General features: G+C 41.2%; 3 protein-coding genes, 1 long non-coding RNA gene and 1 pseudogene across 11 annotated transcripts; 2 read left to right on the top strand and 3 right to left on the bottom strand.

Moving 5' to 3' along the window:
* Positions 1-2,914: 2,914 nt before the first annotated feature.
* Positions 2,915-46,517, bottom strand: XPOT (exportin for tRNA). Of its 3 annotated transcripts, none has more exons than XM_080661743.1 (25): positions 46,085-46,517; positions 42,887-43,020; positions 37,917-37,999; positions 34,641-34,697; positions 33,863-33,932; positions 31,363-31,581; positions 29,967-30,151; positions 28,381-28,549; positions 26,623-26,859; positions 25,476-25,514; positions 25,307-25,369; positions 24,219-24,343; positions 23,468-23,612; positions 23,195-23,314; positions 22,713-22,807; positions 22,035-22,104; positions 20,048-20,286; positions 18,609-18,894; positions 16,748-16,937; positions 16,074-16,190; positions 15,786-15,901; positions 15,068-15,115; positions 10,097-10,168; positions 8,095-8,151; positions 2,915-3,534 (listed from the first exon to the last, which is right to left on the bottom strand). In XM_080661743.1, exons 2-25 carry the CDS (start codon positions 42,944-42,946, stop codon positions 3,508-3,510), a joined length of 2,889 nt encoding a protein of 962 aa, XP_080517869.1. In that variant the 5' UTR covers positions 42,947-43,020; positions 46,085-46,517; the 3' UTR covers positions 2,915-3,507. The 3 variants fall into 3 exon arrangements, with proteins under 3 accessions (XP_080517869.1, XP_080517868.1, XP_080517867.1); XM_080661742.1 differs by having other exon boundaries at positions 20,048-20,283; positions 46,411-46,476; XM_080661741.1 differs by having other exon boundaries at positions 46,411-46,476.
* A 12,664-nt stretch (positions 46,518-59,181) lies between these two features.
* LOC308245197 (uncharacterized protein C12orf56) lies at positions 59,182-137,742 on the top strand. Its single transcript, XM_080662075.1, has 13 exons — positions 59,182-59,549; positions 86,911-87,070; positions 96,953-97,025; positions 103,597-104,005; positions 109,901-109,974; positions 116,925-117,069; positions 119,251-119,357; positions 120,191-120,280; positions 128,679-128,802; positions 130,795-130,869; positions 131,197-131,271; positions 135,107-135,285; positions 137,593-137,742. Exons 1-13 carry the CDS (start codon positions 59,298-59,300, stop codon positions 137,717-137,719), a joined length of 1,890 nt encoding a protein of 629 aa, XP_080518201.1. The 5' UTR covers positions 59,182-59,297; the 3' UTR covers positions 137,720-137,742.
* On the bottom strand, positions 59,953-171,394 carry LOC308245198. Of its 5 annotated transcripts, none has more exons than XR_013960230.1 (6): positions 171,163-171,362; positions 167,400-167,500; positions 68,626-68,769; positions 61,677-61,913; positions 61,256-61,383; positions 59,997-60,724 (listed from the first exon to the last, which is right to left on the bottom strand). It is a non-coding gene; the product is annotated as an uncharacterized lncRNA (long non-coding RNA). The 5 variants fall into 5 exon arrangements; XR_013960231.1 differs by having other exon boundaries at positions 59,998-60,724; positions 61,634-61,913; positions 171,163-171,324; XR_013960228.1 differs by lacking the exon at positions 167,400-167,500 and having other exon boundaries at positions 171,163-171,394.
* LOC308243319 (RNA-binding protein FUS-like) lies at positions 105,933-107,101 on the bottom strand (annotated as a pseudogene). Its single transcript has one exon. The product of its transcript is annotated as an RNA-binding protein FUS-like (transcript).
* A 13-nt stretch (positions 171,395-171,407) lies between the features above and the next one.
* KICS2 (KICSTOR subunit 2) lies at positions 171,408-205,564 on the top strand. The gene is made up of 3 exons (XM_080662076.1): positions 171,408-171,700; positions 181,178-181,463; positions 202,071-205,564. Exons 1-3 carry the CDS (start codon positions 171,466-171,468, stop codon positions 202,885-202,887), a joined length of 1,338 nt encoding a protein of 445 aa, XP_080518202.1. The 5' UTR covers positions 171,408-171,465; the 3' UTR covers positions 202,888-205,564.
* The last annotated feature ends 10,507 nt before the right edge of the window (positions 205,565-216,071 follow it).

Genomic DNA, 216,071 nt, shown 5'->3' on the forward strand with positions numbered 1-216,071 from the left:
ACAAGTTTCTGTGTTTTGTTTTATATACACAACTGCAGTAACAAAAGCCCACTGTGATGCATTGTTACAAAGGAAGTTACTTTATTAGACTTTTAAACAATGTTTAAGCGATGGAGTCATTCTAACAACAAACAAATCTATTCACTGCATACAATTCCAACCAGTTCTCCCATATCTAATGCCAAAGACCTGTCAAAGCTCCTTGCAACAGTAAAGTTTATGGGAGAAGTGATGAGCTGAGCTCAAGCCTTTTATTCACATATTTACCACATAGTAATTGATATACATTGAAATACCAGTGTTTTCTTAAAGGTCAAGTCACTTGTGAACCAGTGTAAGCGTTTACTTTACCATTGAAATAAAACTGTTAGGCACAGAATTAAACCAGGCATCATAAAATCCTTGTGGTTTCATAGTCAAGTCACACAAATCACTAAGCTTTTTGCCTCGATGTTATCTCACCTGTAAACAGGTGAGATTCACCCTTGTGACAATTATTTGAGTGCTTGCTTTTGGAAATGAAGTGCAATACAAATAAGGTAATTCATGATTGAACAGTTTCCTAATTACTATGGCACTCTCTAAGTAAAGTGCTCTGGGAAACTTCAAGGCATGAAGAGAGGAATTATATATGGTTATATAACATGAAGTTTCATTTTTATTCACTCTTAATTTCCATGTCTTATTTCTCTTAGTTCTGAACACGTGTGAATCTTTTGAAGGGCTTTAAAAAGCCAGGGAGAAAGGAGCAGGTGTCATTTTTACATATGTGGAATAGTACAGTAACCATAGCTTGTATCAAGCCTTTGTGTGCAGATATTGTAAGCTCTTTTCATGTTTAACTTAATCAGTTCTTAGTTATGAGGTAGCTACCATTATTCCTCCCATTTTGCACATGGGGAACTGTGGAGAGAGAAGTTGCTTAAGGTTCAAAAAGCAGTTATTGGCAGAACTGTCATTTGAACCTACTTATATGAACTGTTATCTGGATCCTAAGCCTGTGCTCTTGACCACTATGCTATGCTACTCATTAGCACACTTTGAATAATTAGTACTATTGCAATAGGTGCAATATTCTTTCCCATAGTACAAGGGGACTTATAAACAAAGCACTCAGCTTTTAATCATCTATTTTTAAAAACATCCTTATTGAAGTATAATATATATTCTAGTTTTACAATTCAGTCAACTTAGTTCAGTATGTTTATTCTATAACATAAGGAAAATGTTTAAAATCACTTCTGGAATTAACCCCAGAAAAAGGTCTATGTGCACAATTTAGAATACAATTTTAGGGAATTTATAGACCACTGGAGCTCATCCATGAAATCCCTAGGGACCATATTGGCCAAAGGTTAAAAAAAAAATCCACAGAAACACCCAACCCTCCCCTAAAATCTTACTTAGACTTTTAGAATTTAAACTTAAATAACTATAGTAATTCTTTTACTCAGGGTTGTCCCTCTTTTCTTAATTTTCCAATACTACTGCTATTGTTTTTCCTCTTGCCTTCTTGCAGTCATGAATAAAAATGGGAGAAGACAGGGGAAGGTACTTCTTCTACTAACTAAATGGGCAGCAACCACCGTAGTTACAAGTACCAAACACATAGGTATATTGTGCCCTATGTAGATCCAATAAAAGAGGTAGAAAAAATTGGATTTTTAATTCTATCAACAGAATCACACAGGATTTTTCTAGGGCATTTAAAAAAGATTCTATTTAACAGAACTAAGTTGCATATAGCCTTTTAGGAACATAATAAAATAAACCATCTGTAAGCTCATATGTGCAATCCTTTAAATGGGAAATCACAGAAAGATAAAATGAGAAAATAAGGCTAAAGTATCCTATATAATAAAGAGGGAATATGCTAATTGACCATCACTCCATCACAAAGATGGATGCACACACAGCTGAGGCCAAGTTCCCATAAGGAGCCTTAATGAGCAATCAGCAGGGACCTGAGGCTACGCCCTCCCCCGCCCCCCTGAGGCTTGACAGGAGAACTCAGGCCGTGTCCCCCACCCAGCAGGGCTTGACAGGGGACCTCAAGGTGCACTTCCCGTCCTGGTGCTGGGGTAGGGGACCTCAGGCTGCTCCCCCGGCCCCAGCACCAGGCCAGGGACCTCAGGCTGTGCCCCCCACCTGGCAGGGCTTGACAGGGGACCTCAGGCCACGCCCCCCACCCAGCAGGGCTTGACGGGGGACCTCAAGGTGCACTTCCCATCTTGGTGCTGGGCTAGGGGACCTCAGGCTGCTCCCCCTGCCTCAGCGCCAGCCCGGGGGACCTCAGGCTGAGGCCCCCCACCCAGCAGGGCTTGACAGGGGACCTCAAGGTGCACCCCCAGTGCTGGGTCGAGGGAACTCAGGCTGCGCCCCCGCCCAGTGGGGCTTGATGGGGGACCTGAGGCTGCGCCCCCCTCCCGGTGCCGGGCCGGGGGACCTGAGACTGCACCCCCCCCCTACCTGGCGGGGCTTGACGGGGGACCTCAGGCCATGCCCCCCACCCAGTGGGGCTTGACAGGGGATCTCAGGCCACGTCCCCCATCCTGGCGCCAGGCCAGGGGACCTGAGGCTATGCCCCCTGCCCGGCAGGGCTTGATAAGGGTGGGGCTGGCCGGGTCTGGATCTAGCCCAATGGGGGGGGGGGGGCGGCAGGATCTGGGTCTCATGCGATTTTGAGGTGCGTGTGGGTGGGCGGGGACTCGACTCTGGGTCCCGTGGTGTGCCCCAGACTCTGACAGGAGGTTTTCATATACATTTTACTAATTTTCTTTCATCTCTGACACTTCTATTATAGAGAAAGGGCAAATAGCATTATTAAATTATTTCTTCTAATTAATCCCCTTTTAATGTGCATGAATTTCATGCACCGGGTCACTAGTTTATAATAATTCCAAAAAAGACTTGGTAGATTCACTATGTAAAATTTATTTTATTTTTTTTATAAAAAAAATGTATAACACCGGTACCTACTCTTAAATCAGTTAATTTATGAAACCATTCTTTTTTGTAGAATACTTATTGGCATCGAAACATTTTAAAGAAATGTAATGGCTATCTACAAAAAATTAGTTTTGATCTGTTGTATCCCACCCCCATACTTTAAGTCTGCACAGATAAAAGAAAATTTAAAATTTCAAACATTTTATATTCCGCAATTTAAAAAAGTGCAGTTTTCCTGCTATGGTCTTTAAAGGACTTAAAGTTTCAAAGTAAAGATAAAATGGTACTAGAATAACTCTGCTGTATCTTTTAACAGCTTTTTTATATAGAACAATTTGAATCGGCATGCAAGCAACTTCTCCTGTTGTTACATACCCGTATTTAGGGAAAATTACACACATTTTACAGAAAAATCCCAATACATATACTGCAATAAGCTCAGGGCCAAGTTAAAAAGACCAGTGTGAATGGCACACAAAACTGCTTCTTTATAAATTATTAACTGGAATTTCTGATCATAAATCCTGATCATGAAGTAGGCACAGGGAGATCCAGTTCTCAGGGCCTTGCTCTCTGGAAGAACACCTGCAAATAAAGTATTGGTACAGTCAGTATTGATGTCCGAAAATACCGCCTTTCACTTGAAGAATGGCTCTAAGTTGCTGAGTGCTACTCTTTTGTAAAATTCAGTAGATCTGCCCTGGCCAGTGTGGCTCAGTTGATTGAGCGTCATCCATACACTAAATTCCCAGTGAAGGCACATACCCAGCATGCAGGCTCGATCCCTGGTAAGGGTGTCTACGGGAGGCAACCAATCGATATTTCTGTCACACATCGATGTTTCCCTTTCTCTCAAGTCAATAAAAACGTATTTAAAAATTCAGTAGATACTTAAAACATTTCACATAAATTCACACATAATACAAGTTAAGAACTTTGTCTTTTGGACAATTTGATAAAGTCTATAGATAACTTATGGTGGCAATATTAAGTTGGGAAACTACTTGAAATAAAGTATTATACTAATGCTATGAGAGTCAAGTGATCAGAGGAAAACATGCTTTTGATACATTTTGCTGACTGGCACTACTATCAAAATTAATGCTGAGAAATTAAATCTTGAGGAAGAAACAAGTCAAAGCTACAGATAGCAGTTGTTACCCCTTAAGGAATTTATTATTTATTTGATTATTATAAAGTACAGGAAGCTCAGATGGTTAGAGTGTTGTCCTGATAGGCCCAGGTTGCAGGTTCAAACCCCAGTTAGGGCACATACAAGAAATCAACCAATGAATGCATAGATAAAATGGAACAACAAATAGATGTTTCTCTCTCCCCTGCCCCTTTAAAATCAATTTAAAAAAAAATAACCTAAAAAAAATACTTTTAGCCCTGACTGGTTTGGCTCAGTGGATAGAGCGTCGGCCTGCGGACTGAAGGGTCCCAGGTTCGATTCCGGTCAAGGGCATGTACCTGGGTTGCGGGCACATCCCCAGTAGGGGGCGTGCAGGAGGCAGCTGATCGATGTCTCTCTCTCATCGATGTTTCTAACTCTCTATTCCTCTCTCTCTTCCTCTCTGTAAAAAATCAATAAAATATATTTAAAAAAAAAAATACTTTTAGCCCAGGTGGAGTGGCTCAGTGTTTGAGCGTCAACCTATGAACCAGGAGGTCATGGTTCGATTCCTGGTCAGGGCACATGCCCGGGGTTGCAGGCTTGATCCACAGTAGGGGTATGCAGGAGGCAGCCGATCAATGATTCTCTCTCATTATTGATGTTTCTCTCTCATCCTCTCTGAAATCAATAAAAGTATATATTTTTTAAAATATGTATGAAAAAACACTGGATGCCAAACTAAGAAACATGAATGTATTTTTAGTCAACAGCAGGCTTGAAAGTTATGAATTAGGGGAATGAATTTCAGGGGTCTGTTCAGTGTTGTCAAGTAGACCTGCTTGGCGAGAACAGGGAAGGGCGATCAGTGAGATAACAAGCCTATCCCAGATAGCAAGGAAGGGACAGCAAGTGAGTGAGGAGGAAGAATCTGCAAAGAATCTGAGGATCCATCAGGCATGAAGGGAGTAGGCATGAAAGAAGGAACTTCATTTTTTCAAACTAGAAGAATAATGCTACCAATGACTTAATGCTATCAATATAGAGAAGTTGGACTTGGGAGAAAGACATTTTATGAATGCTGTTTGGAATAAATTATATGTTTGGAGCAAAAACCTGCTACAATGTACATATATCTGCTATTACAGACCCCTTTAATAGTTATACTTTTTTGAATCCTTTAATGCAGTTTGATTCATCAGTTATTTAATAGGTTATCTTCACAGGCACTTTGCTTTTATGGGGAAATGGGAGTGGGAGGATTTGTGATGATAAACAGTAATTCTCAACATTCTTCTCACAAATCCTTTTGTCAGTTTAAGCTGACAAACTACTACTACTGGGGAAAAACTGACAAGGGAAGAGTTTAGAACCAAAGTCAAAGGATAGGACACTTAAACTCTGCAAAGCCCCTTGACTTAATAAATCCTCTTGAATGCCTTGGGCAAAAGAACCAGGTAGCCATTCATTAAATTACCTGCTACCAAAACATTTAGCACAGTGCTTTGTCCTCAGATTTGAAGGTAATAAATAAAAAATAAAGAACAGTTCCTTCTCCAGCCCAGGAGCTCCTTATGGGCAGGTAAAGTTACTCATATTGGTATTTGCAGCAGTTGGCATAGTACCTGTTACATAAAAAGCAGTTAGGAAGTACTAAAGGACTACTTAGGTGAAAGCAAAATAGTGCTGTCTCAAGAATTTAATTATAAACATAATACCAAATAAACATTTGGCACTTCTTCCCAATTTGGAGGGTTTTTAAAAATTCAGTGATTATACAAATGTATAAAGAGCCTTGCTGGCCAAATCTGAGGACTCTACTTTTTGTCTGTTTTACAATTCCAGTTTCAAGATAGGATACAACCAAGTAACTGATACTTCTGTTTTTATATTTTTAGATACTTCCTTTCAACTCAATATGGGCAACTGTTCTTAAACATTACTTGTTCCTATTTCATTACATCATGAAACTGTAAAAGAAAACTGGCATTTTCATATCAAATGTTCAGGCACATACACATTCAGTGTTCTTACCCAACTCTCTATGATCTTATGTTCAGTTGAAAGGGGTTTCACAGAAGACTCTAAAGTATAACAGCCATAACTATAGATTTTTAGAAGCATGTTTTAGAGCAAAGAGATCCCAAAACAATAGTTGGTCAAACTAGCCTGAGTCCTGGCTGGTGTGGCTCAGTTGGTTGGAGAGTCATCCTGTGCACAAAAGGGTGGTGCGTTCAATTCCCAGTTGGGGAGCAGACAGTACGGGAAGCAACCAATGGATGTTTCTGTCTGTCTCTGTCTCTTCTCTCTCTCTAATCAATGAAAACATATCCTTGGGTGAGGATTAAAAAAACACAACAAAACAAACTACAGTATCCTATCTATACAAAAGGCTAATATGCTAAGTGTCCTACCGTCTGGGTAATGACGCCAAGTAGCAACACCTGGCTTCCTCTCCCTATGGACTAGCCTCCTTGCAGTTTCTTCAGCGCAGGAACACGGACTTGCTTTATAGCCAGGTGGAAACACTTTACATTATAACTAAATGTCTATGAAGTGTGCCTCATCTCATTTGATCCTCACAGAAGTCCTGGAGTAGGTAGATAGGAGACTTGGTGGAATCCTATTTTATTTTCATTAGCCGGAAAAAATGGAGATTTAGAAAGCTTAGAAACTTGACCCGACTGAAAAGAAGAAATGGTGGACCTTGAAAATAATTTCAGGTTTTCTCACTGTGCAGAATATAGTCAAACACTGCTGCAGTTAAATATTTTCCCCTTTGTTCTCCCTGCATGATCTACAATAATAATTTGCTTTGTGTTGATATTTACTGCTGTGTTGCTGACAATTACCTGAAAGAGAAGTTGGGGTGCTTCACTGGGCTGAAAAAAGTTTAGCTACATCAGAAAGCAGGTCTAATTAAGCAAGTTTACTCTATATCTATAAAAGGCTAAGCTGACTCGTGAATGTGTGATACATATAAAGCGCTTGTTGGCGCCAATCACACGTGTGTGTTTCAATCTGTCATCATCAATTGTGAATTTGGTTGTTTTTATTGACATTCTGAAGCTGAAAGAAAGCGGCGGCGTCGCAGGGAAGTAACAATGGCGATTAAATATGATCGTAATAGTGATCCAGGTAGATATAATTAACCCTGTGTAACCAAAGTTGCTATCATATTCAGAAACGAAGATGGAGAACCTCCTTTTGAAAGGGACTTGCTCATTCATTGCAAACCAGATCCCAATAATCCGAATGCCACTAAAATGAAATAAATCGGTATCCTGTTTCCTACATTAGATGCAATGACGTATCCTATTCTTTTCCCACATGGTGAAAAAGGCTGGGGAACAGATATTGCATTAAGACTCTATAGAGACGACAGTGTGAGTCTTAATGCAATAATACTAGATTCAATGGATGATGCTGAAAAGGGAAATTTTCCCATCGAATTTCTTAAAAGTATTACTCCTTTGGGAATGCCGTGTCATAAATTAGAATCGAAAGTAGGTGCAATCATCATGCCACAGAGAAATCTTAATAGTAAATGGGGTCTTTGCAATGGTACTAGATTTATTATCAAAAGATTGTGACCTAACATAATCGAAGCTGAAGTATTAACAGGATCTGCAGAGGAGGTTGGTCTGATTCCAAAAATTGATTTGTCCCCGTCTGACACTGGCCTCAGTGTTAGAATAAGTTTAATGAATTTATCAGTCATTTTTTTTATCAATGTAGTTTTTATATCATGTTTTTGTTCTTTTTATATCATGTCTTTGTTGTTGTTATATCATGTTATTGTTTATTTATTAATCAATTTATATATTATTTTCATATACATTTTACTAATTTTCTTTCATCTCTGACACTTCTATTATAGAATAAGGGTGAATAGCAGTATTAAAATATTTCTTCTACTTAATTTCCTTTCAATGTGTATGAATTCGTGCACTGGGCCGAATATATATTCTCTCTTGGTTCTGAAACATTTCCTAATTATGTGAAGATATGTAAGTTTTTCAAATACCTACCTTTAAGTAGTTTTTAAAAACTTTAGCATCAGGCTGCTGAAGAGCTTGACAAAACTCCTGGGGAGCCAGGAAGGGAGGAAAGAAGAGAATCAATCTATTCGTATTAAATTCATAATAATATAAATCCACAGCACTGTTTTAAAATTGTGATTGAAAACATAAAACTGACCATCTTAAGCATTTTTATGTGTACAGTATAGCAGTGTTAACTATATGCACAATGCAACTCCCCACACACCCCAGCCCCTGGCCACCACCATTCTACTTGCTGTTTTAAGAGTATGACTACTTTAGATACTTCAATATAATTAGAATTTTGTAGTACTTGTCTTTCTGTGACTGGCTTATTTCATTTAGCATAACCTCAAAGGTTTGTCCAAGTTGTAGCATATGACAGCATTTCTCTTTTTTAAGGCTGAATAATAATCCATTGTGTATACATACCACACTCTGTTATCCATTTACCTATGAATGGACATTTGCACTGCTTCAAATCTATAATATTTGTAACTTATCAAAATTAACCTGAACAGTTCCTCACCAAACATGTTTATATAGTATTCTCAAATCTAATACTTGTCAGACAGGCTGCTTTCACTTTTGAGAATAAGGCTCTCCTACCTAAATGATAAAAACTACACTGATATGCCCATTCTTACCTAGTTAGTAACTGAGCAAAGCCAGACCAAATCCTTATCCTTCATAATCAAATTATTAGATAGAAATATAGTTTTGTTTCAGTCAGCAATGTGGAGAATATTAGCTACTCAAAATCAGATGACATATTTCTATTTTCATGAGCATTAAGATCACGAGTAACTAGTAATTTATTGTTTTAATAAAATATTAGCTTACAAGTAATAACTGAGAAAATTCATTAATATCTATAAAGTTAAAGATGATGTGTTATAGAGACCATAAATTCATTAAAAATGAGTTGGATGATTACTCTTATGTGAGATCTAGCTGATTTTTCACTCAATTTTTTCAATGCCTCTTATAAAATAGCATTATAAATCACTGTTGATGAAGAAACAATTCTTGGAATCTACACAAGAGATTCTAACTAGTTTTAATCAAAACTTTGACACCTTATCAGATCTATGTGCAATAGCACAAGCAGTCTGGATAACTATATGCCATTAAAAATTATTCTGTAATAGTGCGAAAGTGAGATAGCTTTCCAGCCCCTTACCTCAAAATATAGTTTCAGATTTACAAAGTAAGCACATATAAAATGAACTACCTGGCATAAACCTTCAGAACAGATTCGTGGGCCATGGTCCCCTTTGGACTCCTTTTAGAATGATTTTTAACACATGGGATTACAAAGGAAACTAATAATGAATTATGGTTATAAAAATTTTTTTTGACATGTGGTAGAATAAAACAGACTCAGTAATAAGGTCTAGTGGCATATCTTAACTCCTAATTTCAAACTACTAATGAGTGTAAATAATATTTTGAGATCTTTGAAACTAGTGATACAGAAAATATCTGTGATTACTTATTGATGACGGAGTCACGGCAATATGAATACTACTGTGATTTGTTACCTACACAATGACAGATCAAATTTCTATTAAAGGTTAGTGAAAATAAAAATACAATTTTTCCTATTCAATTTCAGAGCCCCCTCCCTCTCCCAAGTTTGGACTCTTGCTATCCTATACACAGTAAAACAACAACTTGAATGCAGTTTGGCTTTCTTGGATCAAAATTTAGTTTGAATTATAGTCATATTTCTTTAATTAGATTAAGAGGAAAATCTGCCGAAACCGGTTTGGCTCAGTGGATAGAGCGTCAGCCTGCGGACTGAAAGGTCCCAGGTTCGATTCCGGTCAAGGGCACGTACTTTGGTTGCGGGCACATCCCCAGTAGGAGGTGTGCAGGAGGCAGCTGATCAATGTTTCTCTCTCATCGATGTTTCTACTCTCTGTAGAATATCAATAAAATATATTAAAAAAAAAAAAAGAGGAAAATCTGCTAGGGCAGCTCTTACCTGAATTATCTCTGGAGCTACTTGCAAGGAAGGTAGGTATTCTTGTTGAAGATACTGAACACATTCCGGGCCCTGAAAATGAAAAGATGGTTATAACTAAATTATTTTCTTCCTTGACATCAGTAATGCTTTAAAAGAAATTGGAGCAACATATGTATACTTTAAACACAATACAGTACTGAGATTAAGAACAGACTCTGAAACCAGAATCTGCTTTGTTTGGAAGACTGGCTCTGGCAAATTTCTGGTAACTTGGGCAAGTTACTTAACTTCTCTGAGCCTCAGTTCCCCATCTAAAAAAATGGAGTTATTGGGAGGGTTGGATGACTTTAGAAATGTAAAGCTTTTGAAGAGCACTTAGTATTTACTACAAAAACTGTTATGTAGTGCTAAAAATTAAACAAATATTCTTTTAAATTCAGGAGGTCATAATGTCTTCTATGCACTGAAAGGACAGCAAACAGAAGTGCTCCTGTTCAATCCACCTCTGGGTGGACTATAGGGCAGTACCACAGTAATGACTATCTTTAGAAACTAAAATATAAGCAAGAAAGATCAAAATTACAGCCTTGGGCAAACTACGGCCCATGGGCCGGATCCAGCTGTTCTATCCGGTTCTCTTGCTCTCCCCTCGCTCCTTTACTTTGAATTTATATTAGTTCACACAAACACTCCATCCATGCTTTTGTTCCGGCCCTCCGGTCCAGTTTAAGAACCCCTTGTGGCCCTCGAGTCAAAAAGTTTGCCCACCCCTGGGCTAGGAGGTAATATAAATAAAAACACAACTTCCTTTTTCTGCTCACAAAATAGGGAAAAGGAATTTAGTAGCCAGATGAGGCAAGCAAGACCCAGAAATACAGGATTATTTGCCCAGTCTGCTGATTAAAACTGTACTAAAAAGCAGGTCACCTGACTTCTAAAACCATTGCTCTATACTGCTATCTTTTAGTACTTCTAGGTGCTAAAAACTGTAACAGTAGTTTTCTGGGGCATTTTGGGGTTAAGTTTGGTGAAGGGAAGAGAGAAAATCTCCACAAACTAGCCCCTGACTCCTCCACCGCTTCTTAGACACTATAAAGAAACTTAGGATACAATTTGAAAGTAGTTATCCTATAGCACTGTGTTTCTGAGAGAGAGGCCTCAAGCAAATGTAATAAATCCAATAGTAAAAAAAGCTAATTTCACTTTTAAATGTGAATCTGACTAAAGGCTTTAATATGCAGATGTCTTCAACCTGGTCCAACTTAAAGTAACAGTCATCAAAATTAAATCAATCCATCTCTCCTCAATACACTTCTCCCTGCATTAACACCTCATTTCTTGTTTAGTATTACTGCTCCTGAATCAAAGGATTTCTCTATGTTTCTTCTTCTACCTTGATTCCTGGGCCCTCTAACCCAATGGACCTAGGTCACAATTTAGTCTTCAAAGGAAGGCTGTTCCTAACTGAGAGGAGGTAACGTTTCACTGTGAAAGTTTCTCAGATCCCTTCAACTTTCCTTCTCACCTTTTTCTTTAGTCTATTCTCCCTAAACTTAACTTTTCATGCACTGCTCATCATCTCATACAACACCACTGTTATCACTTAAAAATAGAGCATACTTGTTTTACCTTTTAAATCAGGAAAAGTAAACTTCTACCTTAAGAGGAAGTCAGTCAAGTGAATAAATGAAAAAAATAAAACAAAACAAAACATTTTCAAATATAATATTCCATATGATTCAATTCTGTGTGTCTAAACGAGAGCTTCTAAGGACAAGATAAATACTTCTGAACTGTAAATACCACACTTCCTGTTTTTTTGTCATTCCTCATCCTGATTCTCTAGCACCCAATAACGTTCAACCCATCTGCTCTTTTGTGACTCTCTTCCCTTAGCTTTCACAACTTTGGTTCTTCTAGTTTCCCCTAACTCTTTCTTTAGCCAAGGTTCTTTCTGTCCTGGTCTTAGAAAGTCTCACTTCATCTTGACTATTACACACTTGGAACTCCAAAATCAGTATTTAGTCCTAACTGGTTCAGACCATATTCCAAACTGTTCTCTGAACATTATTTTCTGACTTAGCTATCCTAAATTATAACCCAACCTTTCACAAATAGAGCACACCTAGTCCCATTTCAGCTTTTATCTATTACTTCTGCCTTCATACTTTACTTAAACATGTTAACACTATTTTCTACCAAATCTACCATGCGATGTCTTCTCTGTCTCCATACACTGCTTAACTCTGCCCAGAATGCCAGCTCCTCCTATCAGTCCAATGAATCTATATTTAAGGTCTGTCAGAAAAAAATTTAAAAATTGCCTCTTTCTAATGGCTTTCTTAGATTGCTCTCAGAGGCCAAGTTGCTCCTTCTTCTTTAGTTCCATAATATTACATTTAATACATAATTTTATATATATATATATATATACACACACACACACATACATATATATGTATGTGTATGTATGTGTGTGTGTGTGTGTGTGTGTGTATATATATATATATATATATATATATATATATATATATATTTTTTTTTTTTTTTTTTTTTAAAGAACTTAACCCATTCCATTAAGCTATTATGCATGGGTCTCCACCGATTCTAAGATATACAAATAAGGGAGAATTTTTTTAAAATAAAAATTTTATTACTAGAGGCCTGGTGCACGAAATTCGTGCACTGGGGTGGGGGTGGGGGTGGGGGTCCCCTCTCACAGCCCGGGAGCTCTCAGGGGATGTCCTACTGACGGCTTAGGCCCAATTCCTGCAGGAGGCCTCCCTCTGCAGGAGGAAATCTGGCTGATGAGGGAAGGTGCCACCCCCATCATCCCGCTGCTGCTGCCACTGCTGGCTGCTGCAGCCCCCAAGGTGTTTTCATCAACAGACTCCAGTCCCTTCACCATGAAAAAATGACAACTTTCTTTAGGCATTTTCAAGATGTCTCTTTCATAGGATATGACATTTCTTCCATTATTTTTATCCTCACCTGAGGATATTTTTCCATTGATTTTTAGAGAATGTGGAAGAGAGAGAGAGAGACAGAGAGAAACATCAATGTGAGGGGACACTGTGATTGGTTGCCTCCTGCATGAGCCCTGACCTGGGCCCCAGCCAGGGAGGAGCCTGCAATCCAGGTACATGCCCTTGACCAGAATTGAACCCGGAACCTGTGGTCAGCAGGCCAAGGCTCTATCCACTGAGCCAAACCGGCTAGGGCAGGATATGACATTTCTTAGCCCCTCCAGCAGTGGACCTTCGTTTTTTCCTCCAGGAGTGTGGTAGAAAAACCCTAGATCACCTTCTTGGATTCTTATACCCAAGTTACCAAGAACACTGCAAGTGGCGTACCAGGAGCTTAGCCAATGAGCGGTCAGAAAAGGTGTTTCCTCTGTAGCTCATGTGCAGAGGCGGGACTGCTGGTGAGGGCCTGCTCTCAGCCGTGAGCGGGCCCCTCTCCCTCTCCTTCTTCCTTTCCTTCTCCCTCTCTCTCTCTCTCTCTCTCTCTCTCTCTCTCTCTCTCTCTCTCTCTCTCTCCCCCCCTCTGGTCCACTCTCTCTAAAAAGCAGTGAAAAAATATCATCTGGTGAGTATTAAAAAACAAAACAAAACACAGAATAACAGGCCTCCTCCTTGGAGATGCTGAATATGTAGGCTGAAAGAGAGAATTCTTGGCTCTGTGAAGATCCCTACTTGAATTTTATTAACAATATTTGGAAAATTAGCCTAAGCCACACCAATAATTCAAGTTTGTGCTTTTCTGGGTTCCAGGGAAGAATCAAATGATCTTTTGTTTTATTGTGTCAAAACAAAATTTCGCATGTGTTAAATACATAATTCTTATTCAAATACATAACAGCAGATGCAAAAGTTCTGTTTAACTCAGTGAAGGGACTGGCAGGATGATAATGCAGTTCAAATGAGATTGCCAAAGATGAAAGCCTGAAGTAAAACTGCTAAATTAGATACAATCTGGCTAATGTCCTATAGGACAATAAAACCGTCACTTTTTGAATTTGTGTGTCTTCTAGACAGAAATTAGTTACATCTTTAAAAGCCTAAAAATTCTTTCATCTTCTCACTTTGCTGATCATTCTATGTAACTTTCCAGGGCTATAAAATGTCAAAATATATGGAACTTATTTAATTGTAAATAGTGTGTCAGAGTATGTTTCATAGAAAAGGAAATGATCATTCTGTGGGCCTCTAATGCCCCAATTATACTGAAAGGACTTGCTGTCAATGTTCTACTCCGGGCCTGCGATTGGCCTCCGAGGCTGTGGGCGGGTCCGCCCTTGCCTCTCAGGGCTGGTGATTGGCCACGGAGGCTGCGGGCCAGCCCTCCGGTCCCCCAGAGGCCCTCCACAGCCGGGGCGTTACCACAGCAACGAAGCAAGCATTCGGCCAGGCTATTCATGCTGTCCGCTCTCAGAGGCAGCCCCCGCCAGGACTGGGGGACTCCGGCGAGGCTGAGGGGACTGGGCAGAGTGATGGTTAATTTGCATATTACCCTTTTATTAGATAGTATTTTATTTATCTTATTTTATTGAGAAAGGTAAAGGGAGAAACATCGATTTGAGAGCATAACATCAATTGGCTGCCTCCTGCACAGCCCACATGGGGGGAATCAAGCCTGCAACTCCAGCATGTGCCTTGACCAGAACTGAACCGTGATCTCCTGGTTTATGGATCAACACTCAACCACTGAACCACACTGGCCGGGAGAAAGCTCTTTCTTTTAAAAGTTCATTAATTTCAGTTCTGCCTGAACTGAGGGGGTGTGCAGGAGGCAGCCAATCAATGATTCTCTTTCATCATTGATGTTTCTATCTCTCTTTTCCTCTACCGTCCCCTCTCTGAAAATCAATAAAATCATTAGGGAAAAAAAAAAAGATACAGTTTTAAAAAAAAAAAGTCAAACACAATTAAAACCATAACAAATATACATGTAAGATGAAAATAAACAAGCATGGGGTCCAAAGCTTACCCGCTTGAGATGAATTGTTTTCAGTGTCACTGCACACTCAGATAAAGCCTGTATAAACAAGTTTAAGAATTTACTATAGTTAATTCTTGGTTACTGATCCAACTTCTCTTTTTACTTCCCTGACCACTACTCATTACCCTTTAAAGAAAGAATGAAGGCAGGAAAGGATGGAATAAGTAGGTTGAATAGAAAATATAAAAACACAAAAATGCTGTCTCAATGTAGTGAATTGTAATTATGAAATCTAGCTTTTACTTGGCTGTGGGGAAGTGAGTAAAAGGCAACTTCTTGACACTAAGCATACTGAAGATGAGATTTGGGGAAACCATCATTCAAGAAAGAGAAAGTTACTCTTAATAGTGAGAAAAAACATTAAGCACCAGTTTTAGAATGAAAGCAGTAGTAGGAAACGAATAAAACTTTAAAGACTATTGGTAGTATGTGCCCTCTCATGGTCCTAGAAAGAGTCTTGGTTATTAAAGTTGTAGGAGCTGGGTTTTATATAGTCAATTTTAGCATTGGGATTTAGTAAGAATCCACGAAAGTTTCAGAGGTATCATCAATCTCTTAAAAGTGAATCCTAATTTGAAATTACTAAATTAGAAGAAGAAGAAAAAAGCAATGAAACCTAATAAAATCAACCTGGCATTGAAGAAGCAATTTTGAGTTAAAACACATAAGAGCCACACAAGGTAAACAAAGATTCCTGGATGCTTACCAATACTGTTTGTGCATCTGCCAGGTCAAAGGTTTGTTTTAAAGGTGCTAGGAAACACGCAGGGACAATGTGCTTATAAACAAAATCAGCAAATCCCACTGGTCCATCTTTACCACCTGTCAAGACAATTCAAATTTTCATCTTGTATAAAAAGAAAGTCCATTATAATTTATCATTGGGGAAATCAACACCCCGCTCCTGTCTATTGTGAGGGCTAGGGTTCCATTTCATCTCTGAGAGTCTTAGGAAACAGGCTAGGGAATAAAGCTTAAAAAAAAATCATCTTACCCCAGAGTTCTACCAACTTGGAGAGGATGATAAAGCATGTTTTCTGTGCAATTGGATCTGGATATTCGACTGCTCCTTGAATCACAGTAACTAGAATTCGTTCTACATTTTCTGCACCTGAAAAGGAAAAGAAAACCTTGACTTTAAGAACTGGAAAGGCAACCTGAAGCTCTCATTCCATATATAGTAACCAGGCAAAAGCATTTACAGAGTTAAGATCCCTCAATTTTTATTAACTGTACTCCTTAATTTTAAGTATAAAATGTTGAAAAATCACTATTTCCTTGTCATCTTACTTACTGGATTTCCTGTATTGCAAAAATTATCCACACTGATCTATACAGTCCCATTTATTTTTAATTTGAAAATGGCAAATTGATCAGTAAGACTCAATTGTCAAGTCAATTCTGGCAGTAACCACCATGCTGTTTATAATACCAAAGAACCAATTAAAGAATACTACTTTAGGAAAAAGGGAACTGAATACCAATTAGTTTTAAGGCCCTCAACTTGAAAGTAATTCCCTCCTTGAAATAATGAGCAGTCATCCTAGGGGTCCATATACAACAATACTCCAAAAGTTTAGTGTCTACTTTAACTAGCTCTTGCTCACATAGATGCATAGCTGTGACAAAGACGTCAGCAGACAATTTAGGCATCACACACATCCCCACCTTGATTTGCTATGACTTCGCTCATTCCGCTGCCTGTGACTGTTTGCAGGAAAGCAAAGTAACTCCTCCGCAACATTTGCTTCTCTAAAGCTGCAGACTGGTCATTTTCTTCTGCTGGTCGAAGCAACACTTCAAAAATTGCATGAAGTAGAGGCATGAACATTTGTTGTAAAAATGGAGATACCTGTATCTGAACATAAGAAATATTACTACTACTTCAGAAATGAGTAAGAAAATTATTATGAAGCTTAATAATAATAATCCTGTATTGCATATTTGAAAAGTTTGCTAAGAGTAAATCTTAAAAGTTCTCATCACAAGAAAAAATATTCTGAAACAATGTTTAGTGACGGCTGTTAACTAGGCTTTTGCTATATACAAATACTGGCTCTTTATGTTGTGTACTACCTAAAACTAATATAATGTTGTATGTCAATTATACCTCAATTTAAAAAATAAATGTAACTTAGAAAAAAAACGTGTTTTAAAGTCTTAAGAATTTCTATTTAGAATATTTACACAATTCACTTAGCAAATACCTAAGTTAAAACAAAATCTACATAGCATATACATTATTAAGTTCAACCAATTTCCTATAGTTCAAGATCCACGTTCAAATAGTAGGGAGCCAGATCCAGTTCTCCCTCAGGAAGGACGTCGGTGTTGAGGAGACTATAACTACCATGTCTTCCAGTGCTTTGTCAAAACCTTAGATGCATGGCCAAGATTTCATATTGTTGGAGCCATCATTGTATCCCTGGGGGTTGCAGCTTCCTGTATATTTGGTGTGGCTGAACCAAGAAAGGAGGCATATGCAGATTTCGACAGAAGTTATGATTCCATGCAAGATTTTGAGGAGATGAGGAAGGCTGGTATCTTTCAGAGTGCAAAGTGATCTTGCTATGTAAAGAATTTCTTTGGGTTGAATTCCATGTAAGTTTGTTACTGACGTGTGTTCCTGAACTATGAAACATGAGTATCTGAGCTAAGGAACAGTTTCTCTTGATAAACAATTGAGAAATAACAAGAAAAATAGTAGGGACCCAGAAATATTTCATAATCAAATACTGCCACGGAATATTTTCAATTTAAATTCCACGAAATTAATTCTATTGCTAAATTATAAATGGAGTTACATGCTTGGGCTCTCAGGCTTTATAAGCCACTGTGTAATTCTTAACTTCTCTGTGTCTGTTTCTTCATCTATAAAATACAATACTTACCTCCTAGGATCAAGTGAATTAATGTGCAGGAAAATGCATTGAACACAGAAAGCACTATGTTAGCCATTCTTATTAGCTAGCTTATACTTGACTTAAATCTCCTTGTACATAAAACCAACTTTAGTACACTAAATTACTTTTAAACTCCTGTGTGGACACCCAAATTACAATGCTTTTTATTTACCTCTTTAGACATGTAGTACTCAATGCTGTTTTTATTTGATTTTGTAAAACAGGAGAGTAATTGTTTTCTTCTGCTACACAAAACAGATAATGTATGAATGTTTTTATTAAAACATCTATTAAACATGTCCTATGTGTCAGGGAGTATGCCAGATTATTAGGGGTGACAAAAATACACAATCCATGCCCACAAGTAACTCCTATTTACAAAAACAAACCAAGGGGGCAAATGTCAAAATGCAGGGTTTCCCCCCAAAATATACACATTTTAACAACTGATAGCTCAATTTTGAAAATAAAAAATATTTTAATAAGCACTGCCTTTATAATTATTCAAAGTGTGTGTATACACTTTTGGGGAACACTGTATATAAATATATCTAAACATAAATACATCTAATCTTTAAGCCAGGGGAATATCTTTAAGGCAGGAGATGCTCTGAGGTTTGTAGTACCTTAAATTTGGCTGTAATCTGGTTGATAAGAGGAATGAACTCCTGAAGGTCTTTTGCTTCACAATCTTTCAGCATGTGTTCTGAAGCAGATGGGATGAACGGAAGAACTTCTTCCTCTAGGCAAATTATCATGCGATGAAGGAAAGTGCGAACTCCACTTCTGAGAATATCCTTTTGTAAGGGACAACTCAGAGCTGGCAAGAATGTCTGTAAACAGTCCAGATAAACTTCGGAACAGCCACATTGTTTCACAGTCTGTTTGTTACTGAAAGCTTTGCTGGTACGACTAGATAAGTAAAATAAGGCAACTATTTTTAACTTTAATCTTTAAAAGTTTCATGAAGTAATAAAAAACAATGCACGACAAATTACAAAACTAACAAAACTGGTAGACAATTCTAAATGAATGAGAAGTAGTTACTATAATCCCTCTAATCTGAATCCATCTAAATGTTTTATTAAAATCCTACTGATGAAATATGCAGAAAAGAGGGGGGAAATACACTTGCTATGACCAGGCTGTCCTACTACATAATCTGCAAACTACCCATTTAAATTAAGAAAACAATCTTTAGAATCAAGTTATTTCTACAACTCTCTAATATTAACTTTTGCATTGAAATATTTCATAGAGCAACTTCTTTATTTAGCTTATAATAAACAATCACTAAAACTTATATGCTGTTATTATTTGCCAATAAAAGTTATGGGTAGAGAGAAAGAAACAGCAGCTTGGGTGGTCTTTAGGACACAATGCAACAGGTAAAAAGGTCTCAGGACCTTCTCTTTAAGATATCAAAACTGAACAACAAGATTTCCCAATTAGTAATCTACACTAATAAAAGAGAAACATGCAGATTGACTGTCACTTTGTGACGCCCAGGAGTGAGTATGCAAATTAACCCAACAAAGATGGTGGCTGCCCCGCCCCCCAGCCACTGCAGGCCTCTGGGCAGCACCCATGCAGGTGTAGAGCAGCCAGGCGGGACGCCTGCTATGAGGGGGAGGGCGGGGGGCGGAGGGAGCTACAGGAGTGGCGCTCCGGCCGGAGTGAAGACTGAAGGCTCCGGCCAGAGCAAAGGCTGGGTCCCAGGTGCCGGAGGAAAACTGGTGCCAGCAGCCAGGGGAAGGAAAGCCTATTGCACGAATCTTCATGCAATGGGCCTTTAGTTGATATATAAACACTTTAGCTAATCCCCTTAAATACACAATCAATGTACACCAAAGAAGTCAAAGTTAAGGACTCAGTTGTCAAGACAGAAATGCAGAATGTTACGTAATCTATTCACTTCTTCAGCTAAGTCTTCTAATTCACTAGATTTAGAAAAGAAAGCTTAGATAATTCTCTAGACAATCCAGTTTTGGAATCTTGGATATGTGCCCAATTCTAAAAGATGCAGACAAATAAATGGTCCTGTCACTTAATAATTTTAACTCACCTGGCAAATCCAACAGCATGGTTGAGACAGTCTGCTAGAGATGCCTGCCTTTCTTCATCTTGCGCCAGCATCAATTTTTCTAACAAAATTTTAAACTTTTCCATTAGTGGAGTCAACAGATTCCTCATTAACGCTTGCTTCCGTTCTGCGGGGTATTCACTATTAACAATCAGCACTCCAGCTGTCTCATAAATAAACAGTTGATCATCGCTGCTCAACAAAGACTGGTAACCATTCTCCTAAAATAAAATTTAGTCTCACTGAAGTTTTTCCATATTTAAGTCCACTCATTTAAGCAAAGTAAGTGTAAAAGCGAGAGGAGATTAATCTATGACATTAACTCACTATTAAAAAGTAGGTTGAGTGCTTTTAAAAACAAATTTTCTCCCAAGACGATGTAACAGAAAGAAAACTGAAGTAGAGGTAGAGATTGTGGGTCCAATTCTTCCCTTTTCAAGACTTTGCAAATAGTCATAAGATAATTATTAGCCTTGTACCTTGTTTTCTCTTGTAAAACTCTTATTTGTAAGATTGTTAGGTGGCTAAAAATGAGATGTACAAAGGTACTTAGAACGTTAGTACAAAGGCCACACAAGTTAATATTTTAAAGAGTGTTTAAGAGTTGAATAACAACAAAAACCACACAATAAGTACATATGCACATTCACAACAGTTGTTACTTTAAAACGTTTGAAAATAAGATTGCAAATAAAAACCAGATCTCATTCAGGCATAAGCAGGCATCCCATATATGGGTCACTTTTATTGAATTTTGTTATTTTTTTATGCAGTAGGGGAGGCCAAGAGGAGTGTAGGGAAATATCAGAGGCCCTTCTAGGTCCAATACTCAAGCTCCCTATTAAGAAATATATAAAACCTTGTCTTAAATCAGATAAATTATGTAATAGTTTTATTATAAAAGAATTTCTCATTTCTTAAAAAAAAAAATCCCAATTTAGAAATAACTAAAGCACATTTTAAATACCACTAAGACTAATCAATGCTCTAGGAGTAGAGAATACAAAGATAAAGTGCTACAGAAATATAAGGTACCCAAAAATTGGGTCACTGTGAACTGCCAAGGAAAACTGGCAATAACAGGGTGAAGTACTTTAATATATCAGCTTTTCTAGTATGTAGGCAAAGATAATTTAACCATATAATTCACTACTAACCTTTCATGCAGTGAAATTACATAAGCTGTGTACCCTAAGTGCTGGTATTTACTTAAAAAAACTAAAGTATTATTTTTGTTCAACACTTTTTAAATGGCAGCTCTAGTAATATTTTTTATCAAAGTGGAAAAAAATTGAGTCAATGTCAGTATTTGTTTTAAAACAAAAACATGTACTAGTATCCATCAAGATGTGCTTACAAAGTACCCCAAGTTAAATCTTTCTAGTGAAATGGACACCAAAATATTCAGAAAAACCAGCATCAAATTTTTTTTATCCTAAGCCTGAAAAATTAAACACAGAAAAGCTTCAGTCTATTAGTAGCAGTCACTGAGAAGGCCCAATATGATCATAGTACTAAATAATTTGTAAACTGAATTTTTCCTTCTCCATAAAACACTTCATCAACATTTAACAGTGTAGAGAAAGCAGATTATTTCTCACATTGCCAAATTTGTCAGTCAATTCTTGCTTCTATTACTGTTTTATTTACTACTAGAGCCCCGATGCATGAAATATGTGCAAGAGTAGGCCTTCGCAGCCACGGGCGGCTGCCTGGATCCCTCCCTCGCAGCCATCGCGGATTCCTCGATCCCACAGCTGCAGCCCCAGCTTTGTCCGGAAGGACATCTAGAAGGACGTCTGGTCTAATTAGCACATTAGACTTTTATTATTATAGCTATCTCAACCGTGTTAGTAAACAGAACTAACCCTTGCATACACCACCCTCATTTTAAAAAAGCCCATGAAAGTATTAATGCTAAAGGTATATGTGGCCTCAAAATCTGTAATTTGGAAGAATAGATACTTACAGGTGGAGAAAGCTCTAATAAATCTTGTATTCTATTCAGAATATCCTCAATAAAAGGATTCATTTGTTTACTGAATAAAGGCAAAAAGGAAAATCACAATAATATAAGTAATAGTGCTTGAAAAGTTTCTAAAAATACTAAATCCCCCCCTTAAGGCAGAACTAAAAAAGAAAATAAAAAAAAAATTTTCAGTTCTAAGCTAGTCACATGTGATTAAAACTAATGATGATTTTTAAAAATTACAACCTTATAAGCCTAAGAATGAATAGTTTTCATGCCAAAAACTGGTACTAATTAAGAGTATAAAACAGGTTAGGTTAAATATGTATTTCCAAGGAATCTATTCTTTAGAATCTCAAAGAAGCCATATACTACTGATCCATAGCAATAAAACTGTTGGTTAAGTAATTACATAATGTTATTAGTGATTAGTGTCACATATACAAGTATGCAAACAAAGCACTTTTTTTTTTAACAAATCACTTTTTAATGAATGAAGTAAATTAATGAGAATGAAAAGAAATCCTAAGATCATGATACAAAAAAAGGAATACTTAAAAAATGCCTTAGAACAGAAAGAACCGAATCTACCACAGGCTCTTAGAAGAAAATTTATATATTCTATTTAACAATCCTAAATATAAGAATAAAACATAACAGCTGAAATTTCATACTTACTTGAGAGACTTGACAAATCTAGAAAACAGGTAAGCAGTTCTGCTCCGCACTTTTGCACTGGAATGCCGCAGCCCTCTGTGATCTAAGAAAGCCATCTAAAGAAACAGAGACACTTTTACTCTTGCTGCACTTATTTAAAACTCCTGTTGTGAAACATTTTTATTTATATCAAACATTTTTTCTTAGCTTCCAGAAGGCAGGAACCAGATACTATATATGACAAGAAACATTACTCAACACACGAATAGGTCCTTGAGGACTTGTTTTAGGTGACTGATTAGACAGAAATTTTTTTAATGGAAGAGGGATTAGTGTCAGTGCATTCAAGAGTTTCTGAGAACAAACAAACAAAAAAAAAAAGAGTTTTTGAGAACCTCTGGCTGTGGAAAAAGTTATAAAAGAAAACCAGAATACTATCTGCTCATTAGCTGAATGAAATACACGGGAAAATAACAAAAATTGAAAGTAAAATGTTTACTTACTAGTACACATGGAATGTGTTGAGGTTCAACTGTGAAAAACTTTTCATATCTAACAACAGTTTCGAAGAACTCCAATGTCACAGATGTATGCTGATAGGAACTAACTCCTGATGTTACCAACTGGAGCAAGAAAAAGTTAAGAAATCTATCCTTATTTATTGTAACATCAAAATGCCCCCTATTAACAGATACTAAACTCTAACAAGAAACTCCCATTAGCTTATAGTGAAAACAGAAAATTATGTTCAAATAAATTATTTTCAGTATACTTACAGTTCGCATCATATCCTGCAAAGCACTAGCTTTTGAAACATCACCTGAGAAGTGAGCACCATGAGATACTGGAAGAGCTTCTGCCAACATATACAGCAATCTTATTGCTACTTCAACTTCCATAAATCGTGTAGTCTGCCAATTCCTAACAAGGCATAATATGTTACTGAGATCTGAACATACACTTTCTATACAAAATTAGTGATGCAAAGGATAAAAAGACACCAACAAAAGCCTTTTAAATTGTTAAGAAGTCATAGATATTGTTAATTTTTTTTAAATATATTTTTATTGATTTCAGAGAGGAAGGAGAGGGAGAGAGATAGAAACATCAATGATGAGAGAGTCATTGATTGGCTGTCTCCTGCACGCCCCCCACTGGGGATCCGGCCCATAACCCGGGCATGTGCCCTTGACTAGAATTGAACCTGGGACCCTTCAGTCCACAAGCTGACACCTTATCCACGGAGCCAAACCAGATAGGGCAGATATTGTTAACTTTGCCAGGCAATATAATATATACCAAAAAGTAGAAATAACTGATGCTATCCATTTTATTATTTATGTTCTAAAGAGTAGTGTTTCCCCTCAAGGATCAAGAAAAATCAAGATGATAGTCCATTGTTTCAGAGATACACATAAAATCTTAATAAGTCACACAGATTAATAAAGTAGTGAATCACTTATTGTAAATCATCACCAGGGAGAAAAGGAAAGAGATGACCTGTTACCAAAACAGTAACAAACTTACTGCAGTGTAGAACTAAAAACTCTACGAACAGAAGCCAGCAGTAATTCTGGTGAAACTTGAGCAAGCCTGTCCAACAACAACTTCAGTTGTTTCCTATATTCTACAAACATGGCTTCATCTTCACCCTATGATGAATTTTAAAATTCTCATTTTAAAAACATAAAAGACCATAAAACTCATGTAAATGGTGAACTGTCATTAGTTTTCTGCACTTACAAATGTAATACTTTCATTTATTTCATCAATATTCATGTATACAGGAAAACTTACTAGGCTTAGACCTTCCCCTCCTGCTCACAAATAAGTGTTTCTGAACATAGCCCTAGATCTTGAAAGCCAGAACCAGAAATAGTTCAGAAAGAAAATTATGGTTAAGAATCTAGAGTCAGAAGAGGTTCACATTGGGTTTTGTGAGAACTTCAGCACCTTATTTATACTCCTTGTATCTCTCTGTCCACTGTAAAAACTGTAATACTGTATGATAGAAGCTATTACCTGTAATGAGCCTGGTGCTTTAAGTACACAGTGTGTTGGTTATCATCACCATTATCCTTTTATAGTTCAAAGTTTTTGAATGCCCAAAGAAAGGAATAGGACACTAGCACACAACTAAACAGTATTACATCATGACTGAATTACTAGAAAGCACCTGATGACCTTGTGTTTGATGGGAAGCTGACTCTCTAGCAATCCCAGACAAGACTTCTAACCAGAACAAGTCCAGGCCATTAGATACCTCATTCCCACTCTCCCATACACATTTATAATCTGAGGTCCACCAACTGGCCTCAATTTATCACTCTTGTTAAATATAAAGTAAGATAAGATCACCAAAAACATTGTCAGTATTTTATAAAGATCAATGCTATGAAATGTTTTTTAAAAAGATTGTTTTTAAAAAGTACCAAATGTGAAGGATTATGAGGCTTCCATTAATTCTACCTAAAGTTAAGGTTAATATAATCAGGCTAATTTTTAAAATATAGCTTGTTTTAAAGGACACTAAAATAATCAAAACTTGAAATATTGACATGATGTAAGTAAACAATGAAATTAAAACTGATTTCTCCTCAATGCAAAATTCTTACCTCATTTTCAAAGTTATATTCCTCATCATAAGTCAATTTTTTCATAACGGCCAACATGATTGCCTATAATTAAGAATAAAATACCTTTTGTCAGTCTTTTAATTTTATAAAATTAGAAGTTAAGCTATATTTAAAGGCAGTTTAAAAGAAGCAAAAATAAGTCAATTACCTCTACATTAGCTTTTTGCTGATCCGAGAGCACTGAAAGCTGTTAAAAAGTAAGCAATAATTTATTAGGTTTCCTAAAGTTATACTTACTCATCAGAATATTTTTCTAATAGATTAACATTTTTAAAAACATGCACACAACTTTTCTGGATGGGAGTTTGGCAGCTCCTTTCTGTACAGGGTGGGGCAAAAGTACATTTACAGTTGTTTGTATGGGAAATAATACAATAATTAATAAATAATAACCCAAGAATAAATTCTGTGTTCTGCATACTCACAACTGTAAACCTACTTTTGTCCCATCCTGTATTTAAAATGTACCTAAGATCTAGCAATTCCATTTCTAGTAAATAACTTGACATGCAGGCAAAGACATATAAATGAATTTGATTTCTAAAGATACTTATAATGTTTTCAGCAAAGAAGCAGGTTATAGGACAGTAAAGTATGATCTTGCCTTGTTTTTAACAAGGCAAAAAAAGGCCTAAGAATCCATTATGAGATACACAGATTACCAGTAGTGACCTGAACTTTCTTCATACCTTTCCTCGTTGCCAAAAATGTCTTAAAGTATGCATAGAGACGTGTTATATTTATACAAACAGAAGCTAAACTCAGTGTAGAAAAAAAATTATTTTAAGCTTGACTTGATTAAACTAATCCAATATAAATAAAATAAGAATGGTTCTCTCACCTAATGTTATAATGAGAAGTTACTAGTTCTTAAAAAGGCTACATGCTATAATATAGAGACTAATACCCTCTACATTTTAAGTTCTTATTAAAAGTAATTCTCTGGGGGAAAATTTTAATTGTATAAAAATTATTTATATTTAATTAATATAATAAACTATGTTTAACAACATATTTACTGTATTTAGAAATAAATACGATCCAAAAATAAAAAAAATAACCTAAACCTATCATTAATTCTGAAGCTGTTATTAGTGTTATGAATTTTAGAACTTGGAAATTTGTTTTCTGGCTAAAAGGTTTAAAAAAGAAAAGAAAAAGGAAATACATTAATATTTAACAGTAAATGTCATTAGGTGTTACAATTAGGGCTATTTTCATTTTCCTGTTATTTTCCAATTCTTTGTGACTCTTCTATATTATCTACTGTACAAAAAGTTAAAATAAAGACTCACTTGTTTCAAAATATGAAGATAATCATAACAAAATCCAATAATGTTAGACGAGATATCATCATCCTCATGAATTAGTAGCTGCAACATCAGCGCCACTTTTGTTTCAATAGCTTGTAGTGCCTCTTGAGCATTCTTGATATCCCCATTCTTAATTAATTTAGTCCAGCTAACTATCAATGACTGTCCCATTCCATTTACCAGTTTAGAAAATCTGGCAAGGAAGTCGACATCTTCTTCCTGAAAGGAATCAAGGCAGTCCTCAATTTAAAATCACACACCTAAGAGTAAGAGGAAAAACCCTAAGCTTTAGAATGAATCAAGTGTCAAGTATAGGATTCAATTTTAAACTAACATTAGACATTTAACAATTCTAAATTTTTGACTGGGAAATTTTTAGAATTTGAATTCTTCTACCATTATTATACACTATTACTCTTTAAAGCAACTTAAAAAAAAAAATACCCACAGCCTGGCCTGTGTGGCTCAGTGATTGAGCCTTGACCTATGAACCGGGAGGTCACAGTTTGATTCCCGGTCAGGGCATATGCCCAGGTTGTGGGCTAGATCCCTGACCATGCAGGAGGCAGCCAATCAATGACTCACTCTAATCATTGATGTTTCTATCTCTCTCTCCCTTTCCCTCTCCCTTCCTCTCTAAAATCAATAAAAACATATTTAAAAAATAAAAATAAAAAATACCTACAACCTGGGCATATGCTCTGACCGGGAATCGAATTGGCAACCTTTTAGTGCATGGGACGACACTCAACCAACTGAGCCACACCGGCCAGGGCTAAAGCAACTGTTTTTAACGATTATAGTACTGTAAACATTGCTGGCTTTATAAAAGCTTAAAAATAGGGACATATGGTTTTAGAATCTTCTCTCTAACTACTGAATTCAGTAAATATGCTTTAATAAAGTTAAAATATGTGTAACAACTTACAACAGTCCTTTCTGATACTATTTAATTTGAGCCTCAACTATTGCTGCAAAGAGATACTGCTATTACAATTACCTACCTAAGGTTATATCAGTAAAGAAACAGAACTCAAGTTTTTTTCATTAATTATCCTTATAATGTTCTCCTATAGGAATATATTTTTAACTTCATTATTTTAGGTCTTTTACCAGGGACTAAATAAAACAATTATTAGCAGTATAAGAAAACAATACTGTTCGTCAGCAAGGAAAACACTAGAGCTATGTTAATAACATATCAGCAATACAAAGATTTCTTAGTAATTTTTTATCACTATCATAGGTAAAATTAAAATTTTCCAATTATGTATCTAAATTACTAATTTGCCACACTCAAAGCTGTTGGAATTAAATTCTAACAACTCAAATAAGTAACCATTCAAAAGTATGATGAAAATTAACTATTATAACCAAGTCTAATTTTGGTCAAAATACACTGTCATGTAAATATAGTCTCTTGCTACAAGTATGGTTTGTGGACCAGTAGTATCAGTATCACCCAGGACTTTGTTAGAAATGAACAATCGAAGGTACCATCCCAGATTTTCAAGTTTAAGAACTGGTATAATCCATTGTCTAAAACAAATGCTACAGAAATATTATGGCTTTCGAGATGCCGTGTTTCATTATTATAATCTGAAGGGAAGTTTCCAACATAAAGAAAAAAAAGAAAGAAAAAGAAAGCATATTTAAATTACTACCTATCCTATATTAGTACCTATCCTGTAGAAAGTTTGTTCTAACAATTTAAAAAACTTTATATATAAATTTACTGACCTGGTCAATGATGAAAAACCCAGCAGACTGTAATACTTGACACAAAGATTCCACTAGTTTCATTTTATCAACCGGATCCATTCCTTTATTTACAATTTCAAATAAACAGTCACATGCTTCTTCCCGTAGAACTTCTATTGACATATGACCTAGCAGCATATTTATAAACCTGGCAATGGAATAAAATTGTTATGTTTTCAAACTGATGTATTTTGTAGGCTAATATGTTAAAAACTAGTGGCCCGGTGCACGAAATTTGTGCACATTAAAAGGGGATTAATTAGAGGAAATAATTTAATATTGCTATTTGCCCTTTCTCTATAATAGAAGTGTCAGAGATGAAAGAAAATTAGTAAAATGTATATGAAAACCTTCCTCCTGTCAGAGTCTGGGGCACACCACGGGACCCAGAGTCAAGTCCCCGCCCACCCACATGAGCCTCAAAATCACGTGAGACCCAGACCCGGCCGGCCCCTGCCCCATTGGGCTAGATCCAGACCTGGCCAGTTCCACCCTTGTCAAGCCCCACCGGGCAGGGGACATAGCCTCAGGTCCCCTGGCCCGGTGCCAGGACGGGGGGCATGACCTGAGGTCCCCCAGCTCAGACTGGAGCGGGGGGCATGCCTTGAGGTCCCCCATCAAGTCCTGCCAGGTGGGGGACATGGCCTGAGATCCCTTGTCAAGCCCCACTGGGTGGGGGGCATGGCCTGAGGTCCTCCATCAAGCCCCACCAGGCGGGGGGAGGGAGGGAGTGGCGCAGCCTCAGGTCCCCTGTCAAGCCCCACCGGCAGGGGGGTGCAGCCTCAGGTTCCCCGCCAAGCCCCGCTGGGCAGGGGACATGGCCTGAGTTCCCCCGACCCAGCACTGGGGGTGCACCTTGAGATCCCCCATCAAGCCCCGCTGGGTGGGGAGCATGGCCTGAGGCCCCCTGTCAAGCCCCGCCAGGCAGGGGGCACAGCCTCAGGTCCACTGGCCCAGTGCTGGGGCGGAGGATGTGGCCTGAGGTCCCCCGGCCTGGCGCTGGGTCGGGGGGAGCAGCCTGAAGTCCCCTAGCCCAGCACCAGGACGGGAAGCACACCTTGAGGTCCCCCATCAAGCCCAGCCAGGCGGGGGGCGTGGCCTCAGGTACCCTGGCCTGGCACCGGGGCGGGGGTTGTGGCCTGAGGTCCTCCGGCCTGGCGCTGGGGCAGGGGGCACGAGGCTTGAGATCCCTGTCAAGCCCTGCTGGGTGGGGGACGTGGCCTGAGGTTCCCCGGCCTGGTGCTGGGGTGGGGGGGCACGGCCTGAGTTCCCCTGTCAAGCCCCGCTGGGCAGGGAGTGCGGTCTGAGGTCCCTCGGCCTGGTGCCAGGGTGGGGGGCGCAGCCTGAAGTCCCCTGTCAAGCCCCACCTGGTGGGGGGAGCAGCCTGAGGTCCCCTGTCAAGCCCTATAGGAGCGGGGGAGGGCGTAACCTCAGGTCCCTGCTGATTGCTTGTTAAGGCTCCTTATGGGAACTTAGCTTCAGCTGTGGGTACAGCCAGCTTTGTGACAGAGTGGTGGTCAATTAGCATATTCCCTCTTTATTAGATAGGATAGACTTATACTTACCTATCATTGGCTATAAGGGATAAGTCTATCCAAGATACATAAGCCCCAACTACTTCAAGGCACTGACATGTCACTTCCGAATTAGTATACTGATAATTTTGCAGGATTTGGTACCATGATTCCACCAAGTTTGGAATGCACTGTTCCCTCATGGTATCCTTTATTAGAGTATTTCTACGAGCCTCCTAAAAACAAAACAAAACACCTTATACGCAATCAAAGCAGAGTACCTCGCAAAATAATGTTTGACATCTGAATAGTTGCACACAGTAATTACCTCACCCCTAAACTTCCAGACTTTCAACACATTTCCAATTTATCAGCTCTAAAATCATACCTGGTGATTCTTTCTATTTCCTCTTTCCATTCTATTCCTCAGTGCCAAACTTGATCTATTAAACATAAACTAAATAAGCATTTAGAAATCTTAAGTAATTAAGTATTGCTCAATATAATACAAACATGATGTTTAAGTTAAAGAGAATGGCAATAAATTAAATGCATGAAAATAACCTTTATAACTGTTTGACATACAATGAATTTAAAGTTATTATAAACACTTGAATTAAGCTATTTCTGTTGTGTCCTTTGTAAGGAGACAAAGCCCTGGATGGTAGCTCAGTTGGTTCGAGTGTCGTCTCAATACACCAAGGTTGTGGGTTTGATCCCCGGTGAGGGCACGTATAAAGAATGAACCAATGAATGCACAAATAAGTGGAACAACGAATCAATGTTTCTCCCTCTCTTTCTCTCTCCCTCCCCTCTTTCCCCGCTCTCTAAAATTAATCAATTAAAGAAAAAAAAGATTGTATTAGGTCACGAACTATAAAAGGCAATGGGCTATGTGACCGAGAATACAGAAGAACCCAGCATTGATTGATAAGTAATGCTTCTTCCTCAGTCAGTGACTACATAGCAGTAGTAAATATAGATCACATCCCTACAAATTCACAGGAGAAAGTGCTCACCTAGTTAAAAAAAAAAAAAATCTAAATATTCTAATTTCAATCTACATGGGGGAAACAAATTTAAGTTCTTTTGTAAAACAAAATTCAAAATGCTAAGTAAATCTATAATTATTCTTAAAAAACTGTCTCAAAAATAAGACTTATGCTCCTTTTATTATGTGCCCATTATCTCCTATAAAATATACATATTAAAAACTAAAAATTAGGCCCTGACTAGGAAGCTCAGTTGATTCAAGTGTGTCCAATATGCCAAGGTTGTGGATTTAATCACTAGTCAGGACACATATAAAAAGCAACCAAAGAATGCATAAATAAGTGGAATAATAAATTGATGTTGCTCTCTCTCTCTCTCAAATCAATAAAAAAAAAAAAAAAAAAAAAAAAAAACACAACAAAAAAACCCTAAAAATTAATGGGAAGTTACTTGCCTCTGATGTATGCACTACATCACGATCCACCAACTCAGAATCAATAGCCATGAGGATTCGGAGGTACAGATCTACTCCCCTTGGATTTAGGTCCACTACTGAGAGAATGTCAAAAAAAAACTTGGGCCATTTAGTGAGATATTCTGTAACAAAAAGCAAGGCGAAGACTTGGGCTGCTTTATTTCGTATAAAGGTCTTCTCTGGTTGAGGATTCAGCATCTGACAATCAGAGAAAAAGTCCGTGAAATTAAATGTAAATTGAAAAGTTTCAAACACTTGGTTTTCCTATTTATCATTAATAGGCAAAAAAACATATCAAACTTCAACATGGTCTAGATTAGCTGTGCAACAAATATGCTTAAAAATGACCAAAATATTTAAGCAACTGAGCAGATGGGGAATAATCAAATGAACAAAGGTGCTAATGGCTATTTCTTATTCTCACACTTTATTTTTTTCCATTCTCACACTTTTAGAGAAAAGTTTCAGGTGTAGAGTTTTACCAGTTCCTATTAATTTTCTGAAGGAAAAAATTCAATTGTTTTTCTTCTAGCTGCTTGCTCTTTACAGGAAAATAAAATTTCTAACTATACAACTGCTTTATATGTACATCAACCAAAATTAACAAATAAGAACATACTATAGCCGAAACCGGTTTGGCTCAGTGGATGGAGCGTCAGCCTGCGGACTGAAGGGTCCCAGGTTCGATTCCAGTCAAGGGCACGTACCTTGGTTGTGGGCACATCCCCAGTAGGAGGTGTGCAGGAGGCAGCTGATCGATGTTTCTAACTCTCTATCCCTCTCCCTTCCTCTCTGTAAAATATCAATAAAATATATTTAAAAAAAAAAAAAAAAAGAACATACTATAGCCCTGGCCAGTTTGGCTCAGTGGATAGAGCATCAGCCTGCGGACTGAAGGGTCCCGGGTTCGATTCCGTCAAGGGCATGTACCTTGGTTGTGGGCACATCCCCAGTGGGGAGTGTGTAGGAGGCAGCTGAATTGATGTTTCTCTCTCACTGATGTTTCTAACTCTCTATTCCTCTCCCTCTCCATTCCTCTCTGTAAAAAATCAATAAAATAGCCCTAGCCGGTTTGGCTCAGTGGATAGAGCATCAGCCTGCGGACTGAAGGGTCCCAGGTTCGATTCCTGCCAAGGGCACATGCTTGGGGTTGCGGGCTCAATCCCCAGTAGGGGGCATGCAGGAGGCAGCCAATCAATGATTCTCTTTCATCATTTGATGTTTCTATCTCTCTCTCCCGCTCACTTCCTCTCTAAAATCAATAAAATATATATATTTTTAAAAAATCAATAAAACATATTTTTTAAAAAAGAACATACTATAAATTAAGAACTTGATTGGTCATTTTGAAATGGGGTCTTTGTGAAGAGGTTGTCCAGGAGGACTCATTTTTGTGTTTTTTATTTTCATTTTTTATCATTAAAAAAAAAGCTTCAATTATAGTTGACATTCAGTTTTATTTAATTTCAGGTGTATGGCATAGTAGTTAGACACTTATGTAATTTACAAAGTGATCCCCCTTGATTAGTCTAGTACCCAATTGGCACCATACATAGTTATTACAATACTAGAGGCCCGGTGCACAAAATTCGTGCATGGGGGGGGGCGGGGGTGAGGTCTCCTCAGTCCAGCCTGCACCCTCTCCAACCCAGGACCCCTTGGGGGATGTCTGACTGCCGGTTTAGGCCTTATCCCAGGGATCAGGCCTAAACGGGCAGTCGGATAGCCCTCTCACAATCCTGGACTGCTGGCTCCTAATTACTCACCTGCCTGCCTGGCTGCCCCTAACTGCAACCCCCCCCCCCCCCCGCCCGCTGGCCTAGTCGCACCTCACTGCCCCCCCTGCCAGCCTGGTCGCCCCCAACTGCACCACCCCTGTTTGCCTGGTTGCCCCTAACTGCCCCCCCCACTGCCGGCCTAGTCGCCCCCCAACTGCCCCCCCTGCTGGCTTGGTTGCCCCCAACTGCCTCCCACCACTGGCCTGGTTGGCCTACGCAGCCTGCTTGTTCAGTCGTTTGGTCATCCTTCACTAACCCCCCTGCCGGCCTGGTCATAGGCAGCCATCTTGTGAGGGCGTTAGGATGAATTTGCATATACCTCTTTATTATATAGGAGGATTGACTATATTCCGTATGCTGCACTTTACTTCCCCTTAGGAGGGGGTTCACCTTTAAGAGTGAACAGAAAAGCTGCTTTTGTCAAGTAGTAAAAAAAATAAAATAAAATAAATTACATTTTAAAACCAAAGTTTCCACAATGTGTCATGGAAAGCATGATAGTTTCAGTTATTGATACAATTTAAAATTATTGCTAAGCTTTTATCTACCCATAATCTTCAAAACCAATATTTTCTAAGAAAGCTACAAGATGAAATGGAGGGTAAATGATCCACATTTTTGACATAAAGTTGCAAATGCTTGCAAAAATAAAAATTTAAATATCTGGCAATTTGATATACTAAATGAAATTACGATTTTACCTGAGCTTGAAGCCAAGATATGAGCGTCTCCCTAATTAGTTGCTGCTGAACAGTTGTTAGTTCTGAATATCTGTTCAAAATAGAGAAGAAAAATAATAATGGCTATATTTGGTGTCTGCAGTTTTAAAAAATAAGGACCTCTTACATATTTGAAAAGGAAAAATTTGTATAGCACTCAATTATCTGAAGTTCTCTAAAATAAATTGATAATGCCTCTCTCATCACTTGCTTTAAGGAAAATAATAGATGTGCGAGTGGCAGCTGGAGTATCAATACTGATATCCGTTTAATTTGTGGTTAGGTTCACATAGAAAAAATGGCAGCTACACAATTTTTTCAAATGGAAATAAGTCCATCTTCTGAGATCTTGTGGTTTACACAATAAATCAATAGACAAACGAAGGGTCCTCTGAGCTATGATTCATTGTTTTCACTTAATCAAAGCAGGGTTCTGAATACAAGTGCCCATGCTGCCACTCAACTCTAACAGAGAGCTGCCATGTAGGAAACAGGCTGGGTGTTGCTACGTCTTCTGATATTTTCAGAGAAACTGGAAATCTATTTTGTTTTCCCTATAAAATGTTGGATATTTATATGTAACCAACAAATTCAGTATTATTAAAACTCTTTGGGACAAATCAAAATACAGCTATAAACTGGATGTCACATACACTGTTAAATTACAACCTGTATTATGGTTTCCTAAAAAGGGAAAAACTAATTTTAAAAAATGGCCTCTCCCCATAAACTTCAGTCAAGCAGTGAGAAAAAGACTTACTTATATTTAACTTGATGTTCTAAAACTTGAAAGCAGAAAAACTTGATGTGATCATCACTAGAAAAAAAAAAAAAGAAAATAAGCAGAATATGAATTGGGGAAAACAAATCAATGATAAAATATGAATGAATAAAATAGTTTACAAGTTTCTCAAAATAGACCTTTGGCTTGCTTTCTACTTATTGATCTCATTTATTACATTCTTATCTATATGTTTAAAATGCTAAGAGAATTTTAATATTCGACATTTCCACCAAATCTGGCAAGTAGAAAAACCAAACAAATTAAGATACACCTTAAGTATAGTACTTTGCAAATAGAAGACACACACCCTAAATTCTAGATGTTAGGATTCCTGGAACAACTCCTAAAGGCTAGGTGTTAAAATGACAAATGGTAGAACTGCCAGAGACTGAGTTAAATCAGAGTTGTTTATCAAAGTCATACTTAAAATTCAACCCTAGACAGTTCTATTGCAGCCAAATCCAAAACAACCGGTATCACCTGACTGGCAGTCTAGCCTCAAACGTCATACAGAAAACCAAGGTACAAATATATTGCCCTTACAAAAGGAGAGCAAAAATCAGTATCCACCAATGATTGACTTTCACTTGTCTCTCTAGGGGTGAGCCAGAGTTGCAGTGAGCTAGCTACAAACTTTGACAAAGTCCCTTTAGTGAAGAACAATCTATTCATCCAAGATAGTTAGTTTGAGCCAGGATTAGTCATAGGACAAATTTTTCCTATATAAAGCTAACTGGTCACTACAAGAATGGAGATGTTATCTTCATTTAGACAACATGAATTAATCAAATAAATGAAACAATCTTTTTTTTTTTTTTTTTAAATCCTTACCCGAGAATATGTTTTCATTGACTTTGAGAGAGATGAGGGAGGGAGGAAGAGAAACATCAATGTGAGAAACATCAATTGATTGCCTCCCATTATCGCCCCAACCAGGGATCAAACTGGCACCTTTTGGTTGTACGGGACGATGCTCCAACCAACTTAGCCACCTGGCCAGGGATGAAACAATCTTTTAAGAGTTTTTTAAAGTTAGGTTTATTTAGCACCTCTTCTAACACCTTAGGGTTTTTTTTTTTTTTTTTAAATATTTTCTTTATTGATTTCAGAGAGGAAGGGAGAAGGAGAGAGAGATAGAAAACATCAATGATGAGAGGCAATCATTGACTGGCTGCATCCTGCACACCCCCTATGGGGGATCGAGCCCGCAACCCGGTATGTGCCCCTGGCTGGAATCGAACCTGGGACCCCTCAGTCCGCAGGCTGACGCTCTATCCACTGAGCTAAGCCAGCCAGGGCAACACCTTAGGGTTTTTATCCTTATCATGGATGACATTGAAGCCTTAAACTAAGTATACAAGACTTAAATTTTCCATTCAAAAAGTAAACTATAAGAAGCTTTTAATTAAGAGCTGGTCCTTATTTACTCTAAGACATATATATGTTCTCAAAACCAACTTTTTCAATAAACTGGAACACTTGGTTTTGTCCTTAAAAATGTAGTAACTAGCCCTAACCGGTTTGGCTCAGTGGATAGAGCATTGGCCTGCGGACTGGAAGGTCCCGGGTTCAATTCCGGTCAAGGGCATGTACCTGGGTTGCGGGCACATCCCCAGTGGGAGGTGTGCAGGAGGCAGCTGATTGATGTTTCTCTCTCATCGATGTTTCTAACTCTCTATCCCTCTCCCTTCCTCTCTGTAAAAAATCAATAAAATATATTTTTAAAAAAATAGTATCAATTAAAATATTTTTTAAAAAAAATAAAGAAAAAAAAATGTAGTAACTAATACCCACAGCATGCGGAGAACTCCGCTAGGAGTCATCACCAGCCTCCAGGAACTTCTACTCACAGAATCGAGTTGTTTGCTTAGAGCGGGAAGGTTGTTTCCCCTTTCCCCCCAAGTCTCACTATGCCAGCTGCACCTATTTTGTAATTAAGTAATTTAATGAACTATTATATAAACTAATGAGCATGATGAGAGTTCTTATTTTGGTAAAAAATCAAGTTGAATGTTTTCAAAAGAGTTCATAGGAAGTCATATTGCAGGGGGAAATCCTTGTATACATGTAATGTGGGTTAGATAACCACAAGACTTGGAGAGAAGGGGACAAATAACTAAAAAGTTTAGGAACCTACATTCATTATTCCTCAATGTAAGCAGTGGTCGGCAAACTCATTAGTCAACAGAGCCAAATATCAACAGTACAACGATTGAAATTTCTTTTGAGAGCCAAATTTTTTAAACTTAAACTTCTTCTAACGCCACTTCTTCAAAATAGAGTTGCCCAGGCCATGGTATTTTGTGGAAGAGCCATACTCAAAGGGCCAAAGAGCTGCATGTGGCTCGCAAGCCTCGGTTTGCCGACCACTGATGTAGAGGATGGATTATGGGTATGATCAACGTGCCCAGGTTTCGGGTTTGATCCCCAGTGGGGGCCATATAGGAGGCAGCCAATTGATAACTTCCTCTCTTATTGATGTTTCTATCTCTCTATCCCTCTCCCTTCCTCTCTCTAAACATCAATAAAAATATATTTTAAAAAATAAAAATAATTGGAATAGAGAGATTAGCATGGTCCCTGCATAATGATGACACACAAATTCGTGAAGAGTTCCATATTTTAAATAAAGATTGGTAATTGAATGCTTATATACTTTAAATTAAAATTAAAAAATTAAGATTATAATTTGATTACCTCCTTTACCAACTCTTTAGAAAACCAACTATCACTCACATCATAAGAAAATAAGGAAGTTTTGCCCTAGCCAGTTGGCTTAGTGGATAGAGCATCAGTCTACGAACTGAAGGGTCCCAGGTTCGATTTTGGCCAAGGGAACATGCCCAGGTTACAGGCTCGATCCCCAGTAGGGGGTGTGCAGGAGGCAGCCAATCAATGATTCTCTCTCATCACTGATGTTTCTCTCTCTCTTCCTCTCACTTCCTCTCTAAAATCAATAAAATATATTTAAAAAAAAAAAGATAATAAGGAAGTTTTAATGTACTACATTCTAGTCCAGATATGCTGTCAGGTGCACAGCATGAGGCAAAGGACAGTTCTACTGAAAAGTCAATCCTGGAAGAGCCAAATTATTAGTTTACTATTTTTCTCATTTCTACACTAAATGATTTCCCAAAACACAGGTCATAAAATGTTTTTATGAAAACATTCTCCAAACACAGGTAAATTTGAGTCCTGTCAAGTTCACAGAAATTTAAATTATAAGAGTCATGCAAATTTTGTTTTAATTACCTGTATGTCCTCTGGGCTAGAGCTTCTGCACACACCTGCCAGGCATCTGGGGAGATCTTTAACTGCTCAAAATAGGCCAGGGCCTGTAAGACAAAAAGCAAAAATGCATTTGTAATGTCAATCTCAATGCCCTGTCAACACTATACAAATATTCTGTGAATCACAAACCAGTAATAAATCAGTGAATATAAAGAAAAGTAGCTGAAACTTTGCATTGGGGCTTCTGAATATGTGCCACTTAATGATTTTAGAGAAAAGATTAAATAGAAAACAAATCCATCAGTTAGAATGTTGAACTTGTTTCCTCACAGCAAAGGAAACAACACAAAAAAGTCCTTCAGACCTCAGTGGATTATTAGGAGGCTCAAGAGAGAAAACATACAAGTACTCATCAAAAGCAAGTAAAAATGATATATAAAGGGTGTTTTCCTATCTCATAGCAACTATGCTATTAAAGAGATGATTATAAAAGATAAAACATACTGTATGCCATTTGGTTTAATTAAAGAGACTATTTCAATTCAACTATATCATGTAAGTTCCCTAAAATGTGAGATTAAAATCAGAGTATAACTGCATGATATGAATTTTGAGAAAGTACTCAAATAATTGAAAAGGTCAAAGCTTTAGGAAATAGCTACATCATTTCTCATCCCTCTATTCATGCATTCAGGGCCTTGTTCTAAGAGCAAGTGTACTTTAGAATGAATATAGCACTAAGTCCATGTGCTCTCTACCCCACTGTTGGGAAAATGGGGAGTGACTTCTGCCACTCTTCCATGCTGTAAATGGCATCAATGACAGATGCAGGTTTCACATATGACAATGGACCAATAGTAATCTCAGCAACTTATGAAAAGTATCTCAAACAGCCAAAAATGTACACATACACTAGAAACATTGCTAGATGATTTTTTTAACATGTTAAACACCCAGCCTGTTTTATCTTCTGGACGGAAAGTATAGTGTCAGTCACTGGTGAATGACTGGGCACTTAACGTGTTAAAAAATAGTATAATTTTGGAGAGAAAGGGAGAGGGAGAGAGAGAAATATGGACGTGAGAGTGCAGCATAGATCTGCTGCCTCCTGCATGATCCCCGGTGGTAAAGCTCACAAACCAGTCAAGTGCCCTGCCTGGGAATCTAGCTGGCAACCTTTTGGTGCATAGGACAATGCCCAACTAACTGGGCCACATTGGCCAGGGCCAGTGCTAGATGATTTTAAAGTAATTAGATACTGATACAATCCTTGAAATGAATTAGGAGGAATATTAAGCTTTAGCGAAACCTAATTTTGATTAGTCAATATTTTTATTAAATTTATTGGGGTGACACCGGTTAATAAAATTTTATCAGTTTCAAGTATATAATTATATAATACATCATCTTGACTAGTCAATATTTTAAAAAAAAGTGTTTGTGCCCCATTAGTCTTAAAAATAATTTTATCAGTCAATAGAAATTTAAAAAATGAAACAATAAAAATATCAGAGTGCACTGCGCTTAGCAAGAGTAACTACTATTTTGTGTAACTTGTTTTAGTTATAAATGTTTATATGTATTTATTTACATACATTTTTTGTATCTACATTTATACTGGGTCAAGATGTAAAATTATTTTTTCCTTTGAATTAGAGGTTTTTTAAAAAAAAAAAAAAAGCAAAAAAACCCTGCTTTTTTAGGTGATAGTCTCCTGTATTATGTAACCGCATGAATGAGGGAATGCATTTTCATTTGTGGTCTCAATGGCTGCTCCCTCTGACAGAGAACCAAGGTAATGAAGGTGAGTAGATGAAGATCACCAAATACTATCTAAAGTATAAATAATATCTTTAGGAACTAAGAATATAGGAATCCAAGCAGCTGCAAAAGAATCTAGCTCAGCTGTCGTCTAACAATATTTCATAAAATCTAGGGTTTCCTTTACAAATATCTCAAAGGCCAGGGTAGGTGATAAGGTGGAAGTTAATCATGTAAGTTGCATTACCACTTATGAAAAAAAGGAGGGTGGGGAATTCAGCTGCTAGAATTGTTACTGACATACCACTCTTGAAATAACAGCAAGTTTTAAGCCAAAGAAAGGTATTTTATTCAAACATTAAAAAGTGAGTCAATAACTAGAAAGTTTTCAGTTTTAAACTAGTCTTTGCACTCTAAATCCCTGTTAATAGCATTAAAAATTTTTTTTCTGGCAATGACGAACAAGTCAAAGCTTTTATCATGTTGTTCTTCTATCTTATACCTTCCTTCTGAGGGCCTATTGTTTCTAAGTGCCAACAGAGATAAATCAGCTCCTTTTTTGCCCATGTAGAAAACAGAGAACTAGAACTGAGAATGTGGATTGGCAGTCATTTCCTTACCACCAAGCTGAATTAGGTCCCCACTACTGAACTCTAACATCAGGACTATCAGAACTCATTTTTCCTTAAGACTCCTCCTTTTCCACCCTAACTGTTACTCAGGCTGGCTGAATGTGATAACAAATGAAGCCTAGACCACATATGCCTGTGATTGATTGACAGAACCCATTTTTATTGATGAAAAGCGTAACTTCTGTATATTAAAAACCCTAACCATTTCTTGGTTTTACTTTTTTGAAAAAAAAATCATGGCATTTTTAAAAAAATGTTTTTTAAAAAACATCCGAGCCGAAACCGGTTTGGCTCAGTGGATAGAGCGTCAGCCTGCGGACTGAAGGGTCCCGGGTTCGATTCCGGTCAAGGGCATGTACCTTGGTTGCGGGCACATCCCCAGTGGGAGGTGTGCAGGAGGCAACTGATCGATGTTTCTCTCTCATCGATGTTTCTACCTCTCTATCCCTCTCCCTTCCTCTCTGTAAAAAATCAATAAAATATATTAAAAAAAAAAAAACATCCGAGAGAGGAAGGGAGAAGGATAGAGAGAAATATCAACGATGAATCACTGATTTGCTGCCTCCTGCACACCTCCCACTGGGGATGGAGCCCACAACCCAGGTATGTGCCCTGACGGAATCAAACCGTGACCTCTTGCATCATGGGTGGATGCTCAACCACTGAGCCATACCAACTGGGTAATCATGGCACTTTTTAAAAAATCTGTCAGATGGTGGAATTTAATAAAAAAAAAAAAAACACAAAAAATTTCAAAAAGGAACCTAAACGAACAACACAGAAGGCTAATAACTAAACACTTAAGGCTTTTATTACAATAACCATGCACTATCAAGCCAGAACCAGGTAAAGATCCAGGATACTTCAACTATGTGACTAAGGGTTTAAAGATGGGCAGCTTAAACTCCGATGAAGACAAATATTTGTCTGCATAAACAAGACATAGACTTTAAATGTCTTTTGATGTCCTAACCAGTTGGATATCTTGTAACTAGCTATTTAAATCTCAATTCCTGTTATTTCCCTCTAGCTATAGGGCTGGTCACTTAACAGCAGAGGCATCACAGGCACTACGTTAGAAAGTACTTGAAATTTTTTTTTACTACTTAAGAAAATTTCTGCTTAGCCCTGGCCAGTGTGGCTCAGTTGGTTGAGTGCTGCTTCCTGTACGGAGAGGTTTGTTTGATTGCTGGTCAGGGCACAAGCCCCGGTTGCAGGCTCCATCCCCACTAGGTGGGTGCGCAGGAGGCAGCCCACTGATGTTTGTTTCATTGATGTCTCTCTCTCTTCTTCTCCCTTCCTCTCTCTCTAAGTTCAAAAAAAATTTGTATTTTAAATTAAAAAATTTATGCTTAAAAGCACAACTAAAAGTGCTAACATTTAGTGAGATGATTAACCTCATTTAAAATTATAAAAGACTAGAGGCCCGGTACATGAAAATTTATGCACTGGAGGAGGGGTCCCTCAGCCCGGCCTGCCCCTCTCACAGTACAGGGGCCCTCAGGGACGGGAGGCAAACCAGCGATCAGGGGAAGGTGACTCCCCATCACACCTCTGCTGCTGCCACTGCCAGCAGCGCAAGCCTCGGGCGGCCCTGGTTACCTGAGACTCAGGCGGCCCTGGGCGGCTGGGCGGCTGCCATCCGAGGTGTGCCTTGGGTGTCGGCTGGGCAGCCACCATACGGCTGGGCAGCCACCATACGAGGCTTGCCTGCGCCTTGGGCCCGCCCTAGTCGGCGGGGCAGCCACCATCCGAGGCTTGCCTGTGCCTCGGGCTGGCCCTGGGCGGCTGGGGGGCTGAGGGGCTGAGGGGACTGGGCGCCGCCATGCCATCTTGTAGCTGTGGGTGCCGCCATCTTTGAGGGCGTGACAGTCAATTAGCATATTCCCTCTTTATTAGATAGGATATCCTTTCCTATGAGAAGTAGAATGAAGAAAGAAAATGCCTCTCCTTCCACTTATCCTAGACTTCAAACTGCCCACATCTTTAAATATTTAATTATAGGCTTGTTCTTTAGATGTTTCTTTTATCATCTAATTATAGTCATAATTATAGGTGTAGACTACATTATGTTTCATTGTTAATGTTAACCCAAATATCTGAGCATTATTTAATATTGGATTCCTTGTCATATGATCACTTTAAGCTAGGACATGGCATATCATAACTGCTCATTTACATGTCTGCCTGGACTAAATAACAAGGATGTTAAATATTACTAATGCAAGTGTTAAACAACTTGTGTAGACCGAGCCATGCACTGGGAAAATAAAATATGCATGTCTGCTACTATGGAAAGTCCCTTAACCAATCCTTTGTATTACAATTGTAAAATAATTATCAATGATTAGCAATGTGACGTAAACACCTACCTTGAATCCCATGCGATTTTAACACTTGTTGAGCCAGCTTAACAGAAAATAAATCACAACCCTCAGTGTTTCTGTATTCAGAATATATTCAGATACCTCAAATTATATTATCTCTCTTCATTTCTACCCAAATTAAACCTGTATCATCAGATGTATTTTATATTCAAGTCCTCTAATGCAAACCTGTGGTAACATGGTTTAAAAAAATTAAGCAAACTTAACTTACCCTTTGTCTGAAGTCTGAATCAGCATTTGGATTTAGCCCTAAAAGAGCCTGTTCATCCATCCCTGCTGCTATACTTGGAGTTTTCTGATTACAACAGACGTGCCCTCTAATCCCACAGAAGAATCCACAAACATCTGGACACACACACAAAAAAGTGGAAAGAAAACAATACTTGATAAAAATAGATGCTTATCCAGAATATTATAACAAGTGAGTAACATTATGCAGACACTTAAGTGTTTTAAAAAAGCTTCTTTTGAAATTATCCAAATTACAACTAAAAGAGCCTAGAGTCTCAGAAAAATGAGCCTGCTAAATATTCCACAAATGTATAATTTCTAAAAATCCGAAGTACGCCATTAAGGTTCTCAAGTTTTCTCTCTTTCAAGATCATCAATAAAGTATAGAAAAGAATTCTTTTCTACTTGAAATAGTAGAAGCATCTAATTTATGAAATGTTATGTACTATCTTCAGTACATACTTAAAAATGCAATTGTGCAACTATATGAAAAAAGTGACAAATCCAGATTATGCTAATTTTAATAATTTGCCTACTTCCCTTTATCAATATCACAAGCTTAAAAAAAAATTAGAATGCCTGGCTAAGTAGTGACCTCAGAGTTCAATACCCTTATTGGAGTGTCTACAAGTACTTCAAGAGAAGTCAAATGTAAAGAGAAGAGACAGGAGTGAAAACCTGGCAATTTAGCTTTTGAACAATGGCCGACCTGCCTTTTACAGATCACTGCTCTTCCCAGTCAATTTTAGAAATGTATTTCAAAAAGTGTTTTTTAATAGCTATAAAAATTGACAAATAATACTATCCTAAAAATATTTTAAGTCTCCAGAAAGTAATGACTTTTTCATAAAATAGTGTCTTAACATTCTCAAATAAGGAAATGATAAACCCCAAAAGACTTGGTTTTTGATAGAATATTTGAGGAAATAAGAAACAAACTTGAAATAATGTGAAAATCACATTTATTCTCTCAAGACCTATGAGATAGGTAGACCAGGCCTTGCTACTCCCAATAAAAGGCTTTTTTTGGGGTTTGGTTTAATTATCATAACAAAAGAAGATCAGAGCCTAAAGGGGCAAGAGAATAAGCAGCCTCTAAGGAATGGTGAGGCCAGGATCAGATCCAGGTCAGAGGACCCCCTACTATTCTGTTTTCCCCTGGGCCTGCCGGTATCCAATGACAAATATGTGCTGAGAGTCTTGAAGAAGAAAGCCTGGGCCCCTCTCTTAAGGTTACTATCATACTGACAGCAAGGCAGTGCAGCTTCCCACTGCCCTCAGGATCAAGATCCAAACACTTGTGAATGACTCCTCACCAACTGGCACCCTAACCCCAAAGGCCAGTGATATTCTGCCTTTCATCTTTGCACACGCTGCTCTTTTCTTGTTACTTGGTTAATCCCTACCTGTCCTTCAGAATTCAGCTTAGAAGTCACGTCTTCAAGGGGTGTTTGATCCCTATTGTCTAACTCTCCCAAACTGGATTAACTGCCCCTCCTAAGTGCTGATTGTCAATGCTTGCTTACCGGCTTTCTCATTAGCCTTAAAGGGCTGTCTTTTGTATTTGGAAAAACCTGGATTTGTATTCCAATCTTGTCATTTTCAAAATGGGGCCAAGTGAACAGCTAGCAAACCCGAGAGAGCCCTTTCTACAAAATAGGAAAAAGTGCATCTCCTCATAGAATTGTGAAGACTTCAATGAGGTAAAGCATGCAGGGGCCTTCAATAGGTTATTTACAATTCAGAGCTAGGCACATGGGGTATGGGAACTGCTTGGAAAATTCTAGATTTATCATATCATACTAGTAAGCTGGCATTTTGAACAGATGGGAAAACACGAAGGCAGTGGTTCCCCTCCATCCACCTTTCACTACCACCCCTCCCGCCAAAAAGGACAAGATTTGATAATTCCCCTGAAAAATGCATACACAGATATCAAAGATAAGCCGAGTTTCTAGAAATCACAACTTCAGAAGTCTATAAAAGATTCCTTGAAAAAAAAAAAAGATTCCTTGAATTTGGCATAGCTTTAGGGAAAACTGCTCAAGCTAATCAAGTCACTTTGAATTTACCAAGGGAAGAAGCAAGTGGTCCTAAGATAAAACATGGCCAATAAAACTACCTAAGGAAACTTAAAACTTGTTACAGTTGTCAGTACAGAAAGAATACTTCATAGAGATGGCACTTGGATAATAATCAATGTGCAAGGAAACATGGTAAACTATCTATTGTGTGCAAACACCCGAAAAGTTACCACCTGTGCGAAAAGGTGACAATTTCCCCCATAAGACGTTGTGCACGAACACATGTTCTAACATGGCACAGTCTTGCGCGTTTAAACATTTGTTACAATCCGCTAAGCACTTCAATTACGCATCTACCAAATGTTCTGGAGAAAGGTAAGCAACATAGTTAAAATAATAAGCCCTAACTTTTCCTGGGTAGCCATTAAATCAAGAATCAAACCATTATGAAAAAATTTCTCCACGCCTACTGAAGACTGCTCAAATACCAACACCCTGAATCTTTCTAGCTCTGACACCACTCTGACATGTCGCTTTAATAAAACGTAACTTCCACCCCCAGTAAAAACTAATTAGCACTTCAAAAAGTGCTCCTTTTTTTTTTTTTTTTTTCCCCTTCTGGTTACAGGAAATATCTCTCCTGCAGAATTGTGAGGAAGGGACGGGAAGAAATGGCGTGTTCCTGCTGGCAAATTATTACACAAAAATAACACTTCTCTCTTTTTTTGTCCTGGGGGGGGGGCAATCAAGTTTTAAGTCCTCTTCAGGTGAGACACGCTGCAACTATTACAAATGGGCTTGGTCACTTTTATTAAATTGGGGGCCTCTGGAGATTCCGACCCTCCTTGGCTGGCCTTGTCCCCATCTTTCCCCCGGATTTTCCCCTAAGGAAGCCTCGTGGCAATTCGGGTGATGAAACACCCGGCAACCCGCAGCCACGCACTCGGGACACGCTCCGCGGCGGCCACAGCTAGTACCACCCCCACCCAGTCCGCCAGCCTCCGGGCGCACCGCCATGGAGGGGCCCGGCCCGCACCCCTCCCCAGCTGAGGGTCCCCGGGCCAGTCCTCCCAGCCAACTTCCACGCAGCCTCGCGCGGACCGAGCGGGGTCCCAGCCCCTCCTGCCAGTCCCTCCGCCCCGAGCCCAAGTCACCTTCCCTATCACTCCATCCCGCTTCCCCGCCGGTACTCCCGAGGGCCGGTGAGCGAAACGGAGCGGTGCCGCACGCAGGGAGCGGAGGGAGCGGCCCGCGTCTCCGCCGTCGTTCTCCGCCACGGCCGCAGCGCTAACGCCGGAGACGGGGATGGCCGGGGCCAAGCGCCTCTCGCCGCTCCGCGTCCGCTGTTGCCTTCTCTAGCGTGGCCCCGGGCCGGCTAGGTAGCAAAAGCAGGCGGGCGGGGCCGGTGGCCCAGGAAGGGAAAGAATGCGAGGGCCTGGCTAACGCCGCCGCCCCCGCTGAGTCAGCGCGAAGCGCGTACCCCGCGTTCGTGCCGCGCGGGCCAGAGACAGCAGCCTCATGGAAGGCGGACCGCAGCCCGCGGGCCGGGGCCGGGAACCTACAACTCCCAGCATGCACCGTGCACGCGGCGCTTCCGGGCGGCGAGGCGCACACGCGCTCCTGGGCGCTGGCCTGGAGGCGTGGTCGCGTGAGCCTGTGGTGCACGCCGGGATGAGGCATATGGCCTGAAACCTACCCGGGGTGCGGACTCCCGTTCTTTCTGCTCCAGTTCAAACCCCGAGTGGAGTTCGCTCAGCGCGTGATATAGGCGACTTCGTCAGATAGTTGGTAGATAGATGATCAGATTATCGAGATTCGGATGACGTGGTGCAAACCACGTGTGAGTCAGTTTTTAATTGCTCTTTTGTCGTCCCACATGTTACTCCGATGAGCAGTGAAAATTTTAAATTTCACTTGAAACATATTTGTCATTCATGAAAAAGAGCATTCTTAGGAAGTCCTACTCTTAGGTTCCTTCTATGGTACTGTTTCTTAGCTTATTCATTCACCGATTTATTAATGATGCATCGAGGCAGTAGAGGCTCAAGCTGCACAGATGTGAATCCTAGGGCCCTCTTCACTAGTTGTTGACCTTAGTTTCAGGCACATTACATAACCTGTACCTCAGTTTAGTAATCTGTAAAATGAGGGTGATTCAAGTACTGACCTCGGGGTTTTTGTGAGGACTGAGGTAATACAACCTCACACAATAAATGTGTTTGCCACGCAATAAATGCTTGATATTTAGGTTTCATTGTTGACTATTCAATAAGTGCTGAATATAGACTAGGTTGCAGTCATTGAGACTACAGTAAAGAACAAACAAAACTTGGGAAGGGGGAATGGGAAAAGAAGTAGAATAAAGTTACTGTAGCAATTGAACAGCTACATTTTAGTGACACTGCCCCAGACATTTGATATATAAAGTATCTTGAATAGCTTTTGCATCAGTTTATAATTTTCTTTCTCAGAATGTCAGGCTAGGATTCCTGTCCCTATTTCAGTGTATCCTCAGAGTCTAGTACAGTGCCAGCCTGTAATTATAATTCAATAAGTGAATACTTGCATAGATTCTTATGTTAGCTATGTAGGTCAACTATGGACTATGGAGGCCCAATACTGAGTGGCTCTGAAGTCTTGAATGCGGTCAATATATTGCACCGCCTTATCCTGTCAAATAAGTATTTTATTTGCACTTTTCACTTGTAAATTCATATTTAACATACTTCACATATTACATGTCCTGACACACCAACAGCTTATCTGCAATTTATCTAGTAACATTGAACCTAAGGTTGGTTATAAAAATGTCTTTCAATTTCATAAACTCACATGATTACAGAAAAATAAGGAAGCACTTGAAATCCAACTGAAGAGGACCTGAAAGGGATATTAAATTTGACCATTCCATATTCTGGTTACCTGGTCCATGAAGGGCAGTTTCTAATCTCAGACTAATATAAAATGCCAGGTATTAAAATGTTGACAACACTGTCATTATTTTAACTTAAAGCATATTTTTATGTATGAATTGTCAAAATTTTTGAGCATTAAGTGCCAGAAGCAGTTCTAAGTGTTCAGACATTAATCCTCATAACAACTCTATAAGGTCGGTACTATCATTATCTCCATTTTATAGATGAAGAAATTGAAGTGCATAAAAGTTAGGTAGCAGAGCTGGGATTTGATAAAGACTAACTGCAACTTTAAGCAAACATAATCAGTGGGAAGGATCTATGGAAGGAACTGGGGCTTGTGGAAGTTCTCACACTCTATGGAATGGTTAGAACCCTACAGGAAGAACTCTGTGTTTATAATAAAGTTCTATGGTTCTAACTTCCCCTTGGCAAACAGGTCAGAGTATGCATGTGGCTTGCTATGACTGCATGCACTCGGGTGCAACCCTTTCTTCCCTCCCACCCTAATAAATCCTTTTTGGTGACAAAACACCTAGTCAATATTATTTTTCAGTCGACAGATTCAAACCCATAGTCTCACTCTAGAATCTGTGCTCCTAACCTCTGTCTCTCATATGAAGGTCCATTGACAATAATGACATCGTAGAATTATAGTACTAAATCAGTTCTTCTTCCTATAACAATAAAACTGTGTTCACCCAGCAGGTGTGGCTCGGCTCAATGGTTGAATATCAACCCACAAACCAGGAGGTCACAGTTTGATTCCCGGTCGGAACACACGCCTGGGTTGCAGGCTCAATCCTCAGTAGGGGTATACAGGAGGCAGCCTATTGATGTTTCTATCTCTCCCTCTCCCCTACCCTCTCTGAAATCAATAAAAACGTATTTTTTTTAAAAAAAGAAAACAACAACAATAAAACTTTGTTCTTGTTCTGTGTCTTCCTTTCTTTGAGTTGCCAGAGTACTTGAAATTATTTTGATAGACTAGAGGCCGGGTGCATGAGATTCATGCATGGGTAGGGACCCTAGGCCTGGCGGATGATCAAGGCTGATTGGGGCCTTCCTTCCCTATCTATCTATTGGCTGCTGGCTGCAGGCTGGTCGGGGCCTTCCTTCGTTCTGGGCCACCCCCCGGTGGTCAGCGGATGTCATAGCAAGCGATCTTACTCCCGTCTCCCAGATGAACTCCTAGGGGACACTTTGCATATTAGCCATATGTGTATGTATGTGTGTTATATATATATAACATTTATATATTTCATTATGGTTTACAATATGCCTTCAGATATCTTTTTTTCTGATTTGTTCCTCTTAATCTTGTAGGGATGGAACTGGTATCATCATCAACATCATCATTTTAATTTATAGATAAGGAAACCAAGGTGGATCTATGTTAAGTAGCTTATCCTAAGTCACACTGCTACTACATGGTAGGCTAGAACTCTAGACTCTTGATTCTAGATGTAAACTAAAATTATTTTTAGACTGTAATAAAGAATAAAAAGCATTTGAGCAAAAGGACCTGCAGCCCTGGTGACACTGATTCAAGGAGTAACCTAAATTGTGTTCTGCTGAGAGGGGATTTTGTCTTAAAAAAAAAAAAAAGAGAGAGAGTATTGATTTTTAGAGAGAGGAAGTGAGAGGAAGAGAGACATATTGATGTGAGAATGCAACATCCATAGGCCCCTTACTGGGAATCAAGTCACAACCCCACATATGCCCTTGACCAGAAATGCATTAACAAGGGGGAGGTTACCTTTCATAGAGAAAGTTCCCAGCCAGGTTGCCAATTAGTTCCATATTATGTAAATGAGATACCCAAATTTGTACACTTCTGATTGGTCCAAGTTTCGAAGTCCTGATTAGTCAGTAACGTGTTTCCTGCCCAGTCATTATAGAGCAGTTCTCATTGAGGGATCAGGTCTTAGCCCATTGGTCGAAAGGCCAGGAACTTCCTCATAACTGTAGATTCAATTTGTGTAAATGAGCAAGAAGCCTAGAGTTCAACCTGACACTTTCCCAGAATACAGAGTATGTGAGAAGACCCTGTCAGCAAATGTCCACTAGGTTCTTATCCTATCTAATAAAAGAGTAATATGCAAATTAACCATCACTCTGCTACACCTCCAAGCCACACCCCCCAGCCAATCAGGGGCAAGTATGCAAATTAACCCAACCAAGATGGCAGCCGGCCACGGAGCGAGCAGGAGACTTGGGTTTCCCTGGCGATGGAGGAAGCCAAGCTTTCACCCTGCTCTGGTCGGCCCTGGCTTTCGCTCAAGGCTACAAAGTTTCAATTATAGAAGATAAATAAATCCCAACAAAAATGGCTGCAGCCACAGAGCGAGCAGGAGGCTTGGATTTCCCTGTGATGGAGGAAGCCAAACTTCCTGGCCAGCCCTAGCCTCCGCTCAAGGCTATAAAGTTTCAATTGTAGAAGATAAATAAATCCTAGATCCCAGGGCCTCCACTTGGGTCGCCGGGGGGGGAGGGGGGCGCGTGGCCGGCCTGCAAACCACCACAGGCCCCTCGCCCAGGCCACCCCACACCCCAAGGGAACCCCCACCCTGATCCGGGACACCCTTCAGGGCAAACCAGCTGGCCCCCACCCATGCACCAGGCCTCTATCCTATCTAATAAAAGAGTAATATGCAAATTGACTATCACTCCAACACACAAGATGGCTGCCCCTATGTGGTCAAAGATCCTGCCCCCATGTGGACACAAGATGGCCACCACAAGATGGCCAGCAGGGGAGGGCAGTTGGGAGGGACCAGGCCTGCAAGGGAGGGCAGTTGGGGGCGATCAAGCCTGCAGGTGAGGGCAGTTAGGGGTGACCAGGCCGGCAGAGGAGGGAAGTTAGGGGCAACTGGGCCTTCAGGGAAGGGCAGTTGGGGGGAACCCAGGCCTGCAGGGGAGGGCAGTTAGGGGTGACCAGGCTGGCAGGGGAGGGCAGTTAGGGGCAATAAGGCTGGCAGGGGAGCAGTTAGGCATCAATCAGGCTGTCAGGGGAGTGGTTAGGGGGTAATCAGGCTGGCAAGCAGAAGTGGTTAGGGGCAATCAGGAAGGCAGGCAAGCCAGCAGTTGGGAGCCAGCAGTCCTGGATTGTGAGAGGGATGTCCGACTGCCCGTTTAGGCCCGATCCCAGTAGGATCGGGCCTAAACGGGCAGTCGGACATCCCTCGAGGGGTCCCAGATTGGAGAGGGTGCAGGCTGGGCTGAGGGACACCCCCCCCCCCAATGCACGAATTTCGTGCACAGGGCCTCTAGTCATTTATAACATTTGGGCCCTCGTTTGGCCATGGGGAGTCCATCTCAGCAGATAAATTCTTTCTCAGGGTTCACATCAAATAAATATTTCTTCTTGGGGGTCCACGTTCTCTCCTCTCTTGACTTTGGATCCTATGTTATCCTCAAACTCCTTTTGCTTTTTTGACTACTATTTGTTTTCTTTACTGCACTCCTCCTTTTGCTCTCTTAACATGTCTTCCTCATAACTGCGTAGGGGAGCAGAATTTGTTACCCCAATGTGTGTCTCTTTGTCATAAGGATTATTTTAAGCTAGTTCTTTTTTAAGAAACAGCAGACCCTGTGGAAGCTCTGAAAACCAAGCAGAAGTTACCCTTTGTAAAGGATGCATACATATACACTAAGAGAAATCTCCATTTCTAAGGGTATACCAGGAAGGGGGATGACTCAATCTCTAGTGACTCTTATTAATGGAAAAGGCAATATTTAAATCTGTATAACCCTACACTTTTTATTGTGCTTTTCCTGGGAACCTCCCATAGCTGATTCTCCTGACCTCCAACATCAGTTGTCTTTAGCTAAGAATATTTAAGGTGATAACTTCCAACATTTTGGTGAGTTACTCAGTTTTCCTGGGTCTCTCCTGTGTATATAGGAGGTATTCATGTTATTAAACGTATTTGTTTCTTCTGTTCATGCCTCATGTCAATGGAATTCTTAGCCCACCTAGAAAAACGAAGAGGGAAGAGGGGAAATTTCCCCCTCTCCTGCAGCTGCCCTCTGGTTTTCTGTTTTCTGCACTTACTCAGTAATTATCTAGTTTTACAGCTTCAACATTTAGTTCTATGAAGATGACCTCCCATTTTTCTACCACTGGTTCTAATATTCTTTATTACCAACTTGTATTACCAGACTATTGTTAAACTGGCATTAGGGTTCTTGGGCTCCCCAAGATAAAAATTGAGGGGAAATCCCAGAGAAATGTCCAGACAGATTTTATTAAGCTTATGCTCAAGCACAAGGGAGGCAGCACAGATGAAAGAAAGGTCCTCTGCACTGGCCTGGGGGCTGGCTCTGCCTGGATGCTTTAAAAAATGTATTTTTTATTGATTTCAGAGAGAAAGGGAGAGGGAGAGATAGAAACATCAATGATGAGAGAGAATCATTGATCAGTTGCCTTCTGCATGCCCCCCACTGGAAATGGAGCCCACAACCTGGGCCTGTGCCCTGACCGGGAATTGAACCGTGACCTCCTGGTTCATGGTTGATGCTCAACCACTAAGCCATGCCAGCCAGGCTGTTTTTTGTTTAGAAAAGCAAGCAAGAATTTATTGACCATAGCAAAAATATCATGGAATCCCTTAGAGGTCAGGGGATATGCGTGTGGGCGCAGGGGAAGGGAATGGCTCAGGCATGATCCCTGGAGGGAGAGCTCCTGCTTGTTTTTTAAAACACTCTTATGTTATTAATATACTAGTATTTTACTATGTTTTTGTTTTGTATTAAATTTGTGTGGTTATCTTACTCACCTATTAGTCAATTCTTGAAGACTGAAAATAAGTCTTTTCCTGATTCTGTTTATGGATAATAAGGTCTGGGTAAATATTTGTGAAATGTATTAAATTGAACCAAAAATAATATAATTTTCAGCTGATAACTACTAAGTCCTGTGTGAAAATTTCCTCTTAGGCTTCACTTCAATGTTTGTTAAGCCTAGTGCCATTGCCACCAAAAGCTCACTCATTATGGGTTTCTTGGCAGAGAAAGAAGTTGGAAAAGTAGGTCAGGTAAGCTACTTTTATTGGTTCTAGTCCATTCATTAGTTTCTCTTAGAGGAAGTAGGTGTGAAGCAGGAAGCCTGAGGCAGGACAGAGCATTATAGCATCTATATCCTATCTAATAAAAGAGAAACATGCAAATTGACCATACCTCTGCTATGCCCACAAGCCACACCCACCAGCCAATCACGAGTGAGTATGCAAATTAACCCAACCAAGATGGCAGTGGTCACGAGCTGGAGCAAGCAGGAGGCTTGGGTTGCCCCCGGCGATGGAGGAAGCCAAGTTTCCTGCCCGCCCTGGCTGGCTGTGGCCTCCGCTCAAGGCTACAAAGTTTCAATTATAGAAGATAAATAAATCCCAGATACCTGCTTCCAGCCAGCCCTGGCCTCCACTCAAGGAGGCACTGAAAAAAAAAAAGCAAAAAAGGAGGAGCTGGGAGCTTGAGTCGCTGGGGGCCATGGCCAGCCTGCAAACAGCCATCAGCCCCTTACCCAGGCTGGCCAGGCACCCCAACGGGACACCCCACCCTGAAGGGGCTCTGGCCAGCATGAAAACAGCCCTCAGCCCCTTACCCAGGCTGGTCACACCCCCATGGGGTGAGGGTCCCTGCTGGGGGGCTTGGCCAGCCTGCAAACAGCCATCAGCCCCTCACCCAGGCTGGCCAGGAACCCCAGCGGGACCCCCACCCTGATCCGGGACACCCTTCAGGGCAAACCAGCCGGCCCCCACCCCGTGCACCAGGCCTCTATACTAATAAAAGGGTAATATGCTAATTAGACTGGGAGACCTTCCAGGAGACCTTCCGGGCGTTCCTCTGGACAAAGCCATGGTGGCGGGGCTGAGATAGAGGTGGTTAGAGGCCAAGAGGGGAGGGCAGTTGTGGGTGATCAGGCCAGGATGGGATGGCAGTTGTGGGTGATCAGGCTGGTGGGGGGCGGGGCCATTGGGGGTAAGCAGACCAGCAGGGAGGCCAGTTGGGGGCGAGAAGGCCATCAGTGGGCATCAGTTGGAGGTGATCAGGACAGTGGGGGGGGCAGTTTGGAGTGAGCAGGCCAGCAGGGGGGCAGTTGGGGGTGAGCAGGCCAGCAGGGGGGGCAGTTGGGGATGATCAGGCCGGCAGGGGAGGCAGTTGGGGGCGAGCACACTGGCACGGGGGGCAGTTGGGGGCGAGCAGGCCGGCAGGCAGAGTGGTTAGGGGCAATCAGGCAGGCAGGCAGGCAGGTGAGCGATTGGGAGCCAGCAGTCCCGGATTGCGAGAGGGATGTCTGACTGCGGGTTTAGGCCCGATCCCTGAAAACTGGCAGTAGGACATCCTTTGAGGGGTCCCAGATTGGAGAGGGTGCAGGCTGGGCTGAGGAACACCCCCCTGCCCCTGTGCATGAATTTCATGCACTGGGCCACTAGTATATATATAAAAGGCTAAGTGACTGACTGTCCATCCATCCGACTATCTGACCAACCAACCGGCTGGTACATCTGACGCGCACTGGCAATTTAAAAATAAACGTTGACTTGTGCATGTGCGCTACAGATAAAGCTCTCGCTGGTGCCAATCACACATGTGTGTTTTGGTCTGTCATTGTCAATTGTTTGGAGGGCAATTTGGCTGTTTTTGTTGACATTCTGAAGCTGAAATAAAGTGACATCGTCAACAGAATATGTCTGAATCTTCTTCCATCTTTGACACTTCTATTATAGAGAAAGAGCGAATAGCGATATTAAAATATTTCTTCTAATTAATTTCTTTTCAATGTGCACAAATCCATGCACTGGGCCACTAGTCCTATATAATGAAGAGCTAATATGCTAATTAGATTGAACAGCAGAATGACCGTACGGACAACCTTCCAGATGAAGCTGGGGCTGCAAGGGCCGAGCCCCTTGCACGAATTTTATGTATTGGGCCTCCAGTTATTTAATAAAAGAAACAGCTTTTTAAAATCCAAAGCATTTGCATGGTTCCTTCAAGTTCATTATGATGACATCTCTCCTTCATGTATTAGTTGATTGCTAATTAGTAGATACTTAAATGGCCAGTATACATTAATACTAAGTAGAAACACCAAGAGATTCAGACACCTTTAAAAATTCAGGTTCTATTTACCTACTACAGATTTCAAGTATGGTTCTATGCATACTGTCTGTCTTTAGTTTCAAGTTGAGAGATGGGACACTTGGAATCCATAGATCCATTGAAAGGTATTTCTAGCCGAAACCGGTTTGGCTCAGTGGATAGAGCGTCAGCCTGCGGACTGAAAGGTCTCAGGTTCGATTCCAGTCAAGGGCATGTACCTTGGTTGCGGGCACGTCCCCAGTAGGGGGTGTGCAGGAGGCAGCTGATCAATGTTTCTCTCTCATCGATGTTTCTAACTCTATCCCTCTCCCTTCCTCTCTGTAAAAAATCAATAAAATATATTTAAAAAAAAAAAAAAGAAAGGTATTTCTAGTTTGAACTCTTTATGCAGAGTTCTTATGACCCATGGCCCACTGGTCACTTATCTACCAAAAACGCAAATTTTAAAAAAGTACAAATACCATTCTTTTGTTTGTATGTGTGTGCATGTAGATTAGATTTTTGTCCTGAGCCTTAATTTAAAGTTTAAAAAGTTAGGCTAGCATGCAACAAAAAATTTGATATTACGTTGTATATGGGGAACCAAATGACTATATATATACTAGGAAATCATATACCAGGTACTTGTTCAATTTATTTTTAAAACACTCACATAGTTTCTATACTCATTTATACTCTGTACTCAGGTACTTTTTCTAAGTACTTTAGGAACATTGTTAATCCTCATAATAACCCTATGGGATTGGTACTATGACTTCATTTTACAGATGGGGAAACTGAGGCACTGAACAATTAAAATTATTTGTTCAAGGTCATTTAGCTATTGAATGTGAGAACTGGAATGTGAACCCAGGTCACCTGACTCTACTTATAAACACTGTCCTTTCAAAGGAATTGCATTGTCCTAAGGCTACTCTGTTTTTCTGGTTAAGGTTCTCCTGGTTAGGGAGAGTGCCTTTGGGGATTAGTTCTCGGTAAGTAATGATCCATTTCTTTTGATAGTTTTATCAAGAACATCTATTAGGTGCTTGATTATATAGGACTAGAGGCCCGGTGCATGAAATTCGTGCACAGGGGAGTCCCTCAGCCCATCCTGCACTCACTACAATCTGGGACCCCTCGGGGGATGTCCGACTGCCGGTTTAGGCCTGATCCCTCAGGGACATCCCTCTCACAATCCAGGACCACTGGCTCCTAACCACTCACCTGCCTGCCTGCCTAATGCCCCTAATTGCTCCCCTGCCTGCCTGATCACCCCTAACCGCCTCTGCCTGCCTGCCTGGTTGCCCCTAACGGCCCTCCCCTGTTGGCCTGGTCGCCCCCAATGTGCATATGGCTGGGGTCCCTCAGCCTGGCCTGTGCCCTCTTGCAGTCCGGGAGCCCTCAGGGGATGTCCTCAGGGGAGCGGGCCTAAGCCAGCAGTCAGACATCCTTAGTTCTGCTACAGAGGCAGGAGAGGCTCCCGCCACCACTGCTGCACTTGCCAGGTGTAAACCCAGCTTAGGGCTTCTGGCTGAGTGGCACTCCCCCTGTGGGAGCGCATTGACCACCAGGGGGTAGCTCCTGCATTGAGTGTCTGCCCTCCTGGTGGTCAGTGTGCATCATAGTGACTGGTTGTTCCACTGTTTGGTCGATTTGCATATTAGCCTTTTATTCTATAGGATATGTACCAAATGCTTCTTGAGTTTGGACAGACTTAGAAGATAAGAAGTAAGTGTCCATCTCAGGTGTATTTATTTATTTTTTTAAATGTATTTTATTGATTTTTTACAGAGAGGAAGGGAGAAGGATAGAGTTAGAAACATTGATGAGAGAGAAACACCAATCAGCTGCCTCCTGCACACCTCCTACTGGGGATGTGCCCGCAACCAAGGTACATGCCCTTGACCGGACTCGAACCTGGGACCTTTCAGTCCGTAGGCCGACACTCTATCCACTGAGCCAAACCGGTTAGGGCCTCAGGTGTATTTATGTTAACTATTCACATAAAGTTTACTGAAAGATAAGGGACTATGTAAACTTCACATGTCTATAGTGCTTTTAGAATTCACATTTGTTGCCTTTGCTCCTCACACCAACTCTTTGGTTGGCAGGGCAAGTATTAGTAGTTTCATTTTAAGGATGATAAAACTGAGGCTCAACGTTTTATTTTTTTTAATTTTTTTTATTTTTTTAAATATATTTTATTGATTTTTTTTTTACAGAGAGGAAGGGAGAGGGATAGAGAGTTAGTAACATCGATGAGAGAGAAACATTGATCAGCTGCCTCCTGCACACCCCCTACTGGGGATGTGCCTGCAACCAAGGTACATGCCCTTGACCAGAATCGAACCTGGGACCTTTCAGTCTGCAGGCTGACGCTCTATCCACTGAGCCAAACCAGTTAGGGCTTGAGGCTCAACGTTTTAAATGACTTTCCCAAAATCTCAGATGGTGAGCAACTGGGTTAGCACTCTAATCCAGTTCTCCTGACTCCAAATCCAGTGATCTTTCTCCTATATTAAATCCCCTTCCTAGGATCTGAACTTTGCTGTTACTTTGGCAACAGTGCAGAACATTGAGTGCCTAGAAACCATGACACTGCCTTCTCTGTGCCACAAAGTTAAAAGTTTAACTTAGGTCATTAGCCATCAACCCCTTTGTTAGATTCCCTTCTTCTGGTGCTTCCTCTTAACTTTCGTTAAACCTGCTACCCTTGTCACCAAAAGCTCATTTTTGATGGGCTTGGTGGCAGATAGATCAAGTATGCTGTCTTTTCTGGAATGTCCAGACATTCTGTTTCTCTTGGTCCTGGGTTTGGAGTAGGAAGCCCGAGAGACACCCAATAACAGCTTGGAGTGAGGCCGTTTCCCAAACTTGGGCCTCACATTCCACCTCTGACAGCCATTTCCCTGTCAACAGCTCTTGTGAGGTGTGGCTGTTTGGCAAAGGTGAAGGGCCTTTGCCTTCTGTTGGTCTGAGGTTACAAACTCTGTCTAGAGTGGTTCAGATAGGGAATAGTCCTGATTTTAGAGGGAGGAGCCATGCCCTGGGAGCTCACTTTTCATCCAGCTATTAAGTTCTGAAGAGTCAGATGTATGAGCAGATTCTGAGAAAACTTTAACTGCTAGGTCATTCACAATTTTGTCAGCAGGTGGCACTGCTCTCTTTACTCACCAAATACAGTCTCTCCAAGAAAAGAAATACTGTTCCTATTTCTTTGCTGCAATTGAGTTCCTCAGACTTGCTCAGCCAGCCCCAACTATTTCTCCTCAGTTCCCTGTAGTAGGGATTTAGTGCACAATATCTGAGAATACGTTGTAATGTATATATGCTTTCTTTCCATAAAGAATTTGAAATTGCTTATAGCATACAGTATAGGAGGGAAAGGAGAAGATAGTTTGCAATAAAGAAGATATAATTTGATTCTGGGTAGCTGGAGGAATTGTAGGGTTATTGGGAGCAAGTTTCTGCTGTACTTTTCTCATCTCTCTAACCTAATTTATAACGTATTCCTGTTCTGTTAAATCTAAGCAGCACTTTTACTACCCTGCAGCCTCAAGGCTGCGCCATCAGCATTCCTAAACCTATAAGCTTCAATTTTTTCAAGATGCAGGCCTCACCCATTCATTCATCCCATATAGATTGAGCTCTGATTGTCCCCAAGGCCTTGTCCTGGGCATTGAGACCACAAGTATATCCATTAGGTAGCCTTGGCTGTGCCCAATCAATTTATGATAGGATTCTCTTCTCTCCGAGAGCTTTTAGCCACCTGGAGAGAGAAGATCTACGTTTATACTCATTAAGATTAGAGAGCTATTGCTAGCAATGTTATAATCAAATGCTAAATCTTTGTGATGGGTCTTAATAGGGATCTAGGATTGTTTTTGCTTATATAAAAAAATAAATTGGTAAGTTCCATCTCGTTCAAGTTTCTAACAGAAAGCCAGATTAAAACTGCTGCTTCAATACAATTTGTAAGGACTGGCAAGGTCCAAAATGCTGGGTGGCCCGGGGTGTGGGGAGGCTTGGGCGGAGGGCCCACGCAGCCTCCAAGTCCTTGGCCAAGTGGAAGGACCTGCGTCTCACCCCGCCCACTGTTGTCCGAGTCCGAGGTTCGGACGAGGATTGGAGGGGAGCGCGGGGCTGGGCGGAGGGCTCCAGGGAACCAGCCTCAGGAATCCAGCTCCAAAGTTGCCCCACCCCCAAACCCCCACTCCCTGCGCCCGAGGGGCGAGGGGCACGTGGCAACCGTGAGGCCGGCCGCTTTGTGGCGCGCGCGGGTTCCACCGAGGGCGGCGCCGAGGCGGGGCTGGGCAGAGGCGTCCGCTGTCCCCGGCACTCGGCCCGGCCGCGGGCGCCCCGCATGGCCAGCCCCGCGGGGTCCGGCTTCCCTGCGCGGACCAACAGCCGCCTGGACGCGTTCCTGCGTAGGCATCTGGCGCCCGAGGTCTACGATGCCATCCGCGCCTATGAGCCGTGCATTGTGGTGTCCGATTCGGAGAAGCACACCTTAAAGTACTTGGTCCTCAGCGACCGGCTCATCTACCTGACCGAGAACCCGCCCAAATCCATCCGACAAGTTGTGGCGCTGCGGGACGTCGTGGCCATTGACCTGGTGAGGAGCTCGGGCGGGCAGTCGGGTTCCTGAGAGTCCCTTTCTTGCCCCCCTCCCCCCACTTCAAGCCCCCCTCCACGCGGGAAGGAAGAGGAGAAGGAAGACCTTACCCTTCCCTCCCTGGACTCCCGAACTCTTTAACTTACTTCAGTACTAGCAGCCACGTAGGGAAACTGATTGCCACATGCATTCGGTATAAAGATGGGTTGCCGTCAAACCCCACTCCCACCCCCAATAGGGTACAGATTTGAGAATCTAGCCTGGTATCAAAAGTACAGTTGAAGGGATTCCTTCGTTCATTATGCACCCAGCTTGTGCCAGGCACTGTGCTACACAATGAGGATGCAAAAATGAAGGAGGGTTCCTTCCTGGAGACAGAAAGCCAACACCAATGCCGATAAATGCCATGTGATAAGTGCTATTATGCCTTGTTTACTTTTTTTTTTTAAATATTTTATTGATATTTTACAGAGAGGAAGGGAGAGGGATAGAGAGCTAGAAACATCGATGAGAGAGAAACATCGATCAGCTGCCTCCTGCACACCTCCCACTGGGGATGTGCCCGCAACCAAGGTACATGCCCCCGACCGGAATCGAACCCGGGACCCTTAAGTCCGCAGGCCGACGCTCTATCCACTGAGCCAAACCGGTTTCGGCATGCCTTGTTTACTTTTTAAAAAAATCTCCAGCGTTTAGAGCATGTTAGGTGTTCAGCTTTAATGAATGAAGGCATTAATGAGATAGATGTGCACAGGATGCTTGGCACTCTCAGGCGGAACACTTGATCCACACTGGGCTCAGGTCATAATGGAAACACGTCCTTGGTGGGACTGTCATCAGAGTGAAGCCTTGCAGGAGAAACAATCTAGCAGAGCCACGCCCTGTCCCAGTTTTTATTGTGCTGCTACTGTATCCCTTTTACTGCAGGAGTAGATTTACCTTATAAACCAGCAACAGGTTGGAAGCAGTCTCTCTTCTCCAATTACTGTTCTCCCCACCTTGGCTCCCTTTGTCAGAGCTGCTTTCTAGATGTGTTCTTCCTTTTTCCACAGGGCACAGGTGTCTAGCCTTGTCTTTTTCCCCCTTGTCTGAGTCTTTATGTTCCCAAGGGAGAGGCTGGTGAGACTCTTGATGGGGCTGTTTTGCCAAGAGAATCATAGCTTGTTTGGAATAGTCTGTAAGAAGAGAATAAAATTAATGAAAACATTCTTTTTATTTTTTTCTACTTAAAAGACCTCTGTGGGATAGTATCACAGTGCAAATTAATTCGTTTGTTTTTTAAAGTAAAAGTTGGGAAGAATCCTACAAAAAGGCTTACCAATTTATTTGGTTATATTTTAGGTACAAAATTTCAAGCATAGAGAAGAATGTGTAATGTCTGTAAAGATGCTGAACAAATACAAGATTTGAGCACGTCAGTCTGGCACAATAGAGTTTAACTTTGGTTAAAGTTGGGATAGGCAGGTTAATGGCTCCCAAGAGATATCCCTGAAACCTGTGGATATGTTACATTACATCATTACATGGCAAAAGGAACTAAGGGTGCAGATGGAGTTGAGGTTGTTTACTAATTAGCTAACTTTAAAATAGGGAGATTATTTTGGATTATCTGGGTGGGTCCAAGGTAATCACAAAGTCCTTAAAAGTAGAAAAGTGAGGCAGAAAAGGAGTCAGTGGCAGAGTGATATAGCATGAGAAAGACTTACTAGTTTTGAATGTGGAAAGGGGCCACAGGCCAAGGAAAAGGCTAGGAATTGGGTTTGCACCTCCAGAAGAAATGCGGGCCTGCTGACACCTTGATTTGAGACCCATTTCAGACTTCTGTACTCCAGAACTGTAAGAGAATAAATTTGTGTGGTTTAATACCACCAAGATTGTGGTAACGTATTACAGTAGCAACAGGAAATTAATACAGTAGTTTTCCCTATTACAGTGTTTTTAAATGGGCAATTATTTAAAAAAAATATTGCACCTGTGAGAAATAAATGTAATCATGCTAAACACAAATTCCTTAAAAATCTCTTTTTCTGAGTTTTAATAAAATAGTTCTAGGGTTATTATTATAGTTCAGTGGCTGTACTAACCTCCATAGGATGTGTACAAAGAGGTGTTGCACAATTGTTTTACCTGGTATCAATAACCACAGATGTAGTTGACTGTCATTCTCCCATGAACACTAGGTCCTTAATACCACAGTGTATAGAATTTTCCTGATTTCTGTGTTATATCTCATGTAGTTGTCCTCCTATCCACGCTAACAAAAGACCCGAACTTGGATTGGGTACAAGTGATATTTCCTTTGCATCAAAGACCAGCTTAAATTGCACTTGGAGATCTCAGTAGGCCTATGCTATGGTTCATCTCCTAAAAAAAAAAAAAAAAAAATGAGTTTCTAAGGTTGCAGAGCTTTTATAAAAGGCTGACATTTTCCTTAAAAGTTACTTTTAAAATTATTCCCTAGAATTCTGCTCTTGTTGTATGCATCAAAACACTATTCTTTAAGTACTTCTAAGATTAGACACATATCGTCAAAGTGTGAGAACCAAATATCTAGAACAGTCTGTGAATTTCCTAAGGGTTCCCTCCTAACAGCTACAGAGAGAGAAAAGAATCAACTCCAGCAGCCCTTGCCTCCACGTGTTGCCTCTTTCTTTCTGTCCTTTCACCACTGCCCCCTCCCGGAGTATCTGCTCTCAGCCACCCCGGGCTCGGCGTGGCCTCTCGAAGAGGCAACAAATGCACCTTTTACAGTCTGTCTTGTTTGCCTGCAGTGTTTATTTTATGTCCTCCTCTTTCAAGGTAGTTCAGATCACCATATTCACAACCCTCCTCCTGCACTTCCTTTTTCTTCTCTTCCTCCTCCTCCTCCTTTTAAAAATGTAAAACACATTCTTAGCTTGGACAGGTTATAGGCTATGCTGAAGGGACTGCTGTAATTTGCCAATTGATCCCTGCTTTCCCCCTTTCGGTATTCAGATCCTACACATTTTGTCTTTTTGGTTAATTCTCACCAGAAGATATTTTCCCATAGAGTGGAAGGGAGGGGGAGAGACACACTGGGAGAAACATTGATGTGAGAGAGGCACATCGATTGGTTGCCTCCCACACATCCCCTGACTGGGCTGGGATTGAGCCTGCAACGGAGGTACTCGCCCTTGAATGGAATCGAACCCGGGACCCTTCACACTCCGGGGCCCTTCACACTCCGGGGCCCTTCACACTCCGGGGCCCTTCACACTCCTGGGCCAATGCTCTATCCACGGAGCAAACTGGCTAGGGCAAGAACCTACACATTTTCTAGGCTAATCCCGTTTCCTTGGCTGAGCCCAGGATGGCAGGTTTTTGGTCTTTTTTGTTCATTGCTGTGTCTGTGGTTCCTAGACCACCGTCTGGCACAGAGAAGATGTTCAGTAAGTATTTGTTCAATATTCAAAGTAACCTGTCTCTTCTCTTTCTGAATTTATTGTCCGCAGTATACGTTTGGGCATTTTATAATACGTTTTATTCAGCTTTTGCGTTCTATCAGTGCAGACTTACTTGGTCAAGTTTTTTAACCTCTACTCCGTGCCTCACTTCCTCATCGGTGAAATGGAGATAACAGCACCTTACTTACAGAACTGTTGGAAGGCGTAAATTAACAAATGTAGCACTTACAAAAGTACTTGGCACATGATAAGAACTACATACAGGTTAGCTATAATAATCTTTATTCACATATATTAAGTCAGTCAAGGCTCCCCATGAACCTGTAAGATCCATATTACTAGTATTATCCCCTTTCCAAATTAGGACACTTAGCTTTAGGAGATTTAGGAAATTTGGAAAGAAATTAACTGTTTTTGAGCATTTATTATATATTAGGTGTTTTAAAATACATGATCTCATTTACTATTCTTGAAAATCTACCCAGTAGGTTTGACAAATTTAATACATTTAAAAATAGAATTCCCCATCTTTACCCCAAACCATGTTCATCCCTCAGCTTTCCCTATTTTAGGAAATAACATCTTCCATCATCTTTAATTCTGTCTTTCTCTTACTCCCACATCTAACATATTAGTATATCCTTCTTTTAAAAAAAATGTATTGAGGTAACATTGGTTAATAACATTATTTAAATTTTAGGCATACAGTATTATAATTTGCTATCTGTATATGCCATTGTGTGCTCACAACCCTAAGTCTCGTTTCCTTTTTTACCATATATTTGACTTCCTTTACCCAATTCACCCTCCTCCCACCTTCCTTTCCTTTTAGTAACCACCATTCTGATGTCTGTATTGGAGTTTGTTTTTATTTATTTTGTTCATTTGTTATGTTTTTATTTCATATTCTACATATGAGTGAAATCATTGGTTTTTGTCCTTGACTGTCTAGCATTTCATTTAGCATATTACCCTCAAGATCCATCCCTATCAAAAAAAAAAAAACCAAGATGGCGGCATAGGTAAACACCTAAACTGCTGCCTCGCACAACAATTTCAAAACTACAACTAAAAGACAGAACGGACACCATCCAGAACCACAGGAAAGCAGGCTGAGTGAAAATTCTACAACTAGAAGGAAGGAGAAAAGCTCACAGAGAATTGGAGGTACGGCAAAGGGGCTTTGTGCGCGCAGAGAGGAAGGGCGGCTGAGAGCTTGGCTGACTTCCTCTGGCGGAAGGGGGAAGGAAGCCTCGGACCGCGAGCTGGGAAAGGCAGAAGTCTGAAGGCGCACACGGGCCAGTGCGCACAAAGGCTGCGGAGGTAGCCATAGGCTTTCCCTAGTGAAAGGGAGTCAGAGGATCCTGACTGAGCCCCAGTTCTGACTGCAGTGAACCCCGGTTCCAGGCGAGCCCCTGGGGACCCACGCTCTTGTAGGGGGAGTCTGGACTCTCGGGCGGAGACTCAGGAGCCCGGGAAAGGCGGAGGACTGAAAGTGCGCACACGCGCCGCGCCGGTGCGCACAAAGGCTGCGGGGGTTGCCACAGGCTTTCCCTAGTGGAGGGGAGTCAGAGGATTCTGACTGCACCGAGCCCCAGTTCTGACTGCAGTGAACCCCAGTTCCAGGCGAGCCCCTGGGGACCCACGCTCTTGTGGGGGGAGTCTGGACTCTCAGGCGGAGACTCGAGCTGGGGAAGGCGGAGGACTGAAAGCGCACATGCGCGCAGGGGCGGGGCTGACAGGAAGCCAAGACTGAGACTCCACCCCATCCAAGCTGAGCACAGAGGCTATTGCAATTTGGCAAGTCTAATCCTATAAGGCTGTCTCCAGCACCGGGCTTCTCCCAGCATAGACACAGCTGATCCTTACAGCCAACTGGCCCGGAGGTCAATTCTTCCCAGTGATACCAACAACAATAAAGACTTAATTACAACAAGGCTGTACACACAGTCCACAAAGGGGTGCACCAAGAGTGTCCACCTCAGGTTAACTGGGGAAGCAGACCCACTGGGCCATATTGGAAACCTAGCACAAATATCTACCTTACCAACTCAGGGATTCAGTGAAAATGCGGGGTCAAAGAATCAGATCACAAACGAAAGAAATGGAGGAAAACAAACGACTGGATATAGAATTCAAAACCACCGTTATAAGACTTTTTAAGAATATCCTAGAAAAGGCCGATAAATATAACGAGACCCTCGAAGAAATGAAAAAGGACCAACTAGAAATTAAACATACACTGACTGAAATAAAAAATATTATACAGAGACCCAGAAACAGAATAGAGGAACACAAGAATCAAGTCAAAGAATTGAAATACAAAGAAGCAAAAAACACTCAACCGAAAAAGCAAAAAGCAAAAAAAAAAATCCAAAAAGTTGAAGATAATGTAAGAAGACTCTGGGACAACTTCAAGCGTACCAACATCAGAATTATGGGGGTGCCAGAAGAAGAGAGAGAGCAAGATACGGAAAACCTATTTGAAGAAATAATGACCGAAAACTTCCCCCACCTGGTGAAAGAAATAGACTTACAAGTCCAGGAAGCCCACAGAACCCCAAACAAAAGGAATACAAAGAGGACCACACCAAGACACATCATAATTAAAATGCCAAGAGCAAAAGACAAAGAGAGAATATTAAAAGCAGCAAGAGAAAAACAGTTAATTACCTACAAGGGAGCACCCATACGACTGTCAGCTGACTTCTCAACAGAAACTATGCAGGCCAGACGGGAGTGGCAAGAAATTTTCAATGTGATGAATAGCAAGAACCTACAACCAAGATTACTCTACCCAGCAAAGCTATCATTCAGAATTGAAGGGCAGATAAAGAGCTTCACAGATAAGAAAAAGCTGAAGGAGTTCATCACCACCAAACCAGTACTATATGAAATGCTGAAAGGTATTCTTAAAGAAGAGGAAGAAGAAAAAAGTAAAGAGAAAAAATTATGAACAACAAATACATATCTATCAACAAGCCAACCTAAAAATCAAGTGAATTAAAAACCTGAAGAGCAGAATAATCTGGTGAATATAATAGAATCAGGGGCATAGAAAGGGAGTGGGCTGATAATTCTCAGGGGGAAAGGGGTATGGGGGGGTTCATGAAGAGAATGGACAAAAATCATACACCTATGGATGAGGACAGTGGGGGGGAGGTAAGGGCAGAAGGTGGGGTGGGAAAGGGGTGGAGGGGAGCTATGGGGGGAAAAAGGAGAAATAATTGTAATAATCTGAATAAAGATTTATTTAAAAAAAAAAAAAAAGATCCATCCCTATTGTTACAAATGGCAGTATTTAATCTTTTATTTTTATGGCTGAGTAGTATTGCATTGTATATATAACACATTTTCTTTATCCATTCATCCAGTGATGGACTCAGGTTGTTTCCATGTCTTAGCTATTGTAAATAAAGCTGGAACGAACATGGAGGTACACATATCTTTACAAATAACTGTTTTCATATGTTTTGGGTAAATACCCAGAAGAGGAATTGCTGGGTCATATGTTAGTTCTAGTCTTAATTGTGAAAGGAACTTCCACACTAGTATATCCTTTTGTCTTGTGTAAAGGAGGAAAAAGTTTTCCTCAACCCTCTTAGGGTTCCTGGCTGGGTCCCTAAACTGGCAAAGACAGAGTAACAGGAGAAAAGCGTACAAATGTATTTAATATAAGTATCATATGACACGGAAGCCTTTATAAGGAAATGAAGACCTGAAGAAACAGTTAAATCTGTACATTTAAAAATATGTATATTTTTATTGATTTCAGAGAGGAAGGGAGAGGGAGGGAGAGATAGAAGCATCAATGATGAAGAGAATCCTTGATCAGCTGCCTCCTGCACATCCCACACTGGGGACCAAGCTGCCACCCAGGCATGTGCCCTGACCGGGAATCAAATCATGACTTCCTGGTTCATAGGTCGATGCTCAACCACTGAGCCACACCGGCCGGGTGTAAGCCTATACATTTTTAATACTAGGTTTGATGAGGAATGGAGAGTCATGGAAAAATGTGATAGGACAAAAAGGGGTATGAGCTCAGGGTGATAAACTGGGGGAAGCTTAGCAAGGCTGTTGTTTGGATTCCTCCAGGCATCCCTGCCTCATAGAGAGGCTGTTTCTTTCCTTGGGGTATAGGGAGGGCACCTCTCCCATGCTAGTGGGAAGGTCAGAGAGACTTTCCTGCATCTGCCTTTTTCTCAGATTCCTTCAGCTTAAAATATTCAGTGTGCCAAGGTGCCATATTTTGGGGTCACATGTTCTGAACCTTGTCACTTGTCTTCCAAAATATATCCAACTATGACCTTTCTTAAACCTTTTTCTGGTGCCAGTTGTCCAATCCCTTATCTAGACTATTGAAATTGCCTCCAGATTGATTCCTCTCCAAACAGCATTCTTAAGCATACATTATGAATTGAATTATGTCACTTTTCTGCTTCAGAGACTCCAGGAGCTTGCAAACTCCTTATTGCCTACAGAAGCCTGAGAAGTGACCCCTCCATCTCTTTCTGACCTCTTACCACTTCTATAGGCTCTTTATGCTCTTCTACCATGTCTTGGTGCCTTTGTACTTGCCATCCTACTTGGCACACTCTTCCCAGGTCCTCAGAGGATTGATTCCTTCTTGTCTATCGTGTTTCCAAAGTCAGCATCACCTCCACAGGGGTGCCTGCCAGGACCACCCAATCCAAAGTACCATCCTCCCGTCACACTGACCATATCTGTTAGTCTGAAAGCACTTATCACTGTCAGCATTATGAGATGAACCTTTGCGATGATCTATTATCTATCTCCCATAGTACCTGTAGGCTGCATGAGAGCAGGACCTTGTCTGTCATGTTGGTCCCTGTGTCACTGTGAACTGTATTCTCTGACACACAGTAGATGGTCAATAATTACTTGTCACTTGCAAGAATTAATACATGAATGAGTGGATGCTCATGTCTACCATACAGTTTGCCTCCTGGAAAGGGAGATGATATTTCATTATTTCCAATTATTGAGGGACCCCACAAAGAAGGACAACTCATCACACTGGGCAGAGTGACACAGTTAGAGGCAGAGCCACTAAACCCTCACAGGTCTCCTGATGCTCAGGTTCAGCTCCATCACACTCCTGTTGTGTTTGTATGATGTGATCCCTGTGTTGTTTATCTGTGTCATGCATTTTGAGAGGTAATAAGAGTTACATAAGATGAGACCATTTTATGGATGCTTCTTTAGCTTTCTGTCTCAATTTTGACTCATTTGTAACATGTCTAAGCTCTCACTGTAGGAGGCAGAAAGAAGTAGTAAACTCTTATCAGTCATTTTGGCTTTTTCTTAATAGTGTGCTTGCATAGAGTAGTTTGGATATTGTATTGAGAAACCCCAAGAGGGCAGGTCTTTTGTCAGTTTGATTCACTTTTATATCCCCAGTGGATGGAATGATAGTGTATTGGTCAATAGTCTAGGTTAAGATACACAACAAACAACCCCAAAGTCTCATAACATAGTCTTTTACATAACATAGTCTTTCTTATTCAAGCTACTTGTCTATGGTGGATTAGCAAGGGGCTGTATTCATCGCAGTCACAAGATATGTGATACTTAGTCACACGTCTTAGTATCAGAGGGTGTATCTCAGCACAAGCTTGCTTACTCACCAGGGGAGGATTAACTCAGCAAATTATATCCTGGGTTTAAGCTTCAACCCCGAGGTAACACATGTCACTTCTCACATTTCATTAGCCAGAGTCACTTAAAAGGGGGCAGGCCAATATGATCCTATTACGTGTGCATTCCACTGTCTGAAAGAGAGAACAGGAATATTGGTGAACAGCTCTAATGCCTACTTCAAATTGTTGCCATTTTATTGAGTACTTACTATCTACCACCCAGCTGCTATTCTAAGTGCTTAATTTGGAACTTCTTTATCCTTTTAACAATCCTAGATAATGTTGTTAGCTGTTTAACAGACAAGGAACCCAAAGTACAGAGAATTTAAGCAGTTGGCTCAAGGTCATAAAAAAAATGGCAGAATCAGAATTTGAACCCAAGCAGTCTGGCTCCAGAGTCAGTGTTCTTTTTTTTAAATATGTATTTTATTGATTTTTTACAGAGAGGAAGGGAGAGGGATAGAGAGTCAGAAACATTGATGAGAGAGAAACTTCGATCAGCTGCCTCCTGCACACCTTCTACTGGGGATGTGCCCCCAACCAAGGTACATGCCCTTGACCGGAATCAAACCTGGTACCTTTCAGTCCATAGGTCAACGCTCTATCCACTGAGCAAAACCGGCCAGGTCAGAGTCAGTGTTCTTAATCTCAAGGCTACAGCTGCCTCCGTACATAGTTTTCATTATTATTCAGAAAACTCTAAGCTCTTTGAAAACAGAAACTCCATTTTATATTTTTTATGTTCAATTTTGCACTTTGCAGTAGGAACTAAAAATTATCTATGATGAATTGAACTGAATAAATTAGAACCTAGATAATCAACTGCTGAAAGCTAGGGCTCTTTTATTCTCTGAAATTAAAGCTGATAGGGGAAATCTGAATCAAAACTCTGAAACCAAGACTACTAAAGCCCTAGCTGGTTTGGCTCAGTGGATAAAACATTGGCCTGCGGGCTGAAGGGTCCCGGGTTCCATTCCCAGTCAGAGCACATGCCCAGGTTTCGGGCTCGATCCCCAATAGGGGACGTGCAGGAGACATTCTCATCATTGATGTCTCTCTCTCTTTCTCTCTCTGCCCTTTTCCTCTTTGAAATCAATTAAAAAAAAAAGACTAAAGGATAAGGTAAATACGGACTTGTTAACAAAATATTAAAAAACAAGATATAAGGGTTATCCTCTTGCTTTTTGAATGTAGTATTTTAATATAAGAAAGTCAGTTCCAGTTGCAAATATAAATATAGATAAAAATGATATAGAGCCCTAGCTGGTTTAGCTCAATGGACAGAGCATTGGACCTTGGACTGAAGGGTCCCGAGTTTGATTCTGGTCAGGGGCATATATCTCAGTTGCAGGCTCTGGCCCTGGTCAGGGAAGTAACCAATCAATGTGTCTCTGTCACATCGATGTTTCTTTCTCTGTCTCTCCCCCTCCCTTCCACTCTCTCTAAATATCAATGGCAAAATATTCTTGGGTAAGGATTAGCAACAACAAAATGATATAGATACATGCATGATGACATATTATTTTTAGTTAGTCAAAGACGTTAGGAATATTTTCAGATAAACCTTTAATCATTTGAGGTAATAACAAAAAAGAGCATTCTCTTCTCTCCCCAAATGTCCCTTGCTGCCACCATCAGAGACAAATACTGGACTGAGTGGACCATGATGTGGCTCAGTATTGCATTACTGAGGTTCTTATGAACAACCAAAGATCATTAATTATAACAGATATCTCTTGGGTATGTACCATGTTCCAGCCTTGTGCCAAACACTTCATTTTTTTTAGTTATTAGAGAATTCTTTTTTTGAAAATCTTTATTGTTGAAAGTGTTACATAAATCCTCCTTTCCCCCCACCCCATAAACTCTTCCAACCTGCTCCTGTCCTCCCCACTCCCCGGTGCTAAACACTTTAAATGAATTATTTTATTTAATCTTATTCTAAAAGGAAGGTGATATTATCTTTTTTTTTTTTTAGATAAGAAAACAGTGGCAGAGAAAGGGTAAATCCTTGCACAAGGCCCTGTATTCAGCAAATACCTGAGCCGGAATGTAAACTTAGGTATTTTGACCTCAGGGCCAGCGTTCTAAAACCACTACGCACATAGCAACCGCTGGCCTTCCAGCTGTAGGAAGGAGGGGATGAAGCTATAAACACATTTTATTTTAAATTTTTATTTTTTTAACTTAAAAACATTTAAGAAGTTTTAACAACTGAACTTTATTTTTTAAAAAAATATATTTTATTGATTTTTTACGGAGAGGAAGGGAGTTAGAAACATTGATGAAAGAGAAACATCAGTCAGCTGCCTCCTGCACACCCCCTACTGGGGATGTGCCTACAACCAAGGTACATGCCCTTGACCAGAATCGAAGTTGGGACCCTTGAGTCTGCAGGCCGATGCTCTATCTACTGAGCCAAACCGGTTAGGGCTTAACTTTCTTTAAATTGATTTTTTAGAGAGAGAAGAGAGAGAAACATCGATGTAAGAGAGAAACAACAATCAGTTGCCTCCCGTATACATCTGACCAGGAAGCGAACCCGGGACCTTTCAGTGCATGGGAAGAAGCTCCAACCAACTAAGCCACACCAGCCAGGGCTATTAACACCGTTTTCTCTCTGTATTCAAGGTCATTGTCCATTGCTCTGTATTCAAGGTCATTGTCCTTCAAAGCTGAGACTGTTAACATTGCTGATGAGGTTCAAGGGACGGGTTTGGCTGAAAAGACCCAAGTAGGAGTAGCCTCCTTTTCACAGGACCAAGCCTTGAAAACTTTTTTCTTGTAGTCTTTCTTAGCTGTGGCTCTTGGCCCTGACATTGAAATTGTCTACTGAGTCTCAAGTATTATGATGAAACAGTGCCCAGTTTTTAAACTGCTAGTTCCTTTTGGAATATGTGGGTGGATCATTCATGCCAGCAATAGTCATAGATTATAAAAATAGCTCATCTACTCAGACTTCCTTAGGGATTGGCATGTAATAGCTCAGGGAGAGCATAATGGGAAAAAACACACACACCTGGTTAAGACTGCAATGAGTTTTTTTTTTAATTATGACAATGGAAGGATTTGCCAAATGCTAAATGTAAAAATAGCTTCTACTTCAGTATAAACTTATGGTTTCATTTGAGGGAAATCCATTCAAAATATCTGAATATATTCATTGACCACTTTATCAGATCGAATCCTCTGGATTTGCCATTGGTCCTTGTTCAGATTCTCTCTGGAATACTCTTGGAAGAGGTAATTTATTAAATTACAATTTGAGTTAATTATTCCTTGCTTTCCTCTCTTTGTTGGAGACTGTAGAATTAGAGCTTGATGGCAAGAGAGGAAGTTAGGACTTGAAAGAACCATGGAAGTTGAAAGATATCCCACAGTTTAGCTCTTTTTGGGCCTTACATCTGCTACCTAATGTCCCATTAAGTAAAATTATCTCCAAACTGAAGCCAGTACATGAGGTATGCCTTCAGTTTTTCCCTTTTTACTTTTCCTCTGATTTATGTTTTTCTTCTTTCTATACTGTACAGTTCTATTGAACAGATATTAGATATTACCAATGTTTCGAATTACCAGGGACTATAAATACACACATGAATTTTAAAAATGGTACCTGCTTTTGGTATCTCATAATTTATGTTTTTTATTGATTTTAATTTTTAATTTTTTTAAAAATATATATTTTATTGATTTTTTAGAGAGAGGGACAGAGAGTCAGAAACATCGATAAGAAAAAAACATCCAAAAAAAAAAAGAAAAAAACTTCCAGCCAAAACCGGTTTGGCTCAGTGGATAGAGCGTCGGCCTGCGGACTGAAAGGTCCCGGGTTCGATTCCGGTCAAGGGCATGTACCTTGGTTGCGGGCACATCCCCAGTGGGGGGTGTGCAGGAGGCAGCTGATCGATGTTTCTCTCTCATCGATGTTTCTAACTCTATCCCTCTCCCTTCCTCTCTGTAAAAAATCAATAAAATATATTTAAAAAAAAAAAAAGAAAAGAAAGAAAAAAACATCCATCAGCTGCCTCCTGCACACCTCTACTGGGGTTGTGTCCACAACCAAGGTACATGCCCTTGACTGGAATTGAACCTGGGACCTTTCAGTCCACAGGCCGATGTGCTATCCACTGAGCCAAACCAGTTAGGGATTTTTATTGATTTTTAGATAGAGAGGAAGGGAGAGGAAGATAGAAACATCAATGAGAGAAGAACATCATTGATCAGCTGCCTCCTGCATGGCCCCTACTGGGGATCGAGCCCATAATCTGGGTATGTGCCCTAACTGGGAATTGAACCAGCAACCTCTTGGTTCCTAGGTTGATGCTCAATGGCTGAGCCATACCAGCCAGGTGATTATCTCATAATTTAGAGAGGAAGGCAAGCAAATGGGAAAGAAGAAAAAACAGTTATAAGCAGATAATTATATTGTATATCTCTAAGAAACAGGAACATTTTTAAAAAAGTAATCATAATGCCATATGGCACCTAAAAAATTAACAGTAACAGTAAATATTCAGTAAATGTTCAGATTTCCTCACTTGCTCAAAAATGTCTTTTTATAGAGTTTGTGTTTGAATTAGGATCCAAATAATGTCCACAAATTGTGTTTATTTGTCTCATAAATCCATTTTAATCCATGACAATTCTTCCTTCCTCTTCATTTTTTCTTTCACTTATTTGCTGGAGAAGTCGTTGTCACTTGGTCTGGAGAATTTCCCACATTCTGGATCTACCCAATTGTATCTCTGTAAATATTTCTCTCTTTTTCGCGTCCAGCACAGCTAGAGAGCTGTCCGGTTCCTGAGTAGGGGCTGCTGGGGATTGAGAAAATGAAAGAAAGAGACAGACACAGAGATAGGAGGGAAAAGCTGGGGCCAGGTGGGACAGCTGTCCTCTGATGGAGAGACAGTGACCCAGAGCCAATACAGCATGTTTATTTTATATAGCAAAAAAACAGGAAGTTTTACTAAAGCCCAAGACAAAGGAGATTATGTGCATTCTTGTGGGTTCTTTATAATCATTACTTCTGGGTGGGCCTGGATAATCATGTTTGTTCCTGGTGCTTGGCTAGATTTAGATAATGAAACCCATCCCCTGGCGCCTGAGCTGAAGGTCTGGCTGACAACACACCTGCCTCTGGCAAGGTGTGTTTCCAGGACGTGGCTCTGCCAATGCCACTGGATTCAGCTGACAATAATTAAAGAAATGCCCATGTGCCTTCCCAGGCACTCTCTACACGTCTCTGTGGAGTCCTTTAACATGTTCCTCTGTTTCCTATATTTCCTGTAAACTGGGATGGTACGTTCATTTTTTTTTAGCAAGAATACTCATAGTTGATGCTGTGTCCTTCCTATTATATCCCATCAATGGTCATATACCATACTTTGCCTCTCTTTTTATGATGGTCAGACAAATCTGTGGATTGTTGTGTCTCTGAGATCCCTCTTTACACTGAAACTCTCCCCCCTCTCCCCTGCCTTCTTTTTATATGATTTATTAAAGAGATGGCCCAACATTTTTATAAACTGTATTTCTTCTGCATTTGCTGATTGCTTCTTCCTGTGCTGTTTCACTTGAGAATACATTTTTTAAAATTAAAGTATCATTGACATACAACACTATATTAGTTTCAGGTATATAACACAATTATTCAACATATGTGTATATTGCAAAATGATCACCACAATACATCTAGTTATCATTTGTCCCAATACAAAGTTATAAATGTTTTTTGTTGAGAACTTTCAAGATTTACTTTCTTAGTAACTTTCAAATTTGCAATATGTTATTATTGACAAGAGGCCTGGTGCACAGATTTGTGCACCGGTGGGATCCCTCGGCCTGGCCTGCACCCTCTTGAAATCTGGGACCTCTCGGGAGATGTCAGACTGACGGTTTTGGCCTGATCCCTGCAGGCCAGTCTGAGAGACCCCACCGGTGCATGGGGCCAGTTTCAGCCAGCCTGATCCCCGCAGGCCAGGTGGAGGGACCCACCAGTGCACGAATCCATGCACCAGGCCGGTTTCAGCTCAATCCCCACAGGCCGGGCCAAAGGACCCCACCAGTGCACGAATCCATGCACCAGACCTCTAGTATGCATATAAGATCTTTGGTTAGCCGAAACCGGTTTGGCTCAGTGGATAGAGCGTCAGCCTGTGGACTGAAAGGTCCCAGGTTCGATTCCGGTCAAGGGCATGTACCTTAGTTGCGGGCACATCCCCAGTAGGAGGTGTGCAGGAGGCAGCTGATCGATGTTTCTCTCTCATCAATGTTTCTGACTCTCTATCTCTCTCCCTTCCTCTCTGTAAAAAATCAATAATAATAATAATAATAAAAGATCTTTGGTTAATCTCTTCCCGCCCTCTTCCCTCCCCACTTCCCTCTGAGATTCATCAGTCTGACCATGTTTCCATGCCTGTGTGTTGAGCGTCTGCCCCCTGGTGGTCAGTGCGCATCATAGTGAATGGTTTAACGGTCACTTAGGCTTTTATATATATAGATTATAGTCACTATGCTGATATTACATTCCCATGACTGACTTAGGTTATAGCAGAAGGCTGAGAATACATATTTTAATCAGGTCTTATCATAATCCAGTTTTCCCTTGTTTGGCATCACTTCTTAATGGAGAAAATACTAACTTTGTAAATTAAGAAAACAAACACAAAATCCAACTTATCTACTGACTATGGAAAGGGTATGTGGTAAATGATGGTATCAGAGCAATTCTAATAATAATCTCTCAAACCTTTACTTTCTAAATAGGAAAAAACTGACATCATGAAAGTGAGGTTTCATCAATGTCCTCATTCATACTTCATTTAGAATGCTCTTGAGCAAGGCAGGTAACTGAATGAATAAATGCTTGTGCTGAGGTTGTTCATTATATCTATAACTCTCAAACTCCAGTGCCTTTTCATCTTTTTAAAAATATGTTTCTGGATTTGGTTTGTAAGCATTTTGTTGAGGAATATCACATCTGTGTTCACAAGAAACACTGGTCTGTAGTTTCTTCCTTGTGATGTCTTTGTATGGTTTTGGTATCAGGATAATATGGGAAGTGTTTTCTCCTCCTCTACTTTCTGGAAGAGTTTTAAAGAATTGGTATTACTTCTTTAAATATTTCATAGAATTCACTAGTGAAGCCATCCTGTACCTTTCTTTGTGGGAAGTTTTTTTTTGGGGGGGGTACTAATTCAGTTTCTTATAGCTCTTCATATTGTTGTTATAGGTCTATTTATACAGTGGTGGGCAAAAGTATGTTTATGGTTATAATACAAATAAATAATACAATCCTATATAATAAAAGCCTAATATGCAAATTGACCAAACGGCGGAACGACCAGTCACTATGACATGCACTGACCACCAGGGGGCAGACACTCAATGAAGGAGTTGCCTCCAGCCCACAGGCCCCAGGCCAGCCAAGGCAGGTGCCAGCGGAAGCCCCCCAATCGCCCTTCCAGTCGCCCTGCAGATCGTCCCTTATTGCTGGCCAGGCCTAGGGACCCTACCTGTACAAGAATTTCGTGCACTGAGCCTCTAGTAGATAATAACACAAGAATAAATGGTGTTTCTCATACAACTGTAAACCTTCTTTTGCCTACCCCTGTATATTCTATTTCTCTTGAGTTAGTTTTGATAGTTTATGTCTTTTTAAGAATTTGTCCATTTTTATCTAGGCAATCAAATTTGTCGATAATCAACTGTTCACTCCTTTTTATATCTGTAGGGTCGGTAGTAATGTCCCTTCTTTCAGTCCTGATTTTAGTGATTTGAGTCTTGTCTCCTTTTTTGGTCAGTCTTATTAAAGGACTGTTAATCATGCTGATCTTTTCAAAGAACCAACTTTAGGTTTTGTTGATTTTCTTTACTATTTTTTCTATTCATTATTTCATGAATGTCTGCTTTAATCTTTATGTGGGGTAAAGAAGCTCCAACTATTTTTTTTAAACCCTCACTCAAGGAGATTTTTTTCCATTGATTTGTAGAGAGAGTAGAAGGGAGGAGGAGGTGGACAGATAGAGAGAAACATCAATGTGAGAGAGACACATCAATTGGTTGCCTCCTGTATCCACCCCTACTGGGGCTGGGGAGCCTGCAACTGAGGTACATGTCCTTGACTGGGAATTAAACCTGAGACCCCTAGGGCCAACACTCTAATCACTGAGCCAAACCAGCCAAGGCAAAGCTCCAACTATTATTGTTGAGTTTATTTCTACCTTCAGTTTTTTCATGCAATTTTGGATTCTGTTCTTAGGTACATATGTTTAAAATTGTTATAACTTCTTGATGGATTGACCCTTTATCATTAATCTATCATACAAATTACAGTTAATACATTATGTGCCCATTGCCACAGATCTATAATTATTACTTTATGCAGTTGTCATTTATTTATTTATTTAAATATTTAAAATTAATTTTTAGATAGAGAGGAAGGGAGAGGGACAGACAGAGAGAAACTTTTTTTTTCTTTTAATAAATCTTTATTCAGATTATTACAATTGTTTCTCCTTTTTCCCCCCATAGCTCCCCTCCACCCAGTTCCCACCCCACCTTCTGCCCTTACCTCCCCCCCACTGTCCTCATCCATAGGTGTATGATTTTTGTCCAGTCTCTTCATGAACCCCCCATACCCCTTTCCCCCTGAGAATTATCAGTCCACTCCCTTTCTATGCCCCTGATTCTATTATATTCACCAGATTATTCTAATCCTCAGGTTTTTAATTTACTTGATTTTTAGGTTCACTTGTTGATAGATATGTATTTGTTGTTCATAATTTTTCTCTTTACTTTTTTCTTCTTCCTCTTCTTTAAGAATACCTTTCAGCATTTCATATAATACTGGTTTGGTGGTGATGAACTCCTTCAGCTTTTTCTTATCTGTGAAGCTCTTTATCTGCCCTTCAATTCTGAATGATAGCTTTGCTGGGTAGAGTAATCTTGGTTGTAGGTTCTTGCTATTCATCACTTTGAAAATTTCTTGCCACTCCCGTCTGGCCTGCATAGTTTCTGTTGAAAAGTCAGCTGACAGTCGTATGGGTGCTCCCTTGTAGGTAACTAACTGTTTTTCTCTTGCTGCTTTTAATATTCTCTCTTTGTCTTTTGCTCTTGGCATTTTAATTATGATGTGTCTTGGTGTGGTCCTCTTTGGATTCCTTTTGTTTGGGGTTCTGTGCGCTTCCTGGACTTGTAAGTCTGTTTCTTTCACCAGGTGGGGGAAGTTTTCGGTCATTATTTCTTCAAATAGGTTTTCAGTATCTTGCTCTCTCTCTTCTTCTGGCACCCCCATAATTCTGATGTTGGTACGCTTGAAGTTGTCCCAGAGTCTTCTTACACTATCTTCAACTTTTTGGATTTTTTTTTTGCTTTTTGCTTTTTCGGTTGAGTGTTTTTTGCTTCTTTGTATTTCAATTCTTTGACTTGATTTTTGTGTTCTTCTAGTCTGTTTTTGGGTCTCTGTATAATATTTTTTATTTCAGTCAGTGTATGTTTAATTTCTAGTTGGTCCTTTTTCATATCTTCAAGGGTCTCGTTATATTTATCGGCCTTTTCTAGGATATTCTTGAAAAGCCTTTTAACCGTGGTTTTGAATTCTATATCCAGTCGTTTGTTTTCCTCCATTTCTTTCGTTTGTGATCTGTTTCTTTGACGCCGCATTTTGACTGCTTCCCTGAGTTGGTAAGGTAGATTAGTGTGCTAGGTTTCCAATATGGCCCAGTGGGTCTGCCTCCCCAGTTAACCTGAGGTGGACACTCTTGGTGCACCCCTTTGTGGACTGTGTGTACAGCCTTGTTGTAATTAAGTCTTGATTGTTGTTGGTATCACTGGGAAGAATTGACCTCCAGGCCAGTTGGCTGTAAGGATCAGCTGTGTCTATGCTGGGAGAAGTTCAGTGCTGGAGACAGCCTAATAGGATTAGACTTGCCAAATTGCAATAGCCTCTGTGCTCAGCTTGGATGGGGTGGAGTCTCAGTCTTGGCTTCATGTCAGCCTTGCCCTTGCGCGCACGTGCGCGCCTTCAGACCTCTGCCTTCCCTGGCTCCTGAGTCTCCGCCTGAGAGTCCAGACTCCCCCCACAAGAGCGTGGGTCCCCAGGGGCTCGCCTGGAACTGGGGTCCAGTGGAGTCAGAACTGGGGCTCAGTGCAGTCAGGAGCCTCTGACTCCCTTCCACTAGGGAAAGCCTGTGGCAACCTCCGCAGCCTTTGTGTGCACTGGCACACGCGCACCTTCAGTCCTCCGCCTTCCCTGGCTCCCGAGTCTCTGCCCGAGAGTCCAGACTCCCCCCACAAGAGCGTGGGTCCCCAGGGGCTCGCCTGGAACTGGGGTCCAGTGGAGTCAGAACTGGGGCTCAGTGTAGTCAGGAGCCTCTGACTCCCTTCCACTAGGGAAAGCCTGTGGCAACCTCCGCAGCCTTTGTGTGCACTGGCACGCGCACGCCTTCAGACTTCTGCCTTCCCCAGCTCCTGAGTCTCCGCCCCAGAGTCCAGAGTCCCCCCACAAGAGCGTGGGTCCCCAGGGGGCTCGCCCGGAACTGGGGTTCAGTGCAGTCAGAACTGGGGTTCAGTGCAGTCGGAGGCTTCCTTCCCCCTTCCGCCAGAGAAAGTCAGCCAGGCTCTCAGCCGCCCTTCCTCTCTGCGCGCACAAAGACCCTTTTCCGTACCTCCAATTCTCTGTGAGCTTTTCTCTTTCCTTCTAGTTGTAGAATTTTCACTCAGCCAGCTTTCCTGTGGTTCTGGATGGTGTCCGTTCTGTCTTTTAGTTGTAGTTTTGAAATTGTTGTGCAAGGCAGCAGTTTAGGTGCTTACCTATGCCGCCATCTTGGTTTCTCTCAAGAGAGAAACTTTCGATGTGAGAGCAAAACGTCGATCAGCTGCCTCCTGCACGTCCCCTACCAGGGATCTAGCCCACCAACTGGGCACACACCCTGAGTGGGAATTGAACCAGCAACTTTCCGGTGCATGGGATGATGCCCAACCAACTGAGCGACATTGGCCAGGGCATGCATTTGTCTTTAAATTAGGAGAAAAGAGTTACAAACAAAAAATACATTTAACTGTCTTTTATTTTTACCTGTAGTTATCTTTATCAGTACTCTTTTTTCTTCATGTGGATGCAAATCCCTATAGTGTCTTTTCATTTCAGATGAATTCCATTTAGTATTTCTTACAGGTCTGCTAGTACCGTACTTTTTAGAAAGTATAGATTCTCTGGGATATAGATATTGAATTCTTTATAAGGAATATTCTTAATAAAATGCATATGTAAATTACATATTTACATAAATATATCACCTTCCCCCCAAAACAGGACTCTGCAGATGCTCTTTGCCTGTATCTTTGAAAAAAAGCCCATCTGGTTCTCCCCGATCATGTAAATACATTTCCTGAAACTCAGTCATTAGCAGAGTTGAGTTTTAATATTTTTAAATTATAATATAGTTTTGTATTTAAATATATATATATTTCAAGCTGAAAGAGACTATAACACAGGGGTGGGCAAACTTTTTGACTTGAGGGCCACAATGGGTTCTTAAACTGGACCGGAGGGCCGGAACAAAAGCATGGATGGAGTGTTTGTGTGAACTAATATAAATTCAAAGTGAAGGAGCGGAGGGGAGAGCAAGAGAACCCTCTGCTCTTTCGGCTCTGCAGGCCGGATAGAACAGCCGAACGGGCCGGATTCGGCCCGTGGGCCGTAGTTTGCCCACGGCTGCTATAACAGATTACACATTAGGAAACCAAAGCCAAAAGAGATGAAGTAACTTGACCAGTCACGTTGCTAGTTAATAGTGGAGGCCAGACTACAAATCAGATTCCCTGACTGCTGGTTCACAGTGTTTCCCCAACATTCCAAATTCTGTCAAGATGTTGACTGTGATGACCTAGTTTGGTCATAATGTACCTAATAATTAGGAAAGAAAAAAATGAACTGGCCTGTAAGAATTTAATTAGAATAATTTAATTAGTTAATTAGATTGCTGTCTGTCTGATGGCTGTCCTTTAGGACACTTTAGTACCTTGCAACTCAGAAATCTGATTTCCAAGTGATTTTAATCCTGATCTTTGTACATTAATTTATGTTAAATTCATTTTTTAGGCTTTCTTAGTCTGAGGTTCTCTTTCATGGTTCCTTTTTGATGTCAAGCCTTTGATAGAGACTCTGTAGGTGTCCAATTCATGTGAATGTATAAAAAATGAGAGCCCCTGTTTTTCAGAAGCAGGTAAGTCCCCTTGGCTGTGTGACAGTCATCAGTGTAACCATCTACCACCTCCCTTGCAGTGATGGAGGCTTGATAATGTGCACAGAACTACCTTTTTAAAACACCGTGTAAACATACTGTCTTCAAAATCATATTAGATGTTGTTCTTAATGCCCTCCTCTTTCCGTTTAACTCTTTGGTGATAAACTTTCAGAGAAGAATGTATATATATTTGTGTTTATGACTATGAGATTCCAGGACCACCAGTTGAAATATCTTTTATTTTTTGTTATTATTTCTATTAATTTTATTCTATTAATTTTTAGAGAGGAAGGGAGAGGGAGGGACAGAGAGAGAAACATTGATGTGAGAGCAAAATATCGATCAGCTACCTCCCACACACTCACTACTGGGGATCGAGCCTGCAACGCAGACATGTACCTGACTGGGAATTGAACCAGCAAACCTTTGGTGCCTGGGACGATGCCCAACTGAGCCATACCAGCCAGGAATGAAATATTTTTAAAAATATCATCCAAACAACCTCACTAGACACCAAATGTGCCAGCATTCCGATCTTGGACTGCCTCCAGAACTGTGAGAAATACCATTTTGTTGTTTACACGCAATAAATAAATAAACAAACAAACATATAAATAAATAAAACAAGAGCCATATATATGCTGTCTACAAGTGACCCACTTCAGATGAAAAGACACACACAGATTGAAAGTAAAGGGATGGGAAAAAATATTTCATGAAAATGGAAACAAACAAAAAGCTGGGGTAGCAATACTTACACCAGACAAAATAGACTTTAAAACAGTGGTTCTCGACCTTTCTGATGCTGTGACTTTTTAATACAGTTCCTCATGTTGTGGTGACCCCCAACCATAAAATTATTTTCGTTGCTACTTCATAACTGTAATTTTGCTACTGTTATGAATCGTAATGTAAATATCTGTGTTTTCCGATGGTCTTAGGCGATCCTGCTAGCGGTTCTCAAACTGTGGTTCTCTAATGTCACGACCCACAGGTTGAGAACCGCTGCTGTAGAGCCTAAGACCATCGGAAAACACAGATATTTACATAATGATTCATTAACAGTAGCAAAATTACAGTTATGAAGTAGCAACGAAAATAATTTTATGGTTGGGGGTCACCACAACATGAGGAACTGTATTAAAGGGTCGCAGCATTAGAAAGGTTGAGAACCACTGCTTTAAGACAAAGGCTATATAACAAGAGACAAAGAAGGACCCAGTAATTCCACTTCTGGGTATTTACCTGAAGAAACCCCAAGCTCTAATTCGAAAAGACATATGCACCCATATATTCACTGCAGCATTACTTACAATAGCCAAGATATGGAAGCAACCTAAGTGCTCATCAATAGTCAAATAAATAAAAGAAGATGTGGTAGATACATGTAATGAAATATTACTTGGCCATAAAAAAGAACAAAATCTTACATTTGCAATAACACGGATGGCCCGAGAGTGTATTGTGCTGAGTGAAATAAGTCAGAGAAAGACAAATGCCATATGATTTCACTTATATGTAGAATATAAGGACAATGTAAATGAGAAAACAGAAACAGAAACAGACTCATAGAGACAGAGAACAGACTGAGGGTTGCCAGAGGGAAAGGGTTTGGGGGACTGGGTGAAAAAGGTGAAGGTATTAAGAAGAGCAAATTGGTGGTTACAAAATAGTCATGGGGATGTAAAGTATAGCATAGTGAATCCTATATAATAAAAGGCTAATATGCAAATCGAACAGTAGAATGACCAGTCGCTATGGCATGCACTGACCACCAAGGGGCAGACTGTCAATGCAGGAGCTGCCCCCTGGTGGTCAGTGCACTCCCATAGGGGGAGTGCCGCTCAGCCAGAAGCCGGGCTCACGGCTGGTTGAGTGTAGCGAGTGTAGCAGCTGTGGCGGGAGCCTCTCCCACTCCTCGGCGGCGCTAAGGATGGACTGCTGGCCAGTTGGACATCCCCCAAGGGCTCCCAGACTGCAAGAGGGTGCAGGCCAGGCTGAGGGCCCCCGCTCCCCCTGAGTGCACGGATCTCGTGCACTGGGCCTCTAGTATAGTCATAATATTGTAAAAACTATGTATGGTGCCAGATGGGTACTAAATTTATTGGGGATCACTTAGTAAGTGATCTAAACATCTAATCACTGGGTTGTGCTCCTACAACTAGTATAATATTGTATGTCAACTGTAATTGAAAAGTAACAAATTATTTTTAAAAATCAGGAAATGCTCTGGCCAGTGTGGCTCAATTGGTTGGAGAGTTGTCCTATAAACCAAAAGGTCTCAGATTTGCCGAAACCAGTGTGGCTCAGTGGATAGAGCATCGGCCTGCGAACTGAAGGGTCCCAGGTTCGATTCCGGTCAAGGGCATGTATCTTGGTTGCAGGCACATCCCCAGTGGGAGGTGAGCAGGAGGCAGCTGATCGATGTTTCTAACTCTCTATCCCTCTCCCTTCCTCTCTGTAAAAAATCAATAAAATATATGAAAAAACAAAAACAAAAACAAAAAACAAAAGGTCTCAGATTTTATTCCTGGTCAGGGCACATACCTAGGTTGCAGGTTTAATTCCCAGATGGGAGGCAACCAGTCAGTTTCTCAATTATATCCATATATCTCTTTCTCTCTCTCTCTTCCTTCCTTTCTCTCTAAAAATCAATAAACATATCCTCTGATGAAGATTAGGGGAAAAATCAGGAAATTAACACTGATATATCTCTACTGTGTAATCCTGATCATATTAGACAATAGCAGATTGTTGTCAGTCATAATTTCAGATATTATGCAAAATATTGACTTGGTGACAGCCTTGTTTTCAATTTGAATTTACCATCTTCTAGGCCAGTAAATTTTTAGTGGGGGATTATGTCAGTCTTACCTATGTAGTTTGTAAAAAATACAAATATCTAGGTCTATTTCAGATTACTGAACCTCTTGTTATTCTTGGCTTATAGTTGGCATATTCTTGGCACATCCTATATAATAAAAGGCTAATATGCAAATCGACCGAACGGTGGAACGACTGGTTGCTATGACACTCACTGACCACCAGGGGGCAGACATTCAACGCAGGAGCTGCCCCCTGGTGGTCAGTGCACTCTCACAGGGGGAGTGCCACTCAGCCAGAAGCCCTGAACCGGGCTCACGGCTGGCGAGTGCAGCAGCAGTGGTGGGAGGCTCTCCCGCCTCTGGGGCAGCGCTAAGGATGTCTGACTGCTGGCTTAGGCCTACATCCCCCGAGGGTTCCTGGGTTGTGAGAGGTTGCAAACTGGGAAACTTCCCCTCCCCCAAGTGCATGAATTTCATGCACTGGGCCTCTAGTTATATATATTTATACATCAGGGTGGGGCAAAAGTTGGTTTATAGTTGTGAGTATGCAAACACAGTTTATTCTTGTATTATTATTATACAAGTTTATATCTTGTATTCGTGCACTTGGGGATTCCCTCAGTCCGGCCTGCACCCTCTGGCAGTCCAGGAGCCCTCGGGTATCCAACAGTTGGACATCCTTAGCACTGCCGCAGAGGTGGGAGAGGCTCCCACTGCTGCTGCTGCGCTTGCCACCTGTGAGCCCAGCTTCTGGCTGAGGGGCGCTCCCCCCTGTGGAAATGCACTGACCACCAGGGGGCAGCTCCTGCGTTGACCGTCTGCCTCCTGGTGGTCAGTGCGCATCATAGAAACTGGTCGTTCCACCGTTGGGCTGAAACTGGCTCTCCGACATCCCCCAAGGGGTCCCAGATTGCGAGAGGGTGCAGGCCAGGCTGAGGGACTCCACTGGTGCACGATCGGGGCCGGGGAGGGACACGGGAGGTTGGCCAGCTGGGATGGACCATGGGAGAGCTTCAGGGCACGTCTGGCCTGTCTCGCTCAGTCCCAATTGGCCAGACCCAGCAGCAAGCTAACGTACGGTCAGAACATCCGCCCCCTGGTGGTCAGTGAAAATCATAGCACTGTGGGATCAGGTCTAAACCAGCAGTCGGACATCCCCCGAGGTGTCCCTGATTGGAGAGGGTACAGGCCAGGCTGAGGGGACCCCCCCCCATGCACAAATTCCATGCACCAGGTCTCTAGTCTTATATAATAACTAGAGGCCCGGTGCATGAATTTGTGCACCTGGGGGGGAGGTACTGCAGGAGGTTGACCGGCCGAGGGAGGGACCGTGGCAGGAGGTTGGCCAGTGGGGGGGTGGGGGGCGGGACTGATAAATAATACGTTGTTATTTATCAGTCTTTACCACCAAGACTGATAAATAACAACATATCGTAGACAGGAAGGACACTGACAAATCTCCAGAGATTTCCCATAAAACACATAATTTCTAGAATGTTTATACTATTTTATCTATGCAAATCTAACCTAAGGAAAACTGAGCCTCTCTTCTAATTGGACAGTTCTTCCCATGCAATTTATAATAGTAAACTAGAGGCCCGTTGCATGAAATTCGTGCATGGGGGGGGGGTTCCCCTCAGCCCAGCCTGCACCCTCTCCAATCTGGGATCCCTCGGGGGATGTCCGACTGCTCATTTGGGATTGGGCCTAAACCGGCAGTCAGACATCTCTCTCACAATCCTGGACCGCTGGCTCCTAATCGCTCACCTGCCTGTCTGCCTGGTTGCCCCTAACTGCCCCCTCCCTCCCTGCCTGGCCACTCCTAACTACCCCCCCCCCACCAGCCTGGTCACCCCTTACTGCCCCCCCTGCCGGCCTGGTTGCCTCCAACTGCTCCCCTCTACCGGCCTGGTCACCCCACGCAGCCTGCTTGTTTAGTCATTTGGTCGTCCCTCACTAACCCCCCTGCCGACCTAGTCACCCCATGTGGCCTGCTTGTTCAGTTGTTTGGTCATCCCTCCCTAACCCCCCTGCCGGCCATAGGCAGCCATCTTGTGAGGGCGTGAGGATTAATTTGTTTGTTTTTTTAAAATATATTTTATTGATTTTTTTACAGAGAGGAAGGGAGAGGAATAGAGAGTTAGAAACATCGATGAGAGAGAAACATCAATCAGCTGCCTCCTGCACACCCCCTACTGGGGACGTGCCCACAACCAAGGTACATGCCCTTGACCGGAATCGAACCTGGGACCTTTCAGTCCGCAGGCCGACGCTCTATCCACTGAGCCAAACCGGTTTCGGCGTGAGGATTAATTTGCATATCACCTCTTTATTATATAGGATAGACCAAATAAAACTAACTGCTTTAAATACTTCTTTTCCTATAAGTTAAGAAACAAATCTTTGTGATTTTCTTTCAGGGGCTTCCTGGGGAAAGTATTTACTGAGACTTTTTCCCTTTTTAATTAAGAATAGAAAATAGCCCTGACCAGTTTGGCTCAGTGGATAGAGCATTGGCCTGCGGTCTGAAGGGACCCAGGTTCGATTCCGGTCAAGGGCATGTACCTTGGGTGTGGGCACATCCCCAGTGGGGGGTGTGCAGGAGGCAGCTGATCAATGTTTCTCTCTCATTGATGTTTCTAACTCTCTATCCCTCTCCCTTCCTCTCTGTAAAAAATCAATAAAATACTTTAAAAAAAAAGAATAGAAAATAGAGCACTTTGGGAAGAAGAGAAAGCTCTTTATGAGTAGGAAACTTCCAATAATTCAAACCTGGATGCCTGTGTTCACAGAATCTTTATAGTCTATTCCTACAAATGGATATTATCTCCTACCCAGAAAAATTCTAGTTTAAGCCCAATTAATTAAAAAATTTTGAGACCTTTTTAAAAAATATCTTTTTTTTTTTTCAAAATGGAAGTGGGGCAATATATTTTAACAAACAAAAACACTGTTACTATTTACTTAGCAATCCTATAGTGTGTAAAAAGTTTCTGGGTTCTGTTGCTGAGCACACTTTTAGTGAGGACTAAAACAAATAGAGGAGAATTGGGAAACCTAACAACAAAAAGAAGAAAGATTTGCCAGGGAAAAAATAAAAATAAAGAATGGAGTTTAAACTTGTCCTAAGCTTTGGGGATTTCTTATCCCAGAAAACATAAGCAGTTGTATTTGTCTACAGGCAACTCAATTTTTTTTTCCAGATTGATGATTACCCAGAATTTTTGAGTCCACAAGATAGAGAAATCAACCAACACATAAGGATCATCTATTCAACTGTTTTGAAAAAAGAATGTGAAAAGTCAAAAGATGTCAGGAAATTCTTATTACCATTTCTCCATGCCAATGCTAACAACAAAAAAGGTATGTAATATACTTCTTAAAGTAACACAAGAAAAGATACATTTCTTTTTGAGGCAAAAAAGATAATAATGTTCTTTTTTTCTCCCCAACTTTATTGAAGTATGATTGACAAATAAAAGTTTTATATATTTAAGGTATACAGTGTGATGTTTTGATATACATATACATTGTGAAATGATACCACAATCAGGCTAATTAAGATATCCATCACCTCACATAATTGCATGTGTGTGTGTGTGTGTGTGTGTGTGTGTGTGTGTATGTGTGTAGTGAGAACTACTTGAGATCTACTTTCTTTGCAAATTTCAAGTACACAGTACATTATTATTAACTACAGTTACCATGCTGGGCATTTTGGTCTCCAGAACTTATCCTATATAATAAAAGCCTAATATGCTAACTGTCCAGTTGTCTGGTCATCCATTCAACCAAAGCATAATATGCTAATGATATACTAAGGCCACTCAACTGCTCATTATGACGTGCACTGACCACCAGGGGGCAATCGACCGGTCAACCAGTCGCTATGATGTGCACTGACCACCAGGGGGCAGACGCTCTGACTGGTAGGTTAGCTTGCTGCGGGGATCCGGCAGATCGGGACTGAGCGAGATGGGCCGGACATGCCCTGGAGCCCTCCTGCGGTCCCTCCCAACTAGCCAACCTCCTGCATCCCTCCCTGGCACCAGTGGGGGTCCCTCGGCTTGGTCTGTGCCTCTTGCAATCTAGGACCCCTCGGGGGATGTCGCAGAGCCAGTTTCGGCCCAATCCTGCAGGCCAGACTGAGGGACCCCACTGGTGCACAAATTTGTGCACTGGGATTCTAGCTTATAACTGAAAGTTTGTTCCCTTTGACCAACATCTACCGTTTCCCCCCACCCCCAAACCACCATTCTATTCTCTGTTACTATAAATTTGCCTTTTTAAGATTCCATGTAAGTGAATTATACAGTATTTGTCTTTCTGTGGTTTATTTCACTTAGCATAATGGCTTCCAGGTTCATCTATGTTGTCACAAATGACAGTATTCCTTCTTTTTAAAGGCTGAATAATATTGCAGTGTGTGTGTGTGTGTGTGTGTGTGTGTGTGTGTGTATCTTCTTTATCCATTCACCTGTTGCTGAATACTTAGTTTCCAGGTCTTGGCTACTATAAATGCTGCTGCTATGAACTTGGATATGTCTTTGAGATAATGATTTTATTTCTTTTGCATATATACCCAAAAGTGGGATTGTTGAATCATACAGTAGTTTTATTTTAATTTTTTGAGGGACCTCCATACCGGTTTCCAGAATGGCTGTACATTCCCACCACCAGTGCACTTCCTTACCAACACTTATTTTTTCACTTTCTTATAACACGAGGTCATCTTAACAGGGGTGAAGTGACATTTCATTATAATTTTGATTTGCAGTTCCCTGATGATTAGAGGTGTTGAGAAGATAATGTTCTTTACATTGAGGATGAGCTGACTAATCCATTACAACAGCCTAGTGCCAGGGCATAGTGTGCCATGAATAAGATATGTCAAACAGAAGGAAAGAAAGGAAAGAATGGAGAGGAATGAGTGAGGGAGGGAAGCATGGGAAAGAAAAGAAGAAAGAAAATGAGAGAAAGAAGGGTGTTTACTAAATACTGGTGTTTTAAAAAACAGAATAAGTTAGAATCTGGATTCCATGTGGTCAGTTCCTGTTTGATTTTAATAATCTTATTAACACCATTAGTGGCCCGGTGCATGAAATTCGTGCATGGGGGGTGTCCCCTCAGCCCAGCCTGCACCCTCTTCAATCCGGGACTCTTCGGGGGATGTCTGACTGCTGGTCTAGACCGGCAGTTGGACATCCCCCTCACAATCCTGGACTGCTGGCTCCTAATCACTCACTTGCCTGCCTGCCTGGTTGCTCCTAACTGCCCCCCCCTGCCGGCCTGATCATCCCTCACTGCCTCTGTGTGCCGGCCTGATCGCCCCTCACTGCCTCTGTGTGCTGGCCTGGTCGCCCCTAACTGCCCCCTGCTGCTGGCCAGGTTGCCCCCAACTGCCCCCTCCCTGCCAGCCTGGTCGCTTCTAACTGCCCCCCCCCACCAGCCTGGTCGTCTCCAACTGCCCCCTGCCGGCCTAGTCACCTCTCACTGCCCCCCCTGCCAGCCTCATTTCCCCCAATGGCCCCCCCCCCCCGGCTGTCCTGGTTGCCCCCAACTGCCCCCCCTGCCAGCCTGGTCACCCCCAAAAGCCCCCTCAACAGCCCGGTTGCCCCTCACAGCCACCCTCCCCCCGCTGGCCTGGTCACCCATGCAGCCTGCTGTTCAGTTGTTTGGTCGTCCCTCACTAACCCCCCTGCCGGCCTGGTCGCCCCACGCAGCCTGCTGTTCAGTTGTTTGGTCATCCCTCACTAACCCCCCTGCTGACCTGGTCGCCCCATGTGGCCTGCTTGTTCAGTCGTTTGGTTGTCCCTCGGGCCAGCCCTGGGTGGCTGGGCAGCTGACATCCGAGGCTTGCCTGTGCCTTGGGCCGGCCCTGGGAGGCTCGGGGGCTGAGGGGACTGGGGGACTCTGGAGGCAGACGCGTGGAGCGGCTGGACTCGCCTGGGGGCGGGCCTGGCTGTGCCGCACACCTGCCGCCCCGGGGGCTGAGGAGACTGGGTGCTGCCATCTTGTGGCTGTGGGTGCCTCCATCTTTGTGTGTGTGGCGGTCAATTAGCATATTCCCTCCTTATTGGCTGTGGGCGCCGCCATCTTTGTGGGGGTGTGATGGTCAATTAGCATATTCCCTCTTTATTAGATAGGATAGATTTTAACAGAAAACTGAGTGAAGAAGTGCAGGGGTAACTGGAAGACTGTGTCCCTGGCTTAGGGAGAAGTCCTGATAGTTATCTCCGTGCTCCCTCTCACCAGCAAGGGAGGCCAAGGTCCTGCCCTGATAATTATGGCTTATTATGGTTAATACCAGCATTCACTCTTCATTCAAAAACATTTGTTGGGAATCTGTTCACCCAAGAATGGTGATACATACCTTCATAAAAAGATGAAAACTCACCTTTAGATTTTGTGTTTAGGGAGTTCTGCCACTGATGCAGGTGGTTTTCCTGTAGTACCCAAGGAGATCTAGAAACTCCACAGTAGGGTGGGAAGGGGAGGATAAGGAGTTAGGGCGCCCTGTGCTCACCTGGCTCAACCAAAGCTGCCTTGCTTTTATGTTTCACATTTTGGGCTTTACCTAAATGTTTCTTGTGGATTAGTTTTAAAAATTGAAAGATGAATGGATAAAAATAAAATAGAAATATAGTACAGCATTACCCTGCTTACTTTCATGGCATATCCATGAAATATACATGGATATAAAGGAACCCTTTAGGGTACTGATCCCCATAGTTGGTAGCTGGTGAAAAGCAGAGAAAAAGAGCATGGACTTTGGATTCAGCTAAGCCTAGACTTGAATCTTAGCTCTCACCTTTCCTGGCTGTGTGACCTTTTCAAGTCACTTAACCGTTGTGAGCCTCAGTTTTCTTTCTTTGTTATTACATTCACAGGGTTGTTGTATTACATGAAATAATGTGGGCAGGACAGGGCACACAGCAGGAAAGCAGTTAAGATCTCATCTGTAGCATAGAATGAGAGGGAAGAATGAAGTCCAAAGTGGCTCCTGGATAGGCCCTTCCATTTCTGGCATCTACCCAGAGGAGCTAGACCACCCCATGCCAGCCCATTCCCTCTTCATCAGACTTCACTCCAAGTCAGACTCAGAGCCTCTTCGAGTACTGAATAGGTACAAAGTGTGAGAAAACGGTCCAGTGTTTGTACACTCTCATGATGAGCACTTCTCCATGCTGACACTCTATGGCATGGCAACTGTGTGTAGAAGTTGTTGTAATTAGCAGACTTATTAAATCCCTGGGTACTCACCAGGTCTCTTGTCACACTAACTAGGATATCTAACTGGTGTTGGTTGCCTTAAATGAATATTTATCCTTGTCCATAGCATCATGATTCTTGACTTTTTTTCCCCTCCCAACATTTATAAGACAAAAACACACAATAAAGTAGCCAATTGCAGGTAGAAATTCTATGAACTTTAAATTCCTAGAAACTTTGCAAATTATGTTAAAAGAAGTGAAGAATTAAAAAAACCACACTTATCTGATGTCCATGCACATGGTTACTTATAGAATTATACCTCTCCCCAACTGTTTTTTACTTTCATCTCAAAAGGCACCATCTGGCACTTTTACACAATGACTTCTGAAAACACGAAACTGCCACTGTCACAAGAAGTCACACAACACACAGTAGAGGATAGAAACTGTTCCCCCTTTGGAGCTTGCCAACAGTAACATGCTCTGTGTTCCTGCTCTCCACTACGCCTGTTCCCTGGGTAGGTACTGCTGTGCACAGAGGACCTGTGGCTCTCCTAGACATGCTGAAATATGTGGTCCTGAAGCAAGAGAGAGGCTCCAACCTGTCTGCCCATCTGTTTGATAATAGTCAGCACTAAAGTCTTCAGCGTTCGTGGTGATGTCCTGCCTAGAGAAGCAGCACACAAACTACTGGGCATTAGATAAAGACCATGATTAGGACGGACTCCAAACCTCTTGGGTGGAAGCCTGGGGAATATTTGTGCCATGTGGCAAAGGTGCTTACACTCCAGATAACTGGGTTATCTTAACAGAGGAAGCTCAAAATTACAAATAATTTATCCTAAAAATTCTCAGTTTCCTGATCACACTTTTAGTGGGATTCCTAATTAGGCCCAATTTTTCTGGAGATTCTGAGAAAAAGAGGCTTTTCTCAATCATATACACGTGTGCTTATATGGGCCACAGTTAACACTTTGAATTATACTTTTTATGTTTGTGTGTGTGTGTGTGTGTGTGTGTGTGTGTGTGTGTGTAATTTTTATTTTAAATCTAAAACAGCTATTTTCTAAAACCACTGATGTGGGATAAAACTAAAACAACAGAGCACTGATAAGTCTCTCAGGTTTAGTGTGTGATTTTTACATAAGCTTGGCACAGAGATAGAGTTTGAAAAATATAATCGAACCTCCTGCAGTTAAGAAAACAGATGCATTCTTTTTGCAATGTCGCTTCGAAAACTGTCTCTCAGCCGTCCAGCATTTCTGAACATGCCATCAGATATACACTGTGCTAAATGGCTGAAGGACTTCAGACATGAGCTACTAAGAAGAGTGTCAACTTCTGTGTGCACACTAGAGAATACCTTGGCTGATAACTCTATTATCTATCACCTGTAGTCAGGCTCTCTTGTCACTGCTGCCTTATACCTGCCAACTTCTAGTCATTGGCTTCCAGGAGACCGGGCATTCCATCAACCGTAGAGACAGACCTCGGGCCATACTTCATTTTTCAGTGGAGTGCACAGATGAACCTGAGATTTTCCACACCACTGTTACAAATGAAAATTCAAAGCTAGCTTTAGCTGGTCTGGCTCAGTGGATAGAGCGTCCGCCTGCGGACTGAAGGGTCCCGGATTGGATTCCGTTCAAGGGCACATGCCCAGGTTGTGGGCTCGATCCCCAGTAGGGGGCGTGCAGGAGGCAGCCGATAATGATTCTCTTTCATCATCGATGTTTCCATTTCTCTCTCCCTCTCCCTTCCTCTCTGAAATCAATAAAATTATATTTAAAAATTTTTTAAAAAATTAAAGCTATCATAGAGAGAGGCAGGAACAGCAATACCACAGTTGTTTGGTTGCAACCTTTAAATGACCTCATACAAAAAAGAGCAAGTTCAAGTTTGGTTAGTGAACTTGGATGAGATCAGGTTTAAGACAACTTAAAGCTAGGTCCAGGTTGTTGTTTAGGTGGTACTGCTTCCTAATAGAGAAGCCTTAGTGGTCTCTGAGGCTTCCCAGCATACCATCAGGGATGTGCTCTATGTTGCTAGTTCTCCTCTAAGCAGCTTGTTCCCTGGGTAGGTATTGCTGTGTAGCTGGGACCCCTGTGGCTCTCCTCCTAGACACTATAATATGTGGTCCTGAAGCAAGAGATAGGCTCCAACCTGTCTGACCTCTGGGCCACCTGTGCTATGTTCTCCTTAATTCCAGCACCAGTCAGAGGCATAAGGTCTGTCACATTCAGTACCTGTATTTGTGAAATGCCTACTATTAGAAGTGTGTTTGACAATTGGGATCTTAAACAGTTATGTATTGTAAAGGTTCTTAGTTTGCAAGTAGAAAAAAATGGATTCTGCCTATCTTAATGCCAAAGGGAATTCATCAGAAGGATTTTGAAATTGCTGAGGGCAGTGGTTGGCAAACTGCGGCTCGTGAGCCACGGTTGGCCGCTCTGTTGACTAATGAGTTTGCCGACCACTGGCTTAGGGGATCAAAAGGGGAACAGAAGAGCCAAATAATGGAAGACTAGGAACCAGGGACCTTAATAGCCTGTGGGGGAACACCTTCTTTTAGGGTCCAGTCAGCTTAAAAGACTCCTAGCTCTGCCTCTCAGGTCCAAAGGTCATGAATCTAGGGGGAAACATTGATCGGACAGTTTGGATTAGAAGTGCATCCTTAGACCATTCTGCTATGGCTAGGGCAGGGGTGGATCTGGGTTTTGTAGGGATTAAAACTCATACAATTTGCAGATCCCTCTTTAAGAAAAAGAGTTAAAACACCATGCACAATGACTGCAGCACTCCAAAGAAACCTGGGCAGAAGAAATCACAAATATTAAGTGGCTGTGGCCACTCCCCACAAGGGGAAGTGAGACTGAAGAGAAACTGAAGCGGGAAGTGCCTGTGGTCTTAAATGATGGTGATTAAAATGTGTTTCCTTTGCACATTTTGTACAAACATTTGAACATATGGTTAGTGTCTCTCCTAAGACTGGAAGGAACTCATGCAAGTGAGAGTCACTGAAGCTTAATCAATCATTAGTTTTATAGAAGAAGCTGTAGCAGTTGGGACCGGCACCTGTGGTAACTATAGGAAGAGGACAGTTCCTCAAAAAAGGAAGGTCCTGGGAAGACAAAATGACAGATGACCACTATACCCTGATCCTCTCCAAAGTCATCTCCTGCAGCTGCAGGTTCCTGAAGAACACTTTGTATCATTAAACCCACTGCCTCAGATTCCCAGGTGGTTTTCAATTCGGATGAGCTATGCTGGACGTCAAGGGAGCTGTGCTGACCTCTTAGGCCTAGATCAGAGCAAACCTTAGTGTCCTGCACACTCCATCTTCCTACAGATGCCATCCAGCATCATCCTTGGTCCTCCACTGCGAGAGGGTTCTTTCTCTCAGGCATGGAGGTGCCTTGAGCTTCTCTCAGACCCACAGGAGTGAAAGACAAGAGTTACACAGATCAGTTCAAAAGGAAATGGGTCAAACTCAGTGAAAGTGCACTTAAGATTTTGCATTTCATTTGATGTAAGTTTAATCTCAAAAGAAAAATAAACTGGAAAAAAAAGGGAGGGAGGAGGAAAGGGAAGCAAGCAAGTCAAGAAAGGAAACGTGTAAAAGAGCCAGGGAAATCCCTGAAAGGAATCCTGTGTGGGAGCAAGGGCTTTCCCTCTTTCCCTCCCTTGCTGTATGGATGGCTTGTGCATCCCTGACTCAGCCTCCTCTTCTACAAGGACGGGAAGGTGGTCAGACAGGGACAGAGAGTTTCTGTGGGAGGTCAAAAGGTGTGGCTAATGCTGACCTCTTGCAGAAGCTTATGGAAATGTAAATTTAGTTCTTGTCAGATACTATGAGATACTATTATCTATATATATAAAAGCCTAAGTGACCATCCGACCGTTTGATTGTCTGATCGGTAGCTATGATGCTCAATGACCCCCAGGGGGCAGACGCTCAATGCAGGAGCTGCTGAGCTACATTGACTGGCAGCTGCAGTTCTCGGGTGATGCACCTGGAACCAAAGAGGAGAGAGCCCGATTCTAGGGTACGTCACTCGAGAACTGCTCTCTCGCAATCCAGGACCCCTCGGGGGGATGTCGGAGATCTGGTTTTGGCCTGAATCTTGCAGGCCAGGTTGAGGGACCCCACCAGTTCATGACCCGGGCCTCTAGTAGTCAATAATCTATATATATATAAAACCCTAATATGCAAATAGACCGAACGGCAGAACAACCAAACAACCAATCACTATGACATACACTGACTACCAGAGCGGGGGCACAGAATATGGTGGGTGTTGGCAGCAGGCAGCAGAGCACAGAACATGGCGGGTGTTGGCCAAGGTGGGATGGTGGAGCAGGTGAGCGGGAGCACCAGATCAAGGTGGGGCGCCAGTCGCTGTCATTGGGGTGAGCCTTTGGTGGTTACTGAAAATTCTTTGCTCCTGTGCACTGTGGTCCCGCCCGGCACTCGCACCTGCTGCTGCGCTGGCCCTGCTTGCACTCACTGCCGGTGCTGGAGCCGCTGCTCGCACCCGCTGCCAGTGCCTGGTGCCGGCCCTGATCGCTCCAAGCTGTCAGCAGGTGTGAGCGGTGGCTGCTGGCTCCGATTGCCACTCAGGGCTTCTCCACCTCCCCCTACTCCTGAGGGGCGATTGGAGCCAGCAGCTGCTGCTCGCACCTGCTGCCAGCAACGGCCCCGCTCACACCTGCAGCTGGTGCCGGAGCTGCCGCTTGCACCCGGCTGCCGGCGCCTGGTGCCGGTCCCGATCGCTCAGTGCTGTCAGCAGGTGTGAGCGGTGGCTGCTGGCCCCTATCTCCCCTGAGGAGGGCTTCTCCACCTCCTCCTGCTCCTGAGTGGCAATCGGAGTAGCAGCCGCCACTCACACCCGCTGACGGCGCCAGCGCCGCTCTCACCCGCTGCTGGTGCCAGCCCCAATTGCTCTGCACTGTCAGCGGGTGCGAGTGGGGCCTGCGCTGTCAACATGTGGGAGCGGCCGTGGTGGGAGCGGGGCTGCTGGCAGACAGGGGACTGGAGGCCATGGTGGTAGGGGCCGGGTGGGAGCATGGAGGATGGGCTGAGACCCGCCCCTGTGTCCACCGCAGCCTCGCAGCCCACAGTTCCTTTCAAAGTGCGTGAGTTCATGCACTTGGCCCCTAGTCTATATATATAAAAGCCTAAATGACCATTCGACCAGTAGCTATGATGTGCATTGACCATTAGGGGGCAGACGCTCAATGCACAAGCATGGAAACATAGAACAGAATGATGAATCTCAGAGGGAAGGGGGGCGGTGGGAGAGTGGGAAGAGATTAATCAAAGATCTTATATGCATACTAGAGGCCCGGCACATGGATTCTTGCTCCGGTGGGGTCACTAGGCCTGGCCTGTGGGATTGGGCTGAAACGGGCCCAGTGGTGGGTCCCTCGGCCTGGCCTGTGCCCTCTCGCAATCTGGAACCCCTTGGGGGATGTCGGACTGACAGTTTCAGCCCAATCCCTGCAGGCCAGGCCGAGGCCCCCTTCCCATGCATGAATCCATGCACCGGGCCTCTAGTTATTATATATTATTATTAGAGATTACTTATTAGATACTTATTAGATATTATTATTTATTCCTCCAAATAAACAAACAAAATATACTCACATAATGGAGAGGACATGACAGTTTTCTTGTAAGTTATGATTGGTTCTTTGAGTTTTACTTTAAATTCAGCTAATGTTTATTGCATACTTACTCTGCCAGGCATCATATTATCCCATTTTCGTTCACAGAATTATCATCCTCATTATTACTGAAGATATTGAGGCCAGAGGAATAAAGTAACTTGTAAGGTGTGCTGAATTTGAGCACACAAGCTTTAATGTCAAAGCCAAAGCTCTTTTTGTTTCATCATGGTGCCCGGCTTATAATTTTGTACTTGTAAGTTTTTGTGAGAATTTATGAGCACTCATAGAATCAGTGACTACATCTTTATAAACTCAATCAAATTATGTAATTAACTACCAAATAACTTTTCTTTCCTTTTAGTCAAGGAAGAGAATAATGGCCCTGTCTTATGGAGAGGCAAAGAGCCTAAAAGTCTGGATGAATCCTCTGTCGGGTGAGATTATTGTTTGGAGTATGTTTTTAACTTGATAACTAAAACTTATTTCCCATTTCAATTTTTTAAAAATGCTTTTCCTTTACTAATGGCATTGGCGTTCTGTTTATCTCATATATGTAATAATGAAGAAAGTAAATTCAAATCCGGTTAGTTAAATAGTAAAGTATAATTTTTCTCATTTCAACAGATTATATAAATGCCAAAAAACAAATAATTGATTATAATTAAATTAAAAAACATTTATTGAGCGCTGGTTCTGTGTGGTGAATACAGAGTAAAGCATAGTTCCTGTCTTTGAGAAGCTGATTCTAACCAGGATACATGATATTTGCATAAATAAAGATAATACAATGGATACATGCTACATGTCATCAATGAGTTTGAGCAAATTGTCAAAGAGATTTAAAGAGGGGAAGGATTATGTTCAGTTCTGGGAAGAATCAAGATGCCAGATGACAGTTGGTGAAGGATATTGCAAATGGAGGTGGAGTTATTGCAGTTGAAGAGAACAGCAGAAGCTAAGATCGAGGCAGGGAAAAATGGAATATGTATTAGGAAAGGTAAGCAGCCTAGTGTGATTTAAAAATACACCATGATTACTAAGTATAAAGTCAGGAGGTAAAATTGGGCCCATATTTTGGAGGGTCTTACAAATTCAGGGGAAAATTTTACATGTCGTTTCATAGGACATGAGAAAACTATTGAAAGTTTTGAGCCAGAGAACATGATAAAAATCACTCTTACAGAAAATAACCTGACAGTTGTGCTGAAAATGGACTGAAGCAGGGAGAGACCAAACGTTGGTGGGAAGCATTAAGAATCTGAATTGGGCTAGTGGTAGTGGGAATAAAGAAAAAGGGATGGATGAGAGATTGGGGAAGTAAAAGCTACAAGACTGTCAGTTGATTTAAGGAACATAGTAGAGATGGAGAGATAAGCCACTGTGGTTTCAAGCTGGGGTGCCTGCAAGGCGATGCCTTTCAGAGAAATAAGGATGTCAGGAGGGATCAAGCCCAGTACTGGTTTGCATAGGTTAAGCATGAGGTCCTCATCTGGTGGAGAAGTTCATCTGGCTTTGAAATTTCAGTCTGCACAGTGGGAAAGAAGTCCGGGTATAAATTTAGAAAGGAACTTCCTAAGCTTCATAACTCAAAGTGTGATTCTGTTACACAGTCAGTATCTAGAGATTAGAAGGAGGAGGGGAGCATAGCATTCTAACAGCTGTGAGTCAAGAGATACATGTGGAAAATTAATGAGGGTTGAAGCCTTGAAAGGCAGGATAGGAAAACATTGCAAAATGCTGCAAAGGAAAAGTGAACTCTGGGTGGGGAGTATTCATAAATCTGTGGTATACCACACTGTGCAGTAACCTAGGCTGCCGAGAAGCGGCCTTGGTCTACTTCACTGTCCCTCACCCTCACCTTCTCTTGCTGTTTTATCAAGATGACCTACACGGTCTCTTCTAAATCTAGATTTTATTATTATAACTTCCTTTCTCACCAAAAATTGACTTTTGATTTAGGAAGATTTTTTTTCTACTGGGAATACATCACCAATTTCCTTTACACCATTTTAACTTTACAACCAACTATTCCGGATGAGAAAGTTGGTTATAGTAACTGTAATTTTCTTACAGGTTTTTAGGGTTTAAGGCAGGGGTGGGCAAACTTTTTGACTCGAGGGCCACAATGGGTTCTTAAACTGGACCGGAGGGCCGGAACAAAAGCATGGATGGAGTGTTTGTGTGAACTAATATAAGTTCAAAGTGAAGGAGCGGAGGGGAGAGCAAGAGAACCCTCCGCTCTTTCGGCTCCGCGGGCCGGATAGAACAGCCGAACGGGCCGGATTCGGCCCGTGGGCCGTAGTTTGCCCACAGCTGGTTTAAGGAGTTAGCTTTAAAAATGATCTCTGTATTCATGTCAGGGTTCTCAAGGCTATGGAGGTTTTTATTACATTGGAAGTTGAAACATCAGAAAAACTTACTGGCTAAGAAAGGTTGATGAGTAAGTGTTCTGTTTCGCATTGCAAGCCATCCATAGCACGGAGTGCACCCAAAGACCTCTTTGAAATGCTGGCATTGTTTTTTTTTTTTTTTAAATATATTTTATTGATATTTTTACAGAGAGGAAGGGAGAGGGATAGAGAGTTAGAAACATCGATGAGAGAGAAACATTGATCAGCTGCCTCCTGCACACCCGCTATTGGGGATGTGCCCGCAACCCAGGTACATGCCCTTGACCGGAATCGAACCTGGGACCTTTCAGTCCGCAGGCTGACGCTCTATACACTGAGCCAAACCGGTTTCGGCTGCTGGCATTGTTGAAGGGACCAACAGTCAGTGTAACCACATTCCTCCCACTAGGGTTTCTCAGTGGGGTGCCATTGGCATTTTGAATGGGACTCTTCCTTGTTGTGCAGAACAGTCCCACACAGTGTAGGACTTGGCTTCTCTGGCTCTTGCCCATTAAATGCTAGTAATACTCCCCATCATTGTGGCAACTAAAACACCGCACCACACTTTCCAGCAAAACCACTCCTGTTGTTTCTAGCTGACAACACACTTGCCAAGTTTGTTTGCATTTCCTATCCTGTGCTCTTGCTCCCTTCTCCGTGAATTCCTCTTTCTAGCCTTCCTTAGTACGCGTCCTTGCTCTCCCTATACAATTCTGTACTTGGGTTTTGACTGACACCACAATGTGATAACTTAATAATACAAATTTAAACTGGTTCCCCCTTCCCTGGGATTTCCATTTTAATTGGCATCAAAGCCAGAAGCTCAAGGAAAGCTCTATTAGTAGAATTTTATTTTAGCAGATTAATTTTTTTTATTGATTGATTTTTGAGGGGGGGGGAGAGAGACAGAGAGAAAGAGAGAGAGAGAGAGATCAATTTGTTGTTTCACTCATTCATGCATTCATTGATTACTTCTTGAATGTGCCCTGACTGGGGATCGAACCCACAACCTTGGCATATCAGGAGGATGCTCTAACCAACTGAGCTACCTGACCAGGGCTTTGACACACAATAAACTGTAATATTTAAAGTACACAATTTGATACATTCTTTTCTTATACCAGTGAAACCATGACCACAATTATTAGCTGTCGCTCCTTGCTACATCATGGCCTGGAAACTTTTTCAAGTTAGTATGTTGGGGCAACTGTTAGTTCTCACCTTGTTTCCCACTACTCAGAGCTCACCCTCTTATGATGTCCAGTGTCTTAAAAGCTGTTTTTTTTTTTTCTTTCTTCATGTATTTTCCTAGTTTTTGGTTGTTTCAGGTGGGAGGTATGTTTAGTCCCTGTTATTCCATGTTGGCCTGAAGTAGAAGAAAACTAGTAGAATTTTAAGCATATACCAATATATATGGAAAAGGATTTGGACCAGTTTCAGATCCTTCCTAGAGCCAGTGATGGTTCCAGAATTTCAATAGAAGAGATTCCATAAAAGAGGGGAATCAGGTGACTCATGTACTTAGAATGTATGTTTACTTGGAGTGGCTTGAAGCTCTTTTTCCTTTGGTAGCACAGATGCACTATTTTTATGCAGTGTGCATATAAATTTATCGTGGTGGCTTGTTCGGAGAGGGGGTGGTGGCTATTGGAGATCTCAGGGAGGGAGGGGCATGAATGCCCCCTCCCCTTGGCCTCTGTCTTTGGAAGCCTGCTGTTCCAATTCAACTCACCAGCTCCAGTTCCAGACTGTGATAATGAAGATAACCCTGAAGCTCAGAAGGACCCCAATTATCAGAGTCATGTATGCCTACTAGTCTGCCTTTTACAAAAAGATAAAACCAAAACACTTTCAGAAAACTTTCTTAACAAAGTTGAGTATCCAAAACAGGATTAGGGAGTCAATTCAGCAGGAGCACTCCTGCTGTTTGTGGTTAGATTGGCTATGGAGCTTGAACTTGCTTGAATAAGCCGGAATCTGGGACACGGTTGCTGCTTCCCAACGTGTTGTTACTTTGAGATTAGTTTGTCCTCTCAGCAGCCTGCTGGTTAGGCTATGTGAGGAGACAACCCAAAACCTCTGGAGTGTGGGAATAAAGCCCACCTGGAATAACGGCAAAAATTCATGTTTTTTTCAAGCCTGGCCTTGCATCAGAATCTCTCTAGGGCTCATGGAGAGTTCAGACTCCTGAACTCCACCCTAGGCACTAATACGAGGGATGGGACGCTGTAATCTGTTTTTGGAAGCTCTTTAGATGCTCCTGTTAGCTAGCTACCAAGGTTTGGGAATTCCTGGGCCAGGTAGTCAGTTTACTCCTGGAATATTGAGACTCCTGAGTTCTACACCCATAATATATCTCTAATCCATCAACATTTTTTCTTATGTTTTTAACATATTAATCTAATTACCTATTTCAACTTGATAGGTTTTTAGCTCTCCATGAAACTAAACTCTCCATTTTCATATTAACTGAACTACTTTCTTATCCTTTTAAAGAGTTTCTTAAATCAATCATTTTTTTCTAATTTACCATTTTTCTTGATAGAATCAATATGGTAGCCTATATCAGTGGTCAGCAAACTCATTAGTCAACAGAGCGGCAAACCACTGGTCTATATGTACGTTTTATTCTTAGCTGAACTTGCACCTTAACAGATTTTTCTGAAGCTGTTCAATTCTGCCTGTTGCTTTTTGGACTGTGACTTTTAACCTGACATTTTCAGCCTCAAAGAGTTTATCTGTCTTTGATGCAGAGGGAAAAAGGAGAGATGATTTGTGCATACTTTTGATTTTGGAGTTCTCATTCCCATTTCTCTCATCTTTTTTTCCCTTGTGGCTGTTTTCTCCCTGGAGATACATTATCAGCTCATTAGAAAAACACTTGACTTTTAGCAACTTAGTTTTATAAATATGAGGTTGACAAGTGCAAATTCAAGGTTCTAGAACTCTTACTTAGTAATGAACTGCTTTTTAATCAGGCTAGTAATGAAGGGCGTTATTGAATTTCAAATGAAGCATACAGTTTTGTTTTATGAGTTGGCTTGTTTAACTAGTGAAGCAGTAATGACCATGGCATTTTCATTTATGCTGCCAAAACAATAATCTTTTTTAGGAACCCTTTTTAAATCCCCCAAACAATAGATTTTTTTCATACACCTGAGTAAATAACAGTTGATTTAAGTGAGACTTTCTATAATTACATGAAATCATGTTGCTGAATTTTCACATGAAACATATGTTGTGCCTGACATGAACATTGTAACATATTTTCATAACGTTATCTAACATAATCCAGGCACTGGTTAATTAACTCTCTTCAATTTCCATGGAGAAAATTTTAGAAAATATTATCTGCAAGAATAAAAAGAAAAGCTGTCACTTTAAAGAGGACTGGAGTTATGTGTCATCCATTTCAGGGCTAGACATATATTCCTTTAACTGAAAATCTTAGTGTGAGCACCTTATGTACTTAGTTTGATAACATGGTTACATAATAGAATCCTATGAAGAAAGGGCAATGTAAGATAATTATGGCTGTTAAAGGGGATGGAATTTGAGTGACCAGTGTGTGTGTGTCTGTTCCTGTGTGTACGCACCTGCGCACATGCAAAGTCAGTGGGGGAGGGAGCAGATGGTTGGAACTCAGCACAGTTCATAGCACTATACAGACAATGATGAATTTTATACCTGTTTAAAATTAATTTAGGAACTAATAAAAACTAAATGACTTTCCACTTACATAGCAGTTACAATTTTGTAAGGGAGACAAAGACACTTTAATATAAAATGATAAACCAGCAATTTAAGGCAATATAGGATAATATTAATAGCTACCACTTACTGTTTCCAGTGTTACAGACACATAACATGTATATTTTCTTATTTCATTCTCATAGAAACTCTGTGAGATTGGTACCGTTATTGTTCCTATTTTAAAAGGAGGGACTTGAGGCTTAGGTCAACCAAAGTCACAGACCCACTGAGTGGCACAGCCAGGATGGGAACTTAGATCTCAGCATACTCTGCAACTTCTAAGCCTCTACTACTTGCTTCCTTGGGCAGCAGAGTAGAAATGGGTCACGGTGAGCTGGAGAGAACAGGGAAGGTAAAGGATTGATTCTGAAAAAAGTACTGAGGTGTTGGCGATGCTATTGTTAATATCAGAAGAGTATTTGCAAGAGATGAACCAAAACACCATTAAAAATCTCTCTTTATATCTCCATATGAATTGTTTTTTCTTTATAGGATCCATTAGAAATGCAGAGTGAAAGAAAAACCAGGTTTTAGAAGTAGAACGAGAAGTCCTTTCAATGGAAATATTGGACTTCGTGAAGGACAGGCACAATTCCTTAGATATAAAAAGTATTTCTTTAAATGACATTGGGTAGAATTTTATTTCTGAAAGCAGAAAAGTATACTGCAGAATTGTGCCATATCTCCCCTGGGTCAGTGTGTAAGCAAGTGAGATTAAGTCACCCCCTTCTGTTAAGCATTCCTTTTATCGGAAAACATTCATTTCAGAGTCTTAAGCTGCTGTAGTTGGAGCATTTGTATCTCCTTGTTCCTTCCTATCCAATTCTGAATATCACGTTTAATGCTAAATTCTACCTGACAGGTACCACCAAGAGAGCAGCACACTGTCCAAGGACTCAACTCTCTGTCCTCCTTCAGACCTCAAGAAGCTGTCCCTTCAAGGTCAAAGTGCCGTTCGACCCCTACCCACGCCCTCCAGGAGGAGCTGTCAGTCTACAGCAGCCACTGGCCAGGCTGTCAGTGTGCCATCTTGCACCACAAACACAAAAGGACCCAAGGGACTTCCAGATCACAAAGACTCTCTAAGTGAAATCCCTTTCAAGTGCAATGGGAACGGAAATGAGCTTTACTTAGGAAATTCCTCCCCCGCCTCCCTTTTACAAAGTAACCCAAACCTAGAGAAAAAAGAGTCAGAACTTCATTTGTACATTATTTCCACAACGTCATCAATATTTCTGCACTTAAAAAGTTCATGGAACAATTGTATTATAGTAAGTGTCCTCATAGGTTAACCTTGACTTGAGTATTGTTTTTTACACCCTGCTCTACATTCCCATTTTGGAAATTTAACCTTGTAATTTAATAATATTGTGAAAGACAAAATACCCTGGACAATTAAGGAAGTGAATTTATTCAGCGATAGGGAAATGCTCATTAATGAGAAGCGTCTGTCCTAAAGAAAAGGAGAGAGACCTGGGTTTTATAGAGGCAGGTAAATAAGCGAGTCATCAGTGAGTCTCATGAGAATCATGGGGAAGGAGACAGGTCTTATCTCGGGATATGTGTGAGCAGGGTGGTCTTTTGCACTTAGCTGGGGTGATTTCTCAACCACTTCTGCTTTCAGAGAGCACAGAGCTCAGATAAAGGTCAACATTGCCAATATGTTTCTGTGTTTCTTAGCTGTGCTATTGAAAGTAGGTTGATGGGAGTCATTGTTGTAAGATCGGATAATTTTATGGAAACCACCTAGTCTGTGTCCTTTTTAAATGAAGGAATGGAAGCACAACCATAAGTGACTACTCAAGATTATACAGTAAGTTTAGGGGCAGAGTCAGACTCCCATTTAGGGATCTTTTTATTACACCAGGCTCAGTTTAAAAATAAGAAATTTAATAAAAAAGTAACATGATCCTTTTCAGGGATATATAATTTTTATTATTGATCTTTTAACATAAGAATATTAAGAAATATGAAAGGCTGTTTTCACTCCAAAGAAGCTAGGAAGCAGGGGGTCTTATAAATGGCTATAAATTGTGAAAAATTTCAAGAAAACTCTATTTTCTCCCCTTCATAGCACAGTTAGAATGTTCAATGTTTAAATTAAATGTTAAATATTTAAATTTTCTCTCTAAATTTTTAAACAGCTTTTTCCAAATTAAGAATGTAAATGAATCATAAAGGGGAAAATCCGTGTCTATTAAAAGAAGGCCTCATCTGTTCTAAAAGAAAAACAAAAACTTAATTGGCTTAAAAAAGAAGACTTCCCAGAATTGACTAACTCTTAGTTTTAAATATGACTTTTTAATTCTGCAGCAGAGGCATGGTTGGGACCAGTCAGATAGACCAATTTATAGTCTTCTGATAATAAAAACAGTAACAATAACTAACATGTATTGTTACCATCCAGTAGGAACTGTTCTGATCCCTCCCTCCCTCTCTTTCCTTCCTTCCCTCTCTCCCTCCTTCCCTCCCTTCCTCTAAAACAATGGTGTTTAATGGGAACCAGATATATGGTTATAATTACATAGTCTGTCACAAAAATCCCGTGTGTGGTCAGGAGTCAGAAGGTTATAAAATAATGAGAGTTACACTGCGTATAGGAGAAAACCTGTTCTAGAACCTCAGGAGACAGGTTAATATGGCATTTCTGCAATCCTGTCTGTGGTCACCCCTGGAGTCCATCTTGCCAAGGCCAATCTGCTTGAAGTAATCTCGGTTCCCACCACCCTGGCCACCTCAGAGCCCCCATGGTCCCTTCTTCGGCCTAGATAGCTAATCATAGTCTCCTCTGCCACCACGGCGACCATCTCCATAGCTACCCCCACCAGAGAGCATCCTGGTTCCTGTCCTGGGCCGTCTAGTTTAGGGGCCTTACACGGTTGCATTCTTTCCTCCAAGAAGAGTTCATACTCTCACATGTAGGATTAGGACACTTCCAGTCTCCAGCTCGCTGCTATCCTTTTTTTTTTTTTTTTAAAATATATATATTTTATTGATATTTCACAGAGAGGAAGGGAGAGGGATAGAGAGCTAGAAACATCGATGAGAGAGAAACATCGATCAGCTGCCTCCCGCACAACTCCCACTGAGGATGTGCCCGCAACCAAGGTACATGCCCTTGACCGGAATCAATCCCGGGACCTTTCAGTCCGCAGGCCGACGCTCTATCCACTGAGCCAAACGGGTTTTGGCTCGCTGCTATCCTTTACTGCCACCACCTCCACTGGGGAGTCCTCCCCCACCACCGCCACCACCTCCATAGTCTCCATGGCCCCATGGGTCCTCCTCGCCCCCCATGACCACTGCCACCACTCCGACTGAAATCTGCTCACTGAGTAGCAAATGAGACCTTGACAGGGATTCCCAGAGAATTCTTTACCATCAAACCAGTCGACAGCTGCCTTAGCAGAAAGTGGGTCATACCATTGCCTCTCCCTTCAGCTTGCCCGTTTCCTTGTCTGTGTACAGATTAGTTATAGCTGTTCTGTTTTCTTATTTGTAATCCTGCCCATGCCTTGCACGAAGAAGCTGTTGTTGTCTGAATTATTCCATTCAGAATCATGATGTTATCCTTGGTCCTGAGGCCCACCAAATTTATTGAAGCCACCATGGTCATTTCCACCCACGCCACCCCTGCCTCCATGGCCACCTCCATGACCTCTGGTTCATAGCCACCTTGCTGCAGTGGTAACCGCTGCTACTGCTGTAACCTTGTCCCCCACGGTCCTGCTGGCCTCTCCTGTAGCACTGCCACCACCACCACTCTGGTCCTGATTTCGATAACCACTGCCACTGCTGCCACCACTCATGGGGGGCTGATCTTGGCGACAGCTACTGCTACTACCCACCCCCTCTGCCACCTCCACTGCTACTCTTGTACTGGTTCTGCTGTCCATAGCCCTGAGGAGGATTATGGGAGCTTTGCTGTGCACCACAGCTAGGCCGTTGTCCACCATAGCCTGACTGCTGACCATCATCCCACTCTGGGGCTGCCCGTAGTTGCTGCTCTGAGAAATGCTGCTGCAACTTCCCAAGGTGCTGCTAGGAGCCGGCTGCTGACCATAGCCAGGGTAGGACTGCTGCCCATAAGATGAGAACTCTGGCCACTGCCACAGCCAGCAGTTGAGCCATATCCCTGGGGAGCTGACCGAGTGCCTCAGCTGTTCTGGGTTTGTCCTTATATAAGAACCATAGGTGCTCTGGCCATAGCCTGGAGTGTCCCCTGACTGGCTGTAGTCACCATAGCTCTGCTGTCTATTGGGCTGACTGCTCTTCTGGGAAGCAGCCCTATGGATTGCTGCCCAGGCTAGAAGGCCTGCCACATAGCTTTGAGTTGCTTGTTGAGTATGGTGGTCGTTTGAGGCCATGTTGGTACACATGCCTGATGCTTCCTGTATATTAACTCATTCAATCTGCACAGCAACCTTATGAAGTAGGTCTTTTATTCTCATTTTATAGATAAGGAAATTAAGGTACTGATATATGCAAGTTTGCACAACTGGTCTAGAGCTAGGATTTGAAACCACATACTGATTTTTTCTTTCTGTGACTACTGAAATAAAACCTCTGGGTGGAGGTTTATTACTTGGTGAGTACTATAATATAATATTAAAAAGAATGTTCTATCCTTTGAAAGATGGAAAATGAGTAAGTATTTCATACATAAATGATGAGTCACGTTAGCATTCACTTTTGTAAGAATAAAATATTAATTCGATATAAACATTCAAAAGTTGTGCCTTTTTGTGACATTGTTGAATTTTCTCATCAGGCAGGTCTCCTTTGGTTAGTCTTAGTGATATCTTCATAAGTTTTAGGAAATTAAAAAAATCCAATCAGTCAGACTTATCTTAGTTAACTGATCTCCTGTGCCTTGAGATCTAAATGATCTTTCATGTTGAAGCAGGGAAATGCTCCTGGGAAAAGGAATTGAACATTTTAACTCTCTATATTTTCAGTTAAAATTAACCTAAATAATCCAATTAGAAATTAACACTCATTTGGATTTTAAGAGTTTCCAAATAGTTGAGTCTCCTTTGGTGACCCATTATATTTGTAACTTTCACTAAAAATAATTACATTTGGGTTGTTTCGCATCTCAAATTCTTCAAAAATGAAATGTGCTTAAAACATATATGTTCATGTTGACCAATGTCACCCCAATAAATTTAATAAATTTTAAAAAATTAAATGTGGCAATTCTTTGCCCTTTATATATTGTGAAGATAACTACTAGAAAGCTAAAGAACTAAGGGATATTTCCAAATTAAAATTCTAGATTTAAGGCAAGCATAAACATTTGGAAAGGAAGAAAAGTAGTTTGTTTTCTTTTTTTAAAACTAGAGCACATCTGTAATACTTTCAACAATAAGATTTAAAAATAAAACCAAAAAAAAAAAGGCCAAAGGAAATGAGAATTTTGAAAGTAGCAAGGGAAAGGATAAAATAAAAGGTCAACCTATGGAATGAAAGAAAATATCTTCAAACCATATGTATGATAAGGAGTTGATAAACAAAATGTATAGGAACTTATACAGCTCAATTGCAAAATGTATAAGGGACTCATACAACTTAATCCACTTAAAAACTGGGCAAAGGACCTGAATAGACATTTTCCCAAAGAAGATGTACAACTGGCCAACAGGTACACAAAAAAATGCTCAACATCAATAATCATCAGGAAAGGACAAATTAAAAGTCACAACAAGATATCATCTCATATCTGTTAGTAAGGATGAGGAAAAAGGGAACCATAGTGCACTCTGTGGAAATGTAAGTTGGAAAACAGTGTGAAGGTTCCTGAAAAATTAAAAATAGGCTTACCACATGTCCACCAATTCCACCCTCCCCTCCCCCCGCAAATACTTAGAGCAAGGACAAAGTTGTAAGAAAAAACACATATTGCCCTGGCTGGCATGGCTGAGTGGCTAGAGCGTCAGCCTGCCCACCGTAGGGTTGCGGGTTTGATTCCCATTCAAGGGCATGTACCTGGATTGCAGGTTTGAACTCGTCTGGTTGGGGTGTGTGCGGAAGGCAACCAATTGATGTGTCACTCTCACATGGATGTGTTTTCTTTTCTCTCTCTTTCCCCTTACCCTCTCCCTTCCACCCTGTCTAACAATCAATGGACAATATCTTCTGGTGAGGATTAAAAAAAAGAAAGAAAGAAAAGAAAAAGCACATACTCCGTTTGTTTGGAGTAGTAAGTCAGGAACATTTCATTTCTTCTGAAATAATCTGTTAAGTCTCAACATAAATAAAAGATCAGAGAACTTGCTGAACACTACCTGACCTTGTGTTTTGAGGACCCAGGATAAATGGAAAATGATAACACTAAAGATCTGAGGAAAAAATAACCTCATTAATAGGGGAATAGTTAAATTATTGTATAACTGTGCTATGGAATACTAGGAAATCATTTAAAAGATTGAAGTAAACCTAAATACACAGACACAAAAAACTCTACCATGTATTAAGTGGAAAAAACAGCCCCAGATCAATATATGTGCTATAATTTAGCTAATATTAAATATATATTATGAAAATATATTATCTAATATTTATATGTATACATTGTAATTAATATGCTTTTATTATTACTATTATTTTTGTTCTGAGAGTAAGGGAGAGGGAGAGAGAGAGAGAAAACATCAATGATGAGAGAATCATTGATCGGCTGCCTCCTGCACACCCTATACTGGGGCTTGAGACCACAATCCCGACATGCGCCCTTGACCGGAATCAAACCTGGGACCCTTCAGTTGGCAGGCTGACACTCTAGCCACTGAGCCAAACCAGCTAGGGCTAGTATGCTTTTATATGCCGAAAGGATATAAACCAAACTGATAATAGCAAGGTACTTTGAATAGCGGGATAGAAGTAGGGAGAGGAACTTTTGTCTCTAACTTGATACATTTCTATACTGCTTAATTTTGATAGGTGATTTTATTTTATAATAAGCAAACTAAAATTATATTTAAAACTTCAAAATTTTATATAAGGAAAATATTCCCTGTGGTATTATCAAACACTGGAATGAATTATATAAAGAAATCATGTACTGTAGAAGGCATTAAAGAATAGATCTATGATATTGACTAAAAGTAGGGGGAATTGATTTTCAGTAAACAAAATTTCTAACTATTTCTACTTTTTTCCTCTTTCAGAAAGCTACTCTTTTACAAGATCCCCTATATGTTAGTGAGCTCAGTCCTGCTATTGGAGGTCAAAAGCCATACAGGTAAGGAGTGGTAATATGATAGAGTTCCACGGAGGAGTGTTCTTTCCGCTATGCCTCTCCTAACTCTATGTTGCTGACATTACACTGAGCCTCTACCTCAACCCCTGTCCTGCATTTTAGGCATGCAAACACTATTACCCACTGGACATCACCTCTTGTAAGTTCCTTAAAGTCAGCATATTCAAAACAGAACTCGGCATCTTCCTTCTGGAACCTAACCTTCCCCTTTTGTTTCCTAACACGGGATATGATGTTATTACCCCCAGATCACTTAAACCAGGATGTCACCTTTACCTTCTCTCTTCCCTTCACTATCACCCACATCTAGCCAATCACCATATGATTTAGTATGCTTTGATATATCTGGGTGACATTCACTTTTTTCCACTGTCACACCCTCGGACCCAGCCTGGTCTCCTAATATTTTCCTAGCTGGCCTCTGCCTTTCCTCTTGGCCCTTTCTACACCTTCTCCACTGCAACAGGAGACTTTCAGAAGCACAAATCTGATCATGTGGACTCCTCCCTTAAAGCCTTTGAATGACTCTCCATAGCCCTTAGGAGAAGGTTCTAAAATCTTTAACAGCTTACACAGATCTTCCTCATGTCTCTCTTCATTTTTTTCACACTCAACTATTGTGTCCTCCCCACTCCTGCCTTAAGCTCCTGACCCAAATAAACTCACAGTTCTCAGAAAGCTCCCTGTTTATTTTTCCACTGGGCCCTAACATGATGGCCCTTATTCTGTAATCCTACTCTCTACTCCTCTTCCCCTTCATGAACAACTTCAGTTCATCAAGTCTTACTTTACTATCCCTTTCTCTAAGATTAATTTCTCAAAACTAAGTTAAGAGGGCCCCCTCCAGCCCTGGCCGGTTTTGCTCAATGTTAGTCAGTCTGAAGTGGTGCATGTGGGAGGCAACCAATCTTTTTGTCTCTCTCATATCAATGTTTTTCTCCCGCCCTTCCTCCTGTTAATTCTCTCTAAAAATCAATGGGAAAAAATATCCTTGGTTGAGGATTAGGAAAAAAAAAAAAAAAAAAAAAAAGAGGGGCCCCTCCATAACATCCTGTGCTTATACTTCATGTAGCACTTACCAGTTGGTATTATGGTTGGTATTATGGTTGCCTGTTTGATTATGTGCTGCCCTAATCATGCAGTGTGCTCCTTAGGGGCAGGGACCTGATCACTGGCACATAGAGGCTGCCAATAAGCCTTCAGAGAATGAATGAATGAATGAATGAATGAATGAGATAAGGTAAGATAGAGGCAAGGACCAGATCATAAAGGGCTTTATATTCAAGGCTAAGAAGTGTGGGTTTTATCCAGATTTCATAGTTCTATTAGGTTGTTGTCACAGTCATCCTTATATTGAAGTAGTGACTTGTGATGTGACTGGATCTGCCAGTAATTGTGAGACCCTAGTACATATTATTAATTTTTGTATTTTTCTTACTTAAAACAGTGCTCTGCACATAGAAAACACTTAGTGAACTGATGGCGTTAACGATTTTGATATTAAGTTTAAGTCAAGGGCAAGTTATGAAAGGTTTACAGTACTGATGTTTACTCGGGGGTCATGTAAATGAGTTAAAAATAAGTTAATTTTAAAAGGTACATATTCATTTCCCACTGAAGGAACCAAAGTTCCTTATAGGAATAACTAATTCTAGGTTTGGAGGAGGAAATACACAACATGAGTCTGAAACAGCTTGTGCCAGAATTCAAAGGGTAACAGGACCCCAAAGAACACATGAGCCCACGTGAAGGTACTCCTAATAGCCAAAATGGGACAATTTGAGTATCGGAAGAAACAATAAATAAGATGGTTGAAACACAATGAATATATACAAATTTTAGCACATCCACACAGAAATAAAAATGCATTGAACTCCATTAGAAGCACATACAACAAGTATCTTATTTAGATCTTAGGTTTAACAAACAGAACATAAAAAATATTTTTAAGGCAATAGAGGACATTTTAATACAAGACTGGGTATTAGATAGTACCAAAGAATTATTGATAATTTTGTTGGGTGTGATAATCATGATATTGTAAGAAAATGTTTGTTTTATATGTAGGAGTTAAATAACATAACATTTGTGATTTCTTTTGTAAAAAGATGGTAATAGAGATAGCTTAGAGAATATCTACATGTTTTCATATGTTAGTCTAAAAGAGTATTAATTTTAATTTTGGTGTTTATTTAAAGTGATTTAAAGCTAATTGCATATTAAAATAGGCTCTAACTTTGTATATGTGTGGCTTGAAACTTATCCCTGAAGGCAAGAGGGAGAGTTCGGCCACTATCTTGACTCAGGAATAGTATATTTCTTACAAAGTTAATTCCTGGTGGCAACATATTTAAAATGCAGTGATTTAAAATGCACTCTCAGGGATATAGTATATGCACAAGACACATAAGAAATGGTCTTTGCCTGCAAGGCACCTTCAGTTGAAAAGAAATAAATATTCTTTAGGTTTTTAAATTAGAACTTTATCACAAATGTGAGTTCTGTAACCTGACCATTGTAAACACATACACAGTGTTTCTGGGATAATGTATGAAAAGCCTTTCCAGCTGTCAAGCATTATACAAATATAAGGTTTTATTTATTTATTTGTTTGTTTGTTTGTTTTTGTTAATCCTCACCCAAGGATATTTTTCCCATTGATTTTTAGAGAGGGTGGGAGGGGGAGAAAGTGAGAGAGAGAAACATCTATGTGAGAGAGACATATCGATTGGTTGCCTCCAGCACGTGCCCCAGCCAGTGCTGGGATCCAGCCTGCAACCTAGGTACCTGCCCTTGACCAGAATTGAACCCTCGACCCTTCAGTCTGCAGGTCTAACCACTGAGAAAACTTGCTAGGGCTATAAGGTTTCATTTTTATTAAATGTCTGGAAAAATGAAAAAATATAGACACAATAGAGCTTATCATTAGATCAAGAATTCTTTTTGCCACATTATTTTGATGAATTTATGTTTTCTAGCTGATGAAAATATAGAATATTTGTTAACATGAATATAAGTTCCCTTTAGTCCTCAACTGAATAATGGAGTCTTCTGGTATTGACTTTTTCTTTTTCTTTTTTTAAAATATATTTTATTGATTTTAGAGAGGAAGGGAGAGGGAGAGATAGAAACATCAACGATGAGAGAATCATTGATTGGCTGCTTCCTGCACGCCCCCTACTGGGGATTGAGCCCGCAATGCAGGCATGTGCCCTTGGCTGGCTTCGAACCTGGGACCCTTCAGTCCACAGGCCGACGCTCTGTCCATTGAGCCAAACCAGCTAGGGCTGTACTGACTTTTTCTTATTTACATTAGTCAAAGGAAGTTCGTCATCTATATAAAAGCAAAAGTTCTCTGAATGTTCAAAGAAACTGTGACTATATATAACTTCTCTGTAGAAATATCGATTGCTGAATCTAATTTGAAATTATATGACCTTAATTTATATATGCATTGATTTTTAGTATAAAGAGATTACTGTGCTTTTTCTTATGAAATCTGTTTTGATCTTTTGGAAAAAAAAAAGTTTAGTATAACAATCTATTATCATAGGTGCCAAAGGATAAAAATGTTTTTTTTTTCCAAGGATCTTCGCAAATTGCTGACTCCTACTGGAAAAGACTAGAAAACCAACTTCAAAATAATTTTGCTGATACTGTATTTTTTCTGAAATTTTGCTTTTCTAAGCTCATTTGTTTGTGAAAACAACATTTCTGCTGTTTTTGGAGTTCTCAGAGGATAGAGGGATTTTACAGTTATTCTTTAAATGCAATGTAGCAGTAATTAGAAGTGGATATGTAGGAAAGTAAAATCTCAGAGCTCATTCCTACTTTATTTAGATACTATTTATTAAACACGTATGCTTAGCGCATGTGGTAAAGTATCAAAACAGCATAATGGAATAGGTTCTATCATTACCCTCATTTTATAGATGAGGAAATTGAGGCACAGACAGACCAGGTAATTTGTCTATGGTTATTACCTAGCTGAGTAGGGGCAGATCTAGGATTCCAATTAACCTGTCTGAGCTGCCCCCGATGCTTATAACCATATTCTTCTGCCTCTATCATGGCTATCACTGAATTTTAAATGATTATTTATCTTCCTGTGTCTCCACTAGAAAATAAACTGTTTTTCAGAAAGTCTGAAAAAACTTTTTTTGTTTTGTTAATCCTCACCCAAGGATATTTTTCTATTGATTTTTTTTTAGGGAGAGTGGAAGAGAGAGGGAAAGAGAGTAGAAACATTGGTTGGTTGCCTCCTGCACAAGCCCCGACCACTGGTCCGGGGAGGAGCCTGCAATCAAGGTACATGCCCTTGACCAGAATCAAACCTGGGATCCTTTGGTCCGTAGGATGATGCTCTATCCTCTGAGCCAAACCAGCTAGGGCTGGAAGTCTGAATTTCTCTCTCTCTCTCTCTCTCTCTCTCTCTCTCTCTCTCTCTATATATATATATATATATATATACATATATATATCTCCTACATAATAAAAGAGTAATATGTAAATTAACCATCACTCCGCTACACCCACAAGCCACACCCACAAGCCAATCAGGAGCGAGTATGCAAATTAACCCAACCAAGATGGCTGCGGCCATGGAGAGAGCAGGAGGGAGGCTTGGGTTTCTTCAGTGATGGAGGAAGCCAAGCTTTCCGCACACCCTGGCCGGCCCAGGCTTCCAGTCCATGCTACAAAGTTTCAATTATAGAAGATAAACAAATCCCAACAAAAATGGCAGCAGCCACGGAGCTGGAGCGAGCAGGAGGCTATGGTTGCCCCTGGCGATGGAGAAAGCCAAGCTTTCCGCACACCCTGGCCGGCCCAGGCCTCCAGTCCAGGCTGCAAAGTTTCAATTATAGAAGATAAATAAATCCCAGCAGAAATGGCTGCCGCCACAGAGCGAGCAGAAGGTTTGGCTCGACTCCAGGCTACAAAGTTTCAATTGTAGAAGATAAATAAACCCCAGATACCAGGGTCTCCTCTTGGGTCGCCGGGGGGCATGGCCAGCCTGCAAACCACTACAGGCCCCTCGCCCAGGCCACCCCACGCCCCAAGGGAACCCCCACCCTGATCCGGGACACCCTTCAGGGCAAGCCAGCTGGCCCCCACCCATGCACCAGGCCTCTATCCTATCTAATAAAAGAGTAAAATGCAGATTGACTATCACTCTGACACACAAGATGGCTGCCCCAATGTGGACACAAGATGGCCAGCAGAGGAGGGCAGTTGGGAGGGACCAGGCCTGCAAGGGAGCGCAGTTGTGGGCCATCAGGCCAGCAGGAGAGGGCAGTTGGGAGGGACCAGGCTTGCAAGGGAGAGCAGTTGGGGGCAATCAAGCCTGCAGGGGAGGGAAGTTGGGGGTGACCAGGCCTGCAGGGGAGGGCAGTTAGGGGCAAACAGGCTGGCAGGGGAGCAGTTAGGCATCAATCAGGCTGGCAGGGGAGTGGTTAGGGGGTTATCAGGCTGGCAGGCAGAAGCGGTTAGGGGCAATCAGGAAGGCATGTAGGCGAGCAGTTGGGAGCCAGCAGTCCTGGATTGTGAGAGGGATGTCCGACTGCCCGTTTAGGCCTGATCCCGGTGGATCCCGGTAGGATCAGGCCTAAATGGGTAGTCGGACATCCCTCGAGGGGTCCCAGATTGGAGAGGGTGCAGGCTGGGCTGAGGGACACCACCCCCCCACACCGTGCACGAATTTCGTGCACCGGGCCTCTAGTATATATATATTTCAGAGAGGAAGAGAGAGATAGAAACATCAATGATGAGAGAGAATCATTGAATGGCTGCCTCCTGCATGCCCCTACTGGGGATCAAGCCCACAACCCAGGCATGTGCCCTTGACCGGAATCAAATCCCAGACACTTCGGTTCACAGTCCAACGCTCTATCCAATGAGCCAAACTGGCTAGGGCTGAATTTTTCTCTTAATGAGAGGTGTGTGATTGGATAGGAGAGAACATCTTAGATTAAAAAAAAAAATAGAGTGGGAGGCAGTGGGCAAGAATCAAGATTCCATGTAAGTAGCTGGTATCAAGGTTTGTGGCATAAGTGGTAAATATATTTTTAATTCAAGTCAGAAATTTTAAGAGGTTTCTACCAACTTACATAGAACAAGACACATCTATCCTATCATTACTTTGCACGCTGCTTTTCTGAATCACTGGTTGTGTGAGCTTGAACAGGTTACTTAACCTTCCTGACATGCTATAAATGCAACAGTAATTCACAGCTTAGCCCCTTACTGGGACTGAATGAACTAGTGCATGAAAAGTACTCCATGTGGGAAAATGTGATGGACTAAGAGGGTACTATGCTAAATGAAATAAGTCAGGCAGAGAAAGACAAATATCCTATGATATCACTTATATATAAAATTGAAAGAACAAAATAAACAGAACAGAAGTAGACTCATAGATACAGAGAACAAACTGTGTGAAAAAGGTGAAGGGATTAAGAAGTTCAACTTGGTAGTTACAAAATAGTCACAGGATATAATGTACAGCATAGGGAAAATAATAGTCAATAATATTGTAACAACTATGTGTCATGCCAGGTGAGTACTAGACTTATTAGAGGAATCACTTCGTAAGTTATACAAATGTCTAACCACTGTGCTGTTGTATACTTGAAACTAATCTATAAAAACCTATAATAAAAGTGTAATATGCTTATTAGACCAGACGTCCTTTTGGACAAAGCCGGGGCTGTGAGGGCCGAGGCAAGCTGCCACGGTTGCAAGGGCCGAGCCCCTTGCACAAATTTAGTGCACCGGGCCTCTAGTATAAAGTAATATTGAATGTCAACTGCAATTGAAATATAAAAATAAAATATCCCTAACAGGAAAAAATAACATACTGTCAATTAATTGGTATTCCTTAACTGCTGTCTCCTATCATTTTTCACATGTAAAGTTTTCTTGTGTTTCTGTAGATCTGAGGAGAAAATCAAGCACTTCAGTCAACTTAAATCTGAACTTTTTCTTAAAGACAATACTTTGAGGAAGATAGTTTGTTTAATTACAGAACTTAAAGTAGCAGCCCAGAAAAACTACATTCTGAAAAGGCTTTTCTGGAAAGTAGGTGTTTTATTTTTAACCTTTAAAACGTGTTTCACCTGTTTACCAAATGCAGCATATTCAAGGATCAAGTAAAATGCTGTATAAAAAATGTCACCTTGTGTTTTGATGCTGTATTTTACAATGTTGACTAAATTTAATGTAATTGTGCCTTAACACAGGAAATGTGATGTAATTAATGTATGTGTGTGTTGGGGTGGGGTAGATGGGAAGAGAAGAGAGTGGTAGCAAAAAGATAGTAGCTTGCATGAGTTGGGTTTACAGAATCAAAGAAAAGTGTAACCAGGAGGGGAAGCTTCTGGCCTATGAGATATATGAGGACAGTGAGATGAGAAAGTAAATTGAAGAAGTTTTTACATGAAGGTTTCCCTACAATAAAAATATACTTTAAAAAATTACTTTTGAGTGTTTTGAGTCAAAACAACCTAGCTCTCATTCAGCAAGTTTACAGACTTACCTTGTAAGACTTCCTCAGTTTTATTTTCACCTGAAGCTTCAGGTGAAAGGTACTGAGAAGGTATGGAGAAGTCCTGATTAGTGCTGGTGCTGGTGCGAATGAGGCTCATTCTCGACAGTGGCCTCATACATAGTTGCCACCATTTCATTGAACAGTTGTGATGTGCACAGCCTCCCCAACCATACAGGACAGTCGTGGCCATTCCTTAGATCCTAAATGCTTCACATGTAGGATGACCAACTATTCTGGTTTGCCCACTGTAGGGTGACCAACTGTCCCAGCTGACCATCCCACTCAGAATTTAGAACATTTTTATCACCCCAAAAGGTTACCTTGTGCCCTTTGGCAGTCATTTCTTCCCAACCCTGGCCTCAGTCAACTATTGTGTTTTCTGTCACTACAGATTAGTTTTGCCTGTCCTAGGATGCCACTTACATGGAATTGTACACTAGGTACTATTTTGTGTCTGGCTTCTTTGGCATAATATTTTTGAGATTCCTTCATGTTGTTACAGGTAAGTGGGATATTTTATGAGTGAAAATCCTGAACCAGTGAGCAAGTGAGAGATAATAACAACAGATGTTTAGTAAGCACTTATGATGTGCTAGCTACTATTCAGGCTTTATAAATACTATCTTATTTAATCCTAATATCAACTCCATGAGGGGACATTATTAAGCCTATGGTACAGATGAAGAAACTGAGTCACAGAATATATCCAAAAGTTGCCAAATGTCATACAGCTCATCAGTGGCAGAACTGGAATTTGAACTCAAGAACCTGGCCCCAGAGCCCGTGTGTAAAACTCCACACTATGCTAATCTATCAGGGCTCTGGGTAAGCCCAAGCACTTCTGATGGGCCTGGTGACCATCTTGCTCCTCCCTCTCTATTCCCTCTCTTCACCTGTCATCCTCAGCTTCTTCCCATGCCATATCACCTAAACAAGGGCACACATATCCCTGTCTAAGCAAAGAATCTAAGTTGTCACTAGTTTAAAAAAAAGTTCTGGGGAAAAACTGAACAATAGAGGAAGAGAAAAGAGAAACAACTACATTATATTTCTCATTAGTACCAACTTGCCTGATTTCATGGGCCAGTGCTTATTTTCATGCTTGATTTATCTCACGAGATTGGATAGGAACACAGAAAAATCGGTTCCCCCACCATACTTCAGTGTGTATGTTGGCAGGAATGGCAACGTGCATTTCCACTGCATTAACAGAAGTATTAATGTCATTCTGCGCCATCTTCATAGGCTACAGGCGTGCTCTACATTTGTTTTTGTAACCGTAAACATTTTTAAATGAGAGCTTATCTAGCCTTGATTTCATTTTATATTCACAAAGGCCAAATTACTTTGGAAAGGCAGGAATTACAGTAGCCCCCAGTTAATATAGTATTCCAAGGTAACTGAATGACTTGCCTGAGATTATCACTTACTTCTGGATACTCTTCAATATCAATGGTCGAACCAAGTCTAGAAGGCATCTCCCAGCATCACTCTCTAGACTTCAGCTCTTGCTCTGTTCACCAGGACAATGGTCTTCTGATTATAAGTAAAAGTATGTTTTCAATGCAAGTTATGCTAGTATTAACGACAGATATTTTAAATCACTTCCTGGTCAAAGAAGAAATCATTTCTTCTTTTTATTATTATGTAAGCATCGAGAGTTTGACAAATAGATACCTTAACTTCATCATCTTTCCTGCTTGCTTTCACAGACCAGTGACCTTTTCTATTTCCTAGTGAACAAACTTCAAGAGTACTTACCAGAGTCTAGGGATAAGAATGCACTTCAAAATAAAAGCCAAAGAGCTGATGAGCTGGTGTAAGTACTCACTGGATAATCACACATATTATTTGTCCCTAGGTGTTAAAGATAAATGGAAGGCACTAGACAAAATATATACTGTTTTAATGATTAATGGTGCTGCAAGTTTTGCTTCACATAGAATTTATAAAATAGTATTCATTTTGTTCTAATTTTTAAAGAAATACTACACAAGAAACTAGAAATACTGGCTGTCCTGAAGGGGAAAAATTGAGTGTTCTGGAGGAAAGACACTTTTAAAAAAATATACTTTTATTTATTTCAGAGAGGAAGGGAGAGGAAGAGAGAGATGGAAACATCAATGATGAGAGGGAATCATTGATTGGCTGCCTCCTGCACATTGGACCAAGCTTGCAACCCAGGCATGTGTCCTTGACCAGAATTGAACCTAGGACCCTTGGGTCCGCAGGCCGACGCTCTCTCCACTGAGCCAAACCAGCTAGGGTGTAAAGACACTTTTTATTGTATATATATTTTTTACCTCTGAAATTTTGAGCCAAATATTACCTACTTGAAAAAGTTAACTTATTTTTTTAAAGTAGTGCATAATTATTATAAAAACTTTAGAAAATGCACAAAAATATGAAAATGACTTTTAATCCTAACATCCAGCTATTCATGCATTCAGCAAATATTTTTGAGTGCTTACTATGAAGCAATCACAGAGTAGGCACTCAACTAGTGTTGGCAATTTGATATTCAGAATTTCCTTCCTGTATTGTACTTTTTTTTTCTACATAGGTACCTGAGTGCAATTCTATTAAGGATTACTGACCTTGTGGAATTTTGAAATCATGCCATTTCCATGTTTTTTTCTCTATGTTTTCTAGGGCGTGCATTGAAATGATACAGACTCTGGGACTGATGTTCAGAGAAACAGAAACTGAGCCATCACGTCTGAACACATTGGCAGCTAAGAAGTAAGGTTTCTTAGAAAATATTAGGACCTAGTAGTTGCAACCCATTAACTACTCTGTTGAATTCTTCCAAAACTCATAGCTCTCTAACTTCTCTTTTCATCCCCTTGTAAGTATATTAACTCTTTTGTCTCTCCACTTTGTTCGATGAACAGATTATTGGCACATGCTGAGTTCTCTCTGTCTCTTAGTGTTATTAAGGGCACAAAGATTTTCTTAGCATAATTTTATCTTTTGTCATTGTCTGATGGGCTTGAAAAAGAGCAATGACCCATAGTACATTAAAAGCCAGGGGGTTCTCTGCTAAAATTTTCCAGAGTACCCTTATATCCACACAGCAGAAAAATCACATTGCAAAGGCAGAAGTTATGGTAGCTTCATTTAATATATAATTATGTGACCTTGGAGTGAATGATGTTGGAGGGTTTATTACCAACTTATATAATAAAGAGGTAATATGCAAATTGACCATCACACCCTCACAAGATGGCTGCCTACGACCAGGCTGGCAAGGGGGTTAGAGAGGGATGACCAAACGACTGAACAAGCAGGCTGTGTGGGGCGACCAGGACGGCAGGGGGTTTAGTGAGGGACGACCAAATGACTGAACACCAGGCTGCATGGGGTGACCAGGCCAGTGGGGGAGGGGGCCGTGAGGGGTGACCAGACTGGTGGGGGGAGCAGTTAGGGGCAACCAGGCCAGCAGGGGGGGCAGCAAGAAGCGACCAGGTTGGCGTGGGGGCAGTAAGAGGTGACCAGGCTGGCGGGGGGGGGGGGCTGTTAGGGGCAACTAGGCCAGCAGGGGGGGCCAGGCTGGCCAGGGGCCTGCAGTTGGAGGTGACCAGGCCAGCGGGGGGGGCAGTTGGGGGCGATTAGGCTGGCGGGGGGGCAGTGTGGGGCAACTAGGCCAGTGGGGGGGCAGTTGGGGGCAACCAGGCCGGTGGGGGGGCAGTTCAGGGCAACCAGGCCGGCAGGGGGGGGCAGTAAGGGGCGACCAGGCCGGTGCGGGAGGCAGTTAGGAGCGACCAGGCTGGCAGGGAGAGGGCAGTTGGAGGTGACCCGGCCGGCAGCGGGGGGCAGTTAGGGGAGACCAGGCAGGCAGGCAGGTGAGCAATTAGGAGCTAGCAGTCCAGGATTGTGAGACGGATCCCGGATTGGAGAGGGTGCAGGCTGGGCTGAGGGGACACCCCCCCTCCCATGCACAAATTTCATGTACTGGGCCTCTAGTATAGCATAAGCTGCTATAATACAATATTCTTAAATATGTGGCCCAAAGAAGACAAAAATTTACACCTTTCTCACATAACAGTCCAGACTAGACAGTCAACCTTTCCTCTACAGAGGATCAGCCAGAGATCTTGGTTCCCTTCCCTTTTGTTACTCTGCCATCTTCTATCAGGCTATCTTTGTCTTTATGGTTAAAGCTGGCTTTTCTTCTTGATTTCATTACACCCTATGGGAAGCAGTGAGAGGAGTAGAGGGCAAGCAAATTTCTTTTTAAAGCAAGGCATATAAGACTTCTGCTCATGTTCTACTGGTGAGAACTTCAGGCATGTGGTCATAACTAGCTTCAAGAGAGGCTGGAAAATGTGTCTGTAGTTGTGTGGTTATGTGCCTAAGTAAACTCTGGATGGTACTGGGACATATGTAATTAAAAGGGAGAATCAAGACTGTATAATAGTGGGATAATAATATTCTTTGCCAATAAGGTATGTGTTTGCATGTTTTGCATATTATCTGCTTGAACTTTTTATAGGAAGCATTTTTAGCTTTTTAGGCCATATAATCTCTGTTGCAATTACTCAACTCTGTCACTGTAGTACAAAAGCAGCCATAGACAATACATAAATGAATGGCCATAGCTATGTTCCAATAACACTTTATTTCAAAAACAGCATCTGGACCATTTGGCCTACAGGCTAGTTTGTTGACCCCTGCTTTCCTAGGAAAATATACTCTTGTTCTTTTCTCTGCATACTTCTTTATGCAGCTGGTAGTACCACCATTTCCCCTATCTCCAAGATGGAAACTCAAGATCATTTCTAATATTTCTGTTTTCTCCCACACTGAAATTATTGCTAAATCATGTTACTCTTTTTGTGCACCTTTTGGTCCCTATCTTTCTCTATTCAAGTTGAAAAAAAAAAACCCACTCTTACTAACTTATTCTATAAAGTGTTGTAGAATAATTTTAATTGTTCTGTCTTAACTTGGTTTGAGCACATTAGCCCTGCTATATCAAGTTTCTTTTCTTATATGACTAATGCTTTTCATGTCCTTCAATACATATTGCTATAATAGAGTGTGGCTGTAATACTAACTTTTCAGCCAATATTGACCTGCATAGGGTCAAGTCATGTTACCCATAGCATTGCTAGCAGAGTAAATATCTAATATAACTGTATTAGTCTTCTATTGCTCTGTAACAAACTCAGTGGCTTAAAACAATAAATTTTCTATCCCATAGTTTCTGTGGATCAGGAAATCTTGGCATAGTTTAGTTGGATCCTCTGCTCAGAGTCTCACAAGGCTGAAATCAAGGTGTCAGCAGGGGTTGCAATCTCATCTGAAGCTTGGGGTCCTCTTCCAAGATCATGTGGGTGGTCGTTGGCAGAATACATTTCCTTACAGCTATAAACTCATGATGGCTTGCTTCTATTTTTAAACCTCTTTTCTTTTTTAAAAAAATTCTTTATTGTTTAAAGTATTACATAAGTCTCCTTTTTCCCCCATTAACCTCTTCCTGGCTGTCCCCACCCCCCAGCACCTGCCCTCACCCCCCTACTGTCTATGTCAATGGGTTATATGCATATGCATGCATACAAGTCCTTTGGTTGATCTCTTACCCTCTCACCCCTGCCCCCCGCCTTCCCTCATAGGTTGGACAGTCTGTTCGATGCTTCTATGTCTTTGGTTCTATTTTTGTTCATCAGTTTATGTTGTTCATTATATTCCACAAATGAGAGAGATCATGTGATATTTATCTCTCTCTGACTGGCTTATTTCGCTTAGCATAATGCTCTCCAGTTCCATCTATGCTGTTGCAAATGGTAAGAATTCCTTCTTTTTTACAGCAGCGTAGTATTCCATTGTGTAGATGTACCACAGTTTTCTAATCCACTCATCTGCTGATGGGCACTTAGGCTGTTCCCAAATCTTAGCTATGGTGAATTGTGCTGCTATGAACACAGGGGTGCATATATCCTTTCTGATTGGTGTTTCTGTTTTCTTGGGATAAATTCCTAGTAGTGGGATTACTGGGTCAAATGGGAGTTCCATTTTTAGTTTTTTAAGGAAACTCCATACTGTTCTCCACAGTGGCTGCACCAGTCTGCATTCCCACCAGCAGTGAAGGAGGGTTCCTTTTTCTCTGCATCCTCGTGATGGCTTGCTTCTTGGCAGGAGAATATCTCTGAGCCCAGGAAAGGGCTAAGCTCTCTTTTAAAAGGTTCACCTGATTAGATCAGGTCTATCCAGGATAATCTTCCTTTGATTAACTCAAGTCAACTAATTAGGAACCTTAATGAAATAGGCAAAATCCATTCACCTTTTTCATCTAACAAAATATAATCGTAATTGTGATACTCTAACATATTTACAAGTCCTGCCCAAATTTAAGGGGGAGGAGTTATATAGAGTGTACATACAAGAGGGCAGAAATCTTGGAAGCCATATAAGAATTCTGCCTTTTATACACTGAAATCTGAGGCTATGAATTTGCCTTTCTCTTTTTTAAATGTTTTTTTATTGATTTTTAGAGAGAGAGGATAGATAGAAACATCTATGAGAGAGAAACATCATCAATCGGCTGCCTCTGGCATGCCACCCCTTGGGCACTGAGCCCGCAACCTGGGCATGTGCCCCGACCGGGAATCAAACGGGAGACCTCTTGATTCCTGGGTTGACACTCAACCGCTGAGCCACACTGGCCAAGCTGAATTTCCCTTTCAAAGTCTGTATTTTAAAATATAATACATTCAAAATTCTTACATTGGAAATAATAACAATTTAAACAGTGAAAGTATCAAACTGTTGGCACCATTTTTTCATTCCTGTAAGTCTTTATTTTCAGGATGAAAATACCACTTAGATGAAAAATTTCTTTTATCTATTATTGGCCTAGTAGATTTTAAATTGAGTTGGCAGGAAGGGAAGATTATAAATTAAGTTCCATTTGAGCAAATAAAAAAAGCATTGAATCATTTCAGTATTTTCCTCTACTTTTTCATAAGTGGAGATTTTATTAGTTCAACCCCACTTCCTTGTATTCTTCTTGAAATGCACCACAATCCTTTCATGTTTCAGTATTGTTTGATTGAAGTCATATATTATCACAGCAAGTGAACCAGAATCTGAGCATTAGCCTTAGATATGTGATACTTTGAAGAGAAGCTGCGGCTGAAAATAAAGGACTATAATTAAATATAACAGTGAATGGACTGTCAGTTCAAACTAATATCAGGAAAAGCTTCTAAATGCAATAATGGAGTGCTTTGCTAGTTTTGGAAGGGTCTTCTAAAAGTAAGATTGGGTATTTATTTATTTATTTATTTATTTATTTTGTGAGGTGGGGAAAAGTCTTTATTGATAAATAGATTACAGTGAAATTAATAAAGTGATATTTTTTGGGGGGAATAAAAACTCTGAGTCTTAGTGGCTCTCCACCCCGCCTCAAGCTCCTGGCTTCTGCCTTCATACTGGTTTCTTTTGATGATGAGGTCTGGGTGGACATGCCAGGCCTTCTTGGGCCCTTGGGGACCGCTGTCTTCCTGATCAGTGGTACAGGTACCATCTTGGATTCATTGTCCTTAGTAGCAGCAGCAGCAGCAGCCTTGGTTCTCTACCCTTTCCTGGCAACCTGGCAGTGGCCTCTTTAAGGACCTTGTTCCCTATCTTCTTTTTTGCTGGGGAAGTCGCACCATTTTCACCCTTGGTGGCTGTGGGTTTTGAACTTGAGTCCTAGCTTTGGCTTTCCTGTAGGCCTTGGCATCTGCTGGGCTGTCCTTTTTTACCTTTAACCTTTGCCTTCCTATGGGGCCCACTGGCACCAGGAGGGGTCTTTGTGGCGGCTGTTGGGGGGGCCTTCCTGGCCTTGTCCACTCTTGCCTCTCCCCCCTTGGGCTGACCATCTTTCTTGGGGGCCTCCTCCTTGGCCTCCCCAAAAGGCCGGGGGTGGGGGGCGCGCAGGGGGAGGCGGGAGCAACACGGTGGCTGTCTCCCTGGGCTGGATTTTTTTTTACTTGGGAATTAATTTGAAGCTGCCGGTGGCCCCCCTGGCCCTGGAGTTGATGGGCCTGATGAGGAGGCCATGCTGCATGAAGACTGGCCATTTTTAAATAGCTGAATAAAACATGAGCAAATATCCTATAGGACATGCCATGCTTTTTTTGAGAAGTGCGCTAACTGACATGATTCTTCTTTTGCAGATATGAGAACTAGATCTGTTTTTTTGAGTTGGGGAAAGGGGAGGACTTAATTTTTTAAAATACATTTTATTGATTTTTTTTACAGAGAGGAAGGGAGAGGTATAGAGAGCTAGAAACATCGATGCAACCAAGGTACATGCCCTTGACCGGAATTGAACCCGGGATCCTTCAGTCTGCAGGCCGATGCTCTATCCACTGAGCCAAACTGGTTAGGGCAGGAACTAAATTTTTATTAGAATTGTTGTTCATCATGAACTTCTAATCATAGTAATGATTTCAATGATTGTAAAAAGAGCAAGAAGCCTCAATTATTACTAAACAGGGATTGTTTATAGTTTCCTTTAGTCCATTATGAAAGGAAAGCTTATGGTTATAGAGAATTTTTATACAATCCTATTTGATATGTTTTTATTACTTCTACCTGTCAAAGCTACTCTGATCTTGTCATCAGTTAGTCAACTGTATTTCTAGTCATCTGCTTTCAGCTCCTGTTCAAGCACACATGGGTTGCACTACACATATGAAGATGGTGTTATTAATCCAGCACCTCAGGATCCTCAGTTTGAATTATAATTTTTTTCTTTTTCTTTTCGAATCACATGGTATACTATTCAAACATGTAATAACATCTTATATAATAAAAGGCTAATATGCAAATAGACCGATAGGCGGAACAACCGGAACAACCAGACAACCAGACAATTGGTTGCTATCATGTGCGCTGACCACCAGGGGACGTGTGCAGAACATGGCGGGCATTGGCCATGGTGGGTTGGTGGAGCAGGTGAGCGGGGGCGCCAGACCAAGGCGGGGCGAGGTCGCTGTCATCGGGGCGAGCCTCTGTTGGTTACTAAAAATTTTTTGCTCCTGTGTGCTGCAATCCCGCCTGGCACTCCTGCACGCTGCAATCCCGCCTGCTGTGGGCGCTGACCCTGCTTGCACCCACTGCCAATGCCAGCCCTGCTTGCACCTGCAGCCGGCGCTGGGCCAGCACTGGTCCTGATCACTCAGCACCGTCAGTGGGTGCGAGCGGCGGCTGCAGGCCCTGATAGATCCTGAGGGCTTCTTCACCTCCCCCCACCCCCCCTACCCCCCCCCCCACTTCCACTGGCTCCACTAGCACCCACTGCTGGCGCTAGCCCCAATTACTCCGCACCATCAGCGGGTGCAAGCAGGGCCAGTGCCGTCAGCACGTGGGAGTGACAGTGGTGGGAGCAGAGCTGCTGGCAGACAGGAGATGGGGCCGCAGTGGGAGTGGCCGGGCGAGGTCGTGGAGGATGGGCCGAGACCCGCCCCTGTACCTACTGCAGCACTGTGGCCCACAGTTCCTTTCAAGGTGCACGAATTCGTGCACTGGGCCCCTATCTTAAGATATTTATTACTGTACATTAGTGGGCAGTACACTGAATTTGAAAGCAATAGACCTAACGTTTAATTATTATTATTTTTTATCCTCACCCGTGGATATATTTATTTATTTTAGAGAGAGAGAGAGAGAGAGAGAGAGAGAGAGAGAGAGAGGGGAAGGGAGAGAGGGAGAGAGACAGAGAAGGAAACATCGATGTGATAAACATTTATTGGTTGCCTCCTGAATGTGCCCCAACCAGAAATCGAACCTGCATAACCTTTTGATGTATAGGATGATGCTCCATCCAACTGAGCAACCTGGCCAGAGCTTAATATTAGTTTTATTAATAGCCAGTGGTCTTTAGTAGAACAGTAACCCTCTGAAATGCTTTGTCTAAAAAAGGATTTTAGAATAAAACAACTTGTGATCGAATAAGCATTTTAAGAAATGCTTCAGCCCTCCCGTCATGGCTCAGTTGGTTCAACATCATCCCAGGCACCAGGAGGTCTCTGGCTTGATTCCCAGTCAGGGCACATGCCTGGGTTGTGGGCTCGATCCCCATAGGGAGCATACAAGAGGCAGCCGATAGATGTGTCTATCTCTCCCTCTCCCTTCCTCTCTCTGAAATAAATAAAAACATATTTTAAAAAGATGCTTTAGACTGTTTCTTTGTCCTGGAGATATACAGGGCACATACATTAGCATATTAAAGCCTCTGAGAAGTTCCTTAGTAAAGATATCCGTGAACTTGGTTAAATCAAGTATTTCTCATTCCTCTTTTGAACACAACCTATTTACTATAATGTTGCCTGAAATTATCTACACTAATAAAAGGGTAATATGCTAATCAGACCAGGAGAACTTCTGGACGCCCTTCCGGACAAAGCCATGGTGGTGGGGCCGAGGCAGAGGTGGTGAGGGACGATCAGGCCGGCAGGGGGGGCCAGTTGTGGGCGAGCAGGCTGGCGGGGGGGGAGGGGGGTGGCTGTTGGGGGCAAGCAGGCCAGCGGCGGGGGGGGGGGCAGTTGGGGGGCAATCAGGCCGGGGGAGGGCAGTTGGGGGCAAGCAGGCCAGCAAGGGGGGGAAGTTGGGGGCAAAAAGGCCAGCAGGCAGAGTGGTTAGGGGCAATCAGGCAGGCTCGCAGGTGAGCAGTTAGGAGCCAGCGGTCCCAAATTGCAAGAGGGATGTCCGACTGCTGGTAGTTGCACATCCCCTAAGGGGTCCCGGATTAGAGAGGGTGCAGGCTGGGCTGAGGGGACCCCCCCGACCCTGTACACAAATTTCATGCACGGGGCCTCTAGTTAATCCATAAAAAGCCCTTTGGAAAATACTGCTAGAATTGACATCACCCAACTTTCCCTTAAATCCAGATTTTCTGAGCTTTCCAAGTTATGTGAACTTTTAGAACTGTACTTATTCTGAGCCAAAAGATCAAAAAATTATATTTTCATTTAAATGTCTTATCTCTAGACATTTGTCTCCATGTCCAAAGATGCAAAAGCTCAGTGAAGAATGGTCTACAATGCTTTGTATTTTTAAATATAATTCTATTCAGTGTCTGCAAACTTGGCTTCACTGTTTCTCTTTTCAGACTTTACTCATTAATTGCCTTTTATTTATTTTTCAGGGGAACACTATTTAGTCTCTTGGTAATTTTAATTAGCAAGCCTCAGATTCCAAAATCTTGTCCTGTGTTTGATATCCATTTGGTGGCTGATTCAATTTTAGTAGAGACAACTTTGGATGCTGAGGTGAGATGAGTATTTTGGGATAAATTAAATATAATATATAAGGTCCCTGGCTTCTTGTCTTCTAATGTGGACTGTGATATTGCAGAACACAGACATATAATTAAATCTAAGAATAACTATTTTGTCATTAACCTCAAAACTTTGATAGTTATTTTGTCAACATTAATATATCCATTTTATAAGAATAATTTCCTTAGTATACTAGTACATATCTGGAATGTATACTAAAAAAGTAATTAGCATTCTATAGACATTAGATAAATCTGTTTGTCCCTATACAAAATATGTATGTATATGTAATTCTGTAGTAAGGGGTCTATTGGGTATAAAAGCACTGTCTTAGAGATTTTAGGTTACCTCTCTTGCCTGAGTTTGCCATTTCCTTACCTAAGTAGTGTAAACTCAACAAGAGTTGCTTATTCTTCTAAGGTTTTACTAAAACATTAGAAACAAAATTGCTAGAAAGTACTTATTCTGATGGAATAAATCAGCTTATTATTCGTTTATTTTGAGCAGGTCAACACAGAATTTTTTGAAAAGATGGGACATGATTTGATAGTTCTTATACATATAATCAGAATTATGTTTTAGAAAACTCTTAAATTCACTTATCCACTCAATAAATATTTGAGAATCAATTAGCTAAACGGTGTACTAGACAATAGGGTCCAAATAAGAAGCAAAATGGACACAGTCTCTGTCCTCATTAGTTTACAGTCTGGTTGGAGAAACAGAGGTTAGTCAAATATAACATGAATATATTATTATAGATTATATATGGAGCATCTAGAATACCATTTTCAACAGTGGAGTGAGTGAGTGGATTAGAGATTAAAGAATAAAGATAGGATGAGCTGTTAGAAATTAGGTTAGTAGTCCAGGTGAGGGATGATATGGGCCACAAGGAAGCTTTCCTTGACCCCAAATGGTACTAGGCTTTCTTTTTAGAGCGCTCTTAACTTCCTGTATCTTTCTTTTATAGCCCTTACCTCAGTTTGCCACTATGCATTTATTAGATTGATATATGTTCCCCACTAGGTTGTATATTCCGTATGGTAGGCACCATGTCTTTGTTGCTCTCCATTGTATCCCCAACACCCAGTACATAGTCTGATGCATATCTATTGAATAAATAAATGAAGAAAAAAAAGGGATCACAGTTATAAAGAGGCTAGATTCCAGACATTTTGGGGAAATTGAATTACAATAAGAAGAATAGGTTGAAAGGGAAAATAAGTAGTTTAGTTTGGGGTTAACTGATCTGCTTTGGCTATGGTATTTCCAAAATATCTAGCGAGCAGAATAGATAGGTCTGAGTTTCCTGTTTTTTGACGTGCTGCTTTTTGTACCTGGGCTATTACTGTGGCCATGAGCAGATCATATATACATTTTTGTTCCAAGGTCTGTTAGAGGGAGCAATTTCAAACTATAGCTCTTCCTGGCAAAGACTACTGTCAGGAAAAATGTGTTGGCCTATAGCATGCCCACACAATTCTCATGCACCAAGTGGCCTATGGGCTAGAAGACAGCCTCAGCACTGTTTGGAGTTCTTCATAGAAAAAAAATGTCTCTAAGTCCGATAACTACCCATACTACAGAAAGAGTTATAGTTCAAGTTGCACATAAGCTTAAATTTCTGAGAGTCTCTTATCTGAATTCTGGGGAGCATATTTCTACTATTCTGAAAAGAAGTAGGATTGTTGATCTGAATGATTTTGCAAATGAAGTGTGCATTTTTTTTGGCATTAGTTTTCTGTGGGCCATTGTTTCTTCTTTCCCTAACCCACTTTCTTAGCCACTATGAAATGTGTTGTCTTTTTGAGAGCCACTCTTTTGAGAATGACTAAACCAAATGAAACAGGGAAATTGGACACAATAATTGTATTTTAAGTTAATTAAAATTTTTTTATGAGTACCTAAAAGGAACTAGGAGAAATGACCATTTTCTGGTTCTGCCAATGATATTGTATTAATTATTATTTAAAATTATAGTTACAGAAGCTTATCCTGGAATATACAGATACAGCTACAGCACTTTTATATGAGATACTTCTTGTCTTTCAGCAGGTACAATATATATATATATATTTATTATACATATTATATTTTGTGATTACTATATATCATACAACTATTTATGTATGTATGTTATATGATTATATATCACATGATTAATAATATACCTGTAAAATGCTTGTATTAGAGATGGTCTCCAAAATTGGCTAACTTAAATGTATTACTTTTGCTCTGAAGCACTCACCTAGCTTATTTTCTTAAATACTGACTTAAAAGATTTGATTAAATAAGGATAAAATGTACTTAAAAATGAGTGTCCCTTTAGGCACAACTTGGACCCTATGAATATAACTTGATTTATTTCCATGCATCTTTTAGGGAAATCTTGGATTGGGGTCAACCAAGTTTGCTATTAGCTGGATGATGTCCTTGCTACAAAGTCATCCCCCCATAGTAAGTATATAGAAGTAAAAACAAAACCACCCAAGGCCATTAAACAGATGCTCTTGTGCTTCATTAATAAAACACACATTTTCTCTATAAGTGGTCAAGTTTGTAAAACAGGAGCAAAATATATGTCTGATGATTTTATTAGTTAATTAAAATAAAATGTTTTTATACTTGGGGCCTGAATGTTTAAGGTACTGAAACAACATGTTAAATGGGGTCTTTATTTGATGAAAAATCCTAAGATATATGTATAAAACAGAATATGAAAATACTGGCTGTGTAATTAAGTAAAAAAAAAAATGAACATTTATTTTAAATAGTAAGTAGGAGTTGGTGAATATGACTGTAATATCTGGGCATTCTGTCCCAGCAGCCACCATCCTAGTCCATAATGTCACTCTCTCCTTGACACTACAATCACATCTACATAGTCTGTCCCTATCCACCAGATTACAGTCAGAGGGATCTATTCATAGTAAAAATCTGATTATGTCATCCCTTGCTTTAAATCTCTCAAAATGACATAAGGAATAAAGACTAAACTCCTTATTATGTCTTATAAGGTGTGCATGTTATGGCCCTACAGCCTCACCTAATCCCTCACTCTCCCAGCTATTTGGGTCTCTTACTGCCCAACCCTAAGATCACCACCTCCATCATAGGACCTTTACTACCCCTCTGTCTGAAATGCTTTTCCCTCCCTTTCCCACCTAGTTAACTCCTACTTATCCTTCAGGCCTCAGTACCCCTTCCTGAGTGGAGTGGGTGGATGATTCTCTGACCTTTAAGTCAGATTCCTCCATTATAGGCATACGTAGACACAGCAGGTCACCTTCTTCCCTTCCTCCACAGGACGTGTCACTGTTGAATTTCACATTTGTTTGTGTTTATTATTGGTTTCTTTCCTATGGTAGCCATTAGTGCCTACACATATTCTGGCTCTCTCTGCTTCTAGACACAAGATTCCAGGATTGTACTTCCTACCCCACCTGAAATTAGGTGGGTCTCTGCTCCTGCTTTTGCCAATGGAATGTGAACAGAAGTAGCCTGTGTCACTTCTTGCCAGAAGGTTTAGGAGCCAGTGCATGCTTCCCTGTGTTCTTTTTCCTTCTGGCATGGTGACTGGCAACATTCCAGATGGTCCTGAGTAACTACAATAAGCAGAACCCCCTACCACCCAGTAGGGACGCAAAGTATGAGCAAGTAATAAGCCTTTGTTGTTTTAAGCAAAGCATTGATATTTTGTGAGATTTGTTACCACAGAACAACTTAGTCTATCATGGTGGATGCGTCATTCTCCCTCAGCAGACTCCAAGTGCCATGAGGGTAGGAGTTGAGGTAGGCACGTAATAGACGTTCAATAAAATGTCTGCTGGCTCTAGCCAGATGGCTCAGTTGGTTGGAGTGTCTTCCCATACACCAGAAGGTGACGGGTTTGATTCCCCATCAGGGCACATACCTAGGTTGTGGGTTCAATCCCTGGCCGGGCGCATATGGGAAGCAACCAATCAATGTTTCTCTCTCACATTGATGCTTCTCTTTCTCTCTCTGAAAAAAAAAAATCAATAAAACCATATCCTTGGGTGAGGATTAAAACAAAAATATATATGCTTAATTAATTCGAATAAAGGCTTTATTCCTTAATCTCTTCTCATCTCCCCAAACTTAGTTTTCCCTTTAGTCATGCATGTACACATTCAATCACCGTACATTTAATTGGAAATCTCTTCAAAAGGTAATATTCCAAACTAAATTTTCATTGTTAATGGAGGATTTAACATGAGGTAATATGTTCTCTTTCTGTATACAACCATGCCTCCACTGATCATCAGTAGGCTCCTGCTTTGAGCTGTTGTTCCAGAGTGATGTTAAGTCTGTCCCAGGGAATCTAGATTCTCATGCCAGATCCCTGTGACAAAAATCTGTCTGGAGCCAGAGGAGGCTACATTTGTCAGTAATACAGCCAATTGCCTTATAGAGGGATTGAGCCCATCACCTTGGCTCCTTTAGCAGCACACAGACCCTCACCAGTCTCAGTCCCACATTGAGGAGTGTCAAAGTTATAGTCATTCACAGTAACAGAAGCTCAGATGTGCAAGATTCAAGACACTTTTTCTGTCCTATGGCTGCAAACTCTATAATCTGAACTGAAGTGTGAAATTTGGGGTCCTAAGGACTCCAAGCAACAGGAAAGTTTCTTTATCAACCTCTAGGGTTGGTTCACCAAAGGAATTGAGTTGAATATGAGGCCAGTCTGTGACCATAAAACATGTCAGGATGAAGAGTAGCAAAAAAACAAACAAACAAAAAACACACACACACACACACAAAAACCCATAAACACTGTTGAAAGCCTCCATATTAACCCAGTTCTAAAGAGTACAGGCAGAAATAGATCATTTGAGAAAAATTTATAAGCAAGGAAACTGTAGGGATCATTGAATTCACCTGCACAGTCAGTCAGTTCTGGCTGATTCTCTCATTTGGCTAAAGCAAACTGCTGAAGAAGTTAAAAATTTAATTTCCAGCCCTAACCGGTTTGGCTCAGTGGATAGAGCATCGGCCTGCGGACTGAAGGGTCCCAGGTTCGATTCCGGCCAAGGTCATGTACCTTGGTTGCGGGCACATCCCCAGTGGGGTGTGTGCAGGAGGCAGCTGATTGATGTTTCTAACTCTCTTTCCCTCTCCCTTCCTCTCTGTAAAAAATCAATAAAATATATATATATATATATATATATATATATATATATATATATATATATATATATTAATCCCCAAATGGGCATTGCTTTGTCCCACTGCTCCAGACTCTCTAACCTTAATCTGTGTTTGCCTGACACAATATTTAGTAAATATGTGCAAATGGATCTGGAAAACTCACTTAGAAAGGGCCAGCAGCAACATCAGTAGAAAAGGTGACACATTTATTGATACTACCTAATGGGCATGCAGAGTGACTTGCTGGTTGGAGCTTGAAAGGGCACCATCTTTCCTTTCTGTTTTTTATAGTAGCCTACATTTATGGATAGTAGTTTGAAAATGCAACCCAACCCCCGTCCCCCCCCCCCAAAAAAAATTAAAACAACACTTGTAGAATCCACTGTTGTTATTTTTTTAACATTTGGTTCTGTTGTGAATGACAGTTTTGCTTTTTTGTGTGTGTGAGAAGCAGAAACCCAATAAAATCACACTATTGCTACTTTTTCCACTGTAATTTCCCCCTAAGAAATGATAACATAAGTGGGGTTTGATGAAAACCCCATCTAACAGTGACATCAACATCACTTGCTTGTGTCAAGCCTGTTTTCTTTGCGTTCTCACTTCGTGTTTCTCAATGTGTGGTCCAGGGAACAAATCCATCAGAATTGTTTATGGTAAATATCTGGAGGTGAAGCCCAGGATTCTGCATGTTTAGTGAGTTGCCTAGGTGATTTTTATGCATACTAAATTTTGAGAACCATTGCCTTGTAGAACCTTCTTTGAAAGTCACAGCCATTTACTTTTAACAGTAAAATAGAAACCATCATCCCTACTGCAGGAGGCCACAGACCTTTCCAAGCTCCCCTTCTGTTTACACTTCTGCTTCCAGTGCTTTCTCTCCACTTTGGAGCCAAATGTCCTTGACAGTCAGTACTATTTCTGATTCTGGCTGTAGGGGGGCAATTGGTAAAACCAACTGGTCTTATGCTCTTAGTACCATTTCAATGGGAAATAGTGCAAGGGCATTGGCATAAGGGTGGTGTGGGCTTCAGCCTAGATTTCTAGTTGAGGCTCCAGCTGAAATAGGTGCTCTATGGGTGGCATGCTGCCTACGTGTAACTGCATTTTCCTTGTCTAGGTTACTTTTGTGGCCAGTATTGTGAAACAGGTAGTGAAGGGGCTCTCGGCTTCATTTCAACTGCTAAGTCCCAGCCAAGCAGTTCTGCTGTACCAGCAGTTTTACATCCTCAAGAGCTGCCTGCAGTACAGCAAGACTTTAGCTGAGTATATTAGGAATAACTACAGAGAGGAATTCAGGTAAGAAGTCTGAATCTAATCTGCAGTTAAAATCCATTTGTTTTTAATCTTCATGCAAAACTGCAACACGGCCAACTAATTCTGTTTTTGTTTTTTATATTTCATTTTGATTGGTTGTAAGGCAGGATTTGGGGGACCTCTAAGAACCACTGCCATCTGAAATATATTCCCAGGCCAGAAAAGACTAGTGAAACATCAAACTCTCTGTTTCTTATTCATTGCCTTTATTGCAGCCAGCATCTCACAGAAGTTGTAATGATTATAACAGGCTGTGAGAATTAAGAGTAACAAACCCCTGCTGAAGGGGATGAAAAATTATGGATTGTGAATTCAACTGAATCATTGGGGGAAAAATGGATAAAGAAGAAACAATTAGTAGTGTGTTTTTTGTTTCACTTACCCCTCTTACTCTCAGTAACAAAGCAGTAGGAAAGAACAGTAGTAGCAAGCATTGGTTTCATCAGCCAGCTTGTTCTGCACCTCAGGGGTTCCTACTTCTATTTATAGGCTGGCAAAGCCAAGTGCACTTAGCTGTACAGCCCTGCATCAGCACCTATCAAGGAAAAATACCAGGTTGTGTCTGACTTAAGATGAAAAGGGTGCAGTAGGCTCAGCTTAGCCACCAGTTTGCACAGAGACATGAAAGGATGTGGAGGTATACACTACAGCCTCAGATTGGCTTTCAAGAAAATTTAGCCCAATTTGTGGTTCCTGCTTTTTTCTCAATGTGGTTTTACAATATAGGTTCCACTCTAGCTCCTATAACAGGGTTTTGTTTGGCCTGCTCTGAGTTGGTCCACACAAACCAATTTTTTCCTCACTTTTTTTTTTTTTAGGTAAAATTCATATATCATGAAATTCACCATTTTAAAGTATGCAATTTAATGGCTTTTAATACATTTTGCAATGTTCTGCAACCATAATCACTAATTGCAGAACATGTTCATCATCCCCAAAGAAACCTAGTATCCATGAAGCATTCCTACCCTATTATCCCCACCCACAGAACCTGACAACCACAAATCTATTTCCTGTCTCAAAATAGGATTTGCCTATTCTGGACATGGCATATCAATGGTCTCTTCCAATATATAAACTTTTGTACCTGATTTCTTTCACTCAGCATAATGTTTTCAAGGTTCATCTGTGTTGTGGCTATATTACATAACCCAATTTTTAAAAATTACTTTTGCACATTTAAAAATCAGAAGTACTGACAAAAAAATAGTGCCATAATTTTCCATGACAATAGATGGCCGGAGCTCAATAGCAGCTGCCCTCTTAGGTGATAACATACTGTTTATTTTGCCACTGTCTCTTCTATTCTTACTCTTACCCTTACTCCTAATATGTTACCTGTGGGCATTTAATTTAGGTTTGTGACCCTGGTTTTAAACTAGTGATTTTCAGCTTGCTGTGCATTAGAATTACCACAGCAAGTATTAAAAAATACTAATAGCCAGCCCTGGCTGGTTTGGCTTGGTGGATAGAACGTCGGCCTGTGGAGTAAAGGGTCCCAGGTTCAATTCCAGTTAAGGGCACATACCTGGGTTGCGGACTTGATCCCCAGTACGGGGCATGCAGGAGGCAGCCGATCAATGATTCTCTCTCATCATTGATGTTTCTCTCTCTCTCCCTCTCTGAAATCAATTAAAAAATATATATATTAAAAACTACTGATACCCAGGTCTCATATGTAGAAATTCAGTTTTTCTTGAGGTGGGGTCCGGGCATAGACATTAAAAAACAAGTGAAACAAACAAAAAAACCCTCCGGGTAACGCTAATGTGCACCCAGGATTAAGAACCAATTCTTTAAGCCATCCAGGAAATGGCTAAAGGTTTTGTTCCTGTTGTCTATTCCCCTGGCCCTATACTTTTACCGAGGCCATGGGGAAGAATCCTATTCTCCTCTCTTTAACTTAGCCTTAGTGGTCACCACAGCTTTGGCTTCCAGTTCAACTCCCCACTGAATATTGCCTGAGAAAACAAGAAGCAGGGCCTCAGCTCACACTGTGGTGAGGGCAGTCCTGGCTTCCTTAAGAATGCTTCGATGCCTGGTACATTATTAATGAAGTTCACTTCCTTGGCAGAAGTAAAGTGCTCAATGAGCTGAAAGGCACACATATCAGAGATCTTCTAGGTCACAAAGCGGGGAGGTTGGAGGGTTAAGGATGCTGGCTCAGTCTCATGATCGATACTCCCACACCCAATAACACTAGACCAGTGAGTGTGTACATACTGATGTGACCAGTGTGAAAATTCTTGTTTTTAAAGCTCTCTATTTTATTTCTTTTTATGATTGCAGGTACTTTATTCACATGCCAGCCTTGGAAAAAAGGCTCCCCTTGTGTTATCCTATTACCCAGCCGACCACTCAACTTTTTCATGAAGTCCTGAAATTGGTTGAGCAGAAACAATGTGTGAAATGTTAAAAATGAGTATAAAATGTTCATTGGAAATCAATATTTATGAGAAGCACTTCTTTATTTATTTAGTACCTGGCTATCCCTGTGTCCCATAAACAAAGATTTTATTTGAATGTTCCATCAATCCCTAAGATAAGTCTTTAGCATTTTTTATCTGTCACACAAAAGAAACTTGGATACACTGACATACATAAAGTGGTGCTAAAAACTAGTGTTTCCCTTTAAAAACTTCCTAAAGACATAAAATACTATAAAAAGAACAGAAGCCCATGGAGAGCAAATGGAGAATCTAGTGCAACCTGACGAGTTTTGTTAGAGTAATAATGGTGGGTGGCATGGAGCCACTGCAATGTCCAAAGATAAATGCTTGTGGGGAGTATAAATTACAAAGTGATGATTAGAGAAATGCTGAGCAATAGGATGACAGCCTCATTCTCCACCTGTAAACATTCTAGTGACATAAGTATTCATGGAAGAATGAGCAGAAGAACGCAGGCACAAGAAACATCCGTTCCTCATTTATCATGGAGAAAGAAGCTTGGACTTTCTTCGACAAAGTTAAATGCATTTGCCACTGTGTGCGAATATGAGCAGACCACAGAGTCTCTGTGAAAGGGAAATTGTCTATAAGCAGTTATGCTCTACCAACTATTAAAAAAACATCTTCACTATATCTTATGGCAATAAACTAACTTAATCCAAAACAGAACTTTGGAATCATTGTGAGCTATTATTGAATTTGTGCTTCTAAGAACTTAGGAGATGTACCCTCCATTCAACTTAGCATGACCTAAAGGAGTATCAGAGAGAAATCTACCTCCAAAGAAAGAGCTCCCAAGCCAGATTTGCCTGTGCTGTACAGTAGAGACAACTAAACTCACTCAGGACATTTTATTTATGGTTCAGCCTGAGCCATTAACCAGCTATCTGACCTTGAACAAGTCAGGTACCCTTTCCGGGCCTCCTCTGCTAAATGGAAGGCTGGGAATAGAAGTTCTCCAAGCTCTTTCCCAGCTCTAATATTCTCTGCTTAACACTCCAAACACTTCTTAACACTCTGTAGCAGAGAAATGCATTTCGCTGCCATCCTGGCTGGCATCCTGGCTCAATCATTCACAATGATTACAAATAATCCTGCTTTCTTTAGACCAAACTAGTATCACCAACATCACCCTACAGAGTGTCCAAGCCCTCTCCACCATCACCCATCAAGGACTACAAGTCTTCTACTCTTTAATCTGGGGACAGAAAGGACAACAAAATAGTGTTTATGAGTATCCTGGGTTGTTGGGTAGGAGATTATTCCCAATTGATAGTTAATCAGAAAATATGAAAATTCTGGGACACAGGCAAGCAACACTTCAAACTGGACAAATGATGGACAATGGGTTGACTACTGGTGAATGTTAGAAGCTACAGAATAACAATGAGAGAATCAACTCAGCTCTGCCTCAGCTTCTAAGCCAGGGGTGGGCAAACGTTTTGACTCGAGGGCCACAATGGGTTCTTAAACTGGACCGGAGGGCCGGAACAAAAGCATGGATGGAGTGTTTGTGTGAACTAATATAAATTCAAAGTAAACATCAATAAATGAAAGGGTACGGTCTTTTTTTTAATTTCAATAGTTTTGTTCATTTCAAACATTTTAACAAGAAGAATGTAAACACTAATTATTATAATTTGAAACTTCAAAAAATGGAGGAATCATAGCACAATAACATACCTTATGTTGAAGATGGCAAAGGCAAAATAAAATTGCCTAACAAAGGAAAGGTACAAAAGCCTTTCAAATTAAACTTAAATATAATAAAATAATTTAAAACTAAAACAAATAGAAAAGGACAAAATGTGTAAACAGTAAATGAAACATTTTCTTTAATGCAACTTCCAAATTATGCCCGGGACGTAGATGTAGATGGCAATGTAGACTGGGTTGAAAGGTTTTTGGTATTTATTTATTTATTTATTTATTTATTTAAATTTTTTAAATAAATCTTTATTCAGATTATTACAATTATTTCTCCTTTTTCCCCCCATAGCTCCCCTCCACCCATTCCCCACCCCACCTTCTGCCCTTACCTCCCCCCCACTGTCCTCATCCATAGGTGTATGATTTTTGTCCATTCTCTTCATGAACCCCCCATACCCCTTTCCCCCTGAGAATTATCAGTCCACTCCCTTTCTATGCCCCTGATTCTATTATATTCACCAGATTATTCTGTTCCTCAGGTTTTTAATTCACTTGATTTTTAGGTTTGCTTGTTGATAGATATGTATTTGTTGTTCATAATTTTTATCTTTACTTTTTTCTTCTTCCCCTTCTTTAAGAATACCTTTCAGCATTTCATATAATACTGGTTTGGTGGTGATGAACTCCTTCAGCTTTTTCTTATCTGTGAAGCTCTTTATCTGCCCTTCAATTCTGAATGATAGCTTTGCTGGGTAGAGTAATCTTGGTTGTAGGTTCTTGCTATTCATCACATTGAAAATTTCTTGTCACTCCCGTCTGGCCTGCATAGTTTCTGTTGAGAAGTCAGCTGACAGTCGTATGGGTGCTCCCTTGTAGGTAATTAACTGTTTTTCTCTTACTGCTTTTAATATTCTCTCTTTGTCTTTTGCTCTTGGCATTTTAATTATGATGTGTCTTGGTGTGGTCCTCTTTGGATTCCTTTTGTTTGGGGTTCTGTGGGCTTCCTGGACTTGTAAGTCTATTTCTTTCACCAGGTGGGGGAAGTTTTCAGTCATTATTTCTTCAAATAGGTTTTCAGTATCTTGCTCTCTCTCTTCTTCTGGCACCCCCATAATTCTGATGTTGGTACACTTGAAGTTGTCCCAGAGTCTTCTTACATTATCTTCAAGTTTTTGGATTTTTTTTTTTCCTTTTTGCTTTTTCGGTTGAGTGTTTTTTGCTTCTTTGTATTTCAATTCTTTGACTTGATTCTTGTGTTCCTCTATTCTGTTTCTGGGTCTCTGTATTATATTTTTTATTTCAGTCAGTGTATGTTTAATTTCTAGTTGGTCCTTTTTCATATCTTCGAGGGTCTCGTTATATTTATCGGCCTTTTCTAGGATATTCTTAAAAAGTCTTATAACCGTGGTTTTGAATTCTATATCCAGTCGTTTGTTTTCCTCCATTTCTTTCGTTTGTGATCTGATTCTTTGACCCCGCATTTTCACTGATTCCCTGAGTTGGTAAGGTAGATATTTGTGCTAGGTTTCCAATATGGCCCAGTGGGTCTGCTTCCCCAGTTAACCTGAGGTGGACACTCTTGGTGCACCCCTTTGTGGACTGTGTGTACAGCCTTGTTGTAATTAAGTCTTTATTGTTGTTGGTATCACTGGGAAGAATTGATCTCCGGGCCAGTTGGCTGTAAGGATCAGCTGTGTCTATGCTGGGAGAAGTTCGGTGCTGGAGACAGCCTTATAGGATTAGACTTGCCAAATTGCAATAGCCTCTGTGCTCAGCTTGGATGGGGTGGAGTCTCAGTCTTGGCTTCCTGTCAGCCTTGCCCTTGCGCGCATGTGCGCTTTCAGTCCTCCGCCTTCCCCAGCTCGAGTCTCTGCCTGAGAGTCCAGACTCCCCCCACAAGAGCGTGGGTCCCCAGGGGCTCGCCTGGAACTGGGGTTCACTGCAGTCAGAACTGGGGCTCAGTGCAGTCAGAATCTTCTGACTCCCTTCCACTAGGGAAAGCCTGTGGCAACTTCCGCAGCCTTTGTGCGCAGTGGCACGCGCGCGCGTGCGCACTTTCAGTCCTCCGCCTTCCCCGGCTCCCGAGTCTCTGCCCGAGAGTCCAGACTCCCCCCACAAGAGCGTGGGTCCCCAGGGGCTCGCCTGGAACTGGGGTTCACTGCAGTCAGAACTGGGGCTCAGTGCAGTCAGGATCCTCTGACTCCCTTCCACTAGGGAAAGCCTGTGGCAACCTCCGCAGCCTTTGTGCGCACTGGCCCGCGTGCGCCTTCAGACTTCTGCCTTTCCCAGCTCGCGTCTCCGTCCGAGAGTCCAGACTCCCCCCGTAAGAGCGTGGGTCCCCAGGGGTTCGCCCGGAACTGGGGTTCTGTGCAGTCAGAACTGGGGTTCAGTGCGGTCGGAGGCTTCCTTCCCCCTTCCGCCAGAGAAAGTCAGCCAGGCTCTCAGCCGCCCTTCCTCTCTGCGTGCACAAAGCCCCTTTGCTGTACCTCCAATTCTCTGTGAGCTTTTCTCTTTCCTTCTAGTTGTAGAATTTTCACTCAGCCAGCTTTCGTGTGGTTCTGGATGGTGTCCGTTCTGTCTTTTAGTTGTAGTTTTGAAATTGTTGTGCGAGGCAGCAGTTTAGGTGTTTACCTATGCCGCCATCTTGGTTTCTCCCCGGTTTTTGGTCTTTAAAACATCAACTTCAGTGGGAACAGTGTTGTTGGTCTCCTTTTTAGCTAATGCTCTGATACTGTGCTCTCCAGGGGCGTGTCTCCCTACATCACCACGATAACGTGTCTACGCATTCCCAGGGTGATGTCGGGAGACGCGTCCACGGGCATTACAAGGAGCCTCTGGAAGATTGAGAGGTTGTTCCTTCTACTGAATGGGTGGATATAAATCCTCCCACTCAGAAGAAGGAGCTGCGGCCGTGTTTCCCGACGTTGCCATGTTAACACTGCTGCTGGTGAAGGAGCGGAGGGGAGAGCAAGAGAACCCTCTGGTCTTTCGGCTCCGCGGGCCGGATAGAACAGCCGAACGGGCCGGATCCGGCCCGCGGGCCGTAGTTTGCCCACGGCTGTTCTAAGCAGTGCCCTGGGCTAGTGACATGCAGGCTCTAGAGGGGGATTGTTGTTTCTCGCCCCAAGTATGCTTTTTAAAAATTTTTTTATTGATTAAGGCCGTGGTCGGCAAACTGCGGCTCGCGAGCCACATGCGGCTCTTTGGCCCCTTGAGTGTGGCTCTTTCACAAAATACCATGGCCTGGGTAAGTCTATTTTGAAGAAGTGGCATTAGAAGAAGTTTAAGTTTAAAAAATTTGGCTCTCAAAAGAAATTTCAATCGTACTGTTGATATTTGGCTCTGTTGACTAATGAGTTTGCCGACCACTGGATTAAGGTATTACATATGTCTCCTTATCCCCCCCGCCATTGCTCCCCCCCACCCCACTCATGCCCTCACCACCCTGTTGTCTGTGTCCATTAGTTAGGCTTATATGCATGCATACAAGTCCTTTGGTTGATCTCTCCCCCTTACCCCCACCCTCCTCTACCTTCCCTTTGAGGTTTGATGGTCTGATTGATGCTTCTCTGTCTCTGGATGTGTTTTTGTTCATCAGTTTATGTTGTTCATTATATTCCATAAATGAGTGAGATCATGTGATATTTATCTCTCTCTGACTGGCTTATTTTGCTTAGCATTATGGTCTCCAGTTCCATCCATGCTGTTGCAAATGGTAAGAATTCCTTCTTTTTTACTGCAGCATATTATTCCATTGTGTAGATGTACCACAGTTTTCTAATCCTCTCATCTGCTGATGGGCACTTAGGCTTTTCCAAATCTTAGCTATTGTAAATTGTGCTGCTATGAACATAGGGGTGTATATATCCTTTCTGATTGGTGTTTCTAGTTTCTTGGGATATATTCCTAGAAGTGGGATCACTGGGTCAAATGGGAGTTCCATTTTTAGTTTTTTGAGGAAACTCCATACTGTTCTCCACAGTGTCCCACCATCAGTGCAAGAGGGTTCTTTCCCCTGCATCCTCTCCAGCACTTGTCCTTTGTTGATTTGTTGATGATAGCCATTCTGACAGGTATGAGATGGTACCTCATTGTCGTTTTGATTTGCATCTCTCGGATAATTAGGGACTTTAAGCATTTTTTCATATGTCTCTTGGCCTTCCTTCTGTCTTCTTTTGAAAAGTATCTATTTACGTCTGTTGCCCATTTTTTGATTGGGTTGTTTATCTTCCTTTTGTTAAGTTGTATGAGTTCCCTGTAAATGTTGCAGATTAAACCCTTATCGGTGATAACATTGGCAAATATGTTCTCCCATGCTGTGGGCTTTCTTGTAGTTTTGTGGATGGTTTCTTTTGCTATGCAAAAGCTTTTTATTTTGATGTAGTCACATTTGTTTATTTTTTCTTTAGTTTCCATTGCCCTAGGAGCGGTATCAGTGAAGAAATTGCTTTGGCATATGTCTGAGATTTTGCTGCCTGTGGTTTCCTCTAGTATTTTTATGGTTTCCCGTCTTATGTTTAAGTCCTTTACCCATTTTGAGTTTATTTTTGTGTATGGTGTAAGTTGGTGGTCTAGTTTCATTTTTTTTTGCATGTATCTGTCCAATTTTCCCAACACCATTTATTGAAGAGACTGTCTTGACTCCATTGTATGTTCATGCCTCCTTTGTCAAATATTAATTGAGCATAGTGATTTGGGTCAATTTCTGGGTTCTCTATTCTATCCCATTGATCTATATGTCTGTTCTTGTGCCAGTACAAGGCTGTTTTGAGAACAGTGGCTTTGTAATACAGCTTGATATCTGATATTGAGATCCCACCTACTTTATTCTTCTTTCTCAGGATTGCTGCAGCTATTCGGGGTCTTTTTTTATTCCAGATGAATTTTTGGAAAGTTCGTTCTAGGTCTGTGAAATATGCCGTTGGTATTTTAATGGGGAGTGCATTGAATCTATAGATTGCTTTGGGTAGTATGGACATTTTAATGATGTTGATTCTACCAATCCATGAACACGATATGTTCTTCCATCTGTTTATGTCTTCCTCTATCTCTTTTTTCAGCGTCCTGTAGTTTTCCGCATATAGGTCTTTTACCTCCTTAGTTAAGTTTATTCCTAGGTATCTTAATTTTTTTGGTGCGATGGTAAATGGGATTGCTTTTTTAGTCTCTCTTTCTTTAAGTTCACCATTGGTGTATAGAAATGCCATAGATTTCTTGGTGCTAATTTTGTATCCTGCTACATTGCCGAATTCATTTATTAAGTGTAATAATTTTTTGATGGAGTCTTTAGGGTTTTCTATGTACAGTATCACCAAGTGTGCTTTTTTGTCCATGTCATCCCTTCTCTTTCACAGCTCTGTTTGCTCTGAGAACCTACTTAATCTTATCTCTGGGAGCAAAAACTCTGTCAGAATGTACCTAAATCTTGCTAAGTTAGTAGTTCTTTTGGTTGAATATTTGTTACCTTGATTTTCTTCTCACACATGTTTATTCATTGGTACAGTCTGGTAGATGGGGGAAAGCCCAGAATTTAATACTTTGAAGGGTTATCCTGTCACAGTTCTTTTCTGCTGTGTATTTTTGCATTGTTGCCAAAACCAAGAAAGTCACTAAATAATTCATTTCTATTACTGATCAGATACATTTGATTGACCTCAACCATAAAATAATTATTTTTAAGGAGACCTAATTGTAGAAAAATTTTGAATATGAAAATCACATTAATAACAAAGGATCACCAAAAAGATAAACACATATAGCTAGTGTTCAGGCTGGGTTCAAGAATCTGGACTCTGATTACCTTTACAATGCAAGCATTGCCATTTTCCACACCCCCTCTAAGAATAAATTCACTCACAGTAGTCAGCTCTACCATTAAAAATAAAACAAATGTATGTATTAGGGGGTAAGAGCATGGGTGTTTTGAGGCCAAAATTGTTGAGTTTAAATCTCAGCTCTGCATTATTAGTTTTGGACCTTGGGAAGTTACTTAACATCTCTAAATTTCAGTCAATAGAAAGATAATAACCTATTGTTAAGGGATTTGAATGAAAAGGTTGGTAATGCACATAGTATGTATGGTATCTGGTGTGTAGTAAGGAACCAGTAAATGGTATTAATTATTATTATTATTAAGATAATACCAAAGCTGGCTGAGAAATTAGAGGTTAATAAGTACTGCCCTTATTTATTTAAAAATTTTTTAACCAATCTGGTGACTCAGAGACCCTTGATCTCTATAGCATTGAAGAACAGATTCATTTAGTTATTAAATTGAAAATCGTATTTTCCATTAGCATAAGGTGATTTAATTGACAAGTGACTATTTCTGCTGCTCACCACCATGAAGAGCTGTTGAATCTAATTGACACTATCAATGCAAAAGAATATTTTGTGGAAAATATGCTTCCCAAGGGTAGACAGAAAAATTTTTAGTCATGTAAACTTTTTTTAGCCTTTGACTCAAGAGCTAATAACGAACTGATCAAACTGATATAGTCATTCTGCACTTACAGAGTTCCTAATTGATTCACAGATAGTGTGAGAGCATAAATGAAGAATTTCTTCATTTTACTGAAATCTAGATAATATATATACTATGTAAAGAGGGAAAAGTTTAACATTCCTATAATTGATAAAGGTATTTTACGTATTTCCATTTGACTCTCATTCACTGGTAGTATCTCTTTCAGTTGTGTGTAGGAATACTTGAGAGTACAGTAATAAATGTGCTACATGGCATCTGATAAAAGTGGCTTGTAGGTTTGTGGAAATGTTGGGTCAAAGGGTTTTCTTTTCTCTCCCCCCCCTTTTTTTTCCTGGTCTCTATTCCCTTTCTTATTGCCTTCCTCTACTTGGAAGGTGACTTTGACTCTGGAGAACTAAGAGGGCCTTTGACTGGGGCAAGAGAAAAGTAAGTGAGACTTGCTTAATATTTGTCCCAAGATTCTGAGAGAGGCAAGGAGGACCTTTAAGTTTCCTTCTAGGTGGTCTACTCCTTTGAAGGCCCCAGAAGAGGTTTGGGGTTTCAGGGCACAAGTTGTGCCTATAAATAAAGGTGTTGGATTTCAAAACACTAACCCCTTCCCTCTTCTTTCTGCTTCTGGTGGTGATGCAATAGAGTAGTAGTGGTGGTGATGCAACAGTAGTAGTAGTGGCACTGACTGCAGGTATGGCGATTTGTTTGTCTGGCAGCAAGGAGGGCAGTGGAGAAGGAAGGAGGGTTTAGATCAGCCATGGGCAAACTACGGCCCGCGGGCTGGATCCGGCCCGTTCGGCTGTTCTATCCGGCCCGCGGAGCCGAAAGACCAGAGGGTTCTCTTGCTCTCCCCTCCGCTCCTTCACCAGCAGCAGTGTTAACATGGCAACGTCGGAAAACACGGCCGCAGCTCCTTCTTCTGAGTGGGCGGATTTATATCCACCCATTCAGTAGAAGGAACAACCTCTCAATCTTCCAGAGGCTCCTTGTAATGCCCGCGAACGCGTCTCCCGACATCACCCTGGGAATGCGTAGACACGTTATTGTGGTGATGTAGGGAGACACGCCCCTGGAGAGCACAGTATCAGAGCATTAGCTAAAAAGGAGACCAACAACACTGTTCCCACTGAAGTTGATGTTTTAAAGACCAAAAACCTTTCAACCCAGTCTACAGTGCCATCTACATCTACGTCCCGGGCATAATTTGGAAGTTGCACTAAAGAAAATGTTTCACTTACTGATTACACATTTTGTCCTTTTCTATTTGTTTTAGTTTTAAATTATTTTATTATATTTAAGTTTAATTTGAAAGGCTTTTGTACCTTTCCTTTGTTAGGCAATTTTATTTTGCCTTTGCCATCTTCAACATAAGGTATGTTATTGTGCTATGATTCCTCCATTTTTTGAAGTTTCAAATTATAATAATTAGTGTTTACATTCTTCTTGTTAAAATGTTTGAAATGAATAAAACTATTGAAATAAAAAAAAAAGACCGTACCCTTTCATGTATTGATGTTTACTTTGAATTTATATTAGTTCACACAAACACTCCATCCATGCTTTTGTTCCGGCCCTCCGGTCCAGTTTAAGAACCCATTGTGGTCCTCGAGTCAAAAAGTTTGCCCACCCCTGGTTTAGATCAAGGGACACAGGACTATTATGGGTTTCTGTGAGCTATCTTGTAATACCTGCCATTATTTGTAACATGGTTTCTACAAGGAAATTATTCTTTCTTCTGCACCCTGACCTACAAATGAATTTTGAAAGGACACATTTATAAAGGGAATAAAGTATTTCACTTCTGTTAGCAACTACAACCACCAGAGGGCATAGCTGTATTAGGAAGACAAAGGAATAAAAGCTAAACTTTGCTCTAACCTGCACTGATTAATCTTAAACTTTTTAAATTCCTGCAGAATATTTTATCATGTTTCTTTAATATGTACAACATAAATCTTGGCGTAAGAAAGATCCTTATGCTCTTATAAAATCAACACACATTTATAATTTAAAAGTTGATAGAATTAAGTGCAAATTAATATCATTAATGTCATGCTTGACATTTTGCTGAAACTGCACCTCCTCTTGCAAAACGATTATGGTAGAATGTACAACATAGGCTCCTGAGTTCAGTACCCTCTGCTATCACGGTTCACTTTTCTCTTTCAGAAATACTACATGTCTTTATTTACCGGCCATGCTGATCTCTGATGTGCACTATGTGACTTCTGCTTCTGTTCTCTTTTTGGCCAGGGACAATTAAAGTTCTTCCACTTGAGGACAAATAATGGATCAATGTAAACAATGCAAAAAAACACAAGCATTTCATTGAAATGAAAACAAAACCTTATATTCGCTAAGAAGTTCCACAGACTTTCAAGTTGAAATCGAGACCCTCCTTTGATAGGTTCTGCTATAGGATAAGGGGTTCAAAATGTTGTAAGTATGGTGTCTTAACATCACTGTTTCCTAGGTGGTTTATGCCTTTCCCCCCAGTACTGCATTTCATTTTTTGATGTGTCCTCATTTGGATGATAAAATGTAAGGTTATGTACTTTGGTTACAAGCCAGGACTGGCATGGAGTTTTAAGATTAGGAAAGACCTGTGCCTTAGCGGTAGGAGTTAGGAAACAAAGAAGTTAAAGCCTTTGACCGAAGCTTCTCTGGTCCAATATGTGTGAAGCTTTGGGGGTTAAATGAACCTTCAGCCATGTTCTAATCTTTCTTTGTGACTTAGAGGCCTCAGGGGATCCCCTCCCCACTCCCACACTCTCAAAATACTGCCTAAAAACACAGACTAAAAGAAAGGAAATAAAGTGAAAGATTTCACCACAATTAGGACCCTCTGATATCTGAGAATATATAAGGTCATTTTAAGGTAGGAGGCGCAAAACTTCTGAAAGGGTTACATTTACTCCAAAAAGCTGGAAAACAGGACAGCAGTTTTGTAACTATATGACATAATTTGGCTAACATTGCGCATTGGTTGCTAATATGATTCCTCACTCCCTAGTCTCAAGACCAAATTCAGTTGCCAACATGATGAGATGGTTCAGGGTTAATAATTAAGAGATGCGATAAAACAGTGATTTTAAGGAGACTGAAAAATATTTCTCTAAGAAATACATAAAGTAGTAGTAGGAAAAATATGTGTGTGTGTACTGGATCAAATTAGCAAACTGAAATTGCTGATATTGGTCTGTTGAAATGATAAGGGGATCGTGACAAACTTGGTTCCTCATTCCTTCAGAAGATGACTATGATTAGCATTATTTCATATTTATCAAGCCCCACTGGGACACCTTGTCATCACAGACAAGAAAGGGAGAAGGGGGAAAAAATCGCACCATCTGTCCCTGGCATGTGTGTCAGGGGTATTCAATGTCTTAAAAGTGGTCTATCAGGAGGTTTAGCAGGTTCCATATGATTTTCAAGGATCTCACTGTCCCAGAGAAAAATCAATTCAATTCAATAAGCATCTCTTCTGAGTTAGTTGGATACTTAGGATATACAAACATAATTAAAGTTGGACACCTGTTCTAATAAGCTAAGTTTTATAAGCTAAATTATTTTGAGTACAACCTTCAAAGTTTTGCCATGTCATCTATATTTTTATTTACTTAACTAGAGGCCTGGTGCACAAAATTCATGCATGGGGGCGGTGCCCTGGGTCCGGCCTGCACCATCTCCAATCCAGGACACCTTGGGGAATGTCTGACTGCCGGTTTGTGCCCCCACTTTTAACAGATGACAGCTCCATTGTTGTTTCTTTCTTTTCATGCTTAAACCCATTGGAATTAGTAGGTATTCAAAGTGTGTATACATTTTGGGGGGATACCCTGTATATATCTAAGTCAGCAGTGAAAGGAACCAGTGACGGATTTGGAACCCCCAGACAGGGAACCTCGCTCACTCCCCACATGTCTCCCCACTCCAGTTTCCACCTTCGTGAGCAGCAGGAGAATCAATGTTTTCTCTCATTAACTCGGAAAAGCATGTCCTGTCACCTGAGCCCACAGGAGTGTGCTAGGCTCCAAGCGAGCCAGGCTCAGTCAGGGCAGCCATCGCTCATGGGTGCCGGCACCCAAAGTGCACATTCCTCCTCTGCAGTCGCCCCGACTATCCCACCATTTCACTGAGATTACGGAACTCCTTACCTCCTCTGGGTTCCCGATCTTGAATGCTGACTGAAGGTACCTCAGCGAGGGCCGCCTGCCCCCACCAGGTGTGTCTGTCCGCACCTGCTCCCGCCTCAGCACCTGCATTAGCCCCACAGAGGTGATCTCGCTTCTACACTGGCCTCCATGGGAACAGGGCATCAGCACTCCGCCCTCTCACTGTCATCTCACAGGCGCCCACCCCCAGCACCCAGAACACCCAGACACTCTCCAAAGGACGTGAGTGTGCCAGAGGGGACGTGTGCACGTCCTGTGGGGGATGTAGGCATGCCTGGGTTGATGGAAGTGTGGAGGAGGGGCGGGGGAGGGGTGGGAACTTGCGTGCACCATGGTCCAGGACTGTTGCAGGCACACGTGGGTGACAGCGTGCTGGTGGACGTTCACACGCCAGAGGGGGAGGAGAGGATGCATGCACCAGAGGCCTGTGGCTGCACAGATCCACAAACCCCCATGGCACGGCCAGGGGGACGTCAATCTGGCCCACCACGGTGGCTGTCCCTGTGACTGCACACCTTCTGGGCCAGGAGGCGGGACTTGCACAGCCACTCCTCAGTGCTGATGGCCTGCAGGCGCTACTTCAGCTCGGCCGGCCCACAGGCTCCTCTTGGAGTGCTCACGGCTGCCGCTGTGGCCATGTGGGGAGTACAGGCCGCCCTCCACCGGCCCCGGCCCCCGCCCAGAGGCTCTCTGCAGCCCACAGGCTCTCTGCGCGTGCTGTCCACAGGCCTGGAGCAGCCTTGGCGACGAAGCCAGGCTTCCTGCCCCAGCCGCTCCTCGCCTGCACACGCTGCCCACTGCCCTGGCCGCTCGGCGCCTATGCGCCTGCGTGCTGCCCACAGGCCATCCGTGGGCAGGGCATCCCGGCCTGGCTGCCGCCATATTTGTCACGGAGTGACCCTCATTTGCATATTCCCTCCTTATTGGCTGTGGGCACTGCCATCTTTGTTGTGGAGTGGTGGTCAATTTGCATATTCCCTCTTTATTAGCTAGTCTATTTTTTCTATTATTATTTACTCAATAATTTTCTAATCCTATGTAATAAAAGCATAATATGCAAATCAACTGAACAGCTGAACAGTGGAACAACCATCCGGACGACCATCCAGGACCACGCTATGACACCCACTGGTGCCAGGCCAGCCAAGGCAGGTGCAATGCGATTGGTTGGGGGCCCGACAATTGCTCCACGATCACCCCACAGAGGGAGGCCCAGGCCACCGACAGGTGGGCTGCAGTGAATGGGCGGGGCCTCCCTCTGTAAGGGAAGCTAGGGTACTGGGTGCCAGTGGCCGGAGGGAAGCCAGTGCCGGTAGCCGGGGGAAGGAAGGCCTACTCTTGCATGAATTTCGTGCATCGGGCCTCTAGTATCTCTATAATAGCCATATTCTAAAGAATATCTGGGAAATTATGGAGTTGATATTGTAGCTGTATGTTCTTAAATACTTGTGTGTTCATATTTCTAATGTACGTTTTTAAATAAACACAATTGAAAACATTTTAAATGTCTTTTCCTCCGACTATCTAAAAGAGTCCACTCTAGGAATGATAATCATCCTATATAATAAAGAGCTAATATGCTAATTAGACCGACCAGCAGAAAGACCATCCGGATGACCTTCTGGACTGGGGCTGGGGCTGCGAGGGCCAAGGCAGCCAGGGCTGCGAGGGCTGAGCCCCTTGCACAAATTTTGTGCATCGGGCCTCTAGTAAGGAATAATCAAAGACAATATTTTACAAGAGCAGAATAGGTCAGATGGTAGAGGTACAAAGAAAGTGTTACGGGAAATCACAGGAAGAAGAGTTTAATTCTGATTGGGTGCATCAGGAGGCCTACTTAAAATTTTTTTAAATATCTAAGTCTGTAATACTTTGTTAAAACTAAAGAATGTGGCAAAATGACAAGATCTGACAAAGCTTGGTGGTGCGTCCAAGATAGTCCTATATTATTCTCTACTTTTCTGTATGTGTGAAATATTTCACGATAACAATAATAAAGTGTGTCTAGGACTTGGCGAAGAGAAAAAAGCATTCCCAGTAGTATAGAAAGTATGAGTGGAAGCACAGAATCCTGAAATTCAGGCTGGGTGTCTGGTTCTGTCAAAGATGAGTCCTGGAAAACTAAGATGCAGTCAGAACATGCAGGACCCTGGCTCAGTGGTCCTGACTCAGGTCTGCAGGTAGGGGAAACCCATGGAGGTTTCTGATGAACACTGTATGATCAGAGCAGTAGATCACAAATAGAACTCTGGGAGAAAGTTACAAGATGGGGAGAGTCCAAATTTGGAAGGATCTTATAATAATGATTCAGGTGAAAATATGGTGTCTAAGTTCCCTAACATCCTGATTTGCTCCTTTGTTCTGCCTGATTGTTTTCTGTTTTTATTTTTCAAAAATCCATTTCCATTGGGCAGTGATATTTTCTCCTTCCTATCCTAGATCCTTTGAAGTCTCATCCAACTATGTTGTAGTCCAGGGGTTGGTATACTTTACTTGTAAATGACCAGATAGGAAAAATATTTTAGGCTCTGCAGGCCATATGGTCTCTGTTACAACTATTCAACTCTGTTATAGTGAGAAAGGCAGCCACACACAAAACATAATGAATGGGAGTGGCTGTATTCCAATAACACTTTATTTATAGACACTGAAATTTAAACTCAGATAATTTTCATGTATCAATAAGAAATTGACATTTTCCCCCAGTCGATGTGGTTCAGCTGGTTGAGTGTTGTCCAAGGCACTGAGAGGTCACCATTTCATTCCCAGGCAGAGCACGTGCTGGGGTTGCGGGCTCAATTCCCAGTAGGGGGGTTGCAAGAGGCAACCAAACAATGTTCCTATCTTTCTCCCTCTCCCTTTCTCTCTCTCTCCAAAACCAATTTTTTAAAATTGATGTTTTGAAAAAGATTAATGAAATTAAGACGACTATGAAATTACTTTAAAAATGGAAAGTATTTTATGACTAAATATCATGATGTAAATTAGAATAAAGAGAATAAAAAAAGATAGACCAAGATATGATTAGAAAAGGAGGAAAGGTGGGAGAGAGTGATACAGAAAGAAAATAGGCAGAATCACAGCTGTATTGTAAGAGGAGCATGATGAAAAGAGAGAATTTCAGTTAAAATAAAAACTGGTGAGGGCTTGGCTGGGAGGCACATTTATTTTAGGAATAATGCTTTCAAGAGACTTGAATGTTGTAATCCAAGACTGCTATCCACAGACTAGTCAGAATAAAGATTATCCCCAATTTTGTAAAGGACAATTTTGTCTACCTCTTTATACCGTTTGTCTTAGAATCTCCCAAATGAGATATTACAAACCTCCCTCAGGAGGGCTAGAAGTTTTAGGAATTAAAGCACATAGCAGTGCTTCTGCTTTCAAGAGGGAAGTTTCTCAGTTCATTTCCAGGCTCAATTCTGAGACAATTTGTGCTCCCTCTCCTCTCAAAGAGAATGCCTGGCAGGTGATGATGGCTAATTTTTTTTTAAATGGAAGACAATAGTTGATTTTATCATTAAGTGTCAAGAAGAGGTCATTTGTGGAAAGAAATGTTTAATAATATGCGGAAAGCACAGCCCCAAGGGTCTCCATGAAGACCTTTGCCTCATATGCAAATGATGAATGGATGGAAATGCCATCTTTTTAATAAGGCAGGCAAGATGACAGCAATGAATGATCACAAGAATTAAGAATTTAAGGACATATACATATTTAAGGAAAATAATTCTCAAAAGATCTGAGGAGCAAAAGATAAGACTTGTAATTATGCTAATGATGTCACTAAAAGAACAAAACAAGCCCATGATCATTTAAAATACAAAGGAGAGTTTTACTGAGTCTTCAATCCCCTGCAGAATTAACTAAAAAGAAAATGTTGACAAAATGGTCAATTTCATTCTATTTCTAGAGTTTGAATAATGTTTATATATGAGGACAACATTTAAATTTTATTAAGAAAAATGATAATTTGCTGGGGTTCATAGTATAACATTAGCAAAACTGACTACTGATAATTATTGAGTGTCTACTGTCTGCTAGTCACTGTAAAGACTAATAAGAACCAGTGCCTGTCTTCAAGAACATACATCAATCAATGGGAATAAGTTAACCACAAAAATAATTATCATATAAGGTAGTTGATAATAAATAAGCAAGAGGTTCAAATTTTTATGAGAGTTAGGAGAAAAGGCTTATCTTTTCTTGAGATTATCAGTAAAAATTTCATGAAGGAAGTAGCATTTGAGATGAGAAAACAGTAGCATTTTCACAGTCTGGGATATGAGAAAAGAGCATTCCAGGCAGTGGGTATGACAACAGCAAAGGTACAGAAGTGGGAAAGCAGGAGAGATGTTTAGGAAACTGAGTAGCTATTTTGCCAGACTGTAAACTAAACTATATGAAGGGGGGGGCAGTGCATAGAAAATAAAACTGGAAAAGTAGGTAGGAATTAATTGTAAAGAGCTTTCCATTCATTCAATCGTTCAACAAACATTCACTGAGCATCCGTGCCTGGCACTGTGCTAAACACTGTGGCAAAAATATAGATAGGAGACTTGAGTGTTATAACCACATCATCTGTGTATTCATAGACTTTCACAACTAGAAACCTAAACACTCTTTTGATAAAATGAAATCACATAAATTGTCTGTGCCCCAAATTTCATAGTGACTGTATCAATCTTATCAATAGTGGTGGTCTGAGTCCCATGAGAAGAGAGATGCCTTCTCTCTGTCTCACAGGGGTTCAAAAATAATTTTGAGGAAGAAAGAAACAATTTGAGACCAATTATACTTTCAAGTTACACTCCAGCTTCAAAAAACTGGGTCAAATTCCTTAACAGGTTTGGAAGGACTTAACCTGTTCCTCTCTGGGAACAGTGACTTCTGCAGCTTGTTCCACAAGAGGCCGATCCTGCTTGGTTTGTCCCAGTGAGGGTGATATCATGATGATCATATTTTAGTGGCTGATCCACCAGACTGGACAAAGTTGGGCTTTATCAACTGGAAGCTACTGCTAAAGAATTCCAAAGACAAATTCTTGAGCTGTTTTCAGCCTTGCCTTGAACATGATTAGAATATCGATCTACCAGCTGGAGGTGGCACACTTTGTGGATCTGTTGAAACCACAGGAACCCAGATTTTAAGTGGCAAATATGGGCACCATGGCCATTGAAATAAAGAGGGCGTGTCTTCGTTTAAAGACTGTAAAAACAAATGTGAAATTACAAATAAAAATGAATTAATTGAAATGTAGAGCAATTATATAGAGGACAATTTAAATGAAATGTAAGAATATATTAGGGAGAAGGCTATAATAAAAGATTATCATTAACTCAAGCAGTTATACTAAGGAGGCTTCCCAGGCTGAGTGTTAACTGTGTAAAAGGTGAGGGTTGGAGCTTAAAAAGCTTCCTCATTTTGAAGGCTGAATCTGTGAACTCCCTGTCCTTAGGGTTTTTAACTCAGGCGTGATATTAAACACTTCAGGAACTACTGACTTGTCTTAGCACCGAGGAAACAGCACTGCAAGTCCTTACAAAAAGCTTCTGAACCTTGGAATGGCCTCACTGATGAAAAGGAATTTACTTATTCTTCCACTACCACTCACATGTAATTCTTCTAATAATAGAGTGTCTTAGAGTACCTAATCACTTGTCCTTCCACCCCCTCAATCTGAAATCCACGTTGGGCCAGCCCAGTCAGGAACATGGCCTAGTTCTGATCCCCTAGACCAGTGGTCGGCAAACTCATTAGTCAACAGAGCCAAATATCAACAGTACAACGATTGAAATTTCTTTTGAGAGCCAAATTTTTTAAACTTAAACTTCTTCTAACGCCCCTTCTTCAAAATAGATTCGCCCAGGCCGTGGTATTTTGTGGAAGCGCCACACTCAAGGGGCCAAAGAGCCGCATGTGGCTCGCGAGCCGCAGTTTGCCGACCACGGCCCTAGACAAATGTAGGAGCCATTTTTTAAAATCAAATTTCTGCCGGGTGACTCTCTCTATGGCTTGGAAAAGAAGACATAGCAGAAATACCATTTATTTAATTTAGTCCACCAGTGTGTGTGTGTGTGTGTGTGTGTGTGTGTGTGTGTGTGTGTGTGTGTGTATGTGTGTGTGTATATGTGTGCCTGATATATTCCTAACACTGTGCTTGATGCTATTTAGGAAAGAAGTGTCCCAGGCTAACAGTCAGTGATGTAGGATCAACACAATTAAATAAAGAAAGGTATGACAGTACGTGATTAGCTGTTATCTCTCTCTGTTGTATGTACTGTGCTAAGAAGTCACTCTTGTCAATCTGCCTTGCTACCATGGTGTCAGTTACTAAGAAATGCATAGATCCACATATGAACAGGTTATGGTGTTCTGTTTTGTTGTTGCTGTTTTTAAATGTGCAGTTTCTCCAGTCAGATGAATAATTCTTAATATTGGTCTCCAATTTTCTATGTGGATACTCTGTATTCAAGAACCAAGAAAACTGAATCAAGCGCATGTGGACCCATCCATGCTGACCACACAGAGTTTGGGGGTTTTCCCATTGCTTGGGGATTGGCTTTAACCCTTCAGGTGTAGTGCAAAATGACCTCAAGTGTCCCAGGCATCTAAGTTTATCCAGTCTTTTAATACACAGATATGATTCCTCAAGGTTACCCCAAGGCCAAGAAGGAATTCTTCACCACCTCTTAGTCTAAATTCCTATTTTTGTCTCTCTTGTGGTTTTCTTTGTCCCCCTGTCCTCTCCTTATTTATTCCTCAAGCACCATTATTTACAAGTGGTTGTTTATAACAGACTATTATTGAAAGTCTGGGAATAATAATATAGTGCAGAGAAGGAATATAAGTACCCAAAGTTCTTTGGCCTTTTTCAACATTGGAAATTTCTCACTGTATTCTCTCCTCAGGACCTGCATGCTGTCATTTTGCTCAGACCTTCTCTCCTCCATCTCTTTTCTGAGTTCTTCAGGTCCAAAGCTCTATAATTTTATTATTCCAAGCAAAGAAATTCTTGTTGTCACATCCTTCCCCATATGGACTAACTTATAATGCCAAAAGGCTCATCTTTTTTTTTTCTCTCTCTCTTCAAATAAAAGTTTCATTTACCCCAGAGGTAAATTTTGCCATTCCCCCAGAATACCTGGTGTACCGGTTAATAATGCGGATTTTTTTCAATAGCTGGCATTACACATATGTTGATATATATACAATTTGATATGTATGCTATTTTGTTGTATTGACAGCAAGCTTCAAAACTTCATATGTCAAATTTTCTGAAGGTGTTAACATCATAGATATTTTTACGCTTAAAAATGTTGAGTTTTGTGCCCAAAAAAGGAGCATTTGCGGGAAGTTTTTTTAAAAATATATTTTATTGATTTTTTACAGAGAGGAAGGGAGAGGGATAGAGAGTTAGAAACATCGATGAGAGAGAAACATCGATCAGCTGCCTCCTGCACACCTCCCACTGGAGATGTGCCCGCAACCAAGGTACATGCCCTTGACCGGAATCGAACCCGGGACCCTTCAGTCCGCAGGCTGATGCTCTATCCACTGAGCCAAACCGGTTTCGGCTGTGGGAAGTTTTAATTCATTACTTTATTTTGAAGAAAAGTTCTGCTCAAAGTTATCATATACTTTGGGAAACTTATGGTGAACATGCTCCATCTCAAGATACTTGTGAACGCTGGTTTAAATGCTTTAAAAGTGATGATTTCGATGTGAAAGACAAAGAACATGCAGATCAACTGAAAAAGTGTGAAGACCAACAATTACAAGCATTATTGGATGAAGATGCGTGTCAAACTCAAAAGCAACTTGCAGAAAGATTAAACATTGCTCAGCAACAATTCCCGATAGTTTACAAGCAATGGGAAAGTTTTTAAAGGAAGGAAAATGGGTGCCACATCAACTGAACAAAAGACAAATGGAAAACCGAAAAGTCATCAGTAAAATGTTGCTTCAATGGCACAAAAGAAAGTCTTTTTTGCATCAAATTGTGACTGGCGATAAAAGTGGATTTCTTTTGAGAATCCCAAATGCACAAAATCATGGGGTGATCCAGGTCAACCATCAACATTGACTGCAAGGCCAAATCGCTTTGGAAAGAAGACAATGCTCTGAGTTTGGTGGGATCAGGAAGGTGCGGTGTATTATGAGCTTCTAAAACCAGGTGAAACCATTAATACTGATTGCTACAGAAAACAAATAATCCATTTGAACCTTTGATCGTGAAATGACCAGAATGTGCCAGAAGACACGGCAAAGTAATTTTGCTTCATGATAATGCACCATCACACACTTCAAAACCAGTTAAAGACACGTTAAAAGATCCTGCCTGGGAAGTATTAACCCACTCGTTGTATTAACCAGACCTTGCTCCTTCAGATTACCACTTGTTCCGATTGATGGTACATGCATTTTCTGAGCAGCACTTCAAAACATACGAAGAAATGGAAAATTGGGTCTCTGAATGGTTTGCCTCAAAACAAGAAAAGTTCTATTGGGACGGTATCCACAAATTACCTGAAAGATGGGGAAAACGTGTAGCTAGCGATGAACATTACTTTGAATAAAGCACTTCTGATGTTTCTCTTGAAATTATAGTGTTTTCTTTGATTACAAAATCCGCATTATTAACCGATACACCTGGTATAAACTAGCAGCTAAAAATAGCTATGTTTAAAAGTTATTTTTTTTCCCTGTTCACATGCTTTTTAACTTAATTCTTCTTTATCTGTATTTATGGCAACTTTTTTCTTGAGACTATCTGAACTACAAAATATAAAGTCAAAGTTTCAGAAATATTTTGCATTGTGCATAAGTAATTCATATGTTTGGGGATAATTCTACTTCCTTTTTTAAAACTTCATTGTCTACAATGTGATTCTTCAAAGATTCAGAAAAGCTACAAAATGATTTGTGATTTTCAGATTGCCTTATAAGAGATAGGGAACAGAATAAAAACTGGTTCCCTGTAGGAAACTCCCTATAGTATATGGCATTATCCATAGGCCAAGACCCTTTTACATGCACACAGCATAATTTTCCTAAAAGAAACCTTTCTGCATTCAGTCACAGGAGTAGATGCTTGAATAGTGACCACAGCTCTGCTTTAAGGATAAGAATCTTATCTCTGACTACAGGAAAGTTCCCAAAGGTGCTGATTGCTGATTTCTGTGAGGCAGCCCTAAATCACAGTTGAATGTCATCTCCAAAGGCAGGCAATATGGCAATAAGCACAGCTTCTTGTGAAGATGGATATTTCCCCTTGGATTGACCTCAATCTATATATCTATATATACCTTTCATAAGCCTGTTATATACTATGCAGAGCAATGGTCTAGGTACTATGAAAAATGTGATAAAACAAAATTAAACAAAATCAAGATTCTATAGGAACTTAGTATTTAAACAGCAAGGAAACTCTTGGTATATGGAAATAATAATTACAGAATAAAAAACAAAGTCCAATTCATTCACAGACATTCTAGAACTAGAATTATTTTTAAGATCATTCACTGATTTTAAGAGAAAACTGGAACTCCAAAGGGTCAGTAGTTACCTGAGGTTACACAGTGAATTAGTAGCAGAGACAGGAAGAGACCACAGGTATCAAGAGCTTTGTCTCCCTTACCATCCTATCTAATAAAAGAGTAATATGCAAATTAACCATCACTCCGTTACACCCACAAGCCACGCCCACCAGCCAATCAGGAGTGAGTATGCAAATTAACCCAACCAAGATGGCCACAGCCACAGAGTGAGCAGGAGGCTTGGGTTGCCCCCGGCAATGGAGGAAGCCAAGCTCCCGCAACCCTGGCCTGCCTTGGCCTCTGCTACAAAGTTTCAATTATAGAAGATAAATAAATCCCAGATACCAGGGCCTCTGCTTGGGTTGCCGGGGGGCATGGCTGGCCTGCAAACTACCACAGGCCCATCCATCGCCCAGGCCACCCCATGCCCCAAAGGAACCCCCACCCTGATATGGGACACCCTTCAGGGCAAACCAGCTGGCCCCCACCCATGCATCAGGCCTCTATCCTATCTAATCCTATCTAATAAAAGGGTGATATGCAAATTGACCATCACTCCAACACATAAGATGGCTGCCCCCATGTGGTCAAAGATAGCTGGCCCCATGTGGACACAAGATGGCTGCCACAAGATGACCAGCAGGGGAGGGCAGTTGGGAGGGACCAGGCCTGCAGGGGAGAGCAGTTGGCGGGCACCAGGCCTGCAGGGGAGGGCAGTTAGGGGTGACCAGGCCTGCAGGGGAGGGCAGTTAGGGGAAAACAGGCTGGCAGGGGAGCATTTAGGCATCAATCAGGCTGGCAGGGGAGTGGTTAGGGGGTGATCAGGCTGGCAGGCAGAAGCGGTTAGGGGCAATCAGGAAGGCAGGCAGGCGAGCAGTTGGGAGCCTGCAGTCCTGGATTGTGAGAGGGATGTCCGACTGCCCTACCGGGATCGGGCCTAAATGGGCAGTCAGACATCCCTCGAGGGGTCCCAGATTGGAGAGGGTGCAGGATGGGCTGAGGGACACCCTCCCCCCCGTGCACGAATTTCGTGCACCGGGTCTATAGTCTATGTATATAAAACCTTAATATACAAATAGACTGAATGGCGTAACAACCAAACAACTGAACAACTGGTCGCTATGATGTGCGCTGACCACCAGGGGGCATGCGCAGAACATGGTGGGTGTCGGCAGCAGGCAGCAGAGCCCGGAACATGGTGGGCATTGGCCACAGCGGGATGGTGGAGCAGGTGAGCGGGGGCGTCAGACCAAGGCAGGGCACCAGTCACAGTCATCGAGGTGAGACTCTGGTGCTTACTGAAAATTCATTGCTCCCATGCACTGTGGTCCTCCCAGGCACTTGCACCTGTTGTCGGCGCCAGAGCCACCACTCAAACCTGCTGCTGGTGCCCAATTGCTCGGCGCCATCAGCAGGTGCAAGTGGCAGTTGCCAGCCCTGATCGCCCCTCAGGGCTTCTCCACCTCTCCCTGCTCCAGAGGGGCTATCGGGGCAACAGCCACTGCTCACACCTGCTGATGGTGTCAGCCCCAATTGTTCCGCGCATCCACGGGTGTGAGCAGGGCTGGCACTGTCAGCATGTGGGAGCGGCAGCAGTGGGAGGGGGGCTTCCGGCAGACAGGGAACTGGGGACCGTGGCAGGAGGGGCTGGATGGAGACACAGAGGATGGGCCGAGACCTGCCCCTGTGCCCACTGCAGCCTCCTGGCCCACAGTTCCTTTCAAGGTGCGCGAATTCATGCACTGCCCCTAGTCTATACTAATAAAAGGGTAATATGCTAATTAGACCGGATAGACCAAATGTGGCGGGGGCTGAAGCGGAGGCTGAGGCGGAGGCAGTTAGGGGAAATTGGGCAGGTAGGAAAGAGTGGGTAGGGGCAATCAGGCCGGCAGGAGAGAGCGGTTGGGGCAATCAGGCTGGCATGGGAGCAGTTAGGGGCATCAGGCAGGCAGGCAGGCCGAGGCGGTTAGGGGCGATCAGGCAGGCAGAGGGGTTAGTGGTGATCAGGCAGGCAGGCAGAGGGGTTAGGGGCCATAAGGCAGGCAGGCAGATGACCGGTTAGGAGCCAGCGGTCCCGGCTTGTGAGAGGATGTGAGATCAGGCCTAAACTGGCAGTCGGACACTCCCTGAGGCGTCCTAGATTGCGAGAGGGTGCAGGCCAGGCTGAGGGACCCTACACCCCCATGCACAAATTTCGTGCACCGGGTCTCTAGTCTACATTAATAAAAGAGAAAGATGCAAACTGACCATACCTTCGTGACACCCACCAGCCAATCAGGAGTGTGTATGCAAATTAACCCAACAAAGATGGTGGGTTAATTTACATACGCAGGCGCTGAGCGGCCCAGGATGGGATGCTTGCGTCATCGCCATGGTGACAACTCAGGCATTTGGCACCACCCCAGCCACTCAGGGCCTTTGGGCAGCGTGGGAAGGCGGGGCCAGAGCAGAAAGAGGAGGCTCCGGGGGCAGAGCGGAAAGAGGCCACTCCGGGGCCAGAGTGGAAAGAGGCAGCTCCGGTGCCAGAGCGGAAAGAGGCGGCTCTGGGGCCAGAGCGGAAAGGCGGTGCTGGCAGCCAGGAAAAGGAAGGCCCATTCTTGCATGAATATTCGTGCATTGGGCTTCTAGTCTAACCTATCTAATAAAAGAGTAATATGCAAATTGACTGTCACTCCAAGACACAAGATGGCCGCCCCCATGTGGTCAAAGATGGTTGCCCCCGTGTGGACACAAGATGGCTGGCAGGGGAGGGCAGTTGTGGGCAGTTGGGGGTGACCAGGCCGGCAGAGGAGAGCAGTTGGGGAGACCAGGCCAGCAAGGGGGGGCAGTTAGGGGGGACCCAGGCCTGCAGGGCAAAGCAGTTGGGGGTGACCAGGCCTGCAGGGGAAGGCAGTTAGGGGCAATCGGGCTGGCCGGGGTGCAGTTAGGCGTCGATCAGGCTGGCAGTGGAGTGGTTAGGGGGTGATCAGGCTGGCAGGCAGAAGCAGTTAGGGGCAATAAGCAGAGGCAGGCGAGCGGTTGGGAGCCAGCAGTCCAGGATTGGGCCTAAACGGGCGGTTGAACATCCCTCAAGGGGTCCCAGATTGGAGAGGGTGCAGGCTGGGCTGATGGACGCCCACCCCCCCGCCATGCACGAATTTTGTGCACCAGGCCTCTAGTATATATAAAAGCCTAAGCGACTGTTCAACCATTCGATTGGTAGCTATGATGTGCACTGACCACCAGGGTGCAGATACTCAACGCACAGTCATGGAAACATGGAACAGACTGATGAATCTCAAAGGGAAGGGAGGAGGGGGGAGGGTGGGAAGAGATTAACCAAAGATCTTATATGCATACTAGAGGCCCGGTGCATGGATTCTAGTGGGGTCCCTTGGCCTGGCCTGCGGGGATCGGGCCAAAACCGGCCCAGTGCACAGATTTGTGCACTGGTGGGATCCCTCAGCCTGGTCTGTGGGGATCGGGCCAAAACCGGCAGTCTGACATCCTCTGAGGGGTCCCAGATTGGGAGAGGGCGCAGGCCAGGCTGAGGGACCCCACCAGTGCATGAATCCGTGCACCAGGCATCTAGTATGTAATAACTATCAAGAACCAATTCTATGCAAAGAAGTAGATAGCTGGAGATACACATGTAGGATACCTAGCACAGTGTCTGGAACCATTATCACAATCATCATCATCATAATGGTTAAGAGTATAAATTTTGGTATTAGCCAGACCTTGATGTGAGTCCTAGTTCTATCTCTTACTGTGTAACAGTAGGTAAGCTACTTACCTTCCTTAAGCTCCAGTTTCTTAATCTACAACATGGGAATAAAAATAGTGTCTACCTAATAGGATAGTTGTGAGGACTTTATATACACACATTTGAGTGTATATGTGTATATATAGAGACACTGTTTACATATTAGCTGTTCCATAGTATTAATCAAACTATTTAGGTATACAGAGAGTCAAATAAGGACACAATTATAGAGTATTGGAGGCACTTTTCTTTGCCATATCAAAAAGAAAGCCAGAAAGTTAATATTTACTGAGCTTTCACTATATACAGATATCAGCGTAAAAGAGTATGGAGCGAAGAAAATAGAACTTCTATTTAGGATGTTGTAAGATAGAAACTATTTATTATTCTCAACAAATATATACTGATTACCTACACAATGACAAGTAAAACTGAGATTCTACTTTCAAGGACCTTGCAGTCTAGCGGAGGAAAAATCCAGAGGGAAGGGGGGAGGGGAGAGGGTGAGAAGAGGGGTTAGGGTCAGGCAGAGGGGTTAGGGTCAAATTAGGCAGGCAGGCGAGTGGTTAGGGGCAATGAGGCAGGTAGTTAGAGTGGTTAGGGGCTAAGGAAACTCACAAAAGGTCAATCCATCCAGTCAGGTCTGATGGAGGTAGGAAAGGGAGTGGCAGAGAAAGTTTCTCAAATAAAAGTATAAGGAGTTGGCCAATGATGAGAAGAGGTGGAAAGAACTTAAAGCCACAAACCAGTTATGGTGGATGCTCCGAACTGGCTCTCAGCATCCATTCCAAAACCCGTAGTGTGCTTTCTGATACTGCAGGGGCCAAAGAAAACCTACATTTCCCCCAAATCCCTGCAGTAGGGTTCTGCTTGTGCCAATTAGAAGCACATGGAAGGTGGATCTCAGGCTGGAGTCATCTGCTTTGTTTCTGTTGGCAAACTCAGAGTGGACACACTGGGCTTTTTTGTAGCATTATTTCAGTCTAGGTAGTTGCAGGTGCAGCAGTGGCTTCCTGATCCTTGGGCCACAGCTACAGTGGTATGTTTCTGATCTCAACACTACCAGTGGAGTCCCCCGACTCCCCACCTTTCTGATTATTGCAGAGGTAGCAGCTGCCCCAGTAGACCAGTCTAGCAGTCTTGTCCTAGGAATCATTTCTGGAGGCCTCGCTAAGTGACCCTTCCTTTAACCTTCCCAGGGATTTTGTAAGCTCCTGATTCCTTGTATTAAATTCCTTTTTCCTTAAAATGGTGTGAGTGGTTCCTATACCTTGCACCTAATACACCAGTGGTCGGCAAACTGCGGCTCGCGAGCCACGGTTTGCCGCTCTGTTGACTAATGAGTTTGCCGACCACTGTAATACACTAACAGGTTACAAAAATGCACTATGTGCCATGAATAATACAGTTTGCAGGGGTCAGCAAACTTTTTCTGTATTGGGCCAAGATAGTAAATGTTTTCAGCTTTGTGGGCAACTTATAATCTTGATCTCCTTTTCCTCCTGCTCAGCATGAAGTACATTTACGTTGTTGTGCAAACATCTACAGAACGTTTTCATCTTGCAAAAATGAAAGTCTATTCTCCTTAAATAACAATTCCCCATTTCCCTCCCCCCCTACCGTCTGCCCCCTGGCAAACCACCATTTTACTTTCTGTCTATAAATATGACTACTCTAGATACCTCACATAAGTAGAACCATGCAGTATTTGTCTCTTTTGTAACTGGATTCTTTCACTTAGGACAATGTTCTCAAAATCCATGTTGTAAGCATGTAACAGTATTTCCTTCCTTCCTTCCTTCCTTCCTTCCTTTGAAAGGTTGAATAATATTCCATTTTTGTATATACACCATTTTCTTTATCCACTCAGCTTTTTATGGACATTTGGGTTGCTTCCACCTCTTGGCTATCATAAATAGTGCTGTTATGAACATGGATGTGTAAATATCTCTCCAAAATCCTGCTTTCAATTCTTTTGCATATATACCCAGAAGTGGGATTGCTAAAGCATATGATATTTCTATTTTTAATTTTTTGAGAAACCATCACACTGTTTTCCACAGGGGCTGTACCATTTTACATACTTACCAACAGTGCTCAAGGTTTCTAATTTCTCCATATCCTTGTCAACATTTGTTATTTTCTGTGTTTTGTTTTTTTTATTATAGTTATCCTAATGAGCGTGAAGTGATATCTCATTGTGGTTTTGGATTGCATTTCCCTATGATTAGTGATGTTGAACAGCTTTTTATATATGGCTGTCAACCATTTGCACAGTATTTTCTTTGCCCATTTTTAACTCTGGTTATATTTTTTGTTGTTGAGTTAGGAGTTCTTTATATATTCTGGATATGAACCCCTTTTCAACTAGATGATTTCCTTAGGTTGCTTTTTCACTCTGTTGCTGATGCCAGTCCAGTTTTAGTCTGTACTCACAAATGGAAATCTATTCTGGAGCAACTTGCAGACAGTCTGACCAGATCTGGAGTCATCTTCTACCCTAAAGACGCTAGTGGAAATGAGCCAGAGCATCTTTATTTTGGACACTTCGGGTCTTATGTACTCTGATTCCCTAGAATACTGAAAAGCATCTGCTTGCTTTCACTTTGAACCAGGAACCAGGACCAGCCTCACGACTGGTGAGTAAGAACGAGTCATGGAGGCAGGCTCACCAGATTCAGGTTTTGCATTGTCAAGTGCCTACCACTAGAAAGCTGAAATCAAACACAATTTCAATATCTATTTTTCCAATCTAACCCTGCTCCCTCCTACTTCAAATGTTAGTTCAGTGCAGCTTCTTTGATTCTCCATATTTATTTTGAGGTGATAAAATATTCCAACCCTAGAGACCTTAACGATTCCCAGTCAAACATACAGAGAGTTAATTCATGACATAGTCTAAAATGTAACCCAGTTTGCATAATACCGGCTCTAAAAAAACAAACAAAACAAAAGTACACACAAAAACCCAACTTGCTGATTTCTGTATTATTGGATAATGAATACCATGGCATGATGCATTTGCCAAAAAATCCTATTTGAAGAGATAAGATTCTGATTTATAAAAGATCTATTTTCTCTTCTAACTACTTGTCTTTTAGAAGAATACAGGAAGCCTCATATGCATTATTATTCTGATCCCTACAAGGAAAAGATAATGGGAAGGTTAAGGTAAGGACAGAGCTGCATATGGTCAAGAAGAAGAAATGCTGGGAATGCAGGACCCTAACTTCTCTTCTTCCCTAACTTTAATGTTAAGTTGTTGCTATTTAAGTATTTATGTACAATGATGTTCACCACTGCATTACTTCTAATCATGAATTTCAGCAACAGTGACATTTACAAATGACTTTAGCTGTAAAAAAACAGAAAACCCAAACACAAGTAGGTTACAATAGTTATTTTTCTAATTATAATAAGAAATTCAGAGATTGGTAGTTGCTGGCATTGATTCAAATGCTCAACAATCTCCAAGCCAAAAACCTTTAATTTTTTTTAACTTTTCCCTCATAAATGAAAGATGACTAATACAGCTCTAGCTATCTCATTCCTTAGAAAGCAGAAAAAAACAGGTAAGAGATGATACCAGTTTTGACTGTCCCATTTAATTTAGGAAGGCAAAATTTCCTGGAACTTCCCCCTTAATCTCAGAAATCTTTAGCTTACTTCCCAATGGCTGGGATTTACACCACCCATGTTGTTAATGAGGTTAGGAAAATGAAATAAATGAGAATATTTGTTTTTTTCCCATCCTAAAGGCAGGCAAGTGAGAGAGAAGTTGGAACTGTGTTGGTCTACTGAGTTTTAGGGTCTGCCACAGTGAAATCCAGGAAACAGAAAAATATCTAAGAATACAAGATTGACTGCCCTATGATTCCTATTAAATTGTGGTATAGAAGAACATGTAGTTGCCTGCAAAATTATTCATAAAATGCTATCCACTAAAAACATATAAAACAATAGATTAAAAAAGACATCAAATTTGTTGGAGTGGAATACATTTAGATCGATTTAAAAAATTTAAACAGATATGTTCAAAAAACAACAACTGGAACTTACATTCTGAAAATGTCGACTTAAGTTGGATTTTCCAGAAAACAGACTCTGAGACAGAGATTTGCATGCAGGTGCTTTATGGAGAGTGCTCTCAGGAACAGTACCTGTACGGAGGCAGCATTGGGCAGAGGGAGAAGGTAAACTGCAGGGCAGTTGCCACAGGGACTAACCAGTCACATAAATTCTAAAGCTGGATGTCCCAGATTGTCCCAATTGAGAGACTGTGCCTTTGTACCTCCACAATTGACCAGTCATTGGATTTGGCTTGCCCCCAGGGAGGGAATATAACCTAGGATGAGGTATTTTCTTTCACAGAAGGCAATTTTGGAGAGAAATTCAACTGTGAGCCATCAGCAGCCAACATTCCTGGCAGCTATATCTTGGGATCTGGGCAGCACACTACAGCATCCACCAGAATTGTCAACAGTGATTATCTCTGGTTTGGGGATTAAGGTTGGTTCTCTCTCTGTTAAATGTTTTCCAAATTTTCCATAATGAACATAGCGTTGTCCTAAGGATTCAGTGAATTAATTTATGTAAAGTACTAAGCACAATTCCTGAAATTTATTAAGTATTCAATAAATTTAGCTATAATTATTTTTATTTCAAAATATGCATCTACATATAAAACATTTTAAAGAGAAAAACATAAATGTAGAGATTGTCAAGAAAGTATGAAATAGAATTAAAATAATAACAGACCTTTCCTGTTTATTTTGACTTACTTTGTTTTATCTGTGAAATTCTGTTTTATGACATTTTTTCCTCCAGCATTGCCCAATAGAATTTTCTAAGGTGATGAAAATTTTGGTGTTTATGCCACCAAATACAGTAGCCTAGACACAGGTGGCTACTGAGATTTGAAATGTGCCTAGTGCAAATGAAGAACCAAATTTTAAATTTTATTTAGTTTCAATATATTTAAATGTAAATAGCCATATATTGCTAGTGGCTACCATACTGGACAATGCAGCTCTACATCAATACTAGGCAATGGTCAGAGACTAGATCTAACATAATTTTTCCTAAAGTTTGGATTAGTTCCTCAACTCACCCAGTATAATTCCCTAATCATGATTTCAAAATCACATTATATTTAGATGTGTAGAAAAACAAAATGAGAGTTAGTTAAATGAAAAATAAAAGTGGGTGTTTTTTTTTATCAGACTTTTCTATATGCAATAGGGAAAGCATTTAGTTGAAAGTTAGGTGCTTAAACGACTATTTAATATTGTATGGTATTCTTAGTAAATAATCTGAAAAGAAAATGAAAAAGGTGGTTCCATAGAAATTTCTGAGATATCAAGTTGCCAGACATGTGAGAGAGCCGCCTTGTAAATGGATTCTCCAGCTCCAAACAAGTCTTCAGATGACAACAGCCCCAGCCAACATCTGACTACAATTTTATGAGAAAGTGAAACAGAAATGCCCAATTGAGCCACTCTTTAATTCCTTACTCACAGAAATTGTGAGAGATTATTTTTATTGTTTCAAGCCACTAAGTTTTTTGATATGCAGGAATCAAATAGGTAACATATTATCAATAACAAACATTTATCGCTACTGTACAAAGTATCTTGCTTATGGGCTGAACCATATGATCATTCAAGGTAACCTCTTGCTTTATAAATTTAATGTTTTAACAGTTTGACATGTCATCAACTGTATATCTTTTCCTATAAAATTCTTATGAGACAAGAAGAATCAGCTAGTCAAATATTTAGCAAACATCCATTAAGTTCAAAGTGTTATTCTAGGTGCTCTGTTGATTAAAAGATACAATACCAATGATAACAATAACAATAATAGTAACAATGATAGGTATTACTGATACTTATTAAGCATCTACTTTGTCCTAAACACTGTTCTAGACACTGTATATGTACTCTCATTTAATCTTAATACTGTATTGTCAAATGTTTTCAAGAAAGTTCAGATCAAGTTACACACCATCTGCAATAGATAAGAACAGACTCACTGCATGTTTACCAGCACTTAAAAGAAAGTTTTTAAAAATCTGATAGGTGAAAAATAGAATAGTTTAATCTGCATTTCTATGATCACTAAATCTTGATATGTTCAGCATATTAAACATTTGTCTGACGTGTTACAAATATTTTCTCCCAAGTTGGTATAGCATTAAAAAAATAGGTTTTTATTGGGGTTTTTTTTTTAGCGTGAGAGGAAGAGAGAGGGAGAGGGAGAGAGAGAGAGGAACATCAATGTGAGAGAGAAACGTTGATTGTTTGGCTGCCTCCCATTTACTGGGACTAAACCTCAAACCTGGGCATGTGCCCTGACTGGGAATCAAACCTGTAACCTTATAGTGCACAGGATGATGCTCAACCAACTGAGCCACACTGGCAGGGCTAGTATATAGCATTTTCTTGATATTTTTATATAGTCAGGCCAATCTCTTCCTTTGTAATTTCTTCCAATTTTTATAAATAAAAGGTTCTTTTGTATCCCTAGATCAATTAAATTTTCAATTTTACTTTTGGTAATTTGTTTGTGGTTTTGTTTTTTTATACATGTAATTATTTTTCATTGCAGAATGCAGGGTAAAGTTTTCTTTTTCATAATCATGTCTCCTTCACTATTAATTGAATCAATTTTCCTTTCTCCACTGATTTATGATGCCACCTTTACTATCTGAGGAATTCTTATATTACTTGGGTATGCTTATGAGCTTTATAACTCTTTCATTGCCTGTTGGTTTTGGTGCTAGTAGTAGTACACCTTTTCAAAATTTTTATTACTGGCTTCTACTCATCAAGAACCATCATATTCCCTTCTAGGAAGCCTCCATTCTCCCCCCCCCCCCAATGATTGCTGCCTCCTTTTTCACCTTTATAACATATAAAATTCTGCCTTGTGTCACAGTTAACAGGGTTGATCATATCCAATTATATTCTTGAGAGCAGGGAATAGGTGTACTATATATTCATTAAAATTAAGCTATGGGATTTGCATTAAATACTGCATTGTCAAATGTTTTGTAGTAATGGCAAAACAGTTCTAGTTTGAAAAAAATGAAAATAGAAAATTCCCTCATTTGTCCAATAAATACCATTGTACTATCCATTATGAAAAGATAATAAAGGTGAGTGAACCCTATATTCTGCCTTAGGGAGTTTATCACTTAGTAGGGAGAAGAGGCATGTAAAAATATAGTATGATTAAGTAGCATTAAAAAAGCATGCAGAAAGAAGGAGAAAGGAAAAAACGAAGGTAGTGAGTAGTGGACATACCTATGGGCTGGGTATATGGTGTTTGTTAAATGTCAAAGGAATCTGCAATTAACCTGAATGACAAAGTGCACCAATTCAGATCTTTCAACAGAAGTCACAGTAATTTACTCTTCATTCTGAGACCTTTGTAAGGAAGCCTAATGCAGTTTGGGTAGTATGGGCAAGCTGAAGAGAAGCTCTGCTTGGAAGCTGTTAGCATGAACCTCAGATGACTAGAATGGGATACAGGTGGCAATTAACCCATAGTTTGTGATTGGGTGAAAATGAGACATGGCGATAAGATATAAACCTTCTAATCTGTAAACCACTTGCATGAGTTGGTTTAAAAGCTATGAGGACTGCCTCCTTGTCGTTTGGGAGTGAGCACAGTTCCAGGCACCAATCTCACAACCTCTCCCCGCCCCTGAGGCCCACAGAGAACCCAGGCCAGATGCTAGGGCAGGAACGACTGACGTCATGTAAACGTGACGTCATTAACACTGACGCGGTGCCACGGGAGGGGCCTCTCAGCTCACCTCAGAACGCGGTCAGCTCCACGGAGCAGCGAGTTGGGCACTTCGCGTTCTGTCCTGAGGGTCCGAATACTCAGAGCTGCGGGACCTGAAGCACCGAAGCTGCTCAGGAGCTGAGGAGCCGCCGCCTCCTTCCTTGGCCCTCACCCGCGCCCTCTAAGGCCCAGGCGCGGTCCCGGCGGCAGCGCGCTCCCCAGCCAGCCGCTGGCGGCGGTGACGCGCACGCACGCGGCGCGCACGTTTCTTGAGAACCCGGAAGTGCGAGGGAGAGCTGAGCCACGTGGGTGGAGCTGGAGCACGGCTCGCATGGGGGAGTCTATCCCGCTGGCCGCCCCGGTCCCGGTGGAACAGGCTGTGCTGGAGACATTCTTCTCTCACCTGGGTGTCTTCTCTTACGACAAGGCCAAGGACAATGTGGAGAAGGAACGAGAGGCCAACAAGAGCGCGGGGGGCAGCTGGCTGTCGCTGCTGGCGGCCTTGGCCCACCTGGCCGCAGCCGAGAAGGTCTATCACAGCCTCACCTACCTGGGGCAGAAACTAGGTACCTCCGCCCCGCCCCCCCGTGACCCTTGAGGAGGAAGGAAAGGGGGTATATTCCCCTGTCGGCAGTGCCTTGGGTTCCCTGTTTCTGTCACTTCTAGTTGCAGGTCCTACTCGGCGCTCCCAGATCTCCTCCCACTGTTCCCTTCCTTCCCTCGGCTTCCACAAACCCCGCCCACCGGCCGCCGCTGCGGATAGATTGGCGGATGGGGTGGATGCTTTTTGCCGGGCTGTGTCCCAAACCGATGGATGTATCTTTTGCCCAGTGCATGGATTGGTGCCATAAGTGAGAAGTTAACAAACTCTGTCCTCGCTCTTCTAACCAGTGACACTGCCGCCAGAGGAGCAAAAGTTGTTAATACCAACCTAGTTAGAGTTAATGAACACAATTGTCTGGCTTATTAAGGTTACGGCCCCTGAGAGTTACAGGTGGAGTCCTCTCTTTCCGTAGTCCCTCAATAAATATTTAATGAACTAAGAAGTAAATGAATACTGGACAGGAAAGGCAAGAAATATGCCTTAACACTAACTAGCAAGAGGGGATTTACAGGGAAAATGGTAAACACTCTTATCATCCCATGATAAAATCTCGCCCCTGAAAATAAGATGCAAGAGCAGGGGACTCTTTCCCCCCCCCCTACTTGGGAGTCTGTACTTGTTCTTCAATAAATCTCCATCTTTGCTATACCAAAAAAAAAGATGCAAGAGCAGATTCAATTAATTTAAACTAGCAGAAACAATATAAGTAGATCAGAAGGAAATAATACATGTAAAAGCCAAGGCCTATGCATACAAGGTATTACTACTTATAATTATTAGTAATAAATATGAATCACAGAGCTTTTAAAGTTGTTTTAGTTCTTTGGCCTATTTTAGACCCTTTAATTGTCAGAGGCACAGGTTCTGGTATGAACAAAGGATACATAAATATAGAATAGAAATGTAAAAATTGAGTGCAGATTCCATTTTGATTCCCCTCCACCCCCAATTTCCTTATATTGCCTGAAGGTGCCCATGTATGTACATCTTACTTTCAGTAAACACTAAAGGAGCAAGTCTTTCTGAGATCTTAACTTCTGCCTTAGCTATTCAAATAATAACTTGTTATTTACTATGTCGACTCATTGGCAAAAACTGGTCAGATAGTTTCACCTTGTACATTTTTTCTTCCCCTTTTTACAGTGGCACTTCTCACAGATTTCAATTGCTGTTGCAGTGTTATTAGTCCTCTTTTTTACATATTGGCAAATTGTGTACATGCAGTTGTGTGAGAGCCCAAACCAGAATACCTGCTTTTAAACTGTCAGATTGTATTTGTATCCATGATTTATTTAAAATTTTGTACATGTATTATGATTTACATATACTGTATATGTAAATGGGGAGGATTTTGACTGTAAAATTGAAGGTAGGTAATTTTCTGGCAGTTTTGTTGTTTATAGATTCCCCCTCCTCACGAAGTGTGAAGATTGACCCCAGTGCCATGATTCTTAATTTTTTAAGCTTATCTATGAGAATTTCATTAAACCTGTGGACTTATTCCTCAGAAAAATATATATGTAATACAATTTTGCATATAATCTTGAGAGCATTCAGTTAGATTTCCTAAAGCCTATTTATGCACCCCTATTTAAAAAGTTTGCTACTCTAGTTAAGTTGTATGTGCCTGGTTTTAGGTAAACAAAACTGGCTGTCCTGTGTATAAGATCATGTGTAAGACCATCATTGTCTCCAGCTTGGGTTCTGTGAAGTGGGCCATATTATGCATTGTGATTGGTTCTGCGTACACCCCACCTTGCATGGATGAGCTTGAGTACTATGCCTTGAAATTGACCCACAGGACATTTTACGCTGGGAAACATGGCCAGGCACTGTTCAGGCTCCCAGGTGACTTGTCACTTTTATTCACATGTATAGTAAATGTGTAGGTTCCAGATGTTAATTTTAACTTTGTAAATACCTTACAGTTTTTTGGTATTGGAATGTTTGTGATATCAACATGCTTATACAGTAAGACTTCATGATTATTGGGTTGACTTTCCATTTTCTTTTAGTCTTTATTGTTGAAAGTATTACATATGTCCTCCTTGTCCCCCTACCCTCCCATTGACCTCTTCTAGCCCTCCCCACCCCCCCTTCACCACCTTATTGTCTGTGTACATGGGTTATGCATATATGCGTACAAGTTCTTTGGTTGGTATCTTCCCATCCACCCACCCTCCCCCACCTCCCCTCTGAGATTCCACAGTCTGTTCTATGCTTCTATGTCTCTGGATCTATTTTGTTCATCAGTTTATTTTGTTCATTAGATTCCACATATGAATGAGATCATGAGATACTCTTCTTTCTGTGACTGGCTTATTTTACTTAGCATAATACTCTCCAGGTTCCTCCATGCTGTCTCAAATGGTAAGAGATCCTTATTTTTACTGCTGCATAGTATTCCATGGTATAAATGTACCACAGCTTTTTTATCCACTCATCTACTGATGGACACTTGGGCTGTTTCCAGATCTTAGCTATTGTAAATTGCATTGCCATGAACATAGGGGTACATACATTCTTTCTGATTGGTGTTTCAGGTTTCTTAGAATATATTCCTAGAAGTGGGATCACTGGGTCAAACGGCAGTACCATATTTAATTTTTTGAGGAAACTCCATACTGTTTTTCATAATGGCTGCACCAGTCTGCATTCCCACCAGCAGGTTCCCTTTTCTCCACATCCTCATCAGCGCTTGTCATTTGTTGATGGTAGCCATTCTTATGGGTGTGAGATGATACCTCATTGTTGTTTTAATTTGCATTTCTTTGATGATCAGTGACTGTTGAGCATTTTTTCATTTGTCTTGGCCATCTGTATATCCCCAACTCTCCATTTTCTTAAAAAATTGTGTTGCCATTTGAAACATTCTCATGTTCTTTAACTACTTTGCTAATCAATATATTTTTTATTGATTTCAGAGAGGGAGAAAGAGATAGAAACATCAATGATGAGAAGATCGTTGATCGGCTGCCTCCTGCATGCCCCCTAATGGGCATGGAGCCTGCAACCTGGGCATGTGCCCAGACTGGGAATCGAACAGTGACCTCCTGGTTCATAGGTCGACGCTAAACCACTGAGCCACACTGGCCGGGCTCTATGGTTTTCTTTCTTTGTTGTCTTTTTTTAATATATTTTTATTGATTTCAGAGAGGGAGAGATAGAAACATCAATGATGAGAGACTCATTGATCGGCATGCCCCACATTGGGGATCGAGCCCGCAACCCGGGCTTGTGCCCTTGACCAGAATTGAACCCGGGACCCTTCAGTTCACTGACTGACGCTCTGTCCACTGAGCCAAACCAGCTAGGGCTCTATGGTTTTCTTTAGAAAGCAAAACAAAAAGTTTATATGTATTTTTAAACATTTAAAACATGGTTCAAAAAAGTGAGTCTTTTTGACCTCACTCTGTAACTGGTGTTTATTGGTGACCTTAGCAGTGAATCCTGATTACAGATGTCTTTTGGACAAAGGACAGACCTGACAGGGAGCTTTCTGTTTTGGTCTTGGCTCACTGGTGAAAAACTCTGGGTGGAGCCCTTATCTTGGAGCCTTCTCTTCCCTTGGAAGGGAGAATATCTCTTTTTGGGGAAGGATCAGTGACTCAGCGCTTGTGGAGGATTTTAGAAAGTCATACTTTTGTTCCCTTTGTTTCATTACTAGAGAGTTTCCTCAACCTCTGGTTGCTGGAATTTAGTGTGGTAGAAAATGACTTACCTTGAGAACTGACATTTAAAAATTATCAAGAAGTTGTAGAATAAAATACCCAATTAGATGTTTTACATGCTCCTTGAATATACTTATACCTTGAAATTTCATGTGTGAGATAGACTGTTGAAATTTTGAGAAATAATGAGCACTCATAAATTAAAATATTCATATTTTATAAATTCAAAAAATTGAAAAGAGAAAGAATTCTGGTATCTCTGGAAGGCTAATCCTCATTGGATATTCCTAACAAGGCTAGTCAATAAATAGGATTATGCTCCTGAGAGCTTTGAGAAGAGAGGGCTGGATAAAGAAATGGCATTGGTGGTCTGTCCCTTCCTTATAAGTGTTACTTTACTTGTTTTCACATACTAGTGATTGATGTTTATTGATAAGCTTTTAAAGATATTTTTTGTTTTCATGTCATGCTTAACTCCGCTAGGTAAGGGTAATCTGATGAAAGAAGGTATCAGGAAGGCCACACTGTTTAACACTGGAAGTGAGTACAGAGTTGAGGTCACCTCGCTCTGTCAAATAGCTATTCTTTTTACAGGACTTGAAACTCCCAATTTACCATAGTTTCAGAGGCCCAATTATGCAGTATTGAGCGTTTTCTTATATCAGTTATAAATGGAAGGGAAAGAGGTTAGCATGATTGAATATGTGCTTTGCTCTAGGTACATTACATACTAAATGTTACTTAATTTGCCTTTTTAGCAGCTTTATTACTAATTCTGCATTTAAAACAATAACCAAGGTTCAAAGTAGCTAAATCATTCCCACATCACACAGCTTTCAAGTATGGAAGCTGGGATTTAGAACCAAGTTGGTCAGACTGTCAGCGCTTTTAGGTCTTAAATGATACTCTTATTACCTTCCTAACCTAAGAAATTTTGTCCTAGACCTTGGCACAGAGGTCTATTTATTCTGTACCATCACTTTACAAAATCTGCAAAGCTAGACCAAGTGTGGGCATGGAAGGAAGGCAAACCCTCCAAGGTACAGTCCTGAATGGGATGTTGGTGTCAGGTTCAATCCACCTATACCTATGGATTTTGCTGCTATTAGGAGAAATGATGTGAATGTTAGTCAATCTGTTTAAGCAATAAATTGGAGAAAATAGTTTTTAAGTGCCAGTTGTTTGTCTGTGGAACCAATAGTAAGTAGGGTGACCAACCTTCTAGATTTGCCTAGGACTGATGGGGTTCCTTGGACATGGGATTAAGGAAGTATTTACCAAGAATAACATTTTCAGTGCTACAATCTGGAAAGTCATGGATAAACTGGGACAAGGTGGTTACCATAGTAGTAAGGGCTATAAGTTCATTTATTCTTTCTTCCTGCCTTCCTTTCTTTCTTTTTTTTTTTTTTTTTTTTGCGGGGGAGGGGAGATAAAATACCATAGGCCAAAAAAAGTGATTTAATATCCACCCACATCCTCACCTTCAAGTAATAGCATTCTGGGACTTAAACTATTCTTCCAATTCGGAATCCTTCTGTTTTGTCTTCTGATAAAAGGAGAGTTCAAGTGGATTGAAGGTCATCAAAAACAAAAACCTGGCCAAGGGATCATCACTTGTTTTTTTTACATTTTCACTGCCATGAAACTGTCCATTTTTCTGTGTCCTCCAATCCAAACAGATAGTCACGGCCACTTATAAAATGAAGGATATAAACTAGGATATGTTGACTGTTTTAGTGAACAGAATTTGTGAAGTGCCTTTATTGCATTTGATTGACTTCTGACATTTCACTTTCCCAGATTATAGGAAAGATCTGTGTATGTGGTTGTTTATTTTTTTTACATTTTTTATTTTTCAGTTACAGTTGACATACAATATTATATTAGTTTCAGGTGTACATCCAGTGATTCGACATTATATAACTTACTAAGTGATCATCCCAATAAATCTCCTCATCTGACATTATACATAGTTATTAGAATATTATTGACTATATTCCATATGCTGTACTTTACATCTCCATGACTATTCTGTAACAATCAATTTGTACTTCCCAGTCTCCCTCCCAGCTAATAACCATCAAAATGTTCTCTGTGTCTATGAGCTTGTTTCTGTTCTGATTGTTTATTTTGTTTTTTAGATTCAATTGCTAATATGTATGTATGTAATTATTGCCATTTTATTGTTCATATGTTTTATGTATTTTTTTCTTTTTCTTCTTAAAGGAGACTAACATTTCATGTAATGCTGGTTTGGTGGTGATGAACTCCTTTGGCTCTTTCTTGTCTGGAAAGCTCTTATATGTCCTTTGATTCTTCATGATGGCTTTGCTGGGTAGAGTAATCTTGGCTGTAGGTCCTTGCTTTTCATCACTTTAAATATTTCTTGCCAATCCCTCTGGCCTGCAGAGTTTTTGTTGAGAAATCAGCTGACAGTCCTGACCGGTTTGGCTCAGTGGATAGAGCGGCAGCCTGTGGACCGAAGGGTTCGATTCCGGTCAAGGGCATGTACCTTGGTTGCAGGCACATCTCCAGTAGGGGGTGTGCAGGAGGCAGCTGATTGATGTTTCTCTCTCTTGTTTCTAACTCTCTATCCCTCTCCCTTCCTCTCTGTAAAAAATCAATAAAATATATTAAAAAAATAAAAAAAGAAATCAGCTGACAATCTTATGGAAGATCCCTTGTAAGTAACGAACTGCTTTTCTCTTGTTGCTTTTAAGATTCTCTGTTTGTTTTTAACCTTTTGCATTTTAATTATGATGTGTCTTGATGTTGGCCTCTTTGGGTTCATCTTGTTTGGGACTCTGCACTTGCTGGATTTTTATGTATGTTTCCTTCATCAAGTTAGGGAAGTTTTTCCATAATTTTTTTTTTAACATAGGTTTTCAATTCCTTGTTCTCTCTCTTCTCCTTCCAGCAACCCCATGATACTAATGTTGGTATGCTTGAAATTGTCCCAGAGACTCCTTACACTATCCTCATTTTTTTTTTTTGATTCTTTTTTCTTTTTGCTGTTCTGATTGGATGTTTTTTTGCTTCCTTATATTCCAAATTGCTGATTTGATTTTTGGTTTCATCTATTGTACTGTTGATTCCCTGTAAATTATTCTTCATTTTAGTTAGTGTATCCTTAATTTCTGACTGGTTCATTTTATGGTTTCCATGTCCTTTAATATGTTGTTGGCATTCTCACTAACAACCTTATAACCAGTGTTTTGAACTCTACATCTAATAGATTGCTTGACTCCATCTTGTTTAGTTCTTTTTCTGGAGTTCTGTTCTTTCATTTGGGATATGTTTCTTTGTCTCCTCATTTTGGCAGCCTCCCTCTGTTTGTTTCTATGTATTAGGTAGACCTACTACATCTCCTGGACTTGGAAGAGTGGCCTGATGTAGTAGGTGTCCTGTAAGGTCCAGTGGCACAGCCTCCCCATTCAACCAAGCTGGGCATTCCCAGTGTGTGTCCTCCCACCCCCCATCAATGGGAGGGATTTACCCCCAGGCCAATTAGCTGCAAGGACTGGCTTTGATCAACCCACCCCTGTGGAGGATCAGCTGTGCAAGGGCCCACTTCATAGATCCGAGCTTACTTCAGCAGGGCTCTGGTGTCTGCTGAGTCTGCCCCTTGAGTTTGATGCTTGTGGATGGTGTTTCAATGTGGTCTGAAGCTGTCCACTGGGTGTGCTGGCTCTGGATCCTCCCTGGAGTTGCAAGCCAAGGTCAACTGCTGCCTGCCTGAGTTCTGCCCGGGGCCACCCAGCATAAGCTATAAAGCCATCTGCAGATGTCTGCTACTTGTGCTGGGCTTGGAGGTGCCCAGGCAAGGCCAGCTGCTGCTAGTGCTGGGCCCAGAGGCACTTAGTGAGAGGTAAGGGGCACACTGAGGCCAGATGCTGTTTTGAGAGATTATATAGGAAAGTCTAAAGCCTGAGCCAAGACAGGCCATATGGAAAAGTCACTGGAAACAGCTTGGGTGGGGCAAGATCTCAGGGAATCACTAGGATAGGGCAAACAGTGTGAGCAAGGTTGATGGAGACTCAGATATGGCACTCTCCTGCTGGCTCTGATGGGGGAGGGCTCAGAAAAGAAACAATGGCCTCTGCCAGCACTTCTGTCTGGGAGAAAGCTGCCCCCTCCAGCTCTCGTCCTGATGCCAGACAATTCAGTTTCTCCCCGTATATTCCTGGTGCCTTTCCAGATGCTGCCCCAGTGCTAGAACTCAGAGAGAGTGAGTTCAAGTCTGTGTGAGGGCCCTTTAAGAGGAACTGCCTGGGACTCCAGCAGCCTTCTGTCTCACTCAGCCTCAATCCCTGCTGGTTTTTACAATCAGAAAGTATGGGGACCTCCCTTCCTGGCACTGGAACCTTGGGCTGGGGAGCCTGGTGTGAAGCTGGGATCCCTCGTTCCTCAGGGGAGATCTCTGCAGCTGAGATATCCCTCCCGATTTTTATCCAGCACACGTGAGTGTGGGACCAGCCTGTGTCTCCGTCCCTCCTACCAATCTCAGTGTGGTGTCTCCTTTATATTCTTAGTTGTAGGATTTCCATTCAGCTAAATTTCAGGTGGTTCTAAATGATGGTTGTTCTGTAGTTTAGTTGTAATTTTGATGTGGTTGTGGGAGGATGCAATAACACATTTATCTACACCACCTTCTTAACTAGAAGCCCAGATTCATTTCTTGAATCATAAGCTGGACAATGAATTAAAAACAACTTTGTGAAATCTTCCATTCATTAAGAGGTTATTTTTACAAATGCCTTGATAAATAATTTTCACTCCTAACTGATATCTTAGAATAGTAATAAATTCACTCATTAAAGCCTTCTGTGTATATCAATAGAAAATTTAAACTGTCACTCATCTCTGAGTTTTTTTATATTTCCTAAGAATTACAGTTTTAAACTTGTCCTGTTTCTCTTCATTTTCCTAATGTCTTGCCTCTGACCCTTTGGTAGCAGAATTGCTTAACGCAACATTTGTGAAGCTGGCTCTATAATTTTCAGAAATATAGTTGATCGTGTATTAATATAGAAGTAAGGAAATTATATCTATGCCATTTGATCCTTTTTGATTGTTGAAAAGGATATATTTGGTCTTATATTTTGCTGATTTCCTTTGGAACCACTGAGTTACAGTAGCAGTTATTTATAATTGCTTGTTGCTCTTGGTGATTCACAACGTGCTGCTTATTAAAACCTATATTGTCAACTTTGTTAAGAGTACTAAGCTGTTCTTTTTTCCCCTGAGAGCCAGTAGCCTGTGTTCTTATATGAGGGAGATCTATGTGTATTTTCCATTTTCTGGTTTGAAAGATAAGATTAAAAGATGAGATTCAAAGGAAAATGTAACTCTAAAGCAGAAATAAAATTTGCTGATTTACTAGGAATAACAACAGTTTTTCATAATTGGGTGTTCTCGTTTGTTTCAAATATATTTATGTGTTAGGAGGGCTTTTTCGATCTAGGATAATTATTCTCTGAAATGAATCTGAGTCCTCATTAAAGTGGGAATTGGTGTGTGGGTAAGGAAACCAATGATAGGTCCATTGCTACACTAATGAGTGGTACCAGGCAATCATTTAACTCTCCAGTGAAATTATCAACCTCAAAATATTTAAATTCTAAGCATAGAAGTTAGAGAATATGGTAGATGTAAACTCACTGAGCTCAGCAGTTCAGATCCTTTCCTTTTGAATGCTGAGAGGTATTTTGTACTTCTGCTTTCTCTTCCTTACCTGTCATGTGCTTATGTCATTTGCCTACCAGGGGGCCAGTCTTTCTTCAGCAGGAAGGACTCCATCCGCACTATCTATACTTCCCTGCATAACGAGCTGAAGAAGGTAGTGACTGGCCGTGGCACCCTGGGAGGGACCGCTCCTCACGTGGAAGAACTCCTTTCCCACCTGTCAGAGCAGCTCTGCTTCTTCGTTCAGGCGCGGATGGAGATTGCAGACTTCTATGAGAAGATGTACACCCTCAGCACACAGAAGTTCATCAATGCTGAAGAGCTCGTTGGCCTTTTGGACACCATCCTCAAGAAATACAGCTCCAGGTCAGTGTAGGTGAAGAAGGAGGGAGGGATAGAATGTGGCAGCCTCTGGATCTCACGCAGACTCTCAGTTTTTCCCCAAACTCTTATAAAGATCTATGATGAAAAAACAAAGGAGAATAGCACTATTTCATTTTGTATAGATTAATTAATTGACAAGTATGCATTTGGCACCTTCTTTGGGCTAGTTAACACCATCCTGGATGGATACTTCTCTAAGCAATAGTGAAAGACCAATAATGAAATAAGTTTTAAAAGATGTATTTTTTTTTAATATTTTTTATTGATTTTTTACAGAGAGGAAGGGAGAGGGATAGAGAGTTAGAAACATTGATGAGAGAGAAACATTGATCAGCCGCCTCCTGCACACCCCCAGTGCACACCCCCCACTGGGGATGTGCCTGCAACCAAGGTACATGCCCCTGACTGGAATCGAACCCGGGACAGCTTCAGTTCGATTCCAGTCAGGGGCATGTACCTTGGTTGCAGGCACAGGCTGACGCTCTATCCACTGAGCCAAACCGGTTTCGGCTAAAAGATGTATTATAAAATGAGTTTATACAATCAGAAGAGAATCTGATATAATAGAAGGCTAATATGCAAATTATCCCCTCGACCGGGAGTGTGACCAGGAATTCAACCAGAGGGTGGGGCTGGCCAGCCAACTTCCCAAAGCCCTTCCCCCTGGCTGGCTCCGCCCCTGATTGGCCCCCTCCACCCCGATCAGGGGCGGGGCTGGCCAGCCAACCTCCCATGTCCCCTCTCCCCTGCCAGCCAGATCCCACCTGTGCACGAATTCATGTATTGGGCCTCTAGTTATCTATAATATAATGTGATTTTTTAACAAACCACTATTTGAATAAATGCCCTTTCAAAGTAATCACCTTGGTGCGTTATCCACTTATTCCTTTCATGTACCTGTTACGTAACATGTGTTAGAAACTCCTGTATAATTGCTTTTGGCCTAGTGATTACTTTGAAGGATACCCCTCTTTCGGATATATAACTTCCTGTATGTTTGCCTAAAAGAGAAAGGTAGATAAGTTAACTTATATTCCCAAATGAAGGATAATACTTATCTGATCAATGATCTGGGGAAGGGAGGCAAAGTGGGGGGATTTAAAGAGGTTTCATGGAAGACGTAGAATCAGAGATGACTTTTAAGGGCAGGTAGGGTTTTAAAAGCAAAGGTAGGAAAGAAGGGAGCAGATGCTTTGAGATGATAAGGTGAGTTCAGAATACTGAAAGGCCACAGAGTGAGGTACCTGCTGGTCTCTCTTCTGAAACCCTCTTGTCCTAGCTATCTACTCAGTCAGTTAAGTCTTAGTTCAAATGTCAGGGAAGCCTTCTCTTCTATCCTACCCTTAGTCACTCTTCTGTTCCCCTGATTTATTTTCTTCACATTCCTTCTTGCCATCTGAAATTACTGTTATTTGCTCAGGGTGTGTTTTCTTTTCTCACAACTAGGATGTGAGCTCCATGGCAGCTTCTGTGTCTTCAGCACTTTGAACAGAGCCTAGCACATATAGGTGCTCAAAAGGTGTTTGTTGAATGAATAAGTGAATAGTTGATAAGTAGTGGAGAACCATGAAAGATTTTTGAAGATGGGAGTGTTCTTTCTCATCCTTATCTTAAACTGATTACTGTGGCACTGGTGGGTGGAATGGGATGGGATGGTAAAGGGAGTGGTCACAGGAGGGAAGGTTAGTTCAGCAGGCTAGTATGGTAGTCTGATCAGTGATAGGGCCTCATGGTTGCAAGACAGTGGAAAAGGAGATGAGGATGAGAAAAGTCTACAGGTCTTGGCAACAGGATAGTGGGAGTAATGAGAAGTTTATGTCAAAGGTGATTTGGAGGTTTTGCACCTTAAGTGATAATATTATTTACAGAATTGAGAAGTCAAGAGGGGCTGGCTTACCTGGTAGAAGGTAGTGAGCAAAATTTAGAGCAATTTGAGACTGAGTTGCTAGCATATTTTCAAGAAGAGATTCATTAGGTGGTTGGAAATGGTGATCTAGAGCTCAGGTGAAAAGGCAGAAACAGAAAACAATTGGAGGTCATCTCTATGGAGAAGTAGACTTCTTTTTGGTTTCAAAACTAACATATCAATGTTTCTGTTATACAGCAGCAATTGATTTTTAAGCTTGCAGTTAAACTGGGGGAAATATTTTTATGTAACTATTTTGAAGGAAAATATTGAACAACTACTGTATGTCAGGCACTGTGTAATACTCTCTTATATGATACCTGCTTTGAGATATAGGTGTAGATAGTTCTTCTTTAATGGAGTCTCAGAGAAGTTAAGTATGCCCCGGGCCATGCAACTTATCTTGAATCCCCCTCCTCTGTGACCCCAAAGCCCCTATTCTGTCTGTATGCATTATTGCTTGTATCAATAGTGAGATGCTCTTTATCCAGTCCAGGTAAATAATTCATCTCTGTTGATCATTTTGCAAGTCAATAAACAAGATCTATTTTTATTTCTTGAATAAATAATAAGACAAAGTAAGATTATGAAGTAATAGTCTTCTGTCATAGTAAGATGGAAAACATTGTAAGCACTTACTAACTTCCCTTGTGAAGAATAAGGGTTGTATACTGGGCAAAATCATGTAATGTACATCTTTTCTCTGAGCACAGATAGTTTGATTAATATATTATCATGTTTTTATTCTTTCTTTATAAAGTTTTTTCCTAGTTTTTTTTTAAATTTTGAAATTTTTACTCATCCAGAAAAGTTGCAAGAATAGGATAATGATATAGAATTGTAATATGACCAGTAAATCCCATTCCTGGATATATATATGCCCAATGAAAAATACAAAATGAGAACATATGCCCGCACATAAAAACTTTGACAGGAATGTTCATAGCAGTATTACTGGTAATAGCCAAAAGGTGGAAACAACCCAAATACTCATCAATGAATAAATAAATGTGGCATATCCATACAGTGGGGTATTATTTGGCAAATAAAAGGGATGAAGTACTACATGCTAGAACATGGATGAACCTAGTAAAATTATGCTACATGAAGGAAGCCAGTCATAAAAGATTACGTATTGTATCATTCCATTTATATTAAACTAGAGGCCCAATGCATGAAATTCGTGCAAGGGGCTTGGCCCTCGCAGTCACAGTGGCTTGCCTTGGCCCTCGCAGCCCCGGCTTCGTTCGGAAGGTCATTCGGCTATCCAGTCTACTGAGTATATTATGCTTTTATTATTATATTAGAGGCCCAATGCATGAAGATTTGTGCAAGAATGGGCCTTCCTTCCCCTGGCTGCTGGCACTGCCTTCGCTCTGGCCAGTAGTTGCCTTTCTGCCTTTGCTCTGGTCTGGAGCCGCCTTTCCGCCTTCCCACGCTGCCCAGAGGCCCGGAGTGGCTGGGGCGTTGCGGAACGCCCCCGGCCGCTCGGTGCCTATGTATGCAAATTAACCCGCCATCTTTGTTGGGTTAATTTGCATACTAACTCCTGATTGGCTGGTGGGTGTTGTGAAGGTATGGTCAATTTGCATCTTTCTTTTTTATTAATATAGACTAGAGGCCCGGTGCATGAATTCATGCATGGGTGGGGTCAGGGCAGATGGGGCTAGTGGGAGGTTGGCCTGCCAGCCCGCCCCTATGGGGTGGGGCGAGGCTGATTGGGAGCAGGGCTGGCTGGGGGAGGGGCTGCAGGCAGTTGGCCGGCTGGCCCCGCCCCCTGGTCGAACTCCCATTGGAACTCCCCATTGAGGGGACAATTTACATATTAGCCTTTTATTATATAGGATATAGATGTCCAGAATAGGCAAAATCATAGACACAGGAAGTAGATTACAAATTCGTAGACACAGAAAATGGTTGCCAGGAGTTGGAGGGCGTGAGGGAGAATCGGGAGTGACTGCTAATGTATATATGGTTTCTTTTTGGGGCCATGAAACGGTTCTAAAATTATACAGTGGTGATGGTTATACAACTCTGACTACATTAAAACCATTGAATTTTATAATTTAAAGGGTGTATGTTATATATATGAATTAAATACCAGTAAAACTGTTGCTTAAAAAAATTGTACAATGATATATTATTTTTCTAGATTCACTGTTATTAAAATTTTGCCACGCTTGCTTTATTTCTCTCAGCATATAATTTTATTTTCCTGAGTTGTTTGAAAGTCAAATGCGAACATCATGCCATTTCACTCCTAAATACTCCGTTGGATCTTCTAAGAACCATACAAAACTATAACATAGTCTCCACACAAAACATTTAACACTGTTTTCTGCCATCATCTAATATAGAGTCCATATTCAGATTTCCTCAGGTGTCCCCAAAATGTTCTCCATAGTTGTTATTTTTATTGTCTTGTATTTTTGAACTTATGATATATTCTAAATTTTATTTTTATTAATTTTAATAGGTAATACATGAACATGGGTCAAAATTTTTGAAGCACAAAAGAATTCATAGTGAAAAGTCTACCTGCTGCCCCCTGTCCTTTAGCTACTTAATTCCCTTCCCAAGAAGCAATAAATGTTAGCAAGCTCTTCCTGTCATGCCAATAGTCCTTGTATGTAAAAAAACCACATTTTCTTTTTATAAACAAACTAGAGGCCTGGTGCATGGATTCAAGCATGGGTGGGGTCCCTCAGCCTGGCCTGTGCCCTCTCGCAATCTGGGGCCCCTTGGGAGGATGTCGGGCTGCTGGATTTCAGCCCGATCCCTGCAGGCCAGGTCCTATGGGGATCAGGCCGAAACCCAGCAGTCCTACATCCCTTGAGGGATGTAGCAGTGCTGAGGTGGCAGGTGGCCGGGGAGGAGCCCCAGCTGCCTCCGCCCGGTAGCACTGCCAAGGAGGCAGGAGAGGCTCCTGCCCCCACAGTTGCACTTGCCAGCCATGAGCCTGCTTCTGGCTGAGTGACGCTCCCTCTGGGGAGCGCACTGACCACCACGGGCAGCTCCTGCATTGAGCGTCTGCCCCCTGGTGGTCATTGCATGTCATAGAGACTGGTCGACCGGTTGTTTGTTCTTAATGGTTGCTTAGGCTTTTATATATATAGATTTTACATGTGTACAAATTTTCTGTTTGTAAATGTATTCTTTCTCAAATCTGATTTATATATGTATATATTTATTTAAATAAAGTAATTGTTTGAAAACCAAAAACTTAAGTACAGTTGGAGATAATGATTCTCAAGGGGAAGAGATCTCATGTGGTGATTGCTAAAGCTAATGTGAGAGTGGTTTGCTGACCCATCTCAGAGATTAAGAAAATACTAATTCCTGGGCCCCTCCTCTCTTTCCCTAAGAGGGTAAAATTTAGTGATTCTAGATTGGGTGCCCTGAAATGTGTATGTTTTAAAAGTTCCCTGTGATACTGATACATAGTCTGCATGAAAAAAATTGTTTGGAAAAATAGGAGAAAGATGCCAACGCTAGGATACACAGAGTATTGAACCTTACAGATATGTGTGCATGGGTATATGTGTGCATGTGTGTGTCTCCTAGGAATGATTTAGCTGTTTTTGTTTTTATTATATTAAATTTGTGACCTATCTATCATCTTTGAATGTTCTTTGAAACATCCCTCTTCTCAGAGGCTTGTGAATTTCTCCCATTTTCTGCAAAAGCCTGGATTGCATTCTTGAAACTCCAAGGGCAGCACTTAGCTGTGCCCAGCAGCCTTCTGATTGGATGCTGATGGAATCCAATGGAACTGGGTTGCAATACCATGCATGGTCAATGGGTGTTTTCATCAGCAGTCTCCATCTTCTACCCTTGCTACCTTTCTCTAATCATTAGGGAATTACTGATCACAGTTACATCCTAGCCTGGAAACTATCTTTATTAGAGGCTGTGGGTTAATTTGAACAACATAAAATTCCTTAGTTAAGAAATTCTAAAAAATAGAACATCCTTTTTTCTACAGTTTTTTTGATTTGGCATCTGTGCTACACCAAGTACATTTCTTTTATGGTCCCAGTGTTCTAGAGAAATAATTAATATTTTGCTATTCTGTTGTATTGAATGAGTTAATCTTTTTCCCAAAGGACCCAATTTATCTTTCAGGAAATGCTTACTTGCCCCAATATATCTGATCTATGTCAGAACACTTAAAAAAATTGTGTGTGAATTTTTCATGTTTAAACCATGGACTGCTTTTGTATTAAAAAATTAACAAGCATAATATAATATAGCATGGAGTCTAAACCTCTGGTCCTGACATGTCCAGCCTGCTTTCAAAGATGAATGGAAAGCATGTTTGGGGTTTTTTCTCTGCAAGCCAGTGTGTTAGAGTAGAAAGGTGTTAAAGGTTTCCTCTTTTGGTAAACATTACGTTATTATACAAATACAAATCTTGTTTAAGAATCACAGTCATTTATGATGCTGCCTTTCAAATTGAATAATTAACATTACTCATATAAGAGTTTTTGTGTGCCTTCTAGAAGAAAAACATGAACTTGGCTTGTTTAAGATGAGAGTGTCTATTATTCCTTGAATACTCTTGAGGAGAAATAGAACTGGATTTCTCTCCAAGGAAGCATCAATGAAATCTTTTTTGAGTCTGTAGAATTTGTTTTGACTTTATTTACCTGTTACATACAGTGAGCATAAAAGAAAATTCTGGCTAATTTTGTTTTGTGGTCAAAACAAAACTGGTAGATTTAATGCAAATTACTCTCCTAAATCAAGAATGTAGCTTTTAAGAAATAATGCTTTTAAAGAAGTAAACAATTATTCATACATTAGAGAGCTTTTAAAAATCCCTCTGGTATGGGAATAACACACCATTCAGTGATTTTTTTATTCTTTAATCATAATTTTATAGCTAGAATTTAAAGAACCTTTTTTTAGTTTCATAAAACTTTTGTTTGCATTTTTTATCTGAATGCTTCAAATGGCAGAATTCTCACCAAAGGCAGAACTGTGATTTGTTAAGTCTTTATGCCCTTTTTTTTCTTCAGAAAAAGATTTGTGATGTATGATAAGACTGTTAATAAAATAGTTGTGTAGCTCAACAGGGTTAATTATCCCTCACTGAAAATTTTCTAAGCAAAACCAATAAGAGTGCAGTTTCTGTGAGATGCCTTCTACTCTAGACACTTGACCTGCCTAATCTTAATAGTGCAGACTGAAGGCCTTTTGTGATCTTGCCCAGCCTACCTTTTCAAATTCATCTAAGGCCCATCTAATGCCTCAAATTGCAGCCAAACTCTTAGTAAAGAGGAAGAAGCCCCAGAGAAATCTTTCCCCATTTCCTACCTTGGTTCATATTATTTATTTTGCTTAGAATGTCCTCGAATTTGTAGAGGTGGCAAAATATCTTTTTTCTCTATCCTTCTAAGTTCTCAGCTGGGGTCCCTTTAACAAAAGACAGATTGCCCTAGCTGGTTTGGCTCAGTGGATAGAGCATTGGCCTGTGGATTGAAGGGCCCCAGGTTCGATTCTGGTTAAGGGCACATGCACAATCCCCAGTGGGGGGGCCTGCAAGAGGCATCTGATCAGTCATTCTCATCATTGATGTTTCTATCTCTCTTTCCCTCTCCCTTCCGCTCTGAAATCAATAAATATATATATTTAAAAACACACACAAAAGACAGATTAACAAGAGAAAAGCATACAAAGGTATTGAATATAAATTTTACATGACAGGGAAGCCTTCATAAGAAATGAAGACCCAAAGAAGCTGTTTAACTTAGGTGTTTTTGTGCTAGATTTGAATGGAGAGTCGTGGAAAAATGTACTAGGAGGAAAAAGGGTGGGAGCTAAGTGTAGTAAACTGGGGGTAACAGCAGGCCTGTTCATTCAGCTTCCTCTCTGTGTTCCTTAGTCTTTGGAAATAAGGATGCTACTTTACTCAGGGAATGAGGATGGCACCTTTCACTTGAGACTTTTATTACCTGAATCAGGGAAGGGTCAGAAGTCCTTCCTGGGCATATGGGTTTTTCAGATTCATTCAGTATAGAAATTGTTAAAGATTCTGTTTACCTTGGTTCATTCATCAATTTAAATGGAGACTATAGCCAAGAAATCAAAAGGCTAATCGGAAGGGAAGCAGTGGGAGAATTAGGAAAGATCATCAGGGCAAAGATGTATCATTAGAGAGACCCGACTAAGAGCATCCCACACCCTCACATTCCCAATTACTATATACAAATGTAAAGGTTGGATAATGAGGAAGGGAAAAAAATTGATCCATTTGGAATACAGTGTTGAAGGAGAGCTCTACAGATACCTTGGGCAACCAGAAAGACTAACTAGTAGGTCTTAGAGAAAATTAAGCTTGGAACGTCGAGGTAGGCAAAAATAACAAAACTGAAGCTGTCCTACTTCAGGCACATCATGAGAAGGCAGGGTTCTTTGGAAAAGACAGTAATGCTGAGATAAATAGAACGCAGCAGGTAAAGAGGAAGACCAGTTATGAGATGGAATGACTCCATAAAAGAAGCCTTAGGCATGAGTCTATAAGAGCTGAACAGAGTTATTGAGGACAGGATGTTGTGGACATCACTCATCATAGGGTTGCCAAGAATCAGAACTGACTCAAAGGCATGTACCATATTTTTGAGGAGCATGTTCTGAATCCCATCACATTGTTCTATCATTTATCATTTAGCTATTGCTACAGTCATTCTGTATAACCACCACCCCAAAATTCACACAGGCTAGCAGGTCTATTTCGAGAGTTGTGTACCTGGGTTAATCGTAGCTGGGTAGCTTAACACTGTTGGTCTCACTAGGCTTGGCTTATTGCTGTGAGCTTTGAGCTTAGTCTGCTCCCCGGTGTCCATTCTGAGCCCGAGGTTAGAGTGGGATCAGCTATTCGATGGCCATGGCCAAAGTGCAAAAGAACAAGCCCAGCCAAGCTCATTTTAAGCCTTTGCCTTCATCAGATCTGTTAATATCTCTTTGGCCCAGTGCATCCATAGTCCAGGGTGGGGAAAAGACACTCCTCTTCTGGTGGGAGAAGCTCCAGAATCACATGGCAAAGGGTGTGGAATCAGCGTTGGTTACAAATTGGGACCAGAAATGTAAGCCATCATCGTCACATAGCTAAATTGTACCTGCTCCTTTTTTTTTTTTTTTTTTAATCCTACCTGCTCTTTAAGCTTTATGGCTCAGCTCAAATCCTGTCTCCTGTAAAATCTTTCAACCAAAGGAATTGCTCCTCCTTCTAAACAAATGTGTATCCATTATAAATACCTCCTTCTAGCATGGAGGGTCCTGCAGGGAAAACTTCTGGCTAATTCATGTAAAAACTAGTAAACTAATTATTTTAAATGAGAGGATATTACAGGTTTGTTTTTTTATTGTGGTAACAAAATTTAGCATTTTAACCATTTTTAAATGTGCAGTTTTGTGGCACTTAGTACATTCACATTGTTGTGCTACAGATTTATTTTTAATCAGGCTTCTGACTCCTCACATGCATGGCTTGTTTTGGAAGGAACTCCTTGATAGGGATTTACAGAGGAAGGAATGCATTTGTGCATGTATACTCTCTCTTTTTTTTTTTTGGTTTCTTATTTTTTTTTTTAAATAAATCTTTATTCATATTATTACAATTGTTTCTCCTTTTTCCCCCCATAGCTCCCCTCCACCCGGTTCCCACCCCACCTTCTGCCCTTACCTCCCCCCCACTGTCCTCATCCATGGATGTATGATTTTTGTCCAGTCTCTTCCTGAACCCCCCCCCCATACCCCTTTCCCCCTGAGAATTATCAGTCCACTCCCTTTCTATGCCCCTGATTCTATTATATTCACCAGATTATTCTGTTCCTCAGATTTTTAATTCACTTGATTTTTAGGTTCACTTGTTGATAGATATGTATTTGTTGTTCATAATTTTTATCTTTACTTTTTTCTCCTTCCTCTTCTTTAAGAATACCTTTCAGCATTTCATATAATACTGGTTTGGTGGTGATGAACTCCTTTAGCTTTTTCTTATCTGTGAAGCTCTTTATCTGACCTTCAATTCTGAATGATAGCTTTGCTGGGTAGAGTAATCTTGGTTGTAGGTTCTTGCTATTCATCACTGAAAATTTCTTGCATAGTTTCTGTTGAGAAATCAGCTGACAATCGTATGGGTGCTCCCTTGTAGGTAATTAACTGTTTTTCTTTTGCTGCTTTTAATATTCTCTCTTTGTCTTTTGCTCTTGGCATTTTAATTATGATGTGTCTTGGTGTGGTCCTCTTTGGATTCCTTTTGTTTGGGGTTCTGTGCGCTTCCTGGACTTGTAAGTCTATTTCTTTCACCAGGTGGGGGAAGTTTTCGGTCATTATTTCTTCAAATAGGTTTTCAGTATCTTGCTCTCTCTCTTCTTCTGGCACCCCCATAATTCTGATGTTGGTACGCTTGAAGTTGTCCCAGAGTCTTCTTACACTATCTTCAACTTTTTGGATTTTTTTTTTTTTTTTGCTTTTTGCTTTTTCGGTTGAGTGTTTTTTGCTTCTTTGTATTTCAATTCTTTGACTTGATTCTTGTGTTCCTCTAGTCTGTTGTTGGGTCTCTGTATAATATTTTTTATTTCAGTCAGTGTATGTTTAATTTCTAGTTGGTCCTTTTTCATATCTTCGAGGGTCTCGTTATATTTATCGGCCTTTTCTAGGATATTCTTGAAAAGCCTTATAACCGTGGTTTTGAATTCTATATCCAGTCGTTTGTTTTCCTCCATTTCTTTCATTTGTGATCTGTTTCTTTGACGCCGCATTTTCACTGCTTCCCTGAGTTGGTAGGGTAGATTTGTGTGCTAGGTTTCCTATATGGCCCAGTGGGTCTGCCTCCCCAGTTAACCTGAGGTGGACACTCTTGGTGCACCCCTTTGTGGACTGTGTGTACAGCCTTGTTGTAGTTAAGTCTTGATTGTTGTTGGTATCACTGGGAGGAATTGACCTCCAGGCCAAATGGCTGTGAGGATCAGCTGTGTCTACGCTGGGAGAAGTTCGGTGCTGGAGACAGCCTTATAGGATTAGACTTGCCAAATTGCAATAGCCTCTGTGCTCAGCTTGGATGGGGTGGAGTCTCAGGGCGGAGCAGACAGTCTTGGCTTCCAGTCAGCCTTGCCCTTGCGCACGTGCGCGCCTGCAGACCTCTGCCTTCCCCGGCTCCCGAGTCTCTGCCCGAGAGTCCAGATTCCCCCCACAAGAGCGTGGGTCCGCAGGGGCTCGCCTGGAACTGGGGTTCAGTGCAGTCAGATTTGGGGCTCAGTGCAGTTAGGAGCTTCGGACTCCCTTCTGCTAGGGAAAGCCTGTGGCAACCTCCGCAGCCTTAGTGCGCACTGGCGCGCGTGCCTCCAGAACCCCTGGGTGCCTTTCTCTCTACCTGACAGTCCAGACTCCCCCTGTATGAGCCTGGGTCCATGGGGTTTCGCCCGGGACTGGGGTTCAGTGCAGTCAGAACTGGAGTTCAGTGCGTTCAGGGGCTTCCTTCCCCCTTCCGCCAGAGAAAGTCAGCCAGGCTCTCAGCCGCCCTTCCTCTCTGCGTGCACAAAGACCCTTTGCCGTACCTCCAATTCTCTGTGAGCTTTTCTCTTTCCTTCTAGTTGTAGAATTTTCACTCAGCCAGCTTTCCTGTGGTTCTGGATGGTGTCCGTTCTGTCTTTTAGTTGTAGTTTTGAAATTGTTGTGCGAGGCAGCAGTTTAGGTGCTTACCTATGCCGCCATCTTAGTTTCTCCTCTATACTCTCTCTTTTTCTGGCCTTTTAAAAAATTGATTTGAGAGAGAGAGAGAGAGAGATTGATTGATTTCTTGTTCCACTTGTTTATGCATTCATTGGTTGATGCTTGTATGTGTCCTGACTGGGGATCGAACCTACAATTGGGACTATGCTCTAACCAACTGAGTACCCGGCCAGGGCTTTTTAAAAAGCATATGTTCTATGCAAATAGTTGTCAATTTATTCTGTATTCAGACTCATTCAAGCTTGTTGCCATAGCTAAGATGTATTTTTGGATTACAACAATTTAACAGATTCCCCTATAACAGCAGTTTTCTACCAGTATGCTGCAAGAACAATGAAAACATGCAATACCTGGCTGTTTAGTTGGGGGCACTGATCTCTTTTCTCTTAGATTGTCAAATTTTAAAAAATCACAACAGCCATCTGGTGTGAATAAATCAAATTATACCTTTTTTTTTTGTCAGATCGGAAAAATATGTATTTTTTTATATGCCACAGAATTTCAGTAATTAGTTTATATGTGCATTGAAATGAAAAAGTTGCAAATTGCTGCCCTATAGTGTGGGTTGTGAATAGGTATGAAGCACACAGCAGAATGGAAATGGGGAAATGATACATCATAATGCTAATCTCAAAGTCTTGGCAGAATAATTTTAACATGTATTTGTAGCTCTTCTTAAAACTGAAAAATAGCTTCAACATTCATATGCATCCTAATAAATGTTGAGCATTTAAGCACTTTTAGTATATATTTATACTTGTTCAGAATTTTTTCCTGAAGGTTTGTAATATAATTCATGTTCTTTCAAGGAGAACATTGGGGATATAATGATTTCCAACTGGAAGTAGAAAAATAACAGTATTATTTGTGGTAGCATTTTCTCCAATCTCATGCCATTTTCTGTTATTAGCAGTCTTGCTGTGTTTCTAGTTCCTTGGTAAATTTTCCTGATATCCACAGTTATAGAATCTTGTGATGCTTAATGCTCATTAAGTGTTAAGGGGCCTTAGCCTTTTAGGCCAAGGGTGTGGGAGCATTTTTTACAATTCAAAGATTTTGTGTGTCTGTGTTAGACTTTTCTTTTTTTATTGTTTCAAGTATTACATGTAGTAGTACATATATCTCTTTTTTTTTCCCCATTGACCTTCCCCCAGCCTCCCCTACCCCCTGTTGCATGCCCTCATCCCACCCCCCACAGTGTCTTGTGTCCATTTGTTGTGCTTATATGCATGCATACAAGTCCTTTGGTTGATCTATTTCCCCCCTCCCCAACACTCCCCTGCTTGCCCGCTGTAAATTGACAGTCTGTTCGGTGCTTTACTGCCTCTGTATCTATCTTTTTGTTCATCAGGTTATAATGTTCTTTATTATCCATAAATGAGTGAGATCATGTGGTATTTCTCTTTCATTACCTGGCTTATTTCACTTAACATAATGCTCTTCAGGTCCATCCATGCTGCTGCAAATGGTAAGAATTCCTTCTTTTTATAGCAGCATAGTATTCCATTGTGTAGATGTACCATAGTTTTCTAATCCACTCATCAGCTGATGGGCATTTGGGCTGTTTCCAAATCTTAGCTATGGTGAATTGTGCTGCTATGAACATAGGGGTGCATATATCCTTTCTGGTTGGTGTTTCTAGTTTCTTGGGATATATTCCTAGAAGTGGGATTACTGGGTCAAATGGGAGTTCCATTTTTACTTTTTTGAGGAAACTCCATACTGTTCTCCACAGTGGCTGCACCAGTCTGCATTCCCACCAGTAGTGCAGGAGGGTTCCTTTTTCTCCGCATCCTCGCCAGCACTTGTCGTTTGTTGATTTGTTAACGATTGCCATTCAAAACAATGATGGTACCGCATTGTTTTGATTTGCATCGCTCGGATAATTAGTGACTTTGAGCATGTTTTCATATGTCTTTTGGCCTTCCTTCTGTCTTTTTTCAAAAAGATTCTATTTAGGTCCGTTGCCCATTTTTTTATTGGATCATTTATCTTCCTTTTATTAAGTTGTATAAGTTTCCTGTAGATGTTGGAGATTAAACCTTTATCAGTGATAACATTTGCAAATATGTTCTCCCATACAGTGGGCTTTCTTGTTGTTTTGTTGATGGTTTCTTTTGCTGTACAAAAGCTTTTTATTTTGATGTAGTCCCATTTGTTTATTTTCTCTTTAGTTTCCATTGCCCTAGGAGCCGTATTGGTGAAGAAATTGCTTCGGCATATGTCTGAGATTTTGCTGCCTGTGGTTTCCTCTAGTATTTTTATGGTTTCCCGTCTTATGTTTAAGTCCTTTATCCATTTTGAGTTTATTTTTGTGTATGGTGTAAGTTGGTAGTCTAGTTTCATTTTTTTTTTTGCATGTATCTGTCCAATTTTCCCAACACCATTTATTGAAGAGACTGTCTTGACTCCATTGTATGTTCATGCTTCCTTTGTCAGATATTAATTGAGCATAGTGGTTTGGGTCGATATCTGGATTCCCTATTCTATTCCATTGGTCTATATGTATGTTCTTGTGCCAGTACAAGGCTGTTTTGAGAACAGTGTCCTTGTAATACAGCTTGAAATCTGGTATTGAGATCCCACCTACTTTGTTCTTCTTTCTCAGGATTGCTGTGGCTATTCGGGATCTTTTTTTATTCCAGATGAATTTTTGGAGAGTTCTTTCTAGGTCTGTGAAATATGCCATTGGTATTTTAATGGGGAGTGCATTGAATCTATATATTGCTTTGGGTAGTATGGACATTTTAATGATGTTGATTCTACCAATCCATGGACATGGTATGTACTTCCATCTGTTTATGTCTTCCTCTATCTCTTTTTTCAGTGTCCTGTAGTTTTCTGCGTATAGGTCTTTTACCTCCTTAAGTTTATTCCTAGGTATTTTAATTTTTTTGGTGCGATGGTAAATAGGATTGCTTTTTTAGTCTCTCTTTCTGTAAGTTCACTATTGGTGTATAGAAATGCCATAGATTTCTTGGCATTAATCTTGTATCCTGCTACATTGCCGAATTCATCTATTAATTCTAATAATTTTTTGATGGAGTCTTTCGGGTTTTTTATGTACAGTATCATGTCATCTGCAAATAAGGACAGCTTTACTTCTTCTTTTCCAATTTGGATGCCTTTTATTTCTTCTTCTTGTCTGATAGCAATGGCTAATACTTCCAGTACTATGTCGAACAGGAGTGGTGAGAGTGGGCATCCCTGTCTTGTTCCTGTTCTTAGAGGAAATGGTTTTAGTTTTTGCCCATTGAGTATGATGTTAGCTGTGGGTTTATCATATATGGCTTTTATTATGTTGAGGTATGATCCTTCTTTTCCCACTTTGTTGAGAGTTTTTTATCAAGAAAGGGTGTTGGATTTTGTCAAATGCTTTTTCTGCATCAATTGATATGACTGTGATTTTTATCTCTCAATTTGTTTATGTGATGTATCATGTTTATTGATTTGCAGATATTATACCATCCTTGCATTCCTGGGCTAAATCCTACTTGGTCATGGTGTAGGATCTTTCTGATGTACTGCTGGATCCGATTTGCTAGAATTTTGTTGAGGATTTTGGCATCTATGTTCATGAGGGATATTGGCCTGTAATTCTCTTTCATTGTGTTGTCTTTATCTGGTTTTGGTATTAGGGTGATGCTGGCTTCATAGAAGGACCTTGAAAGTGTTCCTTCATCTTTTGGAATAGTCTGAGGAGGATAGGTTTTAGTTCTTCCTTGAATGTTTAGTAAAACTCTCCTGTGAAGCCGACTGGCCCCAGGCTTTTCTTTGCTGGAAGCTTTTTGATGACTGCTTCAATTTCTTCCATAGTTATTGGCCTATTGAGATGTTTAGATTCTTCCTGATTGAGTTTTGGAAGGTTGTATTTTTCTAGGAATATGTACATTTCCTCCAGGTTGTCCAGTTTGTTGGAATAGAGTTGTTCATAGTATTTTTTAACAATCCTTTGTATTTCTGTGGGGTCTGTTGTTATTTCACCTCTTTCATTTCTGATTTTGTTTATTTGGGTCCTCTCTCTTTGCTTCTTGGTGAGCCTGGCTAGAGGTTCATCAATCTTGTTTATCCTTTCAAAGAACCAGCTCTTGGTTTTATTGATCTTTTGTATTGTTTTTTTTGGTCTCTATGTTGTTTATCTCCGCTCTGATCTTTATTATTTCCTTCCTTCTGCTTACACTGGGCTTTTCTTGTTGCTCTCTTTCTAACTCTTTGAGTTGTAGGGATAGGTAATTTATTACCATTGTTTCTTGTTTTTTGCAGTAGGCTTGTAGAGGTATGAACTTCCCTCTCAAGACTGCTTTCGCTGTGTCCCATAGATTTTGGGTTGTTGTGTTTTCACTGTCGTTTGTTGCCATGATGTTTTTTATTTCTTCTTTGATCTCTCTTGGGCATGCTGTTTAGTCTCCATGTGTTTGATTTTTTTGGATTGTTTTTATTGTATTTGATTTCCAGTTTTATGCCACTGTGATCTGAGAAGATGCTTGATATGATTTCTATCTTCTTGAATTTGAAGAGACTTTGCCTGTGACCCAATATATGGTCTATCTTTAAAATAACCCATTTGCACTTGAGAAGTATGTATATTCTATGGCTTTGGGGTGAAATGTTCTGAAGATGTCAATTAATTCCATCTGGTCTAGTGATTCATTTAGGATTGATGTTTCTTTGCTGATTTTTTGTTTAGAGGATTTGTCCAATGGTGTTACTGGGGTATTAAAGTTTCCTACTATGATTGAATTGCTCTCAATCTCTCTCTCTTGATATCCTCCAGGAGTTTTTTTATGTATTTGGGTACTCTTATATTGGGTGCGTATATGTTTACCAGAGTTATTTCTTGTTGGATTGCTCCCTTTAGTATTATGAAGTGGCCTTCCTTATCTCTTGTCATATCCTTCACTTTGAGATCTAATTTGTCAGATATAAGTATTGCTACCCCAGCTTTTTTTTCATTTCCATTCGCCTGAAAAACCTTTTTCCATCCCTTCACCCTCAGTCTGTGTGCGTCTTTTTTTCTGAGGTGCGTTTCTTGTAGACAGCAGATATATGGGTCATGTTTTCTTATCCAAGCCGTTACCCTATGTCTTTTGATTGGGGCATTTAATCCATTTACATTTAAAGTTATTATTCATAGGTTTTTATTTGTCGCCATTTTTATTCTTTACCCCTGTGTTCCTTCTTCGCTTCCTATTTCTTTCTTTCTTTCTTTTTTTTTTTTTACAGCAGACCCTTTAGCATTTCTTCAATTGCTGGTTTGGTGGTAATAAACTCCCTTAATCCTTTTTTGTCTGAAGCTCCTGATTTCACCTTCAATTTTGATTGATAGCCTTACTAGGTACAGTATTCTTGGATTCAGACCCTTCTTTTGCATGACTTTGTATATTTCATTCCACTCCCTTCTGGCCCGATGAGTTTCTGTTGAGAAATCAGTCGCTAGTCTGATGGGGGTTCCTTTGTAGGTAACTTTCTGTCTCTCTCTGGCCCCTTTTAAGATTCTTACTTTGTTGTTGGTGTTTGCCAGTTTGATTATAATGTGCCTTCACGTCGGTCTTTTGGGGTTCATTTTGCTTGGGACTCTGTGAGCTTCTTGGATTTGTGTGGGTTTTTTCTTCCCTATATCATGGAAGTTTTCTGTCATTATTTCTTCAAACAGGTTTTCTATTCCTTGCTCAGTTTCCTCTCCTTCTGGAAACCCTATTATGCAGATGTTGTTTTGTTTCGTGTTGTCCCTAAGTTCCCTTACGCTCTCCTCCTGCTTTTTAATTTGTTTTTTTTCTAGAAGCTGCTCTACTTGGGTATTTTTTCCTACCTTGTCTTCTAGCTCACTGATGCGGTCCTCTGCTTCTTCTAGTCTACCCTTGATGCTTTCTATTGAGTTTTTTACAGCAGCGATGTCATTTTTCATTTCTTCTTGGTTCTTCTTCATTTCCTCTTGGTTCTTACACATATTGTTGAATTTTCCTTCCATTCTTTTCAGCCACCTTATGACCATTTCTCTGAATTCTTTCTCTGGAAGGTTGCTTGCCTCCATTTTGTTTACTTCCTTTTCTGGTGATGCCTGCTTTTCTGTCATTTGTGGGCAGTTTCTTTGTCTCCACATGGTCTCTCTTCTCCGGGTGTCTGTTTATGTAATTCTCTCTCTCCTTCTCCCAGGCAAAATCTGACCTTTCCGTGGCAGAGTGTAGAGCTCCTCTGAATCCACATGCTTGCGCCACCTGAGGACTGGTGTTCTTGGGTTCGCAGCTGTTCGGTGGGTTCCATATTTGTAGATTCCCCGGGCTTTACAGGCGTCTGATAACATCCACTTTCCCTTTCAAGATGGCGCAGACTCTGTGTCCGATCCGGTTGCTCTGGGAGGGAACAGGGGGCTGCCTGGTCAGGGGAGCCCTGTCCAGTAGTCCCCCACAGTCTTCCTGGTGTATAGCTGTCCCTCAACTCACCAAAAAACATTCCCCATGCAACCACACACTCTCCCTTTGTTTTCTCACTCACACACTGTCTTGCAGTCTGCCTTTCCCTCGGCAGCCATCTTCTGTTCTCTGTGTTAGACTTCCTTAATGTTCATTCAGAAGCATGTCATGTTTGAATAGTCCAAATTAGTTAATTACTTAAGCACCTGAGCTAGAGGACTTGAGATCTGTTTTATCTTTCTGATTCTTTGAGTATATTATTAGACTAGCTCCTCCACCTATGTTTTTAGCTTCCCTATCTTGAGGGTAAAATGCAAGTAACAGAAAAAAAACCCAAAATATTGTTGTCGTGGTGTGAGTAACTACATCCTGTTGATCACATGACACTCAGTTCTGGTCTTATAATGTCCAACCTAGTATGGCTCTCTTAACCATAATTTCTTTAATTAGTGTGTCAATACATTTTTTAAAAACTCTAAGTATACTTGTGATAATTTTTTTCCTAATTATTTAATTGATAACTAGCATTTTCCCTTTCAACTGGGGCCAAAACAGCTGTGTAAGAGGCTTTTCTCATTGACAGTGAAGCAGTGAAATCCCATGGCTCGGGCCTGTAAATCATCTCCCGAGTTGCCTGGATATGCTCAGTAAATGGTCCATTCTGTCCATACCTTTCAAATGGGTCACTTGCTAAGCAGATTCCTGCAACTTTGGCAGATGCTTTGGATCTTTAGGAAAAATGTAAGGGCTTGATGTAGGCACCTTGAGAAGGGGGGTACACCATGCTCGGCAGACACTGAACCTCCTTGGCGCTTCTCAGAAAAAAACAACAACACAAAAACAAAAACAAAACAAAAAACTGAGTAAGAAAGCTCTAAGTAGAGCTTCCATACACAGATGATCTCCTTAGCCATTCTATCTCATTGTTACAGAACTTCACTTAGATCATAAGCAACAGGAAGAATCAATGGGACAGAAACTAGGGTTCAGCCTGGGAATGTCGGAGAGCCGGTTTCAGCCAATCCCTGCAGGCCAGGCTGAGGAACTCCACCAGTGCACGAATTCGTGCACTGGGCCTCTAGTTATTAAATATCAAGAGTATACTAGACATAGGAAGGGTAAATAAGAAGTTAAAAACAAAAGCCTTTTATTTGTATATGTGTGTGGTGTGTACTTAGTCACAATATAAAGCATACTTCTAACTGTAGATCATGGGCAAAAAATTTTTTTAAACATTTTGTCTAGAACAAGTAGAAATGAAACCACCCTACTACTTTGACCTTCTTTATAGTATCATTGCATTTCTAATTATTTACTTAATGTCACTATTTCTCTAGTGAGTACAATGGGAATTCGACTCAAGCTAATAAGGGACCAGATTACTCAAGCCTTCTTAAGGATTTTAGATTTTACCCTAAGATAAATGGAAAATGACTGAACTGTTATATATTTTTTGTTTAGCTACCATTTTATTTTTAGACGTGATTAAATATAAAGGGAATTTGGGAACTAGGATTGACTGAGGGCTTTTTGGTAAATGTTCTATTCCTTTAATAAACATTTTCTGATTATATGTTAGGTTTTAGGAATAGGTTTATAGTCTATACTCCTATCTGAAAAACAGGTTTAATAATACTTATAGAGTTACTGTGAACATTAAGTTTAGCATATTATGTACACAGTCAAGAGATGTTTTAGTGACCTTTTTATTACTTGCACCTCTTTAAGACCACATCCTAAAAGGAAGATGCCTTGTTTTGATGATAATGTTAGTTATAAAATTACCAGAATAAATAAAATAAGTTGAGAATGATAGCTACTTTAATTTCCCTGTAGTTGAAAAGAAGGTAGCTACTACTCTCACTTTTTTTTAAACATCATGCTATTGCCCTAGGACAGTGGTCGGCAAACTGCGGCTCGCGAGCTACATGTGGCTCTTTGGCCCCTTGAGTGTGGCTCTTCCACAAAATACCACGTGCGGGCACGCACGTACAGTGTGATTGAAACTTCGTGGCCCATGCGCAGAAGTCGGTTTTCAGCTCTCAAAAGAAATTTCAATCGTTGTACTGTTGATATTTGGCTCTGTTGACTAATGAGTTTGCCGACCACTGCCCTAGGAGAATATGATGATGATCTAATTCTGAAATGGTAAAGTTATGTCAGGATGAATTTTTTTAAAACATGTTTTTATTGATGTATTTAGAGAGAGAGGAAGGGAGAGGGAGAGAGAAACATCAATCAGCTGCTTCCTGCACACCTCCTACTGGGCAATGAACCTGCAACCCAGACATGTGCCCCAACAGGGAATCAAACCGGTGACCTCTCAGTGCATCGGATGACGCTCAACCAACCGAGCCAACCAGCAAGGGCCAGAATGAATTTTTTAAATAAGTGAACATGGGATCCTTCCATTTTTCCTTCCCCTGTCCCCAAATATAATATTATTTATCTGACCACATTTCTTTTTGAGGGCAGAAAACGTCAACATGGAGTAATATTTCCACTTATTTCTATTAATTTCCCTTCCCCCTTCAGATTTCACCACCCTATCCTCAGCTCTTTGGAGAGCAGTTTCCAGCTGGAAGTCGATGTCCTGAGTCATCTCCTGAAAGCCCAGGCTCAGGTCTCAGAGTGGAAGTTCCTGCCGTCTCTGGTTAACTTGCACAGCGCTCACACCAAGCTGCAGACCTGGGGCCAGATCTTTGAAAAGCAGCGGGAGACCAAGAAACATCTGTTTGGAGGGCAGTCTCAGAAGGCTGTTCAGCCCCCACACCTTTTCCTTTGGCTGATGAAACTCAAAAACATGCTTCTTGCCAAATTTAGTTTCTACTTTCATGAGGCACTGAGCCGACAAACGACTGCTTCAGAAATGAAAACGTTGACTGCAAAAGCCAACCCAGACCTGTTTGGAAAGATTTCCAGCTTCATTAGGAAATACGATGCTGCCAACGTGTCTTTAATCTTTGATAACCGAGGGTCTGAGAGCTTTCAGGGTCACGGCTATCACCACCCCCATTCCTACAGAGAGGCCCCCAAGGGTGTGGACCAGTATCCAGCCGTAGTGTCTCTGCCCAGCGACAGGCCTGTCATGCACTGGCCCAACGTCATCATGATCATGACGGACCGCACCTCCGACCTGAACAGCTTGGAGAAAGTGGTTCACTTCTACGATGACAAAGTTCAGAGCACCTACTTCCTAACCCGCCCAGAACCCCACTTTACCATTGTCGTCATTTTTGAGTCAAAGAAATCTGAGAGAGACTCCCACTTTATTTCCTTCCTCAATGAGCTCTCACTTGCCCTTAAGAACCCCAAGGTTTTTGCAAGTCTGAAACCTGGATCCAAAGGTTAGCAGGTTATCTATGCGAAAGGTTTTCAAGAGAAGAAATTGTGTTCTTAATTGCTCTAATGATCTACAGTGGTCTGTGATTAGGGTTTCGATCCACTCATGCTTCTTTCAGAGCTAAATTAAAGACAAAGCCTCCCTAATTGTGTCACACACTTTATATGCAATTAAGGCCAATTAAGTAAAGTATCCAAAGAGTAATCTAGGCCAGTGGTCGGCAAACTCATTAGTCAACAGAGCCAAATATCAACAGTACAACGATTGAAATTTCTTTTGAAAGCCAAATTTTTTAAACTTAAACTTCTTCTAACGCCACTTCTTCAAAATAGACTCGCCTAGGCCGTGGTATTTTGTGGAAGAGCCACACTCAAGGGGTCAAAGAGCCACAGTTTGTCGACCACGGATCTAGGCTACAGTATATCTCCTTGGTACAGCAAAGTACTCTCAGTATTTTCTCCTGTTTTCCTGTATTTTATGTAGACTGAATATTTATTAACCTTTGATGTTTCTTTCCAGATGTTTCTTTCCAGACGTTTTATATTCCAAACATTGTGTTCTAATGCCATTCCAAACACCCGCTCCTTTCCCCTCCCACCCAGATAAGTAATTGGGATAAGATATTAAATGGCTATTTTAGAATTAAGGATTATATGTTTCTTATCTCCTAAACTAGCCAGTTAACAGAAGTTACTAGTTTTATGATTCTTATCTACAAATGAATATTTTTGATGCCAAAATTAGAGTCTTGGTGAGAAATGCCTGCCAGTTATTAAAGTTGAAGGTAAATCAGAATAGTAGGGTAACATCAGATCTTTCCAGTTCAGAAGACCCTATGGCAACTTTAATAGCCATGGGTTCTTTTGGGGTGATCTACACACCTAACTGCATTTGTTTTTACCCTTATAAAGTTTGAATGTTTCACTCTGGTTCAAAGTCAGCATAAGCCATTATGTGGGATATTTTCACATAGTATCTGCTTGGCTTTCTGTTTATCACCTTTCTGCTGAAATGTATGTTCCTATTTGGCTCCACCCTTGGTTATTTTTAGGCTGAAAAAGCATGTAGTCTCGGTTTTTCTGTCTCTCTTAAACATTCATGTGACTTAGCCTACTTTTATAAAATCAAAATGGAATCGCCGCTCTTGCTAAAAATCAATTGTGCATTCAAAGGACCTCTTCATACTTGTGTAATCAACTCAGTACTTCAGCACATCTGAACTTGGGATTCATGTCTGTCTCCTCCAAATATTTTTAGAAGTAGTGCTACATCTTAACACACGCTGCCTTAACCCTTTTCTTCAGTATGTGTTCAGGAGGAAGAAGACCTTCACCTCTAGCTAATTGATTCAGAATAAAAATAAGCCACAAAGAGCAATTGAGTTATTATTTGCTATTTCCTTAGAAGCTTGTGTGTCATGTACTAGTAATAGTCCAATCAGTCCTGTTTCTCATGATTGCTCAGAGTGACCAAGCGGCTAAGCCGGCAGCATTGGCCGAGATTAGAGGAGTCCCTCTGAGTCCAAAGGAGGCCCCCCTGAGTCTGGACTACTTGGAGGAAGAACCCACTGACCTATTTTCTGGGGAGAACATGTGCTTTCTTTTCTTTCTTTTTCCCTTTTAAAAAAATTAAAGTCATATGGTTTGTAAAAAGCCAGTTTGCTTTAAATAGAAAGTAGTGATTTACCTCTGCATTTCATTCACTCAGGTTCTATAAAAATCTGAGCAGACTGTACAACTTTGACCTTACATAAAACATTGAAAACAATTGGAACTAAAAAGTTAAATCATTTTTCCTCCCTTTTGTGCTTTGCTAAGAAGCTGAAAAACATTCCTCGGTATGCATGTACTTTTTTTTCCTAGATAAAACCACCATTAGCCTTAAAATATGCTTCATTATAACATGGAGAAGAGTGTAAATAAACATATATACAGTACTTAAATACTCGCCTAGGACATATTTGAATTGTATATTTAAACATATTTTGGTTCAGGCCGAGAAACAAAGTCATTTTACTCTGAGATTTGTCCTCTAAATTCAGTAATGAAGTGATCTGTAAAGTGTATGTTTTGCTAATTGGAAGAGTAAACCTACATATTTTCCACAGACTGCTTATTTTGAAATTTGTTTCTAAACCACAACTTGATCGATTCTTATGGGTAACCAAGAGTGTGGTCAACACTGAGTTTGTGAGTCCAGCAAGGAGTGTTGTGTGTTAGGATGCTGTTTGAACACAGAATGAACCACTACCTTCTCTTAGGTCCAGCCTGGTATCTGACGGTGTCTTTTAGGGAGTGTGTGAAAATAGAGCCTGATTCTTAACTGAGGAACCAAAATCCTTTACATAATCACTTTGCACATTTGGACTTATTGGAGAAAATTTACTTTCAAGAAAGAAAATAGTTGGTAATTCACTGCACTCCCAGGAGAGTCACTCAGATGAAGTTTAAAATACTGTGTCCACCCTTAGATCCAGCAGCAAAATTGCAGTTTTGTTTCTTTGGCAAGTCAGCCTATGAACTTGACTTTCTTATCTGTAAAATGGGGATAAGGAAATGTGGGCTCTTTTTCAAAGACTACATATGTAAGAATGGGATGAGATCATGGAGTGTAAAAAAGGCTCAGAAAACATACTTGGGTTTGAAAGTTGTATCAATAAAAGATGGACCGCTCTTTCCTTAAACTCAAGGCCTCTCCTGTTCTCGTTTTTCTCTTTGGGTCTGTGACAAACCTGTGCTTAGTCATAGGTTTGAACAGCACGTAACTAGTGTAGAAGAGGAGGCAGATAAATGCCCAAGCAACCCACCCAACTCTTCTTAATTTAGAATCTTTATGGTTCTTTGTTCCCAAATCTTTTTGGTTGGTGGGTAGCATCACTTCAGTCCTTCTATATTCAAACTGTTTTGTTTTTGTCTATCAATTCCTGAGAGCGGTGTGTTTAAGTCTCCAACTGTGATTGTGAATTTTCCCTTTATATCTGTCAGTTTTTGTATTTTGAAGCCCCTTTATTAGGTTGGTACACATTTATGATTTTTCTGTCTTATGTATAAATCACTTATAAAATTTGCTGCTTTATCTCCATTACTACTCTTTGCTTTGAAGTCCATTTTTTATGATCATTCCAGCTTGCTTGTGCTTGCTATTTGCATGGTATGTTTGCATGGTATGTTTTTCTATCCTCCACTTAACCTATTTGTATCTTTATTTTTAAAGTGTCTAGCAGTGGTTCTCAACCTTTCTAATGCCGTGACCCTTTAATACAGTTCCTCATGTTGTGGTGACCCCCAACCATAAAATTATTTTCGTTGCTACTTCATAACTGTAATTTTGCTACTGTTATGAATCGTAATGTAAATATCTGTGTTTTCCGATGGTCTTAGGCAACCCTGCTAGCGGTTCTCAACCTATGGGTCGCGACCCACAGGTTGAGAACCGCTACTGTAGAGCCTAAGACCATAACTGTAATTTTGCTACTGTTATGAATCGTAATGTAAATATCTGTGTTTTCCGATGGTCTTAGGTAACCCTGCTAGCGGTTCTCAACCTGTGGGTCACGACTGTAGAGCCTAAGACCATCGGGAAACATAGATATTTACATTACAATTCATTAACTGTAGCAAAATTACAGCTATGAAGTAGCAACGAAAATAATTTTATGGTTTGGGGTCACCACAACATGAGGAACTGTATTAAAGGGTTGTGGCATTAGAAAGGTTGAGAACCACTGGTCTATAGTAAGATCTAAAGAGAGAAGACATTAAAAAGAGTAGTAACCAACTCTGTGCTCTCCAATATGACAATCTCTGCCTTTTTGATTGAAGTATTTAGTTCACTTTTCCTGTGGGTTGTTTGTTTTTTTTTACAGTCAGGATTTTGCTGATGGTATCATCAAACCATCATTTAACATGTATTTCTACTCCCACCCCCTTCATATTTGGAGTTAGATCAAGAGGTCTGATCAAGTTTGGTTTAGTTGAGTTTTATAGTATTAGTGTTGTGCATTTTATTAGGAGGCAGCTAGTATCTGGCATTACCAAGATCAAAATGGTGAAGTGGAGAAACTTACCTCTATTTGGTTACCTTGAAGAACATTTCATATAGGAGTGGCTGGATAAATGCTTGATTCTTATGCCAGTTTTAAAAATAATGAGTTTCCTTAGCACCTTCCAGAGACATCAGGGAGTTTTTTTTTTTAATGTATATGAATTGATGAGCATTTCCACCTCTTAGATTTCACCTTCAATTTGCAGTAAAGCAGCCATTTTCCCCCCTTGTAAATGGGGTAAAAATACTATGACCTTCCCTTATTTCTTCTTCGTGGTGAATTTTCTCTCTTAATTACCATTGACTATTTTCCTCCACTTTTTCCCTCCTCTTCTCCCTTCCCTCCTTTATCTCCCTCCCTCACCTAGTTTCTAATATCTTCCTCACCAATTTCACATTAGTCACCTCTTTCCCATGCCCCGGGGAGCCAGGACATACTCCCGTGGTCTCTGACCCAGTTTTGGAAAGCAGCATCTGAAAGCATTTATTTTGATGGTTTTACAACTAGTTAATCTTTTTCAGTCAGCAATGGGAATACATAGAGGGGAAAAGTTCTTCCATATTGCCACAATTAAGCTCATCCACTTCATGAGCACCCAAGACTTTTAGCCAACTGCAGCCAAGCAGGGCTATGTGTATTAAGCAGAAGATCATTCTTAGTCTATTTGCTGTAATTCATCTGTATAAAAACATCACATTACCTTCTGATTTTGTTTTCCCTTTAAGTAAACGTTAAACAAAATAGATTTTTTTCTTATCTGAGAAAGGAAAAACATGCAACCTGACTCCCAGAGAAAGCCCTGTAGGTAGAGTTTAGCAATTCCCCCTCTACTTTTTCTACCAGGTTTCTGTTAGCAATGCAGTTATTTCATGGCCCTTTGCCTGAATGATTCTAAGCTGCTTCTCCAGAGGAAATGAATCGGAGAACTAGGCTTGATGTGCACTTCTGCCTTTGGAGACGTCTCTTGATATTGTGTAAATTGGTAAGGGTTCATTAATACAAGTACTTGGAATTGTCTGCATATTTTTCAACCTGGAGTTTTGTTTTTTTAATATATTTTTTATTTGATTTCAGAGAGGAAGGGAGAGGGATAGAGAGAGAATTCTCTCTCTCAATGATGAGAGAGAATCATTCATTGGCTGCCTACTGGGCGGGATCGAGCCCGCAAGCTGGGCATGTGCCCTTGGTTGGAATCGAACCTGGGACCCTTCAGTCCGCAGACCGACACTCTACCCACTGAACCAAACCAGCTAGGGCCAACCTGGTTTTGATAACAAAGTCTGTTTCTGAGATACTTAAAATTTTAAACCATGTGGTATGCGTCAGATATCAATGCTAGAAAACAGAGAGACACAAATGGGTTTCCATGTTGGTAGCCCCCTACCTAATGTCAGAACCTGGGAATAGGATTCTGAGTGATGGCTTACCTCAGGGAGGGTCATGAGAGACAACTGCTTTGGGGTGCACTCTAAAAGGGGATTGCTTAGACATGCAATTAGACGTGCAGTGACAATGACAGGAAAATGTAGGGTCACCCTTGACATTGATCTAGTAGAGAAAGGTGGTCATTGGGACCTTGGTTAACTTTGTCCCTAGGGGGGTGAATTCTGCTTTTGCTGATATCAAAAACTGTAGAGAAATTCCAGAATCCAGTTAAGTTTGAAAATCATTTGATCTGAGGTTTATAGTGACTTAGCTGATCAAACTTTTAGATTAGGCCTAGACTTAACTGGTATTTTATTTTTCATCTGACGAGATATGGCAGTCTAGGACACCCCTTGACACCTTGTTCTTAGTCTCAGTCACCCAGCCCCGTGTTAGAGAAGTCCCCAAAGCAGAAGCAGATAGAGTATATGAATGACACTTTCTGGTATTCAACATTCATTTGACATCAACTATGCTAAGGGTGGTGATACAACAGTCAACCAAGACAAACATGGGCGTGCTTGGCTGGTGCTGGTCGTGAGGTGAGCTCTGGGCAGGCCAGGAGCTCAGAGAGCTGTAAATAGAAAGCCAATGAATACTCTTCAAACTTGTTTTACTTTCATACCTCTCTACCAATTTTGGAAAAATCATGACACCTTAATGGATTTTCTTTTTAAAATCTGAAATCATTATAATTATACTAGAAGCCCGGTGCATAAAATTCGTGCATTGGGGGGGGAGGGTGTCCCTCAGCCCAGCCTGCACCCTCTCCAATCTGGGACCCCTTGAGGGATGTCCGACTGCCCGTTTAGGCCCGATCCCTCTCACAATTCAGGACTGCTGGCTCCCAACTGCTCGCCTACTTGCCTTCCTAATTGCCCCTAACCGCTTCTGCCTGCCAGCCTGATCACCCCCTAACCACTTCTGCCTGCCAGCCTGATCACCCCCTAACCACTTCTGCCTGCCAGCCTGATCACCCCCTAACCACTCCCCTGCCAGCCTGTTTGCCCCTAACTGCCTTCCCCTGCAGGCCTGCGTCCCCCCCAACTGCCCTTTCCTGCAGACCCAGTCACCCCCAACTTCCCTCATCTGCTGGCCGAGTCACCCCTAACTGCCCTCCCCAGCAGGCCTAATCACCCACAACTGCCCTCCCCTGCTGGCCATCTTGTGGTGGCCATCTTGTGTCCACATGGGGGCAGCCATCTTTGACCACATGGGGGCAGCCATCTTGTGTGTTGGAGTGATGGTCAATCTGCATATTACTCTTATTAGATAGGATAGAGGCCTGGTACACGGGTGGGGGCCAGCTGGTTTGCCCTGAGGGGTGTCCTGGATCAGGGTGGGTGTTTCCTTGGGGCGTGGGGCAGCCTGGGAGAGGGGCCCGTGGTGGTTTGCAGGCCGGCCATGCCCCCTGGTGACCCAAGCGGAGGCCCTGGTATTTGGGGTTTATTTATCTTCTATAATTGAAACTTTGTAGCCTTAAGCAGAGGCCAAAGTAGGCCAGGGCTGCAGAAGCTTGGCTTCCTCCATCGCCGTGGGCAACCCTAGCCTCCTGCTCTCTCCAGCTCCATGGCTGCCGCCATTTCTGTTGGAATTTATTTATCTTCTATAATTGAAACTTTGTAGCATTGAGTGGAGGCCTGGGCCAGCAAGGGCAGGCGGAAAGCTTGGCTTCCTCCATTGCCAGGGAAACCCAAGCCTCCCTCCTGCTCTCTGTGGCTGCAGCCATCTTTGTTGGGTTTATTTGCATATTTGCTCCTGATTGGCTGGTGGGCGTGGCTGGTGGGTGTAGCAGAGGTATGGTCAATTTGCATATTACTCTTTTATTAGCTAGGATTTAAATAGTTTCAAATGATAACATTTTATACACTTCATCATGTATTATAAATATTGACATTTTAAATTCATGTTAGTTGTTCTTTTAAGTATATCCAGTGAAATCTTAGATTAATAGAGACTTGATAGCCACCATTTTCAGTATTTAAAATTATCTTAAGATTTGTAACAATTGGAAATATTTTATCATTCCTCTTGTTCATTGAACTCTATTCTACTTCTCCATAGAATTTTATCCTAACATGATTTTTTTTTGCTTAAAAGTATTATTGATCACCCTTTTAAATACTTCTCAGCATTAAATATAACATAATACATACTAGATTAATATTTATACTATATATGCTATATGTTCTTTCTGTTCCATAAAACTCTAAGAGTTTAATAACCAAATGGCATATGTATTAGAAATTTTATTTGAAATACATCTTTCAATGAAATGAATAGGCAGTGTTTATGGTGACTTGATCAAACAAATTATCTAAATGTTTGGTGGGCAGAGATTTTTATATCCTGCAGTAATACCTCATGTTAAGAACTGTGAAGGGGTTGAGATTTTACAAATTAGCCTGCCACAGTTTCATGTATGTTGTTAGAGGACACAAGATAGTAATTACAGCAATAACACCCGAATATCACTATTTTTGCACTTTCCCTGAGCCTCAGGGCCAATGTGGATGGGCCCAGATGGATGCCTGCACATACAATAGGTTGCATTTTAGGAAAGGAATTGTGATCTTAGGAAACCCAAATCTTTTATAATGGTGAGTAAACAAACTTTCCATTTGCTTGTGGGAGACATTATTATTCTGGACAGCAAGCTTCCTAGGGCTGCCATAATAAACTACCACGATTTGGGTAGCTCAAAACAACATAAATGTTATTGTCTTTCAGGTCTGTAGGCTACAAGTATGAATCAGGGTGTTGGCAGGGCCATTTTCCTTCTGAAACTTGTAGGGGAATTTTTCCTTCCCTTCCTAGCTACGGTGGTTTAATGACAAGTTTTGGTGTTCCTTGACTTACAGTTGCCTAATTCTAGTTTCTGCCTATGCCATCATCATCTCTGAGTGTCTCTGACTTCACATGTTTATCTTATAAGGACACCAGGCCTCCCCTACTCCAATATGACCTCATATTAACTTAGTACATCTGCAATGACCCTATTTCCTAATAAAGTCACATCCTGAGATTCTGGGGATTAGAACTTCAACATCTTTGGGGTGGGGGGTGGGGGACATGATTCAACCCATAACAGTAAGCAGTAAACAGCTCTTTGCTCCAGATAGAGGGAGACACTTTGTTCCAAGGATGCTTGCAATGATATAAACATCCTTGAAAGATAGTCTAGAACTAAGGGCTTTTAGTGCCTTGCTCTCAAGACCTGCAGAAACATGGAGAATTGTTTCTTTATGTACCATGTGAACGTATGGGTGAGAAGTGAGTTTGTTTTTATCTAGTAGAAGGGCCGTTATTAAAGGAGAAGGTAGAAAGAAGTAGCCTAAGTTGCTAAGAGACTTGTTTTGGAGAGAATGCACATGGAAGTTGAGGATCTGAAATGGATTTCATTTATTGGTCCTTATTCTTGGACCTCTGGGAAGTGGTCATATACCCCAGGTCCAAGAAGCCCAGTCTGAAGAGCACTTACTATGAGAGGCTTGGAGGTGCATCTGGGTTGCAAGCAGCCACATCCATCACAGCTTTGGTAGCACAATCCCCCTTCCATTTTCCTCAACTTCTCTGAAGAGAAGTCTCTGCAAAAAAGATTGCAGTTAGGCTGAGCACTGACATCAGATGATTAAAAGAAGGCTCTGCCTTTGCTGGGGAAGAAGCAGAACAGGAATGGGCAGTAGTAGCTGGAGGGAGATGGAATCCAGGAATTGCAGGGGGTGTTTGCAGCAGAGCAGTGGGCAGCCTGTGCGTAGAGGGCATGGATTGTGAGGAGACAGACCTGCGGCTGACACAGCAGACAACTGGGATGACATCCTGATTCCAATAGTGAGAAGAAGAATTTGTCAAGATGCTGGAATTCCTGGAGTTACGCAGGTTGGGGGAGTTAAAGTTTTCTTAAAATAGGTATTAATAAATACATGTGAGCTCACGTTACACTCCCCTTGGTGAGGTCTGGACATGCCAGCTAACCTTTTTGACCAAATTGTATATGGCCTACTTGATGTGGAGTCATACAGTAATCATTAATGTAGACACCATGACTTATTTGCCTAACTTTTTCAGCTGTGCTTTTCAGTAACAAGTCCAGTTTATGAGACCTGTGTTTGTAACCATCTGGCTTCGCAAGTACAGTTGTCCTTGGAAAGCTTGAGAAGGTGATTCTTCATGCATCTTTTAAATGTTATTTTTAGTTTTAAACCCAGCACACATCTCCAGCAGAAATAATGTTTTCCTGTAGAAAAGCTGAGCCGCTAGTCTTGCTTTTTAAAGGGATGGATGATACTGAGGAAAGGAAGAGAAGTTTCTTGCCTCTGTGCTCAGGCAAGTAACTTCCAATGAAATGGGGTCCATAGCCACTAAAGAGATACTGAGCTTCAAAAAAATGTATAGAATTGCCCAGCCGGTGTGACTCAGTGGTTGAGCGTTGACCTATGAACTAGGAGGTCACAGTTCGATTCTCAGTCATGGCATATGCCCAGGTTGCATGCTTGATCCCCAGTGGGGGGCATGCAGGAGGTGGCTGATCGATGATTCGCTCTCATCATTGATGTTTCTATCTCTCTTCCTCTCCCTTCCTCTCTAAAATCAATAATATATATATATATATATATATATATATATATATATATATATAACAAAATGTGTGTGTGTGTGTGTGTGTGTGTGTGTATATATATATATATATATATATATATATATATATATATATAACAAAATTGTATAGAATTGTCAAACTTCAACAAGTGAGAATTGAAACAATATTGGACAATTGTCAATCACTAAGCTTCCAGTAATAAAATTCTTCTTGGGGAAAGTAGTAAATGTTTGGAAGAAATAATTCGAGAAGATACTTGGAGTAGAATTGGTCTGGTTACCAGCAGGGTTGTCCTTTTGCTTCCCCGGGGGAAGAATTGGGATGCGCTGGGGAGGGGAGAGAAGGGATTTACTGGATGTAATAGAGGCTGTACCCTGCCTGATAGAGTTATATAGACCCTTAGTGCCCTTGGCAAGCAGAGAAAAATGCCTAAGGGAGGTCTTTCAGAATGTTAGCTGAGGGGTTGCAATTGTCAACCTCTCCTCTCTCCCCCATGAACCCTTTAGTAACTTCTTAAGTAGATTTTTTTTTTTTTTTGAGGGGTGAGGGAGGAGAGGGATTTCAAAGGAGGGGAAAAGGACATCTGACATCTAAGCTACATGTCAGTGTAAACAATAGTTTCTTTCTTTCTATTTCTGTTCCTTAAGTTATAGGAAGAGAGGAACAGCACCGTGTCCTTTCATTTTCAACAAAGACCTCCTTAATTGTACATCTGATCAGGGCTTTCTGACTTATCAGATGGTGATGGCGACTTACGTTTATCATCCATATATATTGATTACAGAGGAAGGCAATAATGGCAAGAAAGGCAAAATGTCACCAGTCTGCTTTTCTTAGTTTTGAGGTAGATTTGACAAATAAATATTTTGATTAACTTACTGTGAAAATCACTTTCTATACACTGCCTGACAAAGGTAATTCGTTTTCATTTTAAAAAGATATATTTTCAAGGCTTTTATTTCTCTATTCCATTCTGTGGGCACAACTTTTAAATTTCTTAATATCTTTGCCTCTTCTGTTTGTTACCACATCATGTACATCACATTGAAAGCATCCTTTATCTTTATTATCTGGAGATAACAAACACTTAAGGAGTGTCAAAAATGCACGGTTAGACAATGCTATAGTTTCCTAATGACATTGTCACCATTTCTGTATTGTTTTATTTTGGTTTTAGATCTAGTAGATTTCTGATAAATTTTTTGGACCTTCTTGGGGTCTGTACTTTCTAGAGAGCCTCCATCAAAAGCAGCATAATTGCAAAATCTTTCATTTGGCAGTCAAAAGGTTGGGAGTGAGAGTAACTCCGAACTGGCCAGTAGAGGGCAATGCTCAAACATAGCACACAGCAGTGGCTCCTTTCTGTCCTGGCCGACTTCTTGGGACAGTGGAAAGCTGAGCAGTGCGGGAGTTGTTATAAAAATAACTTTTTTAGTGTTAAAATTTGGGGCTTTAATTCCTGTGCCCGTAGAGACAGGTATTGGCTCAAGAGATGAGTCAGAAACTCCTGTCATCTGCACTGAATTTTGACCAAGAAATTCCAAACTCTTTCCTCATCTGGTGAGTGTGTGGTGAGCTTCCACTGACTCAGAACCATTCACAAATGACTGTAATCCCGCTGCTCGTACTGAGAATTGTTTGGTTTGTCCCGAGACGCATGTCCCCTTCCAGCGTTATCAAAGAGGGCTTACGCTGCTTGCAGTGTTTAGAAGGATGAATTGGGAGTAAACACTCTTGAAGGTTAGTACCATGCCCTAAGTCAATTCTGAGTGTTTTCACCTAGATGACCGGTAGGCACCTCAGCACTCTCCTTGCTCTCCGTGGCTGCCCTGCTGTGTTCTTGGTGTAACTCCTGTTCCAGAGACCCTCACTTAAAATTTCCGAGTCGCCTTTGATTCCTCTCTCTGTCATACTCAGTGTTCAATCTTCTGCGCACTTTTGGATTCAATTCCTTCTTTTGTTTTCGTTGTCATTTTGTTCATTAGTTAAGCCTAGGTTAGAAATTAGTCTCTCCCCTTCTGTTTCTTTGTATTCTAGTCCATTCTTCTTGCCCTTACCTGGCAATTATTTTAAAATCCTGATTTGATTGGGTTTCTCCTGCTCTGACCCTTTCCCCCTCTTAAAAAATCCTGATGAAGTAGCTCCCCAGACTCTGCTGATAAAAGTGCAGTTCTGATAATCAAGTTCAGACTTTTTTCTTCTTTTCTCTGCCACTGTTTCCTTACGTGTCAGTCAAAATAGAAGACTTGCGCTACACTGTATTTTCTCACCTCTTAGCCTTTGCTCAATTTTCTTTGTTTAGAATCCTTTTAGTTAGGTGTTCTTAACAGCTTTTTAATGATGGACTCTCTTTGACAACCTGTGAAGCCAATGGGCACTTTCTCAGAATGTTTTTAATGCATATAATTATGATATAAAGTTACCAAGGAAACCTATTATGCTGAAATATTGTTATAAAAGTCTATGATGTTATATGTGTTCTTCTTTATTAATGCATTTATAAATAGTAAAATCTAGCATTGATTCTAATAACTATCATAGTAGTTTGTCTGAACTCGCAATGGAAGAAAATGCTAAATTTTATTATACGTTAGTAAAAATAAAGATATATTTTTTCCCCCTCATCCAAATTCTTGACCCCATGTTGAGAGTCTTAAATCTGGATCACGGATTCTCAAACTAGAGTATGTGTCAGAATCATCTGGATGCTAAACACAGATGGTTAAAATTCATTGCTGATTCAGTGGGTCAAGGGCAGACCCTGGAATTTGCATTTCTAACAAGTTCTCAGGTGTTATGAATGTTGCAGGCCCAGTATCTATTCGTTGAAAACCTCTGATCTAGAATAGATCATTACATCATGCCATCTTTATCTACCAAAATCCTATGCCTGGCTAAACCCAGGAAAATCCACCCTCCAGTATTTTCCCTGTCATCCCCCTTCAGGGACTCTTGTCCTAATTGTTCACACCACTCTCATGGCAGTTAGCTTTCTGCTTTGTTTTATGGTGACGTGGGCACAATGTGGCTGGTCCCCACCTGGGCCTCCTGTCGCCTACACTATTTGTCCTCCTGGAAATGCTCTGATAGTTCAAATCTCCAGGAAGGTATAAGTGTCTTCTT

This window comes from Plecotus auritus (assembly GCF_963455305.1).
Source record: "Plecotus auritus genome assembly, chromosome: 3".
Classification (NCBI taxonomy): domain Eukaryota; kingdom Metazoa; phylum Chordata; class Mammalia; order Chiroptera; family Vespertilionidae; genus Plecotus; species Plecotus auritus.

Coding starts and splice junctions, on each gene's coding strand:
- XPOT (XM_080661741.1), bottom strand. CDS start 46,450: ATGAGGCTGCTGTCTCTGGCCCGCGCGGCACGAACGCGGG. Junction 34,698..37,916: donor CTAGCCCAGAGGACATACAG/GTAATTAAAACA, acceptor TTTTTTTTCTAG/TGATGATCACATCAAGTTTT. Junction 25,370..25,475: donor AGCAAAAAGCTAATGTAGAG/GTAATTGACTTA, acceptor TCTTAATTATAG/GCAATCATGTTGGCCGTTAT.
- LOC308245197 (XM_080662075.1), top strand. CDS start 59,298: ATGGCCAGCCCCGCGGGGTCCGGCTTCCCTGCGCGGACCAACAGCCGC. Junction 59,550..86,910: donor ACGTCGTGGCCATTGACCTG/GTGAGGAGCTCG, acceptor TTTTTTTTCCAG/ATTGATGATTACCCAGAATT. Junction 104,006..109,900: donor CATGGAACAATTGTATTATA/GTAAGTGTCCTC, acceptor TTCCTCTTTCAG/AAAGCTACTCTTTTACAAGA.
- KICS2 (XM_080662076.1), top strand. CDS start 171,466: ATGGGGGAGTCTATCCCGCTGGCCGCCCCGGTCCCGGTGGAACAGGCT. Junction 171,701..181,177: donor CTACCTGGGGCAGAAACTAG/GTACCTCCGCCC, acceptor TTTGCCTACCAG/GGGGCCAGTCTTTCTTCAGC. Junction 181,464..202,070: donor CTCAAGAAATACAGCTCCAG/GTCAGTGTAGGT, acceptor TTCCCCCTTCAG/ATTTCACCACCCTATCCTCA.